We start from the raw sequence: 261,263 nt of genomic DNA, 5'->3' as shown, positions 1-261,263 counted from the left end.
TTAAATCACCTTTCTTTCCCATTCAGACATTCAGTTTGGAGTTCAGGAGATTGACTTGACCAGGACCACACCCCTAAATGCATTGAAGCAACTGCCATGTGATTGGTTGGTTAGATAATTGCATTAATGAGAAATTGAACAGGTGTTCCTAATAATCCTTTAGGTGAGTGTGTGTATATATATATATATATATATATACACCGATCAGCCATAACATTATGAACACCTGCCTAATATTGTGTAGGTCCCCCTTTTGCCACCAAAACAGCCCTGACCCTTTGAGGCATGGACTCCAGGTGTGCTGTGGTATCTGGCACCAAGACGTTAGCAGCAGATCCTTTAAGTCCTGTAAGTTGCGAGGTGGGGCCTCCATGGATCGGACTTGTTTGTCCAGCACATCCCACAGATGCTCAATTGGGTTGAGGTCTGGGGAATTTGGAGGCCAAGTCAACACCTTGAACTCGTCATTCATCAGACCAGGCCACCTTCTTCCATTGCTCCGTGGTCCAGTTCTGATGCTCACGTGCCCATTGTAGGCGCTTTCGGCAGTGGACAGGGGTCAGCATGGGCACCCTGACTGGTCTGCGGCTACGCAGCCCCATACGCAACAAACTGCAATGCACTGTGTGTTCTGACACCTTTCTATCAGAACCAGCATTAACTTTTTCAGCAATCTGTGCTACAGTAGCTCGTCTGTTGGATCGGACCACACGGGCCAGCCTTCACTCCCCACGTGCATCAATGAGCCTTGGCCGCCCATGACCCTGTCGCCGGTTCACCGCTTTTCCTTCCTTGGACCACTTTTGATAGGTACTGACCACTGCAGACCGGGAACACCCCACAAGAGCTGCAGTTTTGGAGATGCTCTGACCCAGTCGTCTAGCCATCACAATTTGGCCCTTGTCAAAGTCGCTCAGATCCTTACGCTTGCCCATTTTTCCTGCTTCTAACACATCAACTTTGAGGACAAAATGTTCACTTGCTGCCTAATATATCCCACCCACTGACCGGTGCCATGATAACGAGATTATCAGTGTTATTCACTTCACCTGTCAGTGGTCATAATGTTATGGCTGATCAGTGTACATGTATACTGACTGGAGTTCATTTCAGTCTTCATTTACCAAAAGGCAAAAAAAAAAGATACATAGCAAAATCTAGGGGTTTGGAAAGACAGGCAGTCATGAGAGTTTTTGGAGTTCTGAACACAACACCTTCAGAACACAACATATTCTCCTAAGGAATATCTAATGTTATGTCTTTCATTAATTTACATCAATTATTTAGGTGAATTTAAGTGTTAGTGCAGTCTGTTTGTGGATGTTTGGAAAGGACGTAAATTAAGAGAAAGTCCAAACGTGAAGTGTAATTAATCATGATTAAACACACCCGCAAATAAAAGTTCAGCAACCACGGAAAGGAAGCGAGATTAATTGACAGGCCTAAACCCAGACCAAATCAAATCAACCAGCCCTCCCATTACAAATTGCACTTTCAGTACTTGATGGCAGCTTTTTGTCTGACAGAGGAATCTTCCTTCTACGTAATGCAGATTCAGCATCAAGTACTGTGTTGTTGTTTTGGTGGTTGTTGTTGTTATTGTATATATTTTGAATTACCCAGTTTGTGCTTTTCAGGAGGAATGAGACAACGTTTATGTCCTTTGAACCACACCTTACCAATCTCCACCAACATCCAGATCAGCACTGAGACTTGTACCAGAAGTCACTCGGGAGTCTCAGAATGGTTTCATTTGAGACTGCTAGAGTGTTGGAAATTCAGATCTGCACTGATCATGTATCATATCAACTGTTTATGTAGGTAATCTACTTAGGACTATTAAAGATACTAAAGTAACTGTGTAATTACACAACTGTCTGAGTTAACACCAATCCCCAGTTTTTGACTTAAAGCAAACTCTTCACCCCTGATAAGCTGACTAGGAATCCCTGTATCAATATATACTGAGCAGATATACACATTACACAGTAGCATACTAAGTGATTAGAACATATCCAGTTATATGTAGGTATAGAGGCTGTTAATTCTTTCCCAAAGAGTTGAATCTGCAAGCTATATGCTTTGTGTTTGTGTAGTACAAACCATGCTTGGATAAGATGGGATGTAATTCACATGGTAGGAAATCATGCAGTCTACGAAAAGCCTGCACACTCATAGACGTTTCTGTGTGGAAGGTGATTATCAATAGACAAAACGCTTCATTATAGACATTTAAATGAGAAAGGGAGCTACATTTTCCCTTAAGTGAAGAAATTTGATCTTGCATTTGCAGACAATTATAATTAGTTTTTATTTAGCATCTAAACTCCATCTTCCCTAGTGCTTAATGGATCAAAGAATCAATGCAGCATGTTAATAACTATGGGAAGGCTTCTCATACAAAATTAGACTGCTCATTTGTTTTTTTTACTTTTTTAAAAGATCGACAATAAAACTGAGAACTCAGTGCCGGGCTGGAGCCTGGCAGTAATTGATTGTAGATGGGCAGTGAGCGATTCACACAGGAAACCAAAACTCTAGGCCACTAATACTGTGGAAACATTCAAAATCCTCATGTGGTATGATGTTGCCCTCCAGCAAGATATAAACCCTTAAGCTCATGCTTCGTAGAATGCTATTGATGATGGCATAATTCTTGAAACCAGACAATCATTTGCTAAATAAGATGTACTGTATTGGATTCTGGCTGTAAAGGACAAGATAAAGATATTTTTTTTACTGTGCCTTTGTCTATTTAATGTAATAGTCCTCTACAATCATCCATTACAAAATTCCATACAAAATGGTATTTTGTGCGGTTAAGGGAAAGGGGAGGGGTGTAATACATGCTTTAATTGAGATTATGACTAAATTGTTTTTAATGTGTGCAGTTTGTGTGTGTGAGTGTGTATGTATGTATGTGTTTGTGTAGGTAGGATTATTTAAAAAGTGTAGCAATATAATTTGTGTCTGCTGTTTTCAGTAAATGTTTTTTTCTCCTGCTAAAAGCAGCCATAACTAAAGTATCAAGGTGACCTTCTGCTAGTTAGCATAGATACAAATTGCAAAACATTGTAAAAGGGTTTGTTGAAGATGAGAAAAGCATAAATTACACTTAGAAAATGTGATACAGAGTAGCATTGTATGTAACGTATAAACGGACAATATGAAAAGTATGTAAGTGTATATATGTATACAGTGAGGGAAAAAAGTATTTGATCCCCTGCTGATTTTGTACGTTTGCCCACTGACAAAGAAATGATCAGTCTATAATTTTAATGGTAGATGTATTTTAACAGTGAGAGACAGAATAACAACAAAAAAATCCAGAAAAACACATTTCAAAAAAGTTATACATTGATTTGCATGTTAATGAGGGAAATAAGTATTTGACCCCTTCGACTTAGTACTTGGTGGCAAAACCCTTGTTGGCAATCACAGAGGTCAGACGTTTCTTGTAGTTGGCCACCAGGTTTGCACACATCTCAGGAGGGATTTTGTCCCACTCCTCTTTGCAGATCCTCTCCAAGTCATTAAGGTTTCGAGGCTGACGTTTGGCAACTCGAACCTTCAGCTCCCTCCACAGATTTTCTATGGGATTAAGGTCTGGAGACTGGCTAAGCCACTCCAGGACCTTAATGTGCTTCTTCTTGAGCCACTCCTTTGTTGCCTTGGCTGTGTGTTTTGGGTCATTGTCATGCTGGAATACCCATCCACGACCCATTTTCAATGCCCTGGCTGAGGGAAGGAGGTTCTCACCCAAGATTTGACGGTACATGGGAAAACGTCCATCGTCCCTTTGATGCGGTGCAGTTGTCCTGTCCCCTTAGCAGAAAAACACCCCCAAAGCATAATGTTTCCACCTCCATGTTTGACGGTGGGGATGGTGTTCTTGGGATCATTCCTCCTCCTCCAAACACGGCGAGTTGAGTTGATGCCAAAGAGCTTGATTTTGGTCTCATCTGACCACAACACTTTCACCCAGTTCTCCTCTGAATCATTCAGATGTTCATTGGCAAACTTCAGATGGGCCTGTACATGTGCTTTCTTGACCAGGGGGACCTTGCGGGCACTGCAGGATTTCAGTCCTTCACGGCGTAGTGTGTTACCAATTGTTTTCTTGGTGACTATGGTCCCAGCTGCCTTGAGATCATTAACAAGATCCTCCCGTGTAGTTCTGGGCTGATTCCTCACCGTTCTCATGATCATTGAAACTCCACGAGGTGAGATTTTGCATGGAGCCCCAGACCGAGGGAGACTGACAGTTATTTTGGGTTTCTTCCATTTGCGAATAATCGCACCAACTGTTGTCACCTTCTCACCAAGCTGCTTGGCGATGGTCTTGTAGCCCATTCCAGCCTTGTGTAGGTCTACAATCTTGTCCCTGACATCCTTGGACAGCTCTTTGGTCTTGGCCATGGTGCAGAGTTTGGAATCTGATTGATTGATTGCTTCTGTGGACAGGTGCCTTTTATACAGGTAACGAGCTGAGATTAGGAGCACTCCCTTTAAGAGAGAGGTCCTAATCTCAGCTCGTTACCTGTATAAAAGACACATGGGAGCCAGAAATCTTGCTGATTGATAGGGGATCAAATACTTATTTCCCTCATTAACATGCAAATCAATGTATAACTTTTTTGAAATGTGTTTTTCTGGATTTTTATGTTGTTATTCTGTCTCTCACTGTTAAAATACACCTACTATTAAAATTATAGACTGATCATTTCTTTGTCAGTGGGTAAACGTACAAAATCAGCAGGGGATCAAATACTTTTTTCACTCACTGTATATTTGCTTAGTGTTTCCTTTCACTAACTGGGTCTAGCTGCTATTCAAATTATTGTAAAGGCATAACTACATTTCTTCAAACATTGCAATGCAGAGTCATTCATTTTCTGAGAGTTTAATTAAAATGATGACATTTAACAACATCAAGGATTCATGACATGTTTGTGCAGAAACAATGCAAGAGGTTCACTTGTGTAGGAGGCAAGAATCCTGCAATTGTACTTCATTTAATTAAGTTAGACATGGCATTTTTTCACAGGTTTGATTAGCTTCAATACTTTAAATAAATTAATAGGTTATAATAACTTGATCTGACTTATATTTGTCTCTGCTGTTAGTTAGCTATTCTGTTATTATTTTTGTGTTACCAGATGCAGACATTGTTAATGGGTGTTGGTTGTGTCTTTTGATGACAGCATGCATCTTCCTCACCCTCACTGTTTATTCCTGTTTTAATATACGTTTTAATGTTATATAATTTTAAATAGACAGTCATACTTCTTGGTTTAGTATTGTTTATCAATACAACTTGATGTATCCATAAAGGTTACAGATTACATGAAAAATGTCACCCAACTGAACTTTTTTAGTGGGGCAATCTAATGGTTTGTTCAGTATGCATCAAATAAGAAATCAAAGGGAAACACTAATATGGAATTCTTTTTACTTCAAAAAAAAAAAAAATCAAAGGAAACAAGAAGCTGTTGATTTTAATGTCATAAACTGACAGTCACAAGCCAGAGCTTTTACATAATGCAAGCAGTAAAACTATATAAAACAGACAATACATATTCTTTGGCCATTTTTATTGGGCTCTAGTATGCCAGTGGCTTATTATGCAGGAATTCTAAATTCAGCATTGGTTCTGTGACATAGTTAAGGAAATCTAATATAGCATTCTAAAATATAGCATTACATATGACTGCATGTTTCTTCCTCTCTTTGTGAACACGGCTGTAATTTTCTCTCATATAGTTCTGAGCAAGTATGGAATGTGAACAAGAAGAACAAGGCATTTAAACCAAAGCGGATGATGTATAGCACTATTTTGTAAACTAGTCTTGGTATGTATTTGTTAATGCCATACATCTAGTGCTGCCTGCTCACATGTAGATGTTCGTGGGAGGTAGACATGCCCCCCAAAAGAGAATATTCATAGCATGGCAGTTGTCCAAACTCTTCCTAATGAGTCTAAGAGTTACAAGTTCAGAATCGAAAAATGATGTTAGCAGGTACAGTATATGAAGCCTAGATTTTACTGGTTAATTTGTTCACCTTTTGACAGAGGAAAGTGATGTAAACCCTAGTGTGTTAAAAATGAAAATATCTTAATTATCATTATTGTCTTACGGGGGTCTCAGACCATCTAATTAAGGAATTCTTGATTCAATTGTTTTTGATGTTATGAATATCCCTAAAAGATGAATTCCTATAGGAAAACAGTCAATGAGTTGAATGAATTCCACTGCTGACTTATAAAAATATAATATTTCTGAAAAATTACCAATGCATCCACAAAAGGGGTTTAGGTTAATCCCTGTTATCAAAGCTGGAGCCAAGATTCAGGGAGCCTGGTGGCAAAAATGTGAAATCTATCTTTTTATGGCTTAAATGAATATCTTAAAAGTCCACTTATAAAGGTACTACCTAGGACTCCAATCCAACCCTCCATCAAGGTAAGTTCATAGGATTCTGACAAGTAACATAAGAACATTTATGTCCACTGTGTCCATTTCAAGATACAAAAGTCTTGTCTTTTATTGGCATAATAGGAACATATAATATTTTCAGTAGTTTATACAGCTGGATGAAAAACCAACATAAAATGTCTGAGTAAGGTGTTGGGCCACCCACAAGCCGCCAGAACATCTTCAATGCTCTTGGCACAAATTCTACGAGTCTCTGAACTCTACTGGAGGGATGAACACCATTCTTCCAAAAGATATTCCCTCATTTGGTGTTTTGATGATGGTGGTGGAGAACGCTGTCTACCACGTCGGTCCAAAATCTCCCATAGTTGTTCAATTGGGTTGTGATCTGGTGACTGCGAAGGCCATAGCATATGATTCACATCATTTTCAAACTCATCAAACAATTCAGTGACCCCCTCGTGCCCTGTAGATGGGGCCATTGTCATCCTGGAAGAGACCACACCCATCAGGACAGAAATATTTCACCATAGGATAAAGGTGATCACTCAGAATAACCTTGTAATGATTTGCAGTGACCCTTCCCTCTAAGGTGACAAGTGGACCCAAACCATGCCAGGAAAATGCCCCCCACAGCATAACAGCGCCTCTGGAAGCCCCCACTGTACCGTTCTCTTGGTGCCATCTTAAATCGAGGTCAACTGGGCCTGTTCAGCATTTTTATACATGACACAGAGCATGATAGGATGTTAATTCTTAATTGTATAATGCAGTACACCTGTTTGGAGACATCTGCATTCGGTATGTTCCTCAACTCATTTAATCAGATTTTTCCTTTAATTTGTCACCCGTCTGTATGTGTGAAGTAATATGTGCATTAATCAAATTTCTTGAAAAAACATCTGTATTTACTAATAAAGTGGTTTCTGGTTAAAGAGATTGTCCATTGATGCACTGGAGAAGCATAGAAATACATAATCAGTTTAGCACCATTTAACTTTAAATAAATAAAATATGAGTTATACTATAATACCACTTAGTATCTTTTCTGACCTTGACTCGCCAAAATCGCTTTGTGTTTAAGTTTCTGACTGAAGCCGTTGTCATTAAAGCTGCATTGGCATCTTTGCTGACCTGATGACAAGGAAACAAAGAAAGCGACACGTTTATAGTAACATGCCTGCTGGAGGTCAAACTGTACAATGTTCCTAACGATTTCTGCTTATTGGAACACTCACTGAACTAGGAAATTAAGATTAAGCACCAGAAACATTCCCACAAGATAGATTTACTAAACTGAAAGGACAACCATTTATAAAGGGACTGAGTCTATTTGTTTCTCATGCTTGATTTATTTTTTATATCTCCTATGCAGGCAAGGTCGAACTTCCTCCTGTAATGATGTAAGTATTTGTACAAAAACACTATTTTGAAGAAAAAATAAATATATAAAAAGTAAATCCATAAATATAAGTTGTGAAATCACATATATTCTGAAAAAATTGTGGTTTAATAGTCAGTGGGAAAAATCTACTAATTACCATTTGTTGCATATTTTGAAATTGTATTTTATAGGCTGTGAGCTGAGCTCCAATGACATTAGGATATTTCAATTCAAATTTTCATCTTATCATGCTTTTACATAAAACAATTTACAAAGCAAGCTTTAAATAAAGAGATTTAGAATTTAAAGTTCTCCAAAATCAATAGTCAACCAATAAATAATAGAAAAGGCAATACAGGATACATTTGTTTTTTAAATTATGGTGTAAAATTATAGTCAGTGACAGAAGTGAAGCTGGTCTCTCCAGGCTCTCGCAGATTCACTGTTCCAGTATGTTGTTGTGCTACGTGATCAAGGTCAGGTGTCTCGGCAAGCAGTGTATTGTTATCAACGTTATTCTGTAGCAGCTTTGTGCTGCATTCCCAACTTTCTAACAAGCTTTGTAATCATACTGGTCAATGTACAGGCCTTCACCACACTGGCCTGAGTCAGACCCATTGACAAGCTTAGTCAGAATAACACCTCCTCAGTGCCCTTTGTATCAAAAATATAATATACTGAATCTCTTTCACTGGAGGATTCCAGCAAAGAGAACTTAACTTAACTTAACTTAACTTTCCAACAAAATCACAAGGCATTAAATGTAACCCAAGGCTAGATTATACTGTCCCAGTGCTATTGGAAAATATTTGAAATACATTTACATTTAAAATTATGTTACAATTGTTTCATACTTACATTCATTAGATGAACTGATAGAAAATCATAGAAAAATATTTCCATAGGCAATGGACCCTACAGATAATATTTCATCTCCCTGCAGTATTCAGGTGTCATGAAAAAAATATTTGAAAACATACTGCTTAGGTAATTAGAGAATTCCCTGCGCTTGCTTCATGACTTACAGAAGTCAGAGTGAGATCAAGGAGTTTCTTGTTCTGCTGGTGTCTAATAACAAAGGGAGACATTTTACTTTTTCCTGGTGTTACTGAATAAATGGCGATTGTTTAGTGGCCTGTCGTGAGATACCACCAAAAGTAAAACATGTATTATCTCTTTTGTACGCGGCAATGGATTTGGCAATGTTTTCATATACCATTTACATTTTCTTTTTTTCCTTTCTCTTTCAGATCTGTACATGTGCTGCAGCTGTTGTCCCCACGGACAGCCCTGAAACAAGAGACAGATCTCCTGAGGTTCCAAGATTTCAAAGAAACTAGACACAGTCCCTGAAAATGAAAATGTTCCTAGTTAGAAAAATATCTTCCCTTTTTAAAGCTAGACTTATGGATGAATGTGTCAAGAAATCTGGCATATTTTCTTGGTTGAAAGTGCTAAGAGTATGACAGTTATTTTATTGCATTTTATGTGCTAAATAGAGCAAAAGTGAATTGTGAATTGCTTAGTAAATTGAGAGGTGCTTATTATTATTATTATTATTATTATTATTATTATTATTATGATGATGATGATGATGATGATGATGATGATGATTGATTATTAAAGAAGGAACAGTAAAAGTAGTGTGGCTAACATTTTTTTTTAGGAAAATACCGTACCTTCAAACATGAATATAATTATTTTGCTGAATTTTAAAATATTCCCCAGAGTGTAAGAATATGTACCTCAGCTTTAAAAATTGTGTTTATTCCGGAATGTATATGGAAAACCCCAGGCAAATATTTCAGAGCTTGTAAAACTTAAAAGTTGTAATTTCAACAAGCAGGACATTTTGGGTGTTCAGCAAGACCAACAACAAACCAAATGATCAAAAGAGAAAGAAAAATGACTTGTTAATTTCTAAAAGCAACAGCATAAAGTATTACAGAATCCAACCAAGAGTAAATTGTGTAAACTATGCTATGCAATTAATATTCATAATGGTTTTAATGTTTGTATGTTCTTTTTGTTCACTTGGTACTTCAGATTGTTATAATATGTTGTTATTGAGCTCTTAATTTTGCCAAGGAATTCTATGCCAGTTTCTGTATGCAGCAACATTAGGATATATGAATAGCAAATACCTCCCATGTGTGTATACTATGAAAATCATTCAAATAAGTATCTACAAGACCAAATCAGAACCATCTTAAATGATGTGTCCATATCAATTAAGTATTCAGCCTTAATGATGGGCACAAGTTGGTAGTTAAAGAACATAGAAAACCTTTGATAATCCATTACTAAACTGCAAAGCCATCAAGCCTCCTGCATTTTTAAGCTGTTTAAATCCAGAATTGGGCCTTCAGATGTAGTTCTGGGTCCCATTGCTGTTAATTGAGAGTGGCCTTGTTAAAAAAAAAAAAAAAAAAAGAGAGATTTTGTTCATTATCCTTATGCTTTGAGCGACATCTGCTGTTAATTAGAGACTACTGCGTCATACTGACCTACATAAGCAGTATTGTTTTAAAGGTTCAGGTGGCATTATCAGTAAAATGACCATCTCTTGCAATGAACTTCAAAGAACTACTCATGTATTTAGTAGTGTACTGTTGGCTTAGTTCTTTGCAGACCATTATTCTACTTGGTTGAGGACCGAGTTGGGCTCATGGGACGTGATAGGATCTGCTTCTCTGCTAAAATGTGGTCCTACAAATTCAAGGAATCTAAATATTTGCTAGGTGTCATGAAGACCACTTTAGTACTAACATACAATGCTGTGCTGTGTTCTTATCTTTTTAAATGTACACAGCTTACTTGAAGATACTATGAGTATTCTTAGATCCCCTTAACTGTGTATGTTTCTGTTCAGATCAAGTCTAGAAGCCATGAAAAGAACAGTGTAGATGCCAGTGCCAAAACTATTCACTTGAAGCTTTAGTTAAGTAGGTCAAAATACTGCTGGTACTTCAATGTGCATTATGTGAAAGTCAAATAACAAATGTCTATGTAACTGTTTTAGAAAAGGACTGACTGTAATTTATGAACCTATTTTAAGTCAAATGTTTTTTTCAGTGCTCTGATAAAGGGATAAATGTAAAAATGGATAAGTATGTAAGAAATGGTTTTGTTTTTGTTCAAATGGGAGAAATGGATTTCCCAAAAATGTTTTTCCTTTTAGTATTGTTTCCTTTATCTTTGCTTTGCATTGACATTCTTTAACGTGAGCTTCACAGTCATGCACTAAAATGCAGACACCAAGCATCTCACATATAAAAGATTAGTTCTCATAAACCATTAAAAGACTTTATGAAGTTACTGTCTGTGAGGCACCTAGAAGAGCAAGATTTGAAACCCTCCCCTGGTGAGAAACCCAATGAGATAACGATTCTTTTTTTACACTGCAGTTTCCTCCAAGAGGTAACAATCAAAATGTGTAGCTCTAAATAATTAAATTGATGCCATCGTTTTCATGTTGTACATTACTTGATGTTTTCCCTTGAGTTACAAGTATCATCTCAATCGTGCAATATCGTCCCACTCAAAAATAATTAAGTTGGGCTTATATAGCAGACAGTGTACTTATTGAAAGATGAACTGGTATTATAATTCATGTCTTTAAGCAGCTGCATATTTGAAAATGTACATATTGCTTTCTAGAAGTTATTTTTCATGGAGATATATTCATATTTGGAGTCTCTTCAATTTTTTATGATCAAGAAGCACTCAAACTTTTTAAAAGCCATGTGTATATGATGTCCTCGGTATTAGACTGGGAATACTTGAATTGTTTTTGTTGTAACCAATAAGGTGTCAGGCAAGTTTGAGTCGGTTTGCCAGAGCAGTGATTTGCTTTGCTTCTTGTTGAAAGATGCACATCAAAACATCTCTTTCTTTCTAGCCATTCATGAATTATGTATAACTATGATGGTTGCTGCTCTGTAAATCCTTTTCAATTCAACATTTTCTTAAAATGTGTTTTTTTATTAATTTCTTTCTGCCAGGGCTGCCTTTTTTAATGTTTATTTTAAGGTGTTCTTATATAGAACAATTGTTCCTCTTGTACCATCATTCTCAGGACAGTGAGTCAGATTATTGCAGCTGGGAAGCTTCAATGGCAGGTTAATATCACTTTCAAATGAGTATGTGCCCCTTTGGTAGAAAAGTTTTGATACAACCTGCTTATGGTTAACAGAAATAACCCCTGCAAATGACTGTTTAAATTACTTTTAAGCATTTGGTTAAAGGTAAAATATGAAGTCTATGTCTAGATTTATGGGCAAATTCCAGTTCCACATGAACATGTTTGTTAGCACAGAATATTTCCTAAATATCTTGCCATAACTTAATGCTCCAAGGGGATATTTCTAAATAGCTTTGCTGGACATTTTCCTTACAAACATTTGAATTAAGTGTTGTAGCGGGTCACTACACCCTTAAAAGCTGCTCAAAACACATGACTACACCACCTTGTATTTAGAGAGAGATTGTATAAAATGTAGAATGTACCTTTGAATTTCCCACACGTCCTTTAATTAGGCAACTATAGAGCGCACCATGCAAGATGGAAGGGGTAAAATTAAAATGTTAAATATTTTATTAAAATAAGAATACAAAATACTGAGGTATCTGTAGTTATTGTGCAAAATTCAGCAATCATAATCAGAAGACAGTTTACAGTGTTCCAAAACCAGCAATTGCAATATCACTGTCAGTAATTATTCAATTAACAGTTACTAGATTGACAATGTTCAGCATGTCACTATATTATAAATGGTCATTATATGAATCATTGATTAATCTTAAAGAATTTGTATAGGAGTAGAGGAAGTTTAAGTGCGTCTTATAATTCCACACAAAACAAATGAAAGTGAAACCAAAGACAAATCACACTACTAAATTCCAAAATAAACCAAAAGAAGATGAACCAATCCAGAATCAAATACAATAAATCTGCACACCAATCTTAAAGCAATAAGCAAGAGCAGAACTCTAAATGTGTATTCTACCACTCACAATTTCCCCAATCCTTTGCAATAACCTAGTTTAGGGGTTAGATAAGTACTTCAGTGAAGCATTCGTTTTCTACACGTTACATACATAAACATTTCTGTTTGAACATAATATAAACAATTGCAATAATTTAAAGATTACTTATCTGGAAACCATTCGCTCAGAGTTAATATTTATACAGCTTATTGCACAATATACACAACAATTCCAAGCCTCAGTATATCAATGTAAAATACAAAACACAGACCATGATGCCAAGGGGGTGGTATTTTATAAACAGTAATTAATTTAGGGACAAGCAATATTGTATATACATAAAATGCAAATGAGCCCTCTGCAGCGTTTTCTGAAAAAAATACATCAGCATTGAAAAGACCAAAAAGAAACAGTCCTGCTCTTTGTGTCCAATCAGAACATGCTATCTCTCCAGCCACCTAGTGAAAGGTAAAAAAGAGACTCAAGCTGTTTGTCCAGTCCAAAAACTATCTAAAGTATCTCAGAAATTATATAATTGATGTAAACTATTGAATTACCACATACAATTCTAAAGCACCAAGAAGACAAAAGGCTCATTGCTGGTGCACTAAACACAGACAGTAAACTGAAGACCTCATATCCAGAAAGGATTTAGTGACCTTTTCTAAAGAATGCTTGACACACGTTCCAAGATTACTAAGGAAATGTCAGAAGGATGTGTGCTTCAATAAATCTTTAGAGGTTTCACCATGGCATGCTTGATCATTACAAATGGCCACTGGAGGAGGGTGATGAGCAATATGTCTTAAAGGATGTAGATTATGCCAAGCAAGATGGAAACATAAAAGTCTCAGATCACAAAACTGATAAGACTTTGGGAAAAGCTGTCATCGCCTGCACTTCAGAAGAGTACAAATTGCTGACGTTGTACCAAGACCTAAGCGAAAAACCTTCCGGGATTTCAATACAGTCTGCAAATCTTCTTTACACAGGAGGGCAATGCAGTGACACAACTTGGGGAGGCAATGACCACAGCATGGGGGAATGAAGAAAAAGGTCACCTCTCAAATGCTGTGATATGCAGTTGCCAGCTATCCCTCCAAAACTAGAATTGACCAGGAGAGATGGTCCATCTCTCACCATGTGGCTCACTTCCTGAAGACGCAGGATGCCTTTAATGTAAAAAAAGGCTTTGTCTAAAGAGAGGCAGAGTGCAAGAAAATGTATCGAGAAATCTCTACTGGAAGACTCTGACACCACCAAAAGTATAACTCAGAAAAAGGTTTGGGGTTTCCAGTGCAGAAGGTAAAAACGACAGCTCAAACCAGCATCAGATGAGGTCATCCAAGCAACACAGGCCCAACAATCAATATCACTGTGGAACAGGAGAGAGAAGTGACTCAACAAGAAGAAAGCAGCCCACAATCACTTCCAGAATCCTATGCTCCTGGAGAAGCTGAAACTGGGAGTTTGCCTGCTACCACTGAGACTGAGTGCCTGCGATCAGATGAATGAGTAAAAACTTCAGAATCTAAAGGTACCGAGGGGGGGCCAGAGGATACAGTGCTGAAATTAGCAGCTGTCCCATACATAAGCCCCCAGCCCCTGTGGCTGGAGTGTGGTGACAAACTGGTGTACCCAGCTGAATTTACAGAGAAATGTGAAAAGCAGTTTGCAGAACAATTCTATAAGAGCTCGAGCTCTAGTGACAGAATTGACTCCATCATCAACAGGGATGATGATTTACAAAGTTGTTCATCGCACAATACAGAATAAATAAAATAAAATGACAAAAGGCAGGAACTGCTGGAAAAATAATGATTCCCTTTGTAGCACTGTTGTACCCATGTCTGTTTTCCAACTTATTTTTTACATACTGTGTTACCTTGCATGTCTAGCTCTTGCAATTAGATTTTTCAATACTGTTCCATTACCTTTTTAATCTTGTGCCTTTTAATTGTTGTTTGCATGCTTTGTTCTGTCCCTACCATAACGTATGCCGTGTAAGATTAATTTTGAAACTAATTTCTAGTGCATGCTATGTTACAAACCGGTTTGATGTGTTGGGTGAAAAAAAAATGTAATTGAGGATAATGCATGCCATTTAAGAGAAGTAGTTGCACATTTTTCAGTTTTAAAACTAACTGCATGATATGCCTGTATCTGTGGTGTTCCCGGCTCTGACAAATTTTGCTGACCCCCCCTGGTTGTCATTGTATAATTCGCAATCTGTACATAACCACACCTAAGCACTCACTACATCCTTCCCTGCTTTTACAGAAAATTGTGTGTGCTATAGAAATGCTGGAAGAAGTGTTAAATAAAGATGGAAAAACTAAAAAATATTTACCATAGAGCTGATAAAAAATAAATTATGCTTTTGGATGGCAAGTCTTATCAAGAGGAACTAGTATGTCTGATTTCTATACATGCATAGACTACTGGTAAAATTTTTGAAGAACTAAGCACTAAGTATAGCGTTTGCTCGCTTCCGTTCTCATTCTGTTGTAATGTGTGTGAAAGACGATTAGTGACAAAGCTCTGTGTGCAACCTTGGATTCCTGACTAATAATAATAAACCCAGCTTGATTACCTACACAAATTGTATTGTTTTTCACCAAATTACACATTTAAAACAGGAATCCTTAATTAAAAAAAATATAATATATAGTCCCACCTATGCGCTCGCTACAAGTGTTTCTTAGGAAATTATTTAACTACAACATTATTGTCTACTTAAGACATATTCCCACCACCAAGCATGTTTCACATAGACATAGACAAGAGCAGTAAACAAGTACTGTATTCTATTTTGCATCCTGACATGAGCGATTTAGAATCTGGAGGTTAATGTGTGATTCGCTTTTTAAGACAACATGTCAAACATGATGTCAACTGAGAGCTGTGTTTCTTCATGCGATTCCCTTGTGTCAATGTTTAACATGTTCTTCATTGTGTGAATGAGCCTGTTACCGCGACATCGCTCCACAGGATCCTCAGAGTGTACAAAGCCAATTTATCATTGTGTGGGTTTTATGGATTCGGCGCTCAGAGGTCTCCCTAAAATGACAGAAAGAATCCAAGATCTGATCACATACTCTACAGTGATGCCTTTTTCTTCAGAAGTAATGCATTGACCAGAATTTAAGACAAGGCTCAGTCGTCAGGCTCAGTTAAGGCTGTTGTAACGTGGATAAACCTAGTTGCAGTGAACAGGTTATCTAATTATGTAGTCACTTGCTGGTCAGTCTTTTCATTATGTTGTCCTGTACCCTGCAGAGCTAAGTGATCTGTTTTTCCACAAAGCCATCTATCCCTCTTTGCCTTCCCCAGTGGAATCTGCCTAGCTCCATCTGCGTACATGACAAAGATCTGGGGAGTTTCCAATCTGGCCTGGAAACAGACTGCTTTTTCTGGAAGGCTTTGGAGACAAGGAAGTGAGCATCCCGGCATTACGTCGATTCAATCTTAGGGAAATGTATTAGCTCTGTACACTGATGACTAAGTATCAAAGTGTATCAAGCTGGAGGACAAATACGCTGTTATTATGATAACGCTAGGAGCACTTATGGAATTAAGGGATATTCACTAGTTGCTTTTCTAGCCTAAACACCTCAGAATTGTCTTTAGCTTATCTACAATATCTTTCTTTAAAAAAATATATAATACAAATCGAGTAGTAAGTTCTTTAAATGTGTGTTTTCCTTTTTGTATAAATGTAGTTTTTCTTCTAGATGTAGCACAACAGAGGATTTTTAACCTCACTAAGTATCATTCAAAACACTTAGTTGTCTGAATTTATATGCTGATGGAAATGCAATATATGTTAACTGTAGTTCAGTATTTTAGAATTAATAAAGCAATGCACTTGGAAGCATTTATTTCACATTTCTTTTGCACCAAACACAAACTCACACACAGAAAACATATCTGAATTTAAATTAAATGTGAAACCTTGATCTAGGTTTAATAAACAATATTAATCAACTCTATGATGTGATAGTCTACACATTAGGAATTTCTATGTACCGCTCAAGGTTTAGTTTGCTTGCCATCATGCTTTTTTGAATGTCAATTGCTTGCAATCTTTCAAGAGTATACCGAATGCGAACTGAATGGAAAATAAAGTAATTGCAAGCTATTGAAGCACAGCAGTAGCAGCGACCAGTTTTGGCACCAAACCATAGTTCATTTGGGAACTTAGTATTATTTTGCCATAATAGTGCAGTATTGAAGAACATCAAACACAAATGCCCATTTGGGAAAATGTCATGGGGATTCAGTTCCGAAAACTACAACTATGTTTTTACCTCCCCCCTGGCTGTGATAAAACCTACATTTGCTGAGGTAATTACAGGATGGAAATTGATGGTTTTCATTCACTACAGAAAACATCAGAACAACCAATGAAGTCATCAATTTAACCAATGACTAAGATGGTAATGTGTGCTGTTGGCTTTGTTCTTCTAATGAGCTACACAAAACATCAAAGACCCTGGACCATTTGAACATCCATTAAGTTATTCTTGGTTATTCGTTATCATTAAGAGCTTTGAATTAGTGAAAGAATAGTTCAGTAACTTATTTAACAGGTACGGCATGTGATAAGTCTTGCAGGTCAATCAGACCCACCAGACAATAATGTCTCTCTTTTCTTCACGTGGAAATGTACTATTTCACAGTCAATACTATTTCTCTGTTTCAACAAAGAACTTATAAACTGTGAAATTGTTTTCTGTAATTGTAATTGTTGATTATGTGGTACCTGAGAGCATTAGGCAGTGAGATGTCAAATCACACCAAGCTCCTAGCCCAGCACCTTCCCCCTTGTATGCCACAGAACCTAAAATGGTTTGCTACATGCTCTACTCAGCTGTTAGTCCATGCGCTTGTCCTGTCAAGACTGAACTACTTCTGCTGTCTTCTGACTGGCCTTACTACTTTGACCATTCACCTTCTTCACGTTTTCCAGGACTCTTTTGCTCACCTTATGTTATCCCCAAGTCACTTCTCTCATGCTACTCCTTTAGCCATACTCTATCCTGGCTTACTATTGCTACCTGTATTAAGAGGAAGACTCTAAACCATACACACCACTTTCTGCACCATGTGCAAGCACTAATAGTGCATAATGATACTTTTATCTCCAGTCTCAGCCTTTCCCTGTATCCCCTCTCGCCCTCCTATCTCATACAGGTTGATTAGTTGAGCCTTCCCTCAAGTGTCCAATGATCTTTCCTCTATCGTGCCTCTTAATGGATGTTCTGAACAGGCATTACATAATCAAAACAACATACTTAAAACATCCTTTGGGAAATCCCATGAAATCTAATTTACAGGGTTTGTTTGATCCACCAAATGATGTGAACTAATGTGTTGTAACAAATAACTCACTGAACTCATCATGCATTACATTTCTAAAGTCCATACTGCTGGGTTGGTTATAAGTAGGTCACTGTCATAACCTCCATTAAAGAGTCAGAAGATTTCACCAAGTTGTGCCAAACGCTTTATTATTTTAATATCTGCAACAACTGGAACCTGAGGCTTTGCTGTAGTTCAAGATTGATGTGAAACTGTGAAGAGAATTATTATGAGCCACACGTGCAAGCGCTAATACGAGTGCATAATGAGCCTTTTATCTCCTTTCAGAGCCCTCCTGGGTACATACCTTTTGTAATTCTGAGTTCCCTTTACATCTGGGCTTCATTGAGCCCTCATGTGTAAAATAAATTTAAACTCTACATATGAGTTTCAAGTCCCATTACCCCATTCAAGTAATGAATACTTATTACACTTGCTCAGTCTAAAAACTCATAAAGCCATGATAGCTTAATTTACCCCTAGGAACACTAAAAGGAGGTAAAAGAAGGAACATGTAGTTTCCAAAAATGTGCCTTGAGTCAAATTAACATTCAGTTTGTTATATATTTTTTGTCATTTAGCTGTTTTATTTTTGTCGAAGAAAAGGCTTAGAACATTAAGCCTTAGGACAAACAGAACAATAATGTGTTATGTTATTATAAGTAATTAATGTTTTTTTTGTTTTCAGGCTTACTTAATTAAAATCTTTATTACATTAAGTAGGAAAAATTAACTTTGTCTTAACACTGAGTTATTTAATCCTTTTCCCTAACTACCAACTACATGGCTTAGTATGAATTAATGAGAATTAAGGGATGTCCTTTTGATGTAACATTTGTGGTGTATGTTATTCTTACTGGGGTTAATGAGAGTTTTGCCATAATTAACTTATAAATTCTCTGAGACGTGCAAAATATTGTGGGGGGGGGATATGGCTTCAGCAATGAAAAAATAATTTGTATTTTGATGAGGAATGGCTGTTATGAATGTTCATGTCATGTTTAAGATTGCACTTTAATTACTCATTGCATTTCTGAGTTCAATGGCAACTTTAACTGTTTTTGCCTTGGTAGCAGATTCCTTTTAATTTCTTCTAAGGACTCATTAACTTGCAGATTTTCTGTGAATTAAAAAGTAATAATAGAATGAGCTGCAGGAGACATGATCAATTTATTTAATTGGAAACTGTGATAGGAATTGAATCAATGAGGGAAAACACTCTTCACCGAGGCATAGCTACTGCACTGCTCCACACAGTTTCCCAATCAATTCCTTATTAACAGAATTCAGTTACTTAAATTAAATTATAACTCTTAAAACAGTGAGAAAAGCTATGTTGTCAACTTTGTGCAATTTATTTTCCCTACTTTAACAGTCCAAACATAAAGTGTATGATCATCACTCTTTTCACTTACAAAATGTATGAACTGCTATCATAGCTCTTCGATTAATACATATATTTAGATATTTTCATTGTCCCTTTTTTTAATAATGAGAATTTGAATGTAAACAATGCTTTGTTATTATAATGAACTATACAAGCTAGCAAAAGGCCTAGTGGAAGAAAGTCAGGTTTATTTGTCAGAAGTTTCAGGATTACTGCTGCAGCTCCATATTTGTGAGCAACATGAATAAAAAATGATGTGCTTATTAATACATATAGCATTGCATTATTTTGTAGTCGGGGTTGTGATTGCATTTGATCTCAGTACCATCCAGTTTACTGACTGTACTTGCATTGATATGCAAAGATCTGCACTGCACAGCTTAATGTAACGATAAATACACACACACTTACCTGAATTTCAATTTCCCCTCTTCTTCCCTGTATATAACTTGATATAAGGGTGTTCAGGTTTAGGTAACCGCAGATTACAGAATCCTCCTCTTAAAAGGAGGAATTATTACAATGTTCACTTTGAAATTGTTAAAGTATTACAAAGTTAATATCTATATATCGTCAAGGACTTTCTGTAGTGCACTTTCTATCCTGATCTTTGTGGCTTTATTCTTTCCAAATACAACTAAGTGCCACTCAATATAAAAGCATCCACATAAAGGCTTTTGCTGATAAAGTTATCTGCTGTGGTGAACATTACAACTGTGAAATATAAGAACCATAAAGAGTGATATGGTGTTGTTGTTCTTTGATATTATACAGTAATGTATATCTTCACACATTTCAGCTATTTTATCATCTGAAGTAAATATACATAACCTTTATTTTCAAAACTTAAGTTTGGAATTTAAAAAGTTGAAGTAGCTCAAATCAGAACAGGGCATTGAGCGTTATAAACGAACATTCTGACAAATAATTCTTGAAAGGTTTTTCAGTTTTCTCCTTTTCAAAGCATGCATTGCTTTAATCCAGTCAATTAAAATGACTGCAACAGATTTAATAGTGTAGTAAGTGTATTCCCCTTAAAATCAAAAGCTGAAATTCTGGATTTCATTTTTTATTTTTTCATTATTATAATTTTTTTTATTTTACCTTCTTACTTATTTATTAGTGTTCTCAGGTTCAATCTTTTGATTATTCAGGAGAGTATTTTCATATGGCACCACTGCTGGAGGCATTGTTGAGCACTTTTAGAGCATTTTCTTCTATCAAAGATTCACAGATTAACACTTTCAAAGATGAGATCAAAGTGTGTTTGTTTACTGCCTGCTAAATTCTTCTGTATGTGTACGTATTTTCATAGCTATAATTATCTCCACGGTGCTTTGGGATTGTAAATAAGTACTTCACAAACAAATACAGTATCTCTACATCTGACATTCACACTTGGCAGTTGTTTTATTTTTCTTGAAGAGGTTTCTCTGCTGAAACATGTATTACATAGTATGAAAGAGAAAAGTCTTCAGGCAAAAAGGTCACTGATGTAGTGCTTTTATAGAGTTGGATTTCCCCAATTAAATAACTCTTTTAAGATGTTTGGCCAATAGAGCTTGATTCATTAGAATAGATCAGACACAAACAGATACAAACTACTCTTTATTATAAAACACAGGTACACGGACTATGCTAGATATGTCTAGATATATAAAAAGCATAAAAAAACAGTGGCAATATCCTATGAAGGTTGATGAAGCTTACTCTTAATGTTCAATACTGTTACTCCAACCCTAACTTTATATGATAGTACTGGTTAGTTATTTCAAAGTTTGTTTTATCAGTCTCTAACACCGGTTCGAGAGAGATGCTCACAATGGTGCCCATAGGTTGACGGTAGGGAACCTTTCAATTTATGATTGGGCACAACTGCATGAAATATAGACTAGATATCATTAGCTAATATTGAATTTGGTCTGAAAATAACTAATGACAGAATGGTGAAGATCTCTCTTTATATACACACATATATATCCATCTATGGTACTAGATGATCTGTTTGGCTTTGTTTATTCAGTTTAGAGAAGGACCTGCCACCAGTTTAGTTAGACTCATACAAGGAGTTTGGGTGTTGTTTGGTTTTTGTAAATCTTCTGGTTGGCCCACTTCACTGTACAACAAATCACCTCCTTGCACCGTTCTTCCCTGCCTCTGTGTTGCTGTTTCCACCCCACCTGTAGAGTCCCAAGCGCCGTGTCCACCACACAGTGTCACAGTATAGAGCAGTCCAGTTTATCAGCATTCCTACTGGGTTTTGAAGGGTTAAAAGACATCTTAGGTCTGGTATCTTGATTCAAAAAGAGTAAACTAGAGATGAGGATTATACAGCTATATACATTACTGCAACCATAGCAAGGCACATATTGCTAGGTCTAATGTATTTGTAAATCAGATTTGAGTCTGGGATGCATGCTAATAATAGTGACACTTGTTTAATGCTTGTTAAGTGTCAGAGCAAGATACAGCTTGTCAAGTGAAAAATAAGTAATTGTCATCCCTCTTCATAAATCACAAGAGTCTATAGATTGGAAATTGCTGTCTCAATCTGGCAGTCAGAAAAAGCAAACACATCACTTGCTGCCTTTAATTGGAAGGACCTGTCCATTGCTATGCTAATTAACTCAGTGGAAAAAAACGGCACACAGGGAATCTCTTATTTGATTAATATAACACTGCCTGTGTGTGTGCATGTGTGTGTGTGTGTGTGTTTGTGTCTGTGTGTGTGAAAATGCACACTTTGGTAGCAGATGAGCATGGACGCCTGCTGCACTATGGTTTCCTCTGTGATAACTGCCCTAAATCAAAGTGGGCTTCCATAGCCATTTGAGTTTCATTCATATTACATCAGGCATCTCCCTCAGTGAGACCTCAGCTAGCCTTCAGCCTGTGGAGATGAAAGAAGGCCAGTGTTTGACTTCGGGCTCAGACGTTCCTAAAGCAGATCTTCTAGTCTAGCTCAGCTTTGTTGCCGTGAAACTTCACTGCGTACCACTGAAACCTTGTAATCTCTCAGGGGCCTGCTATCTGGAGCCAGGAATTTCAGAAATGGCATGATGAATACTAGTAGCTCATCACTCCATAGTGTTAGGTGAGACTTTCTTATCATATGCTGAACTGTATGAGACTTATATTGTATTGTTTTATAAAATTTACAAAAAAAAAAAAGTATTGGAATACTGGCATAAATACTTTATTATTATTATTATTATTATTATTATTATTATTATTATTATTATTATTATAAGAAAGTTTTTCTTTCATCTGAAACATTATGAATATGTAAAAATACAGTATGTTTCAGCAAAGCCCAGAGATTGTTTTAGCTTTAGAACAGCTCCACCTTCAGGACAGTATTTTAACCTAATCCTCTCTCTCAGTCCTCACATGAAATCCTTGTTCATATTATAACTTAGGTTTACAGTACACAATACATGCGAGTGTGTATATGTGTATGTAAATATATATATATATATATATATAGCTATGGAAAAAATTAAGAGACCACCCCAAGTTCAGAAATCAATGTTAAGTGGTCTCTTAATTTTTTCCATATAAGTCATATCTTCACATGAATTTGTAAGTACAGCAATGGTCCAGCAGATATATACTGCATTATTAAACCAAACTCCTTCAAGGCAGAGACATGCATCTTTTGAGTTTTGTTTTGCAGGGGGTATTCTTCGTATGAGATTCATATCCAGTGCTTACGCTCAGAAGATTCTGGCCTCCAGCAGATGTAGGCAACCAGTAAGAAAATCACTATATGTTGAAATCCCTGTGGTAGGCATATGAACTAATTTCATAAGACATGTATTGATGCACCCTCGATCCACACACACCCTGTTTGCCTCTACTTTTATGTGGTTCCCATAGGCATGTAGCATGGCCCACCTGAATGCAGTAACCATGCCTTTCTTGCTCCACAGACGACCCTTTATTTTACCTGCTACATCCACATCAGCTCATGAGAGGATGAGCATTAATGCAGCAGTTTGTTTGTTTGCTTGTGTTTGTTTTCCCTCATTGCGTTATGAAACAGCCAAAACACATCTTTTATATTAAACAACTTTATTTGTCAATGCCCTGAGCCACCACAAAATCGAAACTTCTTCAGCTGCATTAAAAACACCTGAAAAGTTGATCTGGTAAAAGCATTACAAAATATCTGTCTTTAAACAGGTTTTAATAAGCTGGTTCTCATTTGGCACTTTAGAAAAACTGTATTGTATGATGAGACAACTAAATTGGGATTTATTTATTCATGTATTTATGTTTTACAAATGAAAGATGACATTTTGTTTGGTGCTGTCACCTCCAAATATCAGCCACGTTGAAAAGAAACAAAACTAAACATAAAGATGTTCTCAGATGAAGCTGGGATTTTATATTTATGTAGAAATATTAGATAGTTATCTGTCATCTGGGGTTTACAATCCATTGATTATTGCAGAATTTTCACAATCTGTCTTGTATTTATAAGTGGAAGAGGTGTATGGAAATTGTACTGACCATAATTCAAGAACTGGGATCTAACCCTGAGTTGTCTATGAAATGTTAAAAGAATATGAGTACAGATAAAAATATAGGTAATGACAGGTTTATTTCTACAGCGTTTCAGAACAGAACTACTTAATTTACATTCAGTGACATCATAACCGAACGAGATGTGAAGGGCTGTAGTCTGTGTGAAAAAAGGTCTTGCCCTGCTCTGATCAGCTTTTAACTGATTTGCTTAGTCATCCCCTCCAACAGTCTGCTCAGCACCCTGCACTAATAGGTCGGGGTGGCTGTCTTATTTCAGCTGTGAACATCTCTTGAGTGGGATTTATAGCCTGAGCTGGGGATAAGTACGTTCTTGCTCATTTCAAGTCAGACTAAACTGGCATTTTCAGTGTTGCTTGTAGAATACTGTTTCAGCCTCATTTGTGCGGTGTTTCCAATTTGGGGGTTGTATTGATTAAGTATTGGAGTTCTAGTAAAAGAGTGAAATGGTTTTGTTGACCTATTATTACTAAATATGCATGTATTCTATGTGTTTTCAAAATAGAATATAAAGTCTTTTGGATAGATAGTAACTGTATTTTTAATGTGCAGTTAACATTTTGCGTATGCAATACTTTCATAATTGCTGTGAAATGGCCAAATACAGATTTGATTGAAACTGTGCTAATCATGTATTATGTAGTAACCTCTAATAGGGTCTTGTGGCTTCTTATAAAAACGGTAATAGTAAGGGAAACCTAATGTCCTGTTACACATTATGCTTGCAGTGACTATTTTTTTACTTCTAAATTTCCAAAATGTTAATTAAACAACACTATAAGATTTAGGGAAAGGCTTTCAATTTGATAGAATAATAACCTGGAGCTGTTAATTTAAAAAAAGAACACATCACTGATTTTCTGTAAATTAACATTTCTCCTTTCACTCTCATTAAGAAACTCACCTAATGATGCCCAGAGCTGTGTGTGAAGCTGGCGAGGTAATGCTTGGGTCTGAAGATTAATGTAATGTGATTCACAGCCTGTAGAATTATCTGCACCATCATCACAATGGTTTCTATGGAGTCTAATACTTAGTTTCACATATACAGTATATTAGCAGGCAAAGATATATTTGGATAATAATAAAGATCCTTTGAGAGAACTGTCATTATTATTATTATTAATATTTAAAAAATGAATGTGGAGAGGCAGAGAGGCTGTGATAGGCTTTAGCTGTGTCTGGATACACAGGACAGCAAATATACACATCATGTTCCCATTATTAACTACTTACACAGTTCGCCACTCACCCAATTGTGTGGCAGCGTGCACAGAAAGGTCTGACAGGCCAATCCCAGCATGCCCTGCACCCTCCTCGGGAATTGCTGTTTGCAGCCTCTCTGTACAGCAACCATTTCTCTGACAGATGCTGCAACAATACGTTTTGTTCCTGTATGACATGTTTTGGGCATGTATGACACTTTTTCCAACATGGCATCTACAATAGGCCTATATGTACAGGAATACCTGCTTTTATACTAATGCTATCAACCTACATACTGTCACATACCCTACTATTACTTGCATACTAACCTAATTTCTACTAATACTTTTTATCACTGATAGACACCCTTAAAAAGTTTACAAAAGCAATACAACAGTGCAATAATATATCAATACAATTATCAGTACAATTGAATAGTTACAGAAGTGCAGCAGTACAATTAACAAAGCATGTATCCTAGTTCAAAGAGGTAACAAGTGCAGACATGATGCAGTGCAGTCCTGGGTGTGCTAAAGGGAGGGGGTTAGAGGAGAACAGGAATGAGTTATTAAACTCTACCACACTGCTACATGCAAGAATAATGACTGATCATTGAATAGGGATTATATAAGTAGACTACAAACTTCAATATACATAACCATAGCTTTGGTCATCCTATTTATTTTATGTACAGATATATTGTATTGGATAACTCGGACGCTCTTCAAACAACGGACACATGTGATTGGTGTTTTCCTATTCCGCCCATCGGGTTCAAATGTCTCTTCCGATTGGATAAAGTAATTTTTTCGAATTACATCGCGCCTGCGCAGTGCTTATAGGACTGTCCGGATGCATGTAGCACAGTAGAAGTGGTAATCATTATGGAAAATAAACAACAATGGAAAAAGTAATTTGTGATAGACACGGTAAGCAATCTTATTTATACTTTTATCATTTAGGGTTTAGGAGTATCAGTAGTATTTAAAACTGTCAATAAAAATGAGCAGCCGCAGTATAAATCCTCATTGAATTTGAAACTGCTCTTCCAAGTAAGGGATGAGTTTTGGCACAAAAACAGAAAGAAAGCTGAATTGCATCAGATTTGAGGGTGAAGACATTTTTGTGAGCTGGTGTTTTTGGAGGATACTATCTTTTCGTATACGTCATAATAAAATAGAGCATAGCCCACGTAGGTGACCGTAAACAAAAATATACAGCATTTTAATTGTTAAATGACTGCTCTGTGTTGTGCTTTGATTTTTAGGCAACACATGCTTGCTGAAGACCGGTGTCAGAGAGGGACCGAACAAAGGGAAAAGCTTTTATCTCTGCAGAGCAAAACATGGAGAATCGTGTGACTTTAACAAACCTGCAGAGTATGTGTTTTATCACCACCGGGTTTTTGGAGCCTGTAGTGTATTCATTGTGGCTTGTAATGTATTAACTATTTAAAACATCAAGACAGTGCGAGTGAACTGTCAAGTAAATCAAACCACGCTCGCCTGCTTGTACTGCAGATTTCCGCAGTTCTCCACCAATGGGATCGGTGGGATTGTGTAGATCTGCGCAGATCTGCGGAAATCTGCGGTACATGAATGCGACATGCTTTACTAGCCTGGATTGAGTGACTAATCTCTCGACTGTACAGACCCAAGGCATGACTTGTAAAATCAGTATCGGTGTATTCTGCGTATTTCAGTGGATCTATCTGTATACACACATATGTAAATGTAGCAGTGAGCAAGACAGTGTTCTTGGAAAAGGAAACTGTTTTGTTTTTATAATATTTCTATTGTTGGTTTTTGTTTTCATCAAAGCATCCCTCCATCGCACTGCCTGCATCATGAGGATTCTTTAGTTGAGCTCCAGGCCCTTGTGAAACATGAAGACCAGCAGTGCTACAGGTTTGTGTGGTCCAACCATAACACCATAGATTCAGGATATTCCCCAAAGATTGAGTATGTGAGGCATCGTGTTGATTTAATGTTATAAGACCAGTATATGACTTTGAAAAATGTTTTATCAACAGCATGTGGTAATAGATGCCATATAATTTGTGTTTCGCTGTTCTTGTGCAGAAGTTAGGTTTGTGTATTTGAAGATTTGATGGTTCGATGCTCGATGCCTGATTGTCCTGGTGTTTGGGTTGCAGGTTATTCTTTCGTTGTGTTACGGGAAAGGCCGATGGGAAGAAGTGGTGTGGGAATGTGCCATGGCAGGTAGGCAACTTTTGGTTTGCTCAAATGACAGTCAAAACAAAGTAATATATTAACTTCACACAGAATACATGTGTATTAATGTAAAAAAAAAAAAATTCACTTTTTGATTAAAGTTCTGCTTCATTTGTAGCAGAAAAAGGAGGAAAAGAGTCGACACCCCTCCAAAGCAGAATTCACCCAGCATCCTCAAGAGAGAAACCCATTCAAGGCCCAGAACAAGCCCGAGAAGCCCTCAGACTGGAAAGTGCTGCGTGAATGTGGCAGTGTGAGTGGAGAGGGTGACAAGGAAAATGGCTCCAGCACCCAATCCAGTGAAGTAAGGAGGGCAAAACAGCTGCCAGCAGGCATGAAGATAAAGTCTAGGTCATCTGATGAGGCTCAGAACTGCTCCAAAACTTCAAAAGAAAATGTAGGAGTTGAGAATAAAACTGCAAGTGGGATTGAACGTCAAGGAGAGCACTTAAAGAAAGAGAAAACCTCTACCACTGGGGACAGAAACAGAACCGATAAATCTGAGAAACCAAACATGCACTTAAATCTTGCAGCTCAGCAGAACCAGGACAGAGAAAGACAGCCCAAGCACTTGACTGAAGTAAAGAGTAGTAGCCAGGATAGTGAAACCCAAAGACTCAAAGATTCATCAAAGAAAGAACGCAAATCCGATCAGGATAAAGGTTGCAAAAGTGCGTCAGTGAGGAAGGAGCTGGCTTCACAACAGGGAGGAACCAGTGAGGATGAAAGGAAAGGGGAAATCTGTACTTCAGAGGTTAAAGGCATTATCAGCAAAGAGTCTCCAAGGACCAAAGGAGTTCAGCAGGAAGAGGCTGGGAGACTGCAAGGAAAGCCTGTGGAAGACTGTTCTAACGGTAAACCCTGCGCAGGGCAGGCCACGGCCACGGTAAAGCCGGCTGAGGAGAAGGTGGTGGAGAAGGCTGATGACAACGATGAGGTGTTGCTGGTATCTGTACAGCCTGGAAACAAGCGGCCCTCTCCAGTGGCCCCTGTGCAGAAGACTTTAACTGCTTTCGCCGGCTTCCAGTCCGCACCCCGCTTGCAGCCTAGGCCTCCAGACTCCAGGGCTCTGCACAGCGAGCTCTCCGCTCAGCTCAAACAGAAGAAGGTGTGTACATGCAAAGTGCTTGTGTCCAGAAAGATTACGATTCAAATGCCTGAAAATACACCGTATCACACAGCAATCAGAGGTTGAATGTTGTGAAATTGTGATGCAGGTTTATTTATGGATTGCACACAACAAAATAGTCATTGATGTAGATCATTCAAAAGTACATTTATTTAGAAATTGCTTTACAAATCCTATGCTTTTGAGTTGCAGAATTGTTATACTAATCAAAAATAAATATATTCCATCCTTGGCTGATGTGCTGTCTATGTGCACTTGCCTGTGGTCCAGTGTCACATGCAGGTGCACTAGCTGTCCATCACAATGCCTTTGTGTTTCGGCAGGCCACACTGTCTTCTGTGAATATTTCGATGCTCCCTGACAAGGGTCAGAGGCTGCTGAATCAGGTAAAGGACTTGGAAGACGCTCTGGAATCTCTGAGCCTCTCTGTGGCCCCTGAGAGTGAAGGCAACAAGCAGGGTGAGAGCATTATATCTGTTAATTTCAGCTTACTGCTCCATTTGTGTGTGGGATTGAAGATAGGAACATAAGTTAAATATCTTCCTGTATGGTTCCAATGCTTTCAATCTTTCACATGTAATTGCTGCCTTTTTTATATGTTGGAAGTGGTAGGAAGTTAGTTACTTGTTCCTTTATTTTTACAAGGTGTGAGTGTATGTAAATATGTAAGTATGTATGTATGTATGTATGTATGTGTATAGGTTTATAATATATACAGGTTTTATTCCCCCCCTCCTAAGATGCATCGGGCAGTGAAGAGGGTAATCGGGTGCCTGCTCCCAGCCAGTATAACCCATTCGCCCGGTCCAAGGGTACCATTCTGCTGCCTGGGCCTGTGCTTCATCCAGAGTCCCAGCCCAGCAACCTGGGGCTAAACTTTCACAGCGGCCCTTCCTCCAGTCAGGGATACATCCAGATGTATGGAGGTATGTATGTTTCTGTTAAAGATGAAGTGGGGAAAGACAGTTCAGAGACAGAGCTGGCTTCCTCTGCAAGATTTTCTCTTTTCCTTCAAAACTCTGTTTGTGTCGCATAACTTTACCATCTCAACATGATACAGTCTCGCAAGACACACAGGGTATATTAGAAAATACATCACATTCAGCAGGGTATTGCCGTAGTTTGTGTTTCCCCCCCACTCCCCTCTAGCATGTCATTTAATTCGTTCATTTTGGGAGAATTTAGTCTTTCATTTTATATTTTTAATGAAGCAACCATAAGATCTCCTGAGGCTGTAAAGTATGGCAGACAGGATTTATTTTTTGTATTAAGAGCTCCAAATTACATTCTATGCAGGAAAGATTTTGAACAATCTATTCATCCATGGTAACAAATGATAGTGTTTAGTTCATAAGGATTATCTAAAGGGTGGTTGCTGTCTCCCCAGTGAACTCACAGCAGAATGCCCTGTACGGCGGCCGCATGACCGAAGACAGACTCCTGGTGGTCCGCAACGCCACAGCAGACGCCATCGACCATCTGCACAAGTCTCTGGAGTCCTGCCCCGCCACAGAGAAAGAGGTCGAGGACCCAAAGGGGCTCAAGGCACGTGATGTTTATTATATTGTGGAGGTCTCTGTCACACAGTTTCTGTAAACTCTCATACTGGGGCCTGTATAAATGACTGTTTCAGTGTTCAATATCTAGCCTGTTCCCAAGAGAATTACCTGAGGTACAGGTTTGCCAAGCCTGGTGGGAATAGACTATTACAACTGTGTGTTCTCATAATACGGTTGGTCCTTTTTAAATCTATAGCAGGATATCCAGTTTTATTGTAGCTGTAGTGTTTTTTAACTGAGCTGTTCAGCAAATACAGTTTGTTTTCATGCCTGGTAGAACGGGGCTAAGTCGTAATGTAGTTGAGCGTTACTCAGAAAAGGGTCATTCTCTTTCTTTGCAGACTGCTGAACAAACCTTCTGCCTCGTTAATCAAATATTAATCTTTGTGTTTGATCAGGTCCGCTTAATGCCTCATCAGAGGCAGGCCCTGGCGTGGCTTCTGTGGCGGGAGACTCAAAAACCATGTGGAGGAATTCTGGGTAAAAATAATAATGAAACCTTAAGCAAATATTTTTTGTTTAGGAAGCCTTAATGGGGTGATGGACATTTTCAGCTGTGCAAGTGATCACTGTGCACTGTGTTCTCATGCAATGAGTTTTTCATTTTCAGCAAAAGGTATAGTCATTAGGTTAATTCTTTGTGATAAAGTATTAGTGTTTTATCTTAAGTGGCTGAAGGAGGGTTTGTTTTCTTTATGTTGAGACCTCTGCAGATAATCAGGTGCTCCAGAAAATGATTTTGGTGATTCAGTAGGTGGCACACTTGGACAGGAAATATCAGCCAGTCACTCAGCATAGTGAGCATGAATGAAGGGAGTATTGAATCTCTATAGCAGAGATTCAAAACCAGTCCTGGAGGACCCCCTGCCCTGCTGGTTTTTATTCCAGCCGAGCTCTTAATTATATAATTGAGCCATGTATTCAATGTTTAGTTTAATTAAAGATTCAACTAAGCAATTCATATCTAATTTGGAACAAAAACCAGCAGGACAGGGGGTTCTCCATGAACAGTTTTGCAACCCCTGCTCTGTAGGATCACATATCTGAATGGCTTGCTTCTTACTGTGCTATACAATTAAGATAGTGATAACATTGTTCTGTCCCATTACCATTTGGTTCCCATGGCTGACCTAATGCATTGCATGCTGAAGAGTTCTATGTCATAATGCCTTTTTTATACTTCTACAGTTTGACACAACAAAAGTTGAAGTATAATGCTAGTGCAAAAAAAGAAAATGTAATTATAATTTGTAAATATCATCCATTCCAGTACTAGTAATTCCAGAATTACTGAAAATGTAGCAACCTTAACCATAATAATGCATTCATGAAAAGTGACATAAATTATTACATTTAACTATAATAATAATAATAATAATAATAATATTTTTTTCTTAGCAGATGCCCTTATCACAAAATATAATAATACAGCTTATAATATGAATGCATATTAAAATAATAAAAACCTGTTTTTGAAAGCATATACACATTATATTTAGACATGTGGTGTATAAGGATATAGTCAGATTCCTAAGGCTGGTGGCTGTTTCCCTTCTGAGTGTCCTTTCCCTTCCTACCCACAGCTGATGACATGGGCTTAGGGAAGACCCTGACGATGATTGCCCTGATCCTCGCGCAGAAGAAGAAGACTGATAAAAAAGACATTAAACTGGAGGGATGGATTTCCAGAAATGGTAACTGTCAAGCCTAGCAATCAATAGCAACTTATATCGTGGAAGAAAATATCTGGCGGGTATTACTGTGTAACCTGAGAGTCTTAACCTCCATTCTCATCAGCAATTTCTGTCCTTGATATGGTTTCTTGCCCAGTAATGTCTTAAACATTTTTATTTGCTGAAACTATGATATCTAATATTTCTTTGTGACATTTAAATTAATTGATTACCATATTCCACCACGTGTTGTAATTGTATGGATTTGTTTTGTTCCTAGATTCCGCTCTCGTGGTGTCCCAGGGCACTCTGATCATCTGCCCCGCCTCTCTCATTCACCACTGGAAGAAGGAAATTGAGAGGCACGTCAAGGGTAGCAAACTGAGTGTCTATCTGTACCATGGACCCAACAGACAGAGAAATGCAGAAGTGTAAGAACTATGGGTTTTATTTCATATGTCATATCGCACTTGATTAGTTTTTGTGCAGATCCTATAATTCAGTTCCTTGTGTTTATCCAGCCTAGCTGAGCATGATGTGGTGGTGACCACATACACCCTGGTGTCAAAGGAGATTCCAGTGGAGAAGGAAGAGGCAGAGAAGCCTTCAAAGGATGAAGAGAAAGTGGTGAGGAGATGCTCCCTGCCTTGCCTGACTGACGTTACGAATACTAAAGATTTATTCATTATAGTTTTCTCCTGATTTATGTAGGATGATCCTTCTCTGTGCCATTCTTTTGGTCATATATGTACATATATACAACACACATTATAGTAAGAATGTTTTTATCCAAAACACATTCTTATAAATAAGTTCACCACCTCAGGAAAACTCTCAAACGCCTGTAAAGTAAAACCCCTTACATCCCAGTGCAATTTTTCTTCTGCTCGTCAAGGGGTCCCATCAGCCACCCCTCTTGCGTGTGGCCTGGTCACGCATCGTGCTGGACGAAGGTCACAACATCAAGAACCCTCGTGTCCAGACCTCCATGGCTGTGTGCAAGCTGCGAGCCGGGGCGCGCTGGGTGGTGACGGGCACTCCGATTCAGAACAACCTGCTAGACATGTACGCTCTGCTGAAGTAAGAGACTCCTGTTGAAAGCTTATGCAATCTCTGGTCACCTGCAGAGAGAAAGTAGAAGGGCAAGGTTTTGGCAAATGTTCATCTGTAAACAGGATTCTTAAGCAAATCTGTTAGAATAGTTAATGTTTAATTGAAAGCATACAACAACAAAAGAAACGCAGGTTCTTGGATCTGCCTTCTGGAACATATTAGGTGGTGTGTTTTTTTTTTTTTTTTTTTTTTTTTAGAAGAGATGGTCTCCTGTAGAAGGCAAATCATTGTGCCCCAGTAATGCAACCAAGATGTTCAGAAAGAAAACTCGTCTTCTCTGTTGCCTGCAGGTTTCTCAGGTGCTCCCCCTTTGATGAATACAAGCTGTGGAAGACTCAGGTGGACAATGGCTCCAAGAGGGGAGGAGAGAGGCTGAACATCCTCACCAAAACCCTTCTGCTGAGGAGAACAAAGGACCAGCTTGACTCCACAGGGAAACCCCTGGTAAAACACCCACTGTAATAAAACTGGGAAGTTTGTCAACCTCCAAACCTCTTATTTGATGCCAGTGTATGACAAATGCTCATGTTTTAAGTTTTTTTTTTTTATTATTCTTCATGGTTTTTCAATAATGCATTTAGCAACTTTAGTTTCCTTGTTAACAACAATCATTCTTTATATGGAAAGTTAAAATGAACTTGTTTTTTTTTTTCTTGCTTGTGACTTTTTAGGTTTCTTTACCTGAGCGTAGTTGTCTGATTCATCGTGTCAAGCTTTCTAAAGATGAACAGTCAGTTTATGATGTACTTTTTGCACAATCCAGGTATGTATTAGGTGTGTTTTGACATTTGTGAATTTCACACAAGGTCTAGGTGTATTTGTCTTGTGAATAAGATTCATGGAAAGGTGTTGTAATATCTCCAAAGTGCCATGAGCCACTGTCTGTACTAATATGTGACGTTTTCAAAACTTTTTTCACTTTTGTCTCCTAGATCAACCCTGCAGTCTTACCTTCAGAGACATGAAGGTGGAGAGTCCAAGCAGACTGGAAACACTAAAAATCCCTTCAACAAAGGTCAGACATTAACCTTTTAAGCACATTTGTCTTGCAATTGAAGTTTGGTTCTTAATCCAAGGTGTAACAACCCATTTCTTTAAAGCATCAGTTTATCAGTGTTGCCCTACTAGTGGGCTGTATCGTCATTGTTCCCCTTTTTTTTTTCTCCTTAGTGGCTCAAGAGTTTGGGACTTGCCAGCCCGGTGCTCTTTCCGGTTCTCAGAGTCGATCTCAGTCCTCAGCCTCCAGCACAGTACATATCCTCTCCCTGCTGCTGCGCCTGCGCCAATGCTGCTGCCATCTGTCTCTGCTTAAAAAGGTAAGCATGTCCAACCCAGGATTTGACTGTGACTGTACAATCATCTAAGATAACTTCCATTCAGCTTTACTCATCAAAGCATCAGTGGATTGTTCTGAAAATCAAAGTTTGGGGGTTTCCATTGGGTTTTTTTGCACACTTTGGGGTGACCCTGACACTGTACTGAATGTAGCAGTTATTGAATATGGATGGACTTTGGGGTGGTTTCAATATGAAATGCTTTAGGAATTTATCTTGTTGTAAAGCAATCTATACTTGAGGATAAACATTAATACACCTGTTGTATGTTTTCCTTGTGTGTAGGTTTTGGATCACACAGACCTGCAGAATGAAGGGATAACCCTTTCTCTGGAGGAGCAGCTCAGTGCCATGTCCCTGGCAGAGCCCTCCAGCACTGATCCCAAGTCCACAGTCTCTCTGAACGGGAGCCAGTTCAGGTCGGACCTTTTTGATGACACGTCGGAGAGCACAAAGGTAAGACTACAGACCAATGGCACATTGTCGCAGGCAGTGGTTTGTTTAAACCAATATCTACGAGGTGCAGACCTTTGTAGTGTTTAATTTCTATGACATAATTTTAAGTCCCTTCTTATGATACTAGTGACAAATTATACATTAATTTATTGTTCTTTTTTTGGATAGCAAACTTTCAGTGAAATTACTTCAGCTGTGTCTATGTTCATGACCAGCCTCCTTCTTAATAAAAAATATTAAGAAGGACTGTAAAGTATTTTTTTTTCTTTTGGTTGTTTCTTAGATCTCTGCAATTCTCACTGCACTGAAAGAAATTAGAAGGATTTCAGACACTCATAAAAGGTAACTTTGTTTCTTTGTAAGGGAGACAAATTTCCAATATTTTTTGTAAAATGCTAAAGAGTTGCAATACATGTCTTGATAGATTAGATTAAATGTTCTTTTTATTGTTTCAACCAAATTAAATTATTTAATCTGAAAATTGAGGACCGGTCTCTTTCTGGACTCAAATTGCAAAACATCATATATAGTGGTCTCAAGCAAGAAGTGACAAGTCCCAAGTTAGAGTTCATATCCTTTTGGCAATTTACTTTATTGCAAGCACATCAAATGTAGCGGACATCTAAATCATCAAACGGCATCAAACAGCTCTCCTGCTGTTTCAGATTAACAGTTCTTAACCTTCCTAATACACTCCAAACAGCCTCTCCACCTAGGTCTCATTTTAAGTCAAACCCCTCCCCTGGTTACAGACATACTAACCCATTTATAGCTGTGGCTATATCCACCTCCTGCCCCAGCTAAACCATTAATCAGATCCAGTTAGACTGTTGCATGATTATTAATTTAAATATAAAACAGTTCAGTTGTTATTGCACTTGAAACTATTAATAAATAATTCAGTGAACAAATGCATATACATGGAATCACAGTATCAAATACCTTACCAAGTAGCAGCATATACCCAAATAATCAGTCAGTTTTAACACCTCCTGCCACCAGAATGCGCTCTTCCCAGCTCGTATATGCATGGGTGAAAGCAGTGTGCATGCCCTAATAATAAAATGCGAGAGACACAAAGCTGCGTACATCGGGAGTCGCCTGTTGAGGTAAATTTTTACATAGTAATAGAATGAGAGGCTTTATAGTAAATGAACAAACATTACAATGCAGTCAGTAAACATTTGGTATATATATTACATTACATTATAATATGAAACTTGCATAAATGCAGGTATGCACTATACATCCTGCTTGTATTCACATCAGAACAGTAACAAAATAATTACTATGCATTAATCCCCACCCTCAATCACTGTCTCTTATGTAAACATTCACCCTATTGCCAATTGAAATGAGGTATATTAATGTAAATAAATCGTTCCTACACAAGACATCTCCCTTTGCACTGTTTGTAAAGTTGTATCCACAGATATGTACGCAATCATACAGTACAGAAGGCATCTTAACATTACACTCTGTGACGCTGCAGTGACAGGCTTTAATTGTAGCTGCTCTTTTCCGTCAGTGTGATTGTGTCCCAGTGGACAAGCATGCTGCGCATTGTGGCCCTTCACCTGACCCGAATGGGACTGTGCTTCGCCACAGTGGACGGCTCTGTCAATCCTAAGCAGCGGATGGACCTGGTGGAGGAATTCAACACCAACCCAAAAGGGCCACAGGTACGGGCAGATTCTTGTATGTGTCTATGTATACATATCTACCTTTCTTTATGTGGAGGTCATAACTAGCAGTTCCAGCACATCTTATTGAATTGATTGTGTTGTCAGATATATTCCTTGATAAAACAGATTTTATTTTTTCTCTCTCATGAATGTTGGCACTGGCAGGTGATGCTGGTGTCCCTGTGTGCTGGAGGCGTTGGCATAAACCTTGTTGGAGGAAACCATCTCTTCCTAATGGACATGCACTGGTGAGTAACTGACTGGCTCGAAGAAAATGGCCCTGTATACTTTAGAGAACTGGCAGCAGTGGACATAGTCATCTGCAAAGTGATTTTGTTTTGGCAGGAACCCTGCACTGGAGGACCAGGCTTGTGACAGGATATACAGAGTGGGTCAGCTGAAGGATGTTACCATACACAGGTGGGCTTTGATCATGGTTATACATGAACGTTAGCATAAGGATCAGTTCAGCTCCCTCAAGATGGGTTATTCTATTACTTTCACATGGTTTTTAGGAGTTTTGTTTGATGTCTGAGATGCCTAGGTTCTATTTACCTGTGCTACTGAAGACCAATCTTGTATTAAGCCTACTTTTGAACAAGTTGACTCCTTTCTTCCTAAGGTTTGTGTGTGAAGGCACAGTGGAGGACAAGATCTCTACTCTTCAGGAGAAGAAGAAGGAGTTGGCTAAGAAAGTGCTCTCGGGCACAGGAGACTCCTTCACCAAGCTCACACTGGCAGACCTCAAGATCATTTTTGGTGTCTAATAATTTAAGAAAATGGCTGACCCCTTTGCTCTTATGGATGGCTTCCATGACCACATGCCTAAAATGATTCTTCTTCATGACCCAGATAGATTAAAGCAATGTAGTGAGCCTGTCACCTTCCAGACTGTTGCAGTTAACTTGGGTGATGTTTGGCTGTCTTTGTGACAGATGCTCATTCATTGACTTTCCTTCAGACTATAATTGTCACATATGTGTTTTTGTTTTGTCAGTCAGTGCTTTATAACTGACATTAAAGTTTAAAAAAAGCACACAATAAATAAATAATCCAAATGGAAACCATGAACATGATACAATGCTAGTAGTTATTTATACATTATATATAGCTTTCAATAAAACAAATATTTTAAACTTGAAGGTTTTTTCTTTTTGTTTGATAAATATACTATACATTTAATATGTAACTGTTACATTTGTTGCAAATTACATTTAAACCTCAACTGTAGAAGTTAAGAAATAACTAATATTTTCTATTTGTGGTTCTTTTCATTCTAACCACTAGTCTATATGTGCCGTCTAATTTCACAATAAGCCTGAGGGCTAGACCAAAATTTGCAATTTGCGGTTATTGGGTAGGTCTGTGTTTTTATTTGGTCTAGCCCAAAGTCAAAACTTCATGATTAAAAATTGTTGAATTTAGTCTTTAAGAATTTCCCCAAGCTACAGTGACATAACTACTGTTTGCACTTGTAGGGGTGATATGTGCAGCCACAAACAGAGATCAGCACGAGTAGAAAGGTCTTTATTATTTAAGCACTTCAGGAGAGGAATTGGATCATAATGTTTTCCAACTTCACCTCTGGGGTGTTCGGGCTAAACAGTAAATACCTAAATACCAGTAAAGAGTCGGCAAACCCTAAATATTGTCTTCCACAAACTAACATTAATAGGTGAGTTCAACAGCTTTGTTTAATAGGTTTAATATTATTCTCCCTCCCCAAAAGGAGAGTGGCAAGCAGGGTCTCGAGTCAAAATGGTGTCAAAATATCTTGTTTTGTCTTTAGGCTTGTCCAGCTTCAGGTCAACTAGGTACCCCACAGCGGTTGCCATGAGTCTAATGGTGTATTCAGTGTTTCACATATAAACCAAATCAATATATCATCTTTGAGTCCTACACATTTACAGTTGTAGGATGGTGTAATACAGTGAAAGAGTTGTTTTTCACACCTTGAGCACAAGGACAGACAAGTGAGACTCTGCAACACTGGATTCTGCAAAATGCCCCTATTACCCACAGGACTGGCACCATTTCCCCTTTCTGTAAAAGTTTACATGCTGCCTGTGGTGTTCCTTCACATATGCAATGATTTCATTTCTGCATTTTGTTATATGTCAAGTATTTTGTTTTCAGGTGTCTTACATAACATATTGCAATGGTATTTGACAAACTTTGTTATATTCAAACCTTCTAAGCCAGTGGTCTCAAACTCCTGGCCCTGTGGCCATTTGCGGCCCTTGTTCTAAATCTACCCGGCCAGTCACTTACACAGAGTGACACTGAGCTTTTATTAAATGTTTTTTGTTTGTTGTTGTTGTTCCATCCATTAAAGATGGATAATTGGATACATTTTATTTTTCTTAATTGAGCTTCAAATTACATACTTCATTGTGAGTGCAAAATATTTGAATGACTCCGAACATGTAAAGGTGCAGTATCATGTCAAATAGGCATTCTGGAAACAACAAACAAGTTATCATGGAACAACCACTGAGTATTTGAGTTTCAATGTTTTAAAATTATTTTACCATGGAAACTAAAAACCTAACCGTTGCCTTTTGAGCATTTCTGAAGATCAGATTATCGATGGGTACAAAAGGTTTGGTAGGCTAATATTCAGTTGAGATCAGCCATCCAAAATGTCTCTTTCTAAGGCCAAAAGGAATGATGAACAGGAGCACAGGCAGTTTCAATACAGATGGATTTTTTAACATTTTTGTAAGGTTGGGACGAAGTTTAAATCTGCATTCGTTGATTCAGCAAATCTCACCTGTTGAATACTAAACTAAATGAATTAGGATTTGTAGCAAAAGATTTGTTTCTACCCATTGCAACATGCACATGCATGAAGCCAGTCCACTCATTCACCCAGTATGGTCCAAATTTGATTTTATGGAGAGAAGGGGTGATGTGATTGTTACAGAGGTGACCAGGTGTGTAATGCTGCTGGAGCGCAAAGGAGCAGCGCTCCTGTACTTCAAAATCTGTTCAAGGCAGAACTCTGACTCTGACAGGTGTATTGGAGCGGTGCAGACTGGTGACACTTCTTAATTCTAAATAAAGCTATTAGTACATTAATTTTAAATATTTCCTTGCTCAATGTATTTGTTGGAAATAATATGATGAGAATAAGTAACAAAGAATTCTTTGTATCATAACAATTCGCATACATAGAGCTCGTGATCGACCGGTTGGGGACCCCATGGGTTGGCTGATAGCCTTATAGTCCAATAGATCATTGTCAGTAAAATCATGCAAAGTGTTAAGGGCTTCACCTTCCAATGCTGCAGTTAATTGGACAACTTTCTCTTCCTAACTCCATTTGTTAGCCCAGGCAATCAGTTTGAATTTGGCTCGGTAAACCTCCCAGGATGCTTTCCCATGCTTTCCCGTCTTTCAGTTCTTTACGAGCTGGCTCCAACTGCTTTCTGGTCCCTCACTGCTTCCAGTTCATCCCCAACACATGAATCCCTTCTACCGCTATTGCGGCTTAACTATGTTACCCCCCAACACACTCAAATATTTATTCACAGTTTCAGATTTCAAACTTAAAACTTGTGTCTACAAGGCAGGCACACACATTTCATTAAGAGGCTGGTGAGTAAATTAATCTATTCACAAATAAAATAAAAATACGTATTTTATATATAAATATAAAAACAAGCAAAATAGATATAAAAATACAAAAAATACAAGATCCTTATACAAAGTATCTCTCATAATTAAAAAAGGTTGGTGACCCCTGGTCTAGCCCTTAATTATTGCTTTGGAGGAGCTGAGCCTGCCCTCATCTTGTGCCAGCGACTTGCTACTCCAGGGAAACAAGTTAGGACTAGTGTAGGAAGTACACCACCAGCCCTGTGAAATGTTCCAGACAGTCCATGCCTCTCCTCCCCTCAGCTGGCTGCTGTACCAGCCCCCACCGCACCCCGAGTCAATAGCTTCCGACCTCACCCAGACTCAGCACGGTCTGATAACTACTACACAGGAAGGGACAACTGTTATATTGTGATTGAGATTGTGAAGGAGTCTTCTGCCATGCCCAACTGGATATGGGGTCCACGGTAACACTACTACACCCTGACTTGTTGCCCTGACACACAGCTGGAGCCATCAAGGGCGCCACTGACCACAGTGACTGGGGAGGAAGCTACCATGAGAGGAGGAAGCTACCATGAGAGGCCAGAAGCTGATGCAGATTAATATAGCCGGCTGTTCATTCTTCCACATGGTGTGGGTGGCTGAAATCCAGGAGCCCTGCATCCTGGGACTGGTCTTCCTCCAGTTCACTGGGGCACTACTTGACCTACAAGCTTGCATGGTGCAGTTCCACAAGGGGTCCGGCAGTGCACCTGCAAGCCTCCAAATCACTGAAAGGGGGTTCTGGCGCAGTCATACATCATGTTCAGTCCCACCCAACGACCAGGCCCTCCGCAGTCGACCCTGCAACTGAAGAAGCCACCACCACCACCGCTCACCAGCTGCGACCCTTCCTGGGTCTGGCCTCTGACTACCACCATTTTTGCCAGAACAACAGAAGGCTTTCGACGCGCTGAAGAGAGCTTTGTGTGTGCGGTGTTGAACTCCCCTGACCCCCAACAACCTTACATTCTTGATACAGACGCCAGCAATGGGGGGGATGGGGGGCATGTTGTCTCAGGTAACACCAGATGGAGAGAAGGTAATTGCTTATTACAGCAGAACCCTCGCCAAACCTGAATGCAACTTTCGCATCACATGCAGGGAGTTGCTCGCTGTGGTGGAGACGACTAAACACTTCAGACACAAGACCCGCACCAACCTGCTGCACCCCCAGAGTGAGGACTAATTCAACCGAACCCTGGGAGCTCAGCTGACCCTGTCGTGTCCACCAACCAGCGCGACTGGGACTGCTCCATGCTCGAAGTGGGAGTTAAGAATGCCTGTGGAACTGGCCTTTGTAAGACCCCCTGATGCCCCTGCTACCACCGCTGGACCAGAGTACGTGTGGAAGCTTCAGGACCGGTTGGAAGCAACCCTATCCCGATTATGGAATTGTATGGACTGCTGTAATGCTGCCCCAGGAGGGACTGTACATAATTGGCATTGTTGTGATGTGAGCCTGATCACGCTATTAAAAAGAGGGGGGAGGGGAGAGCTGTTAAAGTGTGTCTGCAGGGTCTGGAGGTCCTCTGGATCCCCGGGGCTCCCTGTTCCAGAACCCAGGGATCTTGGGGCATTTTGGGGGGGGGGGGTCAGGGGTGAGGCTAAGGAGACAATGATTGGAGGGAAGGAATCAGGTGGGAGGGGTTATAAATAGTGATTATGTGGTGATCAGGTGCTGTTCGAGGAGAAGCTGTAAAGATATTTTGTGTTAGCGAACACAAACAAAGAAAGTTGGCTGGTATCTGATGAAAGAGAAGAGTGAATGTGTAGTTCTAGGGGGTTTATTGTTTTGGCGTAGGCTTGGCTGACAAAGTCCGTGGTGTGTCAGAGAAAGGAAAATAAATCCAACCTCTTATTTGCAAGATCACCTTGTTACTTACATTATTTTTGTTATTGGAATTAAATTACGGGAAGGTAATTAGTTAGCGCACCTGAAACACTACAATATCATCTTTCATTCCTACATACACTACATCATCTTATGAAACTGGGTTATTTTGAATGAGCCACCAATCTGATAGATCAAATCTTACCACATGATAAAAAAATGTTTGTGGTTCGCCAAAAAATATTTTACAATACCTGTAGAAAAAAAAAAAAAAATGTATCATAATAGTTGTAGGATGGTGTAATACAGTGTACGAGTTGTTTTTCACAGATGGGCACAAGGACAGAAAAGTGAGACTCAGCAAGACTGGATTCTGCAAACTGAACGGTTATATGCCCCTATTACCCACAGGACTGGCATCATATCTCCTTTCTGTTATAGTTTACATGATGGCTGCGGCTTTTCTCCACATGTCCGATGCCTTCATTTCTGCATTTGGTTGATATGTCAAGTATTTTATTTTCATGTTTCTTACATAACATATTGCACTAATATTTCACAAGCATTGTTATAGTCATCCTTTTTTTTTTCAAATCAAATTGAAACTTAGACGTTTTAAAAATAAATGTATTTTTACATTTTCAAACATGCAAGTCAATGAATTGAGTTTGATTGACAAAAAATATTAAATAATAATTAAAAACATAGCTAGCAACTAACACAAATGTATTGCTGGAAGACAAAAAGAGAAGATTGTGCTCAGTTGTTGATAATAAAATGCAGGAGATAATACATATACATAATAATACATTGAACATGGCATGTCCATGGCACACCAGTGGCACTATAGGTTATGGTGAATAGAAAAAAAGAAACTAAAAAACAATGTTCAGACATGATTTAAAGGCTTAGACAGAGACAGGGTTCCCATGCATCCTGGAAAACTTGTAAAATTACTTATTTAATTTGCAGGCCTGAAATAGTCATGGAAAATACTGACAACATATATTTTGGCAGAATTAATAATGTATATCCTAAGGGGCTGTGTATAGGCATCCCTTACATTGTGTATTTATTGGACCACTAGATAACCTGCTTCCTGGGATCGCAATGGCTGACCTGGAGTGAATTTGATGAGAAGATTGTTTAAGTCCGGAATGAGAGCTTTACATGCTAATTAGAGAACTATCATGTCATGCACTGGGAGCCAGTGAAGAGAAGCTAATACTGGAGTGATATGTTACAGCAGCATTTTGAAGTAACTGAAGTGCAGAAATAGCTCTATTTATGCTGCCTGACAGAATGGCATTACAATAATCCAATGAAGATTTAACACACGTGTGTATCAATATCTCAGTCACAGTGCCATTCTCATACAAGCAGCAAAGGGATACTAGGGGAGGAGCAACGTCAAAACCAGTAGACAAGAAGGGGGTCTTGAGCCGACAAACAGGTATGTAGGGGAAATCCAAATCGAGGTCAGGTTAAACAGGCGCAGGGTCACTGATCAGACAATCCAAGATGGAAAATCCAGAAGCAAGGGTCGAACAAGAAAAGTCACGGTCGGGAACACTAAAGATCTATCACAAAGAAAAGACTCAGAGATGCAGCACTAGAGGTAAACAAAACTTTCCTGAGAACGAGTGTCACATAGGGGTATATATACAAAGAGTAAATGAACAAGGAGATGCAGAGCAGATGTAATCGTTCCAGGATGTAGGGATAATTCAATAATGAGGAAAGTCAAGATCAAGATGAAAGACGAACAACGGCGGCATCTGGCGGTGACCTTGGGTATAGTTAGATCAAATACATGGCAGGCATGTAATAAGAGGAATTGTTATTCAGTTCTGTAAGTGGATGATGAACATTTAAATTTGTGTCCACCAAAATGAAGACTTCTGCATTAACAGAGTTAAACATAAGGGAATTTCTTGCCGTCCAAGTAATAATCTCTGATACATAGCAGAGTACTGTTTGTATGGCTACAGTATTGTTTGGGTTTACTGACAAATATAATTGTCATTGGTATAACTGTGAAAGTTAACATTATGTTGTGCAATAATATCACCTAAAGGGATGATCATAAAAAAAAAGGATAGGGTGGGGAATTGACCCCTGTGTTACTCCGTACCTAACCTTATTATCAAGTGTATCAAGATTTGACCGTCAATTGTGCAAAAAAAAAGACAAGCTTTAAGTCTAGTAAAATATTAACAGTGACGTACCCTAAATAGGAAGACTGAAACACATTGTTTAATACTTTTAATTGTGCCATTTCAGTGCTGTGGCCGAAACGGAAGACTGATTGATTTTTCCATTAATATTATTAGTTAGAAAAGTTTAAAATTGTTTAGCAATTACTTTCTACAGGAAGGGAAGACTTGAAATAGGTCGGTAATGTTTTAAATGATTTATGGTCAGCATTAGATTTTTTAAGAAATGGGTTTAATTGCAGCTGTTTGAAAGGATTCAGGAACAGATCCTGAGGATAGAGAGGTGATCATAATATTGTGAATTAGGTGAAAAGTAAGAACATAAGTACATAAGAAAGTTTACAAATGAGAGGAGTCCATTCGACCCATTGTGCTCGTTTGATGTCCATTAATATCTAAGTGATCCAAGGATCCTATCCAGTCTATTTTTAAATGTTCCCAAACTTTCAGCTTCTACCACATCACTGGGTAGTTTATTCCAGATTGTGACGACTCTCTGTGTGAAGAAGTGTCTCCTGTTTTCTGTCTTGAATGCCCTGCAGCCCAATTTCCATTTGTGTCCCCGGGTCCGTGTGTCCCTGCTGATCTGGAAAAGCTCCTCTGATTTTGAAGACTACGTGGGGACTTCAAAGTGTCCTCTGTCCCAGGGTGAAAAGGTTCAGTTCCTCAGTCTCTCAGTAGGACATTCCCTTCAGACCTGGAATAAGTCTGGTTGCTCTCCTCTGAACTGCCTCTAGAGCAGCGATATCTTTCTTGAAGTGTGGAACCCAGAACTGTACACAGTATCCAGATGAGCTCTAACTAGTGCATTGTACAGTCAATGTAGTAGCAGAGATTTGTTTAGAAGTTTAGTGGGTGCACAGGTAGTGGTTTTCATTTTAGTAATTAAGGAAACTTAATTCGTGATGGATGATTCACTGCATTAAACCAGTTCAAGGTAGGCAAGGACTGAGTAGGACTACAGTGTCAGCTATAATATTTGTGTATGCTTCCAGTTCTATCTGTTTTCTAATGCCCACGATTTTGGTCATTTGCAGTTGGTAATGGGAGGGATGACCTCTGAAGGGATGACCTCTGAAGTTTCTACCTGCTGATTAGTTAGTGAAACTATTGTGTTAAAAACAATGTGTGCCTCATTCTTATGCATCTCTATTAAAGTAGAGTAGTAGGTAGACCTAGTAGAAGATAGGGCCTGCTGGTATCTTATTATACAGTCATTCCATGCCATGTGGAAGACCTCTAGTTTTGTAGTTCTACAGCATTACAGCAAGTAGATCAGAGGCCATTAATTCACACCGGATGCACCGCGATTCTGTGGTACGACAAACCTCACCGCGACAAAGAAATAGAACACATTGCTTAGATAGAGAGCTTTCTCACTGCTAATGATGCGATTAAAATAGAAAGTGTTTCCAAGTCTACGATTTTGTCCCCCGACATTTAGGGAAGTGACCAATGAACAATTTTGTGCTGCTCACAACAGTAAACAAAGAAGAATACAAGGAAAACTATGGCATGTCCACACCACATGTTTCTTCCACAATGTGGCATACTGTAAAGATGCCAACCAGCCCATTTTTTTCCTAACAAATAGTTTTAAACAAGTTTCTTTATGAATACTGTAATTTAAAAAGCTTACATAAAAAGAAAACAACTTTGATAATCTTATTGAGCTACCTTTTATTTTAATGCAGTCAAAATACATACCTATTTAAATATATATACCTGTCTTCAAAATTAATTTTGCATTTTCTGTAACATTTATTCTCTAAATATTGTTGTTTGTTCATGTTATTAATTTTAAACCTGGTGCAATTCTTGGCAATCACAGAGAAATCAGGCATGACCAGGTGTCTAACTACAATTAAAGCTAACTACAATTGCCGAGGTTACATTGTAGGATGTCACAAAGTGATGTTACCAATTACCTCTTTTTATAAAAAAAAAATGTCATATTAAGATAGCATTAATATATTAGGTTTACAAATAAAATTAATTATGTAGAATTAAGCTCAAGACACTCATCCAGTCAAAATAAATAAAAAATACTGTTGAGTTCTTCTTTCCTAAGTGTTGTAATTTACTGATTCCCCTCATTTTCATCTTTCTTCTTGGCTATCCCTCCTAAATCTTTTTCCAATTTACACTCTTGTCTCTTGTGAATGGTGAGAGTCATACTTCCATTGCACGTCTTTATAATTTGATGAAAAATGCAACAAGTGTGATGAAAAGAATCAGAGAAACAACCTAAAAACAAAATTAATACAATTATTTACACTCCTACCTATTACAATTCTTGAGTTCTGGTCTTCAGATTATCACTAGAAAGTCCCCAACTAATGTATGATAAATGGTATATTTACACACAGACTCGTGTAAATTAATGTGCTTAATTTGTAACTCAATACAAAAAACATACACCACAAATTCCTACTTTTGTCTAATTGTTTACTTGTATATTTCATAACATCAAATTGCAAATCTATACTACTTGAAAATATAATTTAATGCTGAAATAAATGATTATCAGAAAATATTCACATTATTAATAATAAAAAATGCAAAAACAATACTTGCACGTGATAAGAAATAACACTTTTTTGTACTGCTCCTTCAATGGTGTAGTTTCAACTTTACAGCCCAGTGCTACATTGCTTTGGCTTGATACAGACCCACCACTCACCATCAGACAGTAGTGCTACAAACCACAAGGAAACGGCAGGCACTGGTTTTAGTAATGACATACATTTTTCGTAACATTGAGTTTTTTGAGTGGTGTGCAAATTGGATCAATGATTATCATCAGAAAGTACAATGCAAGTGCAGGAAGTAGCAGGTAAAGAATACAATACACTCTGTTTTTGCATATCAAGCAAGGACACTGGAATTTCCAGTTCAAAAACATACTAACAGAGAGTGAAATTAAACACAATCACAACAATATCTAGTGCTGGATTACCTAATAATTTAACTATGCTATCAGGCAAATATAAATCACGCATATTGTACATTAATGCCAATAGTATCTACCATGGCTTGTGCCCTTTTGGCTTGATCTATCTAATAATAATAATAATAATAATAATAATCTATCTGTAACAGCACTGGCACAGGACAGCTGCTGAAATACACTCACCTAAAGGATTATTAGGAACACCATACTAATACTGTGTTTGACCCCCTTTCGCCTTCAGAACTGCCTTAATTCTACGTGGCATTGATTCAACAAGGTGCTGAAAGCATTCTTTAGAAATGTTGGCCCATATTGATAGGATAGCATCTTGCAGTTGATGGAGATTTGTGGGATGCACATCCAGGGCACGAAGCTCCCGTTCCACCACATCCCAAAGATGCTCTATTGGGTTGAGATCTGGTGACTGTGGGGGCCAGTTTAGTACAGTGAACTCATTGTCATGTTCAAGAAACCAATTTGAAATGATTCGACCTTTGTGACATGGTGCATTATCCTGCTGGAAGTAGCCATCAGAGGATGGGTACATGGTGGTCATAAAGGGATGGACATGGTCAGAAACAATGCTCAGGTAGGCCGTGGCATTTAAACGATGCCCAATTGGCACTAAGGGGCCTAAAGTGTGCCAAGAAAACATCCCCCACACCATTACACTACCACCACCAGCCTGCACAGTGGTAACAAGGCATGATGGATCCATGTTCTCATTCTGTTTACGCCAAATTCTGACTCTACCATCTGAATGTCTCAACAGAAATCGAGACTCATCAGACCAGGCAACATTTTTCCAGTCTTCAACTGTCCAATTTTGGTGAGCTTGTGCAAATTGTAGCCTCTTTTTCCTATTTGTAGTAGAGATGAGTGGTACCCGGTGGGGTCTTCTGCTGTTGTAGCCCATCCGCCTCAAGGTTGTACGTGTTGTGGCTTCACAAATGCTTTGCTGCATACCTCGGTTGTAACGAGTGGTTATTTCAGTCAAAGTTGCTCTTCTATCAGCTTGAATCAGTCGGCCCATTCTCCTCTGACCTCTAGCATCAACAAGGCATTTTCGCTCACAGGACTGCCGCATACTGGATGTTTTTCCCTTTTCACACCATTCTTTGTAAACCCTAGAAATGGTTGTGCGTGAAAATCCCAGTAACTGAGCAGATTGTGAAATACTCAGACCGGCCCATCTGACACCAACAACCATGCCACGCTCAAAATTGCTTAAATCACCTTTCTTTCCCATTCAGACATTCAGTTTGGAGTTCAGGAGATTGTCTTGACCAGGACCACACCCCTAAATGCATTGAAGCAACTGCCATGTGATTGGTTGGTTAGATAATTGCATTAATGAGAAATTGAACAGGTGTTCCTAATAATCCTTTAGGTGAGTGTAGATGTATGTAGGGTGATGGGAGGAGCCATTCTAAATATGATGCTAAATGGGTTGTGGTGTGAAATGTATTTTTCATTTGAATTGCATTAAAGGAAAGGCAGGTAATAGTTCTTATAACATAATGTTATGAAACTCAGGCACCATTGAAATCTAAGGTACACTTTGATGTGTAATATGCAATGTAAAAAGAATATATGTATTCTGTTTTTGTAATGTAAACATTTTACATTTAAATGTAAATCTATGCTCATTGAACAAAGAACATTAAAATTGGCAAATGTCAGTTGAGTTTTCCTGAAGTTTCAAAGTATTTTAAGTGAATTCAGTCCTGAGAATGTATCTGTGAATATAAATATCTTATTTTGTAAATCATTGTCAAATCCAATAGTTACAAAGAGATTTTTAACCATGAAAAGGAAGCTGTACACATAATTATGATACAGTAATAATAATAATACAAATAATAATAAATATAATTTACATCTTAAAACACTATATGTGATTAAAACCATTCTGAAATTTATTCAGCTAATAAAAGTAATTTACAGGTCAAAGTATCCCTTTTAATATTGTGTCTTCACTGTAACCAGCAGGAGGACCTAACTCTGTTTTGTTATACTGATAACATACTTCACACACACCTTTCAAATACAATATTTGCTTTTGAAGAGTGATTTCAGCACCATTGTAAGGAGCCACCTAGTGTGCAAAACTCAGGTACCTGGCTCCTTTTTTAGCATATTGAACAGGTGGAGCATTGTTGATTGTGCCAAGGAATGCTGTACTACACTGCTCCTTGCTTGAAAAGCGCAGTGAGGAGTTGACAAAGGACTTCAAACCAGACCTACTCACCTCAGTTGAATACCTCATATAGAGACTGGAATAAACCATGGCTTCATTTGGACAGATCATATTTTGGAGGTAATGTTTATTTTCAATGTTTGTCAGTTTTCTTAAACATTGTTTTCTGGTTTCTGTTGACATTAAGAGAACAACCAGCACAAGTGATTCTTATTTTAACTTACTGTATGAGTAGACCAACACATTTTCAAAAGAGCTATTTATGCTTTAGATAAGATCTCCTATACATATATTGGCTGTAACAGTGTAACCTAAGAGTTATGGTAAATTCATTGTACATATTTATATATATATATATATATATATATATACAGCAATCCTTTTTTTAATTTAATATCAAGATCTATATCTATTTTAGAGACATTTTCAAAAATAAATATGGTCTGTGTTTTCTAGTATGACAAGCTGGCTGACACCATGTTGGATTTTCATTACTTTCATAAAATGAATGCCTGGTTCAACCAACTGAATTACTTGCAGTATAATACATATCTCTCATGTTTCACTGTTATCAGCAGTAAATAACAAGTCAACTTGTTTGCTTCCTAATATGAATGTAATTAAAAACAATAATTGCAACAAAATATGTGTACAATTACCCTTTTAGTGTTCCGTCAGGTCTTTCAGGAGCAAATGTATCTCACAGAAACCAACCTGTTGGTGTGTTTGCACACAATGTATGGTAGAAAGAAGAGATCTAGTTGTGCTTTTGTACTTACACCTTTATGACATTTCCTCAGTCAATTCAGTCAGTGTATACTTGAGAAATGATAAATACTTATAGTTACAGTTATGTTAGTTTACAAGCAAGTGCTCTAAATAGACTGGCCACACACTGAGCTCCAGGCTCCATGGAAATGAACAAAACAGACCTGTAAAATGTTGTATGCAATTCACAATGCACTGTGTCTCTGAACAATGGACAAAAGGAATGTATTGAGTATGGTTACACTTTTCTTTTTTCATTCTACAGATATTTCCTTTGTTCACTTCACTAGAATGGTAACCTTATCTTAATGAAAGGCAGTGTGAACATTCTTGGGTGGCTCTACAAGTTAAACCCTCCACTGTAAGGCAGCAGTGGTGTGCATAGAGCCAGCTGTGACTGATTTCCCAAGAAGCAGCTCACTATGGGCAAAACACTGCTGGGGTTAGATGGGCTTGAGTCAGATGAAGTTGGTCCTGTGGTGGTGAGACTGCTTGGTCCATGACACCTCTAGTAGTCTTTCAAAGGTTCAAAAGGACACGCATTAGCTGCCTACATCCTCCATCTGGCCTGCATTTGTACAAGAGGTGTTCACAAGCTGACTAATGATTCCTGGTTTCAAATAAGGAGGCTGTCAACTTAAAAAAAATGAGAGAATGATTGAAAGGGAGTATACTGTACACCCAGGTGGTTACCTTGATTTCTCCTACTGTTTATCCACTGTTACACCCCTCCTGCTTCCAGTAGATATTCTTTGTCAAGAAACAAAACACTACTACCCCCTACGAATCATTGGGATCAAGATGTAATATTCTGATTTGTTTAAAAGCCAATTGTACTTTACTTCAGAGCTCGATATTTCTCTTGAAAACATGTCTTGCAAACATTCTTGCATTTTCACTTAATTTTATTTCAAACCCATTCATAGCAATACATAGGCCCAGAGAAGGCTTGTTTAATTTTGTATTTTTTTTTCCTCTTCAAAGCATGATTGCTCTCATAATCATAGTGGCTGGACTTATTATTTTCATCCTGGCCATAGCATTTTCAGGTACGTTTGTTGTTTGTATTGTTGTTTTATATTAACTAGATTATATTGACGCCCAGAGGCTTTTCAAAACTTTTTTGATCTAAAATGTTTTACATACTACACAAAATTTGAATCTGCTACATTCCACTCCTACAATATTATTTAAATGTATTATATGGAATCAATGTTATGTGTATGTCTCTATTAATGTGCCTTTCATGTGACCTAGCTTCGTAACAGAGTTTACATCATACTTTACTTCCAATTCCCAAATCCCTTTGTTCCTCTACCATAAACCATAGACCAGTTAAGATCTTAAATGAAATACCTCTAAGTTTATTCTCTGAACTAGGTATCTGCTGAAAATTCCAAAAACAAGAAATAAATATTTACTTTCGGTGCATTTGTTTTCTAGGCTCCAAGACAATATTGGTGGAAACCCCAAACAAATATCCTGTTGGGAATATTGGCAATGATGTAATATTGGATTGTAAATTTAATCCACTGAATTCAAAAGGCAAAGAGGTCACTCAAATTGCAATAGATTGGGTAAAGGAAGGCCTTAATGGTGTTGTTTATAAATATGACAATGGGGTAAGCCAGCTGCAAACCCAAAACCCAGACTTCAAAGACAGAGCCCAACTGTTCCCAAATGCCATCTCCAGTGGCAACGTGTCTCTGCTGCTGCGGAGTGTACAGCTGAAGGACCAGGGCACTTACACGTGTTCGGTGAGAACCTCCAGTGGGAAGGGAGACATCAGCGTACACCTCAAGATGGCCGGTAGGGATTCTATGTTTTTCATTGCATACAACATTTTTTTTTAATATAATACATATATATGATACATCAGTTACTATATCCAAATCATAAATGTATATATAAAATGTGGTGTTGAATAAGGGCTGTGTTAAGAGTTATACACTTTACTTGACCACATTTGTTCTGGGCTGAATCAATACTCAGCAAACTCTGGATATTGTAAAATTAATGTAGTTAATTAAAAATGTGTATTCAATCAAAATAATCAATACCTGCGACTACAACTGAATACAATTTATGTTATTGTAGCTTATTCTTCACCAACGTTCACCCTGGAGCCGACCGCAAACAGAACCCTAAAGGGTGTGGCTAAGACGTGGTACCCCAAGCCAGCGGTGACCTGGGAGAACTATGATGGAACAGTATTGAACGGCAGCACAAGCTATACTAACAACTCGGCAGGAATATTTACCCTGGCGTTAATATTAACCAAAGTGAATTCTGATGACACATACCAGTGCATAATACAGAACAACTTGGTGACCTCTGTGTCTCATGTGACAGTAACAGGTAAGGTGCGGATACATTTCAAATGTAATCCTCTGCAATTTCTGCTTTTCAGTTATCACAGTAGTGGATTAAAAGTGGATACACAAAGGAATACTGATTTACTCAATAGTCATTAATTCGCCTCTTCTGATACATGAATTTGTGTAAGACAGGTCAAATATTTTCAACATGATTTTCAAAATTCGGTTATTTCTTGTAATGATCTGTTATTTACTTGCTTTTCCATTTTTTGGTGGTGGTGTGTTTATAGAAAACTACTCCAACATTTGTGTCCTCTTCTCCTCCAGGTAATGCTATAAAAGATGAACATTATCTGGTGATTAGCAGTGCCACATTTCTCCTACCTCTTAAACTTATTTTCCTCTTATATGTTCCTCTTTGGACACTATCTTGAAATGAACATAAAGTAGAGTGGACTTCTGGACCAAAGAAGCTTCATAACATGAACTAATAGACCACAGGTGTGACTGGAGTTTATTATGTAACATCATGATGAAAGCAAATTAAGCGAAAATTGTATTCCCTGCGGAAACGAGGATGTAATGAGAATATGGCTATATGAATTATCTTCAACAGAACAATCACAAAGAAGATGGTTTTGTGTCGATGAACATCATTTCAAGGAGATCAATCATTGCAGGACAGAGAAAAATAAAAAATGGCACACCTTGTCTGACAATGCTGAGCTATATTGTCATATAGAGAACTGAGAAATGTAAAGTTTAAAAGTCCAGACATTGACAGGAAACTCAACATTTGTCTCTAATGTATAGTATATAACACCTGGAACACTGCCAGTTTGGTTAACTGAGGCTTAGTTTCTAAACGTGACAATATACAGTGTGTTTATTCAGACCCAGTGATAGAACAATGTAAGCCGTCCAATCCAGGATTTGTGTCGGTACTGAATAGGAAAAAAATACTGTTATTAAGAAAGTAAAAAAGGTGCCTTAAAAAGGCTTTTGAATTGATATGTGAAGTTAACATTTTTTTGCAGATTATATTTAAGGTAAATTTATTATTTAACATATAATAATAATAATAATAATAATAATAATAATAATAATAATAATAATAATAATAATAATAATAATAAAGTATCATAACACTGGTTGGTAGTTTTATACATGTTAACTTCATTCCCTGTAATTCACAGTGGAACTTAAATGGATAGAACAAACAGACACATACATACACATTATAGTAGCCTTGGTTAAATAATATTTCAGATGTAAAATTAATAAACAAACAAATTGCAAATTGTGTCAACATTACCTAAAGTAAACAATATGTACACTGGCATGTCATGTGAACATGCACCAATTCAATAAATGTATGTGGAAACGTTTTACAATGCAGTCTTTCAACCAGTCAGAATTCAGCCTTTTCATGACCTACTTTCACATTGTTTTTTGATATCTGGCTTTATATCAGTTTGGGTGAGTGGTTTTGAAGATATGCCCAAGCAGGTGGTTTAGCGTAAGCAGCAGTTATGCAGACAGTATGTGGAAAAATGTGTGGGTGAATACAGTGATACTCAGATGAGCCCCTGTAAAATCAATGCCTGTACTTTCACAGTCATGTGGCTGAAATAAATTGTTTTGTTGTATTAACAAATTTATTTTTTAAGCATTATGTTTTTTTTGTGTGTGTTGATAATTGTATTGAATCCACAATTCCTCCAACATAAAATCAGATTCTATATTGATCTAAAAAATACATTGTGTGGACATTTTATGTTTTGCAACAACATTAAAGATTTTTACCAACGTTGAATTTGAAAGTTGAAACAACCACATTTTTCAACGTTGCTGTACTGTTGACAACATACCTTGCATCACCTTTCAAAACGAACATTGCTACAACCTATTTTTAACATTTTGTATTTGAACATATTTTGCAAAAATAAATACATAACATTTACCATACAAATAGCCTAAGTGATCTATAAGTTATGTATTTATAACCTGGATAATACACTTAACAATTACAGTGAGGAAACAAAGTTTTGGTTTTAGATTTCAATATCTAAAAAATAACTAAAAAAACATTGGCAAAGTAACATTGTTCAGAGGTTGGCATGGTGGAGCAGTGGTGTGATGGTGTATGTTCTCCTAGTGGGTATAAAATCTCTGACGCAGATGCATTCATCCAGGGTGACCAGTTAGCTTAGAAAAAGATGTATGATGTAATAGTAAGAACACACAGAAAATCTGAAAAGTACTCAACATTACAACAAAAACTGATGTTATAGACTCTGGAAAAGCACTTATGGAGAGAAGATCAATATTATAAAATAACTCTACAAAGTCCTCCTTGCAAGTGTGGTGGATAAATTGACCTGGTGGGTTTTTTTTAATGAACAACTTAATTAAAGAATGAATAGGAAGGCAAGGTAGGCCTAATGTATTGATCAACGCTTTCTGAAATGGTATGGTAACTTCTGCTCTGTCTCGCATGTCTCCAGTGCACACGTACAGTGGTCTCCCGGTCCAGCAGGTGGGGACACAGGGGTCTGAGCCGGAGCCGGGGGGCTTTCTTGTCCATTTTGGAATCTCTGAGGTTGCGCACAAACCCCGCCCCCCCCCACAAACGCGTCTCCTGATTGGCCAGAGAAGGCCTGCTGCAGAACGACACAAAGTTTCAGGAAAGTTTTGGTGGAGGAGTAGAAGTAAAGACTAATCCGGTGAGCTGGTGAAATATGACAAAGTATGGATACCAGACAATCCACTGCACCTTTAGAGCAAATGTCTGAAATGCACGGAATTCAGTCATCTTTGCTTTCGATTGTTTAGATCCTTTGAGGGCATAACACGATCGTTTTGAATGTCTTTGATTGGGCGACGCTTGTGCATTTAGATCCCAGGCTCACAATAGTAGGTTGCTACAAGGTTGTGGGCACGTTGTGTGTTAGCTGGGTTTATTGTGTCCCTTCAGCATGTCAGTGGATGAGGAGAGGAGGCTGGGTGGCTGTGACTCGGGCAGCCCCTTCCCATTATCCAGTAGCAGGAACTCCACAGCAAATGGTCATCCTCGGCTTGGCGACTCCAGGACGGTGTGCTTCGTGTGCAAACGCTTTTACTGCGACCCAAAGATCTTGCCCTGCCTGCACACTTTCTGCTCCGAGTGCATCCGCCAGCTGGAGCCGTTCTCCGCGTCGGCACCGGGCGGGCCGGGTTCTGCGCCCCGGGCACCCAGCATCCGGGAACCGGCCTCGATCACGGTACTGTGCCCGGTGTGCGACTCGGAGGTGGACTTGCCACACGCCGGGGTGGAGGGCTTGACTACAGACCACCTGGCCGTGAGCGACGTTTTGCTGGAAAGTCTGCGGAATGACGAGTGCGAGCTGCTGTGCGATCTGTGCAGCGAGGGGGAGGCCGAGAGACGCTGCGCTGTGTGCAGTGCCAACCTGTGCCAGTTCTGCTGCCAAGCGCACAGGTCAGTCCGTGTCCCTGACTCAGTAATGGCTCATACACTATAATGATCAAAAACGATGGAACGATTTGTTATGTTACTGCTGATAAATACATACAATTGTAATCATTATTATAATCTAGAACTGTATAATACAGTATAGTAAGTGGAGCAACAATGCATCAGTTTAAAGTTCTCTGCTATCAAATACAACTATCAAGATCATGAGGGATTTCCTAGTGTGATTTCAACATTTTTAAATGATATAAAATAACCCGTGCAAATGAAGTGCGCTCACTTGAATAATTTAGAGCCGATATGTGTATTTCCTTCTGACATTTACATGAGAATGCGATTGTAACAGTTAGGCCTGACTTCAAATGTATGTATTCAAATAAATTACATTATACACTGGTGCTCTAAATAATTCAAACAGATGATGAGTTGAAGTTTGATAAAGTTGGCCAATCAGGAGAAGAAGAAGTAGGCCATATATATAGGACATACACGTATATATATATATATATATATATATATATAGTGAGGGGAAAAAAGTATTTGATCCCCTGCTGATTTTGTACGTTTGCCCACTGACAAAGAAATGATCAGTCTATAATTTTAATGGTAGGTGTATTTTAACAGTGAGAGACAGAATAACAACAAGAAAATCCAGAAAAACGCATTTCAAAAAAGTTATTAGTTGATTTGCATGTTAATGAGGGAAATAATTATTTGATCCCCTATCAATCAGCAAGATTTCTGGCTCCCAGGTGTCTTTTATACAGGTAACGAGCTGAGATTAGGACCTCTCTCTTAAAGGGAGTGCTCCTAATCTCAGCTCGGTACCTGTATAAAAGACACCTGTCCACAGAAGCAATCAATCAATCAATCAGATTCCAAACTCTCCACCATGGCCAAGACCAAAGAGCTGTCCAAGGATGTCAGGGACAAGATTGTAGACCTACACAAGGCTGGAATGGGCTACAAGACCATCGCCAAGCAGCTTGGTGAGAAGGTGACAACAGTTGGTGCGATTATTCACAAATGGAAGAAACACAAAATAACTGTCAGTCTCCCTCGGTCTGGGGCTCCATGCAAGATCTCACCTCGTGGAGTTTCAATGATCATGAGAACGGTGAGGAATCAGCCCAGAACTACACGGGAGGATCTTGTTAATGATCTCAAGGCAGCTGGGACCATAGTCACCAAGAAAACAATTGGTAACACACTACGCCGTGAAGGACTGAAATCCTGCAGCGCCCGCAAGGTCCCCCTGCTCAAGAAAGCACATGTACAGGCCCGTCTGAAGTTTGCCAATGAACATCTGAATGATTCAGAGGAGAACTGGGTGAAAGTGTTGTGGTCAGATGAGACCAAAATCAAGCTCTTTGGCATCAACTCAACTCACCGTGTTTGGAGGAGGAGGAATGACCCCAAGAACACCATCCCCACCGTCAAACATGGAGGTGGAAACATTATGCTTTGGGGGTGTTTTTCTGCTAAGGGGACAGGACAATTGCACTGCATCAAAGGGACGATGGACGGGGCCATGTATCGTCAAATCTTGGGTGAGAACCTCCTTCCCTCAGCCAGGGCATTGAAAATGGGTCGTGGATGGATATTCCAGCATGACAATGACCCAAAACACACAGCCAAGGCAACAAAGGAGTGGCTCAAGAAGAAGCACATTAAGGTCCTGGAGTGGCCTAGCCAGTCTCCAGACCTTAATTCCATAGAAAATCTGTGGAGGGAGCTGAAGGTTCGAGTTGCCAAATGTCAGCCTCGAAACCTTAATGACTTGGAGAGGATCTGCAAAGAGGAGTGGGACAAAATCCCTCCTGAGATGTGTGCAAACCTGGTGGCCAAGTACAAGAAACGTCTGACCTCTGTGATTGCCAACAAGGGTTTTGCCACCAAGTACTAAGTCGAAGGGGTCAAATACTTATTTCCCTCATTAACATGCAAATCAATTTATAACTTTTTTGAAATGCGTTTTTCTGGATTATTTTGTTGTTATTCTGTCTCTCACTGTTAAATAAAATACACCTACCATTAAAATTATAGACTGATAATTTATTTGTCAGTGGGCAAACGTACAAAATCAGCAGGGGATCAAATACTTTTTTCCCTCACTGTATATATATATATACACACATAATACCTTTTGTATCTGAAGCAGTAGAATTCGTGTATAGTAATATTTATGTATAATTTGTAAATACGTGCAACAGGAGACAGAAGAAGACGTCTTCTCACTCCATGGTGTGTCTCCAGGACCTGAAGACCTGCGGGCGTGTGGTGAAGCCTGTGTTGTGCCGGCTGCACCCCAGTGAGGAGCTGAGGCTGTTCTGCGAGACGTGCGACCAGCCTGTGTGCCGCGAATGCGCAGTAACAGGCCATCGGGACCATCTGTGTGATTACACCACCAATGTCATCCACAAGCACGGGGACTATATCAGAGAGTTGGCAAAGAATGTCCAGCCCCATGTGGGCAAGCTGGAGGCCGCCCTGAACAACATCGAGTGCGCCCAGCACACCGTGCAGGCCCGCGCACAGGCCGTGGCCGAGGAGATCCAGACTTTCATGCAGGGGTACATGCGAGCTGTGCAGACGCACTGCCACGGCCTCCTCCGGCAGCTGGAGGAGATCCGTGTCCAGAAGAAGAACCAGCTTCACCTGCAGATGGTCCAGCTGGAGCAGGTCCTGTCCGACGTCAAGACCGGGGTGGACTTCACAGAGCGGCTGCTCACCGACGGCTCGGACGTGGAGATCCTGACAGCCAAGGGTGTGACGGTAAGACGTCTGAAGAGGCTGGGGGAGGTGGGGTACAACGTCCACCCCGTCACCGACGATGGTATCAGCTTCCTCCCCCAGGAGAAGGCCGGGCAGACTGAGGGGTACCAAGTGTTTGGCATGATCTATGCAAGGGCTGTCGATCCAAATAAGTGTGTCATTCAAGGCGAAGGTGAGAGCTTTATTTTTATTTTCATTGTTTTAAATCCACTTTTATGACTTTAACCTAAAGAATACAGTCCTGAGTCTGTTATTTGCTGCCATTTGGAACTATGGTTAAACAGAAAAAAACAGCAGGGTGTAATCTATAAACAGTACCCCTTATTATAGCTGTAATGACAATCAGGAAATACTCAAGTATATGCCTTCTGCTGTATGTATAAAACCTTGGAGTTATGGAATGGTTTTCCTCAAGCATTCCAACAGCAGTGGGGTGTTTTGAAAGGTATTGTGATAATAAGCACGTTACATTCCTGGTTTCCATGGCATCTTTACAAGTTCATTCCTTTGATCTTATCTAACAGGCATTCCAAATAGAACATACTCTATTACTCTATAGTGGTAAACACAAAGTCTAGAAAGTAAAGGACTATAAAAAATACATATATCTACATTTATAGACAACTGTAATTGTTTCTTGGTGTACTCAGATACTCATCTATAGATGCTGAACCTCCATTAAAGATGTGACTGATGTGGATGTAAAATCGTGACTGAAACAAACATATGAATGTGTCTTATTTTGGGTCTTGGACAAATCCCATATTCCTTCCTTTCACATGCTAGAACGTGCACAGTAAGATGTTAGATGTTGATGATTATCCTCAGCAATCTTTGTTTTTTGTCATGGGTAGCACTTCAGGTGGGCCGCCAGGACAACCCCAGTGAGTTCACCGTGATCTGTAAAGATTCTGCTGGGGAGCAGATGAACAAAGGAGGGGAGACTGTCCGGGTCAGCATTGTCCACAAAACCAAGAAAGACTGGTGGGTGCCTTCAACACAGTGGGTAGTGTACAGAGTTTCAGTAGACTGGCTACAGATCTCACAGAACTCACCATAAAGGCTTTCCTCTTCATGGAGCTCGCTTTTGATTAAGCCAGAGGAAAATGTGTTCTCTCCCTGTGGGTTTCAACAGCATGACTAAAGCTGTATGTAAGATGTATAAATGATAAAACCTGAATTGAAGTGGTGTAGTGTGAACCCAGCTATCTCTGTAGTGTTTTTACTAAAGTCCCCAGCTTCATACTCAAGGCAGTGGTGATAATTATAGCATTAAGTCAATTTTTATTTACTTAAGCAGGCTAGTAAGCACAACATTTTTACTAAAACTTAAAGTCAGTTATTCATTCTAGTCAGCAAACACAAACCCAGCTGTCAAAGAATGAATGTTAGTTACCATTATGTGATTATGTGTTGGGTTTTTAAACAAAGATTTGGTATGTACCTAACCCATTTGTTCTCTTTCCCACTAGTTCCACAAAGCCTACAGTGGTGGATAATAACGATGGTTCATATAGCGTGTCTTACACACCTGTGGAGCCGGGGGCACATACTGTATGGGTGTGTGTTAAAGGACAGCATGTCAAGGTAATGTGTGTATAGGACTTAAGTAGTTACTCAGTGTGTCTGCACTCCTCAGCATTTACTGCATTTCTGCAAAGAACTGGAAACGGGTAAATGTCTAGAGTTTTAGAAATTTAAATTATAAACATCCTTAATCATCTTCCAGCTTCCATGTGAATTTGTGGGAGTGAAATAGAAAAGTCATACAGCTGTGACAGGAAATTCTATCACACATGCATAGAAATCAATCAGTAATGATTCATGCTCTGCAGACACTTAAAGCTTAAACAACAAATAATATTTTGATAGACAAGCTGTCTGACCTCTGATGAAGCATCTTTGAAACCATTTAAAAATGAAATAATTTAATATGCATGGGGGGTTGAGTTACAAGTCCAAAGGTTTTGACCAGTGATGCTTCACTGCAGCAGAGGTGAGGAAGGGTGTGGAGTGTGGGGTGGGGGAGTGGACAATACCAGAGTCTTGCGCAAGGAAGGAGACTCAAATTGGGAAGAAATCACTGGAATTCCAATTGTACTTATACACAGGCGACTTAAGTCTAACTCAGTTAGGCTTTGGCACCAATGTGGTGCAGGGGGTATTTAGAAAGAAATGGCTAAGCGTTGTTTCTCTTCTTCTCTCCAGGGCTCTCCCTTCATGGTGGCTGTGAAGAGCAAGGTCCGTCGGCACCGCGGTACATTTCACTGTTGCACGTTCTGCTCAAGCGTGGGACTGAAGGAAGCGCGCTGTGGCTGCGGGGGGACAATGCCAGGTCAGGGTTTGTGAACCACCCCCCAAAAAACACCACTTTACCTGAGTTAATCTAACATTAAATGACACTGCCTGAGTTCTCTGCAGCTAACTAAGCAAGAAACTGGCAATATGTCTCTCTCTAGTGAGACTCTAAAAGAGGAGGGGATCTGCCAACTCCTGTCATTTTAAATATTCTCCTGATAATCTTAAGCTTTTGTACTTAGATCAGTACAACAGGATCATCATTTTGACAATGTATATTTATATGTATTTTTTACTGAGCGAAGTTCAAATGAAGCATGTTGAAAAATGTGAGAACTGCTCACCAACACAACCATGGTAATGATGCTGGTGCCACCTAGTGTTTTTTTTTTTTTTTCAGAATGATATACCCCTCCATTTTCCTTATTCAACATCATGCTGTATTGACTTTGACTGGCATAATCAGCCTTGAATATTTAAGTGACAACGCTACAAAATACCACTGCAAATTTGCAAAAGCACACTTTAATACAGGACATTTCCCACTGGCCAGTCATCAGGTTAGCTTAACAGTTGTCTCTCTGCAGGTGGGTACCAGGGCTGTGGCCACGGACACAAAGGGCATCCTGGGAAGCCCCACTGGTCCTGCTGTGGAAATGTGAGTGAAGTGTCTGAGTGTACTGGCTGCAGCGCCGGACCAGTCTCCCCGCGCGGCATCTTCAGGACTGTGGCTCTCTGAGGGAACGGGGCCTGTTTTGGACTATGCATCTTGTCACCCTCATGAGTTTGCCTTTGCACTTGCATGCCTTCAGGTTCTGCAGGCAGAGTTCCACAGAGTACATATGACCACCCTTGTGTAAATAGAGAATAATAAAAACAGACATGATCCAAATTTAATCTGTGTTAATCTTGTTGAAAGAAGAGGCATGCTACTTCTTAGGCAAGGCAGTGTTATACTAGACATACGTTTACACCTATGAGTTTATGTGCCAGGATCCTGGTTATTTATCAAGATCTATTGAGTCTTTACTTGCTACCATTTAATTTTTTTAAAGCCTAGGTATTTCTTCTATATCAATCTAGTAAAGTTTTCAGTTGTTCAGATTTTACATTTAAAGTGTATTCTTGATAAAAAGATCTATGCATAATACCTGAATTTACACAAACATAATATTTATCTTCTAAAAAACACTATCTAGTTTAATACACTAGAATTATTTGTTAATTTGAACCTGCTTTCTGCCACATCATTTGGATATGCAAACACAAAGATGAATTCATGCATTAGTGTATGACTTCACAGGTCTGTATTTAGGGGTATTTTTAGTTTCACAGCATATTGTTTTCCATAATACTTATCACAATGTTGTTTTTTTGTGCTTTAGTATATAATGAATGAACACATAAGTACACTACATTTATATTGTATATCTTTAAAACTGTTAAGTGACCTAAGTGATTTCAGGAATAAGAAATAAATTAATATTCTAAGAAACAAGTATATTTGCATTTATTTGTTGTTTTTGCTTTTTTATCTTGCCTTTTCTGTTACTTGCTCATTTACAATATCACAGCTTAATTTCTTGGAGCAAGAAATATAACCTTTTCAATGGAAATATGACTGTTGCCTTAGTCTCTGTGTGGAGAAGGACTCACTCATCATCCTTCAGCCAAATAAGAATAGCAACATAGCATATTTGCTGAAACTCAACAATGGTGTTTACAATGAAAGACAGTGGATATAAGTAATACTTTAGTAAATATTAATTCTGCAGTCAACATTGCAGTTTTAGAAACTGGTTTAAATGTATGTTACACATTTTTACAGTACTTCATTGTCAAATAAAAATGCAGGTGCAAAGAAGCATGACAAAGTGTACAGGAGTTGTGTGTTTTCCTTTGACCCTTTTAGTGATCTTTCTCTGAAGAATATTACAATCCACTTTCTTCTCTTCATTTATTATTTTTGGGCCAAATTGAATTAATTTAAGTTTAAAAAGCTAGTTTTGTGCCTGTTTTATTTAAACACAAGTTCTAGGAAAATGTAATCTTTTTAATTTTAATTCAGTTTGATTTTAAAGGCTCAATTAATACGTCATGGTTCTGAAATGATAAGGATGCTGTTAGGAAATGTAAGCGATGTTTCTGTGAGAGTTTGTGGCTATTGTATCCTAGTCACAATAGTTTTCTGGAACATTTGGCATCTTTTGAATTTGAATTCAAATCCAGTGTTTGCATCAAAACTATTTATGAAAAGTTTTTAAATGTTGCTTACATAATATAGAGTTGAGTAGATTGTATGTTGGATAATATACATATAAAATGTGTATATTTCAAATATAAGTAGTTAATTTTATTTTAGGGAATTTCATTATCAACTATGAAAAACAATAAAGAAAATCTATTGATATTGGTGATCTTGTTGATTGACCAGCTTTATTGACTGGAGGTGACTGGTGTACTCTGAGCCATAAGAAATCTCATCGGTGATTGGTCAGGGGCCAAATCCGCAACACATTAGGTGAAGTAAGATGTACATTAGCCCAGTGCTTCAACATAATCGCCATGTACTTTCAAATATGTAAAAACTTTATAATTTTGAATCTGAAATTAGTCACAGGCCTTAAATGCCCTTCAACATTTGAAATGCATTAGAAATCGTGTGCTCTAAATGCTAATTTTCCACTCCTTCGCACCAGATAGCACACAAACAAAATAAGACTATCAAATTATCAGGTCTGTAGTGTACCATTTTCAGCTGTTGTATCCTCTTTTACAGGCACTAGATGTCAGTCTTTACCTGGAAAATGTAATCCATGGCAAAGATAAAGTATGGACATGAAGCCAGTCTCATTGCAAGTGTAAAAACAGATCAGATCAGAAAGTAACAAGTTTGTTTAGAATTATTTAACTTCTTTAGTTTCAAGAGCTTGTGTGCTAAAGGACCTGATTGGAAGAAGCCACACAAATCAGTAACCCTTAACTCCCTAGTTTTTGACGGGACATGTATCTAACATGATTTTAAGGCTTTGTCATGATTTGACATGCATTAACAGGTTGGTCATAAACATCAAGTCTTCTGTACATGCCAGTTTTGTACAATGCAAATTTGATTAATTAAGCAAAGGGCTCCATATAAATGAGTATATATATTTCGTCATGTTGCATCTTAATGGATGAATGTCACATCAACTGCCATGCATTATATTGATCAATTATTGTGCTTTGAATAATTTACTAACCCTCTTTGGAATGCATCATTGTTTGACTCTTCACTGAGAAATGCAGTTCCTTGTTTGATATTACTTATAATGTGCTGACCTCCAGGAGGGAACATTTTGTTAAATGGTTATCTTTGTATTCCTGAACCAGCTGGCCATACCTTGAACTCAATGATCATAACACTGAAACCAAAGTGATTGGAATTATGTATAATTTTGCTTTACCTTATTAACTTCATTAATATTTACACCTACCGCTGTCTTGACCACACTGCACCAAGCTACCTTCAGACCCTGATCTCTCCATCCATCCCCTCCAGACCACTGCGGCCTTCCGGTGCCAGAAGACTAACTCTGCCTCCTCTCCGCTCTCTTTCCTCCAAAGCCGCTCCTTCTCATCCCTGGCCCCTAAGTGGTGGAACGACCTTCCCACTCAAGTCAAAACAACTCTATTCACAGTCCTTGACCTCCTTCTGGTGCTTACTCAAAACACATCTTTTCAGACAGTACTTGTAATTTAGCCATTTGCTGTCCTGTAAGATAGCATTTATACAATGTTTTATCATACTACTTGCCTTGCATTAGTACTAGTACTCGTATTGTTTATTTTAATTTCCTCTATGATCCCTTTCCCTTGGCCCTTGACTGTGACCTAACATCTTGTCTGCACTCATCAGCTCTTACAATCCAGGATGTAAGACCTCATTTATTGTATACATTTGTGTAAATTGGAATTTGTAATGTTTTATGCCTTGAACTGCACTGTATTCTTGCACTTTGTATTGCGCTTATATTCTGTAAATTGCTTAGGATAAGGGTGTCTGCTAAGAAATAAATAATAATCATAATCATAATCATAATCATAATAATACATCAAATGTTATGTAATTCTCCACTGTCTGGCTGTAGCAAAACATAAGGCAATAGTGCACTGAACTTTTTCATAAATACATTTTCTTTTACAAAGCAAATCTCCATAGAAAAATTTGTGAAAAGATGGGAGCCGATTTTTAAGCTGTTGTGCAAAACCCAGTCACACTAATTACAAAGGACTTCATTTTTGATTTATGCAGAGACCAAGAATGGAACCCAGGTATTGCTGCAGACTACGCTGGTAATTTAGTGTGATGGCTTATTTCTCCGAGGCTGGCACTCTTTAAACTTCCCAGCAGGATGTTATCAATTACTGCCAGCTGTGAAGCCAAACCGATATGTTATCTACTTTCCGGCCATTGAAAAACTGCCATGGCACAATTTAAAGAATCCCAATCCAAAATTGAATGCCAGATTAATTCCTTGAGTTCTTGTTAATTCAAATAAATACATTTGAAGCTGTTCAAAGAAAATATGCGTTCTGTTACAATTAAAAATAAACCTTTCTCTATACCTGCATTGTTGATTTGTTCAATGCACTTTAAACACACACACTCACTTTCAAACAATGTAGAACATATTTTGTTGCTACATCATAAGGAAATTTAACTTGACATTTCTGCTTGGTTATTTATTTAAAAATAACATCATCTTGGATTAAATGCAAACCTTGTCACTCCTGCCAAACCCAGTATTCAATGGTGATTTCCAATCGAGTAAAAGCTTCTGATCCATAGAAAACTGTCATCAGTTTGTTTGTTGTTTTTTATAGTTTACAAACTGGTAAATTAGGTTAATTCAAATTTTGATTTAGCGGTGTTTTGAGTAGGTGTACCTTTATAGCTATGAATGGTGGGATGGGAAAAGCGCCAAGATTTTGCAAAGTATCATAAGAGAATTCCTGCATCACTGTTCCTGATTAGATCCAGTTAAAAAAGAGCATTTTGTTCTCAACTGTTATCATCAGAACATATCAGAACAAAATAGCAAATGATGTTCATGATATTGTGTATTTTGAAAAGTTTTCTTATCTCTGATATTGGTAACATTCCATTGAAACATCAATATACAATGTACACTTTACTCTTTGTGTTAGAAATACAATTTTCTGTTCTAAACATTTGTCAAACTTTAATTCAAACACTTTGGAAACTGAACTGCATATTCACTTGTGCAGTATAATCCCAACTGTCTTTGTGATGCCCAATGAATGAGTCTCCTGATGGCCCTTGTGAATGACAGTTCATTCCACTTAGTCTTAATGTAGGCCCTGAATATAACAGGGAGGTGTTTTATATATCATGTGCTGGGTTTATTTGAAAGTAAATTGAATTGTTAAGCTGGTCTAACTCTAATAGCTATCAAGGGAACGGATCATAAAACCGAGTCTATTAAAAATGAGGTTAATTTCTCTCTTTCCCCCTCCCCCCATTGAAGACTCGGATCACAGTGCATGTGAAAAATAGGACATTTTTTTTCTAGATCATCATCTCTGGTGTATTGCCCTACATTAATAACTTTATCACATTTGAAGGACATTAGAGATTATTAGGAAAGACAAACTGTGGAGGTCAGCTTTATTCAATTCAGTCCTTGCTAATGCCAAAGTTGCTTCTTTCTTCTGGTTTATTGCAAAGCATGCTTTAAAGGTCAGGAGAGAAGAGGTTGTCCTTAACATGTTTCTTTGTAAGGTCTCTGCCTCAGATTGACTTCCCACCACGGTCACCTGCCTCCACCCTCTCCTGTCACGCGTTGTATTAGCACTTACATTTGTTCATGCCTGCTTGAGTTTCCCTGACATCAACAGAAATCTGTATAATGTATATATATATATATATATATATATATATATATATATATATATAAGCACTTCCAAGATAGGGTTGTGAATTTATTTCCACATGCTCCAGTGAGTACGAACAGCTTGTGAGATGGTGAGATGTAATACTGTGAAGCGGATTTGAAATATGTTTAATAAGAACTTGAAAGTGTCAAGGTATGTTGGTGCTGTACACGAGGGATAGAAGGTACTGTATTACATATTACAAAGCTGTTTGGGGAAGTGCTGGAGATGTGTTATAAATCCTCACCATTATATGGGGTATGTGCAATGTTCTAAGTAAGCTCCTATTTTATTTCTTTATGGTTGCCACAAAAATCTGATGTTTTATTGATATTAATTAATAGAAGTTTAATAAATACAGATTAGTATTCAAAATAGCATAAATTTAATACAAAGGTAGTTGAATGTATTCGTACCCTTCACCCAATTTGTTTTATAAATATTGTTCTTTCTTTTTCTCAGAGACTGTTGAGCACTGATTCAATTTAGAGAAAACTGTTGATTGAACTGAATTAAGACAGCACTTTGGATAAGTGCAGTACATTACCTCTTATTTTAAATTAATCAGCTGAACCTGTTACTTCTGAGTTTTTCATTAAGTTTTTACTTTTGAAATTAAATGCTCAATTTGTTTACTTATTTTTAATTCATCAACAACCACGCACTGCATTTGACCAAATTATATTTGTGTGGTCCTGCAAACAATTATCCAAAGCTATTATTACTGATATGTTGTATGCTCATTTTATTTTAGCGGACAATGATTTATGTACACTTAACGCATTCTTACAGCCTAAGTTTGGATGAGTAAAAGTGGAACAGGACAGAAAAGGGCAAATGTTTAATAAACGCTTTGTTTTTAAAGATTAAAATGATCTGCCAGCATTACTGCAAGTTCATTCAATATACCATTGAGCAACAGTTGAAGCTCACATAGCTTTAGGCTGTATAATCTTACAATCTACTTACATGATCGCATTTACTTAACATAAGCAGATTTTAAACACTGTATATAATCCTTTAAAATGAAAACAAATTAAGACAATAACACTGAAGAGATGTGGAAGGCAGTGCAAGGCCAGGTTGAAAGGTGAACTTCTGTCCCAGTTTCAGATTTCTTGCAGAGGGCAGCCGGTTTTCCTCAAGGACTTTTCTATACTTTGCTCTATTCATTTCCCTTCTATCCTGACAAGTGCCCCAGTCCATGAGAAAGAGTCCATGCTGCCACCACCATGCTTCACAGTAGGGATGGTGTCCTTTTCTGCTTTCCTGTGATTTTATTTGGTCTCATATGATATTTTTTGGTCATGTGTGTCATTTTTTTTTTCCTGTATGACATATTTTGCTCATGTATGCTTTTTTTTGGTCACCTATGACACTTTTTAGCTGTCTTGAATCACACTTTGGCTTAGACAAACTCAAAATGCTTATTGCTCCTGCGAAAGCGAAAGGTCATTTATTGCTTGTTCCTTATTGGCAACTTCTCATTCTTTCCAGCGAAAGGTTTGAAGCAATGCCCAGCGCACCACTTAAAGTGGGCAGGAAAGTGGGAAGGTAAAAGGAGGTGGCAGAAACAATAAGCAAGAGGCAAGAGATATCAAATAGTTTTGCATTTCTCATTTTCACCGCCTATACACAGACACAGACACACAATCATCAACTAGAAACATTTATCTTAAAATGTTGTGTAAATCTGTTTTGGAATGGAAACTTGCATAGCACATTGAAAACTGATATGTAAAATATCATTAAAATATACTCACTCATTTGAATGGTGGATGCCTCAAGCCTTCATGTTTGAGATCATTTTTCCTTTGAGAGCAATGTCATAAGGAAACCGAACAATTATCTGTTTGTTTTTCTCTATCGTAACTTATTGCAGCAATAATGAAAAATACTCTAGCAGAAGATCGTGTTGTCATTTTCTTTAACAGTGAGTGCTCTCAGGTGTTGATGAAGCAGTTCATCTCCCTTCCCAGTTTGCTGATCCATGACCTGCCTTTCAGGGACTATCAATCCCACTTAAGTGAAAACTGTATGTTTTTATTTCTCACATCTTGTCACAAGCTCACCAAAGAGGTACTTCAGGTCAACTTCTTCATTTTGCCTTTTTCTATTTCATATAAAGGGAGAACAGCAAAGCAAACAATCCCCAATCCCAATTAAAAAGTTTATTTGGAAGACTGAAAACAAGGGGTTATTTTTTTTTCTCCAAAGTACAGTACATTACAAACTTTTAACAAAACGTTTTAAATATACAAATTATTATAATAATTAATAATCATGTATACAAGTTATAATTGTGCCGTTACATCTATCTGAATACGAGAAAATAGATTTAAAATTAATATCGGTCAAAATATTTGAAGCATCTTTACTGCCTATATCAATAGCATTGTAAATCAGCAGGGTTAAATTATAGATACAGTCATTCCTAGGGAAAGGGAGAAACAAGCAAGAAGATGGAACATATTCAGATGCAGAGAATAAGAATCCTGATCTTAATAAGGAACATTTACATAAAAACATATTAAACGCTATACCTTTTTCCTCCTAGAGGGCCATTCTTGTTTGATTTGTTTTACATTATTCGGTTTTTTTTTTTTTATATGATTCCTGGGTAATGAAAGTTGAGTTATGTTTTCTATACCTGACAATTTGCCACATCCCTGTTTCACATTTTCATTTTTTGTTGTAACAGAAAGCAACACCTCATTAACTGGAATGTCAGTGCGCTGTCACTTCTGTTTTAAATGCACTACACAATTGACAGATATTTTCCATATTATTACAGCCAGCCGGACTAATTTCTACCTATCTGTTGGGGGGAGTCACTTTTCATGTTGTATACTCTAATTCCTGTTTACTAGTTGTCACAGAAGACCCTGACATGCTTTTACTAACTGAAGTATGGCCTATAATTAATGAAATCAAAATATATCAAGTGACATTTATTATTTTTAATTTAGATTCATAACGAGTGATCATCTTTCCTCTTGTTGTTTCTTAATATGGAACTGCCAACAACCCTTAAACTTATCAGTACACACTAGCACTTAGTGTCAAAGTTTGACCCATTCCAAACAAGAAATACAGAGAAATATGTATCTTGTCACAGCAACAATATTCACTGTTAAAGTCTGGATTCCATGCAGCATTATCAATACTAATACAATTTACTAATACAAAATATGAATTACATGCTTGTGCATATAGGCAATGATGTGAACTAATATCAGACTAGAGTGCTTTTTTTCTTGCTGAGAATATCAGTGGTTTTTCATTTGTACAACAGGTAAATAAAAGGCTATTTTTAGTTAGTATCAAACATATTCATGTCTCTGCTCTCTTGCATGAGCTCAGTCTTAATAATTTGCTGCTATGTGTACGGTGCAAGGCCAGGTGACCCTTGGTTCAGTATATAACTGTTTTTCTACTCAGACAGAGATTCACCACTTTCAATGAATTGTGTTTAGGGACTGTATTTATATAACTATATTTATTCTCTAAATGCCTTCATTGAATGGCATTTGTGTTTGGAAAGCCACAAGCACTGCTGTAGTATTTCAAGCACCATATTTATGTGGGCTGAAATTCTTCATCAGAGAGCAATTTTAAGAATATACAAAGAGTACACCATGTTCAGTGATCCAGATGAAGGTTACCAACAAAATACTTTCTACTCTGAGAAGAACATTTGTTATTGGTTGTACTATGTTGCAGACTTGGTTCACCTATGTCATTTCACCACATTCACACATTTAAAGAATTTCTTAGATATGTTGTCCAACAGAACTTTATTAATATTTTTGTGAAAGTATTAAATGAGTTCTGACAATAAAGGTCCTGGAATGTCCCTGCTAAAGCTGTATTTCATTACTTACACACTATACACACAATACATTTGGTGAATTGATGTTTCCATCCCTCAAAAAAGTTCTGGCACTCCTCTTTTGGACTATCCTTTAGGATGGCCGTCGTGTGTTTTTGCATGCCAGCAATGTCTGGAAATCTTTGGCCCTTCAAAGCAGTCTTCAATTTTGGGAACAGCAAATGGTCATAGGGAGCCAACACTGGGGAATATGGTGGATTAATGTTGTGATTTTTGTGGGGCCAAAAACTGCCGGACAGTGAGTGCGTCATGAGCAGGGGCGTTATTGTGATGCAAAATCTGAGAATCCGGCCCCATCTCTGCTGAAACATTCCTTCCATCATTCGTACACTCTGTCTATTTGAATAAAACAATTTCCATACTCTTTCCACGAAGCAAGCACAGATACATCGCCCATTGGTTATCTTGCATTCTCTACTAAGTTCACACTTACATATATGCTGAGAATAGACACACATGCCCCAGTTTGGAAAGAATACCTGTTTATTTTGAAGCCTTACATAGCACTGGCAAAATACAAATGGGATTCTAACTCTGTAGTGCCATCTTTTATCTCGTGTAAAGTGGCAAAATATTTACATATTGTGTGGATGACATTGGCAGCCCTGGTCTGCAAAGTATTAACTGCACTCATATTTTTCCACTGCTATATGTGTTTCCAAAATAAACAGGTGTTCTTTCCAAACAAACATGAATATCTCTTTACTTTTGTTTGCTCTCTGTAAATGTTTATTTCACTCTGCTGGGACATTTTTAACACAGATAATGGCACAAACATGCAATGGCACAAAGGCTAGAGGAGACAGAAAAGTCAAATAAATAAATGAATACATATCTCATCATATGGCCCCCTGGTGGCTCTCCAAGCTATTGTGCAGAAGCTTCTGTTGGGACTGAAGGCTTTGTATTTCTTTTTAGCAAGTGATAGTCACTTTTGAATCGTTTTTTGATGCCTGAAAATGTCCCCGAATGCAGCATGCAGATCATGTGCTGTGTGACATTCCAGCTTAAACCATTTCTGTAGAACAAGTGGTATGAATATGTGACCACAAGGTTTTTCTATTTCTTCCCCTTTGATATATATCTTCTTTATTCCATGTCACACCTGTCAAGTTTATTATTTCATCTTCTAATCTTTGATGTGGTCATCTTCTAGGTCTTCCATTCAATAGCTTTCTTGTTCACCTTTGATCTGTTCTTGTGTCCAGCCCATAGCCATTTTAACATTTTCACTCTTTTGATGATGTCACATATTTTCTTTGTTCTTGGATCCATTCATTCTCTTCTTGTTATTCCAAGCATACATCTTTCCATGCTCCTTTGTGTCGTCCACATTTTCTGTATCCTTCTTGCATTAAGTGACCAGATTTCACAGCTGTAAGTGAGCACTGGTAGTATACACTGATCAAATACTTTTCTCTTCAGGAAAGTGGGTAGATTTCCTTTCAACAGCGTACTGTTTCTTCCAAATGCACTCCATCCCATTTTTACTCTGTGCTGATGTGTTGTCTATGGTAGTCTCCTTTTTTGTGAAGGAGAATAACGGTTGCATTGTTCCATTTATCTATTATTTGTTTATATCTGAGACACTTTGTGAAAAGTTTTGACAGAATCTTCTCCCTTTCTTATACACGCACACACACACATGCGCACACACACACACACACACACAATTTTGCACTAGTTTTGATGGTTATTTTACAAGATTTGTCACAATATGGAATTATTCACTTTTTGAGAAAGTTTGTACTCCCCCAGAAATGTATATGACAGAATTTAAAACCTTAATTTATGTATTATTGTGGAAGTTGTACTAATATCTTAGTGTTTTACAACCCTTCATATAAATTATATGATGTATTTTTCTCAGTGTCTGCTCTTTGATCTTAATTACATTGTGCATATAAAGGATGACAGGTTGACAGACCTCACTATTAATAATGAGAAGTAAAGAAATATGGACTAAAATATGACAAAAATAAATGCTGCATTTGCAACCTATCAGCTGTGGGAATGCAGGACTGTTGAATCAGAGGTTGCTGTTCAACATACACAAACTAAGAATATTAGATACATTACTGATCATAATAAATAATTATATATAAACATTTAAGAAACAGACACTGCAAATTAAGATTTAGGGGCTTTCGTTTTATAACCTTGTTATATGTGCGAGCAGCTTTAAGATACATACCTTTTTGTTTACCTTGGTAAGAAAACATTGTTCAAACTAAGCACAGTGTTAAATGTTGCATACAGTCCTTTTAATAAGTCTGCCGTCTGTGCACCAAGAATTGAATTACTAAACATCCTTTCTGTACAATTATTCCGTTTATAACTTCAACGCAATGTTAAAAGGAGGAATCCATCTATATTAATATACAGTCAATGATATGTAAACTGAAATCTAATTAACTGTTAAGATATGCAGCTGTTCACATTTTCGGTAAGGAAATAAATGCCAATATAGAATGTTACAACACAACAGTTGCAACTAATGTTACATTTTGTACTTCAACTTGCATATACTGTATTTTTTGTATGTATCCATTTTTGCATCCCAGATGTACATTTATAATCATTTACAGGCGTATTTCATGTTTTTCTAGCGGGGCGTGTGTCGATTTGCAAAGCAGCACGCCATTAGCGGTATATTTGCGGACCGTCCCTAAGAGGAACCACGTCTCTTCTTTGCCAAAAGCAGCGCCCCGCTCTCTCCGCGCCTCTGACTTGAGAGATACTCCCTAACTTCCCCCGCCCGGTTGTCGATGGGATGCTGGAGGACTGAGAGGAGGAGCAGCTGCAGTAACAACATCTCTGATGGAGGGATGCCGTTTTAATGAAATCAGGAGGAAAAAAAGATCGCCGTGCCTGCCTAGTAGTAATCTAGACTTGGAAATACATGACATGCAGCCGGTTGCACCGGTTCCAGGCATGAACCTCCCCGGAACAAGCATCGGCAGCTCTGACCCAGCACCCCGGAGTCGGGCGATGTGCGGGCTGTGATCGGAAAAGAAAGCGCTCCGTCAGCCCCGGCGCCTCAGCGATGACTGGGGGGAGAAAAGCGCAGCAACTGTAACAAAAAAAGAAATGCAAGGACTGTTTTAACAGAGATCGGTCTGGCGCCGCAGCTGTGTTCAAATCTCCAGTTTGCCGTCAGTGCATTGAACGCAGCGGGGTCTCCTATCGCTGCTGCTGAGATCAGGCCTGGATGAGAAGCAGGAGTTGTTGAGAGATTCACCGCAAGGCATGATTTATTTCATCATAATGTAACGGGACATTTTCCCCGGCTCCCGATGATCGTCCACTGTCCTGTGCGAGACATGCCCAAGCCAGTGTTGCATTTCCTGCAAACCGTCCAAGATGTGACCGTCTTCTGATGTTTTAGGATGGTTTTTTGTTTGTTTTGTTAAGACTACTTTGGGGGCGATAGCGCTTGATTTTTAAACAGTACTGATGTGGTATGATTATTGATCTGTTGGGTTTTAACTCTTGCTCCGGACGACCACTGAGCATGGATGGGAAGGACAATATGATTTGCACGGTATGTACAGCTATTTCCTTTGTATAACGTATGTTTAAGGCCACATTACTGCAGTTGTATGCACAGCGATCATCACAGCATGCTGCATCACATTAACCAATGAATCAGTATATGTGTTTTTCCTTTAACGATGACCTGTGCAGTTGAATTGACACAACCTCACGTCATGCATGTTCAGTACTGGGGGTTGTAAAAACATTGGCTATTCCGCTTTATCACACAGGGCTGCCGCTGTGATTGATGCCCAGCCATGGAGAAGCAGGGATCGCACAGCCAACTATTATTAATCTGAGCTGAAATCGTGACTGGCCAATTTAATATTTTAGCATCATGCATAAGTTGACACACAGTCAGATCCGTGCCTGCTGAGGGGTTACCGGACAGTTCATATTTCCTTAGGTTTTTAAGATCTGTATGATCTGTCACTAAAGCAATTTGTACTGTATTTGATTTGCCCTGGTTGTTGTTGCCCCTCAGGGGGTGAAGTATTGTGGCACAGGCCACCACGACATCGATATTGTAAAACTGCGCACAGCTTTTTTTATGGGGATATATGTGATGTGATAAATATTCATCATTTGAATACGGCAGATAAAAAGCATTGCATTCCCCCTACCGTGCAGTCGTGTTGATCTTTCTTTGCATAGTGTTTGTTATTTAAATCTAACGTGCCATTTAAGTACAGGCACACACTTTGACTCATGCTTACAGATATTGAAACGGTAAGGAGAGTGTCTTAGGCAAGGCTTTCATCATTGCAATGAACTGTTTATTTTCCCTTCTCAGAATATACCCTCGTCAATCAGCTGAAGAGGAAACGTGTCGTCGCTTAAGATAAATAAATGCAACTTGTTTGAACATCTGCCTGCCGAAATGAGATAGCCTAATACATACGGTATAAAGGAAACCCTATAAACTGTAGTTATAGCACCAATAATAAAAACCAACATGACCACCCCAGCTTTGTTGCCCCTCTCTGGAAGAAGGATACCCACCTTATCTCCCGGCACTGCATCATTCCCTCACCACAGGGCCACCTTGCGCCTCTCTGAGAAGTTCATCCTGCTCCTCATCCTCAGTGCCTTCATCACTCTGTGCTTTGGAGCTTTCTTCTTCCTCCCAGACTCTTCCAAGCACAAGCGCTTCGACCTGGGGTTGGAAGACGTCCTAATACCCCACATTGACTCCAGCAAGGAGGGGAAGCATCCTGGAGGGCAGATCATCCACGGTCAAGGAGGGCATGATGAGCATCGCCACAGGTAAGTCTTTACAGTCCTCGGTGGGGTGAGTTTGGGCTGTGCTCAACTTATGATATAGTCATATATTTTATTCTGCCTATAAATGAAGAATGCATCTATTCTAGGTAGAATAGCCGGACTGTGTACAACCTATTTCTGCCCATTCTTTTAAGCTGTTTACTGGAGAGTTTTCTTTTTTGTATGACTGTTGTTGGATGTTTTGGCTTCATCACACACTATTGGATGCACTGCAGTAACTAGTATGTGTGAATCACAAGCCATGTTTTATTGCAAGGTCAGGAATCTGCAAAAACAAAGGTTTCTCATACATACTATGTGGAAAAATAAGTCATTTGGGATTTTGAAATCATTGTCCATGATTATTGAATAACTTGTGCAAGGAAACAAATAACCATTTTGTGATGATATGACAAACACTGACACTCTGAAGTCTTCTGTAAAACATGCAACTGCTCATAAAAGCATGTGCTGTAACATTATTCCAGTTACCCATGGTTACCCATATCTCAGTATAGATTTGAAAGCAATATAAATTTAAATATAATTGTTTTGAATAAAATATTGGCTTGATAATAGTGTTTTTAAGAAGCATTTTGTGCATTTATCTCGATTTTGGTAGAAGTACCTCGAGGATTGGCTCAATGCAGGGTTTTATGCCAGTGGTAAAAGAAGAAGCAACGTGTGTTTTGGCTGTTTTCCAAAAGGAAATGGCAAACCCTTGTGGTACCTGATTCTTTGATCTGTGTGACTGTGACATTGACCCTGGGACCTCATGGTCTAAAAACAGGTGCCTTGACGATTAGCCAAGAAAGAAGGCCTTCCCAACACCAACAGCACAAACTCTGCCAAGTTACTGGAGGGAGTTGGTCTTTGTGAATATAGTGTGAGAGACACTGCCCTTCATCTAGCACAATCAGCCAAGCCACATCTGGGACTGAGGCACCAGAAGCAGTATGTGGATATTTCATCATCAGCAAAAACATGTTTATTTTTTTTATAGTAATTTTTTATCACAATCGTATGCTGATATTTTAAACTTCTCATATTTCAGACATTCGTTTTATTCAATTTTAAATACGAACTCCAGAAGAGAAGGGTTCAAGTAATCTAGTTTTATTGTATTATGATAGTGTATGTATGTATTGTATTTTTTGCATTGAAGAAGTGTGCTTTAGATTATGAGCCAAAAATATATATTTTTTAACAGCTTTGTGTTGTGTAATGGTTGTCATAAAAGAAACTAGAAGGTTGAGAGTAGGACATGGATACCCTCTATGCACTTGACACAAAATAGCTTTTCTAGGCCTTCAGCTGTGCCCCTGAAAAGGAGATGTTCATTTTAGTTTTGCTCCATAGGCACAACGTTTAAGTGCACTGTCCCAGTATCTGCTTCCACCAGCCTGGTAAGTTGGTGTAATTGTTAACATCCTCAAGGTATTGACAGTAATTCAAGTTGCAGTGAGGGGCTGAGATCTGAGAAGGGTGTTAAAATGATTGTGCTACACTTTTTTTGTTTTTTGTTTTTGGAAATTGCTTTTTCTAGCTTCCACACTGCAGGGGACTCTTACTTTTATATCAGTGTTTTTTCAATCAGTTGTGCAAATTTTCCTGCTTGTGAAACGGGACACACACACACACACACACACACACACACACACACACACACACACACACACACACACACACACACAGATTTCCTCAGATGGTGTGAATGAACATTAGATGATAATTTATATTCATGACTGATATTATTATTTGTATTGGTAGTTCATAACATATTTTGTAAACCACAGAACTGGCTGACATTTAGGTATACCATTTTCTTTTATACTTCAGTTTTCAACTTGTGTTAAACAAAGGGCTGCTGATCCCTCAAAGTTTCTTGTCAAGTGGCTTTGTTGGTCAGTACTGTGGAGATCTCTCTCATCTATAACAATTGCTGTATAGAAAAGAAACATTTTCTCTTTTGTCAATAGGACACTTCTGCAGCTGCAGAAGGAGAAATTGTCACTCACTTGAAGTATCAGATTAGTACAAATTACATTTATTTTATTATTATAATTACATTTAACCCTAATGGTGCTCTTATATTATTTTAAAGAAACATCTCTTTAGACTTTTGGTCTTTATGTAGTACAAATGTTGCCCTGTAATATAGTCTAAAGAGACCCATCCTCTTCAAAATTATATTTAGTTCCATGGATTGCCTTTTTCAGATTGTACATGCTTTCGAAAGGCACATTTAACTACTGTATGCACTATACTATAGGCTATAATTTTAGAGCTAAAATGAAACCACACACAAAATATGTTTTGCTATGATCATACCACTTTATAAAATGTATAATTATCTTTAAATGTAAGATCATTATCTTTGTACTGTACATTGAATGTCGCTATGACATTAACATACCTTCTCTTGGGCATATGCCATACCCTTTGCTTTTACCTCTTACTTTCTTATTGTTTGGTTTTATATTAGTCTTTTGAACAAATTGAAATGAGAACTTTTGTTGTTGCGCTGTATGCTGCATTACTACTTGAAGTAAACAAGAAATAAACAACGAATCTTGGGACTGAAGTATATGGTCAATGACCTCAACTATATTTAGAATATCCAATCAGAGAGTTGTATACAGATTTTTTTTTTTTTTTTAAATAGAGGTTTGGTTAATGGAATACAGTAAAAGGCCATGTGGCTTGGGTTCACAGTGATGTTTAAGAAAGCAGGACGCTAATTTAACTCTGAAGAGGCAGTCTCTTGCCTCTTTCGGAGTCATTCAAGTGGGAATTGGTTAATCAGCTGCAAGTCAACTCCGTTTCCATTCAAGGCCTCCGATTTCTGAGTGCAAAGCCACTGTGCCCCCCCCTGTATAAAGCTCAGGCCTTTAGGGCGACTTGCATGAGGAGAAACCTGTGCATCGATTGTGCTCCCTGCCAGTCATTACAATGACCTTGCGTGTGTGAGGTTCACATTCCCCTAATGATAACTCATCAATTACACCAATCTTCAATTTAGATGTAAAGGACAAGCTAAACAGAATGCTGCTTATTTACCATCACAGTTCAATAGCGTTTAATGTAAGCCCTTCAGGATGAGAACCCCAACTAATGCGTCTCTGACACTGGCACACCGGGCCTCCCAGGGGAATGGACCTCTCTCAGGCCAGCTTCTGCTGTGCAAGTCTGCCTGTCACTGCTGATTCGCAGGTTATCTGCATTTTAACTTGCGTGCCTGTTCACTTTCATTTGCACAATCTTTCTCCTGCTAAGTTTCTTCCCCCTTTCCAGCTCACCTTGGGACTACGGAAGCTCAAGGAGCCTTCATCCGGCATAGTCCGTCAGAGTGAATATAAATACATGTGACTGGAGTAAAAATGAAAGGTCAAACCTTTTCCGCAGAGACGTCCAATATTATTTCCGTATGCCATTAAGGTCCACCTGAGCTCCAGTCTGATTGATACAGCTGTACGCTCTGACATTATTTTTAAGGAAAAAAGATACTCTTGGAAAGTTTTCAGTGGTCATTTTGAGTCACTTTAGGTGATTAATTTTTATTTAGGCCCCCTACTTATTTAAAAAGCACAGTTGTTTGTACACTGAGTATCTCATTTTGTTTTCTTTCTCTATATGATTTTGTCCTGTTAGGCAGCCCTACCCGATACATGCTGCACATTCTTCTAGCCTTCAATTAATTAAAAAAGAAATTAATACAAATGAAAAAAAAAACTTCAAACAAAATCATTTCTCACTCTAATTCCTGATGCTTCATGCGACAAATTAAATTTATAATTTGCTCCGAACAGTAAAACTGTTTGCATAACAACACATTCATTTTGAGTTAAGATGGGTTTACTGTGGTGTATACAGCTTTATTAGCCTGTGAGGCTTCAGTCTAAATGTGCAGATACACAGGCTGTGCCATTGGACGTTGCTGGAATGACAAAAAAGCCAGGGCTGTTACTTTGCTATGTAGTCATAACTGTGCCTTGAAGGTGGAATTTATGGGTGTTTGGTTAGTAATAATGGAATTGCTGCTGGAGGTGAGTCGTTTGTGGGTACATTGTTAATGACTGCCATTAGTGTGAATTAGGCATTTTGTTTATGTAATGTTGGCTTTGAAGAGATTATTCACACATTATACATATTAATAAACAGGTATGAATTATGCAATTCCTTTATGAATGTAAATTGATTAGATTATTTTTCTCATGGTGTGTTCTTTATTCTTTTTTATTCTTTGCTTTCCTAATGCGTTCTCCCTGAAGCACGCAGCGGTTATTCTGACAGTCTGAAAAGCTGGTGGGGCATGTGCCTTTATGGATTATATTTTAAATACTAAAGTGATAATGTCTGGGTTGTAGATAAGATACAAAATATGCTGTGCAACATTGTTAATGCACATAGTGATGTATTCAGTGGAAAATCACAGCTGTTACTAATTGTGAGTTAAGCAAGAAGCAGGACATTGTTTTCTTTCTTGCTCTTGTGCCAAAACATTAGCTATTTATATATTTATTTATTTCCCCACATGTCCAAATATGTGAGAGGTCTGTTCCTCTATACGATGATAGGAGGTATCCATCAAGTGTTGAAAAAAGGAAATCACATTATTAAGGATCCTAGAAATGCTTTTATTTTCCTGTTTGTTGTCTGTTTGTTCTTTCCTTGTCCTGTAAAGTGTTATTTACACAATCGTCATGTCCACATGTCATGGAGAAAGTTATTAAAAGAATCCTCTACAGTATATGGGGCGACCTCCAAATGGTGCCGTCAGAGCAAACGTCATATTGACAAAGTTAACTTAACAAAGATAGTTTTGAGAGGCGGAGTGTGTGGGGAATGTGCTCAAAGCCACTCCAAAGGGGGTGGCAGACGGTGGGGTTGAGCTAACCTACCAAACATGGTCTGTTTCTGCTTTATTATTTTCAGAGAAAGACAGTGGAAGAAGAATTGGGAACATGCCTCAGCTGCACTAATGGGAAAGAACAGTGAGCACAGTTGATGATATACAATGCTGTAAGGCTCCTGTGTCATTAATGCAACCTGAGTAGTTCACCAATGTCATCTGAAACCCAGCATTGTAGTCCAGTACAAACCTATGAATGCACCTGACCTGCCAAATAAAAAGCCAAAAAGGACACAACTGAAATGGTTCATTAAGTTCCGTGATCCAATCCATGCCAGGTCTGCGTCAATATCCCATACTTGTCACATATGCCACCTTTCTGCTTATTTTAAAACTTGCTTTACTAAATGTCTTTACTGTTAGATTTCTCTGGGATATTTTTGTGAAGATGATGTCATTCCTCATACAGAGCTTGCTGATTTTGTGGCAGAACATGCATTTTATTTCTGTCTGAATTTCTTGTGGTTTTCCTGCCCAGTGTGTTTCCATTTTTATGTAACTACCCTACATGGTGGTAATTTTCCAAAAGCAGTTATTGTAGCCAACTGGTTGTATAGTAATGACCACTTCATTAGAAGGAGATTTACAGAGAGGTAGGTAAATGCTTTGAAAATAAAATGTTGGATTTACTGGACAGACAGTATGTAGAAAATGTTTGCTAATTGCAGGGCACTACTCATGTTGTTTGTCAATACATGCATACTAAATATTTTACATTTCAATTGAAGGCTGAATAAAATAAATAATAAAAATACGTATAATAAAATGAATTATATTTAATTTGGTAAATTCCTCATTATTTTGAATGGAATTTCTCTCATATTTTGACACTTGAGTGGACACAATAGCATTCGTTTATTTGCATTTGATATTCTTAGTCTGGGATTTTAAATTCTGAAAACCACTGTTAGTTTTAATGAGAGAACTAAAATTACCTTGTGTAATGCTAAAGGCTACAAAGGCTAACACTCGAAAGCTGGCATTTATTTCAGACCTTAAGTGGTGGTCTAAAATCGTTCTCAGCTGTCATATATAACGAAGTGTACGTACGTGTTTGCACCCCTACTACCTTGCCAAAATTACATCTCAAAACATTAAGCTCCAACTGGCGTGACTCACTCTGCATAATGACATAGCGTGCCAGGTCGACCAGGTGAGAACCTGAGACGATTTCTGCCACAAGTTGCTTAGAAAAGATGAGCCTGTCAGGACCTTCTGTGAAGCTAATTTAGAAGCATTAAAGTACGGGGCTGTCAGCGATTCGATTTTGATGGCAATATCATTGTTTTAATTTTTCAAAATTGTTTGTGGAGTGTATCGTGCTTTGTCTGAGCAATCTGTGATCCTGCCCGTCTTCTGGAGGTCTTTTGGCAACCTTGTAATCAGGAGTGCAGTTATCATTTCTGACAGCTCGTTGCTGTTATGAAGGGTTTCAGCAGCTGTTATTTCTTTGGGGGAGCCCTTCATGTGGGAGACTTATTTATTTCCCGTCAGGCAGATGAGAAAATGGATTGGCTGCACATGCTCATTTTCAGCATATCACATTTAGCGGTTTCTCTTTATCTTTCTTTTGGAATGTAAAGATCTATGTTGCATTCAGTAAATGGGCCAGGCCTTTTCAATGTGCGCTGTATACAGTTTTCTTGTATTTCTTCTCCCATTGTTTTATTTTAAAACAATTTGACATTGAGTTAAGCATAGTGGTTCACAACTGAGACTAAATAATGCTTTGTTTTCACAACCAATCTTGTTTTTTAAGAGGTAGATGTAGCATTTGGGCATCAGTTGGGAGAAACAATCTAAGGGGATTTAAGAGATTAGCTTCCTGCCCATTAAATACACAATGAAGTTATGTTTTACCTGCTTAAATTACACCATGTGAAGTAATCCAATAAAATACTTAAGTTGTACAGCCGGTATCATGAAAAAATTCTCTGATGGGCTATGCGTTGTATTGCCTATTGAATACAATCAATATTGTAACGCCCTTGGTAAGAAACAGCACCATCTGTGCGGTACAGGAGAATAACTCAAGTTCTCCAGATAATCCACTGTTGAAAAAATTAGGCCTCTTCAGTATTTCTTTCATACTGTTAAAGGAGCAGAACAGATTTGGTTAAACTGCTTATACTTCTAGTTTTTCACCATTTCCACATGCATCAGCTGTGTTTAGCTGCTCCACCTCTGTAAACCCTTCCCTCACTGAGGTACGTGTCCCTGCTGTGCACTCTGCTAATCCATTCTTCAGTCTTGCTTAGCTTTGCTGTCATTTACCTTTTAATAAAGGAATTGCAACCCATTCACGTATAGGAATGACGGAACGACAGTCTTTCCCTATATAGTTTCACAGCAATGCTTTTGGTTTGACTTAGAGCTTTGTTTTCTTTTTCAAGGAAATTGACATATCTTCATATGTGCAGATAGTGACATATGTTGAGTTAGAAGTCAATAATGACACCCCTGGGATATTTGACTGAAACTTCTCTTAAAAACATGTAGGGAAACCTGTTACTGTTAAAAGTGCTTACATTGAACTTAATGGTAAATGAGCTGGACAATGACTTGTCAGTAGTGTAATGATGCTGGCAAAATAGTAGTTCAGCTGGTGTCTTTTAAACTCCTCATCTTGTTGAATTTAATAATTGATAGTCATACTAAATCTTTTCACTCCCACTTACAGCAGTAACATTTTATTAAGTGTTTAAATCTTGATGTATTTTCAAATTTCATTTTTTTTTTCCACGAGCAATAGTGTAGTTTGAACACTTCTAGCTGAGATACTGTATGTCAAGTTCAGCAGTATACATGACATGTGCATTATGTGTGTAGTTGTTATACACACAACAACAACATCGTCTTTAATTGGAATTTGTCCAGCGTATACCGGGATGGTTAATTCAAATTGTGCAGTTTGACTGTCTCCAAGTTTATGCTACTTAAATTAGTAATATGTTCACAACCCCCATAAACTAATGTAAGTTTTTACAAAGACCACTTTAACACATGTTCCTGATTAATTAAACAGCACTTTACTTTGTTCTGTACTCCAGGCTATAGGGAATCAAACATTTACACCCTTTGAATGTGAAGAGAATGCAAGCCCATTGAAACAATTCTGTGTATAACCCAGTTTACTTGTTATTTCTCAGTTCTGCACAAAGATCTTGTTTTTAATTTTACTTGAATCCCTTTGTCCATCTCATCTGTCAGACTTGACTCACTTCAGTCTCTATTGAACCTGAAGTGCCCATGTAAATATATTTTAATACAGTCTTTTCTAATACAATGTTGATTATATAACAGTAGTTTAAGAAACAGGTGTAATTTTTGTAGGACCAATATGTTACACTCCTTTTCCTGTATAAAACTTTTAAAAGAATATAGGAACTCTGCTTGGTTATTTGCAGTTCACAGGTGTTTGGTATCCTGGTTGGCATTAGGATTATGCAGTCAGACATCACTTTCCTAAACTCATCGCCAGGGAAGAAATCAAGTGGGATGTGACCTGAGCCTGTTTTTTTTTTTATTTCAGCTCTGAATATTAAAGCAGTTAATGCACTATGCTGGTTTAATATATTAGTCCAGTCCCAACAGGCTTTTTTAACCTAATTTTCTTCTCATACAGGTGAAGATAAAAATTAAGAGCCATATGTTCAATCTAAAGTCAAACCAAGCTACTTTCAGTGCCTCTTTATTCTGATTTGGCGAGGTAATGGCTTAGACTGGCTTACAACTGCTTAACTGCCTGGCCCTGACCCAAGATACTTTCTTGTATTAAAGGTGTTGTGATTATTTTTATTTTTGAATGAATCGTTAAATTCTTGACTAGTCTATCGGCTATGTAAATATAAAAATCAATGTGCTTTTGTATACTGTCGCTATCTAAAAAAATTGTTTTGGTTTTCAGCACAAGGTGGGTTACATCCCTGACCTCCAGTGCTCTGACAGTAACTCAGTGATGTCTGGCGATTGGTATATCTCATATGAAACATTTCCCCAGAGTTTTTAAGGTGCTTTCTCTCAAGTAATGTGCATGTCTTCTGTAAGATCACCCAGTCTTGCCACTGGATTGTGCCCTTTGACTTTTTGAGGGGAATGATTATGAAAAAAAAAAAAAAAAAAGTTATTCAGCAAATGCCTTTATCCAAGGTGAGTTGAATGGTAGATTACAACTGCCTACATGCCTCAACTGATGATATAAAATTATAGGCTACTCATGATTTCATAGCCAACATAAAAAACAAAATTGAAAACTAAAATAATTTGAGTTACATTGCAGGATAGTAAAGGATTCATATAAACCACTCAATATAAAAGCAAGTACCTTTGCTTAACCTAATTATCAGGATTACCAAATTACTGAATGTGATACAGCAATTTTCAGCCATTCAGCAAGGCACTTTTGTATACAGTGGGGTTGAAATTATTCAGCACACATTATTCATACCCAGGGACTCTTCTTTTCCGAGAAATGTGAGATCCAGAGTAATGAGATATCAGATCCCTGTTTGTGTTGTTGCAGGTGGGGCACACCAATATGTTGTCTGAAGGTGATACACAAATCTGTAAAAAGCTGTCATGCTTAAAGACTTGTATATTTTGCTACAGGTGCCATTTGAAGACAATTTGTGCTGATTATCGTTGCTTGTCTGAGTTGTGCAGTAGCAAGGTGTGCACTCTATAAATGTTATGTTAAAAGGAGATTTTCCTTAGAAATGGAAAATACATTGATTGAACTGCATACCATCAGTTCAAAGACATGCACTGATTAAAGAAAGAAGCAAGCAGAGATGACTTGACAGCTTGCTTAAAATGAAGATGGACAAGTGTCACTGAGTTAAGGATGAAAAAGCAAATGTAATTAATTCCGTTGAGGAAAGGATTTCACACTGCTGGAAATGAATGGCAGCAACAATTAAAACGGAGAACATACCTGCTTTCTAACACGTTTGGAACCCATGATTTTACATGTCACACAACCCTGCAAGTTCTCTAACTTGCAATCCACTTTTCATTTAACAGCACTGTCTGGTATCTCTAATTTGAATTTGGCGTCCGTTTCAATTAAAACATATTTCCATAGAATTAAATATTAAATATGGATGCCCAATATCTTAATTGCAACAGGAGACATTGTGCTGTATTTTATGGGATAGAAATAAGATTCCCTTGTGGCAGAGCAATGTGGGCTCTTTCAGCTTTGGAAACTTTTCTCCTCAGGACACACTATTACTCAAAATAAGATCCCAAGCATGATATTCATTGCTGTACTGTGGCACACTATGTTGTGTGGTATATGGTATGTGGTGGTCAGGAGGCTTTGGTTCCCCCCGATGGATCAATCCTGCATCCACAGACACCTGTCAGCCCAGCAGGTGCAACACACCTGCCAACCATAAGGAAAGGAAACACCTGCTCTTCTGTGTTGCTTTGTACCTGAGGGGCCCTGCAGGAGGGCCACAGGAGAGCTGTTCAAAGAGCAGGCAACTGCGAGGTGAGAGAGAGGAGTGGTGACTGTTGTGTACCTGGCTTGACGATGATTGATTTTTGAGGCCTGATTAGGCACTGACACAGAGTATATGAGGAATATCCACGTGGCCACAACCCCTTTTTCTGAACTACAACAGATTATGGATTATGACTAAACCTGGATTACTCACCTGCCCCCATATGCTCTTAGCTAAACCTTTTTACTGGGAAACTGTTTAGTGGCCCAGAAGCAGACAGGGAGGGACTTCCTTCCCACGTGTAGCCGGCGCCGACTCCAAGGCCAGGTTTTGTGTTTGGTTTTACAGTAATTTTTTAAGGCTCCCTTTTATTTTCCTTTCTGCCTCATGTATTCACGGCAACCCCTGGCAGTATCACAGTAACTAGTTTATGTTAGAGAAGTGAAATAAACAGATGCTGTGATACATTTACACTCATCTCTGAACCTGTGAGGGGCACAATTTAAATGAATAAATAAATGTAATTGAAGGATACATGTATATTTTTTTAAATGACAAGCAATCTAAATGTGATTATACATATACAGTACAATTCAATGTACAGTTATCTGTTGGAATTGTCCATGGTGAGTGCCTGTGATCTGGTATATTTAGATTGTGAAATGTTCTGGAAATATTTGTTTACATTTCATAAGGGCATTTCTGCTAAGTTGAATATGAACATGTTAAATCTGGAGAATGCTGGACTCTCACGAATCGCCTCCCATACAGCACAGTCCCAGTCTTCAGAACAAAAGGACCTAACAATTGTGTGGTGGGAGTAACGATTAACTACTGCATTTCCCACTCTTCTGTCTCAAACAGAGGGAATATCGGGTACTGTTCTCGCTTGCTTCTCCTATCTAGTTATTCACCTGTATGAATGTCATGTTATATACATTGTTTTTTAATAGCTGAATGCTTAAATCTACTGACCCCTATACTGTTAAAAACATGCATTGGTATTGTTTTATTTTTATATTCCATATTTAACAAATCAAAAAACATGTTAGCTCTGCCAGTTTTAGAATGACATCTGGTGGAAAACCATCTTCCAGTTTCGTTTAAAGAGGCAAATATTCTGATGTCTTCAAATAGGACTTAATCTTCTAAGAGAGAGGAGTTTCCAGCAGGTGTTCAGTTCTGTTCACACTAGCAAAATATCTCATCTTCTCTTTTCAGATTATTTGTCCTAGTGTAAATGCATATATTCATACTGTATGCAAATCATTTCCCTCTGACTATGATATTTGAGTGAAGCATTTGTTGTTTGCTTTAAAATGACACTTATTAAAAAATATATTAGACCAATAGCATTCAAAAGCCCAATTAGTAATGGGAGTTGCTAATAGGCATCTCACTTTCTACAAAATGGTCTAGATTTGACTATACAAACAATAATTAATGAAGAAAAAAGGATTAATCTTTAATTAAACAAAGTTTACAGTTATTAATTGTTATTATTAAATGTCTGTTTCTTATTATGTGCTATTTAAATGAGGTGTTTCACTAATAAACGCTGTGGTCTGAAGTGAAGATTGTTCAGTGTGGTTTCAGCATTACATGGCCATTGTGTAATTGTGGCATTTGTTTGTTTGTGTTCTCCACCAAGCCAAATCTCCACCAAACCTTTGCATATCTTGCCCTATATTCTAAGAAGATTTTTGCTTTGTGTGACCTTTTTAATGTGTGCTTTATATATCAATCTTTAGGTTTAGTAAAGCAAACAGGATCTAACCTTCATAGTCATGCAGCATACAGTATACTGATAATGGCATAGAATTAATAGGACTTGTTTCTGGGTCTGTGTTCAATAGCAGTTGAAATGTTATCTAATCTGCTTCCTTAGACTAGAGAACTATATTATGATAAATGAGTGAAATCTATGCAGTCTGTTAATGCTGCTACATTTTTTTTTTTTTTTTACTTTCTACAAGACCAGGAGAATAAATGTGCATTAAAACTAAATTAACATTGTGAATGGGATACTGGGAGTAAATATCTTCCCCTGGGGACCTGAAATTATTCACTCTGTTTGGAACATACCTACCTTCAAAGAGATAAATGCTAATGAAGTTGGAAGCCATACAGTGATGTTTGTTGGGCTTTCAGTTCCCATTTGACAAAGACAGACATGATACACATGAATGCAAACACTATTATGAGTATTTTAACCCTTTGTGAGGTGCATTTTTCAAACAAAATTAATCCAATGTGGAACAGGAACAGTCAGTTTCTCTAAAGCAGTGGTCCTGGGGAGACGAGGGGGGGGGATTGAAGAGTTGTCTGAAGTTATCTACTCTGCATTACTTCAGGATCAACTGAATGATCGAAATTGACAGGTTGAGGACCACTGCTCTAGAGTACACATTTTACTATGAAACTATTTTAATTCATGTTTTCAGTTGACCTACTTTACAATATAAAACAGAATACAGAAGTACAGATTTATAGAAAAAAGACTTCAAAACAGTCATATTATTATACTTAATACATCATTATTAAAAATAACTGCCTGGGGGAAATTAAAATTCTGTCTGTGGATACGAGCTCCATAGTGCACAGCCTAGTACTGAGACCTGCTTTGGTTTGAGCTCAGTTCACAGAGATGCATGTAAGAGCTGGACACTTGGGATTGATCAGATTAGAATATGGCTACATCATGATTGTAATAACTCTCAGTTACAAATAAACCTCTCTCTGGAATCTCTGCTTTTCTCACCGCTGAGAATTCACAAGCAGTGGACTTTAGTAATTTACTTACAGTATGTGTTTTGTGTGTCTGCATATTGATATAGCTGCAAGATAACTCCAGCTATCAGACTCAGTCATTACCATTCCCAGTTGACCAGGTTATTAAGAACAACACTACTTTGCAGATTGACTTCATCTAATTGTCTTGGTGGTATTTTTTTTCTCTCTCAATATGAAAACTGTCCCATTGAGTAAAATGTAATGCAAGGCTTATGATTTCCCTGGACTGTAAAAGAACTTGGATTCTCTTTAACCCTAATTGGCTTTAACCAAAGAATCGACCGGAACTCCTTTAAAGAGTAACATCTGTGGCCTTCCCCTTTTACATCAATTCCTGGTGGACTACAAAAAACAAATGAATGTGAACAATGAATGTATTAAACAGTTCACAGCCAGAAAAAAACAGTGACTCATGAATTCACGGCATTTGTACATGCGTACCTCAGCTTGAACTTTTTACATAGAAAAGGAAAACAAAGTTTACCTTGACTGAGCTTTGCTTCCTCTCAATTAAGCAGCTTATTGATTTGATTTGTTCGGTTTATACTTTTATTTAAGAAATCATCTTCTGTAATGCCTCTTCACATGCGCCTGTCAGAAGAGTCTGCTTTCCACTTATGGTGGTCCTTTCAGGCTATATGTCAGACTGGTTATTGATTGACAGTTGCAAAGTGTTCTTCTGGATGATTTTCCAGAGAGCTACACGGACTTTGAAACATTTATCCTATCTAGTCCTTGAACGAATCAGGTATGATATATATATATATATATATATATATCATTTATTTGTTTCTTTATTTATTTTCTCCATGCGAGAAATACAAATAGGATTTATTTTTCTTATTTTTAAAAATGGCTCCATAACCAATTATAGTGATAGCCTAGGCTGCTACTGAAAAAGACTTACGAACCCTTTGATCTGGCTATGAAATAATGAGGAACAATAACCTTTTATAGTTAAAAAATCCTTCTGTTTTGCCTGTCAATGAGTTTTGAAATATAGGTTTTTCAAATATTTGCATTATCAGCAGGAAAATAATTATCAGCTTATGGTAAGGCAGCGTGAGAGAGTTTGCCACTTCAGTTGGGCTTCCGCATCAAACCAATCCATCCACTCGCCCTGCTTATAATTCAATTGGTCAGGAATGTCTAACTTTCGCATAGGTCACCCATAAACTTATGGTAATATCTCATGCCACAGCACTACTTGGCAGACTGTAGTACCTAGTTTGCCATGTAGTTTAAAGAAGGGTGGCATTTGCTGACACCATAATGCAGTTTTGAGAATATTCTACCTGCTTTTCTCCATAATTGCAACAAGGGTAGCAATTTCTGACAACTTAATGTGAGTTGACAGAATTTACTTTTACATTTCCCTTGCAATTTCTGACGGGGTAGAACATTTACACATCTATAACGTGGCAAATTCTGACAGGAAGTCATATTCTGACAGTAGAGTGGCGAAGTAGCAGAAGACTACTGGTGTGTAAATGGTATAAAAAGTAGAGCTTCTTTATCTGACAAATGCATATTGACAAGCCTTAAAACATATTTCTAGTCGCATCATGAAACCTTTGTTATTATTTTTTAAGGCTTCATTTTAATATATATATACACTCACCTAAAGGATTATTAGGAACACCTGTTCAATTTCTCATTAATGCAATTATCTAACCAACCAATCACATGGCAGTTGCTTCAATGCATTTAGGGGTGTGGTCCTGGTCAAGACAATCTCCTGAACTCCAAACTGAATGTCTGAATGGGAAAGAAAGGTGATTTAAGCAATTTTGAGCGTGGCATGGTTGTTGGTGCCAGATGGGCCGGTCTGAGTATTTCACAATCTGCTCAGTTACTGGGATTTTCACGCACAACCATTTCTAGGGTTTCCAAAGCATGGTGTGAAAAGGGAAAAACATCCAGTATGCGGCAGTCCTGTGGGCGAAAATGCCTTGTTGATGCTAGAGGTCAGAGGAGAATGGGCCGACTGATTCAAGCTGATAGAAGAGCAACTTTGACTGAAATAACCACTCGTTACAACCGAGGTATGCAGCAAAGCATTTGTGAAGCCACAACACGTACAACCTTGAGGCGGATGGGCTACAACAGCAGAAGACCCCACCGGGTACCACTCATCTCCACTACAAATAGGAAAAGAGGCTACAATTTGCACAAGCTCACCAAAATTGGACAGTTGGAGACTGGAAAAATGTTGCCTGGTCTGATGAGTCTCGATTTCTGTTGAGACATTCAGATGGTAGAGTCAGAATTTGGCGTAAACAGAATGAGAACATGGATCCATCATGCCTTGTTACCACTGTGCAGGCTGGTGGTGGTGGTGTAATGGTGTGGGGGATGTTTTCTTGGCACACTTTAGGCCCCTTAGTGCCAATTGGGCATCGTTTAAATGCCACGGCCTACCTGAGCATTGTTTCTGACCATGTCCATCCCTTTATGACCACCATGTACCCATCCTCTGATGGCTACTTCCAGCAGGATAATGCACCATGTCACAAAGGTCGAATCATTTCAAATTGGTTTCTTGAACATGACAATGAGTTCACTGTACTAAACTGGCCCCCACAGTCACCAGATCTCAACCCAATAGAGCATCTTTGGGATGTGGTGGAACGGGAGCTTCGTGCCCTGGATGTGCATCCCACAAATCTCCATCAACTGCAAGATGCTATCCTATCAATATGGGCCAAAATTTCTAAAGAATGCTTTCAGCACCTTGTTGAATCAATGCCACGTAGAATTAAGAGTCAGTTCTGAAGGCGAAAGGGTATCAAACACAGTATTAGTATGGTGTTCCTAATAATCCTTTAGGTGAGTGTATATATATATATATATATATATATATATATTGAGCTAGACTTCTTGACCATTTGTTTTCTGTTTTGACTTCTTCAGTATGCATTTGTTCATTAAACTTGGCTAACTTTAACAGTAATTTAATAGTCCCAACTGACCTAGAAGTATTTTAATAATATTTCATATTGATTTAAATTTGGGCACAGTGTTTACAACCTTAGTTGATGCGTATATTTTTTATTAAGACCAGGCCTCCCTATCTTCCTTATTGCATTTTCTTTTTGCTAAGCCATAGTCTTAAAAAGTAAAGTATTTATGTGTAACTGAGGTGATCATGTAATGTAAACTCAATTCTTAATTCTTTCTTTAATATATCTGGCATGGCTAATGTTAGGGCTGGGCGATATGACTTAAAAATAATATCTCGATATTTTTAGAAGTTTGGGCGATACACGGTATATATCTAGATATTTCTTGTTTTTATCCAATCAAGCCACAAAATAAAACCAAAGACATTCAAACTACAAGTATTTCGTTAAGCCTCCAATAAGCAAAACTAACAAATACTACATGCAGGCTGTCATGGTAAATATATGCAGAATGCCACACATTACAGCGCAAGTGTTGTGTGATTACTATTACATGTGTTATGTTGTTATGGGATATATAAGTTTAAAAATAGCAGGCGTTACAATAGTTTTAATGCATCTTAAATGCGGGGTGCCTTATCCCAGGGATTTTATATAGAACAATTATCCGGTCAAAGAAGGAAGGACAGCAGCTCCCGTCTAAAAACAGTCCATATTCACCGATGTCTCCAAAATGATTTATTAGAGAAAAAGTGAACATCATAATGCTTACTCGTTTCGACTTATCTTCCTCAGAGCACACACACACACACACACACACACACACACACACACACACACACACACAGTATGATTTACTGTCACACAACACCAGTCACACCAGTAATAGTGATCACGCAGCACATGCGCAGTAAAGGTCCAGATTCAGGGAGATTCACCACAGCCGGGTCTATAGCGGTGCATTAACATCTGCTGGACAGACATTTCTCCTGTGACTGTCGCGTCTCAGTTCTACTTACAAGTACATCACGATGTTAATACAAAATAGTTATTATTATTATTATTATTATTATTATTATCATTATTATTATAATACAACTGTTGAACCACTTCACCATCTTAATAAAAATAAAATTATACTTTCTGCATGTGTTTGCATTGCTTTCCAATTCATTAAAATGCAAACAAATGTTTATTAATTTTATACAAATGATATCCGTCTAAATTAGCGGGGGTGGGGGTGCGATCGTGTATTGTCGGGGGGGCTGCTTGCAGATCCAGTTCAGCCCGGCGACGGGAGCGGGGCGCAGCGTGTGCGCTTGCGCATTAAAGAGTCTCTTGGTTGTGTGTTATTGTGTGTCAGGTCTCTCTCATGTCTGTCTGTGTTTCTGATGCTCATTTCATGCCGCATCCGACACGTGTGGAAGAACCGGGAAGAACGCAAAGCGTCCTAATGACGAAAAATACTGCCGTAAAGAGTGCAATTTGCGACACTACGATATAAACGATATAGCATAATATGAAACGATAGACGTTTTTCTATCGTCATACGATATATATCGTCATATCGCACAGCCCTAGTTAATGTTATACTTCGCCTTGTTTCTGATACAGTCAGCTGAGATTGACTGTTTCTTGACCTAACCCAATGTATATAAAACCACGTCTGAAATTTGCAGAACGTTCCATTACAGTGGGTGAGAACAAAGGAGGCAATTTCTGCGGATATGGCAAGTAAATAACCTTCCTTGGTAAGGGGGGGTTCCTCCAGGATAAGGCTAAGATACAGTAATGTTCTCTGCTCTGCTGGAAGAATCTTGTTGTTGTAAGATTAGCCATTAGAGCATTAGCCTGTAATTCACAATTTTAGAACTTCAATCTTCCTTCTAGGCGAGTCTGGAAAAAACCCCTGTATTCATTGTGAGGTTTTTAATGTGGCCTATATGTATTTACTAAAAGGGATAGTCCTACCATTTCTAAAATCATGGTTTTAAGCTTCTTTGTGTTGCTATACTGTATAAGTAAGATACATACCACTCTTCCAGAACGAGAAAACCATATCCGCAACTGTTAAAACATAAAACATATTTTAAATGTACCAAATAATGGCAGATGTCAAGCTTCTGCATGTAAACTCTCTCTAGTTAGTCCTGATGTGTCATGTCCAAAGATCCTGGATATAGGAAAAACTACGTAATAACCAGATTTGTCTTCCCCGTGGCAACTATTATCAAGTCAACACAGTTTCCACATTAAAAAAAGAAACAAAAGGAGATCTACAGCAATCACTTTTATTGCCTATGCGGTTTGTATGAATTGGCCAATGCACAGTAATGTATGTTAAGTGTGTGTGTTCGCAAGGTAAACAGTAATTTTCTTATTTCAGTAGAATCTTCATTAAGTAATTTGTTTCTCTTTTAATTTGTCATGCAAGAAAAATGTATTTATTTTCATTAATTTATCAGTGTGTCACAACAGCATTAGACTTCAATATAATGGGTAGTGTATATTAACAAGGTATTGTTGGAAGAGTGGTCAATATCTTGCTAATATAGGCTATTATAACAACACACAAAGATGCATAAAACCGTGATTTTAGAAATAGTGGGACTGTTGCTTTAAGTTTAGGATAGCCTTATAAAGTGTAGTTTCCATGTGGGACTTGAGGGTCAACATTATATGTTACATTGTCATTTTAGCAAATACACATAGGCCTACTAGGCTATAAAAAAAGGAAATACCTAGGCTATATTACTTTAAAATAATTATACATTTAATAATTTCTAAGGCGGCCAACATCTTGTGCTTCACAGACTAAAACAAATCTTATGAGGTGTAGAATTAAATCATTAGCAATGATGCCCCCTGCTAGAATGAAGTTAAGGAAGATCTTAAATGGTGCTGCTATCTATGATCTTCCCTCTGGTGGGGGCACCTCATTATCCCTCTAGGGTGGGTGGTGGCAGAAATGTGCACAGATAGACCCCAGATGGTGCTTGAGCATTATCCCTAGCACCACCCCCCCACATCGCACTTCGTCAGAACACCCCCTCCCTCTGGACCACACTTCGCCAAGACAGGGTGCCCTTTTTTGGATTGAGCCCCTGCCTCTCAAAAAATCTGTGCACGGTACTGGTTGGTGGCTAGGGGTGCCTAGATAGCCCTCAGGTAGCCTTCATTGTTCTGCTGCTGAATATCATTCATGCAGGCTTCATGGAACGGGGGAAATGCACATTTGCTGTGGGAGGAATGAAATGCAGACTAAAAAAGTGTTTTGCGATACCTCTGAACTTAAAGTAATATTAGCTGATACATTTAACCTGCACTCTGTGAATTACTCATCGGTGGAACAGTGCATGCAGAGAAGCTGGTTGCAACCATTAAAAAAAATAAAATAAACATTGCCCAAGCAGTCAATCAATCAGTTTTTATTTAAAATTGCACCATCTGCAAGGTATACATAAAGCGCTTTACAGATTAAAACAATTAATACATGGCGTAGAAATAAACCATTAGGCATGGAGGAGTGAAAAAGTTAAATTCCTATAGGATGACAGACTGACATAGGAGAAAATAATAATATTACTTTTGGTGTCCACTAGGGATGAAACGGAATGAAAATTTCATATCACGATTATAGTGACAAAAATGATCACGGTTATCAGTATTATCATGGTATTGTTGAAATGTGCTGGAAATGTTCAAAAAGTACTGATACACACACTGAAATAATTTCACCAAGTTGTATATTTAAAACCAACAAACAAAGAAAATGAGCAGCACTATGCACTTTTTGTGTGCATAAACATTAAAATAATAACATTAACATTAAAGATGGCACCATGTGGTGGAGAGGTAAAAGTTTCCCTAGTGCAGGTTTTAATGAACACAACCTTAAGTAAGCAAATCAGATGTGCATATAAAAGTAGCACAAGAAAAGCAATGTGCATGACCCAAGTCGATGACTGCCGGATTTTAAATGAACAAAGTATGTTGGTTGTGACTAAACTACATAACATGTTATCGCCCCGTTTCTGCTGGGGGCATGTTCTAGACTCATAGGTCTGCGTCATTGGTCAGCAGCCTGAGAGTGGTGATTGGACAGACTCGGAGAGACTCAGACAGTGAGAGCTGTCACAGTACAGTAGTGATGGACAGTTCGACTTTTTAATTACTCGATTAATTTGATTCAGTTCAGTTTGGTTAATCGTTTCAATTAGTTCATTCCATTCACTGATTCCATGACGCAAAAACAACCAATTTGAGTAAATCGTTGTTTTTTACAAGAACAAAAATAGAGTCTCAAAGGAGTGTGGAATCAATCTGTGTTATTTATTCAGCATGCAGCAAAATGCTGTGTGCCCAATTTGATTGACAGATCAGCTTAACGCACAAGTTAAACACAAGTTAAATGTTGCCAAAGCACAATCCCGCCCTCAATAATGTTGCTTTGCAACAAAGCAATTATGGGAATTCATATCTAGAATTTTTAAATTTTTAAAACACAAAATACATTTAATCTCTCACTTCTCTCTCTCTCTCTCTATCTCACACACACACACACACACACACACACACACACACACACACACATATGATATATATAAGAGTTATTTCTCATTGTGCACTAAGCAAGGAATGTGTAACCAACATGGGACATATGGTCTTCAGTTTTATAACACTCAACGAGTTGAGAGGCAGCTTGGTTTCTTTTTAAGAACGAATCATCCAGACTCCAGACTCAGTGAGTCATTGAGTGAGTTTTGTTGGGCAGGTCAATTGCCATCATCAGTTACTGCGCTGCTTCCAGTTCGTTGCCATTGTTGACCCATATGGACTGAACACGATTTACATTTTGTAAACAAACACTCACAGATCGGATGCTCGCCGCAAACGCCAAGCTAAAACACACTACCTGTGTTTTAACCAGACAATGTCTAACATTTACATATGTCTGTGTGTGTCTGGAGCTTATAAGTACAGGAAAGGTTATATGATGTTCAAATACTGAAGTTCCATCAGCATTAACTGTACGAGATGTAAGATTGATAATGCGCACTAACTGCTTATATGAAGGACCTCGAAACACACACATATTAACAGCATTTTTAAACAAGGGATGGCGGCTGAAGGGCATTCATCACATCTGACAAGCACAGAACACAGTAATATAGAGAAACACCGCAACACTAAGACATTGCACTCGCATAAAACACCAGACGCAGTGACTGTACTGTGAGTCTCAGGCTGGCTCTCACTGTCTCTCCGAGTCTGTCCAATCAGCGCTTTCAGGCTGTTGACCGATGACGCGGACCTATGAGTCTAGAACATGCACCCAGCAGAAACGGGGCGTGGTTTTGGCATAACTGCGTTAGAAACACAAATGACGTTTCCGAGCGCTGTCACTGCCTTCCACCATGATTTCACACAAAACAAAACCCACGTTGCTGTGCCTGCATCTGACTGTTGCTAACTTTGGTTGACGCTGGACAGTATTTACCATGTGTTTTCCAAAACGTGGTAATCAAACACAGTTTTAATGATAATTAAAATTTGAATAAAATTAAATACAATTTTCACCGTGGTTTATCGTGAAACCGGTAACCGTTTCATCCCTAGTGTCCACATTTTAAGGCCTAGGCCTAATATTTACCTCCCTGGGCAGTGTAACTTACCAAACCAGTAGCATGAATTTAGAAGGTTCTTAAATGGTTCTGCTATCCTTGATCTTCCCTCTGGTGGATCTTCCCTGTAATTGATTAGACACTCCTGGGCATGCACCCTCCCAGTCACTATGCCCATGCCACTAGATGCAGGCCTGTATATAAGACCACATCTCTTCTGTTTGTTTAAGTTGCCTTATTGCTTTAAGAGTGATAAGTGGGCCTTCCTTTGCATTCATTCAATATAATCTCTAGAACTCATAGTCAGCTTGAATCCTGAGTCTGCATAAAACTGTTTTTCAGATTAGGTAAAGGAATTGTCAGGTTGTGCACAGTGCTTAGTTTTGTCTGTGGCCCCTATGGGGGTTTGCTGTAGTTATGGTGGGTTCCAGTTCCCAGTAGGAAATTGTAACTGGAACGCCCCCTCAAGTCGGAGTTCTGACTCGGAAACTTGGAGGAACTGCAACAACCCTGATTTCATAATCCAAAATGGCTGCTCAGCGCATCAACAGCAAGTGAAACAGTAGTAATATATTGTTTATTAGCACTTCTGTTTGTCTGTGTCTCAATAAACTCAGTGGTGCACACAGTACTATCCAACCTCTATCTTTGGACATGATAATTCGGCATTATCTGTGCAAAATATCGCTTTTTTATGTGTTTTTATCAACTGGTATTGCTAACAACAAAGGTTAGCCTGGTCGCATCCATCTTGGTTTTCTGATTTATGTACTGGAACGTGGTCAACTCTGGTGTGACGTCATTCCCAGCTCCGACATCTGACTTCTAAGGTAAATGGAACGCACCATTAGACCGTCCGGTTAGGGTAATTGACTAATCACCACATTTATTGGGTGTATTTGTAGTAGTTTAGTTTATGACTGTAAATCTGTAGAGAAAAAATCATAATAGTGTGATTAACAGAGGTTCCCAAGTCACATAGCATTAACTGTTGGTTAACAGGCTTAATTAAGTAGTGTGTATGAATGGTCTAGTGAGTATGAATGAAACAAGTAGTATGAATTAACTGAGTATGTGAGTGGCAAAGTAGACTGAATGTATAAAATATAAAGTATTAATAAAATAATTGAGTTTGTGAGTTGCAAAAGTGCCAAAATGTGTGACATAATAGAAATGCATTAAAATGGTTCACAAAAAAACCTTTCTAAATGGATTTAATCAGTGATTTCTGAAAAAAAAACCATACAAATTGGCACAACATAATAGAAACAAAACTAGAACCATTGTAGATGAAAAAAAATGTTGGCTGAATTATAACATTTATAAAAAGATTTAATGTTTTTGATTTAATAATTAATGACAACCAATGTAAATAAAAGACTCAATATTTTGATTTATTCTAATTGAATAATATTTCCCTGAGAAATTTGCAGATAAATGCAGCAGCTAGACCCTACATTCTGTAGTAATCATGAAAGTCGTATCTGCTCAGAATGGTTACTGTCCAAAATTCTTATATGGTCCACCACTGGGAGACATCGCCAATATGATACATCATTTTGAGCCGTTTTGTGTTTTCCTTCGTCAGTGATTCATTATATTCACTTTCAAAATGATTTCTGATAATTTGACGACTGCTATTAACTTGCTCCATGAGTTCCACATCCAAATTTGGCTTTATACATTATATTTAATTTATGGGCAGATGGACTTAATTTCCCAACAGAACCTCCAGGATTTAAAATGCCCAGTTTAAAACACCAAGTCAGACCGTCTGACATTTACATAACAATGGGATTGGCAGCATCGCCGTTGCAAGGCTCAGTGGAAGTTTGCTTGTACCATTAGGAATAAACTACTCCTGGACTCGTGTCCCAGAAGGTTTTCCCAACAGCCCGGCCATATTCCACAAGGCTTTGGCAATGGTAATTGAAGGATTCAGTGTTGCTGAAGATAGTGAGATTTGACAGTATGTTAATGATGTACTCATCGCTAGCGAGACAGAAGCAGAGCACATGGATGTACTTAGCATAGTACTTAAGGGAGTTGGAAGCAGCAGGGCATCAGCACAAATCCAACGAAAGCTCAGATTGGTAAAACATTGCTAATATATTTAGGACATGAAATATCACAAGGTTGTAAAAAACATTCCAGATGAGGATAGGCAAGCGATTCTAACTTTAGAAAAGCCCACAATTTTAAAAGAGCTGTAAAGTGTATTACTTGTGCTAAATTACTTTTTATGTGAATATGCGTACAGTCGTAGGTGCTGAACCTGTGAATGTATTGAACAGGACACGCCTCGGGTGACCAGAGGAGAGCCCTTAGTCACAGGACCTGTTTGTAGATTGTTCCTGGGTTTATGTTAATGAACAAGCGCAAATGAGCAGTGTGGGATGCAGTATTAACGGGAGTCTCTCAGCAGGAGAGGGTGCTCAAGCTGCTGAATTAGTCACCATAAGGGAGGCCTTGGATTGGGCCCCTGATGAGGATCTAACCATGTACACAGACAGTAGATGTGCTTTTGGAATAGTGCATGAGTATATTGGACCATGGGCAAGGAGTTTTTTTTTAAGCTCCTCTAGGGATAGCATCAAGCATGTGAATCAAGTAAAACGTTTTTGAGATTGAGTGATCCAGTAGCCTTATCCATTGGCTGCAGTGAAAGTTAAAGCACATAGAAAATACGTACGCTGCAGCAACATTTCCCCAACAGGTTTCCCCTGGAGTTGCACTTTCCCGCAGAACCAGAGCACATTGATGTCACTGAAGCACCAGCTCAATTCCAAGCAGGGAATTGGGTGTATTGATTGGAAGGGCACACATGAAATGAGACGTACTGTATATTTGACTGTACCTCTGCTTTTTCTTTAAGAGTTGCTTTATTGTTTCATGAGTGATAGGTGCCTGTTCCCTTGCATGCATTGAATAAAATTTCTGGAGCTGATAATCAGCCTTAATCCTCAGTCTCTTTGGAGAGCGGAGAGGAAATCTACTACACATGAAAACATTTGCGATAACAAAAGGAAGTTTTTGCTAGCCAGCTCTTCTAGAGATTACTCTACCGACTGAAAGCTAGTCTCCTCACATAATTTAGAAATGTGTCTCAGTATACATCAGAAAGGAAGATGTTAATTAAATCATAATTGTGTTTTTGATTTTAGGGGTTGGTCTGTTGCTTGCGTAAAAAAAATAAAAATCAAATGTTAGCTTGTAGAAAGCTGGCGGCAAATGAGAAGCCATGAAAGATTTTTTTTTTATTATGTAACGGAACATTTGCATATGTAAGGCTAAATTTCAGATCTGATTTGGGAATGGATTATAGTGCATGTTGAGCTGGCACTTCTACAGCTCGATGAAAGATTTTTTTCCATGTTGTAAACAGTAGGCTACATGCTGAAAGAGAGGCACCAAAACTCAATACTCAATATGCAGTACTCAGTGGTGGGTGGTCAGAATTTTACTGACCAGCTGCAGAATGTTTCTTGTCCAAAGCCTCAGCAGGGATGTGTACTGAACTCTCAGGAAATATTGGGAGTCTGTAAGACATAGTTCCGGATGTTGGACTGCGAATTAGAAAAAGAACAGAAAGAGAAGTTGGACCATATCGATTTGTACCTAATTGGATCTGGAAACTGTTCCTATAACATGAAACTAAACTTGGGGGTGGGGGTTAACAGCTAGTAGGCATTACTATATAGTAAAATAAAATAAACATTTCTGTTTTCACAGATTCAAAAATTTCTGTTAAGAATATCTTGTTAGAGAACATGCAATTGTAGCTGCTATTTTTTTTGTACTTGGTAATCAGCAATTTCTTACCATGATAGAGCATGTCAGGTTATTCAGCGCTTGAAATCAGATTGCATGACCCTATTTAGCCTTCTGTACAGTGGGCATTATTAACATAATTGAAGTGCTCAATCATCATTCAATAACCCTGAAAGGCTTAAGCCCTTTTTCTTAAGCAAGAACAAAGAAAAGTAAAAATAGCTGAGAGGAATAACACATTTTAAACTGCAGGAAACTGTTTAAAATTCTCTTTATTTCTTTTGCATTTTTCTGTCTTGTATTGTACTATATTCCAATCATATAATTTGAACAACTGATAAATATGTCCAATGTATTGATTATAAAAGCAGCTGATATATTGTTTTCTGTTAAGAATCACATGGTGCAAATCATGTTAATCATCACAGTTCACTATGGAGATTATAAATATTATACAGCTGCATGGCTATATAATATCCTTACATGTATTACAGTGTTTTGGATGTTTAAGAAACAAACAAGAAAAAGAAAATCCCCAAAATGTATTGGGGAAGATTTACATGTTTAAGAAACAATTCACAATAAAAAAAACAAAGAAAAATAAATTATTAAGTTAGGGTTACAGTTGGCTATTGGTAAGGGCTAGAGTGTAATGTAAAATTCAAAATGTGTAAATTTAGTTTTAAATTTGGGATACAGGTGAAGGTGTGAAAGGTCTAATGGTTATTACATTTAGATTGTTTTGAGAGCATTATTTTTAGTATTTTAATTCAATTTTGCACTAAAATGAAATGGTTACATTTTGATCTGGGCTAAAGTTAGGCTTAGAGTACCATGTAATTTTAAAGTTATGACTGGCATACGTATGGGCTTAGCTTCACATTTTCCCATTGGCCAGGGCTGGATTGGTGGCTGTTCCTTCAGATTATATGTGGACTGTTGAGTTGCCCGTGAGGCATTTGGAAGTCTGGCTTCTTTAAGCGTTCATCACACGCTGAAGACATCTAATGAACTCAAAAATAGCTCGAAGCTCACCTTAGCTTAGTGCGGTCTGAATGTGTGTGGAAGACTCCTCTGGTTTACCAGGCCTTGCTGCTTGCAGCTTTAAAAGTCTTTTGATGTGTTGCCTCTGAAATATTATTTCATGTCCGTAATGATTTTCAATACAAGTAGTTTTGGCATTTGTTTTCTGACAGATATGATGCCAAATTCCCTGAGTGTTAAGAGCAGCTAGCACAGTGCTCTTTCAGAATACCTATTTGGATTGCATCTCCAGATCTGGCACCCGTGCGAGGGCTTCTGACTAAACTCATGAATTTTCATCTTCTGCATAGATTCCAATTTACACAAATTACATGGTGATGAATAGACTGTATTTACTCTAGTATATCCCTTTGGATTGGAAAGTAATGGTCATTTACATGTGCAGCAAAAACAAGCAAAACTGTGCCGTGACCTGTTCAATGGAGAGGAAGCAAATTAATGTAGTTCAGTCCTCTTGGAGTGCAGCGTGTCACTGTGCCTGGTGAAATTGAGAGTTGGCATTGTGAGAGAGAGGCTTCATCTCAGGCCTTTTGTTCGTGCACTTCCTGTTCCTCTTTCTGATGGCTCTGTAGGTTTTAGTCAGAAGGGTAGATAGGCTTCAGGTAGAGATGTTCAAAATGGGGATGGTGTTTTCTGTCACTTCTCATGAAATCTATCTTATGTACGTGTCCTTTAATAAAGTGCTGTTTTACACACTATTTACTGGCTGCTGTCAAAAAACTGCACTGCTCAGCCGCTGCCCTTTTTTCACAACTAAAGTGATTTGCCTTCTGTACTGAGCTCAAGTAGTAATTCTAGTATGTTAGACCTTTGTCACTCATTGACTTGTCTGATTCATTGAAGGGAGGAAGAGGAGAGCTTGAGGAGCAAGATCCGTGCCGATCATGAGCGGGTGCTGGAGGAGGCCAAGGAGAAGCTCATGAAGTCCCGGGAGGAGTTGAGGGCCGAGATCCAGACCGAGAAGAACAAGGTGGCTCAGGATCTCAAGAAGAAGGACAGCAAGCAGCTGCCCCCCGTGCCCATGCCCAAGCTGGTGGGCATCCGTGACGGTGATCCGGGAGACCCCGACGTCAAGGAGAAACGCAACAAGATCCGAGAGGTAAACGGCAGGGTGACACCCTTTTAGAAATAGACCTAGTCAGGTGATGAGGTGAATGACACAATGCGAGTGTGGTGCATATGAGTAAATTAAAGATGGGTAGTGGACCATGGCATGATGTGTTTACTACACCACATTTGTGCACAAAAACCATCCTGTATCTTTGCCCTGCTCTGTTATTATATTATCTTCATCTTATCCTAGTTGCACTTAGCTTTTTTGCTTTTTGTTTTTTATGTTTACGGTTGTGCAAATTCATTATTTACACAATTTTGTCCTGATCATCCCATTTTATAAAGTACATGTCCCTCACCAGGTGGCTTTTTTGTCTGCAGTGGTAAACATCTCAGTGAAATGGAAAGCACATTATTCATCATGTTTAATTCAGCCCTTTTGGAGATGGAGCTGCCTGTGGGATTCTGTGATCAGGGTAGCACTTCACTAATGATTGATGATCCACACACTCTTCGCTAGCTGACTTGATTTCAGCACTTTGCAGTCATAGTATTTTTAAAGTGATGTAATTTTAAGCTAATATAACCCTTCCCTCATAGTCAGCTGTTCCTATACACCAGATCATTATTATTTCTCCCCATTATTAAATAATTGTTCTTTTCACAATGGTGTACGCTGAAAAGAATAAGTGACTCTGTTCCTTGTGATTCATCTCAAACATAGAGGGTTATTCAAATGATTTGGAAATTCTCCCACAAGGAGTAGAGAGCAGCTTAACATTGAAACGTTGCTGTCAACACTGCCATGGAAACCCTGAAGTGTGTCATTTCTAGAATTGGCTTGTAGAGCAACATTTGGATAGACGTGTCGTGCTTGGGAAATCTTTTTAAATACAAGGGCCATGTAGCGCACTACCTCTCTGACACCTGTAGGGGGTGTTGTGTGTGCTGCTGCAAGTTTGCTGTAGATGCAGACAGGGCTTTGAAGCGGAAGCAATGTGAACCCCCACTGTTTGATTTTTACTCACCGGGGAAAACTACTGTGCTGCACTAGCTGGCTGGAAAAATATTTGATCTCCCATCACAAAAACTGCCCCCTACTGTGTCCAATAATGCACTGACAGAGAATGTGCCATTTTCTGTTAGCTGTTGCTTCATTTATCTCTTGCCAGAATGCCCCAACAAAATTATTTAATTACTGCCATGAAGTGACCTCTCTGTGTGAAGATATGCAAAGGTCACCTGTGTTTTTGAAGGAGGCTGTTGCGCGTCAGGCTCTGATCACAGTGTGATGCCATCAGCTTTGCCTCCTTGAAGTGGATAATAGTCATATAGAAGGAGAGAGTTTTCACGGTAAAGAAAGCTGGGTGCTTCTTGCCAGAGATGAGCCTTTGTGAAACATCAATACACAGGTTTTCTTTGTATAAATTACCCCCGTTTTGCTGTAAAATGAATGTATACTATATGCACTATGTATTTTTGCACTCTTTATGACTAAAACTGTCAGAAACGCAGGACAAATGATGAAAGACAGCTGTTTATAATGTCTCTGAAAGTATGCAGATCTTAATGACTGCTGGGCCCTGTAGACATTACGTGGACAGTCGACCAAAGCGTCATTACTTCTTGCAACAAGAGAAGTTTGTCTCTGCGATCTTTCTCTTGTTTCCCAGTCCAGTTAATTCCCTAGGTGGTTGGGATTAAGTCAGACCTCACTGTTCACTGTTAATCTCCATGAACAACTGTGATGCACTGCTAGTCTGTGACATGATGTGGTATTGTGTCAGTGGATGTTTGGGCCGTCAATGCTGGAAGAGTATTTTTGCCCACATTGATACTGGTCATAGTTGCCATTAGTGTCATTAGTGCAAAACCCATGAGAAAGTCCACGCTGGCACACTGCCATCCTACACTGCACGGTCAGGGGAACACCAGGCTGCAGCCATCATTGCTTTACTGCCATAAAACCCTTGCGCATACCATTCCCTATGTATAATGGATACACTTGTGTCTGTGGTCTTTGATCTCCTTCGTAATGGCTGTCACACCAGACATATGGTTTGTATTCACAACGTGTTTCACTGTTTGCTGCTCCCAGTCTGTCACAGAGTTTGCCCGCCTGGTCTTGCTTCCAACCTGGCATGTCAAATGAGCATCCGCTTCTGTGCCGTATCCTATACAGAGGACTACAGGAGCAGTAAACTCTGCACAATCTTCTGGAGTGTGATACGTACAATGTGGCAACCAGTTAGCTGCCTGTGTTGAAATGCTGTCAGCATAGCATTGTTTGCATTAAGTTTGCAGCTTTGTCTTTATAGTTTTGGAATCCTGTACAACACACCTGAGCTCTACAGCATATGACCCAAGCCGTCTTAGATGACATAGACTCCGGACTGAGGTGCACGGCCTTTTCATTGTGCCACTTCATAGGTGGTTTATTTTTCTTTTTTTTCTTTTTTTTCCCATTTTCAGTTCAGCATTACATCTGAGTACAATCTTTTGAGGGATTATTGATTCCTAGTCAGTTTGCGATTTAGCACCACGAGGCAACAGTGCATCATCCGTGTTCAAATGTTCTGGGGATGATTAAATCAATGGAAATGAATTGATAATGGAAAGTAGGAAAAGAGCAGCATGCTGCAAGAAAAGATTAGAGTAAGCAAGAGTATGACAGGTGACTGTGTGGGATCTGTAGTTTCAGGTGCTGGGAGATGCATACAATGTAATGGTTTTATTTGAGTTTTTCATGACGGCAAAATTGAACCAAACGTGTTTTAAATCATTAAGAGGTCTTACTATGTGTCTATAGCTGTCTTTATAACCTAAAAGACAGCTTGTCATTTGTTCACTCAAAATTGGTGTAGTGGCAGACAAATAGAATTTTGATTGAAATTATTTTTAAGAATAATTGTCTTTTAATTTTAAACAAATAAGGTAATGTGTTTCCTAATGAACTGTTATGAAATAAACACACACCAGTCCCCTAAAGTAGTCTCTTATCAGCTCACTGCGTGTTACAGGACACCTCATCCAGAGTGAGAAGCAAGACGAAAAAATATGCTGTTGTTAAAAATCACTAGTGATGGAGCAAAAGGAATGAGATTTGGATGGGATTTTAAAATGCAATAACTGTAAGATTGTTCCAGATGAAAAGTTAATTCCTTCACAGTAAATACATGTGGAGAGGTGGGTTAATGCGATTTAATTAATCTGTAACAGCATATTAAATAAACTTAGTTGGTATTTTGTGTTGCTAGGTATTCCAGCACACAATCACATTCATATTGAATAATAGAACTAAAAATGGTCATTAAGTGTTACAATTTGATATCAGGTGATATAGATTTCTAAGTCAAAGTTTGATACCAGACAAGCAATTAAAAGCATTACCACTGTGTAACACAGTAGTTCACCAGTCACTGTTCAGCACATGGTGATTTGTCAGTCTAAGGTCAGGAATTCTTAGCACAAGTTACGGGCATGCTTTGGATCATAAAAGTTCTGGGATCCTTAGTGCTAATTACTTGAAATGATCATTAAAGTTTGACAGAGCTTTCACTAAGGTCAGCCATCGTTTGAAATGGAGCCAGTACATTTTTACAGATATTATAATTCTCCACATGGGCATGAAGATATACGTTACCTACAGCTAGTGATAATATTGATCAGAAAGTTAAAAAACAAAACAAAAGAATCAATAGTGAAACAGGACCTTCATTAAAACTATGTAAAAATATGTAGTTGTTTGGAGTTGAGGTAGTCTCCTAGTGGAAGCTGGTACACAGTTTGAATGTAGCATTTGCATGTGATAAATTACATTTACAATTACAATTAGGGTTTGAAATAACTTCCAGCCACACTGCCAAGTTGATTAATTTGGTCTGTGCCTTGTTGATTTTGTGGTAATCCCTTTGAGTGTAGATCCCTTCCTTAGAGTACAGTTTAGTAGAGCTCAGATGGTGTTAATTTCTTTTTATCTTGAACACTTCTTTGAGTGTTGCTTGTGGAGAGTTTTGGAGAGCTTGTCTCTCCTTTCCAGAGCTTGACTTTGTCAGTGTTTTGGTGGATTCTGATTCTATGCATTTGCCTAATGACTTAATTCGTATAGATTTAATAAAATGCTTTTTTGTAGTTGATAAATCCCAGGCAAAGGGAAAGCTCATATTCTGTGTTTTTAAGACTTCTCAGACTTCTCGAAAAGGCTTCTTCTGAATCCCTCTAGTTCTCTTGGTTGGGCCATATTGCTTAGGCCATATTACAATTTGCAAATGGAGAACTGATCAAGCAGGTTCTGCAGTGGTTGTATAGATCAGTATTTATTATTATTAGTGTTATTATTATTAATAATAATAATAATATTATTATTATTTATTATTCAGTACTTCACAACACTATACAAAAGTTTATTTTTTGAGTGCATGCAACCTTCTTTTGCAGCAGAGGACATGGATACTGAAACTTAGCTTTAGTTTTTTATAACAAATGCTAGTGCCAGTGATGATTACTATGAAAAAAATAATTAAAGGCCCGGTGCTGCGGCAGATTTTAAATGATCTATTGATATGTGGGAGTCATTGAACTGCATGCATTAATAGTTCTTGCTTTCATAAAGTACATGGCTCTTTTTACAATTTGGTGAATAAGGCCTGGTAAATCATACCTCCAGTTTCACTAAGGCGGTATTAATCTCTGCTGCGCTGCGTATCGCCTCGCTGTGTACACCATCCACAGAAGGAATCACTGATCAAAACTGTTGTTTTTATGTTCATCAGCACTGACAGCAATCTTCCGAGATCACTTTAAACTCCCGAATTGGATAGCTAGACCTTCCAACTGTGCTTCTTTCCTGGATTTCTAAATAGAAAACTGTTAATGCCATAGCATGTAGCAGTATTAAAGTATAAAGCTTGTGTCATTTGTATTGTCATTTCAGTCCCCATTCTGATATATTAGCATTAACTTACATTTTCATCTAGAGCTGAAAGTGATAAAAACAAATCAGTAGAATAAAGACTTCGATTGAGAAGCTACAATTATTAATCTGTTACCTCTGCTTTTGCACCCAGAGCATAATATATGTATGTGCTTGAAATTAGAAATGCAGTCTTTTCAGTTTCCAACTGGCTATGATCATTTAAGACCAGGTTAAAAATAAAAAAATAAACATTTAGGTACTTCAGTTGTAAGCTCACATGCAGATTTATCATAAACAACGGTTTTGTGTTTTACTGTTGACAAATGTACGCCTACACACTGAGTTTATAAAACATTATCCTTTTCTGGGAGCAATATTGGAAAACTGAGAATACCGTTCTATGCAGTTAATGGCATGTTTCTCTGTTACACATCAATTTGAACATCCCAGGTCCTATTTAACCTGCCACACCTTAGCAGACCTGTAGACATCCACATTATCTAAATCACCGGTAGTCAAGTGAACCTGCAGCTGCCTGGCCAGCAACTGGTCATCCCCAGTGGACTGTACTTCCCTGTATCACAGGCACTACCAGACACCATCGCCAGTTGGCACGGTCAGGAACGTGCCTTCAGACTGGGAGGCTCATCTCTCACTGCAGACGGAAGCTTTTACTGGTATGAGTCACTTAGAAGCCAGAGGCTTAATTTGGCCTTGACCATTTTCAAAGCACTCTGTGACAGCTTTTAAAAAACTAATTATTATTTAGAAAAGGGTTCATTGGATGACGTGTTTTCGCGTTGAGTCAAACAGTAACTTGTTTCTGCTTTGTAGATAATATGCTAACAAACCTTTTAACAATAGTAGATAAAGGTAAGGGAAATGTTCATTTAAAAAAATACTTCCATGCAGTGGGCTTGTATTCATGTATGTATATATATATATGTTTATATATATATGTATATATGTGTATATACACTCACCTAAAGGATTATTAGGAACACCTGTTCAATTTCTCATTAATGCAATTATCTAACCAACCAATCACATGGCAGTTGCTTCAATGCATTTAGGGGTGTGGTCCTGGTCAAGACAATCTCCTGAACTCCAAACTGAATGTCTGAATGGGAAAGAAAGGTGATTTAAGCAATTTTGAGCGTGGCATGGTTGTTGGTGCCAGACGGGCCGGTCTGAGTATTTCACAATCTGCTCAGTTACTGGGATTTTCACGCACAACCATTTCTAGGGTTTACAAAGAATGGTGTGAAAAGGGAAAAACATCCAGTATGCGGCAGTCCTGTGGGCGAAAATGCCTTGTTGATGCTAGAAGTCAGAGGAGAATGGGCCGACTGATTCAAGCTGATAGAAGAGCAACTTTGACTGAAATAACCACTCGTTACAACCGAGGTATGCAGCAAAGCATTTGTGAAGCCACAACACGTACAACCTTGAGGCGGATGGGCTACAACAGCAGAAGACCCCACCGGGTACCACTCATCTCCACTACAAATAGGAAAAAGAGGCTACAATTTGCACAAGCTCACCAAAATTGGACAGTTGAAGACTGGAAAAATGTTGCCTGGTCTGATGAGTCTCGATTTCTGTTGAGACATTCAGATGGTAGAGTCAGAATTTGGCGTAAACAGAATGAGAACATGGATCCATCATGCCTTGTTACCACTGTGCAGGCTGGTGGTGGTGGTGTAATGGTGTGGGGGATGTTTTCTTGGCACACTTTAGGCCCCTTAGTGCCAATTGGGCATCGTTTAAATGCCACGGCCTACCTGAGCATTGTTTCTGACCATGTCCATCCCTTTATGACCACCATGTACCCATCCTCTGATGGCTACTTCCAGCAGGATAATGCACCATGTCACAAAGGTCCAATCATTTCAAATTGGTTTCTTGAACATGACAATGAGTTCACTGTACTAAACTGGCCCCCACAGTCACCAGATCTCAACCCAATAGAGCATCTTTGGGATGTGGTGGAACGGGAGCTTCGTGCCCTGGATGTGCATCCCACAAATCTCCATCAACTGCAAGATGCTATCCTATCAATATGGGCCAACATTTCTAAAGAATGCTTTCAGCACCTTGTTGAATCAATGCCACGTAGAATTAAGGCAGTTCTGAAGGCGAAAGGGGGTCAAACACAGTATTAGTATGGTGTTCCTAATAATCCTTTAGGTGAGTGTATATATGTGAATATATGTGTGTGTACTACATGTACTACATACCAACATTTAAACATTACTGAGATTTTAGTATGTAGTAGGTATAGTACGGGTAGAATGTGGTTCTGAATACAGCCCCAACTCCTTCTCCGGACAAGCCACGCCCATACACGATTCAAAACGCTGGCATTGGTCGATGAGTAACTGTCAATCATTTTTATGCAGCCAATCACTTTTCAGGACATTCTTGTCAATCATTTTTTTAACACAGCCAATCACTTGCAGAAGACACTTGTCAGTCTTTTGACGCGGCTAATTGCCTTCTTCATTTATAACAGTAAGTTTGGATTCACAAAGGTTCATGTAGTTGAATACAGACAACAGTGACCATAAAACTTTGCCAAGTTTTCTTCCTTGTAAATTTTTTGGTATGGGTTAGATGTGTCCCTTTTAATTTCTACGTTGATATATATTGAAAGGTTATTTGAATTAAAGTATTAAGTGCTGTTAGTTTTGCGAATGGTTATAATGAAGCTAGTAAATTGAAATATGTATGATTTTACAGTGTTGTCCATTTGATTTGTATTCACCGTTTTAATTGTGACAGTTTATAGCAGACTACCGGCATACTATGTTTTGTATTATTGCTGAGCCTTTGTAATGACGTTGCCGATTTAATAAATGTGTGGGAAAGTAAGCTAATATCGTCCAGCCGGATTCATTTTCAGTTTTCTAAACTACTGACCTGAGAACTAATGTAACCCATGGCTTAAGTTTATTTGTTTGGCACACATTTAAAACACGCATTACCAGACTATGGAGATGAGTCACATTGTTTCTCTGGGCAAAAGGAAGGAATGTAACGCGTTACATTTGAATGAACTAATATGTAATGCTAATATTATTACTTTTTTCTCAAGAAACAAAGTCTAATATATTACGTTTTAACAGTAATTACCCCAACACTGCTGACAGAGTACAATACAGAGCATCTGCATCTGAACAATCCTGCCCATTGAAAATGAAATATTGGTACAAGGTTATTACAGGCAAGTCAATTACAATAATATAAAATAGCTAAACAGTCTGCATGCCTGATAGTTTTCCTGCTGGAAAGCAGAAGTATTGTAAATCAGACACAGAATATCACTAGATAAATATGTTTTCATTTTTAGTACTTTTCCAGAATAATATAATGAGTTATTTACGTCAAGGTGTTTATTAGGGTTCACTGAGTTAATACTACACACTCCCTGATCTATGATGAAGGTGCTTCTCCACAGTCCTGCAGTATGAGGTGCTGATGTAGTCGACATCTTTCTGCAGGCCTGGATGTTTTACAATCATACAAACTATAAAAAAAAAAAAAGCAGACCTTACAATACATCTTACTTGCTTTCATGGATTAAACGTATATGATTTTTAATATAAGGCTACTGAGGACCTTTTTTAGGTGAATGCACTGATTCTGTCATCTCTATGATATAGTGTAACAACATATTATCCCTAGATTAAGCCCAGTTTCTGTGAAGATTATGAAGTCCAGCTGATGCATTGGCTCCATATGTGCTACAGTACCATCTTTACAGAACATTTTGTGGAAAACAAAAAGATGTAGAGAAAGGAAAATGTGTTTGACCTCAAACAGACACATGGATTGACACAAGGCCTTGACCTATAGATGTTCTTGCTAGTTTTGTGGGATTTCAGTTTTTACACTTTTTGCAGTTTTGAAATTGTATCTTGGCCTTGGAAGAGTGAGTGTGGAATGGACATTGGCTCCCAGGATGGCTTTTTACAGTACCTATGTTTTACTTGCAGTATACTGCGAAACAGCATTTTAAATTAATAGATGAATCGTGACTAAGTCAACTAATGGAAGTAATTCAACTTCTTTTTGAAAACGCCTAAAATAAAATGGTTCCAGTGGCTGGAAAATAATAATCAGTAAACTTCACTTTTTCGGCCACATTTGCCTTGCGCCAGAATTGCAGACGAAAGCAAATTAAGCACATTATTCATTTTATGTTTTTATTTATTACATTTTCCAGTGTGTTCTTAAATTTCTCCTTCTTCATCTGATACTTGAGTGAGGAAGATCAATAGAAAACCGACACAAAAAAAAAGTTTTTTTTCAATGAGTAACATGGCTGTCCAAACGCATGCTGCCAGACTATTTAATGCCTTATTTCTGGAAGCAAGTTGGTGTGAGTTGAAAGCAGCTGCATGTAATTCATGTTTTTCTAACAAACTAACCAAGGTAGAACAATTGTTCTGATCCTGGCTTTTTCAGGAAGGTGGCGAAGTAACGCAGATGACAATTAGCAGTGTTGATTTTGAGTCACAGAGAATGTAGCAATAGTTCAGTGCTGTTATGCTGCTTTAATCTTATTTTAATTTAACACGCCAACACCAATGTCTACTGACATGAGATATGAAAAATAAGTAGGTTAATTGATCATTACAAAAAGTGTTCTACCTTCTAAAATAGTTCTGCTAGAATAACTCACTCTCTATATAAGATAAACTCACACTCTCGTTCTCTAGCTATATATATATATATATATATATATATATATATATATATATATTAACTACAATATAGAAGTTTGGAGCAGAGTTGAAAAATTGCTTTGCTATGCTGCCTTTGCACAGCAGGCTGTACTTTGTTCAGAAAGACTTCTGTCTGAAGTGCACATGAACCTCTAAGATTGTGCAGATGGGAAATGTATATCGAGCTCTGCAGTCTGTCTCCATTAGGGCTGTGCAAAGTACTCTCTGAATGTTCCCTGGGAGCGATCACAGGATGGCGATTGAAAATGCAGCACAGTCAGCATCTCTTGCTTGGCAAACTGAAAGGCTTTTAAGGTCACTGTTTTGTTTTTAATTAGCTCATTTTTACTTCTTTTTTTTCTCCTCGAAGATCAGGGGCTGCAGCATACTAAAAGAAAAAAAATAGTTTCAATGAGAATGCAGCCTTACTCAATTGCTCCACCAAACCTCTGTGAAAAAGTAGTACCTTACAATGGTCACGTGCTATTTTGATCTTGGACTTAAAGCTCCTTGAGGAACTTGCAGCATAGTGGCAACTTTGTCCTTTGGCATCTAGGTGATCTGGCAAGACAATTACTCAGAGAAGTCCTTGCAGGGGCACATGCAGGAAAGGAAAATACTCTGACTAACCTTACTTTCTATTTCTGTCCTTAAGTTGTGAAATGAATTGTGAAGTTATTTGGGTTGACTGTATTTATGCTTCACAAGATTGTCAGTGCTCCAGTGGGTTTCCTTTAACCCATTTTTGCTGCTCAGCTGCATAAAAATAGTCGTCCTAACTTGCCTTCTCATTTTATACCTTATGCCCTAGTTATTGTTCTACTGAGGCAACTCAATTCTGAAGCCTTACAAGCCAAAGAAATGGTTTATTCTGTAAAACAAATTTGTCAATCAAAACTGAAAATTTACCATAAGAAAAAAGTGCGTTTCATTTAATTAATGGAGATCAAACGAAGGCCTACATGTTTAGATGTTCTTATGATATAACTGTATTCTTCTAACATGCAGAAGAGTGTATTGTCAGGGCTTGCTAGTAATATTCAGGATATGGTGCACGGGCGGGTAAGGTATGATGGGATACCTATGATGTATGATGTTATCTTGCCATAAGCCATGGTTAGCCAGTTGTACTTTATATAATTACTTATTCATTCATGAGTTCACTTATGCATACATCAAAAGTTTAATGATAATCTTGATATGATTTATTAATTATAGGCATTTACGCCGTAATACATTAAAGATGCTATTAATCCATAATTAATCACTATTTTACTGCATTCTAATTGTATTATATTTAGTGTTGAATCTGTAATAGAGTCCTGACTTTTATCACTCGCTTTCCTTTCTTAATGAGGACCTGCAACTCCTCTCCTCTCTTTTATATATCCTCCAGTCTATTACACCTGATGACCTCTAAAATACAGATATTTAAAGAGTAAAAAATTAATTAAACTTAATGTGCGATGGTTTTAATATAATGTGGCAGTTTTTTATTAGCGGGCATACGAGTGACTAGGATAGAAAGTGAACATTTTAAAGTGCATGTAATGCTTTCATGTGATTCATGTTTTTTCATGTCACTTTATATGTCTGATGTCTGTGATCTTCATCTTCACCTCTACATTGACATCATTATTCATTCAGAGTGATCAACAGTTATTACAGCTGACAGAAAATTTTCTTTATTACCTATTTATCATTTTAGTTAGCTACCATCCTACCAATCAATTAATTAACATTCTGCTAAATACACTGAAACAAAACACAAGTTATTAGGGTGCAAAACAAAAACAACAAAGGAGTGGAGGCAGGGTCTAATTAACATGTGACACAGACCTTGGCAAGCGGGAAATGATTTGATTGAAATTGTCAGCAACTGCAGTGATGTGCGAAGAGCTTGTTTTGTAGCTGCCCAGGCTGAAACAACAGGCTGTGTGCACTGCAGTCAGACGCTCTAACCTCTAAGGCTGCTCCAACACCATTATCGACTATAATAAGTTATCAAAATATTACTTTGATGACTGCCCCCATGATAAATGAGCCTCACACTGGGCCCTGCTTTCGCATTCCAAACAGCTACAAGATGCTGTGGCGTGGAGCCAAGATGCCAGGAGGTCCACCTGAGGATCTATGGCAGCTCTAGCCAAGGCTTGAGAGAAGAGACTTCTTCATCTGGACGGCACTAATATGTCTAAGAGCTCATTGCGACCTTTAGCAAATCCTGCGATTGTGCCTAAGTGTGGTCAAAACATCCTCGGCATTTCTCCCTAATGTGCTAAATGTTTTTCTCATCCCGATGATGAAGTGCTCTGCCGTACTCTCAGCATGAAGATTTTGACAGCCAGCATATTGTCAAGGTCACACTATGAAGATGGGAGTCAGAGTCGTGGATTCCGTCTTTGTTATTGCCGCTTTGTTACTCACGGGATGTCACTAATTGTTTAATTTCTCTATTGCTCAGCTTACTGGCATTTGCAGTTGTTTTATTATGAGAGATCAGCAGAAGGTGAGGAAGAGTGGGGGGAAAAAAGAGGAGATCCGATTTGGAGAGGTTGAGCTTGAGGTGGTGCAAGTGCATCCAGGTGGAGATAGCAGACAAGCAGGAAGAGATGCGAGAGGGGATGAGAGGGTCAGAAGATGGAAAAGATCTGGGCATCATCTATGTAGAAGTGGTAGGAGAAACCATGGGATGCGATGAGGGGGCCCAGGGAGCGAGTGTAGAGAGAGAACAGGAGGGGGCCCAGGACAGAGCCTTGGGGTACGCCTGTGAGGAGAGGTTGGGGGGTGGATGAGGAACCTCACCATGTCACTTGATAGGTCCAGTCGCTGAGGTAGTAGGAGAACCAGGTGAGAGCAGTCCCAGAGATCCAAGGTCAGCGAGGCAGGAAAGGAGAATGGGGTGTCCATTATTATTGAATCTGCTAAAACACTATGCTTACAAAAAATCAATTGTCATCACAATTATAAGTTTTGTATACTTTTTAAAGTTATATTTTACTAATAAGACAGGCTTTGTTATTTATAATGTTTTTCTTTTTTCATAATGAGGTCTGAAGAAATGGAGGAAATCACATGACTTGAGCTCTTCAAACTCACTTGTCAAATTAAGTATAAAGTATAAAGAAAGAATGATGACCCTAAAGCAGCTTCTGTGAAGAATATACATGCACACTTTCTGTTCTGATATTTCAATCTGTTCTTTCTGTTTTGTTTGTGTATTTATAGAGAGCAGATGGGATTTGCTTATTGCATGGTCCATCAAACCCACCAAGTTCATTAGCTTGTATGCTGCGTCTGTTGCAGATGAATTGTCACTATGGGGGGATTTATCCACTCTTTGGGTCAGATAGCGGACTGGGATTTACTCCTCTGTCATTGCACAGCTGATTAAAATCAGCAGATGCTCATCCTTTTTCTTGTATGTAAGATATCAAGCTTTTCTTCTAACGCTACTTATGGTTAATGACTGCTGCACACATAGCAGTGAGCCTGATTTATTGTTTTCTTTCATATTCCATATATTATTCTGAACCCACTATGTTTTAAACCTCCACTGTGAAACTCACAATATAAAGTAAAACCACTGCATTAACTCCTGGAACCTTTAGGGCAGCTGACATTGTTTTTGCACTATTTCAAAGACGCCACTATTCTGTGTTCAAAGGAGCAGGCACTACAAAGCACGCAAGACTGAAGCAATCACCTTTCATCCCTTTTCTTTCTGAGAACCTGTGCAGAGATGCCTCACTGCAGAATGAGACCAAGAATGATGACGTTGGTCATAGTAGCTCAGGCTGCTTTTTAGAATCTGTACCGCAGGTTCCCTGACAAGATATTGAAGTGTGAGTCCTGTGTTATTACATCCATGCATGCTTGACCTTGAGAGATACTTGTTCTTCGCCCTCGGCAGAGTTAGAAAGATGTTAAAAAAATGCTCATGCGTTAGGTTTCAAGATTGCTGCCTTCTGTATGCAAAGCACAAGAGAGGCCCTTGATTGGATCACTGCAGCATGAAGACCGAACTGCCCTCTCATCTCACTAGGGGGTAGAGCAGCCGTTTACATAGAGGTAGAACCGCCTTCAGGGAAACGGTCTTGCTCAGTGAACATGGCAACTTACTGCGCTTCAGCAAGGATGGACAACGGGAGGCATAGAAGAAGTTCTAGCTTTTGGATTTTCAGGGGAGTAGGGTGGTCTGCCATAATCTTACACAGCAAGTCACAAAGCAGGCATTTTCAGTCGTCTGTAAAACCTCACAGTGCAGAATCTACGGTTTATTTGGGTTAATGTATCTTGACTGATGGAGCACCATTGGCTTGATTTCCCAATGTGTGGGTTGGCATGTTATTGCTACTGTCCAATGGCTGCATTTGTGTATGAGACTGTGACTGAAGTGATGTTTATAATCTGGAGAATTCAGTTAATTCAATTCAGAAATGCAGCCAACATGTATGCAAAGGGTTTATAGAGAAGATAATAGGTCCCCAATCCAAGCAACTTGACATTTTATTCTGTCAAGAACAATGTCCTCAAGTAGGCCTGTTCAGATACTTAAAATTGGTTAAAATACAGACAGTCAGCCTTACTAAAACAATTTCTATGGTCTATAGATTCATATGATATTATATTTCTTCAAGCATAGAAATGCCTAGAATTTACATTAAAATTAAGTTTAATTTAAATATATAATGTATGAAGTTATACACTATTATATAAACACACACTAAATGTAGAATTTAATTATCTTCAGTAGTAGGATTTGTGTTCTCAAATTGTTTGAATAGGTCTACATGATTTCAAAAAATAATACACAGAAAGAGATTCAATTTAATTATACTATAACAACAGAGCACCTGATCTGTGCTTGCTTTGTTTGTGTTTGCTTCGTGATATCGGTGCTTCTTTATACCCACAAAGTAGGTGCGTAATTGGTTTCTAAACCCTACCTAAGAAATATTAAAAATGTTGCTATTTGGTATGGCTTCTCTTTTCAAGTTTTCAGACTGTAGTTCACTTTGTTCTTTCTCTTTTAAGTCAAGACTTTACAGCAAAGAAAATACTTATTTTTTTTGTTTGCTACAGTAAAAAGGTTTATTGTACTGTGCTGTTTACTTTGAGATTCCATTAACAGAACTTCTTCATCAAGATAATTAATTGGTTGTCCAGTTAACATTGATTACTGATGTCCTAGATTTGAATGGAATCTTTTCCTGTGCCAGTGCCATTTCTCTTAACACCTTTGCTAGCTCTACCTTTTGCTGAAGGGAGTGTGAATGTGAAGCCAGTAGACTTTGATTGAGTCATTATATATTGCTGCTGTACTGTGCCATAAATTACTTTCCATGTGTTGATGGATTACATTGGCACCTGTGATATTCTGTAATAAGGGTGGAAGCACCAAAAGATGTTAACGATTCCGAGGAGGCTTTAAATACTCAGCTCCTTGGTTTAGTTATGATATCAGAAGTACATGAAGTGGGATCATTTACTGATGTTAGGATTTGGTGTGGCATTTCCTAATCATCTCCAGCCTGGGACAAAAACAAACAATACAATATATTTAAATCAGGAACGGGTAGATGGAAGCACTAAGCAAGCGAGACCATCTGCATTACTTACACAATCCAACTTAAAATGGCTATACATTCAACTTTAAAAATATGACAATATAATATGCCAAGTATAGAGAATCCTGCATCAAAAATAACTATGAGTATATGTATATATATCTGTAAGGAACTGTCCTTTTTGGTACAAATACACCATATATTAATTCAGAAATGCAATTGATAGAACTTCATTTTAAATCACTTTTTTTTTTTTTTTAAACTTAGGCTATATCAAATCCTTAGTGTTAAATTTAAAACAAGAAAAGGGTGTACTTTAAGTGTATCCCTGTTATCCTCTCTTCACAATCCCTTCCCAAAATCAAAATGACATTCTAAATCCACCGCCATTGGTGGCTGTCTGTTTAAGTTACTGTGCGATATCCACAGGAAAACGAAGGAGGTCCACAAGCAGTGTAGAGACTGGAGAAGGAGTTTTACCTAACACAGCATTTAATGCTGTTTACAAGGCACTTATATAGATGTTTTTTTTCTGAGCTGTTAATGCCTTGTGACAGTATTACCTTGGGGAAGCTTGTTTTATTGCAGTAGAGATCTGGGCAGCAGATTAGACTTCCAGAAAATGAAATGTCTTGCTACTGAGTCCTTGCCATTTTAAAGACGTAACAGGGCTCACAAATATGACATTATGTTTCTGCAGAGCAAAAAAAAAAATGCCTACCAACCCTAGGTACTCCGTTCCTTTTAAACCAGCTACAACCATGGTGATGTTAAAGATCTTTGTTTGAAACCTTGAGGTTTGTATGGTTTTTTTACTGTTTAATTGGCAGTTTTGAAATTGTATATATGTTTTGTGGAAGGTTTCCAAAATTGGCTCTGCAGGATTAAAGGGAGGTATATTCAGACAAAATCATAGGATTTTTTTTACATTTAAATGTAGGGCTCATGTAATGAAAGTGACAGAACAAATAGCGACTGTAAGACATAACACTAGAACAATGATATATTCACTGTATAGCTGTATTATACAAACCTCAACATTCAGCATGCTGTTTTATCATATCCACGCTACACTGAATGGTATGGAGGCTTTGGTGTGTGAAGTAATGGCAACTGGCAACCAAACATGAATCAATAGAAATCAGTTGTGATATAGGCCAATTTTTTCAGGGCTCTGCTCAAAAATATTTAATTGATTCCAGTATAAATTACCTACCTTTTATCTGAGTCTTGCCTGAATTGTTCTGTTTTGTTTTGGCTAAAATCTCAGCTGTGTCATCTGTGTTTTAGTAAATCTAATGTCTCTGGACTATTAAAATGGATATGAGTCTCATTATTTGTACAGGGAATGTCCAGCATAGCCTATCTTTGGCTACACATCTCTTTACTATTGATTTTCTTTCTGTTCTCAAGCCTCCCATTTAGGGGCTGGCAGAGATTTATATACCACTTGCATTTTTTGTGGAAGAAGTCATTGGGTTTCTTTGAAACATCTTGGCTTCCACCCTGTTTTAGTGTGAGTTATTGCTGACCTGCTGGAGTCTTCTAAAGATCTAATTGTATGAATCGGTAGCCTATATCGCCCAGTCTCCCCCAAAAAGTGATAAGAAACGGGCACTTGCTTGCTTGAGATGCCTTTGGCTATTGACTCCCATTCTTTGGTATTGTACTGCATTGCCATGTAGGCCTTCATTTTGTGTTGTGTTGTGAATGACCTAAAGGTGTGTAATATGTAAATCTGAACTCCATGGAATAATAATGTTAACAAAGGCTTTGCAAATCACTATCTTACAATTACAAGTCTCGCAATTCCCAGTGACCTGAGTATTAAAAATAAATAAATATATAAATAAAAGCCTGCTGGAAGAATTTATGATAATGCTATAAAAATAATAATATTGATCTGTGCTTAGCACCCTGCTATATCTGCAGTGACTTTGGGATGCTATAGATATCCAAGTCTATTAAATCAACAGCCTTTGCTCCTAGTTTCTAAATACAGGCACTATCAAGTGGGGGAGAACAGAAGTGTAGCCAGTACTATGCAAAAGTTTTAGGCAGGTGTGAAAAAATGCTGTGAAGTAAGAATGCTTTCAAAAATAGACATGTTAATAGATTATATTTATCAATTAACAAAGTTAACAAAAATGAGTGAACAGAAGACAAATCTACATCAAATCAATATTTGGTGTCACCACCCTTTGCCTTCAAAACAGCACGTCTTTGCTCCTACACAGCTGTTTCTGTTTCAGTTAATGATTGTGTTTCAACCTACATATTGAACTGATGTTCCTGTTTGGTATAATTGTTTAATCATAAACCTGACTATATGCCTACAGAATCCCTGACTTTGTGCAAGTGTACCTAGAAGAATTGATGCTGTTTTGAAGGCAAAGGATGGGCACACCAAATATGGATTTGATTTAGATTTTTCGTCTGTTCACTCACTTTGCATTTAATTGCTAAATATAATCTATTAACATGTCTATTTTTGAAAACTTTTGCACAGTACTGTATGTATGTATGTATATGTGTGTGTGTGTGTGTATCACCCATCAGCCTATACCAATCCACTGCTGGATGAAGGCTTCCACTAGATGTTTCCACTTCGATGTATAGTTTCTCATTACCATGTCACACCTGCAAAGGCATTTAATCTTCCCATCTTGTATGTGGTCATCTTCTAGGTCTTTTTTCATCTTTTGGTATCCATTCAATAGTTTCCTTTGTCCACTTTGATCTTTTCTTCTTGCAATGTGTCCAATCCATTGCTATTTTAACATTTTCACTCTTTCAATTACATGTTTTGGTTCGTTCTCAGATCCATTCATTTCCTTTTCTATCTCTTCCAAACATACATCTTTCCATTCTTCTTTGTGTCGTCTGCAGTTTCTGTATCAATTTTTGCATTAGGTGACCCATCCATAAGTGAGCACTGGTAGTATGCATTGTTGAAATACTTTTATCTTCACGCAAATATAGATAATTCATTAGAGCACTCTAGCAATATCTTAACTTAAAAATAACAAATGGCCACAGTGTAATTTCATTCTTCATCAATTATTAAATAATCCTTCTGCTTATAGATTTAAGTGTGTGCCACACATAACAATAAACAAATTGCAAAGACGTTCATCACTGTATTTTTGCACTTTGTATTGTGCAAAAGTCACCCTGGATAAGGGCGTCTGCTAATAAATAAATAAATAAATAAATAAATAAATATGGAGAGCAGCGAAGCAGGTTTTGAAAAATATATTTCTGGCTGAAGTATTTGCTGTGAGGTAGACAAACATTGCACCTGTGTTTTGATCAGTTCCCAATGGGTAACGCTCATATAAAGATGTGTAGACATTTTGCACAAGATGACTGATAAATAACACCAAACATACAAATAAGATATATATATATATATACACTCACCTAAAGGATTATTAGGAACACCACACTAATACTGTGTTTGACCCCCTTTCGCCTTCAGAACTGCCTTAATTCTACGTGGCATTGATTCAACAAGGTGCTGAAAGCATTCTTTAGAAATGTTGGCCAATATTGATAGGATAGCATCTTGCAGTTGATGGAGATTTATGGGATGCACATCCAGGGCACGAAGCTCCCGTTCCACCACATCCCAAAGATGCTCTATTGGGTTGAGATCTGGTGACTGTGGGGGCCAGTTTAGTACAGTGAACTCAAGAAACCAATTTGAAATGATTTGACCTTTGTGACATGGTGCATTATCCTGCTGGAAGTAGCCATCAGAGGATGGGTACATGGTGGTCATAAAGGGATGGACATGGTCAGAAACAATGCTCAGGTAGGCCGTGGCATTTAAACGATGCCCAATTGGCACTAAGGGGCCTAAAGTGTGCCAAGAAAACATCCCCCACACCATTACACCACCACCACCAGCCTGCACAGTGGTAACAAGGCATGATGGATCCATGTTCTCATTCTGTTTACGCCAAATTCTGACTCTACCATCTGAATGTCTCAACAGAAATCGAGACTCATCAGACCAGGCAACATTTTTCCTGTCTTCAACTGTCCAATTTTGGTGAGCTTGTGCAAATTGTAGCCTCTTTTTCCTATTTGTAGTGGAGATGAGTGGTACCCGGTGGGGTCTTCTGCTGTTGTAGCCCATCCGCCTCAAGGTTGTACGTGTTGTGGCTTCACAAATGCTTTGCTGCATACCTCGGTTGTAATGAGTGGTTATTTCAGTCAAAGTTGCTCTTCTATCAGCTTGAATCAGTCGGCCCATTCTCCTCTGACCTCTAGCATCAACAAGGCATTTTCGCCCACAGGACTGCCGCATACTGGATGTTTTTCCCTTTTCACACCATTCTTTGTAAACCCTAGAAATGGTTGTGCGTGAAAATCCAAGTAACTGAGCAGATTGTGAAATACTCAGACCGGCCCGTCTGGAACCAACAACCATGCCACGCTCAAAATTGCTTAAATCACCTTTCTTTCCCATTCAGACATTCAGTTTGGAGTTCAGGAGATTGTCTTGACCAGGACCACACCCCTAAATGCATTGAAGCAACTGCCATGTGATTGGTTGATTAGATAATTGCATTAATGAGAAATTGAACAGGTGTTCCTAATAATCCTTTAGGTGAGTGTATATATGTGTTTTATAAAATATTTAACTTTGTTAGAACAAAGTGCTTAAAGACAGTGGCTCTACATTTAATAACAAGATTTCAGTGATAATTTCAGTCCACAATCATCTAATGACTAAGTTATAGACTAATTATTTTATATTACCACAGTATGCATTGACAATATTGTAAATTAAGTATACTGAACATTAATGGGCTTCTATAGTGCAATACACAGTGTATACAATAGCTCAGGCTGATTAAAATGGCAAATTGCAGTTTATTGCTGTCAGTAGTCATTGCAATTTATCAGTGTCCATTTAACACTGTAGAGAAGCAGTGTCCTTGTTTTGCATTCTTACAGGATATATAAATATTATTATTTAAACTATTATTTACAACTATTATTATTTAAATTCTACATAAACAATAGCAGCATGCCGAAGGTTGGGGATGCTGTTCAAGCCAGCTATCCAGAGACCTTCAGCTGCCGATTTTAAAGAGAATTTATTATCTAGGCTGACTGAACCATAATGTGTTTACAGCTCAGTGGAAAACTAATCTCACATTTCCACTGCTCTTGTGTATCTTCTGAAGAGCAGAGTATTAAGAAGGATACCCACTATCAGTAGATAGATGCTGTACAGAGTACTTTATCTGTGTTGAAGCAAAAGCTGAAATATCACTGGTGTATTGTACTAAGGGGCATAGTAAGCCTATTTTTGGAGGTGCAATATCTCTTATAGAATGGGTTAAGTGACGTTTTGAAAAAACTTCAAAGATCACAAATGAAAGGCTTTGTACTTGTCTTAGGTCTTTGTTTCATTGTAATAAAAAATGTGGCTATGTTACATAGTGGTATACATCAGCTTTAATACTAAGCATAGTTCAGCTTTGTGGAATGAATGAGTTGCAGTAAACATGACACAATGTTTATGTGATTGTGTCTGCACTGTGAATATTTCACACACAAGATTAATAAATCATGATAATACACAAATATGGTAGACTGCAAAATCCGAACTCTAGTTTATTCAGAAAACAGACTAATTTCTCTATCATCCTATTTCTCATTTAGACTTTACTACATGGACTCGGTTAGATTATATTCATCCTAACACTAAGCTGTAGCTTTACGTTGTAGTGCCTGATCTTGTGGAGTTCTTTGTCTTTTGTGCTGTTGGCCTTAATATCACTGGAACGTTTTAAAGACGGGTAACATGACTTCCGCATTATACAGTCCTACCCTTCTCGCCAGCTCTAATTTATATTCCATTGGCATTCTCTTGTCCAGTTACATTATCCACACAATTTGATCCATTAGGCCAATGACAGAGATTGTCATTAAAACAATATCCATCAATGTATCCTTTGTACATTATTGGCACTCATGATAAAAATTAACAAAAACAAGGGTGTATAAAATAAACTACACAGGTAATGAGGTATATTGTAATTTTCCAACATGTGCAATATACACTCACCTAAAGGATTATTAGGAACACCTGTTCAATTTCTCATTAATGCAATTATCTAACCAACCAATCACATGGCAGTTGCTTCAATGCATTTAGGGGTGTGGTCCTGGTCAAGACAATCTCCTGAACTCCAAACTGAATGTCTGAATGGGAAAGAAAGGTGATTTAAGCAATTTTGAGCGTGGCATGGTTGTTGGTGCCAGACGGGCCGGTCTGAATATTTCACAATCTGCTCAGTTACTGGGATTTTCACGCACAACCATTTCTAGGGTTTACAAAGAATGGTGTGAAAAGGGAAAAACATCCAGTATGCGGCAGTCCTGTGGGCGAAAATGCCTTGTTGATGCTAGAGGTCAGAGGAGAATGGGCCGACTGATTCAAGCTGATAGAAGAGCAACTTTGACTGAAATAACCACTCGTTACAACCGAGGTATGCAGCAAAGCATTTGTGAAGCCACAACACGTACAACCTTGAGGCGGATGGGCTACAACAGCAGAAGACCCCACCGGGTACCACTCATCTCCACTACAAATAGGAAAAAGAGGCTACAATTTGCACAAGCTCACCAAAATTGGACAGTTGAAGACTGGAAAAATGTTGCTTGGTCTGATGAGTCTCGATTTCTGTTGAGACATTCAGATGGTAGAGTCAGAATTTGGTATAAACAGAATGAGAACATGGATCCATCATGCCTTGTTACCACTGTGCAGGCTGGTGGTGGTGGTGTAATGGTGTGGGGGATGTTTTCTTGGCACACTTTAGGCCCCTTAGTGCCAATTGGGCATCGTTTAAATGCCACGGCCTACCTGAGCATTGTTTCTGACCATGTCCATCCCTTTATGACCACCATGTACCCATCCTCTGATGGCTACTTCCAGCAGGATAATGCACCATGTCACAAAGGTCGAATCATTTCAAATTGGTTTCTTGAACATGACAATGAGTTCACTGTACTAAACTGGCCCCCACAGTCACCAGATCTCAACCCAATAGAGCATCTTTGGGATGTGGTGGAACGGGAGCTTCGTGCCCCGGATGTGCATCCCACAAATGTCCATCAACTGCAAGATGCTATCCTATCAATATGGGCCAACATTTCTAAAGAATGCTTTCAGCACCTTGTTGAATCAATGCCACATAGAATTAAGGCAGTTCTGAAGGCGAAAGGGGGTCAAACACAGTATTAGTATGGTGTTCCTAATAATCCTTTAGGTGAGTGTATTGTACTCAGTGGAATCAACCAAAATCATATAAAAGTGTCACAGTTATTGGCACCCTTGTTTTCAGTACATTGTACACCTTCCCCTTGCAATGGTAACCTTTTTCTGTTATTTTTCATGAGATTAGAGAACACATTGGAAGGGATCTTAGACCATTCCTTCATACAGAATCTTTCCAGATCATTGATGTTCTTTTGTCTGCTGTTATGGACTGCCCTCTTCAAATCAAACCACTGATTTTCAATGAGATTCATGACCACAGACTGAGATGGCCATTGCAATCAATTAACCCCCATCCTTTTCTGGTGTCAGTTGGGATTATCTTGTTGGAGGCATTGCTCTTTGGACAAGATGTGAAGGTTTTTGTCTGGGGTTGAAGCATCATGGCACAGTTTTGGTCCTGGGACTGAATAGCAAGAAGGTGTTTTGGAAACCAAGATTGATCAAGGCTTCTTTCAATGATTGACTCAATAACACACATCTAATGCAGAAGGTGAATTTAATCAATCATGTGGTGCTCAGCTCCACACATCACACATATAAGAGGACTCTGTTGGATTGTCAGTCATGTGTCACATTCCTCCCCCTGATTCTTCAAAATAAAGAAAAGTGTTATTTTCTAAGAGTGCAGTTTCATGCACCTGTGTTACGATTTTCCCCTTCACTTTCATTACACTGAAATAAATGTTTCTGAGGCTTTTTATGGAAGATGTGTCAGATCAGTTATTCAGTTATTCAGACTCTGACGTTGGCTTCTTCTAAAGAAGAAGAGTATTTTTTAATTTACCAATATTCACCAGTCAACAGATTACTGTTACTGCAACTATGTACCACCCCAGAATGAGCCCTTTGCAAGCCTCAGTATTTACATTGTTGTACCTCATTTTAATAAGAACAAAACATTGAAAAGAAATACCTTACTGTGCAGATTTCTATCTTCAGTTTTATTGCTATGAATTAAGAGTAACCAAGCAGTGTCCAGCAGGGTGAAGGGGTGTCCGGGTTCAATTTTGTGTTTGGTACATTTTCCCAACACAGAACATATTTTATCCGGGGATATGGGGTCTGTGTCTCTGTGAAACCTGATGTGTTTTATACTCCCATCTGCTTTCAAAGTTTTCACATGTAAGAGAGTGAATGATCAAAGCCTTAAAATCCGGGGTTATTATTATATTTGATTATTTTCCAGGCTCTCTCCCCGAAAACAAAACAGAAGATTGCAATTGCAGAGTCCATACTTTTTGATTACAGACCTAAGTTGAATTATTAATTTAGCTGTACTCAAGTTGTTCTATTCATGTTTATATATTCATGGTTTATATTTCTGGCTGTATTTTATCAAAGTCATTTGATTACAACACATGTACAGGGGGTTTAAGCTGAATTTACTGCCACATAACACTCCATTTTGAAGGCACTACCTGTGCATATTGTGCCATGTTTAATAAAGTCTTTTGATCAATCATCTTCATAAACCATGAATAGAAATGTGCCCGGTGTGTGCATCAGCCACATTTAGTTTGTCCACATTCTTGTCATTTTCGCACCTGTTTCAAGGAAAACGTGGTTATATGTTACTGAAGCATCATGTGGAAGTAATCTAGGTGCTGCCGCATTCTTCAGATTATTACAGTTCAGCTAAGAGATTTTAATTATTTAAGAATAAATCATAAGCTCTGTTTTGCATAATGCTGGGACTGTGCGCTGTGTTAGACTACAGCATGTTCTTGTTATGCTTGTGGGCTGGCTGCCAGTTGAAGTTGCCTGACACAGTTGTGATTGGGTCAGATTCAGAGACGAGGAGGACAGCACATGGCCCTGCGCAAGCCCCTACAGCTGTATCTTTCTTCTGATTAAAGTAACTGCATGTGTAATGCAGTGTCTGTACTCTCTTTGAAGATCCTTATGTAGCCCGAGCCTATGCCTTCCTGCCGCTAAGCCCGTACGCAGAGTGATGTGCTGTACTGGACTCGCCTAAATGTTGACTGTGTTTGCTGCAGTGAGACGTAAGTGATGGCACTCTGAGCTTACTGTGTCATAGCTACTCCCGATTCCACCAGGGTTTTGTCTCAGCCGACCCTAATTTAAGGTCTTAGTTTGCAGGCTTGTGCAATTCTAACTGTGTCAGTGTTGCTCAGAATTAAGGTCACTTGTAAGAATTCTAATCTCCTTTTAAAGCACACACCATCCTTATAGCAGATTTATGAGAATGTAGGGGTTTTATCTTGGAAATAATGACTGGATTTAAAATGGAAAAATGAAATTAGCCTAATTAGAAGTGATTTTCACCTAATTAGGGTGACACTCGGTGCACTTTATGTTGGCAAATATCAGGGAAGCCATCATACTTGTAGCAGATTTATACTGCATGATCGGGGACATCTGAGCTAACATCAGTACAAAGCCTTGATTCACCTGTTCAAATACATTTATTTATATCCTTTTCCAATTAGCTCGGGGGAATTTGTATTAAATCTGTTCTAAATAAAACAGTTGATTACCATGTGGGAAACGATTATTAATTTACTTCAAGTATGTTGACAAAATCCTTTCTATAATATATGTCAGCAATACAGTTCAGACAATTTGCAGGTGAAATGATTAGAAAGCCGTAAGCTTAGTAGGAGTAGATTATAAAGGATAATACATTTAGGACTGGATATAGTATACTTTAGTGTGTTTAATGTGTTGGAAGTGCACCAATGAAATTTAGACACACCATGTAATTTTCTAAGCTGTAACAGATTGGAAATACTCGATTTCAAAGGGAATTTTTACTATTACCCATTTCTTGAAACCTCCCAAGATTTTTCTGTCTCCACAGTTAATTAATAAACACCATGTTACTGTACATGCCCATGCCTCATTCTCTGTGTCTTGATGGTTGTCATCCATCTTCCACAATAATTACATATTGAGTTTCTTGTGCTAAAATTTGGAAAACCTTGACAAGCTATTATTAACTTATGTTATTTCATTGAGACATAAACAGTAAGCATTTCAGAGCCTCACAGTTTTTGTATTAATCTGGTCAAGGGCTCCATCCATCTCTGCCAGGCCGGCTCAATCTTATTAAAACATCTTGTTCTGTGGCTTCTGAAACGTATGGTGTAGTAGTACGTAGCTTTGCCAACAGACTGCTTTGGCAAGTATCCATGTCCAGCAGGAAGACAAATCGATGCATAGCAAAGTCAAAGAAAGGAAGTCAGATGATAGAATCATATAGTATCTTATAAGGGTTGGTACTTCCTAAACTGGGATTTGATTTTATGAAGTATTCAATATTTTAAAGCTTATCCTGTGTTATGAAGAACACCGTCTGGAATCGAATCATAAACCCAGTACCACCATGCTAGTAACTATTCAGAGTTTTTTGCAGATGTTGAACTTTAGTTCCTGTGCTTACTTATATTATTTAGACATATTTTCCAATTTGAATTGCAATAGTTTTTTATTTGCTGTGTATATTTATTGATGTACAAATGTCCATACCATGGCATTGATAACTTTAGTGTCATGAACATAAGTATTGTAAAGTTATACCCTGGAACAGTTCTACGAGATCAGAACTCTAGTTGTTATTTGTTGATTCAGCCGACTGTAGATCACTAATCAGAAATCCAGATGTGTGACACTCTACAGCTGTGCTTTCATCTTGCTTGTGATTCTAGGCAAGCTTCAATCATACAGCCTTCTTTAAGTTTGTTTCATAGTACAATACTTGCTAGTACCTGCAAGTATTTGTTACAGACTTTTCTGGATAGTATTGTTTATGCACATTTCTATTTCAAGGTGATTTAAGTTCTCATGGTGACCACCATCTCAAAGTATTTTGATTCATGTTACCTTGGAATCCAGCAGTTTATTTTCAGCTAAAGTGTATTCCCTTTGCATGTTGTGGAAACTGCTTTAATGCTTACAAGTGTTTTTTCTGCTTTTCTAAAGTGCAGATTGTGTGCAAAAATTTTTTTTTTTGACTCTGTTAAAAATATGCCCAACTGTGAAAGGCTAGCCATTCTGCATTCTTTTCCCCATGACGTGCCAAAATTGCAGTATTACAAATTTGGGCCCACTAGTGATCATTTGGAAGGATATTTCAAAGCTTTAAAGGTTTAATCAAAAACACGTTAATTGTGGGTTCCTAACATTTTCAATGTTTTTCTTTCTTCAGAGCTCTATTACTTGTGAATTAAACCTTTTATTACTGTAATTGTGATCTGTTTGTCAGTGATGGGATTTCCCTATACATTTCATAAGGTGAAGGAAAATGTACATATTCCCTGAACACTTCCATGTAGGATAGATTAAACTTAACATGCCCCTGTTCTGTTTTATTTCATTTAGCTCTTAATCTTTGACAATAGGAAAGCAATAACTAAACTGTGATAGTTAAGGTAAATTAATTGGTCTACATTTATGATGCCTTTGCCAGTCCTCTAATCTTGCAACACTGATATCAACCCTGGCCAGACTTTTACAAAAACTAAATAAAAAGAGAGTTAATATTGGAGACCACCCTGACTCCTTTTAAACATTTTCAAAGTTTTCATACATGAAAATTAATTTAGTTGCTAACATGAAAATGAACCCAGTATTAATAGTTCCTGTTTAATCTAGCTGTTGGCTGGGGTTGATTACAGGTCAAGTTCTTGAATACACGGGATAATATACTTAGGTTGTAGTACAGACTCATGTCTTTATGCTGTTTCAGATGACAATAAACACTGTTGTTTCAGCAGGGCATAAGCATGCTTGACTTTACCAATGATGTAACCAACCAATAATCTGTTTGCGCACCTTGACTCTTTTTAATGTGATTCTGTATATTTGTTTAGGATTGATGCCCCAAAATTAGGCTAGTTGAAATCTACTTGGTAATGCTACAATGAATTAAATAAGAAAACATTACAATAAAAAGGTTGCTGTTGATTTGTTTTCACTTTGAAAGCAGCAGGCCAAGTTTTAAAATCGCAATTTTTCTGTGCTTTAGCCAAGAACACAAACCCTTGCTATTTGCAATTTTTTTCCCCACTTGATTAAGTCTAAATCTCTACGGGCTCTGCTGGCAGCCTTGCCTAATGGAAACTGCTAAATGTCTTTGCCAAGCGACCTGCAAAAATGGCCAATAATCCAAATCTCCAAAACTGGCTCTCATCCTGAATGTCTGGTTCTGACAAGAAAACTAAAAAATGTTTTATAACAGTGTTGCATGCCTTGAGAATCGAGGTTCTGCTCACTTTTTAAGAAACGAACATCTGGAACTTCATGTTACATAGACTTCTTAATACAATTAAAATCATTTTCTGAACTTCTGCAAATGATGAAATTAAAAGAAATACTGTATGCACAAGTTTACTTTCCCTGTTTGCACTGTTCATTTGGGTAAAGCCGTGGATAGGGGATTTACTTTTAAAGCCTATTGTTTTGTTGATTGTAGGAGCTCAGTTTTTCTCCCCCATGTTCTTTCATAGAAATGTGAGGTAGTATAAAAACAACGTTTAAAGGGCCATTTAATCTTTTAATGACCACAAATATTTTTTTAGCGAATGAATGTGCATATTATTAAAAAAAAAAGAAAATGCAGTTAACAAATCTTTACAAATCTGAAAGTAACTCAAACGTATTGGGAGTGAGGGTAGACAATTAGTGAATCCCCCATGACGTTGGCTTTAGAGATGGCAGTTTAGATGATCTTTTCATTGGGTAATTTATATATTTTTTGTCCTGCAAACCAGTGGTATTTTAGAGAAATTATCTGCAGCTGGCAAAGGCCAAAATAATTGTTTCCACAGAGAAATACAGAGGTGGGGGGCAGTGGGGACAGATGCAAAAAAAGACAAATCTCTTGCAGGACCCCTGAGCCAACTTACATAAATGTGACAGCTTTGTAAACATGTTTTTCCTTGACATTAATAGAAGCTTTATTGCTGTTCTCCCTGTCATCAGCCCTTGGGTTAAATTATGCAGGTCAGTAAATGCCTCTCAGTGACAGTTGGGACATGGGGAACGCCTCCAGCACTAAGATAGTTTAATGTCCCATCACACTGAAGCCATCAAGACACAAGGTCACTTGTGTCTTTTGGAAAGTAGATCTCTTTTGTAGAAGTCTTTAAGTATACTTATGCTGAATCCTGCTGAAAGGCCTTCTTGTCACTGTAGCCTTTTATGTGAAATCCCGGGAAACAGGTTGATCTCAATGAGTGTGCATCTTATTTTTTTTCCAATGATAGTGATCTGATTTATTATCATCATCATCATCATCATCTGCACATAACAATCTCAGGATATGCTTAATAATTGTGCATGTAGCCTATCATTTAGAAAGAGTCTTCTATCAAAGAGGGAATATCAAATGGGTGTTAAAAAAATGTAATGTAATGTGCTATTCCATCTCCATGTGCCTTTTAAGTTGTGTATCGCATTTGCATGTTATTGTATTCTAGGGTGAAATGTTTAAGGTTTTATAAATATGCAAATGCAATTGGCTTTGAACACTATAAATCAAGAACATTGCTGCTGAGACGCATCAGTTGGACACCTAACCTCATACCTGCTCTTCTTTGGTTGGTCTCAGTAGGCACAATTCTGGTAGTTCTGTCTTGGCAACAAACAATAATTTCATACTTTTTCCACTGTGTAGCTTTTTGGCCTTTAATTTGCAGTTTATATTGATTCTAAATTAAAACTAGCTTTGAAGTCTCCAGGTAAATGCCTATAGTTATTTTTCCATTTTTTTTTTTCTAAACAAGACTACCCAGTACAGCAGTGCCACACGTTTCTGTTAGTGTGAATGGCAGTTTAATTACATTTGTGTCATTACAGAATTATGAAATTATCTTGTGGTCTGTAACAGTTTTTCTTCAGCTTTCACGAGCATTGAATATTGAAAAATATTTGTATGTGCAATTGATGGTGTGACCAGCTGTGGTTGGCCCGATATAGGTTTCCATAACTACAAAATACATGTTACAAATTCCTTATGCTCAGTCATTTAGTCAATCAAAACCGCTCCAAAACAAAAACAAATTTTCCAAAACGGTTATGTCATAAATCAGACGTTTGCACTATGTGAATTAAAATACATTTTGTTTGAATACTGGTACTTTGCTGCTCTTTTATTGATAAGAAATGAGAACTGAAATCCTGAAAATGTACAGTCCAGTGAGGGATATTTATGAATTGTAAGCTTCTTTACAGATTTTGTATTATTTAATTCAGACTATAGTGCCTGTTAAGTCCTTTACTGGTAATACCTTTAAGGTATACAGCCACCAAGTATATATTACAGTGGTAGCTAAAAAGACAAATTCCGGATTGCATACAATCATGCTTACTACATCAAAGAATTTTTTTTATTATTATTATTATTTAGATTTCTGTGGGCTTGTCCAATGATCATTACCCTTGACTTTTTTGTATAAATGCTGTGTTTGGTCTTCCTGATGCCAAGCGCAGTACCACATTGTATTAGGTTCTCATGTCCATTAAATAGGGGAAGTGATCCAATTAAGCCCACCAAAATCTTAAGTTTGACATGTTTTCTTATAGATATGTGAATTGCTTCCCAATAAAGTGTGTATTAAATCAAAGATGAATCTCTCATCTAAACAGATTTTGTCATAAATTGATTAAATTAACTTATATAATTGCAAAAGTCAAAAGTCCGAAGTGGGCTTGTACCCTTTAAGCCCTCATAAATAAGCCCACAAGAGTTTTAACAGTAAATACTTGTAATGATTGTAATGATTAAGCACTTAATATTTGAAAGATTATTGCATTCAGACCTCAAATAACCAACCTAATCAATTAAAAATGTAATTTCCATCACATGGAATTGTTGCACTTGTAGAGGCAGTTTGCTCTGCTGGTGTGCTGGCTGTTGGGGCTGTGGAAGTCTGCACAGGTGCTTCACAAAGAGGAGCATGATTTTTGGACACTCGTCTGTCCGCCCGGCTCTGACTGACTCACAGGGAATATTCCAGTGCTTTCAATGTTCTCTGGCTTGAGAGCTGTGGAAAGCACATCAAGTTTTGCAGGGAATTCTCCTTTCAAATTGTGTCCCTGCCAACACTGGAATGGCAGCACAGTTCTTTCCTCCATTACCTTTTGACTAGGGATGCACCAAATAATCGGCCACAATCAGTAAGATCAGTATCAGGCCGATATGGCAAAAAATCACTATATTGGCTATCGGCAGTCCCATTTCAGAGATCTTTAGCAAAAACAGCGTCTCAAAATACTCTTGAAAATTATTCTTCTGTCCATCCGTGATCCGCTTGAAATTCACAGCAAGCTTCTATCATGTTGTTGCAGTCCCTATATTTTTTTCTCTGCCTATCCATTTTATCCCCATAATGAAAATAAGGTAAGTAGTTAAGTTCACGAATTAAAAGGATGTATTCTGAGTAATATTAATTAATTTAAAGCTTTTTTAATATGAGGTAACATGGGTTCTGGGCTTAGTGAGCTTATTAAGAACAACAGTGGTCCATGGGAAATTAATCTCAAGTTTTATAGAATTAATGTAAACATGTAATATCTTTATAATAAATAAAATACATTTTTTTTTACAACTTCTTTATTATTGTTGGTAGAACAAATTAAATAATTATTCTGATTTAAAGCCATGTGCTAATAGGCTTTTCAAGGGCACTGTTCCTTTTAAATGTTTTGATTTATTATGGTCATCAACAGTTTTTCTCAATTTCTGTTGTTCTACTGCGTCTATCTGTGTGACCATCATTCTGACAGTGTCCCGTGCTCGCTCCAGAAACTCATGAGATCTTTATTATAGTGCTTTTAAATACGAAGCAAATTCATCATATAAGGTTTCATTTGATTTATTAAACTCTTAATTTTATAATTCGTATCAATATTCACAAAGGTTGGTCACCAAATTCAAGAATAATTTCTTCTTGGGAGGGCCCCTCATAAACATTTTTTTTTGGGGTGTCTTCTAAAAATGCTGCTGCACAGTGGCAGCACAAAGTCATACAGAACTCAAGAACAAAAAATGTGTTTATCTCCAAATAACAAATATCACATGACAGTAACAACTTTGTGCATTTGCTGTGAAACAGATCATCCTTCTAATATTTTTTGTATTTCAAAATAAAAGAGCAAGTGGGCTTATATGGATGGTACATGGGCTTAATTGGGTCACTTCCCCAACTCTTCACAGATGTAGCTACGCTAAGATTTGATCGTGACATGCGAAACAGTCTCTTTCAGTTCAAACTAACAAGACATATTCGTTGGAAGCCACTTTCTCCTTGATTTACTCTCCTTGTCAGATCATGTTTGATCTCATTTGATGATGCCAGAATACCTTATTGTTGTTATAAGACACTTTAAAACTAAAGAAGACAATCATTGACTCTGACATACGGTGACAGATTTAATGTTACTTGATGTACTGCTAACGTCTGGGTTCAATATGTCAATCTATGTCAATACTGAACCGCGCAAAAAAATAAAATCCAGTCTTTTATTTTAAAATCTATTTCCATGACTATAAGTTTTATTTGACTAGGTTATGTACCACTAGAGACTTACTCCATTTCTTTTGTTGCCGTAAACCCTTAAATATTTTCTGTTCTATTTTCTAATGTTTAACTTAAATGTATTTATTAATGATGAATCTCAATGAAGTATTATGTTGAAATACTGTTTCTTGAATCAAATGTGTTATCTGTGGATGGATGTCATTTACACTATGAATATAATTACTTTCTAATACAATCCATTGCATGCATGCACATTTTAATATGGTTAAGGCATACAGAAATGTCATGATATTTGAAGTGTTCTAGTATTTCACTGCAGTACAGAGATCTTCTGTTTTATTTATGTAATGCTGCTCTTAAATCTTTGAAGTTATAGAAATTAAAATATGTGTATGTTGCCAAAGCCTCACTACCACAAATTGAATGTACTAAGTATATTTGACAAAGACAGCTGAGCTATTATGGTTTGGGCAGGAGTTGGCTGTAGTAACGGTTTATTCCATGACTGAATGTGATGCTGAGTGTAACGCTGCCTCAGCTAAAAACAGATCTTCAGTTATAGCCTGCGTTTCCACAGAGAGTCTGAATGTTATACTCACATATGTTTTTAATCATATACCATGAAAAGCTTGTGTTCTTAAAATGTAACGTCAGGCACAACATTTTGCTTAACATATAACATAGGCCTTAAGATTGTTGTACAGTGCATCCGGAAAGTATTCACAGCACTTCACTTTTTCCACATTTTGTTATGTTACAGCCTTATTCCAAAATGGATTAAATTAATTATTTTCCTCAAAATTCTACAAACAATACCCCATAATGACAACGTGAAAGAAGTTTGTTTGAAATCTTTGCAAATGTATTAAAAAAAAAACAAAAAAACAAAACAGAAAAAGCACATGTACATAAGTATTCACAGCCTTTGCCATGACACTCAAAATTGAGCTCATGTGCATCCTGTTTCCAATGATCATCCTTGAGATGTTTCTACAACTTGATTGGAGTCCACCTGTGGTAAATTCAGTTGATTGGACATGATTTGGAAAGGCACACACCTGTCTATATAAAGTCCCACAGTTAACAGTGCATGTCAGAGCACAAACCAAGTCATGAAGTCCAAGGAATTGTCTGTAGACCTCCGAGACAGGATTGTATCGAGGCACAGATCTGGGGAACGGTACAGAAAAATTTCTGCAGCATTGAAGGTCCCAATGAGCACAGTGGCCTCCATCATCCGTAAATGGAAGAAGTTTGAAACCACCAGGACTCTTCCTAGAGCTGGCCGCCCGGCCAAACTGAGCGAATGGGGGAGAAGGGCCTTAGTCAGGGAGGTGACCAAGAACCCGATGGTCACTCTGACAAAGCTCCAGCGTGTCTCTGTGGAGAGAAGAGAAGCTTCCAGAAGAAGAACCATCTCTGCAGAACTCCACCAATTAGGCCTGTATGGTAGAGTGGCCAGACGGAAGCCACTCCTCAGTAAAACACACATGACAGCCCGCCTGGAGTTTGCCAAAAGGCAGCATCATGCTGTGGGGATGTTTTCAGCGGTAGGAACTGGGAGACTAGTCAGGATCGAGGGAAAGATGAATGCAGCAATGTACAGAGACATCCTTGATGACAACCTGCTCTGGGGCAAAGGTTCATCTTCCAACAGGACAACGACCCTAAGCACACAGCCAAGATAACAAAGGAGTGGCTACAGGACAACTCTGTGAATGTCCTTAAGTGGCCCAGCCAGAGCCCAGACTTGAACCCGATTGAACATCTCTGGAGAGATCTGAAAATGGCTGTGCACCGACGCTCCCCATCCAACCTGTTGGAGCTTGAGAGGTCCTGCAAAGAAGAATGGGAGAAACTGCCCAAAAATAGCTTGTAGCATCATACTCAAAAAGACTTGGGGCTGTAATTGGTGCCAAAGGTGCTTCAACAAAGTATTGAGCAAAGGCTGTGAATACTTATGTAGTGGGGGAAAAAAGTATTTGATACCCTGCTGATTTTGTACGTTTGCCCACTGACAAAGAAATGATCAGTCTATAATTTTAATGGTAGGTGTATTTTAACAGTGAGAGACAGAATAACAACATAAAAATCCAGAAAAACGCATTTCAAAAAAAGTTATAAATTGATTTGCATGTTAATGAGGGAAATAAGTATTTGACCCCTTCGACTTAGTACTTGGTGGCAAAACCCTTGTTGGTTAGACGTTTCTTGTGGTTGGCCACCAGGTTTGCACACATCTCAGGAGGGATTTTGTCCCACTCCCCTTTGCAGATCCTCTCCAAGTCATTAAGGTTTCGAGGCTGACGTTTGGCAACTCGAACCTTCAGCTCCCTCCACAGATTTTCTATGGGATTAAGGTCTGGAGACTGGCTAGGCCACTCCAGGACCTTAATGTGCTACTTCTTGAGCCACTCCTTTGTTGCCTTGGCTGTGTGTTTTGGGTCATTGTCATGCTGGAATACCCATCCACGACCCATTTTCAATGCCCTGGCTGAGGGAAGGAGGTTCTCACCCAAGATTTGACGGTACATGGCCCCGTCCATCGTCCCTTTGATGCGGTGCAGTTGTCCTGTCCCCTTAGCAGAAAAACACCCCCAAAGCATAATGTTTCCACCTCCATGTTTGACGGTGGGGATGGTGTTCTTGGGGTCATTCCTCCTCCTCCAAACACGGCGAGTTCAGTTGATGCCAAAGAGCTCGATTTTGGTCTCATCTGACCACAACACTTTCACCCAGTCACTTTCACCCAGTTCTCCTCTGAATCATTCAGATGTTGGCAAACTTCAGACGGGCCTGTACATGTGCTTTCTTGAGCAGGGGGACCTTGCGGGCGCTGCAGGATTTCAGTCCTTCACGGCGTAGTGTGTTACCAATTGTTTTCTTGGTGACTATGGTCCCAGCTGCCTTGAGATCATTAACAAGATCCTCCCGTGTAGTTCTGGGCTGATTCCTCACCGTTCTCATGATCATTGAAACTCCACGAGGTGAGATCTTGCATGGAGCCCCAGACCGAGGGAGACTGACAGTTATTGTGTGTTTCTTCCATTTGCAAATAATCGCACCAACTGTTGTCACCTTCTCACCAAGCTGCTTGGCTATGGTCTTGTAGCCCATTCCAGCCTTGTGTAGGTCTACAATCTTGTCCCTGACATCCTTGGACAGCTCTTTGGTCTTGGCCATGGTGGAGAGTTTGGAATCTGATTGATTGATTGCTTCTGTGGACAGGTGTCTTTTATACAGGTAACGAGCTGAGATTAGGAGAGTCCCTTTAAGAGAGAGGTCCTAATCTCAGCTCGTTACCTGTATAAAACACACCTGGGAGCCAGAAATCTTGCTGATTGATAGGGGATCAAATACTTATTTCCCTCAATGACATGCAAATCAATTTCTAACTTTTTTTAAATGTGTTTTTCTGGATTTTTTTGTTATTCTGTCTCTCACTGTTAAAATACACCTACCATTAAAATTATAGACTGATCATTTCTTTGTGGGCAAACGTACAAAATCAGCAGGGGATCAAATACTTTTTTCCGCTCACTGTACATGTGCTTTTTTCGTTTTTTATTTAATACATTTGCAAAGATTTCAAACAAATATCTTTCACGTTGTCATTATGGGGTATTGTTTGTAGAATTTTGAGGAAAATAATGAATTTAATCCATTTTGGAATAAGGCTATAACATAACAAAATGTGGAAAAGGTGAAGCACTGTGAATACTTTCCGGATGCACTGTATAATTTTGTTCTAGGTGCATGTAGCTTTTTATGTTTGCAATGTCAGTTTTTTAACAATTGAAAAATGCTGTACGGTAGTCTAACCATGCTGGTGTTAAGAGAACCCAGTCAAACCTGCTGAGCAGCTTTACATATGTACTGTGCAACTTGCTTTCTGCATGATATAGGAATTATTAGAATAATCTTTCGGCTATATCAAGTGCTTTACAAAATACTGTTTACAAGCACTATATTGGTTTGCTTCAGGGGATGTAATTTGTGACTTGTTTTTTTCACTGTGAAACATTAACAACAGTGTAACAGTTTTAAGACCAACATCATGCACCCTGCATTTGTGAAGTAGCTCACGTTCTAGAAGTCACTATACTCCAATTATACTATTTCTTGCTCACTCAATTCATATTTGCTAAATGGAAATACTGCATTATCCACAGTATCTAAACCAGCTGCTGTTGTGCTGTTGTGCATAAGTTTAAGATGCTATCCCTCAGTCATGGGTACTCTTAGTGGGTAAAGTGAGAGACTGATTGTTCTTATTATGGATGGCTGGGGAGCTATTGAGAGAGACCAATATGATGTTTTTTTTTAAACTCTGCTGAGAAGTCTATAATATATGATAATGTGATGTGAGAAAATGTGTATTCTTACTTTATAACATTGTGTTCATATTTTATTGCATTGGCACAGCAGAAAATCTATCCATCCATCTTTCTCCTGAATATAGAAAAATGCTTAAGATGTGTGAAGCCATTATTTAACTGGAATGTTTTAAGATTGGTTAAAGCTGGGTCAATCTTAGTAGACCATTGCTTCTGGAATCGTAATAGGTTCAGTCACAGTCTTATCAGCAGGTTGTTAAAAGACTCTAACTGCCAAAAATGGCACTATAGAGAGTGTTTGAGACCCAAGTGCATCATTCTTTAAGGCATTAGATGGGGGTTTGCTTACTATGTGCCATTGCAGTTAATGCATTATGCTTTGCAACTAATGTGCCATGAAGCTTGTTAGAACAAATAATAGATAATATCTGTGACAAAGAAAGCCAAGTCAACCATAACAGTTTTCTGTAATACCTGAAAATAATGAATACAATTTTGTTCTTGTTGCAGATGATGAAGCATGCTTGGGACAGCTATAGACAGTACGGGTGGGGGCACAATGAACTCAAACCACTTTCCAAGAAAGGACATTCCACCAATATCTTCGGTAAGTTTTCATACATTTGTTTTATTGTAAAATGGATGTATCATCCTTCGGATTCTTTAATTAAAAACTGTTTCTCATATTTTATTCTTGCCTTGAGTTTTTTTTATGGATTGCATTTTATTTTTATTTGGATGGACCATTCACAAATCATTTTTAACCAGGTCACCCTGCATGCTACCATTGAAATTCTTGAATTTATTTATTGACAGTTTGTGCATTAGAACAGCACGTACAGAAATGTCTGTCTGATCAGTAGCAGAGGCCATCGAAAGACCCCTATTGTGTTTTCCGATGCTGTGTAACATCAAGTACAGGCTGCTGCTTTAGGATTGTGATGAAGGGGTTCTGTAGGAAACACTGCAGCATATATATTATTCATAGGATCTGTTAATTTTTAAGCCAATAGGCGTTTTGTCTCAGTAGTGCTTACTGCCTTATTACTATATATATTTAATGTATACTTAAAAACATATAAAACACCCAGCACATGTTCACTTCGGTAGTTTATATCAGCCGTCTTTATGGCTGTCTCTGCCTCAGAATGAATGCTTTTTCAGCTGTGCAGTTAATACCCAAATTAACCTCAGAATTACAGCAACCTCATTTTGTATTTTCACTGACAGTCCCTACAGGTATAAACAAACATATGCCCTTTATAGTCCCTTTAGAAATCAAGAGATTTATTTAGAAAACCCAAAACAAGTCAGCATGTATATGGACTTTGCCTTTCCACTTTATCTCAGTCTCTTCATTGACAGGTCCCTCTGGGGTGGGAAGGTAACCTTTGGAAGCATCTAATAGTCAATATGTAAAAGGGCACCACTATAAATCCTTTGTATGAAGCCCAGGACTAATGATTGATGGCCTTGTACACAAACTTCATTTGTCACCAGCTCAGATTGATGGATATTGTTGTTGTGGTTTGTCCTACTTTGGGAACCCTGATGTTTGTCCAGCTTGCAGTGGGTGTTGCTGAAGATTTAGCTTCTGGTTAGGCCAGGTATCTCAAGTAGTGTTTTATTTTTAAGAGTGTTTTAGTGGCTCTCTGGCTTACAAGTTGTACATTTCACTGTCTTTTGACTGTTTCTTCTGTTTAACCTCTTGTATATTGCATTAGCTACCTCAAACTGTATATTCTGAGATTCTAAATTGTCTTTTTTTCATAATTCCAAGCTAACTATAACCACCCCAATAATGTCTTCACTGGAATGAGGCCCAGTGTTAAAATACAGACGCTATGTCACCATCGTAGATACAAATTAAAAAACAGTGCTGTAATGACATGCACAGTAGTAGCTTTTCTGGCTTATAATGTTCTTTTTCTGGAATGAAGTCAATAGTCTTTCTAAGCAACAGAAACAGTTGCAGCAGAGTCTCTGTAATAGGATTTTGATGTTTTAGAAGCAGAGAAGTTCACTGAGAAGCTGTGGTTTTCATTGATTTTGACACATACATCTGGTTTTCAAAGTCATTAATTTTATTTTCAAATGTCTTTATAAATCCTGCATTAACCATGGTAACAATCACATGAGTGAACTCTCTCTCCTACATGAAGGTGTTTTTTTTGTTGATATTATTTATTAATTTATTTTGAAACATTTTTTTGCATATACAGAAACCATAAGCCTTCAGAATTGTTTTTAGTTTTTTATTTTATTTTTATTTAAAAGGTTGCCGCTGGTGGAGAAAGGTACCTCATTATGATCATATTTGAGATTGATTTTATAAGAGATAGCGAAACATTAAAGATTCACAACAGATCTTATGCATTTCTGTACAGTGAAGGGATGTTTGTTTGAATTCTACCGATAATATTTCTTGTAATCATCTCAATATCCAGTAATCAGTGAATGATAGAAAACAAACACACTGCAGATGACACATAACAGCTCTTTTCCCTAGTTTAGAACACATTGTCAGGCTTTAAAACCAAAGCAAACATAGCGGTGAGCATAGTGGTGAAAACAATCAACAGTGATGACAGTGAGTGTGAATGACAGATGTCCACCAAACATCTGTTCCCAAATCTCTAGAGTTTGTACAAATAGGTTTGTTTTCAAGTCACGATTTGGCTAAATTACTCTACGGAGGGCAAACAATTTTCCTAACACAGCATATCTTCCTCCAGTTGTTGATATCTGGTCCCCAGCTCTGATTCTGTGCACTGCGTTAGTGTTTCATGTACCACTAGATGAAAGTAAAGGTCCTAATTTGTACTGCAGTATGTCACAATACAAGAAAAAATCTTGGTGGTTGACATGAGAGCATTCATTAATCGTATGGAAGACTTGTTTCCATGACTCCGCTGAAAGGTGAAAAGATTCCATGGAATGAGAACCTTAAATGGGCAGTGATAATGTACCGAGTCTCCAGCATCCTGACGAGCTAGTCCTAATTGGGGAGTGCGGGTGAGCCCGTGTGACACAGTGCTAACTGTGGTGATGACAAGTTTGAAGTGGCAGACGATGCCATTTTCAGCAGAACCTTTTCTTTGTTTCATACCTCATTTTTGGCTTTCTTCATGTTTCATTCATATAATAAGTGTAATAAGAGCAGTATTCCAAATTATAGATAATAACTGCTCCCAGCTACCCTGCACACAGTGCAATCTCTGTCTGTTTTAAATAGCTTTTTAAGTATCACAGTTTTCCACAGGCTATTAGTATTAGCTCTTCAGAACTAAAAGACTACCAAGGCTTGGGGCTGGATTTCTCCATTGATGCTGACATCTAAGCTGTTGTTTGAGACCAGAAAAGAGATTTTCTACAATAATTATCATTAATACCATATTCTAAAGTGTTCTTTTTACTCCTATTGTCAGTAAAAGTGGTGGAAGGTGTTCAAGTCTGCAGGCTTTTAGCGGCCTAATGTTAGAGAGTCCTCGCTGGAGCTGAAGAACAAGACACCGCTTTCTGTTTATTGCCAAAAGCAAAATACATTCCCTTTCGTTCCACAGAAATTAAAATCCATGGGGCATCTGTTTCCAATTGTACAAAATGTAGCCCCAAAATCGCTAGGCTAATTAAAACTAAAGAGCACAATAATTATTTTTCATGGACTTCATATCCCTGTTGATGACTCTTCAGTTTAGAAGTGGTGTACTTATTCTGTGGAAATCTGAGAAATTGCGGCCAGTAAGACTGGCACTAACATTTAAAATCATGTGCCCAGCATGGTCGATAGTTTGCAGTTCCTTAATGAAAACGCATTGTCGTTCCTTATTATTCTATCTGAGTCCTTAACATTATATATTTCTTTTACAGCATGTCATAAAGGTATGCCAGGTACACAAACTTCACTGAACAAGCCTCACAATACTTATCCTTTGCATGTTATATAGGCTTCTTAAATGGCACCCACTTTTCATTTTGAGTTTATGAGAGTACAGCTGGCAGAGACCAGACGTGCTCTGGGATTGATACAGCTTTCTGTTAGATTAATTGCAGTAGTTTATTGATTTATGCATTGTGATCATTTTATTGATGTATTAAGCTTCTTGTTACGTCATAGTAAATATGTTTGCCTGTCCCTTGGTCTGCTGGAGATCCTTTTAGCCAGACTACACTGTAGCAAAGCACCAGCAATTTGTTGGACATTTTATACTTAACAGCTTCTAATGTTTTAAATGTTTTATAATTTTGTTTAGTTTTTTGTTTGTTTTAGAAGCTTCTTTTTCAACTGTATAAATTTAGACATAAGTGTAGAAACGGTACGAACCCATGGTGTACGGCAGAATCAATTTTTAAAGCAGCATGGGTCTGATTCTCACATTGTTGTATAGTGACCTGTACAGAGCAGGCACCTGCTGAGACCCGAATTATATTGATGAGTTTATTCCTTCAAGACTGTATACCTGCTGATTATATTCACCCGGTCAAGCAATTCAAGTGGACTTTTTCATGAGAAATCACTGTGTAAAAACCTACACCATACAATGTAGGTACAAAAGAGGTTACACAAATATCTTATGATTCATCTGGCATTATTGGAATTCTAGCGATGTTAGACATTTGTGTCTCTTCTTAAATTTAACCGGTCATGTTGTTTCTTTAAGTATTAAACTCTATTATAATGCAGGGATGCCCTATATGATTGATTAGGCCTTCTTTTAATTACTTCAGATTACATGATTTAAAGACAGTGTTGCAGGATTATTTCAGTACAGGTCGTCAGCAGTTGCTTGTTTTTTTTTTAACATTGCTATATACTTTGGAAAATAAAATACTATGGAGAAGACAAAAGAAGGATAAAGATGACATTTAAATAACAATGACTATAACTTAGCGTGAAGGATGCTCACTCATTTGACCTTGATGTCCATTAAGGAAAGACAACATGTCCTCCCCACTTTCATAGAGCTTTAGTGGTTTCTAAGCACAAATGAGGCATACAGAAGAGGGCTGCTCATTTTGGCTATCCTAATGTGTACCCTTCCCAAAAGACACTGCATGCAAGTTAGACAGGAAATGCTCATGCTTATTAATTAAAAACAAACAAACAGAAAAACGGAGCATGCCAGAAGGGATGGATTGAAACATCGATGTCATAGCTCAAAGGAGATAGCACACTCAAGGAAACTAGAGGAATATAGATATATCAGTAGAATAAATTAAAGTGAGCCTCAGTAATGCTTCCTCATAAGTACCAAATTCATTTTCTACTTGAAAGATTATGGTCTCTATTCTACAATGGCAGTAACCTCTAATGCAAGGGCAAACCGTGTTTACCCTGACAGCTCAGGATTTCTGCAAACGCAGTCAGCATCCTATTGGCACCTCTTCAGCACGACTGGCTGCCAGCGCCAATTTTGGTGGCCTTATTAACATATAGAATGGAGTGATTCTGCAATCCATCTGCGTCTGTTGTGCTCACTGACTGTTCGTCTGCTGAAATTAGGTCTAAATTAGATGCAAAAAATAAAACCACAATAACAAATAAATAAATAGTTTCCATCAGTTTTGAGAGGGTACAGGTTTCTAAATGATAAGAAAGCGTGGAAGGAGGAAACCTAATAGACAGACTGGCAAACAAGTAGAAATACTGAAAGGTGGCAAGATGTAATCATTCAGTAAATACGTGAATGATGCCAGCATGTATAGAAAACACGTTTGACTGACTAGGAGTTTTCACAGTATCGTACAGTATTTAGCACTTTTACCCAGCTTTTCCAGGAGGACCTTGAGGGAAACGAGCAGAAAGCACAGTACTTACCTGTACTCCTAAGGGTAAGCCAGAGGCTTTTACCGACACATGGCCAGCAGGATATTGGTGGCAGCACAGCATAAGCAAGTTGGCTGTATCGTGTTCAGTGCAATTATGTGTAAGTGGGTTTTTGTGCACACTTACTCACACTATATGGAGTGATATATATATATACACACACACACAAGAACCCCTTTTATTTATCATTGTTTGTTTTTTACTTGCTTGCATTTACAAAAAACTGATACAAGCATTAATAATATAACCTTTAATATTTAATCTGGCAAAGACAAGGGTTTACACATGGAAAACAGTATAAGACAGACATTCAGCCCTAAAGGGTGCTTCCTAAAGGTCTGCATGTTGTCTCTCCTGCCCAAACTACACAGGAGGCAAAAGTGAAGGCAGAAGTGTTTCAGCTGAAAACATCTATTTCTTTTCCCCACATATATCTATACCCATACTCATTTGTCCTTTTTTATTTTGCTTCTTACCTCTTTTTGTCTTATCATTACTCGGCCATATCTTAATGTGGTAATTTGTTATATTAAAATAACAATCTGATTTCATTAGCATTACTGATCACCTGTTCTAAATGTCAGGCTGTGTTGGCACAGCGTCACTGAAAATCGCACTGCTTGTGAACGCAAACATGATTTCTGCACTTGTTGAATTTGCCAGAGTGCTTATGGGCTTTGACATCCCTGCACCCAGTATGAACTGATTGATTTGGCTTATACCAGCACTCTCTGAAAGACATTACTGCCATCATCCAATCAGCTTTCCATTCGCTGTTTGCAGGGATAAACGCATGGGAGTTTACCGACAGGAGGATAAAGTCCTGTCTGTGATATGTGGGCTATGATGGTGGCTTAATATAATGACCAGAAAATCCTTCACAAATTAGGACGTTGTGGCTTAATTAAAAAAATAAAAATAATCTTTTAACAAATTTAGTGCCTGGTTGTAAAGGTATGATGGTCTGAACAGATCTGTGCCTTGTAGACTCCGTTCTTCAGAACACAGATATGCATCATTGTGTCAGGGGTTTATTGGCTTTACAGAGTACTCTCTTTCCCTAAGCTGTATTTCCAGCTGTCTGCCATATATATTTGCTGCTGAACACACAGATCAGACTTTTCTCAATTGAACTTACAATTAGAGTTACGATAACCAAGAGGTTTAGAAGCACTAACAGTGAAGTGTTTATAGTAAATCAGTCCCCCGGGCCCCATCTGTATGGGAATAGGTGCAAGAGAGCCCAGGCCAGTCTGTGGGTCTCACTTCCACTGTCTCTGTCCTGTGTAACCCAGGTAATAACCATACTTACAAATATAGAAGCCAATGGTGTTTTATTTATAACAAAGTTATTTTTAAACCTTTTGGTAAAGGTCAGGAACCTTAAGTTTGAACTAGCAAGTTCAGTAGTAAGGAAAAAATAATTAAAGTAATACACCATTTATTATTAATTAAACATTACATGTAATTCTGTGAAACCATGACATGAAAACATATTTGTAATTAAAGTAGCTTTTATTTAATGTAGTTAAGAATAATGGCAACATCTTCATTCTTTTTAGCTTTTCCTCTTTGCCTAGATCACATACAGATTTACTGCTGTTAAATGACAACCGGTATATACTTGTCTGTGTTCGTCTGTACTGACTGGCAATGGGCTAAAATACCTCATTGATATGCATTATCGCAGGGTGTTGAAGCTGGTTTGGAGCCAATTTACACTGATAGGATCCAGGGTCAGGACTGTTCTTCCCTCACCAGGCTCATTTGCATTCATTTTCAACATTCATGAGCTCATTTGTGTACAGCAAGCTGGAGTTGCCAGTCAGTGTATTTTTTTTCTTTTTGTTGTCTTTCCTCAGGCATTTTTTTATTTTCATATGATCTGTCATTAGCTGGTGGGAATCACTGACAAATATAAGACTGCAGCGATTTTTCCTGTTTTGTTTGCCTCTTTAAAATGTTGCCGTATTGCCGCGAGGTCCTGGCTAATTGTATTTTTCCTACTGCGTTGCTGATGCCTCGGTAATTGTTTGAGTTGGTAATGCCCATTGTTTATGGGCTACAAATTAATCGACTGCGATAGATGTAATTTGAATCATTTGATAACACCGTACTAATGAATACAGGGAAACCCACAGATACTGGACATTATTTCAAATGTAGTGACTGAGCTGACATTCTGTAGTGTTTCTCAAGGGAAGTAAACCTATGAAATGTAATCCCTTTTGTCACCAGTAATCTTCTAACCTTGGTCTTAGCAGTAATTGTATTAAATTGAACATAACTTTTAACACAGAGATACTAGTAATTCAACTGTACATGTAATTACATTGTAAAGTACTCTATGCAAGCAGCAAACCTTTCATTTAATCAGTCACCCCCTCTTTTCCTTTTCAACTGTATGCTCAGTGCCCAATCAACAGGACAGAGGTGTCTTATGGCGAATTTGACATAATCATTTACAGCTGTAACTGAGCATTGCACCTTAGCGTAGCAACTCCTAGGGCTAGACCAAATCAAGAATTTGACCCAACCAAGAACAGCAAAAATGAAGTTGTACCCCATCGCAGTAACATATATATATATATATATATATATATATATATATATATATATATATATATATATATATATATGAACAGGTGTTCCTAATAATCCTTTAGGTGAGTGTATATATATATATATATATATATATATATATATATGTGTGTGTATGTGTGTATATATATATATATATATATATATATATATATATATATATATATACACTCACCTAAAGGATTATTAGGAACACCTGTTCAATTTCTCATTAATGCAATTATCTAACCAACCAATCACATGGCAGTTGCTTCAATGCATTTAGGGGTGTGGTCCTGGTCAAGACAATCTCCTGAACTCCTAACTGAATGTCTGAATGGGAAAGAAAGGTGATTTAAGCAATTTTGAGCGTGGCATGGTTGTTGGTGCCAGACGGGCCGGTCTGAATATTTCACAATCTGCTCAGTTACTGGGATTTTCACGCACAACCATTTCTAGGGTTTACAAAGAATGGTGTGAAAAGGGAAAAACATCCAGTATGCGGCAGTCCTGTGGGCGAAAATGCCTTGTTGATGCTAGAGGTCAGAGGAGAATGGGCCGACTGATTCAAGCTGATAGAAGAGCAACTTTGACTGAAATAACCACTCGTTACAACCGAGGTATGCAGCAAAGCATTTGTGAAGCCACAACACGTACAACCTTGAGGCGGATGGGCTACAACAGCAGAAGACCCCAGCGGGTACCACTCATCTCCACTACAAATAGGAAAAAGAGGCTACAATTTGCACAAGCCCACCAAAATTGGACAGTTGAAGACTGGAAAAATGTTGCCTGGTCTGATGAGTCTCGATTTCTGTTGAGACATTCAGATGGTAGTCAGAATTTGGCGTAAACAGAATGAGAACATGGATCCATCATGCTTTGTTACCACTGTGCAGGCTGGTGGTGGTGGTGTAATGGTGTGGGGGATGTTTTCTTGGCACACTTTAGGCCCCTTAGTGCCAATTGGGCATCGTTTAAATGCCACGGCCTACCTGAGCATTGTTTCTGACCATGTCCATCCCTTTATGACCACCATGTACCCATCCTCTGATGGCTACTTCCAGCAGGATAATGCACCATGTCACAAAGGTCGAATCATTTCAAATTGGTTTCTTGAACATGACAATGAGTTCACTGTACTAAACTGGCCCCCACAGTCACCAGATCTCAACCCAATAGAGCATCTTTGGGATGTGGTGGAACGGGAGCTTCGTGCCCTGGATGTGCATCCCACAAATCTCCATCAACTGCAAGATGCTATCCTATCAATATGGGCCAACATTTCTAAAGAATGCTTTCAGCACCTTGTTGAATCAATGCCACGTAGAATTAAGGCAGTTCTGAAGGCGAAAGGGGGTCAAACACAGTATTAGTATGGTGTTCCTAATAATCCTTTAGGTGAGTGTGTATATATATATATATATATATATATATTTTTTTTTTAGAAAGTGGCTTGTAACAATAAATGAAAGCTACAGGTTTGTACTTTGCGGTAGTGGATATTACATGGTGCTAGCAGCGTGGAATATTTTGATGTTTTAAGTGGATTGCGGGAATTAAATTGTGGAAGTCAACAGTGATCTCTGAAGAAAAACTAGAGACAGACTGCCAAGTATGCAGAGCAGCATCCTCACTCACACATTGTTTGTTTTCACTGACCCCCTGTAGAGACATACTGGGAAGAAAATTAAACATTTGGAAATTAGCACATTAGGATAACCCTCTTGTGGAATTAGGTTTCTTTTTCATTTTAATTAAGTAACATAGGTGGCTAGAGCATTATCTGTAGCACTGCAAAATAATATGCGTTTTGGGCTTATCACACCACTATAGGATTCATGCTCTGTTCATGATATTTATGGAAGTGATGTCGACTAGATTGAATTCAGGTGGCACTGGAATTGAACAGTCATTTATCCCAACTTTGTTTTTTACTCAGTGACCAAGGTAAAGGGCTTATATTATATTGGAGTTATATTATAATAAGTAATTTGAGGAACATGTTTAATTAATTGTCATATTCCTTCTAGTTAATTGTGTTACATACATATGCCTTTTTTAATATTTAAATACAAAAAATAAATTGTTAAATTGAAACAAAACTTGTTTAACTTTATTAAATTACTTTCCAACAGAAAAATCACACAGATTTATTATTTTGTAAAATGTGTGGTCTCTGGGAAAATTAATTTTTCAAATGTGAGAAGTAATGCATAGAGTCCTTTTTTGCTTAATGAGATCCAAAAAAGGTGCCTCTTTTTGTTATTAACTTTCTCTTTACCTCCCACTTAAAATTTTAGTCCTGATGCTGCCATCAAAACAAATAGCTGAAAGGATTTGCATCTGTGGCCTTTTGCAGCTCAGAAATACGCTAAATGCTCAAACAAATTATTTAAAATCATTACATGGAAAGACAATAACAGTTATTGGCACAGCTTTTAAAAGTATTCTTGTTTCAAAGTATTTTGACCCTGGTGAGGACGACCAGCCGCAGATGAGCTTCCCTTAGATGGGAAGGATGGAGAGTATAGTTTTTGTATGGTTAAGCTCATTAATGCTTCCTCTACATGTGTAGTTCTCGGTGATCTTCTCGTATTAGGTTAAATGTCATACACACACACATCAAAGTTGAGGTTTAATTTTTCAGAAATGGCATGGGGAAATTGATCGAATCAATCACTGGAACCCAGGGGCGTCGCAAGACTTCTGGTTTTAGGGGGCTACAGCCCTGAATGTTTTATGAATACCCCCTGATCTGAGAGGGGGGCTGACGGTGTTTTCTCCAGTAAGAGTGGTGTGGGGGGGGGGGGTATTGTGTGTGTGTGTGTGTATATATATATATATATATATATATATATATATATATATATATACACTCACCTAAAGGATTATTAGGAACACCATACTAATACTGTGTTTGACCCCCTTTCGCCTTCAGAACTGCCTTAATTCTACGTGGCATTGATTCAACAAGGTGCTGAAAGCATTCTTTAGAAATGTTGGCCCATATTGATAGGATAGCATCTTGCAGTTGATGGAGATTTGTGGGATGCACATCCAGGGCACGAAGCTCCCGTTCCACCACATCCCAAAGATGCTCTATTGGGTTGAGATCTGGTGACTGTGGGGGCCAGTTTAGTACAGTGAACTCATTGTCATGTTCAAGAAACCAGTTTGAAATGATTCGACCTTTGTGACATGGTGCATTATCCTGCTGGAAGTAGCCATCAGAGGATGGGTACATGGTGGTCATAAAGGGATGGACATGGTCAGAAACAATGCTCAGGTAGGCCGTGGCATTTAAACGATGCCCAATTGGCACTAAGGGGCATAAAGTGTGCCAAGAAAACATCCCCCACACCATTACACCACCACCACCAGCCTGCACAGTGGTAACAAGGCATGATGGATCCATGTTCTCATTCTGTTTACGCCAAATTCTGACTCTACCATCTGAATGTCTCAACAGAAATCGAGACTCATCAGACCAGGCAACATTTTTCCAGTCTTCAACTGTCCAATTTTGGTGAGCTTGTGCAAATTGTAGCCTCTTTTTCCTATTTGTAGTGGAGATGAGTGGTACCCGGTGGGGTCTTCTGCTGTTGTAGCCCATCCGCCTCAAGGTTGTACGTGTTGTGGCTTCACAAATGCTTTGCTGCATACCTCGGTTGTAACGAGTGGTTATTTCAGTCAAAGTTGCTCTTCTATCAGCTTGAATCAGTCGGCCCATTCTCCTCTGACCTCTAGCATCAACTAGAGGCATTTTCGCCCACAGGACTGCCGCATACTGGATGTTTTTCCCTTTTCACACCATTCTTTGTAAACCCTAGAAATGGTTGTGCGTGAAAATCCCAGTAACTGAGCAGATTGTGAAATATTCAGACCGGCCCGTCTGGCACCAACAACCATGCCACGCTCAAAATTGCTTAAATCACCTTTCTTTCCCATTCAGACATTCAGTTAGGAGTTCAGGAGATTGTCTTGACCAGGACCACACCCCTAAATGCATTGAAGCAACTGCCATGTGATTGGTTGGTTAGATAATTGCATTAATGAGAAATTGAACAGATGTTCCTAATAATCCTTTAGGTGAGTGTATATATATATATCCCATAACAACATAACACATGTAATAGTAATCACCAGGGGCGTCGCTAGACTTCAGCTCACCCAAAAGATCCAGGGCTATTACTAGGAGATCCCAGAAAGCCCGGGTTTAACGACGCCGATGCTGGAACCACATAGCTCTGTAAATCGCACCTTCAAATGGACACCAGCAGCTCCTTGCAGAGAGAAACATAAATGTATTGTTTAATAGTATTAGCTGGCTCAAGCATTTCTTATACCTTTAGGGGAGCTATAAACTCTGTGTGTGGGCTTCATGTAAAGCTACGGCAGATCATCCAGTGAAATGCATTCTTTGTTCTAGTATAAAACACCACTCAAGGTCTCGGAAGCCAGAAATCTTGGTCTGGATGTTGTTATATAGCAGCTGTATTTTTTCCTTTAGCTTGTCTCAAGGTTTTCTTGGGAGCTTCCATTCCAAGGCCACCTTCCATGCTGTAGCGTGAATTCAGCTACACAGGTTTTTATGTGAGCTCAATTAGTGTGATAAGCAGGAAGGTAAGAGTGCATCTAATTGGGATCTGAAAAGTCAAGCCCCACCTGAGGCCTTGTATGCATTGCTGAAATAGAAGCCTTTCATTTAAGCACAATTAGCAAACCTGATACACTAACTGTGAATTTCACTAACTGAACTCTCTTTCATGAAACATGCTTCTATGCATATCAATTTGCAGCACATTCATTAAAACAAAACAAAAAATTGTGAGCAATTTTTTATAAACTCTTATAATTATTTTCCTATTTATATATGTCTGTTGTATTGATTTATGATGTAGTTTATATCACTTGTATTATCTAGAGAGCAGAACAACGATTCACAAAGAGACATTCTCTACTGAGGTGCCATCAATCCCATACATCTTTATTGTCATTGTCATTTATGATCTAAAGCATTGAAAAACAGTATGGAAAGGAAAGATTGCCACTAGATAGTTTTCAATAAATTAAATTGACTTGCAAAGGAAAGTGGTCTTATTATTACTATGCATAGTATGTATATATATATATTCTCTGCACTCTAGACCATTGGTAATGATGAACAGACATGTCTACCTGAGCACTTGTAATAAATTATGTCTCTGCCTTAACTTACACGAATGGAGCAAGTCGGCATGCCGGTGGAGATGGACATAGCAGATGTTTCATACAGGCTCCGAAATGGTTGAATAATTTGGTCAGCGTGTTGGATGAATATAATGAACTCTACATATTCCTCCAAGCCTTTACACTGCGGCAGTTTTAGTTAATCCAGGCCAAAGAGTGTTTCCCTTGGAGCAAACACAAACTGAAAGCTGGCTTCAGTCATAGCTGTGCCATAACAATCTGCCTCATGTTTTTATTTAAACAATGTTCTCCTGCGGATTTCTAATGGGTTTACAGGATGTCTCTTTTGTCCCACAATCTGCTGTTTTATGAGACAGAGCTTGTCTGCAATTAAAACCCCTAGAATCCGTACAGTGGTATGGCTTTGCAAACCAATTTAAAATGCATTACATTGAATAGCGAGAGAATTCTTGCTGGTAGTTCTTTCCATAGAAAAAGCTAAAAGCTTTTCAGATAACAAGAAAGTGACCATAATAGTCATTAAAAAAAAACAACGGTGTTTGTAGTCTGCAGAATGTCATTATATATCTCTCCCGTGTGATAAATACAGTTGAAGGACCGGATTACAATTGGTGAGTGGGTTGCTTTCCTGAAAGAGGTTGCAGGGAATTAGTCTTTGAATTGATGCAGGCCTCCATCAATAATAATAAAAAGGGTACTTTAGTGTGAGGCCTTTTTGGCAGAACTATAGTCAGCCATTAGTGTTAAATCATGTCCCCATACTAGGTGTGATGGCTAGAATCAGATTCTTGTCCTGAATTCACCATGTCACTGTAGTAATCACAGAGATGTTAGCCTGCTTACCCAGTTTTGTATTTGTGGTACTCTCTTGTGATTAACTGCACAGTGACTGAAAACCTTTTTCAAAAGCCTCACAGATGTTAGTGATGCTTTCAATGTAATTGTAATAAAAGTAGGACTGAGAGTTTGCATTGTCATTAAGTTTGGCCTGAAACCTTTTTATTTTTTTATTTTGTTTTATTCAGAACTTACCTGTTTGTTGCATTCTGTCACAAACACTATTTCTCAGATAACTTTTTTTGTTTTTAATGCTGAAATCCCAGCCTCATTAAGGTAGCAAACTACATACGGGACGTCAAAGAAAACCATTATATGTATTGACGTGCACTACTGTTCAAAAGTTTGGTGTCACTTAGAAATGACCTTGTTTTCGAAAGAAAAGCACATTTTTTTTACATTACAATTACATCAAATTGTTCAGAAATACAGTGTAGACATTGTTAATGTTGTAAATGACTATTGTAAAGGCTAATTGATCATTAGAAAACCCTTTTGCAATTATGTTAGCACAGCTGAAAACTGTTGTGCTGATTAAAGAAGCAATAAAACTGGCCTTCTTTAGACTAGTTGAGTATCTGGAGCATCAGCAATTGTGGGTTTGATTACAGACTCAAAATGGCCAGAAACAAAGAATTTTCTTCTGAAACTCATCAATCTATTCTTGTTCTGAGAAATGAAGGCTATTCCATGTGAGAAATTGCCAAGAAATTACGTTATAGTGTCTAGTTTGAGAAACAGACGCCTCACAGGTCCTCAACTGGCAACTTCATTAAATAGTACCTGCAAAACACCAGTCTAAATGTCAACAGTGAAGAGGTGACTCCGGGATGCTGGACTTCTGTGCAGAGTTGCAAAGAAAAAGCCATATCTCAGACTGGCCAATAAAAAGAAAAGATTAACATGGGCAAAAAGTGTTATGGACAGACAAATCTAAGTTTGAGGTGTTCGTATCACAAAGAAGAACATTCGTGAGACGCAGACCAAATGAAAAGATGCTGGAGGAGAGCTTGACGCCATCTGTCAAGCATGGTGGAGGCAATGTGATGGTCTGGGGATGCTTTGGTTGGTGGTAAAGTAGGAGATTTGTACAGGGTAAAAGGGATCTTGAAGAAGGAATCCTATCACTGCAGTTTGCAACATCATGCCATACCCTGTGGACAGCGTTTGATTGGAGTCAATTTCCTCCTACAACAGGACAATGACCCAAAGCACAGCTCCAAGCTATGCAAGAACTATTTAGGGACGAAGCAGTCAGCTGGTATTCTGTGTAAAATGGAGTGGCCAGCACACTCACCGGATCTCAACCGTATTGAGTGGTTGTTGGATCTGCTTGACCGTATAGAACATAAGAAGTGCCCATCAGGCCAATCCAACTTGTGGGATGTGCTTCAGGAAGCATGGGGTGAAATCTCTTCAGATTACCTCAACAAATTGACAACTAGAATGCCAAAGTACAGAGTGTACTGTACAGACTTCAACAAATAGTTCTTGACTTTATAGCATTGTCTGTATTGCTTATTTTACTTAATTTTGATATTTCCTACCATCTTAAGACACAATTCACTTCAGCTGGCATAGTCAGATAAAGGCAGGCAATAAAATGAACCTCATCGCCTCAGAAGACATTCAGAAAAGTATGCAATACAAATTAAATAAATGCAAATATTTGTAAGTCTTTACAATTTAAGATGTTACTATAATTTTACCACAATTATTTAATTCTGTAATTCCTCTATGTTATGAGAATACATTTAATTTTGATAGACCCCCCGCATTTGAAAATCAATAAACTCTTCAAGCAGGTTTAGGATCTCCTCTCAGTTTTTGCGATTTTCAAACACATACTGCAGGCCTATATTTAATTCATCAAATATACACAAAAAGGCCTTTAAATAAGAGATGAGTTGAAAGGTAAGGAACAAGGCACAGCTTTTAAGTAGTTCCTCATGCTGAATTTTAAAAAACACTGACCCTTTTTCTACAATGCTGTTTTATTTTAGTTTTTTTTTTAGTTTTTTTTTTTGGAGTTGTATAAACCATATGGAATTTCACCTACATTTCTAGTTGGCATTATAAGTGCATAAAGGCTCAATCTGTACAAACAATCTGTTAAAATATCTTTCTTTCCCTTCCAGGAGAAGCAAACGTTTACACACAAGAGCAGTACATAAATACATTAACTCCACTATACCTATTGACCAATCATGTTCTTATTGTTTAATGTAGGCTCAGTGCCCTGGACTTTTTAACACAGCATTGTCAATACCAGAAATGTGAGCCTGCCTGCCTATTCATTGTATGTGGAAACTGCTGGCATATAAGTAAGTGATGACACTGAGATGATGAGGTTTTTCATCCCAGGCCTGGTGGGACAGTAAAATGCATTTTAACCACACAGATACGGTGCCGCTATGAGATGTTGAGCAGTGAAGTCCAGCTTTCCTGAAAGTGCACAATACGAAGTTCAGTTCAGTGGTTTGCCAGGCTGCCGTACTTCTCGCCACTGGCGCCATTGGGCTGCTGCTGGAGTTTGTTACGTACCTTAATCTCAGCGAGGGGGGAGCACATGGCATCTTGCAGGGCCTCTGGAACCTGTGTATTGGTTTGATGTGTGCTTAAAGCCTGCCAATTAACTGGCTAAAAGGTTTCTCTATCCCATTACATTCTGTACTGTCTATTCATAATCTTCAGTGCTTTGTTTTAAGCCTACAATGCTTAGAACGTGCAGGGAAGATCGGATTAAAGGAAGAGTTCTGAGAGCACCCCTTTTTATTTTTTTATGAGACGTGTACTTGTGAGAGTTGTTATGGCTACCGCGCTGTCTGCTAATTCGCTTCTGACATCAGAGCACCCTGCAGCAATTCAGCATAAGCCCTATTTTCCCAAAGAGGAGGCTATGTGCAGGTCTAAAATGAATAAAGACTTTTCAGAATATTTCAGTGCTGTACCTCTTGACATCTTTTCCAGACCTGTACGCTGTTATTCCTGTTGTATACTATCAGTGCTGGAATAGGGAAGCACTTTCAGCATTTATCTCAATGAGGAAAGCAAGGTTGTTTTCAAGGAGTCGCCTTCTCATGTAGTCAATCTTGTGCCTGCTGTCGAACACAGTCATTGTTTTTGTCCATTATTCTGTGGCATTCTTGCTGTGAAAAGGCTGCTAGGTGCCTGTTGTTATTGGATTCCAAATATTTGCCTTTGTGCAGGAAATGTGTGTGTTGGAGGGGGGGTAATCAATGACTAGTTCATCGTCTCCTTATTTTTCTAATTAATTTCTGCTGTTAAACCAAGGATTAATTGTTGCATAGCCAAGTGGAACTGGAGCATTACTGGCTTCAGTTCATGTTTTCCTTTTTTCTTTTTCTTAAGCTGTAAACTTCCCTCTCAGCTCATTTATCTCTTTGAAAGGTGTCTTATGAAAGGCCACTAACCTTCTCTTGTAGGTTTTTATGACTGCTCTGAGATGTAGCATGACAGGGCACTCCCAGAGGAGGCCAGGGTATGACACACAGCATTGTTTTTGTGTGTGTGTGTGTGTGTGTTTTTTTTTTTAATCATTTTCATCTAAATGTTTTCAGTAACCGAAATTTTACATTCCCTTCAGTGCCTGGTAGCAGTTTTATTTTGTCTATGTTTGATGCACTATTAACCAAAAAGTATATGGTGCTCATCTATAGTTTATCTGTTTAACGTCTGTCATGCATTTTAAAATGTCACTGTGCATTGTAGAGTCTTTATAATGGCAGAGAAGGCTGGAAACAACCAAATCCTTTATAATGGCTGATAACACTAAATATGAATCAATTTTTTACGCATATAAAACAGGTATGTAAAACATTTATAGATTCCTGTTGCAGTCTAAAGGAAGTCTCTCTTCTGCAGGTCATTGTGCTACTCATACACCCAATGGGTATTCAGCTTTTTGAGACTGGCATCAGGGGTATTCTTTTTGTTCTTACTCTGATTTGACATTACAGGAGGATTCTCCCCTTGGAAAAGAAAAAAAAACCTTTAGAAGTATTACAAATAAATACTGGTTTCTAATCCTCTTACAGCGATGGGGTTTCGCATTATTAGGAAACTGAGACAGTAAATTGAAAGAACAAAATCTAAAGAGATTTTATTCTTTTGAAGATGTGAGGAAGAAAAAAAACATCTGTTTTATTTGTTTGTACCCCTCGTGTGTTATCTGCAGTTTTGTTTGAATAGTTCGATACAGTAGGGTAATTATAATAATACTGGATTGTGATGAAAAAAAGGTTGCCAAAGAAGTGGCTTGAAACCAAAAAAAGGGTATTGACTTTGACTCTGGCGGCATGAGATGAGAGATAATATAACTGTGTATGTTTAACAATGGGTAGATTAATTACATTTGCAGTGTGTATGCTTATATCCGAATGTAAACCATTGTAAATACTCAAACCGTAACTCAATCCAAAGTAGTAAACCTAATTTAATGAATGGCAAAGAACAACATGCTGTAAATACAATTTAAAAGTAATCAGTATTTCCCTTCAGTAATTATTTGTGCATATCAATGAACTCAGTGAGTTAATTCAGAAGCTGGAGCACTAAAATAGGTATTTTTTTTTTAATGAAAATGTTACGATCTTCTAGAATTGTACTGAGGAAGAGCAATGCTAGGAAATGAATGCTCAATAACATCTCAACATCAGCTCCCCCTCCCCCAAACTAGTCTTTGGTGCTTACACAGAATAAGGTATCTATTAAAGCAAGCATAATGTCTATGTACAATTCTAATTTCTGTGGTGAGTAAACTACATGTGTTCTTTGCTTCTCTTGGTATCTGCTTCACTGTACACTGTTAACTGTATAATTGTACATTACCCTTGGTAGTTAATGCAGTGACTCAACAAACCAAACAGACAAATACAAAAACATGTCAAAAGCTGTTGTATTGAGTAGGTCCCCCCTAGAGTTGCTGCCAGTAGGATCCATTAGGATAATTATTTTGGACAGGTGTCTGAATGTCTTTATATTGTCCTGTTCCCAGTCCAGAGGGGATTCTTCACCAGATGACTGTGTCCCAAGATAGTGACCTGTTGTGGTCCTGTATTACATAGCAGTCTCTTACTGTGCTATTCTGCTTGAGGAAATTAAGGACAATGTCCAGCAGGCAGGACAGCAGGCATTACATTTAGCAGAAGAAACAATCAGACATTAAAAACCTAGATAAACCAAATAAATGAAAAAAGTCATAAAGAGGTTGAACCACGGATTTTTTTAAAACAACATGGAAGTGTATATCTGTAAAAAAAAGAAAAAGATACAGACCATTTTTGTGTGTGTTATTATTTACATAAAAATAATAATAATAAAGAAGTTTCCTTTTAGAGGAATCAAATGCAGGGACCTTATCTGGAAGCACAGACCACACAATGTTTGTAAAGCACTCTCAAATCTGGAACAGTAGAGAGTTCAATTTGTGACAGTGATGTTTCTTCCCTTAAAATGGTATTGATGAAAAGAAAGATCAAACAAAACCCAGCCCCGGTGGTCAGTTATATGGTTTTATTTGTTCAGAGTTTATCTTAGCTGAGTGGTTCAGCACCGCAGGCTGTGCTCTGAGAGCCCAGGGATGGGGGCCCTGTCTCAGCCTGCATGTGCATTCGGCCCTTAGGGGACTGCATGTTAGGAGGAGACATGTCGCTCTCGGCAGAAATCCTGCAGGCCCTGGTGAGCAGTCTCCCGTGGTGCTGTGTGACAGAGTGATACAGCATGGCTTTAATCAGCTGATTGACATAAAGCTCTTAGGCGACAATGAGGCCAACTGAAGTTTCTTTGTCTTTTGATGCCCAGTAGGATATATTTTCTTACAAAACAGGAAGGAACCACAACAAACTCTCATTGTCACTCTTACAACATTAAAACCGCAAAGGAAACGATCCACATCGTGGAGGGCATTGTTTTCTATTTCAAACACAAATGCTGGGAGACCGTCTTTGCCTAATCTTTATATGAGGGAAGTAGTTTGTTAGTATTGTGGATGTTTGGTAGAGTTGTTTGGCAGTTAAAGTTGTTGCCATGCACTCATTGACACAAATTGTAATTGTGCTCTACCAAAGTGTGATGACTCGCATTCTCTCACTTTTTTCCAACGTGCCTTCACACAACTCGCACAGTCTCTCATTAAGTGCTTGACAGATAATGAATAGTATCACAATCAACTTGCATGTAAACGCCTCCATTATCCGATTCCTAAACTGCTTGCAATCCTAGTAAGATCTTATTTTGGAAGTGCTGCTTGGCTTGATCAATGTGTGTACCTTATATACCCAGTGAGAAAAAGTGAAGCCTGTACAATAACTAAATTGTTGTTGTTCTTATGAACCTAAAGGCATATTTATTTTTACCTTCCCCATCCACCACTGCAGTGCAGAAAGTTGTTTTTACAACTTTTCTCTTTTCTTCATCAGCAAATAAGGAAGAAAACTGATGCTGTGGTTTATCATGGGGGCAGGTTGTGTGGGAGTGACAGCTCCGGGGGTCAGGTATCGACACAGTTGTTTTGTCCTGGGCTTTGGATTGCCCTCACTTTCTCAGGCCCAGCTAAAGGCCCAGGGCTTTAGTCTTCAAGCTCACTGTATATAGTGGGGATCTGTGTTTGTTCATGTGGTACCTGACTGAGGTTTAGCCGGAGTAATAGAGTTTCAGATTCCTTAATTATTTGACCTTCATTGAACCTAAAGTCACTGGGGGTGAAGAGGGTTTTCATGCTCTGCTAAACTGATTCATTCTGACCTGTGGAAGTGTGCATGCTATATTTTTATTTTATATCAAGCTGGCAGTATTTTTATTTACAGCTGGTGACTGTGTAGCAAGGTAAACCACATAGCCACAAAGTGTAAACGTAATTATTTCGCACTGACACACTGTATATTGATAGCATAATTGAGATTCAAGTATTCAAGTATTCAGGAAATATTTGGAATGGGAAATCTTTAAATAAAGAGTAAAATGTGATCTTTTTTTATTTTTAGTTGAAACGAAACAAGAATGAAACACAAAAATGACCTCTTATAAATCTGAGAAACATTGATAGAAGTGTTAAAATATATTCAGTATTTTTTTATTTGATGAAATCAGTCTTCATGTATTTTTTACATGCATCGGTTTTGTAATGTTGTTGTGAAGATGGAGGTAGGAACATTTTAAGTGTAAAGCTTTATAAGCTGACTTATAATAAAGACTAATAAAGGAGTTTGTATGATTCACTCACTTTATGTTAGTAATTGAAAGCAAGTAAAATCGTAGAATGAAATTTAATAACATCAGTTATAAACGATGCTTTGATCTTCCTCCCAGTCTAAGCAGTATATAATATTTGTTATAATTACCAGCTGAGAGGTTGAAGGCTTGGGTCTGGACGGATGCATTTTTAATCAGGAGTATTATTGCTGCTTGTGTCGGCACTGTAAGTTAAGCACTGTGGGGACTTTTCCATTTTTCATTGCATTAATATCTGTCATTTTTATGACAGTTAATAGAGTGTAATGTCTCAATCTTAATTATTTTGTAAAGGTCTTAAATAGCTGTCTCTTTTAGCTGGCTTTAAAGGCAATAGGGTGTACAGGTAACTAGGTATGCAGGTCTTCACAGTCACCTGCCAGACGCACTGTTGAATTTAATATTATGTTTTGCTCAGGTTTCTGGCAACATGTGGAGGTGGGGTAGGGATATACAACTAATTGATTATTATTATTATTATTTATTTCTTGGCAGACGCCCATATCCAGGGCGAGAAGTACAAGGCATGATATCAGTTGATATCAGTATTTGCTGATTGAAACCTCAGAGTTACTTGTTGATATCCAGTACCATCAGTGTACAGAATGAACACTATTAATCACACCCAAATCCTGATACCTATTTATTTTAAAACAGTCAGGATACACAACCCCACCACATGTCTGAGTTACATTTACTTGGCAGCTCCAGTTCTGTCCACTTCAGCTCACCTGACCAGACAGTGTTTCATATCTTTATTTGAGATCTTTGCTGTTGTCATATAGTTAATCCAGCAAATAAGATTATAGCAACATATCTAAATCCCCCTTTTCCAAGAAATGGGACTCAGTGTTAAATAAAGTTTAATACATCAAAACACATTTATTTTTAACTGCATATTTTCTGGATTAATGCAAATAGAAACAGAGAAAAAATGCTGAATGTTGTAATTTTGCAATAAGGTATGAAAATGTACCACACAGCGAGGTCTTCTGTCTCTGCTATTATTTGTTCTCTGACTCGAAAGCAGTGCTACTCACTCGTGGTTCTGCAAAGCCAAATGGTAAATGTCACTCTCCTAAACCAGTTTAATGTAAAATGTTCTCATTATATACTACCCAAGATTCTACCTGATCTTTACCAGTTGTTTTGAAAAGCTATTAACTTTGAGAATTAAATGAAATGGCTGCTAAGCCTGAATGCAAAGTAAACTCGACCAAAAATAAGGTAATATGTATGAAACAAAAATAACTTTACTCAGGATTATTTCCATAGGTGTAAAATGTCTAATTCACGATCAGTATAGAAACATATTGGATTATGTAAACAATCTAGCAAATGGCATGTAATACGGCTTTGCTATTGTTTTCTTCTGTGAACCTTGACCTTTGACTTTTAATTTACACTTTTCAAAAATAATCACAGTTAATTTACAACAGTAAAATGCAAAAATATTTGATATTCCATACACCATTGAAGTGTACCCACAAAAACAGGGTTGGGGTCAAGGCCAGTTTTTCCATTCCAATTCCGTTTGCAATTCCTTTTCCAATTCCAGTGGAGTCAATGGCAAAAAAAATGGAATTGGAATGTGTAACGGGCCTGAAAAAGAATTGGACTTGGAACTGACCCCAACCCTGCATAAATAACAAGAACAATGTCAAAACTAACAGCACATTTTATTTTCCAGCCATTATTGTTTCTTTTGACAGTGCATCTTTTATGTGCATAACCCTCAGTTCAGGAAAAGATTATAAAAAAGAAGTGCAAGGACATTTTTCAAAGGCTCTTTCTTTTCTATGTCGTCTTGGAATCTTAATAACATATTTCCTCTGAGACCGCTTCATTTTAGAGGACACATTGTCTAACTGTTTCCTATGCTTTAATATGATGTTAAGTGCAATAAAACACGTAATACAGTAAATACAATAAATGGTTTGGTAAAGTCAGTGTGCAAGAACAAAGGTAACCTCTATGCAGCAATATAATATATTACTATACCTAAGTTTATTTAATTATGTAAACATTATGTGTTTTTTGCACTGGCCTGGAAAAAAATATATATAAAAGAATTAAAAGATATATATATATATATATATATATATATATATGTTTTCAGCTGTTTTTACTGACTCTTTAGTAATTAAGCAATTCATTTCTGTTTGAAACAACAGTCAGCACTTTATGATATCCTCCTGCAAGGTTGTAAAACTATACATTTGGACTTTTGCAAATATCATGCATATTTTAAGAGAAATATTGTGCTTCCATCGGATATTTAACATGAATTCAGCATTGTTACCTTATCCCAATTCTATGACTTTGGGAATGATGTGAGTAATGTAGCTGTCACCTGAGGTTTAATGAACCTTTCTACTGTACTAATGGTGTGCCTGCTCTCTGTGTGAATGATGAATGTGTTAATATTACAGGCAGCACTGTTATAACATCTTAGCACAGATATGATTTGCAAAGGATTCCTGGACCTGCCTGACAAAGCTGGCAATCAAGAAGAAATGTTATCAACAACCCACAAAGTATTGTACATTTTAAATGGAAAGAGTGCAGGTTGTTGGATGGAAAATGAGCACTGTGGTGCAATATATAAAGTGCTCAAGCTGTAGTCAGTGTGCAGTACTGTGTGGGCCATGCTGATCCAAACTATGAAACTATTGTGTAAGTATGGACCTGAGAGTTCAGTTTGTCATTCAACAATGTTCCACTAATGAAACCGAGACAGCCCAGCAAAATGCTTCTTTCTCAGAAACGTGAATTGATACTTTAAATGCACAAATGAGAGGAAATGTATAAAGGCAGAGTGTAAAATCCTGTCTTGTCAAGCAGCAGCAGCTCTAATTAGCTATTTAATTGGATATTACAGTTGAGTCATTTTTACAAAGTTAATCCACCAGTGTTTTTAAAATTTGTATCATTAGTACAAGAGAGCAGCATTGTTAATCCCAAACCAAACATGCTGGTTCGAAGATAGAAGGTCTATTAATTAACCCTTAAGGTCTTTCAACTGTGATGACCTGGGCTTAAATGAGACTAATATGAACTTGGCCAAGGGCTATCATAAGCACACATCACAAAGGTCACCCACATTCTTTGACAGTCGATTCAATCAGTGTCACCCCAGACTGAAGAGAGACAGGAGGTCATGGCTGATGTATGCCAACAGTACAGTGCCAAGCCAGTTAAAACAGTCTGAGCTTTCATTGAATGTTCCCGAGTCCCTTGATTATTTTTGAAGGACAGCAAAACAAGAAAACAAGCAATACAACACCGAAAAACTGTCAGGTATGAATTGTTGAAGTCATAAGTCAGCTAAGTAATCGTTGCATGGGACAGGAACATCATATATATTTGGAAAATAATTTGATTAACAAAAAATATCATGAATAAAATAAGGTTTAATTGATCAGTTTTACCTGTTTGCTGTTTCATGTGGCCTGTGCAGAATATCTCATTTGGGGACTGTTGTCCATTATTTGAAATATAAGTAGCCTGGTATGTGTCTTGTTTGTGTTGTAAAATCTTGAAAAACTTGAATGAAACATAATTTTGGGGATAAGATGAACATGTGTTAGTTGTGATTATATTTGTAGAGAATCCCATGTTAGGGCAGCACAACAGAAGCAGTCCTGTCTGTAATTGTTTTCATTAACCCAGAATTTGCCCTGTTTTGAGTGGATTACTGTAGAGAACTACAGCTGCTGTAGTTGTATTGTTCAAAGTTTTAGTATATATTGGGTTATAGTTTACTAAAAATGCTGATTAATGAAGGCTGCAATTTCTAGACATTTACTCAAAGTTATGCTTCTGAACAATATCTGGAAGCTATGCATGGCTTTTTCTTTTTGTTTGAAAACAGGTTTGAGCATACATTTTCAATAGCAGTTTACATTGAGGTTGAGTGTTGAAGATATTTGAAGAACTCTAAGTGTGCTTGTGTGCTTTTTGTCTATAACAAAATGTTTTGTTGTAGAAGAGAATGTATGCATTTATATGCACGTCTACATAGAATAACCCCTCATTCAGTTGTCTGTGCTAAATCCATTACACTCGAGGCAGCCCAGACAAGGCTGATGGACACAGATATGGAAAGTTAGTGGTGGAGTGCCCACTGATCTGAATTCTGGCATGCTCGTTTCATTGCTTTAATGCTGAAAAATGAATGATCAAATGTAGAGGTCATCCTATTAGTAACTAATAAAATTACTAATAAAATTGATTAAACACCATCATTAATCCATATGACATGCATTCTCTATATAATGAGTGTATATAACGTGTGTATATATATATATATACACATAAAAAAATAAAAACAACATAAAATTAGTCATACTTAAAAACAAAAACAAAATCACAGCATGTTATCTCTCCCCAGGCACTGTTTTGTACAGTGTTATTAGATACAGGTAATTAACACAGAATATGTGCATTTCACTCTGGAAGTGAGACCAAGGACATTAAAACAAGCCTTCTACTTTCCATTAAGACAATGTGTGTTGTTTTAATGTGATGTAATGTGTGCAGATGGCAGATAATAAAACTGACATTTCGGCTGTGATTACTTAAATACAATGTTGTTTATTTATTTTTATTTTTACGTTGGTAATAATAAGCATCCTATAGAAAGCACTCTCTCTATGCATAACGACAACACAGAGCTGTGTGATTCCCCCTGAGGCATTATTAGACACTGTTTATTCAAGGGAAATTAAATGTATTGAGACAAAAAACATCTCAATGTTTGGAATTGGGCATTGCACAGGCCTGGGTTGTGTGCTTCTTTGCTACACAGTGTTTAATGTGGATACCTGCATTACAGCCAGTCTTATCTGCTTCTTCTATAGGAAATTCCCAAATGGGAGCAACCATCGTTGATGCTGTAGACACTCTCTACATCATGGGCCTTCATGACGAATTCAAAGATGGACAGGAATGGATTCAGCAGAATCTGGATTTTAGTGTGGTAAGTGCTGCTTGAAATACCTATAAAATTATTGTACACCATACTAGTATTTTCCTTTCAGCTTTCTTTCACAGTGGTGTCACTTTCCTAAAACCTGTAACATTTCCTCCTGAGATTCAGCAAACAAAAAGACAAGACGTGAGATACTCGTGCTCGCTGGCAGCTTGCTAAATGTTTTACACAGCTGACCTCAGATCTCTTCAAGATTAGCAATGGGCTTCTGTTTTGGGCAGGCCCTCGGCAATGTAATTAAAAACAAACTTTGTTTGGCCAGAAAACACACAGCAGAGAACAAAGATTTTCTCCTAATTGGCCTGCACGGAGTGATTAACATAGTTAATGAGAGAATCTCACAGCAGCAGATTCATCACTATATCACTTGATAAACAGGCAGAATTAAAGTGAAGTGCAATCCATACCATCTCTTGGATTTCTTGTTAACATTGGTAATGGAGCCTGTGCTACGGCAGTTACCCCATTTGAAACACTTGAGTTGTTTCATGGTGGGACTACATAATGCATGATCGGTTCTCTAAGCCATTTTTATCTTTGTTCTGTTGATAACACTGTTGGTATTTGTTTCAGAGTTATTGCTGATTACATCCCTTGCTTGCACAGCAGGTCTTTCATGTCCAATTAGTGAGCAGAGGGTTCCACAGCACATTGTTGGCAGCAGCGCCGGTCCAATTATTGGGTATTTTTTGGACACAATAGTGAAAGAGCAGCAGGGATACAGACACAAAGATTTGCTGTCAGGTTTTTCTAAATTAAGTCTAAAGGATGAATAAATGTGTTCATTGTATTAATGCAATTGTAAAGGTTTGAGGCACATTGAATGACGTATGGCACAATGGAGGGAAAAGACCGATGGCCTGTTGCCTGATTATTCCTGCTGACATTCTCGGTCACACCCACACATATCACTGCTCACACGTGCTGTGTAAATCTCCCATCGGTGCAGCGTGGAGAGGCTTGGCTTTGCCTCCATAAATAATTGTTCCATTCCTAATTTTTCATACTGTGGTATATGACCGCAGATCACCAGTACAGCAAGCTTGGATGGATTATGTGGTTCATGCACCCCCCCATCCCATCCTCCCCACATTACCTGCAGTGTGCTGTCGACGGGGGTGTTGAAATGAAATTAATAAAAGCAAACAGGCAGGCAGAGCAGCGTGAGGGAGGAGGTGTGGAAGGTGATTAAATGGCTGGGGCCTGTTATTTTCCTGCCTGGGGATGTGCCTGTAAGGCCTGCAGGGAGACTCTTCCTAGCACACTCACCATTAAAGCTCCTACAGGATTGAGACAGATTTGATTACATATCCCAATTACACCTCCTGTTATTCAGAGTGGGTTTCACAGTTCATGATAGCTGGTTCAGGGGACTTAATTTAAAATCAAGGTAATTTGTGTTTCTGAAAAAAAAAAAAAAAAAAAAACAACACAAGATTGACATACTCTCTGGAAGATTTCCTTTCACACTGTTCCTTTTGGGGCAGACCTAGTTAGTTACATCTTAATTCTGTGAAAAACTCTCCTTCTGACCTTATCTAATGGACTATACATACAGTTTAATACATAGTCATTTTGCTGTAACTGGCATTTTGCTTGCACTGAATATGAGAACAGAAAATGTCAGTATTCAGGTCTATGTGTTTCTCAATTAAGGATGTCACTTATGTCTGGTAATTTCTGTCAATTTTAAGAGAAATCAGTCTTTTTAGATTCCCTGTGCTGCCATTGTTAATTTTAAATTAAAATATTTTGACGATGGAATACATAAGTAGGAAGCTCACTGTATTGTGAATAGATGTGAATGTTTATAATATTGCATATGACTATTTGATTCCTGTAAACATGTATTATGTTGAGTATCGGTCAGCTTGACTTTTACTTGCTGAGAAGCTTACAGTAAATGATTTTCATTAAGCAATATTTAGTGTCACACCTATGAGGTGCAGTGTTGGCCATTTAGTGCGACCTCACTGACCGAATGGGACTAGGATAGAAAAGGATTGGAAGAAAACCAGTCTATCCTGTTCTACTGCTCAGTAACAAGACCCTCTGACTGGTATAGATACTGTGGCAGCATATTATGTTTCAGACAACATGTATACCTTTTCTTATTTTGTTGACTAAAAAGAACTAAACTGAAAAAATCAGTCAGTGAATTATTGGCATGATTTTTCTGGCCAATGTTATTTATATGAATAGCTGTTGTGTGATAACTCGACTGATTAAAGAACACACACATACACAAAAAAGTTGAACTTTCAGACTGAGGGTAAGCACTCTATTTACTGACTGTAATGTGACGGGAATAACGAGTCCTGTAATAAACACTTCTGGACCATCTCCTCTGCTTTACTGTTACTTAGGTAATGGTAAATTAGATCTCCTTCAAGCAGTGAAATGTGGCCTAGTCCCATGTGAGAATTTCTCCGTGGCATGCAGTGTAATTGGCATCTTGTTACTGCTCTTGTGTGCAACAAATCTACACAGACAGCAAGCGTCAGAGCTTATCATTGCCTCCCCAAGTCAACACAACATTTTTTGCACTTAAGACGAAACTCTGTGATGCATGAGAGACGAAACTCTGTGATGCATGAGAAATCACTACCGCTCATGATAACGATAAATTATTCTACAGGGGAGACCGACTATGACACATGGTAACCTAGAAACAGAATTAGGAGCCATGGAAACAATGTTAGTAACAGTATTCTTGACATCACCCACAAAATTATACTAATCTGCACTGGGCTTTCTGTGTTGCAGCAGACTTAATAATATATGGATTTCATAAAGCACTTATCTGTCCCTGAGCTGAAGTAATGAATATCCTTCTTTATGCAAAACTCTATTTGTTTATAAGGTCTAAAACTAACAATGACAAGTTGTCAGTGGTTTGTGAATTATTATGTATGTCTCTTCTAAAAGTTATGAGTCTAACTAATTGTAACAGTTACCCCCGAGCACACTTACATGTTGCTGGGATGCAGTAAATGCATTTTTTTTTTTATAAATAGATTGCTCCTGCAGAAGCTAAGTAATTAATTAAAGTGGAGGAAAACTATGCCTTAGACCAGGTAATATTTTCATCAAGGGACACAGACTACATAGTTGTCAAAACATGAGTCTGTTCATAAAGTGCTTACCTCCTTATGTTTGCTACTCAAAGGAAAAAATCAATCCTATGTTTTGTAAATGCAGAAAACAAATACCCTCGACTCCCACAGTATAGTGCCAATCCATCCACTGCAAGTCAGCTGTTCAAAGAGGATTTACAGATAAATATTGTTAAATGCCCCAGTGATGTCTGAGGAAATCTACAAGGCCAACTACAGCTGACTAGATTACAGTTGCAAGTAACACACGTACACACTCCAGCAGTAGCGTGCCGGCACTGTAAACATCTTCAGCTTTACATGTCAACCGTCTGTTTCTGTGACCCTTTCTCTGGCCTCTGGTGTCACCATTCTCAGAGAGTAAATACATCTACTGTGTTAGTCTCTGAAGAGGGGAAATCTTGCGTTAATAATTAAAAGACATGTTAGGCAGAAGTCTGGTGTAGGAATAATGAGGAAAGGAGACTAATCCCCTAGGAGTTCTTGTTCTTATTATTAATACGAATACAAATATCATTATTTGGCTGATGTTTTAGTCCAGGGTAACTCACATTTAGCAAGCAATTGTCAAAAATGTTCTAATACAAAGGAAATTCAAAATGTAAATATAATACAAATTCTGAAAACAAATCACTAAATTTTGCTTTGTTTTACGAATGCTCAAGAGCAGCTTAGACACAAAAGTAGAAAGAAACGGACGGTATGAAATGGCACTGTAAACTTTTAATAATCGGTGAGTGAATATCTTTTTTGTAGGCTTGCCTTTATTTATGAAAATAAATGCTTTAGAGAATATTCAGTGTATCGTTTTTTTTTGTACTCCAGGGAATTAGTTTGAACAGCATTAGATACACCTCAGATTTTTTTTTTTTAATCCAGTAAATGTGAATCTTTCTTTAGAAATATATGGTTGTTGTTTTTTTGCTTAAGAAACTGAGTTATCTATGCAGTTCAGGATACTTATTACTGTCTAGTTCAAACCTTCCGTGTGAACTGTAACTGACAGCTAAAGGCCTTTGTTCCTTTTGTGTTTCTTTAAACATCCTTGTTACTGTCCAACACTGCAAGGTAAAACACCAATAACTATCCATAGAGGATAGAGACCGACAAGCATATGTGCTTGATTTTATACATATTTTCTACCTGATGCATTCTCACACGAGGAACAGAAATCTATTTTCCGAAGGAGCTTGTTGTCTCCTCAGTCGGGTCAGGGCCCAAGAAAGGCTAGCAGTTCAGAGTGGAGTCTCTTGCTTTCAATCTAGTTCTCTAGTCCCCATGGTCTCTCATAACTGTGTTTTGTGAGTCAACAGTGGAGTCTCCAGTCAAACTAAAGTCCATCTTGTTTTACTTTTTCTTCAATGATTCAGTAATAAGAAGGCACCATGAAGATTGATTCTACTACCAATTAATCAATCAGTCAATCAACCAACCAATCAATACCACTTTGTTTAAAGAAGCTTTCTGATAAATACTGAGAAACATTTCCTTATTCCTTTCACTTTCCTTATTTGACCTTTTGCAGTGTTTATTTCTTGCACTGACATTAAGCTTTGTTTGGCTGAAACATTTGCCCAGTTTGCGCTGACCTTTTTTCACTTTTCACTCTTGCTCTTCCGAGTCTGTGAATGATTCAATTTTTGGAGGGCCTTTCACATTTGGTAACAACTATGTTTATTTGAAAGTGCTGTGTGAGATGTTATTCTTATTACTGTTTATATTTCTCCAGCTTCGGCACCTGGGGGAGGTGGGGTATTATGGAACGGGATGATCTTCTGAAAAAAAATCAGCTTTTTTTTGTTGTTACATGAACTTGTGACAGAATACATCATCAAAACTCCCACTGTTTCAGCAGGAATGCAAAGGGATATTTTATTTTCGCTTTTTTTGCACTGACCCCTCCTCTATCCATATATATTTTAAGGAATGAATACAACTTTAAGGAAGAAAATCAATACACAATCATTTTAATAAGCTGCCTCAGGCAAAAGTTATCAAAATGAATGAAATAAATACTGGCAATGAAGGATAGAGCTCAATTGACTAATTCAGCTTGGAGAAAACAATTAACATTTTTTTACCTTTTTTGGTCAGTGGAAGTAAGAAAGAGAATATTTTGAAGCTGCACATACTATTTGTGTTGAAATAATATGGTAGATAAGCCTTACTATTGTACGTTATGAAGACTGGCCCTTTCTGTGCCCTAAAGGTCATGCTTGTCGAGTGGTTTTTATAGTGTGTGTATTCACTTTGAATGTATACTTAATGTGTATGGTTTTAGCACTGTGATAGTATAAATACAATCTAATTTGCTCAATTCTTGAGGCCTTGTGTTTCCTCATAGTTGTAGCTTTCTAATTAATTCGAATTGCATCTGCTCTATCTGCAAAACTCAAGAGTTTCAGCCATTTTGCTCCGCCACACTGAGAACAGAAAATGAATTACTCTGCTTGTTCTTACCGTTTCCCTATATAAGGGGGAAAAGGAAATCACATTATATAAACTGCAATGTGATTACTTTGTGGTTAAAATATTATTTTTCTTTCAAATCCACTTGAAGATACTAATGTGTGAAATATATCCTTCCTCTTGTGATGTTCAGTGAAATATTCCTGCAGTATTCTTGCTGGAGAATGTCACAGTGCTCCTCACATTTTCTGTTATTTGAAATGAGGCTATATGATTTTGAAACAATGTACTTAGTCTGAATGTCATTTTTGAATTTATTTATTTGTTGGGGGCAGTATCATTTTCAGGTTGTGCTCGGGGAATTAAATTGTTTAGCTCTTATGAGGGAGGAAAACAAGATGGTTCATGAAGTAAACCTGTACTTAGTGGTTTAACTGTTAACTTCAATTCAGATATGAAAATTAATAGGCAAATCTCTCATTTACTCATTATTCAATTGAGACACCAGTAGTAAATAAATGTTTTTGTATTTTAAAATCTTAGTAATGTTATTATTTCATTTTAAATAGTCTACAGACCATGCTTAAAGGTGGCTACTGTTTTACATGAGGTGAATACGTTTCTTTTTACCTTCCTAAAAATAAGGTTTTGCATAATATATATATATATATATATATATATATATATATATATATATATTATATATTATACACTCACCTAAAGGATTATTAGGAACACCATACTAATACTGTGTTTGACCCCCTTTCGCCTTCAGAACTGCCTTAATTCTACGTGGCATTGATTCAACAAGGTGCTGAAAGCATTCTTTAGAAATGTTGGCCCATATTGATAGGATAGCATCTTGCAGTTGATGGAGATTTGTGGGATGCACATCCAGGGCACGAAGCTCCCGTTGCACCACATCCCAAAATGCTCTATTGGGTTGAGATCTGGTGACTGTGGGGGCCAGTTTAGTACAGTGAACTCATTGTCATGTTCAAGAAACCAATTTGAAATGATTCGACCTTTGTGACATGGTGCATTATCCTGCTGGAAGTAGCCATCAGAGGATGGGTACATGGTGGTCATAAAGGGATGGACATGGTCAGAAACAATGCTCAGGTAGGCCGTGGCGTTTAAACGATGCCCAATTGGCACTAAGGGGCCTAAAGTGTGCCAAGAAAACATCCCCCACACCATTACACTACCACCACCAGCCTGCACAGTGGTAACAAGGCATGATGGATCCATGTTCTCATTCTGTTTACGCCAAATTCTGACTCTGCCATCTGAATGTCTCAACAGAAATCGAGACTCATCAGACCAGGCAACATTTTTCCAGTCTTCAACTGTCCAATTTTGGTGAGCTTGTGCAAATTGTAGCCTCTTTTTCCTATTTGTAGTGGAGATGAGTGGTACCCGGTGGGGTCTTCTGCTGTTGTAGCCCATCCGCCTCAAGGTTGTAAATGTTGTGGCTTCACAAATGCTTTGCTGCATACCTCGGTTGTAACGAGTGGTTATTTCAGTCAAAGTTGCTCTTCTAACAGCTTGAATCAGTCGGCCCATTCTCCTCTGACCTCTAGCATCAACAAGTCATTTTCACCCACAGGACTGCCGCATACTGGATGTTTTTCCCTTTTCACACCATTCTTTGTAAACCCTAGAAATGGTTGTGCGTGAAAATCCCAGTAACTGAGCAGATTGTGAAATACTCAGACTGGCCCGTCTGGCACCAACAACCATGCCACGCTCAAAATTGCTTAAATCACCTTTCTTTCCCATTCAGACATTCAGTTTGGAGTTCAGGAGATTGTCTTGACCAGGACCACACCCCTAAATGCATTGAAGCAACTGCCATGTGATTGGTTGGTTAGATAATTGCATTAATGAGAAATTGAACAGGTGTTCCTAATAATCCTTTAGGTGAGTGTATATTGGTGCCTGACAAACACTCACTCCTTGTTTTGCCGCACTCCCTCAAGAACACTGCACAATTAAACATCTCAAACTCATTAAGACTTTCTTGGCTTGGCAAAGTAGAGAAATCAGGGCCACAACCCTCCTGTAGCCTTGCTGTGTCAGTGGTTGATGCATTCCCTGCTGTCTACATTGTAATTAACTTGTGAAGATACTCTCCCCATCTCCTTGGCTTCAGACTGATGCCCTCCAGGATGGTGTAATTTTCCAGTTGCTTTTACTATTGTTTTCCATTGCACTCAGCACCCTGCTAATCACAGCAGAGATGGTGAAATTAATAAATGAGCATTCTGCTTCTTCCGAGTTTGGAGGCAGATTTACAACTTTCAGATGGTCTACTCTAGTCCTGCCATGTCTGCTCGGGAACAAAAGTGATGTTGCGATTTTCCAAATTAAATTTTCCAGTGCAAATGTACAATAAAATCCTACTGAAGTTTAGCATATTTAAGTAAATATAATAATAATAATAATAATAATAATAATAATAATAATAATAATAATAATAATGATGTCTGTTTTCCAGACATACATGTTCTCTTTGTAGATGTGAACCTCTATATTTTTTTGTAATTGCTTTGTGAAAATTGGGAGCTAATTTTGCCATGGGACAAAAAGCTGCAGGAATGCCACTGTGAGTGTGTTTGGGTTGTAATTGTCAGCTACACACCGTGAATTCTTCCTCACTTGCTCTCGTGGATACAGCCTTCAGCCAGCTCTCGCTGCACCCACTCCTCCTTTTGATCTCACTCTTTCATTCAAGGTTCACATTTCTTCACTTGTCAAGTTTGCTTTCTATTGCTGCAATCCTTGTCCATGCTTCTGTTTTATCATTGCTGTTATCCTCTCTGTCCACCTCTCCCCAATTCATTCATCCAATATGGCACACACATAGCAGAACACTCGATGATTTGTCAGGAATGGATGTGTGCAAAAGATCAATATTAATATTACAGATCTAAGTCATTCATTTTTGCAAAACATTACATTTAATTCATTCTACTTTTAAAAGTTTCCAGCAATTATGCTCATCAGTGATTTCTTATTTTGTCGGGAAGATTACCAACAGCAAACTTATAAACTTCTGTTGCATTGCTGTAAAACTCAGACTATGGCTTCCTAAAGTCGTCAGTAAAGTTGAACTACGTTGCCTATATTGACAGTTATGCTTTTCAGTTACAGTGGTTTGATTTGAATTACACCACACAGTAAAGGTAATGTTGCATTCTTTTGAATTGACTTTGTTAAAAAAAACTGTGAGTCAGAACTTTAGCTGTTATCAATTGCTGTCTTTCTTTTATTCCCTTCCTTGTCTGATTCGTCTTTTGCCCTGGCTCCAATTAATGGTGTTATCTTAACATTCTGCATGCCCAATTCCCTGGTTGTGTCTGAATTTCTGACCCGATACTTACTAAAGTAATACTGTCCCTGTGAGGATGAGCTGTTCTCTCAGCGGTCACAGGGTCAGTCAAGCGGCGCTCACATTCTGGAGCCGTGTACCACTGGACTTCAGAAAACCTCAATCTCTCTCCGTCTTTTAGACCAAGCTCAAAACTGGTTCTTAAAAAGCCTTTTAGATAGCTTTTCCAAGTCCTTCTGTAGTTTGGCAACAGTTAATTGTTCTAAGAACTTTGGGACACTTTTGCATTTAAAGGGCTTTTTATTATAGGAATGTTACTTGTATTGGAGGAATATTGTTGTGCTCTGCATCTTGGAATCCCTTGTCCTCATCTCACGCAGACACTGTTCGGTCAACTCCAGCGTACCGAGCGGGGGTGGTATCTTCATCCTTGTTCTTTCTGGACTATAATGTATCTTTTGGATGTATTCTTTCTCTGCCTGCAGCAGAACCTGAAAGATGTCAAAGCATTAGACAGGTCTGAACAGTCTTCTGAATAGGTTGCAAAGGCTGCAACCTCTAAACACACTAAACCTGTGTGGGTCTCAATTGAAAATCTGGCCCAGGTCCCAAGGGAAACCGGATTGGTGTTTCAACCTGGTTTACTGCTATATTCCACACTAAAAAGCCATGAATTGTGGTAATGTATATCAATAGTTATTATTTTCATTTCTGGGTTGAGGTGTATATTACATTTTTGTGTTTTATATAATTTTGGTGAACAAATTAGAATTCGCACTGTAGCCCTTCACAATATAATCCTGTACTAATGTGAAGAGGAAGAGTAATAAACTGATTACTAAAATACAAATAATGCTGGATTAAGTAAAGATAAGGTTTTTAGGTGTTTTTATTTTATTTAATCTGACCTATATTTCGTTTCAATTTCATGCATTCTGCTATTAAATATTTATTTATTTGATAGACATATCCTCCTCCCTCACATGATGTTAAATGCCCGAGCTTACAAAGCTAGTTCTTGATTATTATTTTTTTCAAATCATTCTTGAACCAAAGTATTAGATCAGGAATAGAGAGTATAACATTTTTTTATTCTCTGTTTCACATTCCGTGAATTTAGTGTCAAATGCACTTGTCATTAAACTCCATTGAAGTGGTAAGTTCATATAGGATTTACAATAAAAAGAAATGTTGCAAACGTTTTGTTTGATGTTTGCAATAGAATGATATACCTGGAATTTCAAGAGTCCTTGAGTTTGTGCTGTTATTTACAAGTTTATTTTTAAGTTACTGTCTGTTAACTGATGCACATATTGCTTTGTCAAAAGTGCTCTGATATAACAAAACAAAAAACAGCTTAAACTGTTTCAATTTGCATATGATTTCAATGTCACTGAGTCACCGTTTAGGCTACATTGTGAAAGTATTAACTTATTGGTAGAAAACATTTGCTTTTTTTATTCAGCTGGTTGTGTACTGTTTTTTTTAGATAACCCAAATGACACTGATTGTGTGGGCAAAGTGGTGGGTGTTGAGAGTAGAAGTGTTTTATTGTAACTACCTGTGTTCTTGTGCGTAATAACCCTATAAACACTCAGTAAACCTGACAGGGAGATGTATGAGACCAGTGCTTGGCTGGCATTTTATGAGTTTTTCATTCCATCAATCAGACTAGAAACAAAAGGACAGGCTCACAAACTCTGAAACTGTTCGCTGCTCTACGAACGAAACTATGGATTTATCGCATCGGCAGAAGTCGTTAAACTTGCAAAAGGTACTTCTCTGAGGACTTTTTTTTCCATTCAGTTTTGCTTTGGGCTTCATCCACCTTACCGGTTTGTGACAGAAAATTGTTTGATTAATTGTACAACGTCTCCTCTGAGATGCCCTGGAAATGCTTTGTAAAGGCCAGTAAATGAAGGCAGGATTCAGCTCCCTGAAGCTGGTGTGGTGGGTGATATGCCAGAGAGTGCTTTTGTGCAAAAGGTATATTTGTTGATGCCATAAAGAGCCATTGTCTTTCCTGTCCAACTTTACTGGTTATCCATGAGACAAATGATTTCCTGGAGTCATCCTTTCACTGATTTGTTTGTTGTTTAAACACAGCAAGTTATATTTAACAGTTTTATAGTATATACATTTATGCTAGTCTACTAACAAGTATCATTTATTTATTTATTAGTAGGTACCTGTATCCAGGGTGACTACAAATAAGAATTTAAAGCATTACAAAAGTGCAGTAATACAATCTAGCACTTGTACAACCCCAATTCCAAAAAAGTTGGGACAGTATGGAAAATGCTAATAAAAACAAAGAGGAGTGATTTGTAAATTTACTTTGACTTGTATTTAAACAAAAGACAAGGTATTTGATGTTTTACCTAATCAACTGCATTGTTTTTTTAAGGTAAACGTTTATTTTGAAATTGATGCATGCAACACATTCCAAAAAAGTTGCTACGGGCAATTTAGGACTAATAGCGATGTGACAAATTGAAATAAGAAGGTGATGTGAAACAGGTGAGGCAATCGTGTAATCATAGTATATAAGGAGCCTCCAAGAAAGGCCTAGTCCTTCAAGAGCAAGGATGGGTCGAGGCTCGCCAATCTGCCAACAGATGCGTCAGCGAATAATCCAAAATCGGTAGGATTTTGGGCATTTCACCTTCTGCAGTGCACAATATTATTAAAAGATTCAGGAATCCGGTCAAATCTCGGTGCGTAAAGGGCAAGGCCGAAAACCACTTCTGAATGTGCGTGATCTCCGATCCCTCAGACGTCACTGTCTTAAAAAACGTCATGAGTCTGTAATGGATATCCTGACATGGGCTCGGGAATATTTTGGTAAACCTTTGTCAGTCAACACCATTCGCCGCTGCATCCACAGATGCAAGTTAAGGCTTTACTATGCAAAGCAGAAGCCAGACATCAACACTGTCCAGAAGCACCGCCGACTTCTCTGAGATGGACAGTAGCACAGTGGAATCGTCTGATGAGTCAACATTTCAAATAGTTTTTGTACAAAACAGCCGTTGTGTTCTCCAGGCCAAAGAGGAAAAGGACCATCCAAGCTGTTATCAGCATCAGATCCAAAAGCCAGCGTCTGTCATGGTAAGGGGGTGTGTTAGTGCCCATGGAATGGGTAACTTGCACATCTGTGAGGGCACCGTTAATGCAGAAAGATATGTACACATTTTGGAGCAACATATGCTGCCATCCAGACATCATCTTTTCCAGGGACGTCCCTGCATTTTCCAGCAGGACATCGCCAAACCACATTCTGCCCGGATTACAAGCGCATGGTTACATAAGCAGAGAGTGCGGGTGCTAGCATGGCCTGCCTGCAGTCCTGACCCGTCTCCCATTGAGAATGTGTGGCACATTATGAAGCACAAAATAAGGCAACGAAGGCCCTGTACAGTTGTGCAGCTGAAGAAATGCATAATGGATGAATGGGGGAAAATTCTGCTTGCTAAACTTAACCAACTGGTGTCTTCAGTGACTAAACCCGTAATAAGTGTTATTAAAAGAAAAGGTGATGTTACACAGTGACACAGTTACAGAGGTAAACAGTTACACAGGTAAACAGTCGACTGTCCCAACTTTTTTGGAGTGTGTTGCAGTCATCAAATTTGAATTGAGTGTATATTTTCAAAAATAAATTAAATTCACAAAGTAAAACATCAAATCATGTGTTAATGTGTTTTCAATATAGTACAGGGTGAATTGAATTTTCAAATTACTCTTTTTGTTTGTTTTTTGCATTTTTCCGTACTGTCCCAACTTTTTGGGAATTGGGGTTGTATTACCATAATTCCATTATTATGTACTTTCACTTGAACAAGTAAGAAGTCTGGCTAAACATGAAATAACTGTTTTCTTGTAAAGCTGTTGACAAATAAAAACTGTTGTTTATTTTGGATGAAAACAAGAAATCACATTACTTGCTTAGCATCGCAGTTGCTGCTTTTGTCTTCTTTCCCAAGACAGTTGTGTAGCATTATGATAAATGACTGTGTACAGTAATGATACTCAAGAAATTAATGTGGAACCTTTTCTGTACTCTATAGTCACAATATTATGCTGTTTCTGAGAAGTGTATTAAGATGAGTAAATTGAAGACTAAAGGAGACCTGCTAGTAAATTGCTATCCCCTTAAAATCATCCTTGGGGGTGACTGTGCACTTAAACTATAATGCATTAACATATTTAATGTCTTATACTCTAAATAAGTTTCTGAAGTTGGAGAGAGGTTGGAAGCAGGCTTCACTATTGGGTTAAGCTTAAGTTCCCGTTCTTAATCTTTTATTTAGTTTTTTTCTTTCATTGGATAATCTGCCTTCTTAATTTCCTTAAACATTGTTGTTTTGTAGCTACCTCTCACAAATTGGTGTCATTCTGCTTCTGCTGAAAACTTTTCTTTTTTTTTTTTTGTTCTTTGGTATTTCACCCAACTAAATCCCAACTCTTTTTGTATTGTTGTTCCAGAATGCTGAAGTGTCTGTCTTTGAAGTGAATATCCGTTTTATTGGTGGACTGCTGGCAGCCTATTACTTGTCTGGAGAGGAGGTAAGAAAGGCCAGGAATCCAATTTACAATACAGAGTCCAGACGGTGAAATATAAAGAGACTTTTCTGTTATACAATTATAAAATAATTTACAATAGAATCCCAAGTGGCAGAATGTAATTTAAATCAACAGGATATAGGAATTTGAATGTGGATTTTCCAGCTATGATGCCACAGAGGTAGACCCATAATATCTAATGTCTAACAATATCTAACATTTTAAATTGGAATATTATCTCTGCTAGTTTTTGTTGTGAGAGATAAACTTTTGTCTCTCTTATTTCCCCCCCCTTTCAAATATTGAAATGTATTGAGCTTCTAAGGCTGAATAAGGAACAGAGAGAGAAAATGGGCACAACTTGATCATCTCATAATGTGCCTGATGTTTTACAAAATTGATAACATAAGATCAATTGTTTTGTGTTCCAAGACCTTCCTTTTAAAAATCCTACAAATTATTGTAATGCGTACTGGGACCGCAGGGAGTGATAATGCGTTCCTAAAACAAATATGTGTGACAGTTGTCCTTGTTATGGTGCTTTCCTAAAGAAAACCTGTCACTGCCACTTTATTAATTTTGGTGATTACAGTACACCGGCTTGACTGCCCAAACACAGCGTCTCTCAGACACAGCAACATAATCTGATTAAAACTTTTATTTTTGTGAACTTCCAATTTTTCCAGAAGCCAAACAGAATTATGTTGTGCAGAGAAGGACAGAAATTGATGCTATCTAGATGAAGCCAATACAGATCTGTATAAACACAGAAGACTTTGCTTATTGGACTATAAAGACAAATTTAATATGTTAGAACAAACAACCATAGTGAAGAGTTAGAAAAAAATGACTGCTTTTCAGCTTCTGAAAATACCACTGTCAGTGAGCTCTAATGAGTGACATGAATATGTGGAATGAACACAAATATTTGGTTCAGGTTCATATCCTATTCTTCTTGTTTTGCACAGAAGAAAAAATAATTTACTTACAGAAATTAGAATTTAGTTTTTATAAGCTCATATTTAATAAAAGTAATTCTGATCTAAAATCACTGCTTGACATCAGCCCATCAAACCTATCAATTTCCACCGTGATGAGGCAAAGACTAAAACACAACCAGATCGAGCCTGGTTGCATTACATTAAGTGGTTCAGTGTAAGAATTTTGTACACAGGTGTGGTGTTATTTTGGTTCGGCTGGTTCTCTGTTCAGTTTGCACTTTTCAGCCTTTATGTGGGTATGAAAGGAGAATACTTACAGTTCAGTGGAAAGACAAAATCGGTGTTGCCAGTGCTGCACAGTCCGGTGCTGAACAACACTTTCTTTTGAGCATTAACACTTGGCTTACCTGCACACTTATCTTTCTTCTCCATATCTGAATCTTTCGGCAATGAAATGTCTTTCAAAGGTGGCAAAGTATGTGTGTCACCAGTATACCTTGTGATTTTGTTTTTGTTACTCAGTACACATGTTCCCTGTTGGCGTTCCTCCATGCTTGTGTACTCTTCCAGGAGGAGTGGAAACCTGAGGGGGCTTCTCAAAAGCGATAGCAGTACTCAAACTAGCTTCCTCTGGACCACTGCTGTGGAGCCATATGGCCCTCTGAGATTCCTTTCAACCGAGCTCTTTAGTTCGTAATGATACCAATCCTGTGCTCAAAGGAAAACAATTTACCTTAAGGGGTGACTGCAGAGCTACAATGTTAATTTTGAGGAAAGAAAGGAACAATAACCTACGATAGATATATTGTAGGAGAATCACTGCTGTCATTCACAACAACGTATGGCTTGGTTATACCAGCCTTTGTTATTGAGGGGGTTGGAATGGAGACAGTCTATCCATATTTTCCACCCACCAAATTCAAAAATAAAAATAAAATTTTGCTTTTTATTAGAAAAAAATCTTGCCATTACTATTTTAGGTAAACTGTATAAGCTTTTTGTAGTTTTAAAGTTAATTTGCTTGTGCTTCCAATTTATATTCCCTGGTTATTTTAAAGACGCTTGCAATTACCATAATAAAAGGCTGTAAATTACAATCCACAAATATAAACTTATCAGCTTAGGAATTCCAGGCAATTTTTACTTGGGTGGGCACATTTAGGCAAAAGCAAAGGCAATATTAGAGACTTCCCTTTTTAATGTTGAACTAAAATGCAAAGAGGTTTAAGAAGAAATTAAGTTGCAGTCAAGCATCACAAGTAGCTAGATACGGTTCCAGGCACTTAATTTGATTTGAGGAGATAGCCACGCAGGCTGCCCTTCGCGTCCACAGTCCTGAATTCGAAATCGAAATCTGCTGCTGCATGAAAATGTTATGGCACAGCTATTGGGTGTCCTGGAACGTGGGTTTATCTTCAACCCTGGAACTGTATTGTGCTGATTTATTTTCTGCCCTATCCAGAATACTCCAATACCATGTGTTTCTAGCCAAACACCAGTGTTATTAAATATTCAAAGAAGAAATAACAGGTTGATTGATGTTGTTTACCTTTGCAATCCTCCCTTATAAGCAGCTCCTTTGTGCGTTTGTCTTATCTCATTTATATCACTGACATCACAGTATTGTCACTGCAGGAGCTCAGTAATAACAGTATAATTCGGAGGATAAACTCATTCTAAAACATGTCACCTTAAATATTGAACAGGTTGGGAGATCCCTGGACACTGTCCCCACTAATATGCATCTGCAGGCAAGGTAACCACAGCCTCCAGTTGCAGGAATGCCTTTTATATGTGATTGATATCACCATTGTGGTGTTAAAGCATGTGTTGTCCCCCTTAGCTAAAATATCAAAGCTTGAGGAACTGCTTTGTTGTAGATGTCTGTACATGATGAAGCTAGATATAAATCATTTAAATCAAGCTTTTCAACTTTTGTATAGATATTTTCGATTGTATTTCGATGTATTTAATTCTGCTACTTGCACTGTATTCAACAATCAGTCTATGAAGGGTCTGGCAACTCAGGACTGTAAATGTTCTAAACTGACATGACCGTTTTTACATTTTAGACAACATACGTGTTATACGACACCGTTAATAATCACAAAATCACAAAAGGGTGATGCTGTTATATTATTGTACACGTAGCTTTAAAAGTGTTTCTTCCAGTGACCCGTACAGCTGTTTAGTTGCTGTCTCAGATTACAACTTTTAATTTATTTTCGCTTTTTGAGCTAACAGTAATTTACAGTTGTATTTTGCATTGTGACTGAACTCTTCAAAAACACAGAAGGGTCAAACCATGAAGGGACTGACCTGCATTTTAATGCACTGAACTAGGCCATTTAAATGAGTCTTCCGCAAAGATAAACCACAGCTCTGCACATGAACATAGACCAATATATAAATGTGACTACTTTATCACATGCACTCTTGATTTTTATCCTAATTGCTAAGTTATAATATACTGTAAAATACATTTTGTTTTTGAAGACAGATGATACAGGTGTACAATAGGTATATTGCAACCACTGAGAATTTCTAAGGAACAAGGGCCTGTTTTGTTTTCCTTGATGAGCAATGGGGTTTTTGTCCCTTTACAATCCAACATTTCTTCTTCTCACAAATTGTAATGAGCTGTGTCAGATTGGTCATTCACTGCCGATGTGCTCTGGCTTTTGAACTTCCCCTTGCTGACCGCTGATGGGGTTTCATTTCCAAATCCTAGAGAAAACCGTCGGTGTTGATTGCCTGCATGACTTAATGGTGGACTTGATGCGTCTGTAGTGGTGTTATCTTTTCCATTCTAAAAGGGACGTGTCATTAGCTTTAGTCTTTGAATTTAATATTCTCTTATCAGAGTGTTTCAAACTCGAATAGCAGTTTGAAGTCGAAAGGTTTATTAACAGGCATGCCTGGACACAATTGGTTCTTTATTGGTGTTGAATGAACATACATGGAGTCCTTGACAAAAGTTTGTACGCCTTCTGTCTTTTCAAAGCATAGTGCCTTTAGTCACTCTAATACAGCACAGTATATCAACCTAGGAAATGTGGGCTTGTATGTTATGTAAGTGGAATTTATCCTTGTCACTTACACATGGTGAAACATATCTGAATTTGAAAGTAAACTAAATATGAGTGTTTGGAAAATGATGAATATTTCAACAACCTGTAAATATTAAACTTCCTGAATATTGTAATATGTTGGATCTGAAAAGCCTTCATCAGAATTAAGATGCATTAATGCTATGAAGTGATATTACTCCTGTTTCAGATATTTAACACAGCTCTTTAGTGTTTTAAAAAAAGGCATATGCTGAATAGAATTTCCATACACAGTAGATAAATCAGATTTAATATACAATCTGCCACTGTATATTAAGTGGCAGATTTAATATTTAAGCATTTTATATAGAAGCTGTGGTGTGCATAATATACCTTAATTGCACTTAACTTCTGCTTATTAATTTGTGTAACTTTTGATTTTAATTCCTGTTAGTTATATATTGTGAGAGATTCCTGTTATATTCTTGTTTATATATCATATTAAGCCTGCAGACCTCTGTGCTGCGCCTGCTGAAACACGGAGCACTGTCAATGACTGAAATCTCTGTGTTGTGTTGTTCTCCGTGCCGCTGCAGTAATCCATTAAAGCTGGGTTACATTAGAGGTAATTGCCAGTACCGAACTGTCATCTAATCTTCTGCGTGGTACAAAATGCAGAATTAGGTTGCTGTCATCCCGGTTGGAACAGTTTAGCAGGGTCTGACTCGAGAGCCGTATTTCTAGATGTTTTTATAGCTCTGCTTTTTCATTCATCATTTTGCAGTAGTGGTGCTCGTAGACACTGGAGACCGGGGGTAATGCAGTGCAGTTGGGGTGGGAATGAGTGCTGTGGGAATGAACGGTTCTGCATTCATTTAAGTAACAGGAGCTAGGTGATTCATTATTTTAAATTATGTGCTGCCTTTAGCATTATACTGCAATGGGCATAGTTAAACACAGATTTATGGCATCTAATCATCTGTAGGAGTGTTCCATTGTTTTTCATTACATCAGAAAATTAAGATGCTCTTCTACATTGACAGCGACTAATTTAATTGCCTCTATTAGAAATATTCCTACTCTTACAGCCATTTGTTTTTTCAGTATGCTGTCATTATGTTGCCCCCGAATTAATAGCTACCCAAAATAAATGGAGTCCTATGTGAACACATAGATACTTTTCATGGGGTACTGATCAGGGTGATGTGCTCATCAGAATTATAGACATGGTTGGCTTTTGCAAACATGTACTAAAACTACTTTAATCACTGTAAAATTAGTATTATTGCCACTTTATTAGATGTAGCTCCACTTTCCATTAAGTAGACTGCGCAGTCAGTGACAGCATCATGTGTGCTTCAAACTATGCTATTTAAAGAAGGTAGATGGATTATAGATATTTTTCTTTTTAATCTAGCCCCTGGACAAATGTTCAATTAAAGGGTTACTTTGTCTTTGTCCTGCTGTACAATATGGATTTCAATTTCTGATGATCTGCTTTCTGGAAGATGTCTGTCCAGATACTCAATATAAGATTTTTAGATTGTTTTTCTTACAAACTGCCTTAAGGGTTCACTGCAACGGATATAAACTTTGATTCTACCTGTTTTGTAGATTCCTCAGATGTTTTCTGTCTATTTTGGGGAGATGTTTCCAAGCTTTTTCACTTTTTCTGTTGTTCTGTAGAAAATCTATCTGCCTGCTGTCATGCGTGATAACGTTTTGCTGAGTTAACTATACTCAGAAGAAGGCCTTCAAAGAACATTGAGCCCTTAAAACTGTATTGCTATCATTTCAGAATATTAAAATCTGTACAGGCATAGAAACATGGGCTGGAGATATTGCACTTTCCTGTTTGCTGAGGAACAGTCTCAGTATGCTAATAAATTGTATGTCTTTTAGCAGTGGCAGTTTTTGGATGTCTTTGTATTGCAATGTGGTTTTAATACCTGACCCCCCATTTTAGTTAAACCGAACACCACATTATGTCAACAGATACACTTTTTTAAATAACAATTATTTGTTTTGATAAGTATGCCTTTAAAAAAACTATTAGAAAAAAGAGGGGAAACAATCCACTTTTCCATGTCAATACTCATCTATGGTATTTAAATGTGACAAATAATTTTCAGATTTTTTTTTTAATTTGACATATTTTAAGGTACATTTGAATACTCATTTTGTGTGTTTGTGTATATACTTTATACTATATAGTTACATTTTAAGATTGTTATTTTTAGTGCAAAATTATAATATACTGATATATAGCACTTAAGTCTTAACAAATGTTTTTTGTCTTCTGCTTCCTTACATTGCTAATGTTTTATTTGAAAACATGACTTGCAATTCACATTTTTTATGGTATGGTGATTTAATTATGATTACCCAGTTATACCATAAACTGCGATTATTTTAGTGTCACGGTTTGAAATTGTCGACACCAGCCCAAGCCTAACTTTGCTTGAGAGGTTGGTCAGACAAAGCGCAGAACAGAGACAATGAGCAGTATGAACTAGCCTTGCCAGATGTTGTTATGAACTCCTGTTTACTTGCCAGAGCTTCAGGCAAGTGCTAAATAACATTTTATATATGTGGTAAGTTTAGTGCTAAAGCCATATGGATGCAGCAACTGATTTATCTGGCTAAAATGTAAAGTACTTCCCTGCAATTTCTCATGCAGGTCTGTACCTGGTAGCCTGCAGTGAAGCATTTGACAACAAGCCCATACTGTCTATGCCCATCGACTCCAAAACACTTTTACAGTTTACTTGCCTGTCACTACAGTGTTTTTTATTGGATTTTGCTTAGACACCTTGTATCTTAGACAACAAATGAAAGAAACATTGCTCTTTAATCCTTTTTGCCTGAAATGAGTGCATTCTGAACATTTATCTTGCCTGGAACAAGATTTTAACAAGCTCTTGATACCGAGGCACATCTAGGTGAAGGATGGCTGTACATAGCACACCCCAGGGTTCACCTGGTAATAGCTGTGAATAATTATAATTATGGACTACAATCACTCGACTTGAGCATGAACTTGATTTAGATTCAGAAGTCCAAAGATCAGGAGCTTTTGGGTGCTGTTGAGCATCTGGAAACAACTGAGTGTTTGAGAGTATAGTTTGGCTATACTTAAATGGGAAGTGTTTTACTTTCATCAGTATTTCAGAAGGATCACTAAGAAGCCCATATTTCTTAATTATTTTTTAAACACTTTTATATGTGATTGTTTTTTTTCTCTGGACATTTCCATTTGTGTGAAGTACTATTACTTACTATTTTTGATTACCCTTTAATCTAAATATATGTGAATATGCATAATAACCATAAAAGAGACTGCAATATAGAATAAAATTTACTCCATATGAGTTCAGAACACCCTAGGGATGCATATTATTTCCACATATGTGTAATAATAGGATGTATCTCTAAGGCACTGATACATTTTCTAAAGAAGATTACAGATGGAAATACATTTAAACAGCTATCTAGGAATTACTGTATAATCCAAACAGAGGCCAAGGCACAGATTGCTCACAGCAAAACTTAACTCACTAAATAACTTTAAATGTTTATCCTGCTGAAACGTATTTTAATGCGTTATTTATTTCTCGAATGACAGCATGTGTCTATTTTTTCGTGTTCCCCACTCTCACAGAAAATAAATAAAATGTGTGTCCTTGTGGTTTGGCAACAGTTATTAGACATGCTACATTGCACACTGTAAACATGGGTATTAGCCTACTTAGAAATCCCAGAGCTTCCTTTAAAGGTATCTGGAAAACGTGAACTACTAGAAATGGAATAATACCACTGGTGTCTCTGTGCTATAAAATTACAGATGCCATCTGAATACTGAATTAATCTCATTTTACATTGCTGCACCTTAATTGTGACCAGATGTCATAGGATTACGACTGTAAACGGGCTGCAGAGCTGACAGGGGTCTTTGTGCACCACTGGGGGACTCTAATACTGGCCAAATAATACATTTCTAAGGAAACAGAAATTGGGAAAATAGGATAAATTCTTTCCAGCTGTTCAGGACATAAAACAACAACATAAATTATGCTCTTTACTCTTACAACACTTTTGCTTTGGTCTTACAACACAGAGGATGCCACCGTTTGGTCTGACTCTGCATTTATACAGAAACAGAATTGCCTGGGAATGTACGTAAAAATTAAACTGTTTCAGAAATATAATAGAAACAAGTATAAAGGTTTATGTTTGGTGATATAGTCTATTACCTTTTTTACGGCACTTACATGTCATAACGTTCTCAGACTATATTTGCTATTCATCAGCTTTGCTTATGTTACCTGGATATGCTATTGGACATGCAGTCAGGTCACAACTTCAGTTAATAATTCATGTAATGCTTTTATTTATTGTAATTTTTTTACTCATAAAAAGAGTATATGTATTTTTAATTATTTGGCCTAGAGAATGTAATTTTCCTAAAAAAAAAAAAAGACTGATATCAATGTCAATGTTAAAAGGGTTTAGAGATCTTCTAAATTTCACTCTTGTTAGCAAGAGGTACATTACGCTTAATCTCTACAATGACTGGTGAATATTTAATGATGATGTCACCACAATGGAGAGAAGAGACTCTCTAAGCAGAATGTTTTACTTCTAAGAAAATACATAAAACACCAGTTCTAGAAAGCACCCAACTGAACATCTTGCCTTTTACTGTATTCTGGGTTTACCTGCTTATTCATAACCCTGTTACTTCTTTGTTTCCTTGTAGGTCTTCAAAATCAAAGCCGTCCAGCTGGCGGAGAAGCTGCTGCCAGCGTTTAACACCCCGACTGGCATCCCTTGGGCAATGGTCAACCTGAAGAGGTGAGGTTTCTCCCCCTCCCAGACTTCCTCTCAGCTCTGCCGTCTCATGACAGTTGTGACCAGTGGTGGCTGGTGGCCAACATTTTTGGGTGTTCACATCTCAGATGTAGCATATGTGGGTTCTGTGGGGGTGGTGTGCAGGGGGCTGACCCCAGTGGTAGATGCACTATTTCTCAAACACCCTGTAGTTGTAGAAAAGACTGATCTAGCATTTAAAAACATCTAGAAAAAAAAAAAAGACCTCACAGAGATTTACAGGATTTTATATTTATTAATTAATGGATTAATTCAAACAGGCAGTAGTGGAAGAGAAGACTGATGATCTAATATTTTAAAACATCTACAAAAATTAAGAAAAAAAGACCGGATGGACATGGATTGACAGGATTTCAAATATATATTTATGCATGTATACATACACTCACCTAAAGGATTATTAGGAACACCTGTTCAATTTCTCATTAATGCAATTATCTAACCAACCAATCACATGGCAGTTGCTTCAATGCATTTAGGGGTGTGGTCCTGGTCAAGACAATCTCCTGAACTCCAAACTGAATGTCTGAATGGGAAAGAAAGGTGATTTAAGCAATTTTGAGAGTGGCATGGTTGTTGGTGCCAGACGGGCCGGTCTGAGTATTTCACAATCTGCTCAGTTACTGGGATTTTCACGCACAACCATTTCTAGGGTTTACAAAGAATGGTGTGAAAAGGGAAAAACATCCAGTATGCGGCAGTCCTGTGGGCGAAAATGCCTTGTTGATGCTAGAGGTCAGAGGAGAATGGGCCGACTGATTCAAGCTGATAGAAGAGCAACTTTGACTGAAATAACCACTCGTTACAACCGAGGTATGCAGCAAAGCATTTGTGAAGCCACAACACGTACAACCTTGAGGCGGACGGGCTACAACAGCAGAAGACCCCAGCGGGTACCACTCATCTCCACTACAAATAGGAAAAAGAGGCTACAATTTGCACAAGCCCACCAAAATTGGACAGTTGAAGACTGGAAAAATGTTGCCTGGTCTGATGAGTCTCGATTTCTGTTGAGACATTCAGATGGTAGAGTCAGAATTTGGCGTAAACAGAATGAGAACATGGATCCATCATGCCTTGTTACCACTGTGCAGGCTGGTGGTGGTGGTGTAATGGTGTGGGGGATGTTTTCTTGGCACACTTTAGGCCCCTTAGTGCCAATTGGGCATCGTTTAAATGCCACGGCCTACCTGAGCATTGTTTCTGACCATGTCCATCCCTTTATGACCACCATGTACCCATCCTCTGATGGCTACTTCCAGCAGGATAATGCACCATGTCACAAAGATCGAATCATTTCAAATTGGTTTCTTGAACATGACAATGAGTTCACTGTACTAAACTGGCCCCCACAGTCACCAGATCTCAACCCAATAGAGCATCTTTGGGATGTGGTGGAACGGGAGTTTCGTGCCCTGGATGTGCATCCCACAAATGTCCATCAACTGCAAGATGCTATCCTATCAATATGGGCCAACATTTCTAAAGAATGCTTTCAGCACCTTGTTGAATCAATGCCACGTAGAATTAAGGCAGTTCTGAAGGCGAAAGGGGGTCAAACACAGTATTAGTATGGTGTTCCTAATAATCCTTTAGGTGAGTGTATACTGTATGCTATATTTAATTAAAGATTATTTATTTAATCAGTAAATAAAAATAAAAATTTGCAGAACGTGGCAAGAAGCACTACTTAAGAGCAGCAACCTTGTGAGGAAAGTGGACAAAATTATGAAAAGAACACTATATGGTGGAATGACATATACCAGTAGAAATAAGGTAGATGGGGGCACCGAAGCTTCACTTTCAGTTTGGCTTCCCATCTGACCTTAACATCCGCAATTTTGATTCCAAAGAGATGAGTGAAATTTTCACTTTTTGCCCAGTAAGCTCATTTGGATGGAATAATGCAGGTAATAAAAGTACTTTATCACTGCCAAAACCACAATGAAATAAATGTTCCATAACAAAGATCTTGAGTAATGAGAAAGGGGACGGGCAGATTGATTTACAAGTCTTCTTCGGTTATCAGATTTTTTTTCTGGACTAAACATACAACCAAAAAAAATATTGCTCATGTGGCGTCATTCACAGAGGATTCGTTTATTGAGGTATAAATGTGTGTATGTGTCATCACCATCAGCCTGTATTGATCCACTGCTTGCTGAAGGCCTCCCTAAGATGTTTGCACTTGCTTCGATCTGCAGCTTCTCTCTGTCCGTTGAGTTGGTTGTCTAGTGTTCCTTGCTAATTCCTGTATATGAATATGATAATGCATTGTGTTAATCAATTTTGTATAGGGTTACCAGGGTTATTTGCATTTTGTACATAAGACATAAGAAAGATCACAGATGAAAGGGCTGTTTGGCCCATCATCTTGTATTAGTACTATTATGATCAAAGGACCCTATCAAGATCCTACCGACTCCCCCAGTGACTCAGCATCCACAACTGGATTTATCAGTCTGTTCCATACATAGGCACGCACAAACCCATTTGTGTCAAGAGCTGCCTATTTTCTTTTTATGTTTTGTCTCCAGTGTCAAATTGCGTTAATTCATTTTCCAGTAGTTTCGCTTGTCTGGTCTGAATTGTTGTAACACAATTATAATTCTCATTATTGTCCTCAGAAAGAAATGCATTTCACATCGTTTTTCTCTTAGTTATGTAATTTCTCTTTCATACTTTTACAACTGTATTTTAGCTGAGATGTACTGTATTTGAAAGAACAGAAATGAAGTGGTTCTGGAGAAATTACTGGTGGGGAGAAACCCCTTTTTTATATATGTACAAATGAAGCAGCGATGGCTGACTATACCTGGGGAAAGATGTTCACATCTCAGTTTCCTGCTGGACTAGTAATGTGTTGGTAATACCAATTCCCCATTCACGTCTTGAGTTTCCCAGGCCACCTAATTGTTACAAAGGAGTTATCTGAAATGTCTCTGTAAAAGGGAGGACTGTAATTTATTCCTGTCTAGACAGAGAGCAGTGGGCAGCATAATCAGATAAAATTTAGAAAGTGCAGACAAGAGGAATTGCTAATTGGATTTAGGTCTACATTAAAGTGTTTCTTTTAATAAATTGTTTGTTGCTCTCAGAGGGTTAGAAAAATAACATTTGAACAAAAAAAAAAATTGTTTTACAAGGACAAAGACTTTCACAGTCATTTGATCCCTAAATAGTCATCATCAAATAGTAGGCTAATCAGTAGAAACAAATCCCCAGCGTGCTGTGGTTGTGAGAAGTTGGACTGTCAGTGACTCCCTGTAAAACAACTAATTACATCCCATATTATGTCTTTTTTGCCCTCTTTCAGTTTTGTTTTGGCATATAGCTGGTCACTTCATTAAAATAAGGTCAGTGTTCGAGGCAGGCAAATTTAGATCAATACTAAATACATCAGGAAGCATAGGTAAATAAAGTGCAAAATAGCAAGAGTGCTGAATAATCCAGTAGAAAAGGCTGCTGCTACAGGTACAGTCTGAACAGATGTGTCTTGAGTAATCGCCACAAGGCGGGCAGGGACTTTGCTGTCCTGACCTCAGTGGGAAGGTTGTTCCACCACTTAGGAACGGGCTCTGGAGGAAGGGGAGAGGATAGGGGGTAAAGTTAGTCTTCTGGCGCAGGAGGACCACAGAGGTCTGTAGGGAGTGTAAGGAGAGACGAGGGTGTGAAGGAAGCTCGATGCAGTCTGGTCGAGACAACGGTAGGTGAGAGTCCAAGTCTTGAATTGGATGCGAGCCAAGATTGTGAGCCAGAGAAGTAGTGGAGTAGTGTGTACAAATTCTGTATAGAAATAGATGAATGGCAATGAATAGGGGAAAGCTCCCACTGCCCAGTATTACTCAGAAGGGAGCAGGTCCTGTTGCTCTGTGGTTTTATTTTTCAGGAAATATCATCTCTGACTACTGAGAGATACAGACAGAAGAGCTCTATTATTCTTTCATTTAGCAGGGATGGGAATGGAGCTTGAAAGCAGAGAGCATTTCAATTGTTTTATTTTTTTCTTCTATGAAACATGTAGATTAAGTTCTCAATAAATAATGAAACGCATCACACTGAAAGTGATTTGTCGCTTGTCATTGTTATTTATTTCCTCCTGTAATACTTCTTTGATTGGATGGCAAAGTTTGATGGATATGTGGAGCAAACCAAGCATCCGTTTGATAGTGTTCTGCCCATGAGGCCCTGCAATCTCCAACTGACACTGTAATTGTGTAATGGAAAAATGTCAGTGTTATTTCTGCCTGTGTCACCATAAAGAATGTGAATATTATTTAGGTGTTAGGCTGATTGTGTGCCTAATCTGTGTGGGATCTTCTCGTCACGCACTTTTCATCACGCACATTTCGACACCAGTGTCAGTTCATCACCAATTTGCATATTCATCAGCAAATTGCATATTCAGTTAGAAATTGCACACAGACTTTTAGACCAGCAGTTGTAGTCGGAATGGGGGGGCCTGTTGTTGCCACGAAACAAATAAATACATTGTATTACAAGACCATTTATAGTTCTTGTGGGTAACCTCGCGATTTGACAGAACTGGATAGGAATTATTATTATTATTATTATTATTATTATTATTATTATTATTATTATTATTATTATTATTTTTATTTCTTGGCAGATGCCCTTATCCAGGGCGACTTACAACATAAGTGTAAACAAAGTGCAAAAATACAAAAAAAACTATATTGCTCCACCGAATTGTTCTAAAAATGCATCTCTTTAATTAAAAGCCTGATATATTTCATTGTGTTGTGTTGTCATGAAACAAAAACAAAATGCTGCCACAAAATATACTGCTCTGGATTTGAACTGCGCACCACAGGAACCGCAGCTAGGCCACTCCAGCTCAGTAGAGTATTAAGCCCACTACACTGAAAAACCTGGTTTCACAACATGACTTAACACTGTACTGACTTTTTTGATGAGTGGTTGAGTCTCTTGTAACATGCTCATATACCATATGATCCCCGTTTCACTAGATAAACAGTAATTGCAAGTGTATCAGACATTGTCCACTTTTACTTTAACTTTGGTCTTAAGCATAAAGATATATTACAATGTTTGAGTCATGTAAACAGAACTGTGTTCAGTATGATAACTTTCAGAAGGGTTTTAATAGAAAAACATGTCAGCTTTACTTGAAGTAACATTGTTTGTGATGGCAGAAATAGCTAAACACGGGAAGCTACATGGGTATAAAATGGTGTACCTTAAATGCATTCAACAGGGCTTAGTGGAAACTCAAGCCACCAGACGTTGTCTTCACATTCTGGATCCTGAAGGAGTGTGTTACAATGTCTCACACAAGTAATAGTTTATATCCTTCCTATTCAGTTCTGTCTGTTTTTTTTTTCATGGCAACAACATGCCTAATTTTTTTAAATAAAAAATAAAAATATTTTTTTTTCCGGTGGCAGCAATATGCTTCCGTATTATTATTTTTTTATTCATCTATTTATTTATGTCATATTTTATGTATCTCATTTTTTTTGTATTATTATTATTATTTTAAATTTTGACACAGCGATGTTGTATATAAGGAAATAGAGTATTTAACAAATACTGAAACCACCCCACACAGAAGAATATTGATGTGTAATTCAGAAAGATGCCCCAAAGAGCAGTTTATTCACACAATAGAATACAATTAATAAGTAGGTCAGATAAAAGGAGCAGACAATAACATTTAAAACAGTTTAAAACCAGAACTGAGAATAGCTGCTTTTTGTGCAGCTTTTGCAATTTAAAAGTATCTCTGCATATGTGAATTCCTGCTGCTTATCTGTTCTTAGGCCTATATGTTAATTAACATTTTTATTAAATACATATATGCCATTTTAGCTGTAAACGAGCTATAATCGTGTTGATTCCTGAAACAAGTGATTTTCTACAAATTATTCATATAGCTATTATTATTATTATTATTATTATTATTATTATTATTATTATTATTATTATTATTATTATTATTAGCAGCCTTGCACCTGATATAGCTCTCCTCTGCCTTTCCTGATCGGCTCAGCAAGTTTCTAACTTTCCTGTGGAATTCAATCTTGATCACATTGCAAACCCAGGTCTCTGGATCAATGCCTTGATCAGTCACCTGTTTGATCATGAATGCGAATCGTTTTGTATTAGTGTAAGGCACTGTGGTGTTGAAAACCACGTTTTCTGTATTGATAAGCAGCTGTAATGGAGCCATTTCAAAGCGCTTTTGTTGCATATTTTGTCTGTAATATTATGTCTGCTTACATATGTGCATACCGATGTATACTCCAGTTTACACAGTTTATTTTGCAAAGTTAATTTTAATGTTTTTTTTCTTGTTCATGTATATGCGCACATTTAGATAAACAATTGGAGAATCGCAGGTGTTCTAGCTCATCTGCCTGTCCTCTGATCGGCTCAGCGAGTTTATATCTTTCCTTTTGAATTAAATATTTTGTATTGGTTTTGGGCTGGCGGCAGGCTTAATTCCTAGCTAATGCACAATGTTGCCACAACGTTGTGTGTTAGCTGGGTTGCTGGTGTCGAGTTTAGACTGCTGCTGGCACTACAATTCAGCATTTATACAGGACTAAAGGTTCCCCTCGCCCTTCATCCAGCTACCCATGGTCACACGGAATCAAGACACTGCCAGTTTGCTAAATGCAACACAAACAGTCCTGTTGAAAAGCACATTTTCTGCATTGATGTACACAGCTGTAATAGACAGGCGGATCCATTTCAAAGCACTTCACATTATATAAAGTACAAAGTAAAAGATGTATTTCAAATTTTGATTAATACAAGTTTAATAAAATATGTATACACTTTTTAATGTTGTATAATATAACAGGTCAATAATTGTGCTATAGCCCTATTTTAAACACCCCCCCTCCTCCCCATATCTCTCGTGACTAGTTATTATTATTATTATTATTATTATTATTATTCCTCCCAATATGTATTACTCAAATATTAGATCATACATAAACAGCTTCCTTTACACTGACTGCAGACTGAGTGATGCTTAGGATGTAAATTCAATTAGCATTATATTTTGGTCCAAGCTTAGGGTTAGGGTTTATATTTTTGCATGTGAATATCTCCCATTTATGCACTGCAGTTCAATATCAGAGTTCAGCATGAACAGATTCTGTTATTCTGTTGTTTTTCATGGGTTACCTGAGGTTTTAGATTTTTATACACTGAGTTTTGAGTCACTTACTTATTTCCTCCCGGTATTCTGTTTTTGAGTGCTATTTTCTGCAGGAAACTGCAAGCTAGAAATATATCCTTCCAGGAAGCAAGGACATTTCTAACTGACCCATTTTGTAATGAAATTGAGTGCAATCTGTGCTACAACTGTTAAAAAATGCATATCAGAACCCTTTAATGCATCAATATGTCTCAACTGGAGATGTGCTAACAGGAGTAATGATGACAGTATACTGTCAGCTTTAGTCAAAGTAAGATGATCAATTGCAGGATATGAGGAATTGTAATGATTTGCTCATTAGAGGGGTACATCCAGCTACTTTAGAAAGGTAAATGTGGTAAGGCACTCTAAAACATAATGTCATATTGGGGCCCAGCAGGTGGGACACAGAGCAGTCTTTAGAGAATTCATTAATGCGAAGCAGCAGTTCAATTGTGTTGTCTTTGGGTAGCATTAATGGTAGATTGGGTTTCAATGTTGTATCATTGAAATGCAAATTATTTCAGTTTTTTTTCCTCCTTTCTCCTGTTTTTGTTGTTGTTGATTAATATAAAAGCTAATCTATTTTTTGAAGAGCAGCATGTCATACATGAATCATGTGATATAATTTTGTGATATATTTTTATAAGATCAATTAAACCTGCATGTAAAACGTGTTACACAAATCCTTGTCACAAGTTTTGCAGTGTTGTTTAAGCTTTGAGTTGGAGAAATGCTATACAAGTGGAAAAACTGTTCTTTCTGTGATTGAGTGTCTGATTAATTTTGATCCTTATTCAAGACAACAGGGTACATGTCTGGAATAGGCCGTGCGACGGAGATTTGTGTGTGGCATTGCAAATGGCTGATAAGTAATCGTTGTAGGCCCTCTTTTGAAGAAGTGCTTTAAGATCAAACTAAGAAAGGCTGTTCTCCAGACAAGAAGGCAGCCTCATTCAAGTGTGTTTTCATGTAATTGCCATCATCTTCTTCCCTGTAGCCACCAACACGTTTTTTTCATTCCATCTCCAGATTGCATTTGCATATGTAGTGTCTGATTGCCCGTGCTGGCTGAAATGCTTTTAAAATTTCCAGTGAACATTCTCTTGGAATTTAAGAGTCCTGTCATTTTGTACAATTCAATTTTTTAACCCTCTATGTAATGTTGGTGACCTGGTGACTTAACTTTTTTCTGAAACACAACTTGGGTCAGAGATTGTATCTTCAAACTTTTAACCTCATGATTTTTGGCAGTCTACAGCAAATTTAGTTTTGCAGAAAATGGCTTTGAAAATCCCCAGGGTTGTTTTTTGATCTTGAAATTATATTCTCCCTTTTTTCTGATTTATATATTTTTCAAATATATCCGCTGACCATTCATTTATTTACCATGCTTTTAAAATAATGTCCACACTTCTTTCCAGGGATGTTTTATTCATGGCTTTTATTAACATGGCAGGCAAAGGGCCTTCCAAAATAGACTTTTATGTTCAAAATGGATTATCCTGAAATGTATTATATATGCCTTTGACACACGGAGGCTGTTAAGGAAATGAGAGACCGAGAGTCCCTTATTAAATTTGTTAGGTAAACAGGGTATTCAGATGGGATGTTACTGGTGTTTCCGCTGCAGTCGTTGATAAAGAGGCCAGCAAAATCAATTCACTTTCGATGATAAAATAAATAAATTGACTGCTGCCGAAGAATGGTGGGCGCTAATTTGCTTGTCTGTGACCTCCAAGAGATTATCGTGAAACCACTACAGGAATCCTGCTGCAAACCTTTTCTTTTTTTGTTTTAGGTTTTTTTGGCATAATTTACTCTCTTAAAAGGCAGAGGTATGTGTGTGAAACAAATGTACAGCATCTGGAAATAGGAGAACTGAGATGAATATAGGCTTTCATCACATGGCTGATCCTACTTAGCATGAGTGAGAGGCCGAGAGCCAGAAGCCTTGGACTTGCATTTGAAACCATTCTTAGCATACTTTGTGAAACACAGATGCTGGTGTGAGAAGCGTAGCAGTAAACTGAAAATCTTCAGAGGATGTCTATAGTGAAAATGATTGAATTCTTTTCTCAATTAAGTAACAGGCTTAATTGTTTACTGTTAATGTTTTTTTTGTTTGGTTGTTTTTTGTAAGTCCGACCAAATGCATGTCAGTATATTTCTAGAATGATACTTGGCTAGACGGTATGATATTTTTTGTCAAGTTCTTATTGATATATAGACAATATTTGTTCTTAGGAGATCTCTCTCTGTGTTACAGTGGCGTGGGTCGAAACTGGGGCTGGGCGTCTGCAGGCAGCAGCATCCTGGCCGAGTTTGGCACTCTGCATTTGGAGTTCGTCCACCTCACCTACCTGACTGGAGACCCTGTCTACTACAACAAAGTGAGTGAAACCCTTTAACATATGTAGCAGAAAAACAGTGTCAGTCTTTCTGAAATTTAAACGAACAAATACAAATAGTGTTTCAACTTACCGAGCAAATCTGACACGATTTAATTGTTTGCTCTAACAGAAATATGAAAAACAAATAATAAAACATACAGACAAATATTGGAAGGTTACCATAGACTTTAAAAGTATGTAGAATTTTCATGATTCTGAAGCTTATAGTGAAGCTTTGGTGAAGTATTTAAGAAATACATAAATCAATCAAATTTATGATCTTGTGTAGTGAAAAACACACATAAAGGAATTTGATGTTAATTGAAGACTGAGATATCCTTCCTTGAAAAACTGAGTGCTTACATCCCTGGTCAGCAGGGAGAAACCTTACTGGAAAGAAATAATTCAAGATGGATATTACTTTTGCCAGGATTTGGTACCACACATTTCCTGCTTAGAGAAGCATTCTGTAAAGTGAGCAAAATGATTGGTTTGCTAATGGAAGTGACCAGAAAATTACAAGAACCCCTTTTGTCTAACATATATCTATAAGGAAAAGGTCAGGAGATACATTTATTGTGAATGGATACTTCTGAAAACGTTTTTGACAGGTTTGCCATTCTGAAAAAAATGAGGTGTTGATTTATTTAAGCCTCTAGCCTTGAAATTGAACACCAAAAATATCCCTGACAGATTTTTCATAATTTAAAATAACTTATGCCTATGGAATTTAATTTACAGTTGTAGTAGTATATGCAAAATTTACAATGGTTTCCCGTCATTATCACATAATGCAAGGTAAGTGAGTTGACTCAAATTTGATAGTAAGATCCACATAGTTGTTAAACAGAGAGACTTCTGTACTGCTCCCTTGGCCAAAGTCCTACCTGTAAAACCAAATGTTTAATAATTAATTTATTTTTATCACTATTGTTTTAAATAAACAATACCCATCTTTTCAATCTGTGTTCAAAACCACTTCAGATTATTCATGGATGGATTGTCTGGAAAATTTAAATAATAATAGTTAAAATAGGAAACACAGAGAAGTTTTTTAAACAAATATGGAACAAATCATTAGACCAGACCATTTTTATTTAAATTAAAGAACTTGGTCATTGAAGATGATTAACACACTACAAAAAAGCAGTATTACACATCAGACAAAAGTATTTCAATTTGGGAGATTAAATATGCAGCTAATAGAGCATTACCTACTTCACAATTTCGAAAATGCTAATTCCTTGAAATGAGGTGCTCTCTTTGACTTAGTCCTGATGCTGTGCTTCAGATAAATTTCATATAGTTCAGCATGTAGAAATGAGCTATCCTGCAGTTTCCACAGGAGGCACTGTTAATAAATATCCAGCTGTATTCCGACACGCATTTAATACACACAGAATACAAAGTAAGGAAACAAGCAATTAGAATCAATTTGGAAACTTTATGTAATGCAGATCACTTCCCATCAAGCTGAACAAAAAAATAAATGAAACAATGCTCTCTTGCATGTCCATTCAGCTGTGCTTCACAACAAGACCTAAATGTAACAAGCTCTCTTACTGACAAGCTTAGGTACTGAACAGATGTGAGACTTCAGCCAGTATTTGCACACTTCCTGGGCCCATGCCAGGCAAACCAACGGCAACTGTGCTTCTCACTACTCAGGGACATAATGCAAGAAAGGTCTCATCTTTTACATCGGTGTATCAAGTGAGAAGCAAGCAGCAGTTGATCAGAAGCTAACTGGAGACTGTTTGAATCAAGTTTCTTCTATATGCTTATTTCAATTTAGAGGACAGCATTTTTACTGATTTTATATTTTGTATTTTCTCAACAAGAACAACAGCACTCTTTAAGTGTTCGTAGTCTTCTGTGTCCCCATATTAAAGGCAGAATCGCTTGACAAATGACTTTGAATAAAAAATATTACATTGATCATTCTCCAGTGATTGGCATAGTCTAGCATATAGGACAGTGCAAGTGGCTTATCCAATTATAACCGCAATTGGAATAAACATTGATTGGAGCTCATTCTAAAATTCTAGGTCAAGGTGAATATTATTAATTATCTTGCATTCTTTAGTTGCTCTCTGTTTCAGTTTCAATGCAAATTACATTTAATTGTAACCTGTAGAGGACCCTATTATTTTCAGAATTGAAGGTTTGAGGCTGTCTGTCTGTCTGTCTGTCTGTCATATGTTTGTTCAATATACTGTTCTCATTGCAGTAGTTTGACGATCAGGTATTTTGATTCCCTTCAGGTTATGCATATTCGAAAGCTGCTGCAGAAAATGGACAGGCCAAACGGGCTTTATCCGAACTACCTGAACCCAAGAACAGGACGCTGGGGACAACGTGAGTATTTTAAATTTGTGTGTGCGTGAGTGAAGGGAAATTACAACCACAATTTTATGCAAATTATAATAATTTCATGCTTTGAAACAGGTGTAACAAATGATCAGCACTTTGCTAGGTGGTGAGAGTTAATACTAAAAAATGTTTTTTAAAGCAAATGTAAATTGTGGGAGCTAAATGGTCAATTTAGCTAATACAGGAACCTGTCAGTACTAAAGACCTATTTCTTTATTTCACATGTAGACATGAACTGTATACACGTATTCATGGTCACAAAAATTATTTCACAAGACTTTAATATTGCCGTAACAGTCGTGTGCAAATTTCTTGGAACACCCCAATTTTATATTGCAGAGAATTAAATCAATTTTTGAATACTTAAAACTGATTAAACTCTAAAAAGAGTTATCAGTGTGCTTTGGGTAATTGTCTTGTAAAAAACTATTTTATTTGTTGGTTAAAAGTAATCAGCACTCACCTACTATATTTATGTTTATGTCTCCAATGTGAAATAGAGTTCTGTGGGGACACGAGTTTAATATGTAATAATCCTATTTGCTGAAGGTAAGTTTTAACTAGGCTGGGATTTTATAGCCAGTGTAGATTCTTGCCACGACATCATGCTGACGTATGAGGCTTTTTGTGAGATAAAGCACAGCTGTGACCATTCATTACAGTATATCGAAAAGTCCCATCCCATCCATATAGAATTGAATGAGTGTGAAAAAAGCTTGGAAGAACACCTCCAATTCCAACACTAGGATGAACTCCAGAAGACTGGTGAACTGGTACTTTGTAAACATGTGGCCAGACACAACGAGTTCTTCAGTTCCACCTGTCAGCATTTCACAGGTGCTTTTCAGGTTTTTTAACATTGAGTGCAGTTTCACGCTTTAATGTTCCCCTAATGAACAAAACGCTTAACGGTGCATAACAGATTATCTGTGCAATTTCCAGTACTGTACATTGTAGTTTTTCAATTGAAAATGAAGAGATCATGGCAATCACCAGTAATTAACTACTGCAAAACACCCAGACACTCAGTTTTAAGAGAGTGCTGCAAAACATAAATTTAATTAATCTGCACTAAAGAAAAACAACAACCCTGTAATCAACATACATGCAACAAAGCAAGTATATTTACCTGACATTGCTCTTCCCTCACTTCAGACTAAGACAAACTTTAATTTACACTGCTGTTTGTATACCCAGTGCAAACTGAGATCTCATGATAGGTTAGTGACACCTTATGTTAGAAGACTGATCTTTGAAGATATTTTTTGTTTTATTTCCAGTCTACAAAATGTGTTTTCAGAACACCACACATGAAACATTATTTTTTGTATTTCCTTAATGTTGTCAGTATTAAATGATTAGTTAATTGGAGTGACTGATACATAGACCAAATAATGATCAGAAAGAAAAGTCACTCAGTGGCATATTAAACATATCTTTGTTATTTAGAATTGCAAAATACTGTGGCAGATAAGTGAGACACTGTAGAACGATTCTGATGGGCGGATGTGGGACAGTTTGACGGTGGCTCTTTTATGATTATTATTTTTTTCCCCTTTCCTTTGTACTGAAGTTCTTTCCTCAAACAAAATGTATTCTTCTTCTTCCATTTCTCCTCCTCCTTCTTTGACTGATAAAGTATATGTGCACTAGCCTTCCTCACCTTTTTAGTTAGCAACTCTCAGTTTGTAAAGCACATGTTTACTTCTGCTGTCTTCTCTCTGTATTCCCAGAGAAGCAATGTCTGCATGCAGTAGGTTTAGCCTATTGCTTGACAAGGTCACATCAGCAGTTATTTGTCTTTCTTTTGACTGATAGTGATCTGAGTTGTAAAGATGCGACAAGGCTTTTGATTCTCATCAGCTCTGACAGCAACCTCATTGAAATGTTCTAAGGCAAGTCAGTGGGTCAGTGTTCATACACTGCAAATCTATATGAATGCAGATAATTCAGTGTTAATGCTACTATACATTGGGAATACACTGACTATCTGTTGGCTCACTATTGGACCTTTCAGCTCCAGGACAGCTCATGGTTAACATCTGACTAATTTCAAGTCAACTCTTGCAGAGCTCGGACTGACTTGCGGCCGGAGGCTTGTTTTTAGATTCGTTTACGATGATCAGACACTCTGGTTTGACCTACTTTCTTTGAAATGGCATACATGTACCCTACAGGACACTCAAATGTTGGTTTCAGATGTTATAGTGGGTTGGCTGCCTTGTGGCTTTTGTCTATCTATGTTGAATAAATAGTGACCTTCATTTTCTCAAACCTATTTGTAAGTACTCTCATCTTAATTATCCATCAGTCTCTCTCAATCCAGTATGTCGTCTTCACAGCAATACATGCACATACACTGTGTTCGCACCATCTGTTTCAACATTACAGTTCTCCTCATAGCCACAAAGACACATTTTCCTCAATATGAGACCCTATTCTAAAATACCACAAGGCTGTTGACCCATAATTAAAGTTAATGCTGAAAAAAAATGTTTAGGACAAATATCATAGTCAATGGCGTATTAAATTAAATATATGGTAATGCATGCAATGTCTATTTTAACAACTTTTAGCTACTGGTGCTCCACCTCTAACAGTCCTTGTTTCCTATTAAAAAAGTAGTGTTACTTCTTCACCCAACTCTTATCAATTCTAGAATGTGTGTGAGGAAAATAATTGACTGTAAAACCTTCTCATGCCATACTCTTTAGCAAGCTGAATAACATGTTCACTTTTTTTATACAGACACTAAGTAAATTGCCAGTTCTTCAGCTATAGCACATTATTAACCATGCGCTGATAGACTTCGCTGTGCCCTTTGCAAAATCAACACTAATGTTAGCTTTGCTTTCCATGCAGCTTTGGCATCTTTCCTCAGAAGCCTCTATTTTTTAATTGCATTTATTTATTCATACAGGAAGAACAGGTTAAGCAATATTCCCTAATTGGCTGTGTCACAGCAGGTTCTTGCCCCGGAGAGCAGTCTGCTTAAAGATGAAGCACAGGCAGGGGCCGGATGAAAAAGGAGGGAGAGATGAGTGTGTAGAGGCTGGGAGAGAAGGTCAAATCAGATAAAGCCCAAGAATAGTAGAACCTGGATTATGAAACTGAAGCGGTCCATCGGCAAGCTGTAATGCAGTAGACCTAGCTTAATGTGGGGTTGGGTAACAGAGCACAGAGTGGTGGAGGCAGATATAAAGGTTGTTTAATCCATAGTTTCATCGGCATTGGAGTCTGAAGAAGGCATGACTCATAAACCCATTTCTCCTGTTTGCTAGGCAGAACTCCTTTAATGCGTCCTACAGCTTTACACAGCATCCATAGGTTTGTAGTTTTGTATTGCTAATGCAGATGTAGCAGTTGACATAGATGTAGGATATCTGGTGAATCTGGGAATGCTGGAGATCAGCGTAATCTAAAACCAAAGTCTCTCTCCATCACTTGGCGTAAGGAGGCTTTTTTTTATGACAACCATCTTCATGATTTGAATGCTGCTCAGGGCTCGGAACAGCTATTGCAAATGTTTCTTCATTTTCGGTTGTAACTTTCAACATCTGTTTGTATCCATTTGGCTGAACTGGGTATATCAATAAGGCATTGGGATGTTTATCCAGTCATCTTCCTCCCCCACAGATCATTGCAAGCAACAATGAGCGATCCTCTTTACTCCATTACACAGCCTTATCCTAATTCCTTTTAAATCTGCTTCTGTAATAGACTGTGGCTTTTCTGCTTTCAGTTATGCAGGATGGGCATTATCTGAAGGGAAAGAACTGGAGACTTAAAAGATACAAATCTGTCATTTATCATTGCTGTGAAGAAGGAGATTGCAAATGATGAAGTGTTTCTTTTTCCCCCCCTTTCTAACGTGATCGTGCGCAAAATAGGCCGCTTACATGTAAGCCTGTCCTTAAGGTTTGTTTTCAAATTATATTGAGCTACAGGGGGAAAAATATAACTACTGAATATTTATGATCGCAGAAGGGATAATTTATGGTTATGGAAATGCACAGTGGGCTTGTGAAATTAAATTACAGTTTTCCTGGCAACTAAAAAAAAAATAAAACAATAAAAAAACACACACACATATACTTGCCAAGAGCTTTTTCATCAGTCATTATTAACATAATAAAGAAGCAATGAGGACATGTTGGATAAAACAAGCCATAGAGCATTACAGAACAGAGTAACAAAATCAAAGATGCAAGTCTTTGAGATTAATAGCATTTCACAACTTCAATAAAGTAAAAAGTTATCCATAGATTCAGGACTATGTTCTTCAAACCAGTTGAAATTGATCGATTTTTCCTAATTTGAAAACATTCTTTGTTACAGAATGATTTTGCCACTGAAAAGAATATTACAAGGAGTAATTTGAGTGACCTACATTTTCACACATTAAACAGGAAGGAAAGAAAACCCCTGCATAATAATTACTGTCGTTGATGCCTTCTGCCCTAATTCTTTCCCTAATTAAATTGGCATTGTCCTTCTATCATACCTACTTCATTACTAAACTGTGCCAGTTTTTATTGGTGTGGCTTCTCGCTTTATTAGCCTTCTATGCAATACTTACAGTAGTGTAGTCTTCAGTTTTTATTTTATTGGGGCAGATGTGTTTTCAGCAGCATTAATCACATTAAATAATCTACAGGTTTTTTTAGTAGCTAGATCCTTCAGGACATTGCTTTTGCATCCTTTTTGTTGGACTTTTAGGTGCAGAGGCTGATGGGATTGTGTGATGTCAATCCACTCTTTGCAAAAAGAGAAAGGAAATCATAATTTTCATATTTATATCAAGTTTTAATAATCCATTTGAAAAGGGGTTTCACTTCTGCTTTATTACATATAAGAGGAGCAACAGTTTTTTTTATATTTGTATTTATTTGTTTCACTTTGAAAGCCATTATCGATACAGATGAAGAAACCAATACATGTCATTTTAAAGTGTCACATTTTCCATTTTCCAATCTACAAAACTGTGGATTCCCATAAGAAGAAAAAAATGAAGAAGAGAAAAGTGATGTGCTCAGTTTTATGGAAATTTGGTTCAGCCTAAGTGAATGAAGATTAGATTTCTACTGGTAAAAAATGTCAGGGGAATTTAAATCAATAACTATTAGCACTTACCAAACACTTGCAGAAAGAAAATCATTTTCAATTACAGGTGAAACAGCTTCACATTTATTTAACCTTTTTAGCCAGTGACTTTCATGGCCTTGCAGTGGCACAAAGTCATAATAATGTCCTTTGCTCTTTATATGGACCAAAATGCTGTAGTGTTGCAACCTGAACATCCTTTGGGAGTGTTCACTGGAGGCACCGCATGTATTATCGCCACAGGAAAAGCGGCCTAGTAGTTTCAAGAGACCATAGAGATTTCAAACACATGCTTCATCAGTACATGTTTATATGCAAAACCGATATGGATTAAAATGTAATCTTATGAATCATATACTGCTGTAATCTTCAGGTACATTCCTAACACTCACAATGGCAAACTTTGTATTTATTTGCCAAAGTGTAAAATTAACCAGAAGATGCAAATACAATGATTGTGAAGCATATCCCAAATTCTGCTTCTACTGAGAGAAATATACATTTACATGCAAATCTTTAAAAAAATATATCTGAAAATGTGGCCTGTTTAACGCTTATATATATACACATTGTAGGGTAGGATTAAAATAAATTGTTTCCCATGTTAATCCAGCACACAGAGAATATTGCAGAGTTTCACCTGCAATATGTGTATAATTCTGTAGAAGACTCTGGGTTAACTTGGAATAAAGGGAGCTATATTTCAAAAATTCTGTTGTATTTAAAGGTGGTAATAAAATCCTGGATGTTCCTCTAACACCCAATAGGCTGAAAATTGTAGATATTTGATTTTACCACTTCACAACTTATATTAGCTAGAGTTGAAAACAAGTAAGGCTTCAATGCATAACTGCTTTACGTGATTCAGATACAAGCATCGCATATGGCTCTATTACATTTGCAGAGAGTTTGGCCTTTTTATACCTAAAGGAGAAATGCACATTATATGTTTATGCTGATGGCATTATCTTACTAATGTATGCTACAGCATACAGTTTCTGTTTATACTTCTGGCACTGCTGGGAGGAAAAATAACTGTATTCACCTACTTTCCTAACTGAGCAGTTAAGTGACTCTTAGGCACAGAAAATAAATACTATAACTGTATGTCTGAGCCCGGAGGATAGACGCCGAGGTCAGCTATAGGTCACTTATAGCAATAAAGTATACATTCACTAAAATATTGTTTCCGCTCCTTAAGTTGACATTGTTGTTGCCATTGTAGTTATAGCAGTGCTGTAACATCTTTGCAGTGTGGAGTAGATGTTAAGACCCTTGAGCAAGGCACTGTAGATTTCTCCAGTAAAAACCCAGCTGTATAAATGGGTAATTCTATGTAAATATAATGTGATATATTGTAACAATTGTAAGTTGCCCCTGGAGTCTACTAAGAAATATTATTATTATTATTAATAATAATAATGTTTGCAGGTTTTCAGAGTGCATCTGCCGATAAAGCCTAGTCATCTTAACCCCATATTGACTCCTTGCAAACAATCAGACAGCATGTAAACAGTGAATGACTTCACATACAGATTAAATGGCCTTTTGTAATTAATCGGCAGGCAGATTAAACTCATCATTCAAAGATTCTCCTCCAGAGTTTTGAGGACCCCCCTCCCACATGCACAGTGCATTGCCACCATAATGAAAAATCTATATGCAACATCATGTTTGTCGTTCTCTTGGTGGTGTTGTTTCTTTAGTGTTTGGAAATACTCATATTTCACAGAACACACAGAGATTCGTTACATATGTTTTAGCTCATGACTCCCCCACTGATTTTAATGGCTCTGCATTTCTGGAGCCGTTTTGTACAACGCTCACGGGATTGAGTTTTATATGCTGAGATGTGTAGTGGCTGCCATCAGTCACATGTTGTAACAGGATACCTGATTTATTGTGTTTGCTGCGGGGCCCTTGTGAAGCAGAGCAATATTTGTAAATATGTAATGCATTTAACTGTAGATTACATATTCCTTTTGAGTGTTGAATAACATGGGCAGCCTGTCTTATATAATGGTTTCGCAATTTTAAGTAGATGACGTCATCTTGTGATAAGAACTTCTTAAGACGGTACATTTTAAACCAGCATTATAAGTAACCTTGAGAAGTCCACTAACTCCGTGCAAATTACACGAAGGAGGCTGAACTTTACATTCTCCCCCCCCCCATTAAAATGGCAAGTATGTTTTCTGAACACTTAAGATTAGAGATTTGGCTTTGTATTCAAAAGTAAAAGGGAACAAAGGAAATAGGAAAGGTTACTTGTCCCTCAAGCAAACACAGTTAATGAATATCTAAAGCTCTTACTGTAAAGAGCGAATATGAATTACGGAAACATTGAGCGTCATTATTCCTCTGCCCTTCAGGTCTCTATTAGGTGGATGGATATAGATATAATCATTAAACTTTTGAAGGTCCAGAGGAATTCATGAGGATGATGTTCCCCAGACACCTGCCAGGTCCGGCCAGGATAAATCCCATGCTCCCTCTCAGTAACAACAGAAGAGATCCTATAATAACTGTGGTAAAATGTGTTATTTGTTGTATTTTATAGGTAAACTTAAGGTGTGAGGGGAATTTGTTTTAAAAAGTCTTAACATGCTGTTTTTGGGCCTGATCTTTCTATGCCAGCCTTTAATGACTTTGTTTCTGTGGCGTCTCATCCATGTGTTGGCATTGTTTTATACAATTGCATACAGTGTCCTCAGCATTGTACTTTTGTAAGACAGAATGAAAGAAGAGCACTGATAAATGTAGATGCTGATGTTTTTATTGCCAGGCACAGTCTGTATCCTTCCTTTCTTTGACTTACTCTGGATCGAACATCTACATTGATTGACCTTAATTAATGGTCTTGGTTGGACATTAATTAAAGGTCTTGGGACCTTAATTAAACGTCTTGGTTTTCATGACAGATGCGCACCACTTAAAATCATTTCAGAAATTGTCACCGTGTTTTAAATTCGGCCTTACAGTTGGTCAAAAGCACATGAATACTGAGAGAAGCTGTGTTTGTAAATTCTTTTTTTTTTTTTAGACCCTTTCCGTGTCCTTTCAAACATGTGTCTTAACCTAACATGCATGTCTTCAGATCTATACATAGAGATAGATCAACCTGTAGATTTTGGGAGATTTGGTAATAATAGATCTGCTGCTGAATCTCTTTCACATAATATTGTTCTACAAAATAATTTGTGTAGCAAGGCAGACATGTTTGCACAAAGCTCTGCATGATACGTTTTTGTGGACTCTTTTGATTACAACCAACCACTACTGGGAATTTAGTGTTGAGGAACCATCCCAAAGATTAGGAATAGGAAGAAATACTGGGCCCATGTTTGTTTATTTTGGGATGAAGGAAGGAGAAGATCTGAAGTTCAAGTCACATTCTGATCCTAGCTTTTCGGACAGCGCCATCTAGTGTCTGAAATTAAAATTCAGTTTTCATTGTAAGTGCCTTGAATGGAGACACAATCCTCTCCTAATGCTGTGCTACACTACAGTACTTGTGATCGAACAGAGAACGTGATGATGTTTTGTTTTCTTATAGTAATTACTTCCATCTCATTAATTTTAGGCAGCTTAAGTAAGTAGATAAAACTAAGTAGGTTTTAACCAATCAGAATCCAGATTCCCAAATAAGAAGGAAATATATGATTGTAATGTGTCCGTGCTGAGAAAAATAATCATGGAATTCGTTTGTGCTGTTAATTAGAATCATCAAAGTATTATGACTAATTATGCTTTTGTTTTGAAATAATTTCCTATCCAACTGTTAAATAACTGATAATTTGGGTTATTATACATCAACTGATTGGCAGGTAGTAAGGACTGATAAGGGACTAGTGTAATACTTCAGGAACAATGCATTTATTTGTGTTTTTGTGTAATGTGAGTTGATATCTAAAGAAATGCCACAAGAGGCATACATTATTTCTGGAAAGAGAACGATCTTGACAGTTCAAGTTTATTCATGAAGATTCAGATGTTTGAATTCTGTTCCCTTATGTTCCCTCTTTGACACTGAAGAGAACTGCTTCATTTATTGCATCTGTCTAGGTTTTCTAAAGAAGACATGACACATTTGCCACCTTAACATCCCATAGTCACTAAATAAAATGCCCATTTAAATAATACATCTCTTACTTACTTATCAACCAGCAAAAGAGGCAGTCTGAGTTTAATGAAATCATTTAAAAATGTAATATAATAGCAGCCTTCCTGACAACTTCGGATGGCTCTTCTAGACTGTGTTAACTAATTGAGAAACTGCTAACTGAAGGTTGTATGACACTTTTACTAAAGCTACTTACAGGTACTGCAGTACCTGAGCTGAAGAAGAACCAAACCTGTCTGAAACAATGGCTCAATACATGACTTGATTGTACTGATTAATGTAGCAATGTTTTCCATGAACTCAGCTCCACTCAGCTTATTAAACAGTCAAGACTCTGTCTTCTTTGATCCTGAATCACATACACTTAAGCAGAAAAAACAAACAAATAATAGATCTGTCTTAAACCACAATTGTCAAATAAATTATTTGGGGGAAAAGATATATCAAAGATACGTTCTGATTTGCGAAAGCCATTCTACAGTTTGCATAAACAACACACGACTACCTGCATTCATTCAAACAACATCCTTATGTGTACTCTCTCAACTTCTATTAGTAGTAGTAGTAAATTGCGGGTCCAATAAAGAATCGTGATATATCGAGGGCCATGATATAGCGGGACACAATTAAAAAATAGCAGGGCAAGGTCACAAACACTGTACAACTAACTGTAGTTAACAGGCCACAAAACATCTAAAAACACAGGAAGGAAATAGATGGCTAATACAATGCATAGTACTGTAATACTATACTTTGGGTTTTTAAAGTTATGCACTATTGCTTTACAGATGAGAACTTGTAATCACTAAATACAGTACAGTTGGGGAAACAGTAAATGTAACTTACAGTAGCTGATGTACTGTATATTACAACACAAATGAGGTTCAAAATAATTATGTTAATTATATTCAAGGCATGTGCATCTTGACTATAAAAAAAAGGGAGCCATCTGCAGGACCGCGATATATTCGAATCAGTGGTATAGCAAGAGGCGATATATAATGAGGGGGTGGTGTATTAGTATTATTATTAAAACGGTCTATGTTGGAAGATATCATTTGAGAACCAATCACACACTAATCTCCTCCAGATGTGTTGTGTAAGGCCATTAGTGTTGTAATCGCAGGTTTGAAGAGTCGAGAATGATTTATTTGCATAATAATAAACAAGAACCTAGAATATTAAATCGTCTAAGATAGATTTCAAAGCCTTCAAGCTTTAACATCCTGCATTTTATCTCCTTACCTCCTTGGTGCTCACCACTCAGCAGACAAGTGTTCCATAAGACTTTTTTCTTTAGCCAAGCAGACTGCGCCACTGAATATTTAGCATATTAAACGGAAACAACAATGAAAATAATGGTCCTGCATCCTGTATGGCTCTTTGAAACAACACTGCTATACGACCCAGTTTTACTGTGTGAACATTTTTCACAGAGGAACTCTTAAGTGCCTGCAGAGAATTCAAATAATTACCGTCAGCATTTTAAATCAGGGTGAATTAATACCAGCAAACATGCCGGCATTGCAAATCGATCTCAATTAGAACACACTGTCAACGGCTGCACACTTGCATCAATTTACTTAGCAATGAACATGGCCTTAACTAACTCAGTATTTTGGAGTGGTCAATTGTTTAAATTAAATAGTGATTTAATTTATTCATTTTAATGTCTGTGAGTTCAGCATTCATGAAAGGTGAGGGACGGAGGCACAGGTTACTGTCAGCTAGAGTGACATGATAATTTATTTTAATTTAGAGTGGCGTACTACCGGGCTTCTTTACACAAACTGCTATGACTTTATTTTATGTGTGAAAAAACACTGATCTATCATTTTATTTTAAAGCATTGCTAGATGTAATTCTGTGCCTTGTCCTTATAGCGAATTAGTGACTTCCAATTAGCTGCACAGATTGAGATGGAACTTGTAAATCTCTTTAATTGCACTAGCACCATTTGTTTGCTAAAACGAAAACGAAACATGCACTGCCTAATTGACATTGAATGTAATTGTCCCCCATTTCATTTGTAAAGGTTTTCCATTACATTTAGACAGCATTTTTGTTTCTTTAAGAATGGTGCAGGGTAACTGAGTGAATTCTGCATAAAGACTGTTAACATATATACTTATGTGTATATTATGTAAAATATTCACACCCTTTATGATAAATAATTATTTACAGAATTAGTTTAATACTTCCTGTTCAATGTACTATAGATATATGCATCAGATGTCCGAATAATTCAGAACCTGTTCTTGACTGAGTTCACTATGGTCACCAGTTGGTCACATTATCTTAGATGTAAAGAGAGTAATACAGTGCCTTGAATATTACAAGTCATCTGAGCACACATTTGGCATGTGGAGCCCCTGCTAGTGGATCCCCAGCTTCATCAGAACACTATCAGAATAAACAGGGCTTGATTAAACGTTCCCCAGTGGTGCTGTGCTCCTGAGTAGCACGTCTGGTCAAAGCACTTTGCTGGAATGTAGCATGTGTCCTATAGGCTGGTCTATGCCATTGCTCAAGTTAGGCCAAGGAACTGCTGCGGGACAATTGGGTTCACAGTACACAAGTGACTCTGTGGCTGCTCAGGTGCCTGCAAGGTCAAGGTATTAGCTGTTCCACCTGTATCAAATCCTCCATATGAAGAGATGGATGGGGACTGAAGGCATCAGGGCTCGCAGTATAAAGCACAGCACTTGGCTTTGATAGAGTGCGTATCAGATTGTGTGTTCTTTGACTTATGAGCCAAGCCCAGTGACCGGTGATCTGAAATTGTAGGGGAAAAAAAAAATCAATACAACTGTTATGGGGTTAAAAGACCACATTCTACAACCTTGTGGTGTAATTATTTGTTGTGTAACAGGTTGAGTATCATGCTGAATGGTTCAGTCAAAGGCTGTCTCTGCCACAGACACTTTGACAGCAGTTGTGTTTGGCATTGTGACCTTTGCGCCAGTTAAAATGTAGCCTGTATTTGCAAAATGACTTGATATTTTACCACCATACTGTATATAACCTTTGAGGGTAGAGGGGAATCTCAGGAGCAGACAGAGACTGGGTGATCATTGAAAGTAATATACTTTGCCCTTTAAGTCTGCTCGACTGGATGGTGTGGAAGACGTTCAGTTCTGCTGTACCTCAGCTGAGCTCCCCAGAGAGACTGACATTAACTGTACACTGCACCACTATCTGCCTGTCACCTGTCGCAAGCACTACAGAAAATAAAACCGAGTTGCCACCTTCAGTTATAACACTTTAAAGCAGACTGGGCTTAAATACCTTTGCAATAGAAAAGTTAAATTTAAAAAATATGTGCTTATGGATTGTAATTCAGTAAATTAGAAGTGTCTGATCTAGCAATGCTATTTGAATTAGAAATAGACATGGACCGGACCTTTGAAAATGTATTCAGAACATTTCCTCCATATTTCATATTTTAATATGCTCATCATTATCTATAGTGATATTTCAGCACAATAAACGCATCATATTAGCATAAGATGCAACATGCGCAGAAGAAAAGTTAATCCCTGCGAAAGACAATAAACGCTACCTTTTTTGTTGAATCTAAAATATATAACCGAGTATTATATAGTATGAGCTGATACACATCCTTAAAAAATGAGCCTCCACCACAGCCTTATAGCTCTGAAAGAATGACGCATCTCTTTAGAAACCTGGTTCATTTCATTCAAAGTGATTGTTCTGAAACTAATGTTTTCGCCACCAACATCTGTGCACGGCACTGATGAGCTGCATTGTGGGCTAATCCTATTTGTCATTCAGATTGTCTCTTCAAGTCACAGTCAGCGGCCTTGACAGATGGGCACCATCAAACCGAAAATTAGAAAATATAACAGACTTCAAAAAGCATGACCTTGTTCGGTAAATTATTTTTGTAATACTTTGAATAACAAGTAAGGAAGATGCAGCCACTGTGGAGGAGTGGTTATGGATGTCATGTGCTAATGCACACGGAGAGTGAATCCTCTCTACGTGAGAGTGCTTTCATGACCAACTAGAAGTGCTTTGTCATCTCTGCTCACCCACTCTATCTTCGAATTTGAAAGGAGAATCTAATCAGGAAAACAACTTTATGAACTACATTTCCAAAGGTCAGACAGTGTGATCTGATGGTTTTATAAAGTAAAAGGACAATACACATATAGGGTCATTATATATATATGTACATTACTGTGCAAAAGTTTTAGGCAGGTGTGAAATGATGTAAAGTAAGAATGCTATCAAAAACAGACATGTTAATAGATTATATTTATCAATTAACTAAATGCAAAGTGAATGAACAGAAGAAAAATCTACATCAAATCCATATTTGGTGTGACCACCCTTTTCCTTCAAAACAGCATCAATTCTTCTAGGTACACTTGCACAAAGTCAGGGATTTTGTAGGCATATAGTCAGTGTTTGATTAAACAATTATACCAAACAGGTGCTAATGATCATCAATTCAATATGTAGGTTGAAACACAATCATTAACTGAAACAGAAACAGTTGTGTAGGAGGAATAAAACTGGGTGAGGAACAGCCAAACTCAGCTAACAAGGTGAGGTTGCTGAAGACAGTTTACTGTCAAAAGTCATACACCATGGCAAGACTGAGCACGGCAACAAGACACAAGGTAGTTATACTGCATCAGCAAGGTCTCTCCCAGGCAGAAATGTCAAGGCAGACAGGGGTTTCCAGATGTGCTGTCCAAGCTCTTTTGAAGAAGCACAAAGAAACGGGTAACGTTGAGGACCGTAGACGCAGTGGTCGGCCAAGGAAACTTACTGCAGCAGATGAAAGACACATCATGCTTACTTCCCTTCGCAATCGGAAGATGTCCAGCAGTTCCATCAGCTCAGAACTGGCAGAAAACAGTGGGACCCTGGTACACCCATCTACTGTCCATTGAAGTCTGGTCAGAAGTGGCCTTCATGGAAGACTAGCGGCCAAAAAGCCATACCTCCGACGTGGCAACAAGGTCAAGCAACTCAACTATGCATGAAAACACAGGAACTGGGGAGCAGAAAAATGGCAACAGGTGCTCTGGACTGAGGAGTCAAAATTTGAAATATTTGGCTGTAGCAGAATGCAGTTTGTTCGCCGAAGGGCTGGAGAGCGGTACACGAATGAGTGTCTGCAGGCAACAGTGAAGCATGGTGGAGGTTCCTTGAAAGTTTGGGGCTGCATTTCTGCCAATGGAGTTGGGGATTTGGTCAGAATGAATGGTCTCCACAATGCTGAGAAGTACAGGCAGATACTTATCCATCATGCAGTACCATCAGGGAGACATCCGATTGGCCCCAAATTTATTCTCCAGCATGACAATGACCTCAAACATACAGCGACAGTCATTTAGAACTATCTTCAGTGTAAAGAAGAACAAGGAGTCCTGGAAGTGATGGTATGGCTCCACAGAGCCCTGATCTCAACATCGAGTCTGTCTGGGATTACATGAAGAGAGAGAAGCAACTGAGGCTGCCTAAATCCAGAGAAGAGCTGTGGTTAGTTCTCCAAGATGTTCAGGCCAGCCTACCTGCCGAGTTCCTTCAAAAACTGTGTGCAAGTGAACCTAGAAGAATTGATGCTGTTTTGAAGGCAAAGGGTGGTCACACAGAAAATTGATTAGATGTAGATTTTTCTTCTGTTCACTCACTTTGTATTTAGTTAATTGATAAATATAATCTATTAACATGTCTATTTTTGAAAGCATTCTTACTTTACAACATTTGTTTCACACCTGTCTAAACCTTTTGCACAGTACTGTGTGTATATATGGTCATTTTTGCTAATGAATACATTAATAATAAAATAAATGTATAAAAATAAAATGCAGAAGAACCACATTTAAAGTAAAATAAAACAAACATATATATATATATATATATATATATATATATATATATATATGTTTTTTTTATTTTACTTTAAATGTGGTTCTTCTGCATTTTATTTGTATACATTTATTTTATTATTAATGTATTCATTAGCAAAAATGACCAGCCTCAACAGCAAAGAAAAAGTTTCTTAGTGCTGTTTAGTGCTGTCTCAAGAAGCTTTGCTTAGTGTCTTTAATAGATTCCATTAGATCCCTTGCCCTCGCTCTGGTTTTAGCCCAATGGTGCCGCACATCTAAAGTGTGTGAATAGTATGTGTGCTGCCGCTGGTGCCATGAGTCAGGGTCTACAGACGCTGCTGTCTTGGCATCGCCTGGCTTGTTGTTTGTTGTTTAATTTAATAGCCTTGCCTTCTTAGTTGTGCCGCACGTACAGACCACACCTGCATGGGAGGAGGGGAGCGGCTGTTATTTCTCATTAATCAGCCTTCCCAGGATGACTTCTGGAGATTTAACAAGATGTGAATTGTTTTTAATTCCCTTAATTTCGGTGACAGTTGCAGTATTAACACCATCTGTTTAGACACTGTTCTCTACGAATTTAAAGCGGAAAAGGCTAGAATATGTAAAGGCGCTGAAGTCCGAAGGGAAACAATCCATGTGGATGAAAGCTTTACTCTGATTTTAAGAACCGCATTGAAAAGCTTTAAAAGAACAAAACGCGTTACAGCAGTTTTGCAGTTTAGTAAGAGAATTAAAAAAAAAAAAAAGAATTTCAAATATATGTTGTCTGCATTTTATGCAAATTAATGCAGCATGCATTTGCAATGTAGAATACCCCCATTTTATTAGACTATGTGCATTTACGTGGTTGCAGTAATGTGATACCTTATGTGAAGTGATTGTCTGCACCCTTGCACCCTCTGCTCCCTGAGACACTGACAAGGAACTCAAGATTGTAGCTTTCAAACTACCACGGTCATTCAGTGAGCATTCCTTACTACCACGGTCATTCAAATGTATATCTTTTTTGCTTGTGGTTTAGACACCAGTCGACAAAATTTGACCATGAGTCACAATTTAAAAACATTTTTGGAAACGATTTTCAGCTAAAGTCTATGGCAGCAGGGCTCACGTTTCCCAGATCTGTGCAGGCCTTTGACAGCTGCAGAAGTGAGTAAGACCATTCTCTCTTTTAGTTAGTTTGTGGTTTTGTAAATTGCACTGTGTTAAATACAGTCCCCTGAAATGTTAATGTTTTGTGTTAAGATTCATGTGGCAAAAGTGAGTCCTCACAGATGTTTGGGCAGGAGCACGTTGTTCACTGCATTCCACCCTCTCCTTGTTTTCTCTCAGGAAAACTGTATTAACCTTTGCAGGGCTTTCCCCAGATGTATGGCCCAAACTTCTGAGGTCTTTTTCTCAGAAAATGTGCTTTGAGCCTGTCTCAAATGTTTATTTTTCTAAGTCCACATATCATTTGAAGATTTGGGTCTAAATGCGTCTTTAAAATGTCATGAGGGTTTTCTTTGAGGCATCTGTTTAAAACAAGTTCTTGATAAACATAATTTTCACACAGTGATATGAATATATCAATAGGTATCTATACTTTAAAACATCATATTTATATTTCCACATATTTCTGATTATATGATCTTGAGAAGAGTGTTGCCTTCTATCTGTGCAACATTTGTATTGTATACATAGTGATTTAAACAATACAGAATCTAACAGGTACTGAAATGTTCACAGCAGTGCTTATTTTATGTTAGTCTGATCCCTCGATCTCTGCTACTGCACCCACACAACTCCACACAACAGTCCTTGTGTAGCACCTCTGGCTGAAACGTGTGCCTTGTTGAAAGTCTTCAGTCTCGTTGTACTGTACAACACTTGTTTCTGAATATTTGAAGAATCCAGTGAAATAAATCAGGGTTTCGAGCACCTGATGGATATACAGTAAGCCCTTAGCCCATTACTAGTGCTTTAAGTGTGCAAGGCTTCTACACTTTGAAAGCTGTCAGGAACCAACAAGCTGTACTGTCAAGGTTAAAAGCCAATTACATTAAATATATCTGCCAGAGGGGTCCAGCAGACTTTATGTAGAAGTTTATGTAGTATGAATTTTAAAATCAGGAAATTGGAACCATTTCTTAGAACATGTAAGGCTATGAAAAATGTATGTGTTTCACTTTATTTTGGTATGGATACTCTTTTTAATCTGTTTCTAAGACTAATTGACTAAAAACTAGAATAGATTAGATTAAACTGTCTGGAAACAAGCTTGTTCAAAACCTCAGTCACTGAAGTTACATTTTTGCACTTTTTCTTGATGTTGATCACTTTCTGGCCATACCCAATATGCATATAATTACTGTATTTTAACAGATATCAATGAATGTAAGCTACTTTGTATCATGGTATATGCATCTGCTCTGAGGTATGCTTTCAGGCTTATGACGTTTATGCTCATACTTTTCCAAGGCTGTTATCATTTCTGATTTTCCAAGGCCAAACAAATTTTCATGCTTTTGTTTAGTTATTACCGTTTCAGAATTTCCTTTAATGTGATTCTAATGTGTGGCATAAAAATTTAGCCGGTGCCATTTCAGGCTGATCGGTGAAATGGCTACAGATGCTTGGCAGTACTGACAAGCAGGAAGCTAAACCGTAAAAATTAAAAGTGCAGCTCAGATTTAAAACAAGTAGGGTGTTGACTTCAGCAGCATCATTCACAACATAAGCTGTGCTGAGTACAGCACCATTTCCACTGAAGCAATAGTGGGCACACTTGTTCCTGCTAATTTAACAACATCCAAAATACAGACTGTCTGGCTATCAGTGTTTGTTTGTTTGACTGATTGATTTTCAGGGCTCCTTTGTCTAATTTGTTTTCATGTTAAAATATCTAACCCCAAATTGAAATAACTTAGGTGAACAAATGCTGTTGAATTGGAGTTTCACCTGTCTCTCCCTTGGTTTCCACAGACCACACATCAGTGGGGGGACTAGGCGACAGCTTCTATGAGTACCTATTAAAAGCCTGGCTGATGTCGGATAAAACTGACAATGAAGCGAGGATGATGTATGATGATGCCATTGAGGTAAGTGTACTTTGCGATTGTGGCAGCCCATAAAAATGTTACAGTCTAATGCATTTTAGGCTAATCCTTTTCCCTGGGGAGGGTACAGTGGGTACAATGTTGGGTTAAAGGCCAGTTCTGTTTGCTCTTTTTTCATTGACATTTGTGTCATAAAACACGTCATTGCAAAGTGCTGTAATAAGATTATCTTGAAGAATGTACTCATTCGTTTATACTTTGGATTTCCATTAGTATTGTTCAAATCCAATATGCATAGCACGTTCCTTTCTCCATTAAAAGTCATCTCCGTAAGGCTCTTCTCCATTTGCATTCTCTAATAGAGATGATAAACAGATTTTAAAGATTGTGATAAAATACAGTTTATGCTTTTATCTTTTAATACTCAGTTATTTTCCTCAGCATCATCATTGATAGAGACTAAAGCTACCTTAATGACAGTAATTAATAACAGTAAACATTACCTTTCATTGGTGTTTTTGTTGTTTGTACAAGTTGTTTAAACAGATGATAAATGTATTTCATTTTTCCCCACAAGGCCACTGTTACTAAGTACCCCACAGAGAGCACACAGGCCAATTTGCATATTTGTAGAACATTGAAACTTTTTAGCAAAATAAAATGTTTTCTGGGAGAAAACAATCTGTAGTATTCAAGCACACAAGCTGCTGAGCTACATTGTCAGCAAATATGTCCAAGCTGTGCACTAGAAACAGTGTGTAACACGCTCTGTCCCTCTGCATGGACTCCCTGCAGGCTATCGAGAGACACTTGATCCGGAAATCCAACGGCGGGCTGACCTTTATCGGGGAATGGAAGAACGGCCACCTGGAGAGGAAGATGGGCCACCTGACGTGTTTCGCTGGCGGCATGTTTGCTCTTGGGGCAGATGGGTCGCCTCTGGACAAAGCCGGCCACTACCTCCAGCTCGGAGCGGAGATTGCACACACCTGCCATGAATCCTACGACAGGACAGGTGACCAAGCGAGACAAGTGAAGCTGCAGCTTCTCAATGGGAGCAATGGCAACTTTTTAATTTGTATTTAACCAATTAGTTACTGAGATTTGTTTTGCTTACTGTCAAATAACTATTGTTAGTACCAATAGCACAATAATACTAATTAATTAATGACTAAACAAGGACTATCAAAGCCCAGTCTCGCCTTTAGCATCATAAATATCAACGTTCACATGGTTCTCTTTCCGTTGCAGTGTTAAAGGTTGGCCCAGAGGCATTCAAATTTGACAGCGGGTTGGAGGCCGTTGCAGTCCGACAGAATGAGAAGTACTACATCCTGCGTCCTGAGGTGATCGAGACCTACTGGTACATGTGGAGATATACCCATGACCCGAAGTACCGGCAGTGGGGCTGGGAGGCAGCGCAGGTAAAAAGCATTCCTACAATTCTGCAGTGTGTTTGGCATAACTTGACAGTGTTTTGACTTACAGTACGTTCACATGGCCCTAGGGCGGCACAGAACTCTCCTAAAAGCGGCCAAGGTAATGGACTGTGTTAGTACTCATCCAAACCTCACCTGAGATGCCTGAGACCGATAATGCGCTTTCCTAGAAAGGGTCACAAAAGACATGGATAGATAAATATTTTTTTGCACATGCCCCAACCTCCAGCCTGCATTCATCTTTAGTAAAATATAGTACAGCCTGCAGGTTTTGTTTTAAATTATTTATTACTTTAAATTCAGATGTCTAAATTATTCATGAATTAACAGCCTCCCTGTTTTTCACATGAAGTGCGCCCTGCATGGTGTTGTTTTCCACATCTCAATTCCTGTGTGTTGGTTAACAGAGGTAAAGGGAACAAAATCATGAAAGCAGCTTCAGCAAACCATGCCTTATATCCTTTTTCTCAGAGCATCTCTATTTATGGTGTGAACATGTCAACTAACAAATCAACACGGAAGCAACCTTTGGGAAATTCGTATTACAGAAGCAGTTTGCATGTTTAAGGGGAGAGGTCGACCTGGAAGCGTTTTAAAATGGCAGGAATGTGTTTTGAGTACTTTGAGTATTTGCTTCACTCATGTAACTGTCAAATTAAATTGCAACAGCAAACTGGGCAGATGCTTTTTCTTGCATGCCCTGCAGTAGGCATGTGCTTGTTTGTCATAATTGTGTCTACCTGAATCTAGCACTGCAGCTGCCCCTTGGAGCCGACGACTGCTGTATCTCGAAGGAAAGAAAGGGTGGATGTGCATAGTTAATCCACTAATTAAGTAAATAATTATTAATTAAATCTTAAGAGGACAGTATATCATTAGGGCATGTTCTGCACAGTCAAACTGCCAACTTGTGGGATAAAAGCTACTAAGACTTGCAGTCCGTTGTTGTTGCAGAGCACCAAGATTAAAGTGTATATATTTTTTATATCCAATTAAATTTTGATCTGCATTCCTTTGAGGCATGCCCCTCACAGATTCTTGCCTGTCAGTTTTTATCCACCAAAGCAGCCCTGCAGGAATATGCTGTCCACTCCTAATTGTGTTTGTCAGTCAGTGTCTTTGCTCAGCTCCACATTTCAGTGTCTTAAACAGTATCCTGCTGTGAAGCCTATTTGTGAGTTATGAAACCTTTGGGCTTCTTAAAAGACTGTTTGCTTGATGAACAGGAGCCTGACTTTCCCTTTTCAAGTTGTTAGATCTCAATGAACAGTTTATATACAAAATTAAACATCTTTTTATTTTGTAGTTTGTAACAAGAAAGGTGCGTTCATCAAAATCCACCACACCATATTAATTGAAACTTGCTCTGAAGATCCTTGATTAGATGTAATATAAACACACACATATGTCCTCATTAACTGGATATAATCAGAAAAAACTGTTTGTTCTTCAATGTAAAACAGAAGAACCAAGTTAATACTCTAAAGAAGCAATGCAGTCCACACATCACTTTGCCATCAATCTGTAACAAACACAATGCCAATACTCACATCCTTTAAATAATCACTTACAAAATATTATATATAAACATGAATACAGACATTGGGGATCACCAATTGTTCACCAGTACAAAGGTTCATTTAAAGCATGAGTTGAATCTGAGCAAGCATAAAACCAGTAACTTGACTTGAATGAACTGAGAAACTACTATCGTTTATTGACTTAACGCCCAATCTAGATTATGCACTTTTATTCACAATACTGCCCTGTTTCAAAGTTCAAAGTTCAAAAATAAGGATGACTTTAGTCAGTGTTTAGGCAGGGTGGGATTTGTGGTGACTGAGAATCAGCAGCTTTCTCCAGGACAATTTGAGCCTGCAAGCAAACTTGTTTTCTATCATATTGTATGTCCATGACTGATCCCCCCCCCCATGACCCTTTGAGGGCTGCAAACACCAGGTGCTGTGGTCTTTAAGATGACTCCCGACCAAAACTGTATTTGAGCTCCAACCCAAATAAATGCCTGTTTTTTGAAAGTGTGACAAAAGTAGTCTTCTCTCCCGTTCCTTCCTGTTGTGATGCTGTCACTTCCACATTATTGGCATCTCACCTCATTTGTTTCAACTCCAGGAAAACTTGAAAGTAAATGCTCAGAAAAAATGGATAATTTTGATTTATGTTAAAAGAGTCACTTGGCTTGCCTTCAGCTAGGTAGCTTTACTGTAATTTATGTTGAGATTGACTGAAATAGTAAAATGTGGCAGGGTCACCATATCATGAATAAGTAATGATACAATAAATATCACCTAAATGCTTCTTGGCCTGACCTGCTGAGAAACAAATATAACTGTAACATTGAAATATAAATTGCCATAAAAAGCATAGTGATACTTAGGATGGTTTTGCAATGCTGACTTGAATCGTCATTTATTGAAGGTATGTGAATTACCATCTGCCTCTCAGTGCTTTAAGAAAAGCCTAATTCAATTGTATTTATTCTTTTTAGAGCAATAAATATTGGCATTCATCAAAATGTAACCCACAGGGAGGAATATAGGCTGCCCTTGTGAGGAATTAGCCCCTTTCAAAACAGACCTGAATTTAAAACTACAGGTAGTTTAATATTTAGGTTATTTAGTTAGGAACCATTTGATGATAACATTGGTATTTCCTTTAATGAGCATTTCTTGTTTATTTGTGTGAAGGCCAGTTTGGTAGTTACAGTGACTCTCCCCTATATATGTGCTGCTGGAGCTGGCTGTACCAGGCCAGCAGTGATCCCAGCACCCACCCCCACCCGGTTCTGTTTGCATCCAGATTAATAGAAGAAGAGAACCTGATTATAGTTCAGTGTAGGGGAATTTGCTGAGAAACAAGGAAACCTGCCTTCACATGATTTCTCCATAGCTGCAGGCAATGTGATACTCTGTTGGCTGAAGCGGCTGTAGATTGCGTGTGACATCACCTTGAGAGTTCAGGCTGGCCAGCTGTAGATAGCTGCTTACCAGATGGATATCAGGGTACCTCCTGCATATCCTTCCGCACTGCTGTTTAACCTTCATCTTCAGAGGTACACTACACTTCATCTGCTTCAATGCGGCTTAACGTGACTTAAACCATTCCCTTCAGCCTTTTCTTTCTGCTCTGTTCCTTAACTATTTTTTGAGGAGCTTTTAGAATAATTATTTCTACTAACATCTCAAAATACCCTAGTTTTCTGAGTGTGGTGTATGTGTGTGTTGCCCTGGGATGGACTGGCATCCGATCCAGGGTGTACCCTGCTTTGCACCCTGTTCCCACCGGATTAGACTCCAGCTCACCATGACCCTGTACTGGATGGATTTATTATTATATTATATCCACTCTGTACACGTCACTGTAACTTTCATTTCACCAGTCTGTTTACTCACTCAGTCTAATGCCAGATGCTGTCAGCTTCTCTAAGCCGTTGATTTACAAATAGAAACTCGGAGCGGTGCAAGTGGACGAAGGAAACGCATGTTTGAAGGCTCACATTATGGTAACATTCAATAGGCAGTCTAGAAACGTCATGCTTCATAGGTTGTGCATTCTGCTTCAAGCCAGAAATCCCATTATGAAAACCAATTCCAATCTTCCTGTTTATTATTCGTCCAGCTCCAAAAATGTTCTGGCTCCATCTTACATGTAGCTCCATTTGCGAAAAAAACTAAATATAATCAGGGGTTCACGTATGTTTTACCAAAAGGTTCTCACATGCCTACCTGAAGAAACACAGTGGCACATAACCTTTTTATATATATTTATAATTTGTCTATTATTAAAGCAATCCGAATCACATTCTCTCTGCTCTAATGTTTGTCTTGCTAAACACAGACAGCTGTTGAGTATTCGTAAATCATACGGTGGAGGCGATGTTCTGTTCTGCCAACTCATCATTTCAAATGTCGCAGGTTTTCTGTTGTAGCCAGTGATTGGTATGCAATTACCTGCTGAGCTGTCAGTTTGATGCACATTTTCCCATTGGTGGTCCAAGTGCAACCTGTGTACCAATTATCAAAGCCTGATTATGATATAGTTTATTCCCAAGATAGACCTTACAGTTTTTAAAATACGAGTACTGAATATTACATTTAATTTGTTTTGTTCTGATCAGTTTTAATTTATTTGCTTTTTTGTCGTTGGCTGCTTTCTTTGTTTTACCTGGCTCTGTGTTGTTTAATGACATGCTGTATGTACTAGGTGTTATAGCTGATGCATTGAAGTCCACTGCTGTGATAAGGGTCTGAATAGCAGCATGTCTACACTTTTAACTGTAGAAAATAATTAATTGATTCTGCTTGCATGCGTATACAGTATCTACAGCCGGTGAACAGAGAATGGTCCTGTACCTGTATGAATCGGAAACTTCTAGCACATCCACTCCAATTCAGTTGACTTAAAATTAATATAGTTCACATTCCCAAAAAGCTGATATTTATCCTACTCATGCCGATGGTTTCTTTTTATCATAGGAGCTTTGTATATCATCTAAAAGCTTCTATCACCCATAATCAGGAGCAGAAGTAAGATGAACAAGTCTTAACAACATTAAGAAGTTGTTTAAAACACATTGTTATTGTTATCTACAACTTGATTTAAGGAAATTAAATAGTGAAATTATGTATGTATGTATTTTCTTTAAATTAATTTAGAGGTTATGGTGCATTGATTCTGGTGTTATTTAAGTAATATATGTGCTCTTAGTACAGATGGTAATTGAGGGAACAGGCAGTGGTGTGTCCCAAAGGCCAGATTCTACAAAATCAGAAGAAATAAGTTGTTGTAATCACATTGTGCAGATGAAACCTTAACATTTGCTTTGCCATAGCAGTTGGGTTTACGTTAACGCCTTTGAAAACTCTACTTTGCACAAATTCAAAGATTATATTTTTGTTTCAATCTTTTTCCACCAGGGCCTTCAAGGCAGACTTTTATTTTGAATTGTATAGGGCCTATGATCTCAGGAGACTGAAGCAGTATTCTCATGGTCCTTTTCTTATATCTGTTTTTGGTTTTTGATTTACTGTATTATTTTGACTTCCTTTGAAAGTTCCTGCAACTGCAGTTTGTAGCTGCAATTCCAATGAAATCATGTATTTGGGGAAAGTGTTTGATTACTGTTCATTGTTGAATGTGACCTGGTTTTTCCACCTGATGTAAACAGAAGAAATTGTGACATATTTTTTTGGTTCTTCTTCAGCTTAATCCAGGTGTCTAAGGAAAACAACTGTATTGTACAGTGTTTGTTGAGACCATGTTTAAAATATGTTGAGTATACCAGCGAAAAATACATTTTGTAATATGCTGCCTATAGACAAGCAGGTTAACATTTTCTCAATTTTATATACACCCAGTCCATCTTCTCCTGTCATGTTTAAATTTCTCATTTGGTAAAGCAGCCCAAATCCACGTATTATTGAACTGTCCCAAATGTCTACATTCACCACCATAGCTATTGTTTGAAACGGTCTTCACAGAACCTGAGCCGCTCATGCTTTCATTGGTCTCCTGTGGCAGTGTGGATATTAAAATGACTGTAGGTAGACATCATTATCAGAATCTCCCGTGAAGACTGCAGAAGTCTAATGTTGCTCTGTACTTTATTAGGTCTCACTTGGCTATAATGACAGTTTTGGTTCACAGTTCTGCTCAACGGATGGTCCTGGCAGGGATCCTAGCATCAACCTCACACTCCCACACACACACACACACACACACACACACACACACACGTCACAGTGTTTATTTTTAGCAGGATTATTATGTTCAGCGTTTCTCATTTTCTGCTTGCATTGGTAATCATTAAATAAGTATAGAGGACTTTTTGCTCTGCGTCACGTTTTTAATATGTGTGTGCTTCCAGCTGTGTTAATCTCAAATCAGAAGGTTTAAAGGATATTGCCTTGGGTTCTCATGAGTTTCCTGACTTGTAGTTGTGTGCTTTCCCAGAACCTGGAGAAAAGAAAACGAACCGTCGTTTGTCAGAGTGAGGACAGTGTATGTTACAGTGGTAGTTTGTTCTTTGTTGTACTCTCAGCAGTTGTCTTATTGTTCAGTAGTCATTCTTCAGTATCACTTCAAATCAGTAACAGTTCTTTTTTTAGCACAGTCTGCCCATAGGGAAATTATGAAAGGCAAATGGCCCACCTGTTGTTATGAAACAATTTTATTGTTTCCAAAGAAAGATGTTTTTACAAGTAAGTTTCAGAATAGATTTGGGTCCCCCCACCCCCGCAGAGAAATATTGACTTGCAAAACGAAAATCAGCTTGGCTGCTAGTAGAGTTTACATACTGACATTGTACAGGTGTGAAACCATATGGCTTTTGTTGTGAAATCAGTAGGTTGCTTTACAATTCATTTCACATAATTGATTGCCACACATATATCTAAAGAAAGATTTGAGAAACTTTATTTTGTGACAGGTCTGCAGTAATCCATTTCTCATTAGTTGTGTGTGTGTGTGTGTATATATATATATATATATATATATATATACACACACACAGACACACACATCTCCACATGTTGAATCTGCCATACTGCACTTGTTTAGCAATATATCATCTATTGACTAATAACTTAATCCCTGAACCTTCTGGGTCTGTGCTAATTGACACTGCCCAATACAATCCATACATTTATAAGCTGTTAGCAGGAATGGAATACTCTTTCTAGCAAACGTTTCCATCCTGTGATTACCTCTAAGAGCAGTGTACAAGTGAAGGTGAATTCAGCATGGAAAAGAGGAAAACTCATTTGTCTATCAAGAACATAATTTGTCTATTTTGGGTCCATCATTCGGTCGTAAAATCCATTTTTTTTTATTTGAATCAGATAGTCAGATTTAAAGATCTTGCTCAAAACCAATCACCTCAGCACGGCAGTATTTTTTATCAGTCTTGTGCTCTCAAAATTACTCTCATCTCATTTCTGTTAATCATGCTTTTTTGTGTAGTTTCTCAGCCAGCATTGTCAGTTGTGAATCCTACATTTTGTAAACCATACTGATAGTTGTTGCAGAGGCAGAAGTCATGTTGTATTCCCCTGCTACTTCCAAGAATAATATATTTCAAAATGCCTCCACCATAGGGATTTAGAACATCCAATGTATGCCATATAGACTAAATACTGTCAGAATGTTTCTTGTTCTTTATACCTCTGTTTTCTCAGATTGAATAGAAAGCTGTACTGTAAGACTCTTAGAGAATTTGGTTGTACTTGAATATATGAGAGGGCCAGCTGAAAGATTAATGAGTATGAGAAATCAGAAGATTCTCTAAAATATGTATTGTGACAAATAATTCACATTAAAACTTTGTTTAAACTCTCCAGTCCACACAGGTATAGTGTTGCTACTATAAGGAGACCTTTTTTATTATTATTTTTCCAGCCCAATGGATCAGTCGCTGCGGTTGACTGGGAAGTGTAATGTAGTTGTATTCTAAAATGGCTGTGGATTATTAGTGATGGGTTTGTTGTGTATTTTTTAACTCTTTCACTGATAGGTGGGCTTATCAGCTTTGATGTTTTATAGCTGGATTCTTGAAAACAAAAGGCTGTGATGCAGGAAAATGTGCCCTTTTCAGTAGGATTCAGTGTTGTAATTATTTTGGTTTCAGGCTAGGAAATCACATCTGCTTTGCCCATGCACCTTCTCAATTAACCTTTATTTGTGTACGCGCTGTGAAACAGCAGCTGGACGACATTTATTTTCAGGTAGATGGGTTGTTCCTTTCCATCACCACCAGACCAGTAATTGAAGAGATTGTCCATCTTCTGCTGTCCTGCCGTTTCTGAACTCATCACTGTTGTGTACTTCAGAAACGGTCTGTCTCTAAGGAATGTGTATGGTGTTCATATGTGGTTAAATACTTTTTCTTATGCTTTAAATCCTCACAAGCCTCGTAGTACACCCAAGGAAATGTTTTTGTCATATTGGAATTCCTGTTGTTATGCATTACTTCATACCTTATTTATTTCAGTCAATCCCTGTCTTTTAATAGTATGGAGGCATCCTATTTATTATGTACAGAGTTATAAATGCATACATACATATGAAATCGCCAGCTTGTTTTTTCTGTGTTGGCGGTACTGTACTCACGAGTACCTTTTTTTTCCCCCTTTTTCGTTCAATTATTTATCAGTGTTTGTTAACTTTTCAAATAATTGATACGCCAGGTTCTTCACAAACCAGCATTGTTTGTTTCCTGCTGTTTTCAAATTGTGATGAATGCCTGTTGAAAAGACCTTCTGTATCAAATATGTCAGCTTTGTTTGATGGTGTCACCACAACTATATACGTGGCCAGATTATGAGGAAAAGACATTTCAAGAAGTGTTTCAACTATTTGTAGATTTGGGGCTTCATGTCTACATTCGAGTCCCTGTGAAGTGTCAGACTTGTTAACATTTCCTTTCTGTGGAATTGCACTGTACAGTTAACACTCAGCTACTGTGCAGAACCAGAAACCATTTTCGAGATTTGCATTTGCGTCTCTGGTTTATTTTCATGACTCAAGGTCGATGGCAAACTCCACTGTATCAGTTCTGTACTTTAGCTGCGGTAGTTTCCCTTTACACTTCAAACACTTCCCTCCTTAGGTTTCAGACTCTCATTCACCAGAGAACATTTTTAAGACAATCACAAGGAGCCCAAAAAGCTCACACAGGCATTGGTGTCTGATCCAGGCCAACATACATCCTTACGGGGTAGTAAACAACAGAGGAATAAATGTATCACAGGCAGTCACACATAAGGTGAAGACAATCCCACTAGAGGGAAACAGTCAATATTGTATTTTCCTATTAAGCGGATATTTAATTCCGTTTTAAACCTGCTTCAGGGCTGTGAAACCACTGCAGTTTAATGCTGGCGTAGGAAATGCTAATAGCTTCTCCCGGTCCTGGGAATTTCAAACTCGGATTTAGAGAATTTGTAAAACAATTAACAATACTCAAATATTTGGAGTTGCAATATTATTAAAGCATGCTTATTTTTGGAAGTGATAACCATTGTTTCCACACTGTACAGTGTACAGTATACAGTTTTGTATGTTTTAAAGGGCATAGCAGGGAAGGAAAGGTCCTCCAATACTCCTGTGTGTTGTGAGGGGATGTGAGCTGTGACCATAGTTTACAGCTATGTGCAATGTATGATCTGCGGTGGTGTCGTACACTGGCGCATCCGGTGTCTCTTCTTTGGAAATGAGTTTGGCAGCAACTAGTCGAGGGACACACTGAAGACTGTTTTGTTTTGTTTTGTTTTGTTTTTCCTCAGGCCATTGACAAGTACTGCAGGGTCAGCGGTGGTTTCTCCGGAGTCAAAGATGTCTACTCCTCAAACCCGGCATATGACGATGTTCAACAAAGCTTCTTCCTCGCTGAAACTTTGAAGTAAGTCATATGCTTCTTCAGTCTGGTGTCGTGGCTCTTGTCTGGACCATCTTCAATGTGTGTGTTGTTCTTGAGGTTTTTTCTTTTTCTTTTTTTTTTTTTTTAAAGTTAAGTTAAGGTAAGTTAAGTAATGCTTATTTGTCAGTTTAGTTGTGAAAATGTGTTTTTTCCTTAATTAAATATCAAGTATGGATTGAATTGAATGTTTTCCATTTGTAAACTGAATTTGTCAGAGCCTTCTTTGAAGCTGTGCAAAGAAACATGACATAAAGTGAAGGTGTTATTAGAACAGGAACTGGAATTGGTTAATAGAGTAATAAAGAGCCCATGTTTGCACAAATTCCTTCCACTCACTCAAAGCGTTGTAATTGCCGTAAGTGTGAGTCGATGGCTTTGACATTTATAGTTCACCATTTGAGGGTAAGGCCTTTCGCTGTCAGTGCAATGAAAAGTTTAAATTCCTTACCCTGTGTAATCCAGATTGCACACTTTGTTTGGCACAGTCGATCTGTCAGTCTCAATCGGACACAAGTCATGTTCGGACAACCGGCTTAATTGTGTGTCAGGACCCTGCTCTCAAGCCGCACAAAGCAACCATTCACTCTCACTTGGAAATGCTAAAAACGGAAAAGGACGGTATAAAAAAAAAACAGCCACTGACGAGGCCAAACCGCCAGCAGGTTTGTAATGATCAGGTTAAGACATGAACTTTTATTTTAGTATACAAACACGTTAAACAAGTCCAGAGAGAGCTGGTGTGTTAGTGATGATATGAAATGTAATGGAAACGTGTTTAGGAAAACTTTATGATTTTCTTAAAGATGTTATGTTGCATGGTTACTGCCCTCTGCAGGCAATCAATCCCTCTCAAGGAACACAAAAGATGAAGGAATCACGCAGATGTAAATGTGAGATCCTGGAGATATCTGCTCTCGAATGAAACCATAAAACAAAGCTTCAGTATATTTACATTTAAGTTGCATTCTACATTTGTTAATATTTGCTTTTGTTGTATGTAAACATTCTAGGTGATAAGATCAAAAGTCTTTTCTGTGGTAGAAAGTGAACATGGTTGTAAAACGTGTTTACATACTATGCTACTCAATATACAGGTTTACAAGGTGGTTTGTACTTTTCAGATTATGAATAGCATTACTCTGAGTCTGGCAGGCTGTGCTGTCTGGAATAACAGGAGGCTACAGGGGCCAGCTTTTGCAAAGGACTTCTTCCACTTAGCAGGCTTCTGGCTAGCAAACATATCCTACATGGCTTCTTTCTGTCTTTTTTCACGAGATATTTCAAAACGGAAAGGTGTGTTTGTGTACACACCTGCTCAGCTGTTCAAGTGCTTGAGAGATTAAGGATTTTATTGACTGCTGTTCTGTTGCACCAGAACTGACAGCTGCTTCCTAACACGGCTAAGTGAAACTCTTTCAGAAATAATATATTACATGAAACCGCAAAGACGGGTGCAGTAAAAATAGCGGTTTTCAAAAAGCAAAGAAAACTTGAGGCAGTGGCTGGCGTTTTGGTGTAGGCTTTTATAGTGCTGCTATATGGCGCTCCTACTTCCTCCATTGAGAGAGAATAGTACATCAATAAAGCGCCCTGACCGTAGGCACAGCTTTGAGGATGTGTGAGCTGACACAGATTTATAATCCCAGTCATATCAGCATTTTTTGTAGTTTCATTCATCCTTGAAATATTGCCCCCCCATCTATTTTCTTTCTCCAACCATTACATCAGAATTACAGATGTTTTTCCTTGTTTTACCTATATTGTTGAATTTATAACAAATAATAATAATAATAATCTGGAAGTGATTTTTAGTCCTCTGTGAATAACATAAACGTCATTAGCAGTGTCTCCATTTGTCTTTGTGCTGGTTAGGAAGCCCTGAGGCTTGCTTTTCTTGCTTAATATCTCTCTTTTGTTTCTCATTGCAGGTATCTGTACCTCCTGTTCTCCAGTGACGACCTGTTACCTTTAGATAACTGGGTCTTCAACACCGAGGCCCATCCCTTGCCTGTACTGCACCTGGGAAATATAACCCTAGCAGGCAACAATGCTTTTCGATAGGATTGGCTGCGGAGGTGTTTGTGAAAGGACCACTCTTGGCCATTAAGCTGATGCAACGTAATAAAGAAGAGACTCAAATCTATAAAATCCTTCGGAGAGGAATGTACGAATCTGCAGGGCGAGGGACTTAATCTTTCTTACTCTACTCATCTTGGCAGACGAGGTCAAAGCAGCTGAATTTGACATATTCCATTTTATAAATCTGACCAAGCTTTTAAAGGACAACGGTAGGTGTTGCAAATGGATGTGGATTTGTTTTCCCCTCCAGCCTCTGGATCAGGATTCTTTTACATTTGTTGATGGTTTATTTTTTTGGTTTTATTTTTTAATGCTGACCAGAACTCACAAGTACACACAAACGGGGGCATTTTTCCTCCTGTCTTCGAGTGACCTGGCTCGGAACAATACTGACTAAAAACGATGGGTCAAACGGGATGGGTTTTTTTGGGGGGGAGGGGGTGGTTTTGTTTTTTTCTAGATTTCTTCGTAGTCAAATGGAATTAATACAGCTCAAGGACTTGAACAAATACAGTAGCATCCCAGAATTATTGTATATCACCCTATTATACTTTTTTTTTTTCTCTGAACAACACAGAACAGAATGACCATCTAAAAACCATGGCGGCAATGTGGCAACTCTTCAACGGTTGTAATATTAATTTATTTCCACATTCATATGGCTGATCTCATTCTCCCTTTATTTTTCCCTTTAAAGAAAATTAAGAGAAACTGCGGCTTCTTTAGCTTTACAAATTTGAGCCTTTGTGTTCGGAAATTCGGAAGTTGACACGCCTTCGAAATAGTGAGGAATTGATGACAATGATCTACTTCCTTCTTCAGCGATAAAGTTATACTTCATAACCTGCAGTCGTGTAACAGAAATCAGCCCATCTCTGCACTCTTCGACTACTGCATTGGGGCCGCAAGATAAGTAGCAAAGGAACTTTCTCCCAAGAGGAATCATTTTATCTGAACACAAATGACACCAGTTGAAATTGTACTACACCTTCTTCTGTGTTTCCATTGTACGATCGTTTTAAAATTTGCTCTGCTTTTATCAGATGGAAAGGGTTTTTATTTCTGTTGGAATTGTATGTGTTACTATGTTGATGAATAAAAAGGAATGTTTAAGAGAGTGTTCTGTTCAGTGTTATCAGGGCTGAGACCTTGTGCTCTCGCTTTGGGGTTTCTTTTTGTTTACAATATCACACAACCACTGAAATGCTGGTTAAGCTGTTGCTATAGATGCTGCTTGACCTAGCTTCATATTTCTGTTCTTAATGCGGTCTCCCCGAGAATGTGTTCCAGTTGCCTCTTTCCCTAAAAAGACTTTGCTGAAGTGAAAATGCGACCCCAGTGTAAAGGGCATTCGGCCGAGGTAGGCGTATAAGCAGCTGGAGTGAGTGAAAACCCATTCAGAGAAACTGTCCACAGAGACATGTGGTCTAACATCTGCCTTCACTGAGCAGGCCTTTTCAGTGAAGTTCACAGGATCTCAGTGGGAGGTTTTACCAGGCAGTGCGTGGGAGAGAGCCCTGACGCCTCTCCTGTTGAGTCTGGCTGTGCGTACCGGCCTCCACACAGCAGATGACCTTTCCCCAGATAGAAGTGACAAACGCAAAGGCAACAGGAGGTCACCGTCATATATACATCTCTATGAAGGCTTAGTCTAGATTTCCTTTAATTGCCATGCAAAGGCACTTCTTACAACTTAACTACTTCCCAATACATGGTATCCGACTGAGTTCAGCCACTTTCAGATCTCTTTGCAGATATGCAGGTTACTTTTCAAGTAGTTCAGAATCTCCCATTTATATATTTTTCTAGCCTTTTGCATGATATTATAATCCTGGCTAATCAGTTCACATAAATCTCAGTTGGATTGACCTCATCTATTGCACATCTAGGGAAGAATGTTCCCAGTACCCAGGTGTGTCTTGTCCACTTTGTCCTCACTTTTTCCATAAAATGACACATCTGGGCGCGTGTAATAAAGCCTCATACGTCGTCTTTTTTTATTATTATTATTTTTGATTTGATTCTATTAGATTTGTCTTGACATGGCAGGTTGATACACTTTGCTCCCTTGCTTTGGACCTGTTTTCTCCCAGTCCTGGTCTGATGCAACTCAGATATTATTATCAGATGAGATTGCCAAGATCTTGGGGAATAGCTGTTACTTGCAATGAATTGTAGGTCTGCATCTGCCCTTCAGCTCAAACGGATCATAAAATACATCTCCTACTGCTAGTTGCAGTGTAGAAGGCCCAAGAGGTTGTTAATCAGTCGTGGTAGAGACAAGATATCAAATACCGATCACTGACAATTTCACACTATTATTTCCAATGCATTTAATGTGTGTTTCTGTCACTTTTACATTTTGAAATTAAACATGATTGAATTACATGGGGCTTATATTGCAGAAACAATATTCCACAATCCGCATGGTTACTGGATGTTGATCAAGCTATGATTCATTTTCTGAACCGAGAGCTAAAAGCAAGGAAAACGTGGCAAACCAGTACAAATTAATCAACCTTTATTTTCTCTTCCCTCTGCCAGACTCAAGTCTCATAAACCTCTTCTAGCCCACCCATCTTATTTTCATAACGTATGCATTTCATAAATCACACTGACGTCCCTGAGAATTGAAAACATACAACAGATAATATTGTATCTATTCTCCATTATGATCTATAAAAGGGGTTGGAGACACACGGCCTTGAGGGAGTCTTATAACCACAAAATATAATATTTGAACCCGTCTTGGAAGCAGCGGCTTAGGTTTCAGATACAGACTGATAAATATTTAATGTAGACGTTTGGTATATAATTCTGTAGTATTCATGAAATCAGTTATTTCATATACATTCTTTCACAGAGGAAATACAGGAGAATTTAATATAAAGGTGATTTTACATATGAAATATGCCTTATTGATTTATTGAGTTGCATTTACTAACTGAAATCCTCATATTATACACATAAGATCTTTAATGAATATGTTCACTGTTATGAATATAATAACCCAATTTATTAAGTATAGCAGGAGTTAAGTTTCGTTTCATACTTTGTATTGTTGTATTACAGAGTATAATCACAATTTCTGGTGTTCAGTTATTTGAACTGCATTCTGATTTTTGAAAACAAATACAGTAGCATAAGGTTATGAATCCATGTATTAACTGGTAAGACAGGGCAGGACATTTTAAGCTATACAAAATTTCAGTTACTGTCCTAGAGCCACTTAATAATCTCTACAAGACATATTTTAAAACCTGTCATTCTTTTTTGTATTTATTTAAGAAAAGGCTTCATTATCTTTCATTTTAAATTTAACTATTTTTTAAACATTGCACTTTTTGTGACCAAATTCTAAGACATATACATGAAGGCTGCATAGTTTCTTATATATAAAGTGATACGAAAAGTAAACGCTTCACAAGATCTGCCCTCTTCAAGCTCGCGGGAATGTTCATTTTCCGAGCATTTGTCGAGGCCTGCTTCAAATAAAGCTGCGTAATTGTCCCCAGAAAATGGCACTGAGGGTAAAGACTATAAACAATCCTCATCTGTTCAATTCTTTCTTTTCGATTTTAAACTACACAAACATTAGCGCAGTGTGTTTCTCTTTTTTTCAGCTGCTTCTAGTGCAATGAATTAAAGACAGTGAGCTTGCGAGTCCTTCTCCTGGGCTGTGTAGTTGCACCTGCACACTTTGCTTGCTGTCGGGTTGAAATGTTTTCTATAAGACTTCATAGCTTCCTCTCCTGGCCGCCCAGGTGCCGGTCTTACTTTGAAAGTGTTCCGTATTTGTAATTTTTACCCAACAGTATGATTGTAAATATGTTTCAAACAAACAGACAAATAAACAAAAAGGATTCAATAAAGATGTTATTAAAAGTCAATATTGAAGGTTCTTTAATTTATTGTTAATGATTGGGAAATAATAAAAAAGCACATCATTGTGGCATCCTGGAGAAGTGGTATATTGCTCTAATCCTGTCTTCAAACACCAAGACAGTAGCGGTGGGATTTCTTTGAGACGCCCATGTCTGATTTTCTGTTCATTTTCTGTTTTGCTTGTTAATAGTTAAAGCAGATGGTTAGCCACCCTTGAAGATGATGTTCTGTCCGTTTAGATGTATATAACTGTTTAGCTGTCTGTGCACAAACAAGTTGTATCTGTTTTCCCCCATTTCAAGACAAAATAATAGATCTTGGTCTGAAATCATCTCCATCAGTCTCTCCTGTAATCGACAGAAGGATGTCAGCCAAGGAACGTGAACGGTGCAGTCTTTGATGATAGACGCATCTAAATGCATTGCTTTTCTTTTTCTTTTACAACCTTGACATCTGTTTTCACTACAGTGAATAGTCAGTAACACATGAGACACAGGATTGGTAGAGAAACAGCCCAGTCAATCATTGGTGAAACTACACAAAAGACTCTTGACCTTATTTGTGTATAGTAAGCTGCAGAATTGAATTCATCCTGATGTAAACTTTCCCTTTTCAGGTTTTAAATGTAACCTATTTATACAATCCATATAAGACAAGTGAAGAATAGGAGCAATATACATCCTCTGATCTCTTTCTCTTGTGTTTTTGTTACATTTTGAATCTCCTTTGTCAATACTGAGCCAAGAGGACAATGTAATACAGCTGCGGAAAGAAAAACGCAATCTCACTTGCCTGTGTCATCACAGACACCTCCTCACACGCTGCTTCAACTAACAGAAAGCATTGTGATCTCTCGTCTCAATTGACTATTCACGCACGATTTCCAGGATATCTTGGCTGCCTTCACTCCTTTACATTTAAACAGAAAGCTGATCCCTATCATACCGGTTCCTGTGTTGTTCATACTGCTTTATAACTTGGTGTGCATCCCATGATGCTTATAATAGGTTCATTTTTGTACCTGAAGAAAGTATATCACTGGATATTTATATATTGTAAAGAAGAATGGAATCTGGTGCTGTATTTACGATATACCCTCTGATTCATTATTAACTTGTTTTTTTATTTCTATAACTTTCCTTGCACGCTTGTATTTTCTTGCACGTCATCATTTATGAATACATATGGGAGCTCCTGTACTCAAACATACATATACTTATTGTATGTATATTGCCAGTAGAGGGCAGTATTGGCCACAAACATGTAACCGAAATAAGTCAGGTTTTTTTTTTTAAATAATTTTTTACAGAAGGTTTTTTTTTTTAGTTTTTTTTCTAATCTAGCCCTCTATAGAATTATTGTGCAAAAGCATATGTATTAAACATTTCCTTGAGCAAATTGGCGCAACTGCCAGAATAAAAACGAAAACTTAAATTCGGAAAAGGCAGCGCTGATGTGCAAGACCACCTAACTATTTATTGCATATTTGGCCTCTCTAGGTAATAACGTTAAGATCAAAATAAGGAATAGAAGGGCGTTTGTGCTTAAAGAGTAAGACAACCGGTGTAACTAGTTCATTACAGAAGTGTTTGCAGTTCGCAATGGTTTGGGAGACTGGAAATTGAGTTTTCTCAGCTTGCACAGGCTATGTGGTATTGCCCATTTTACATGTAGGACAACACCCAGTATTCTCCTCATTTTTTTACATGAGATTTCTGTATTCTGTACTGTGCTGTTGTGATAACAGGAGAGCTGTTTTCATTTTTCTCTTTCTTATCTGCAGTCTTCATCACTTGCAACCCCTGCACCACAGCACTTTACTAGATGGCTGTCTCTCACTCTGGGAAGTGAGCACAGTTCATAGTCTCCTGCAGATAATCTCTGTTGTTAAGGAAGGAGACGCCTTAAGTGTGAGGCGCCCACAGAACATCTCAAACTGTTTATCCACCCTGCTAGTTCCGAAAGCTGGGCAGTCGGAGGAAGGTGTTGCAAAACGACAATAAAAAAGTGAATGAGAAACCCAGCATGTCAAGTATGTCCCATGCAGAGCTCTGGTAAACGGGGAAGGTATATCTTGTGAAGCCTATTAAATGTGTGTGAAATATATATCATACTGGGGCCTTAAGGGTTAATGAGATGAGCATAAGCAAGAATATTTGTTTTCATCTATATTACTGTTTTTGTTTGTTTGTGAAAAAGTGTAAGTAGATACCAGAAATTACCACAGGATAATAAATCATGCAATTTGTATAATCAAGTTGAAACTCTGTTTAAAAGTGTCAGAGTGAAATGTGGGATATTTGGCTTTTTACGCATTGCAGCCTGTGACAAAGCTGATTTATTGTGTTTCTTGTATTTTGTTGATGTAATAAACCTTCAACACATGTGTAGTAAAACCACATATCATTTACCAATATTTATGATAAATAACAAATGCTATATCTTACTGATGGTGAGATAATGGTTTTGTCTGAAAATCTACAGGTGATGCATTTCTAAGTTAGAGGGCTGTCAGCTTTTCTCCTTCTCTTAGAGCAGAAGAGCTCTTTCTTATGAAGAAGATAGCAGTGATCAGTACCCTGAAGAAGACATGATATATGCTTACTAGTCTACTGTCTGCTACTATAAAGACAAGCCTCCTGAAAAGGATAATCTGTCGGCATGCTGGGCGCTGGGTGCTTTAGCGCACAGGGTGAAGATAATGAACAAATTACTCTGCACTTTTTGAAAGGAGCTGCATTTTCATGTAAATCAGTAACATAGGTTTATCCATATGTTGTAAACTTCTTCATTATGTCATGTATGGTTTAATTGAAAGACTGATAGATACATTTTTGTTCTTATATTTCTTAGCAGACATTACAACATATCACATTATCTTTACATAAAATGACCCATTTAGCTGGGTTTTCACTGGAGTAATCTAGGTACAGTATCTTGCTCAAGAGTACAACAGCAGCGTCCCACACAGATTAAACTCAACCCTGCGCTCCAGAGTCCAGGGCACTAACCGCTACTCCACACTGCTGCCCCACTTTGTGACCCATGTGGACCATAAGGCCTCCAGATGAGGATATGCATGCAGAAACCACATGGTCCAGGGAGTAAATGCATACAGTGCTTTCTGGAGTCACTCACGGCATCAGCTGCAAGAATGTTTATCAGACAGATCTGTCAGGGTATGTTTAGCAGTTATGTGTCGGAGTGTAATGTGAGGCACTGCACACAATCGCCTCGATGAAGTGAATTTCCAGCTTTCCAAAGAGGAACCCATACCTCCAACATGTTGGAACCAAAATAATCATTAAGATTGATGTTCAGAAAAACTAGTAAAATCAAATTAAACATTGCCATTTCAAAAAATCGACAATAATGTACATATATTACCTTCTAAAACCATTTTTGTTTATTTCCGCTAGAAGTGCAATATATGCAACATTATTGCCATCATGGCAAATGGGAGTTTACCTGTAAAATAAAAAAATAAAACTTCAAAATGGTATTGTTCTTTATATCCAGCTCCTGCTATGATTGACAGCGGGGCTGCTGCAAGCTCGTGCCCATTTTAGTTGATCTCTTGCCAATATCAGTTTTATGAGATGGAAATTGAAACAACATGCTTGCAGGTAGCAGACACTCTTTGCACGGCAGAAATGTGGGTTTAGTTTTCTTCAAACAGTATTGATCATCCTGGTTGGATTTTATAATTATATCTGCTTATTTATGATCATTTTCCTTTAGATTTTCACTTACAGTTCACTGTTTGATATGGATTTTCAAAGAGGAATTTTGATAGACCTTAAATGGACCATATTCTCCTAGAAACATTCTTCAGCACAGACATTATATAACATATGAACTATATTTTCCCTGTGTTTACAACTTACAAGCTAAAAATGTTCTAAAAATGTTTGTTTAAATAATTTTAGATAAGAATCAATACTGCATATTGTTTCATGTAGATGAAGAGGAATGTAAAGCTCCATTAACCTATAAAGTCCATTAACCTTTGTGTTTAAAGTGAGCTGTCCTCTTTCATTCAATTTTGCTATCAACTCGCTGATGCAGAAGGCCGGTTTGTGTCCAAGCTATAACCCTGGTAAAAGTGTGGTTGATTTGTAAAAACGATGGTTGACATTTTTCAGCAAAATTAAAAAGTCTTGCATGCATTCACCTCATAAATAAAACACTAATTCTCCTCTCTGAGTTGCCAGAGAGCAATTAATTAGATGGTATGGGTTCAAAAGAGCTCATTTTGTTTTTAGCAGAAGACCCCAAGCTTCATTACAAAATAATTTTGGCTAATTGCCGTCAGATTTGTTTTCCAGGAATTGAGGACAATGGACAGTAATTTGTGGCTGTGCGGTAACTTACATCACAGCTCACTCCATTTGGGTTGCTTGGTTTCCAGCTGTTGGTTTTAATGGTCATTTTAGTGGTTGACATTTGAGTGGCGCCTCACTGACACGTTCTCCACAGGCAGTGTTTTGAACAGAATGTGTATTTTACATTTTAATCGAAAAACTACAATGATATCAGTGTTTTGGTGCAGATCACTTTAAAAAGTAATGTAAAGATTATTTTTTAAATCAATTTATAAAATAATTAAAATATAGGAATGTACATTACATTACGTTAATGTACATCTTCTATTCTAAACCAATGTCTTAAATTAGAAAAAAAATAAAATAATAGTAACTAACTTATCTATTGTGCCTAATTTGATCACATCATGATGTTCAATTATTTATTACACAGTGTATTTGCTTTAGTCCAACTCTCATCACGGCTGGTGATGTTCAACTCAACAAGAAAAAGGGTTTAATGTCACTGTCTCTGTCAGTTTACTTCTAAAGATAATACATAATCTACACATATCAGTGTTAATCCCAAATACAATCTGTACTTCAAAGCTCTGATAGTTTGAACGCTTTGTAGAGTTCAATTTTCAATGCTGTATATCTGAATAAAGCCCATTTTTCTGCCCTACCTCTCATTGGACAGTTCTTGTTCTATGAGTTGCCTTTCCTATGGTAAATGTAGCTGCAGAAAATAAAATAATAATCACAATTATTAAAAAGCATATTTTTCTGTGTCCTGGAAGCACAAAGTTGAGTTTTTTTCACCCGAGGGTGGTATTCAAATAGTTTCGCAGCAGTTCCAGGTTTTGAAAGATGGAAACCCTATTTAAATGTTCGGTGCTTTGTTAGAGACTGTCTTTAAAATCAAGTTTATTACTTAATCTCTACATATCTTCATAATTTAACACAACAGCAGAGTAGTAGTGAGTGTCAGAAAATGTCTTTCACCTCTCTTTTCCTAGAATAATGCAACACTATTACACAGCTTTGTCTCTGTATCTAGTAATTAGCATGCATTTATATTGCTACTTCTGTTTTTCTGGTTGACCGCATTGCCTTTGAGAATATTGTTATTAAAGCTAGAGAAAATGTGCTTCAACTGATATGATATAGGTTCACTTTAAAACTTTTAAATGATGATTGTCCTGTTAAATAATATATTCTCTGCCCTTTCATGAATTTTCCTGAGGTGTGTATTTTTCACCGGTGGTTTCTCACTGGCATTTTTGCTGCTTCTCTCCTTGGAAGTGAAGCTGCCAAGGTGCCATCTCAATTTCAAGTCCCACAGGAAAAGGTCAAGCAAAAACACAAACATGTCTTTCTGACTTGAGTGGTAATACGTTTGTTTAGTGAGGGTCTTACGTAAATGTATTTCCTCTTTCACAGGAAGGACAAAGCTTATTCCTGGTGTTGACATATCATTAAATGATTTGCATGGCCTTCAATAAATGAGGTGCAGTATTTAACTTTGCTAAATGCCAGACCTAACTAAACACAGATATTGCCTACGTAACTTGAACTACTCTTTCGAAGTGAAGATCCTTGCTATTGCAACCATGTGTTTTTTTTCAAAGCAGGAAGTAATTCTTTACATAATGGGCCACAAACACAAAGATCATAGTTCAAATGCACAGATGTGTGATACTAATTAAATAAATAGCAGACCACTTTATATTTTCCTTTAGTGGGTTACAGTTACAAATCCTTAACTACATTTTCAAGGTATGCAGTTAAGTCATGGTAGCAATTTTAGTCAAACACTGACCACTACTGCTGGTTTTCAGGTCTACGTTAAACATTTTATTATTAGAAATAGAGGGAAAAAAGCTTAAACAAATACACTATAAACACACACTGATGAAGAATGTTTGAGTTGTGCTTTGAAATGAACCTATGGCATGTTAATTAAAGTGCTTCATCTCTTGCTCTAATATTCTAGTAGTTCTATGTGGGTGAAAAAAAGAAAGGTTGATTTATTGCATAGACATGGCCAGTGAACTTAGTTTGCACTGGCCTTGATGTATATCTCCTGACATATTGATAATGTATGCTTTGATGCAGTTTCCATAGTTTCTACATCACCTACAACAGTACACTTATAAATAGCAGCTGACTACAGGCATTGAACCAACTGCCAGTTTAGTTGAATTTAAATATTTTCTGTGAGGTCATCCGTTGATCTTTTAGGGATATTGTTTAACCCAATCACCAGTGCAAATCTCCAGCTGCATCTGTGGAGGTGTAACTATACCTACATACTGGTGTGAACAATAGCAGACTATAATCTAGTAGAGCATTGTATCAGTTCAAATGTGTATATTATGTCTATTAATATGATTATCACTGATATTATTAACATTTGCAAAACAAGTGGCCGCAGAGTGTTAGTAATACCTTGCGTAGAGAAGCAGTCTCCAGTATAATCTGGCCAAGACTAAACTTGAAGTAAATCAGATGAAAGCAAGGTGCAGCACACTCCAGTGGTGCTCTGTCTACCACTATTCAAACCCTGACCAGCAGAGGTCAGAAGGGGTCACTGGGATGGCTGGCAGCTGTACAGAGGTCATAGCAGTTCTCTCCTACAGAGTATAGTAAAATCAAATGTTTAAGAAACTCGTACTTGCCATTCCTAGGGGAACTTTTCTCATACAATAATATGGCAAAGCACGTCATATTGGCAGTTTTCAAAGGGCACCTGACCCATATGATGTCTATGTGTATAAGTAATTTTTTACGTTTAGTGGGTTACACATATATGAGGCAGACTCACTGTCTTCATATAAAGAAGCAATTTATCCCACCATGCCACCCAGCTTCATGGGCATTCCCAGTGGCGGATTTAGGTATAGGTCTCCCCACTGGAAGCCCAAGGCAGGGGGAGCGGGGGAATCTATCATAGAGCGCACATCTAACTTTGTACAGCACTAATGCCATTAGTAAAATCAGTCACACTACGAAATGCTACCAAATAAACCACAATTCATTCATAATCACAATATTAAATATATAGTTTCACAGACGTATTGTTGCATTTTTTTCTGGTTTGTGCGAAATAGTGTAATAATCAGGTTTCCTTATTTTTAAGATTGTTATTCTATTTGTGTATTTGTGTGATATAGGATTTGTGCAATTTAGTTTTATTTGTGTTTTTTGTTAGCAATAGGGTAATAGTGTAATAATTCGATTCTCTTAATTTGTATTTTTATACTACAATTTTACTTTGTTACTTCTTTTTGATATGTATGAGTCTTATTTATGTATATATTTTTATATTTATATAGTTTTAAATGTTATGATTATTTATTTGTGTGGTTCCAAAATGTCTGAATAAACATTACAGTTAGTGCAGAATGGTGCTTTTGTTGTTGTTGACTGGGGGGTGCAGAAGGGGGTGTTCGCCCAGGCAGCCATACAATAGAACCACCACTGGGCATTCCTCTGCACTTTTTCATGGAAATATATATATTTTGATTCTGTCCAAGGCATGATATGTTACCTTTTACATATCCTCTACCGTGGGTGATGATTCTTATTGTGAGCAATGGAATGCAGTTGGAATATGTCTCACTTAAATGAAGTAATTAATAACAGAAACAAAAGGAAATCCCACACGCTTTCCAGTCTCACGTTTTATTTACTGTTGAGTCATCTGATGTGGGATACACAGACATTATGCTGCATTTCCAGGCCCCCCGTATATCCCCTCAGCTCCTCCCCTGCACTGAAACCAATGAATCTCCACGGGCCGAGTCTGGGAAATGGAAACTTTCATCATCCGTGAAGTGCAAAGAGAGAACTTTGAACATCAAGCAAAGGCCATTACAGAGAATCAGCTCTACCCTATTAAGTCATTGGTGTGAAAGTAAGATGGTTTCTGAGGAACTGAACTCTGGAGCTTGTATAACAGAAACTGTTCAACATTTAATTGTGGGGGGTGGGAAATGATTCAGTACATTTGTATTCTAACAGTAAAACTATTGATATATACACACATATGTGGGAAAATAAAACCAGGCCATCCTGGTTACAACACTTTTCTCGAAAAGCAGGCATTTCTAGAGAAATTGTGGTGCTAACAGCAGCTGTGTTAATACGTCTTGTGTTGTATCAGGGAATATTTTTAGCACTGGAAATAGTAAATGAAAAGAGGATGTGTGTTTACCCCCAAACAGCAGGGAAACCAACACATTGTTGTGTAAATGTTTTTGCTTTCTGTTTTGTCGTTTTTACAGTGTCTAAATGTGTACTGTCTTATGTAAATAAATAATAAACAAGTAACAAATACCCTTCTGATAATACTTATATTATAGTACAATAATGGTAATATTGTTTTTTGCCCAGCTATATACATTTACAGTGTATATTGAATGTATACACCCCCTTGAACATTTTTCACAATTTGCTCTGTCAGTGCTGGGTTTCATGCATTTCAATTATATTTATTTTCCACTGATACACACCATAGTCCTCACTGGGGGCAAAAAGATATGTAAAAAAAAAAAAACCTGAAATATCATAATTGAATAAGTTAATACATTGACGTTTGAAGTATCTTTGGCAGCAATTACAGCTGTGAGTCTTTTGGGATAGGTCTCTACCAGCTTTACAAAAGTGTCTCTGTAAGGTTCCTTGGGCAGCATTGATGGAAAACAATCTTCCAGTCATGCCACAAAGGGTATGGCTCAGACTGAGTTCTTCATGTTTGAGTCTTTGCTTTGAAATGCATTAGGCAATCTGCTGAACTGCTGAAATTATCCTGAAATCGCGAATCAATACAGTTTAGCACAGGGAAAGTGATTGCTTACACCTGAATTAATTTAGGATTGCTATTACAAGGGGGGTGGACACTTATCCAAGCCAGCTACACATTTTTATGTATTTTATTTGTGATGTGTTGATTCATGAAAAAAAAAAAATCCATTCCAGGCTATAAGGCAACAAAGGGTTAATATTTTGCAGTGGGGTGTAGACTTTCTATACACACTGTAAAGGCTAAAAAAACTTAATGAAGTAAGTACAGTCTTGGCACTATAATTGAAACAGAATGAAAATCAGGACTTCAAAATATGAGAAGCCTTTTCTGTCCCAAGACAGCTCACCATATTGAGGCTGTAGCTGTGGAAATGTTAGGATTTCTAGGCAGCGCTCTACTCATCTGTCAGCTGGGCCCGAGGACAGTGAAAGAGCACGGAAGAGCTCCTAATGACTCACCAGCGAGCGTTTTTGAGTCTTTTCTCACTTAGCTGGCATTCAGAGCCACAAACAAAGAGCAAGAAGGAGACCTCCATGCTACTGTAGGAAGGCCACATAAGCAATAGTCTCGAGACTCATTTCTTTTCCCATTCTTTGCATTCAGAACACACGTCAAAATGTGTTTTTTGTGTTTGTGTGTTTGTCTGCTCCTTTATTTGATTACATGAACAATGTAACTACAGCAATGTTTTTTTTAAATTGTACCATTTCCGTGTACCAGACAGCCATGTAAAACAAAACATTCAGATCACGTTTTCATAGCATGTTATGCATGTGTATAGTCAAGCTATACAAATGTAACTGAATATATTCCCTTACCACAATATTAGGTTGCAATCCTAATACAACCATTCACTAGCAAAAGCAAATCCTGTTAACCCTGTTCCCGATTTCCTATTCATGTAAAAAGCTAACCTGAACTAGTATTCATGATTACAAGTACATCTAAGAATGTCTTTCTGGTTACATTCAGTTTTTTTCCTGAGTTGTATTTTGAGTTGTATTGCACCAGTTCAAAGTTTCAGGCTTAGTGTTCAGGTTTTATGTTGGGGTAGTAGATTAGACTGGGGTTTGGCAGCCTCTCCTGTTCTCTATTCAATTCACAAGAGCTTTATTGGCATGGCAAGATTAGACTAGTTCCCTCACTGAAGGTTCTACACAGATCTGCACAAATCCCAGCGATCCCATTGGTGGAGCCGCGCAGTTTCGCGCAGACCTGCGGACATCTGCGCAGCACGTAGGCGACCCGTGTACAGCGACATTCACAGCAGCCAACGCTACTTGTTACTTGGCAACACAAAAACCTCGACGACCAATCAGAAACGCCGAGCGGCGGAGGAATACCTCTGAAGACAATGTGCGGGTTTTGAAAAAGGTAATATTGTTTCAGTTGACTAGTGTAACTTAATTGTCCAAAGTGTTGCGCGCTGTTGTATACATACGACCAGATCTGCATCCCCCGTGACTTGTGTTTGTTTATTCTCGAAAGAAATAAACACACAAATAAACGCAAATAAACAAAGTGCCGGCTGTGGAGGAGTATAGGGCCGCGGCGTGGCCACAGGCGGTGGTTTGGCGTATAAGAGTGAGTCCGGCCGGCAGCCTCTCACAGCACAGCAGACCCATTGCTTGCTGTTAACGGGTGGATGCAAGTGTTTGTGCGCCGTTATTTTATTTTATCTTCTGTGTCATTTGCATGCGATCAAAGGACTCTATCTGGAATGTAAGTGTGTGTGTATATATATATATATATATTTGTTATTATTGTATTCTCCTGCATTATATGTTCATAGCGCTTAACCTGCCTGAGTTCGTCACCATATAACAGGAGCGGTTTTTGAAAAATAACTTTCAGCAGATGCTTAAAGAAGCCAGTTTGAGGAAAAACGTGTATGAATATTGTCTCTGCTGTGTTGCATTTTTAATCCGATCTGGAGCTTGTCGTTTTCAGCTATCGACTAAAAATGTCTAAATAATAAACTACTATATAAGGCAAGAGGTTTCTAGCATGTGGCATCCGCAACACGTGTAAAGTTTGAAATGCTAGTGTGTGTGTGTGTGTGTGTGTGTGTGTGTGTGTGTGGGTGGGTGGGTGGGTGGGTGGACGGGCGATTGCAAGGTCTTTAGATCGCATTAAACACGTGTTTGTTGCAATTTTACACGACTTCATTTTAAATCCCGAAATAGCGCTGCATGCTCGGGGGTCGCATTTCCACCTGATGCTGTGTCGTATCCTGACGCACGCTTTCTGTTCAGCTCCACTGACCTTAAACTACAAGCAAGAGTTATGTGAAGCCTGCTATTACACTGTTGAGTGAGATCACACAATCGGTTTGCTTGTATAAAGCATGTTTAGCAGCCTACGTGTCTTTTATGACCACTACAGAAATAGAAACTTCTTCATGTGTGGTAATTAATCCTCCGCCCCCTCCAAAAACTTTAATTGACAAACTGCGCATTTGCCACTTGTTCAATTCCCTAGTAATCCATTGCAGGCACTTAAAGTACATTTCAGATTTGTTATTTTCTGTTTGTCAAAAGTTTAAGGTAATGGATCGATGGGGTTCTCATGTTTTTTTCTTGTTTATGATCATTAACCCATTTTTAGATTTTTAAATTACAAGTCTTCCATAAACTGAGCTGAGATATGGAGGGTGGGGGGAGATTATCTGGTTTGGAGCACTTTAGCTGACATTGCCATAACGTTAATTAAATTGTTACTCCTTTAAAAAGTGTAAATATGTAAAATCTGTATTTGTGTTTTGTTTTCACTAGTTTTTGAAAGACCTCTAGAAGAAACCCAACATGGCAGAAGTTGAGAGCAATGAATGCAAGTCCAGCAGCGTGCTGAGCTGGGATCAGGTGAACCGTTTAAATGAAGTCCTCACCGAAGCCGTCCCAGTCCACGGCCGGGGCAACTTCCCAACCCTAGAGGTAAAACTGAAGGACATTGTGCAGATGGTGCGAAACCGCCTGCAGGAGAGAGGAATCAAAGTGAAAGATGTCCGTTTAAATGGATCCACTGCCAGTCACGTGTTGGTTCAGGACAATGGCTGGAGTTACAAAGACCTGGATGTCATTTTTAGAGTGGATCTTCCCAATGAAGCTCAATTCCAGCTCATCAAAGAAGTTGTTTTGGGCACACTCTTGGATTTCCTGCCTGAAGGGGTGAATAAAGAGAAAATCACCCCCATGACTCTTAAAGAGGCTTATGTGCAGAAACTGGTAAAAGTTTACACAGACCTGGACCGCTGGAGCCTGATTTCCCTGTCCAACAACAATGGCAGGAATGTGGAGTTGAAATTTGTTGACTCGATCCGCCGGCAGTTTGAGTTCAGTGTCGACTCCTTCCAGATAATCTTGGACTCCCTACTCTTTTACTACGATTGCTCAGAGAACCCCATGTCTCAGCACTTCCACCCTACTGTCATCGGGGAGAGCGTCTATGGGGACTTTGACGTTGCACTGGACCATCTGAAGAACAAAATGATAGCCACCAAGAACCCAGAGGAAATCCGAGGGGGCGGACTGCTGAAGTACTGCAACTTGCTCGTTCGCGACTTCAAGCCCACCGACGAAGAGCGGTTCAAGGCCTTGGAACGGTACATGTGCTCACGGTTTTTCATTGACTTTCCAGACATTGTGGAACAGCAAAGGAAGCTGGAATCCTACCTCCAGAGCCATTTTATTGGCGAGGAGAAAAGCAAGTACGACTATCTCATGATTTTGCGCAGGGTTGTGAACGAGAGTACGGTCTGCCTGATGGGACATGAGAGGAGGCAGACGCTGAACCTAATTTCCCTCATTGCTTTTAGAGTACTTGCGGAGCAAAACGCCATACCGGATGCATCTAGTGTCACCTGTTACTACCAGCCTGCACCCTATGTCAGAGACCTCAATTTCAGCAACTACTATGTAGCTTCATGTAACCAGTCTTATCCAACTTGGCTCCCATGTAATTGAAGCAAAGACTGGTTTAAGGGTCCAAGAATTATATGAAAAAACTCCCTTTTCAGTTGTAAACTATAAATAAAATGGGACATTTTCCCCCCACACTTTCTTTTCCTCTTGCCCTCTTTTCCCCATTTTGTAGAGATGGTACAGATTCTTGGACCCATTCCTTTTTTTTTTTTTTTTTATTTCCCCTTCACCTCTGTAAAGCCTCAGACCATGCCTTACTGGAGTGGCAACAATTTGGTGACCTTATGGTGTTGGTTCCAGGATCATTTGTATGAGTGCCTTTTTTTTTTTTTTTTCCTTCTCTCTCTAAACAACTGTTCTGTTGCAAGTTTAATCTGGTCTTTAAGCAAAAACTAAAAAAAAAAAAAAAAAAAAAAATGTATAAAAGGGGGGGATACACTTGTGTGTACTGGAAAATTATATTTAAAAAAAAAATAAAAAATGCAAACTAAAAAAAAAAAAAAGAAAATGGGGTTTAAAAGAAAAAATATAATGCACAGAAATATGCAGCGATTGCACAATATTTAAAATGCCATCTTTTGGGTGTGTTTGTGTACTTTGTTAGATTTAAGTGACGTGGAGACCCTCTCCTTTTGGACGTTAATGACCGCTTTAGCTGGGTGATTACCCCCCCCCTCCAAAAAAGAAAAGAAATCCCAGAACTTTAGCACTCCCATTTGTTATATGGTCAGATAGTGAATACAATTTTTAGTTTGCGGATTTGAATAACTTTGGCTCTTTAAGCGAATTGCAGAATGTTGCCCCCTCCCCACAGCTTTGTGTGTACATTGTTGTAATGGGTGATTTAGTTCAAAAATAGATATTGTAGTGGGATATTTATTTTATTTTCTAGACCAAACCTCCACTTGCTTTGACTTATGCAGAATATCTAGCCTTGTATTTGAGGGAGAGATCTGGTCTTTGTGTGTTTTTATAGTTTGTTCCATGTAACCATTTTTAAATCCATTTTGCAACAGTGTGGTAAGAGAATCATTCTCTGCTTCTGACATGCTTCCCTTCCCTTAAAAGGGGTTTCTTGGACCTTTGAATAGCTGTGAGCCTTCGTACTGCTTTGTACTGAAATGGTATCCAGGTCTGGTTGCAGTAGCCAATGAAAGTGACAGCAAGCTATAATTATCCTTAAAAGTGTCCAGTCATTGGGGGCTGTGTATGTGTGGCCACCTTGTATATCGTACACAGACAGACCTGCTCACTTTCTTGGGCATACGGTATTGGGGATAAGAGTTGTGTAATCTGAAGCGTAACAGCATGGGGCATTGGTGTAATGTTAAAGCGCTCAGGGGTTCAATTGAGAGGGCCTTGCACTTGTGCTCCTACAGTAAGCAAGCTAAACCCATGCCTTCACCCAGCTAGGCTTTTCAGTGGATTTGACAACTGTCCAAATTGCATTGCCTGATCCCTTCCTATTTTAACAACCTTAGTGTTAAAGTACTGTTCTGTACTTGTCAGCACTCAATTGCCTGTTCAACATGCATAGAAATAAAATGAAGTTGGAATCCCTTTATGGACATTCCTTGCGTAGCTTCTGTTCTTGTTTTTCTTCCCTTTCCCTGTAGCCACTCCAAAACATCTTAACTGTGCTAGTTCAAATTATGTTCAGACATGCTGTGAAGAGATAACTGTTCAACCCTTATCTGTTATACACACGGGTTGTTGACTTACTTTTTTTTTTTTTTTTTAAACAAGATGGAAAGTCAGGGACAGGGTCACTGTAGCCTTCTGCTGAAGAAGTGGGGCATGATTCCCCGTCAGGTCATTGTACTTGTATGGCAACAACCTGCATGTGAGGTTTGGGCGAGGTGACGGGTAGTGGTTTTGAACATTTTCTTGGATGTGACGTTTGAAAAGGGACCAAACTGTAGGCTATTTTCTGTGAAATTGTATGACAAAGCAATAAAATGCAGGGCTCGTATTTGTCTCAACTTAACTTGCCAGCCTGTTCCTTTTAATCTGGACAGGAATGTGGTTTGGTCTTTTTCATACAAAAGTGATCTGCATTTTTCTCCCCCCACCCCCCTCCTTCTGTGTTAACCTTATTTTTGCCAAAACGGTCTGATCTGCATTTTAAAAGCCCGTTCAAAAAGTAAGGTTATCAATATGGGAGGTTGCATATGAATCGATTTTTTTAAATTCTTTGCTTTTGGTCAAATTATAAATGAGTTCTTGAAGGGGTCCTATTTTTATTCTATACTAAGATGAGACTTGTATCACACTAATGGAGGTATTCTGTATCCCCACCCTTAGACTGTTTTATAACCACCTTTGATGTTCAACTGTTCCAGAAATGTGCCTTTTGTAAGCATGTTTAAATCTTACAGTAGCATTTTTAGGGTCTGAAAGTAGATTTGTGATGTTCATTTAGCCGCAAACAGTTTACAGAAATGTATTTCAAGTCTAGTCTACTCTAGTTCATGTGCATATATTTCTAGATTTATTGGACCCAGATAGTAAATGCCAAATAGTATTCCAGATTGCTGGAACATGGTAAGATGCAAATGCAAGCCATACCATAAACCCTACTTAATGGATATGGTGTATGTTTGGTAGTGTTCCATAATTGACCCTAATTAACCAATCAAGCACTCTAAAAGAGGTGGTTGCAAAATTACAAAACCTTCCAAGCATAATCAAGAAAAAGTATAGGAATATGTCAAATGGGGTGGGAGTATTTCGGGGGGGAATTCTTTAGTCATTATATGACCCACATAGGACTTTAAGTAACTTAATTGAATTGGCTTTATTTTAACTAATAAAACTGTCCTTTGTTTCAGCTCCTTTATTTTAGATTGGTTTAAATGTGCTCTATCCCTGGCCAAAGTGTTGGTTTCATTGGGGAGGTGGGGATAACATGTTGATGGCGGTGGGGGGGGGTATCCATGTGTATAGGCACAACTAATGTGTACGTTACCTTTTAGTTTAGTTTAGTGTGTGTTTGAGATCATTTTTCAACTTGGAGCCATTTTCTCTTACCATGCTTCTTGGCAGTGAATCTTTGGCTTTATGGAAGCCTTTTGTATCGGCCGAAATGGTTACCGTGTGTTTTGCCTTACTCAGTTGACTTCAGAGCAGCCTTGTTTTAACCCTGTTGAAGCTTGTGCTCCTTGTGTTAAGATTTCTGGTCTGAGAAAGTGTCTGCGTGTTTTGAGAAAGTAAGCCTGTATAATCCAGGAAATGGGGTTTATCCGGAGGGATAAAAGCAAACGGGGAAAACTTGTTTGTATTGCCAGCTTTGTGGCTATATACTTAAATCTATAATTTTTGCACTTTTTTTGTTGACAATTTGTATGAGAAGTGTATATATAAAAAAAAGAAATAAAATATATTGAACCCCTAAAAGTCCTTATTGAATTGTTTTCTTCAGACATTGTGGGGCTTTTTTCTTGAGAGGGTGTGGGGGTAATATTTATTGGATTTAATAAATGTCCCATCTTAGACTGGCAAAATGTTTTAATGTGAAGTATAGGCTACCACTTGCAATAAAACCCTGATGATTGTATTCAACAATTTTCTTTCTAGGTTTCATTATGAAAATAACCCCTTGTTAGATCTACTGTAAGAACTCTTCTTTCAATTAAATTGAAATTACTGTGCTCCCTGTAACTTTTAAATACAATCATGGCATGCCCTTCACAAGGTTGCTACAGAGCACTTCACAGTATAACCAAATATAATAAATGCAAAAAACATTAGGCATGACTAATTCACAACCTACATTTTTTTTTTTTTTCTCCTTCTTTCAACCCTTCCCTAATCACTTACAGAAGGTACATGGGGAACATTTTTTATTTTCAGGGCTTCGGATTGATTTATTTTTGAAATTGTAGTTTCTAGGTGCTGTAGACAAGTGGTGAATTGCCATAATCAGATTTAAGCAATGTCCCAAAAGTCCATGCTTTGCCTACCATGCAAAGGAATGTCAATTTTGGTTGCCATTTTCAGACTCTAAAACAAAAAAATAGTTTATACAGCTTTATATATACATCTAAATTTTAATCTGCCTGCTTCCCCAGGTTTTCTAAAACCTTCCTCTAGAGCACTGGGTTTAGAGCAGTTGTGCTGGGGAGGTGTGTGTGTGTGTATTCTATACAGTAGGCTATGTAAGCAATGCAAAGCAACTAAATATAAGGTTCTCAAGGAGCATGGGAATATAACAAGTCTCTTGGTATGTCCATATTAATAATCTATTTAGGCTGTTCATTAGGTGGTTAATAGTTTGTCCCCATAGTCTCACTTCAGTTTCACTCAAATGCACTTACACCTGAAAATACCCATTAATGTTTATTTCAATTAATGGTATCCATAAAACATGTATATTTTCATCCCTTATTTTTATTTCTGGTGTTTGTGAAAATGCATGTAGTTGATAAAACGGTTAATCTTTCAGCTAGATTAGTCTCTATTTTTTTTTTAGTCACCCTGTGTAGCAGTTTTCCATTTTAGTCATTTCTTACACTTTAAGGGCAGGCACTACGTTGTGTGATTCACAGCACACTGAAAGTCATGTTCGCCATTGAAAAGAAAAGAAGGGAATTCCCTTCATGAGCCGTTTGTTCATTTAATGAGCCTTGCTGTTCCATTTTTGACATCGCTGTGTTTCTGCCAGTGAAGGCAGCCATTAAGGCATGTAAGCCTGGGCACATGGAGCACAGAAGTCACTCTCGCAGAACAGTGTTTGTATTACCCAAGTATCTGATTATTGTAATAAACTAAACGATGCAATAGCTACACTGCAATTAACTGAAACTTATTGGAAAGGTTATTCTGAATTATTTAATCATTTTTTCTCTTGCAATACTTATTCAGTCACTCAGGAACCGCACTGACAAGTTTCCAAAGCAGAACCTTTCCTCTGTAAAATGCCTGTGTTTAAGTTACATCTATTTGTGCAAAGTACAAGGCAGTATTGGTATGTCTTGACAAATATCATGATTACCATGCTGTCTATTGATTTCTCCATTGCTTTAAACTAATATGAAAGACTTTATTTTTCAAATGCACATGCTGTACAATTCAAAGAAATGTGTCCATATAAGACTCAGCACAAACACATCTATTCACTCCCTCCACAAGAGAAAGCAGCCCTGCCATTGTCAAGATTGATAATGAAATATCACAAAACCACTCTGCTTTCTCCCATATTTGTGTGCATTTTTATGAATGTGACTTATAAAGTATGTTACCATTATTCATTCTTATTCAATATCTAATTGATACTTCCTTTACAGAGAATATAAAAAGCAATTTTGTGGCTCGTCTCAAATCTGGAGCATCACTTCCTGTTCTTTTCTGAGTATTTCTGACCAGTCCCTCCTTTAACATATTTCCAATCATTGGCATTACCGATTCCAAAACGTACTTTCCCACTTTGCAAAGGTGGTTAATCTGAGAGTTTTGTTCTTGTTTATTTGTGTGTGGGTGTTTGCAGTGATGCCCATATTTAGTGTTTCTCCAAAGAGCCAAAGGTATTGCTTATTCATACAACACAGTGCAGTCACAATTTCCCTTGGCATCAAAGACCCACATGTTCTGAGAAGTATGATCACACACTATTGAAATACCAGTTCTTCATTTGAATGATGATGATTGTCTAATATCATTTGATAAAAGATATTTAAAACATTTAAACATCCATTCAACTTTTTCATTTGTCTAAACCTTGTGGAATTTATTCATACTAAGGTACACAACCGTATAATAGAAAGTAACTACCTACTTTACTGTATCCTAATCTTAATTGTATGTGTTACATAGAGTGCCTTGGCAGTGAGGGCTGGAAACATGTTTGTCTATTTGTGCAAAGCGGTAAAAGTCATTACATTAATACAGTAATTATCTAAATAGTTTGAAAGTGCTAACATTGCTTCCTGAATTGGTTCAAGGCAAGGCAATCAGGTCATGAGAAACACACAACCTGCAACCCAGAATCACTCATTTATATATGGAGGTTGACCTTCACCCTCTTTCTTTTGCCAATGGAAATAAATTACAGTGACCTTGCTCGTACACAATATTCCTGCTGCACGGCCTTCCTGACACTTTCCACTGAGGTAACAGGTCACCAATTTCCCTGGGAACTGAGAATCAGACAGGTGTAGTTACAATCCACTATATTTTTATGGTAAAGGTTTCTGAATGGCAGTGGTGAGAAATAATACATTCCTAGCTCATCTTGGAAGCTGAGCAGCCTTCTGTTTTAAAATAGTATTGATACCTTAAATATGCTTCTGCAATGACTGTATCTTCCCACAGTCTGGGGAAAAAAACCTGTCCTGATAACTGATTTAAGATATTGTAACCCGACGATCAGCTAAATCCCATTTTTCAGGAAAATTAATCAAAAGGTTGCGCAGCATTTTAATTACGGCACTGGTTGGATATTGTTACATTCACACTCTCTCTTCCCTCCTGCTAGTTTTACTGTCACTATGGCAGGAAGGTAATGGATAGTTACTATTATTTGATTTGTTTTTATGATATGTGTATGCCTGATGGACACTAATCGCATACAACCCTCAGTAAAATTAATGTAACTGTTTTCTTTAATTTGATCAGCCTTTGCCTGATATCTGAAGTGGAAGTCTAAAATACATTTTGAGATCTGTATTAAACATATCTTCAACAGACACTGATAGCTGGTGGTGGGTTTCCACCAGTAAGAGCAAGAAAAACTGTCAAATACAGTACTTGGTTTGTAACTTGAAATTGGTTGGTAGGTTGAAGTTGCGACGTACTCTTGGCAGACGTTGGGGAAAGCTACAAGAAGGCTCTGCTTGTGCACTCATAAACACTGTTCTGAGTCATATTGGATTAGACTGGAGATAAGCTCTGTTCTGTAAACTAAAAAAGCAGTTAGAAGTGATTGATCAGAAAAAAAGCATTGAAAGAGGAAATTCCCATAAAGGGTTCTCCTGTTACTGGAACCACAATATCTATTTTGTCATTCATGAATTAGTGTTCTGGGCTTAGAGTGACAAGCATTTTGTTTTTCCCTCTACCGCAAGCACCCCCCTGTGAGACGACCTTATTTAACTGCAGTGAGCACAAATCCCAGAGAGCCAGAGAGAGAACACTGAGATGGTGGAAACAAAAGGCAGGGGTCAGTGGAAAACAGTGGACAAACATACCGAATTTCACAGGAACAATGTACTGAGGTACGGCTGAAAGCAGGCCAGGGTGTCAACAGTAATAATAGTAATAATGATAATAACAGTAACAAACAGAACACATATGACCTGCTTTTAAACGAGAGGCGGACAATACATGATTTCTGGAATGCTGGGACAGCTGAAAGAAATATACAGTGTGGAACAATTAAAACAGGGAGCACAGCAAATTGCTTATTGTCAGGCAAAAAACTCTTACAAAGGGTGGCCCTGGTTAAAGAATTTAACTCTTTCTCTACCAAAAGCCTAGACTGGGGGGTTTCCGGCTTTTTTTAGATGCAAAATTAACCCATTGCAGGTGAAACTATATTATGTATCAGTTGACGTTTCAGTTGCAATTCAGTTGTAACTGTAGAAAAATGCATAAATAAGAGTTTGTAAGTCATGCATTTGAATAAATGAATTGAATGTTTGGAGATCACAGTGAGTTTATTCTGGTGGAAGTCGTATTTATATCTTGTGTAGACTATTTGTGAGGAAGGAAACTGTTGAACTGAAGTGAACTTCTGTATGGCTCCATAATTACATAGTAACAAAAGTTTAAACAGAGGTGATTGGCTAAATATGTAGACCAGCCTTGTCCTGCATCCTTATGACTAGGAAGAAATGAAATAAAAAATTAGAATGACCTCCAGCAACAACCTGAAGTGTGGGGCTCCACAGACCAAAATCACAAGACCCTGGTCCTAGTCATGTGGAACGCTTATCTTAAATTGTAATTTAATCCATGCATCATCATTGGGGTCAGTCAAACTCTTTTCACATAGTTTATATAAATGTAAATGAATGTAAATGAGGTGATTAGGTGACACACGTCAAGCTTTATAAATCACTTTGCAACCCATTTCTTATTTGGTCGTTGGTGCTGTTGAACCCATTGAAACCATATTCACCCCCCAATTTATTTATTTATTTTCTGTAAACACAATAATGAACATGTTAAAGTCCTTACTTTCTGTGAGTGGTGTTAATGCAGTGTAGTGTTTATTGATGGACAGACTCACAGTTGCCCTGGTTCTTGTTATCAAAACATGGTCGAGGGACTGAGGGTTCAACACAGGTTTACCTAGTGCTAACAAGAGTGGAAACATTCCAGCGCTGATACATCACCAACCAAATAAGCTTCAAAGTCATGGGAAATCACACCCATGTCAACAAAAAGCCAGTCTGTTTTAACTCTGCATGTAAACGGAGGGAGCATAAGTCAAGACTCTTCTTGTGGAGCAAAGGAAGTTTGAAACTGCCTTGCGGGTCAGTCTGGCCAGACATTGAAGTGATTGCCAAACACTGGCACTGTGTGAAGGTGGCTTTCTCATTAAACAGGTGACACTTCATTACGCAAATTCTTCTGGGAGTTGGTAACATACTAACCCACCACATTGTTGGAGCAGACTCCCTGGAAATCCCTCTAAGAAACGACTGGATGAGATCCTTGGATCAATAAGCTGTAAGAAACTAAAGCAAACATTTTCATTTTTTATTTTTTCGTTGTTTGTTTTTTAACATCAAAGTAACTTAAAGTACATCAGTTTCCAATGTGACACGTTATATCTGTGTCATGTGTACAATGTTTGTAATAAATTAATAGCTTTTTACTTTCTTCATGTATGTATTTATTTAAATCATTATTTGGAAGCATTTATCTACTTGGAATTATATTTTAAAACCGTGCCAAACTGAGTGCTGTAATACATTTTGGTTGAGGCCAATGCTTGTCTTTATCCCTGCAGGCAGTACATCTTTCTTTGAAGATTTTAAGGTTGTTCAAGGACATGAATCAACAGTTCATTTCCACATCTCTCTTGCTTTCATTTGAATACCCTTGAGGTAATGACAGAAGAGGCCCGGGGTCTCAACCTGGCTAAAAAGCAGTTACTACATTTTCAGGAAGAACACAGATGCTGCTGTGGTTTTCTTTTGCTCCTCTCCCTTTTATTTGCTGTTTGTTGTTGTTTTTTAAGGGTTTGCCATACTCACACTTTCACCCTTTTTCTCAGCCAGTGTCTGTGTAGATAACCGATGGGTGTGAAACAGCATTCTCATGCTATGAAGATTAATGTCCGGTTCAAACTAATTTAGTTTTATCTGCACTTTGCATCTGCAGTTTATTGAAAGCTGTTATATGATTTAGACTGGGAAAATAGCAATATCTTTTGCCTTCCTGATTTTATCCTTCTGAGTAGGTCACTGTCTAGATTGAAAAAACGAACAAATGCCTTATGTTTAAGATAGTCACACATTTATATTACCACTTGTTGTGGGCTATTTATGTTAAAAAAATAAGTATTATCAATATACATATTAAGAATTTTTAAATGGCAGTTCCATCACATCTGTTTTGCTTTAATTAAATAATTTCAAAAACATGTAGAGTAATCTGCAGAACTCTGACTTAATGATTGAGGTTGTAGATAAATAAAATGTCCAACCATATGTGGAAGTGAGTTTCATTAAAAGCCAATAGATTGTGTTCATTAAATGGCTTTAAATAAAGCATCTGTCAAGATTCATTAAGATAAAATTTCTCAGTGAGTGCCTGCAAGAATGGCAGGGAGAATTGTTGTGTAAACTGGCCTTGATCTTCAAAGCTAGAGAACAGAATGGTTGAGTTGTGAGAAGTTTAACAGCTTAAACAAATTGTCTTTTCTTTGCAGGAAATGGGAGGGTTATGACTTCTTCAAGCTGTACAAACAACCTCATGAAACCCATGCAGGTCAAAAATTATCTTGATGAATTTCCATTTATAGGATATCTCCGTCCCGAAAAACAGGTGAACATTGAGAACTGACAGATGTTTCTGTGGCTGAAACAAATAGCTGTTTCAGATTCAAATTATTTTTGAGAAGCAGCAGCACATGCCCAAAAGGATGCTCTTGACTGAGTTACGGCGCCTGTGACTCAAAATACTGCCTAACCACCAAAATACATAATCAACAATCATAGTCAAGAAAGGTTAAAGATGAGATTTACATGCACATAATTTTGTTATCATGATAAGTCAGGTGATGACATACATGCTCCCCAAACACATTTCAGTTCTGGACATTGCCTTCAAGTCAACATGTTGCTTCTATTAAATGAGCCAATCAGATGGTGAAATATTGTCCTTTTCCATAACTGAGTTCCTGGGACGTGCAGTTTGCAAATTCAAACTTGCTTTGAACAAATCATTTCCCTGCAATGGAACCAAAATGATGTTTATTTACTTAAAAAAGTTGTTTAACCAAAAAATGAAAAGAAAAGAAATCTCGGCAAAAACAGAGAAATAGATGTTTTTGTCATACAATCAATTGAATTAAGGAGGAATAAACAACCAGATTGAGTGAAACAAATCTTAATATTGACAATCAAAACAAAGTCAATCATTAAGTACTAATTCTAATTTGGAAAATAATAACAGGATAACCCAAACCTGCAGCCAATCAAAGTTAATCCACACAAGGATCTGAGTCTGCTTAACCCGACTAGACCAGCACTGAACTGAACCCTAGTGTGTCATTGTGTGCTGCCTGAGAAAACACGCTGATCTTGGCTGTGAGAAGAGTAATTTCATTTTAATACCATTTAAATCAGATAGATTTTATACACCTTGTATAAACAGTTCTCAGCGCATTAAAACTTTGTTTATTGAAGCTCATTTAATCCATGTGGAAGATCCTCATTTTGTGCTAATTATATTATTTCTGTACTTATGTTCAGTCTATCAAATCTAGTTTCAAGCTTTGTGACTAATTGTTTTCTATTAATGCAAATAAACATGTTTCTAAATCTTTGGTGCTTGGTTCCAAATGTGGATTTATTTATTTTTCTCTGTATGAAGCTTACCACGTGTTCCCTCATAGAATATATAAGATGAACAAAATGAACTATTTAATTAGTAAACTTTACATGCAAATTGCAGGGCTCAACAGCACCACCTTGTGACCAGCTCAGCCATATGCCATCTGCATGTTGCCAGTGTATAGGGTAGCCTAAAGCTGCCTAGTAACATTTTAAAGAATATGGGGAGGATATGAGGATGTCTTAGTTGACACAAGCATGGTGTTAGTTTTGGAAACACAACAGCATTGTTTTGCACCAATTGCAATCCACCATGCATGCATATTCCGGTCCGTTTCATTGCCTATGTGTAGTAGCCCAACTCTTGTAACTCTTACTTTTAAGTCACTTTGTTAGTTCCCGAAAGCCATACCAATTCTTATTTATAGCTTTTTCAGAAAATAAACAGTTATTTTAATTGATACTTTCTAAAGCTCTTTCTGATTATCTAAAGTTAGCAAATAAACATTTTCAACATCATGGCTTCCTCGTAAAAATACCAGCCTTTAAAGATCTGACTGTTGACTTTACAACCAAGGACATATAATTGTCAATAATATTACCAGAGGATCTCAGAGGAAAAATATGTGCTTCATCTCCCAGTACTTTTTGCTGGGAATCCTCATTGTCATGTGAATGCATTGGACTGCCAGTTGCTTTTCCCATCTGGTGGCACTTTCACTGCTTGGTCTGTTGTTCAGATTGTAAATTAGCTATAGGCAATGTTTGAGAAGTTTAGATCACTGAACCAATGTAGATGCGCAAACGCAGAACACGTGTGGTAGAAAACACGAACATAAAAGGGAAGTTTATTACTCTGACATGAGCAAAATTAGTGATTGCTAGCATAAGGTATTTTATAAGACAGACAGGGTCACTCTCAGGTCTTGCAGTGGAGGTGTGCTTTCAATAATCTCAGTGGTGGCGCAATGCCGCCACCTTCACCGAGGGAAAAAATATCAAAAAAATAAAACAAAATAAGTTTACAGAAGACAAGTTTTAAAACTCATTTCCTCCTTGATATTGTTGGAGTAACTTGATGTATGCTTTCGTTTATTTCCAGTCAGGTTTCTTCCTTGATTATTAACAATAAATGTTTGCACAATGACTATAGTGACTATAGTATGTATCACAGATTAAAATGATTAAAATGAAAGAATAATGATAGTAATAATAATAAAATATTATAATTATTAAATGTAATAATGATATACATATATGTACAGTTAAAATATATTGAACACATTGAATAAATCTACACAAATGGGAAAAGAACCACAACAGCAGCAACACTTGTGCCGACTTTGTGAGGGCCTTTCCCTTGAAGACAGACCCACATCGGTGGAGCTGCTGTGGTCAGAGCGGAAGAGGCCGTTCTGGTGCCATAATGGCTGTGGTCTGGCTGTGTTCGTGTGCTGTAGTTGCTGGGTATTTAGTCTCAATCACAGTTAATTTAGCTGTTCTGGAAAGAGTTTTATTCATCCCTGATTTGGTTACAGGCCGTTGTTGTGTTTGTCTTTGCCACACAGGGTTTCAGTATTTGTACTCAACAACACTTGTGAAGTGCTTTTAAAGGGCTTCAACTGTAGTTCATCATTTCACTGTACTTAAAGATAACCAGTCATAGTGAAGTTGGCTGGTGATTTAGCTAGTGATTTAGCTAGATAGTTAGATGGAGTCATATTAAGTAGTAAGTGATTGTGCTGTTGTATAAACATGGTGGCTAGTTTGCCTCTAGAAGTCATTGCTGGTCTTCAC

General features: G+C 37.9%; 5 protein-coding genes across 7 annotated transcripts; all 5 read left to right on the top strand.

Moving 5' to 3' along the window:
• Positions 1–26,132: 26,132 nt before the first annotated feature.
• On the top strand, positions 26,133–37,640 carry ttf2 (transcription termination factor, RNA polymerase II). 3 transcript variants are annotated; one of them, XM_066706524.1, is made up of 23 exons: positions 26,133–26,244; positions 26,583–26,694; positions 27,136–27,222; positions 27,471–27,537; positions 27,671–28,657; positions 29,002–29,137; positions 29,419–29,604; positions 30,066–30,223; positions 30,636–30,717; positions 31,821–31,931; positions 32,191–32,341; positions 32,432–32,537; positions 32,806–32,990; positions 33,314–33,467; positions 33,695–33,786; positions 33,956–34,038; positions 34,194–34,339; positions 34,643–34,813; positions 35,097–35,155; positions 36,342–36,495; positions 36,664–36,746; positions 36,844–36,918; positions 37,121–37,640. In XM_066706524.1, the coding sequence occupies exons 1-23, from the start codon at positions 26,217–26,219 to the stop codon at positions 37,263–37,265; spliced, it is 3,558 nt and encodes a 1,185-aa protein (XP_066562621.1). In that variant the 5' UTR covers positions 26,133–26,216; the 3' UTR covers positions 37,266–37,640. The 3 variants fall into 3 exon arrangements, with proteins under 3 accessions (XP_066562621.1, XP_066562620.1, XP_066562622.1); XM_066706523.1 differs by having other exon boundaries at positions 27,668–28,657; XM_066706525.1 differs by having other exon boundaries at positions 27,668–28,657; positions 36,827–36,918; positions 37,121–37,257.
• An 11,664-nt stretch (positions 37,641–49,304) lies between these two features.
• vtcn1 (V-set domain containing T cell activation inhibitor 1) lies at positions 49,305–54,086 on the top strand. The gene is made up of 5 exons (XM_066706522.1): positions 49,305–49,463; positions 51,096–51,160; positions 51,555–51,920; positions 52,209–52,469; positions 52,757–54,086. The coding sequence occupies exons 1-5, from the start codon at positions 49,432–49,434 to the stop codon at positions 52,861–52,863; spliced, it is 831 nt and encodes a 276-aa protein (XP_066562619.1). The 5' UTR covers positions 49,305–49,431; the 3' UTR covers positions 52,864–54,086.
• An 856-nt stretch (positions 54,087–54,942) lies between these two features.
• trim45 (tripartite motif containing 45) lies at positions 54,943–62,109 on the top strand. The gene is made up of 6 exons (XM_066706521.1): positions 54,943–55,907; positions 58,115–58,848; positions 59,531–59,660; positions 60,149–60,263; positions 60,885–61,011; positions 61,562–62,109. The coding sequence occupies exons 1-6, from the start codon at positions 55,408–55,410 to the stop codon at positions 61,711–61,713; spliced, it is 1,758 nt and encodes a 585-aa protein (XP_066562618.1). The 5' UTR covers positions 54,943–55,407; the 3' UTR covers positions 61,714–62,109.
• Positions 62,110–73,560: 11,451 nt separating this feature from the next.
• man1a2 (mannosidase, alpha, class 1A, member 2) lies at positions 73,561–232,662 on the top strand. The gene is made up of 14 exons (XM_066706520.1): positions 73,561–74,347; positions 75,134–75,606; positions 102,941–103,196; positions 140,022–140,118; positions 166,062–166,180; positions 179,540–179,620; positions 188,368–188,462; positions 197,960–198,083; positions 200,348–200,441; positions 218,520–218,635; positions 219,389–219,608; positions 219,845–220,017; positions 229,332–229,447; positions 231,394–232,662. The coding sequence occupies exons 2-14, from the start codon at positions 75,296–75,298 to the stop codon at positions 231,524–231,526; spliced, it is 1,935 nt and encodes a 644-aa protein (XP_066562617.1). The 5' UTR covers positions 73,561–74,347; positions 75,134–75,295; the 3' UTR covers positions 231,527–232,662.
• Positions 232,663–246,126: 13,464 nt separating this feature from the next.
• On the top strand, positions 246,127–251,859 carry tent5c (terminal nucleotidyltransferase 5C). Its single transcript, XM_066706519.1, has 2 exons — positions 246,127–246,265; positions 247,318–251,859. The coding sequence occupies exon 2, from the start codon at positions 247,348–247,350 to the stop codon at positions 248,503–248,505; it is 1,158 nt and encodes a 385-aa protein (XP_066562616.1). The 5' UTR covers positions 246,127–246,265; positions 247,318–247,347; the 3' UTR covers positions 248,506–251,859.
• Positions 251,860–261,263: the final 9,404 nt, after the last annotated feature.

The sequence above is a fragment of the Amia ocellicauda genome, chromosome 6 (genome assembly GCF_036373705.1).
Source record: "Amia ocellicauda isolate fAmiCal2 chromosome 6, fAmiCal2.hap1, whole genome shotgun sequence".
Taxonomy (NCBI): domain Eukaryota; kingdom Metazoa; phylum Chordata; class Actinopteri; order Amiiformes; family Amiidae; genus Amia; species Amia ocellicauda.
The sequence above is the reverse complement of the archived record's forward strand: the minus strand, read 5'-3'. Positions and strand labels throughout refer to the sequence as shown.

Coding starts and splice junctions, on each gene's coding strand:
- ttf2 (XM_066706523.1), top strand. CDS start 26,217: ATGGAAAAAGTAATTTGTGATAGACACG. Junction 26,695..27,135: donor GACTTTAACAAACCTGCAGA/GTATGTGTTTTA, acceptor TTTTCATCAAAG/CATCCCTCCATCGCACTGCC. Junction 32,991..33,313: donor GACATGTACGCTCTGCTGAA/GTAAGAGACTCC, acceptor TGTTGCCTGCAG/GTTTCTCAGGTGCTCCCCCT.
- tent5c (XM_066706519.1), top strand. CDS start 247,348: ATGGCAGAAGTTGAGAGCAATGAATGCAAGTCCAGCAGCGTGCTGAGC.
- vtcn1 (XM_066706522.1), top strand. CDS start 49,432: ATGGCTTCATTTGGACAGATCATATTTTGGAG. Junction 49,464..51,095: donor GGACAGATCATATTTTGGAG/GTAATGTTTATT, acceptor TCCTCTTCAAAG/CATGATTGCTCTCATAATCA. Junction 52,470..52,756: donor GTCTCATGTGACAGTAACAG/GTAAGGTGCGGA, acceptor CTTCTCCTCCAG/GTAATGCTATAAAAGATGAA.
- man1a2 (XM_066706520.1), top strand. CDS start 75,296: ATGACCACCCCAGCTTTGTTGCCCCTCTCTGGAAGAAGGATACCCACC. Junction 140,119..166,061: donor ACATTCCACCAATATCTTCG/GTAAGTTTTCAT, acceptor CTTCTTCTATAG/GAAATTCCCAAATGGGAGCA. Junction 188,463..197,959: donor GCAATGGTCAACCTGAAGAG/GTGAGGTTTCTC, acceptor TCTGTGTTACAG/TGGCGTGGGTCGAAACTGGG.
- trim45 (XM_066706521.1), top strand. CDS start 55,408: ATGTCAGTGGATGAGGAGAGGAGGCTGGGTGGCTGTGACTCGGGCAGC. Junction 55,908..58,114: donor TTCTGCTGCCAAGCGCACAG/GTCAGTCCGTGT, acceptor TACGTGCAACAG/GAGACAGAAGAAGACGTCTT. Junction 61,012..61,561: donor CTGCGGGGGGACAATGCCAG/GTCAGGGTTTGT, acceptor GTCTCTCTGCAG/GTGGGTACCAGGGCTGTGGC.